Consider the following 280,537-nt stretch of genomic DNA (forward strand, 5'->3'; position numbering starts at 1 on the left):
CAGACCGTCTGACTCATTTCACTGCTCACGAACTCAAAGTAAAATAATTCTCTGGCAGATTTACGATTTACGTGTCAGTCGCTCGGAAGAAGAAACGTTCGCCCTCGGATGTCAAAGACGTCAAAATGTCCGCGTTTTGATGTGCGCGCTGAGTATTTACGACGTGCGTTTCCAGATTCGGCGAATTGCATAAAATATTAAAACCCCGCGGGCCGACCGCGCTGTCGGTGTTTATGGATTTTCACGGAAAATATCGTAAAAGAAAACAGTCTGACGTTTTTGCAGGCGGATCACTTTGTCTTGTTTGTCTAGTTTGACTATTATTCATGTACAAATAGTTTCTGTCCTTTTTTTTTTTTTTTAGCTGTATGGATTAAGTTAGTGTTTAACTCACACAGGAAATTGCATGTCTGTGAGGAGGATTGTGGGTCAGTGTTCATAAATCAGTGACCACGCTGTAACTTCATGCTGCATAAAATCACTCTGCCGCTCTGCTCGTGCAAACTTGTTTTTTTTTTTCCCGAATATTATACCACATTAGATTTAAAAACTCCAGGAAATAATTTTGCAGCAACAGTTATATTACATAAAGCTGACTTTGGCTTAGTGGCTTTGGAGAGATTGGGTTTTGTTCTTAATGCACGTATTGGCTCCGCGGCTCCATTGTTGCGAGAGGAATAAAGTGATAAATTGAACTGCAAACTACAATTCCTCCAGGAAATTTAAACAACCCGTGCTTTGCTTTCCCTAATCCACATTTCTGCCACGGTATATTAAGATAATAGCGCAGATTAAAGCCCTCTGTAAACATTCAGCTCCATGTCATCTCGAGGAGCAGCCAACAACGCCACCCTGTAAATCCCCCGGCAGAGCGCCGTTGTGAAAGTGTTTTTGGGGGGAGTTTTTTTTTTTGTATTTATTTTCTGTGTTTAATTGGACAAATGAACGGCATTCCAGCCCAGGAGCATAGTGGCATTATTGTTCCCTGAGAATAAACACAGAAGGGTCCGGCACGGACTATAAAACTCCAGAATAAACAGCTCTCTCAAAGCCCAGTATTGAATGTCTGTTTATGACTTGTAATATGAAGTGCAGAGCTCTAAAATCACTAATTACATCAGCTTGGAGGATTTCTGGGGAGAGAGCTCTTAAATGGAGCTCTGGTTATGTATATGTGCATGTGTGTGTGTGTGTGTGTAGGCTTGTATAAGCTAATGGGTCTAATGTGTTTCATGGCCCCGATGTCCGTCCCGTGCCTTAGTGAATATTTTTCTAGAAAACGTCGCCCCATTTGCTTAATTCTAACCCCTGCGCCTGTGTGCGCTGCTTCCTACGTGTGTTGTACATGTGTGTGTCTTCAGAGCGGCTCACGGGGCCGACCTCGGTTCAAGCAGGAGAAAAAAAAAATGGTTTCCTTTTCCCCTGATCTCTGCAGACCCTGGTTATTAAAACATGTTTCCCTCTTCCGCCGAGATGAGAGGAGGTGAGGTGTCGACCGACCCCCGTCCGACATGTGCGGCTCCTCTGCAGCGTTCGCGCAGAAATAAATAGAAACGTTTTTATGAGGAGTTATTGTCGCATCGAACGCGCCTCTTGGTTTTGATTAAGGGGGAATTTTTCACTGAAGCAACCCAGACTTTAACTTTGAAAAATCACATTCTTGGATTTGACTCGAGCGTCCGTCTGCGCAGATTTTTCTACAAACTAAACACGTTGAATAAACACTTTAACCTCCACCTGCGTCCTCATATGGGTTAGGTTTTCAGTTTGTGGTAGTTTATTCTGCTTCATTTGAACTTTTATCCTCTTGACCCTTTCATGCATGAATTATGAAAACCTTAGTCCAGATTTTGTTTTCCTGTGTATTTTTATTCCTCTTTAGCCATAAAAATGATGCAATTTAAAAAAAAAATTCAGGAACCCATTATAAAATTGCCCCAAAAAAGTAAATATTCAGAAACTTTAACAATTATATTAATTCCTAGATGTTACTTGATGCCATCATTTTTATTTATCTATTTATTTTTTACCTTCAGTGGGGTCCTGCTTTGAAGCATTTACACAAAAACTCCTGAGGTAATTGGCATTTCTGGCTCTGTCGGCCATCTTGATTTTGAGTAAAAAAAATATTTAAAAAACTGCACCTCCACCGACAGGCCAACTAGTTGTTGATACTAGTTGATGTAAAAACATGATAGTGAGCGTTTCAGTAGATTCATTCTGCAGCTAATTGTGTAACAAAATAGGACAAAGTACAAAACCTCATCAAATTTTACAGTTTAAACTTCTTTATTTGTGCTTATTAACTTATTTCTTATTAACTAGGATCAAAAACGTCTTCCTGTTCAAAGGTGACGCTTAGTTTTTATACTTCTTAGGTCCGACTATTAGCAAATAAAGAAAAATGGAGAAATTAAAAAATGCAGAGCAAACAAAAGCTCAGGCCTCAGGAGGTTAAGCAGCCATCAACCAGCCCCTGTGTTCACGTTCACGTTCACGTTTTTATTTATTTTTGCTGCACAAATGAAGCAATCAGCCGCGAAGAAGACGGCAAACACACAAACAAACAGCAAGGAATGAAGTGTGAAAAGTCCGAGGACAGCTGAGGGACGGAGGGACGGAGGGATGGAGGGGGACGACCCGGAGAAAGGAAACATTCATAAACTGTATGTGTGCAGCTATGCAGTTCAGCTCCGTTGGCCGTCTCTTGCATGCACCGTCACCTCATCACTCACCAGCCGGGCCTGGACGCCCCGGCGGCCACCACCCACCAACCCACTCCTCCTCCTCCTCCTCCTCCTCCTCCTCCTCCTCCTCCTCCTCCCCCCCGACCGGCTCAGGCAGCCACATTACGACTGCATCAGAATGACCCGTCACCTCATAGCTCAGCGCAGGTACGGCCTCATTCATGAGTGCTGGACACAGATTTAACACGGGGCCCGTCAGAGGGATGACTGGTGGGCTGCCGGGATGACGGACCGACGCTCCGAGCTGTTCTGATGTCTGCTGACTGGAGGCCATGTTTTTTTTTTTTTTTTGGGGGGGGCTGAGGTCATCATCGCAGACGGATGAAGCAGAACACGCTCTGTGGATATTAGAAGCTGAACATGAAAAAAAAAAAGATGAAATCACATTTGAAGCCACAAAATGTTTTCCATAAGTCACAAGGAAGAAGTTATTGAGAGTTTAACACCAGACAAAACCCTGGATTCACAAAGTAGAACACATGAAACAGACTTTTTGTTCTTTTTTTTTCTTATTGCTTGGTTTTGATGGGGTTTCATTTTAAAGTTCAATTAATTTAACTGATTCAATGTGGCTTTGGCTGCAACTCGTGATGTTTCATACCAGTGATTTCCTTTCTGATCCGATACCGAGTAAAAATTCAGGCGATGCTGAATTTTTAACTCTGATTTTAAACAGATTTTAAACTCTGAAGTATATTGAAGTAGTGGCCCCATTTACATTTACACAATCATACAAGATATGTGAAAATGCTGCTTTCAAACAATAAAAAAAGAAATAAGTTAAATAATGAGAAAATAAATGATTGTTTAACTATTAAGAACTATTATAAAATGAAACCTTTCATCTTAATTGTGACTCTGTTCTCTCCTCTTCTGTCCTCATCATCATAAATGTTTCATACTCTGTGTTGTGGCAACACAACAAACCTTGTGAAACACCTCAGGTTAAACCACAACTCAGTACTTTAGTTTCTTTCCACTATGTTCCTACATCACTGCTTTAGTATCATAAGTATCAAAAGTATCGTTATTTTGATTTGAGAATCGACTTTAGAGCATTAAGACCTGGTATCGTTAAGTATCCACATTCCAGTATCGATCCACTCGTCACCAGTTGCAGCTGTTTCTGTTTTTCATCATTTGACCAAAAAAACATGGAATCATTTGTAAAAATGTGTTTAAAAATGAACATTCAAATAATTTGCTTTGAATATCTGTTCAGATTTGGCTGAAGAACTCGCATCTGAAGATTATGCTCTTTTCTTTTATTTAGGGCTCTTTTATTTTTCTTACTGTCAAACAAACTCAAGGAAACAGGAAAACATTTAAACATTTTGTTCTCACTGCTTATTCACTCAATCATTAAATTGCTTCCTGTTAGTTATAGAATAATAATAATAATATATTGTATTTAGGAGACTTTGTTGTCGAATTCAAACCATTTGCCCACAAATAGTTTCTCCTTCCTGTCTGTGTTTTCTAAGTATTTATAACCAGATGTTGTACAAATGTAAAGCTTTAATTAAAATTATAGCAATAACCAAAAACAAATAGTGTTACTCCATGAAGTGTTGCTGCTTTTATTAGGAACTATTTTCAGCTGCGGATGAATACGTTGTTAGAGTTTTGTTATTAGTATTTTAAATGAGAATAACCTGTAGCATCTTAAATGAGCCTTTAATCTAAAGTTTTACACTGGCACCAGTTCACTTTGTGCAGTATTTTCAGTTTAACATAAAATAATCGGTGGAAATGGTGTTCACGCCCTTCACGTATCTGCTTCTGCCCTTTTTCTTTCTCTAAATTCTTATTATTCTTCTGGAAGTCTAATCTGTGTTGTACAATTTCCTATTTTTTATGCTTGTTTAAGTGCTTTGTCTTGAGCAAAGTGACCGGAGTCAAATTCCTCGCATGTGCACACATACTTGGCCAATAAAGCTGGTTCTGATCTAATTGTGCAGTTTATTTTATTTGCAAGAATTCACCAAAGAAAACTCCTCCATGTCCGAAGTGACAGATTTCTGCAAAGTGATGTCAGTTCATTGAACGTTGCTTAATGTGAAATAAGTGGTTGCATAAGTGGATCAGCCTGAATTAGAGTTTTACATCTGGAGGCAGCAACTTTTCTCGGTTCATCTGTGCAGATCCGCTCGAGCTCTGTCAAGTTCAGCCACAAGTTTTTCCTTCCTTTGGACCTGGGGGGTCTGACTCCATCTTTAAACCGTGCATGTGCAGCTTCTGCTGCGTCCACATAGGGAGAATACTTTTTATAGGCAGCATATTCCACCCTGGATGTTCGTTTCTGGCTACGAGCCACATTAAGGGCATAAATAGATCCCATTAAATGATGGACACACATGCACATTTCAAGGTTGTCACAGTCCCCCCCCTTCCCCTGTCATTTCCCTCCCCAGTGCAGAGGGCCTGTTTAAGAGTCTGTGTGTGAACCGTTCGGCTCGGTGCTGCTGGAGGACGAGGGAGGGGAGGGAGGGGAGGGAGGCCTGTCGCTGCCAGCTGCGTCCATCTCACATTTATAGCTCGTATCACATTCAGCAGCTATAGACACCGGCCGAATCAAGTGTGCGTGAGTCGATCGTATCTCGCCCGTACATGATGCCGGAGCAAACCATACGCTGACAGACTGCAGCAATGTTAGACCACATAAAGTAACACAATCTGCTGTCCGTCATAATGTAATATAAATACAGGCTGTAAAATAACATGCTGCGTGGCGGGGGCCGCCGCTCGCGATGCCTTCAAAGAAACAATAATCTGCTACACGGGAAGTGGCGGCTTTTCCAAGTACTGTTTGTTTTTAGATAGAAAACGTAGATGTGCAAGAAGGGCCTCGTGAGCCGGAGCGTTAAATGCGCCGATGACGCCTTGAGTGGACGTCACTGCAGAGATGATGACTGACTTACCCCCCCTCACCACCCCCCACCCTAACCCCCCTCCCCTGGTCTGAGTATCTCTGACTTGTGGCCGAGCGCTGAAGCAGCAGGTGGTAGGAGGTGTTTAAGCTTTGAGTACGAGGCCAGAGAGCAAAAAAGGGCAGAATGAAAATGAACAGGACGACGTTTAGGAAAAGGCAAGAGTGCCATCTAGTGGCTGGAAGACGCCGCACCGCCTCAACCCTCAGATGCACGACCCACCACTACCTACCACTCTTCTATGAGTAGGGTTAAAAATGACCCTAATTAAAATTCAATGCGCTTTATGCTGTGAACTTGAGAAATTTCTTTTATTTTGGTTAAAGATGATGTGATTACTTAAAAAGTCTAACAATTAGATGCAAATTCAAATGGCCTAATGTCAAAGACAACTTATCTGAGGAAAACATTAAAGATTAAATGATAAGAATTTAAAATGACAAAGATATTATCATATCATTTTTTTAACCACACTTATGAATCTGAGAGTTAACATCAATGATCAGTCGTTCAAAATTTTAATCTGGATCAAAATGATCCGGATATAGAAATCCCACTCTTTGCTATTCAGGATCAATTAATCTGTGTTGGTTTTATGCCAGTTTCCAACATTGGATTGGATCACCTTGATCCAGATACACAGTTTTCAGGATTACCAAATGGGTCTAAATGGGACCAGATATCACAATGTGGGCTACCAGCAAGAGGCAGAAGAGTCGCCATGGGCTCACTTTGTGTTGTTTATTTTAATTCCATTTATAATTTCCTTTATGACCTCTCATCTGAGCCACAACAAATAAACAAACATCTCATCTTCTGCTACCGCTCAATCCTCACTAGGGTTATGGAGGTCACCATCCTATCACAGGGCTAACACTGAGACAAACAACCACTCACACTCACACCCAGGGTCAATTTAGAGCCACCAATCAGCCTAACGAGCATGTATTTAGAGGTGGGAGGAAACCGGAGAACCTGGATAAAATCTACACAGACACAGGGAGAACATGCAAACTGAGCTGAAAACAGGCTGAATGTCCAATAGTTAGCAAAATAAAGAATGTTCTTCTTAATCTGTCTCTAAGGCTGAGCCTGGGCCTCCCAAAATGTACCCAGAGATCATGACCATGGGTGAGGGGTTAGTAGATCGACTGGTAAATCGAGAGCTTTCGGTTTAACTCTCTTCACCACGACAGACCTGTTCTGATGTATCTCCTGCTCCATCCAACCGTCACTCCTGAACAAGATCCTTAGACACTGAAACGGTTTCTCGTCATTGGACCGTCACCTTATCGTGGAGGAGGAGTCTGATTGCCCTAATAACCCCGGGGGCTTTGCTGTCTGGTCTCCCAAGGCAGATTGGTAATCGGTGAAAGGTCAGACGAGGAACGGTTCTAAAGACCCTGAATGATGATTAAGAGGAAGGGAACATGTACCCGGCCCTGTTCCTGGGGCCTCATGTTAGAGCTGTCATCCTCATGAAGGCAGCGTGGTGCATTTTAATCTTTACAATGTATTAGCCCCTGAATGTATCACTGGTGATACGTTAAAGCACTCGGCTTTTGAATTACCGTAACTCACAGTTGTTCGCTCTATTGACAAAATACAAAGTGTGACTGAACACTGAGAAGTTGTGCTTTTTTTCTGGAAAACCTCCGTGACATCTCAAGGGTAGAACTAACTTTGCTTTCACCAACAAATTCCTCCAAACAACTCTCTCTTCCTGGGGCTCCCTGGTCTGCAGCCGACAGCAGTGGAGCGTCATCATTACCGTAATGGCAGCAGAAAGCGCAACTTCCCAGTGTTCAGCCACACTTTGAATTTAGTCCATCTGTGAGTTACGGTAATTCAAATATCGTAAACTTTTATTTATGTGCAGCTGAATGTTCAGGTCTTAAAGAGTTAATAAAGGTTTTTCAGTTTCTGTAGCTCAGGAGTGACTTTGTTACCTTCTTCTTAGTTAGGGTTAGGTTTTTTTTTTACTTATGCACAAAAACTAGCACTCTCTTTTTATGTTTTTTTATGTTTTTTTGTGTATATGTGTCAGGGAACCACATGGAAGGAACAGGAATAATTTGATGGATATTTTCCCTTCACGGTAAATTGCTCATTGTCTCATTATCGTCTCATTATATAACATTTCTATCCTCCTCATCCACACACATTCACCTCTGCACTGTAAAAAGTTCAGTGCAACATATTTATCCTCATCCTATATTATGTTTGTTCGTCATCAGTATTCCTGCTGTGCTCTGAGCCATTGCACCGACATTTCATTTCGATGACAAATAAAGTCTAAATCTTTACAAAAGAAAAATAAATATCTTGCAGTGTGATTGGGCTGATTTCTCCACTTTAGTTTTTGTCTGATTCATCTTTGTAGTGAACGAGTTTCATCCTCTTAAAACTTTTCTCGATACCAAAGCCGACTAAGACATCAGAGTTCATGTTAATGTCGCTCAGTGATTCACGTTTTGGCTCAAATCATTGACGCCTGCTTGTAAACTTCAGGCCTTTCACTTACTTGATCAGTTTTCCTCGTGTTAAATGAGACGTGTTCTGTGATGATTCATCTAAACGGCTGCTGGGCGCTAACAGGCCGAGAGCTGCTTGGGATTGTTCCTGAAGAATTTTTTAATTTAAGTAAGGTGTGACATTTACAGCTTCAAGACTGAATCCAGACGCGTATTTTTTTTTTTTAAAACCACCTTGTAAATACACAGTTAATTTGTTTTTTTTCTTGGTCCGCCTTGAGATTAAAACACGAACGGTGAGCGGAGGTGTTTGTAAAAGGTTCATTTCATTATTCCAGTGCGTGGTGGAAATAAAGTCAACTTCTTGTGGAAAAATGAAGCGTCTGATGTGGGTGTGAAACTTTTCTGTAGAGGCCGTAGGATGAGAAGGTTCTGCCCCCTCTATTAAATACATTTACCACATCTACCAGGCCTCGGGGTAATAAATTGACCGGGGCTGTAAAGTCAAGCCACATCTCCCAGGTTTAGTGATGGGTGACGGGGGAGGGAGGGGGGAGGGAGGGGGCGCTGCCTCTGCCCGGTGACACCCAGGAGGTCTGGAGCTCAGGTGGTCTCTGACAGGTTTCTAAACTCGCGCTACGTCCAGATCTTCTCTTAGTCTGGTTTGGCTGCAGACGCCAACGGCTCCCTTCAGGCTCGTAGCAACAGAAAGCGTCTTAAATCAAACGTGTGTGTTAATCACAAAAACATTAATCTTCTGAGAAGCTGTACGAGTGCGTGTAGAAGAGCAGGGAGCTGGTGCGTATACATGTTCCTGTCTGACACGGAGGATTTATTTGTTTTTAAAGCCCCCCCCCCTCATAAAAGCTGAAGTACTGTGAGAAAACCTCAGACGTAGTTTATTTGAGAAATGAAGCGTGTCCCTGAATAACATTTTGTAACATCTGGACAGGATTTTACAACATAACATAACAAAAAAAAAAAAAAAAGCTCCTGAAATGAAGCTGAGAGCGTCTGTTTATACACAAACAGGTCGAGAGAAAGTTCGTTGTGGTTCAGGCGATGGTCAGGACGGCCCGCTCCCTCTTCCTCTTCTTCTTCTTCTTCTCGTCCAGTCGACCCGTCGCCTCGGCGAAGAACATCACCTCCTCTTTGCTCTCGATCTCCCTCTGGAGGAACTGCAGCGCCGCGCTGTTAAAGCCCATCACGTCCTGAGACGAGACGGAATAAAGACGCTGTGATGAACAAGCTTGGAGAACAAACTTTTCTTTTCTTTTCTTTTTTTAAATCCAGATGTTACTTACTCTGATTTCGCGCACTTTTGACAGCGTATTGTTCCGAAGGTCATCGATGACAGAGAGAAGCATCTGGTTACTGGAGATCTGACCAAAATGGATTCTAAGGAAAAGTAAAAAATAAATGTCAAAAGTTCAATAACTAACAGATTTGCTGCAACATCTCTAACATCTTGTTGGGGCTAAGGAAGTGAACATGGGGCATAACGATATTTTTTTCCAACCCCTTGGTTTAAATGTTATTTATTTCTCCTGTCAGTGGTCATAATGTTGTGGCTTCTTTTTCTTAAATAATTTAAAGGAAAATATATATATATTTTTTGCGTTTCTTAACAAACTAGTGTTTTGGATCATAAAGTATTTCCAGTATGTGAGATTAACCAGTGATTCATTAGCTTCATTAACCCGTTAACTGAATGAGAGTTTATCACATGTGTTCAGCTCATCTTCTTTTCTGCTGCAGATTTCTGACTCTTTAGTCCAAGTTTTTCATTTATTAATGAATGAATGAATGAATTAATTATTTCCAACATTTAATACAAACAAAATGTTGAATCTGGCTCATGTACGTGTGCCTGCTGTGTTGCTATGGGGTTTAATTTCTATACCGTCTGTATCTATGGAATTACTTTAAGATTGTTTTAAGGTTGAATTTAGGCAGAAATTGTGTTTTATAATTTATTGTACTTGTTGTGTCGATGTTTCTGGATCTCGTTTATAAGCTACGGATACTGGGATACTACCCTTTTTTTTTAAACAAAATATTATCCTGCTGTGAATTATGAAATGAAAATGTATTTTAAATGATTTGTAAAATAAAAATAAACAAAATATTTGCCTAACAAAAGGAGCAGGAAGTAGCCTCACGCTCATTTAATCCTACCTCTACTCTGTCCTACCGTAAACATGGATATATTTAACTCCATGTTTCTTTTGCAGCTGCTAAAACCTGTGTGATGTAACTGGTAATGAAAACAGAATAGTAGTTGTAGTAGTAACACAACTATAACAACTAATGTGGCAGCATTACAGGCTTTAGAGCACATCCTCCATCCTCCATAATCCATCTTCCTCTTCTCATTTCCTTTTTAACCTCAACACCAAACACCCTTTTCTGTAGTGCCACCTAATGTCGCAACAGTGTAATAACATCACAGGACACAACATCCTACTGTTTAAGTAAAATACTGGGTCTTACTTGAGGAGGAAGAACAGGCAGCGGCAGACGAGCTCCACCTCCAGGCCCTGCTGGATGTAGCTGTTGAAAAGCTTGAGCAGCTCTGGGACGTAAGGGAACGGTAGCACCAGCAGAGAGATCTCCAGCTCGCTGCCCGACGCAGAAAGAAAGAAAGAAAGGAAGGAAATCCCAGCGGGTGTATTTAAATTTAAATGAACAGGACAAGGCCAGCAGATGGTTATTAGCTTTATAAGATGGTTTTTTCTTCGTCTTACCTCGATCTGACCTTCTTTATGACGTCTAACACGTAGCGGGACGGCTAAAAGACCAACGCTTTAGTTACAAACTCACCAGCAACACGTTTAATCTGTGTATCAGTGTCTACAATTAATCCACTTACTGAAACGTTTCCAAAGGCCACGAGAATAGGGTTCGGTTTTGGTGGAGGAAGCTGGAAAAACAACAAGTTTGTAATATTCATTCTCTGCATCTTTACACTCAAAATGCAAAAAGAAAGAAAAATGCTATAAATAAACTAAAAGGCGACACAAATTAAGATCGAGGATCTTTATGCTGCCTCTGTTTCCTCTAAAAAGCGACTGAATCCTGTCTCTACCTCTTTGCCTGCGTTCTCACAGGCGTATTTGTGCACTTCCATCTTCCTGGCTTCCTCTTTAAAAACCTCCAGAGCCTCCATGATTCTCTCCGCCTGCAAAGATCAACAAAGAACGTGAAGTTCGTAGCTTTTAGCATCAATGATAATGAAGTCACTGTCACACTGAAGGTAGATGAGGGGGGTGTGAACTCACAGCTTTCACTGTCTCGATGGTTTTCTTGCCGGCTGGTGCTGCTTCACCCTGAGTCTCTCCAGGTACCTGACAATAAAACAACGTTAAGACATCGAAGAAGAGTCAAACGTGGCTGTGAAGGCTTCTGATACATTTAGATGACATGAAGAGGCTAGCGCAGGGTTTCCCTCCTTTCCCAACTTTCTTAATATATTTACTGTTTTTGTTTAGTCATTGAAAAGTCCAGCTTATTTCCAGGCAGGTAGTTTTATTGTCTCTGCTATTCTAGCTACAGTAGCTTTGAGAACTCATTCATCTTTGTGGTTTCCCTCCATAAAGCTGCATGTTCTGTGCTTTTATTTTGAAGGGGTTTAGTTTGGAGACTCTAAGTTTTCTTGGTGCCCTCAGCTTTTCCTCCAAACACCAAGAAGAACCAACAGAGTAAAAGTAAAACCAAAGGAAAGGGAACTTTTATTGTATTGTCTTGAGCTCATCTATTTCTATTTCTCACACTAAGACTTTCATTCATCTGGGTTAGAATTTTCTCCAGGACCCAGTTTAGATTGAGTTCTAGTATTTATTCATCTATCACTGCTGTTTTATTCTGTTGTTTGAATGGTAACAGGTAGAAATAACAGGTTAATTATCTACCTTCTGCCCTCTAGTGGAAGAAGTTTTAATTGTTCTGCCCATCACTATATGTCGCACACATAGATGAACAAAGACCAGTTATTTGCAGTAAATAAATAATAATTTTCCGACCAATTAAGTGAAATTGGATAAATTCACAGCACAGTGGTTGGAATTAGCTTAACAATATGGATTTGAGCCACATTTCGACTGATATAGAGAAGAAAAGAGCTCTGCATGCAACTGGATAGTCCTTTTTTAAATCTAACCCCTCATAAAAGTCTCCATCCTGACTCCGTTGAAGCTATGTATCATTTAAATGGAGGATAAAGAGTCTGGAGGTTATAACCCGAGCTCTCACCACGGGTGCGTCTCCTTTGGCCATGCTCTCCTCAAACTCCGCCTCCCGCTCCTGTGAAAATAAAACCTCTGTGAGTGTTAAGTTGGATTATTTCAATAACAGTGAATCTGCTTCGGTCGTGGTTTTCCGTCTCACCATCTCCCGCTCCTCCTCCAGGATGATGGGCTCTCTGGTCCTCTCCCACAGACGGAGGCTCTTGTCGTGAGACGAGGATACGAGGTGGTCACCGTTGGGGCTGATGGCCAGACACCAAACCTCCCGATGGTGGCCCTGCGAGGCACAGAGTTAGGTTTAGGTTATAGAGAGAGTCTATGCAGACGTGGTCTGACGGCAAAGATCAAGACTCATTAAGACTCATTAGACTCAGATACTGTGAACTTTGATATCGATCAAGTAAATATAAGATACTTTTTTACTTGTGTCATGATCATTGAATAACTTCCTAACTTTACCTTTAATTAGTCGATTATGAATATGACTAAACACAGGACAAATGTAAACAACACAACAACAGTGGAATATAAAGTCAGACTTGGAAGGAGAAAAGCATTTTGGACCAATCACAGTCGTTGTAATCTCTCGTTAATGAGATGAATATTGTTTTACACTGAAAAAGTAACAAGTATCAAGCGTCATCATCTGTAAACGCTCTGAATCTAGTTCAGGACCAGACGAAGCCAGCGACCAGACTTCAGAACGTTTCAAAAGACGAGCGTCACCTCGAGGGTCTGGATGTGCTCAAACTTGTCGGCGTCCCACTGTTTGATCTTCCTGTCTTTCCCCGCGGTGAAGAACAGATGAGTCTTGGGGACGAACTGGAGGAACATGACGCTGTAGAGAGGGAGGAGAAAAGTCAGTCAGACTAGAAAATGGAGAACGATTAGAAAGACAGAGCAGAAGCTATGTGACTCCACTCCCACGTATCTGATCGAAGCTTTCAGACCCTGTGGTTCGGTTTGGGTCCGCGTTGGTCGGTACCTGTCGTCGTGAGCGAACATGGAGCGGTGGCAGTCGCCAAAGTCCAGACCCCAGATCTTCACGTTTCTGTCGGCTGAACCGGTGGCAATAAGTGTGTTGTCCTGGTTAAGACAGAGACACGAGATATCACTCAGTACATTTACATGGAGGTGAAAAAAAAGAATTATTGCCTTAATCTGACTCTAACTGAACAACTTAAGTGCATGTAAACGCTTTACTCGACTAATATTGGAGTTTTTATCCAACTAACACCCAGATAATGAGATTAGAAATCGATATTCAACGGTATGTAAGTAAACTTTATCTATATAGGACCTTTGACAGGTAATAAACCACCAAGTGCTTCACAATAAAACTGTAAAACGACAAAATATTGCACAAAAGTAAAAGAAAGTAAATTAAATATAGTTAAGACAAAACATAAGATAAAATAAAACATAAAATCAAAATATTGATACTTTTAATAGTCACTGGTGGAAAGTAACTGAGAGCACAGTGTCATCATTTTATAGTAGTTCTACATAGTTTACTTATTCCTTTTTTTAGAGTTTGAAACACCACTGAAACACAAGCTATGATTTGAAATACTTTTGTTTTGGTTTACCAGACTCATTAGGGTGTATTTACAGCAAGTATCGGTATCGGATCGGTATCGCCGATACCAGCCTGAATTTTACAGTAGTACAGTATCACCAGGAAATCGCTGGTATTGAACATCACTACTGGAAACTCTACCACCTCCGGTCTTAAAATGTGTGGGTCAGATCACATGACCTCAGACTGTCTGTGTGAAGGTGAGACTGTATAAGAGCTGAGAGGTGAGAAGGTTCTTGTCTGTGCAAGGATCTAAAAGTCAGAACTAAAATTTTAAAATTCCAGTCTTATCAATATTACCTGTGTGCAATAAAGTCAACTTCACTGTGAACTGTTTAAAGAGTTTTTCTTTTTTGTTCTGTCTGTATTTTTATTGTCGTATTGACTTTCATTGAAAACATGTGAACCTGTTTGTGTTCCCTCTGCAGCTGCACGTATCTCCACTATTCACCAGCTTTTTATACAGTACATCTGACATTTAAACAAGACATTTTTATAGGTAAATGTGATCATCTTACAAAATAAATCCGAGCATCACTGTTATATTTCAGGCCTTAGAGCGAGTACTCACATGGGAGATGTCCAGACAAAGCACAGGCAGCTTGTGTCCATATAGAGACAAGAAGAACTGCAGCAGGAAGAGAGGGGAGAGTGTTTAGTTACCATGGGAACAGTTTCTACACACTGAGGGAGTTTGTTTCATCCTTATTGTTTGTACCTTCAGCGTGTCTGTGTAGAAGATCTTGACGGTGCAGTCGAGCAGAGAGACGGCCAGAAGCCGGTGGTCGGGAGAAAACTTCACGCACAGGACGTCTTCCTCCATCTGAAGAGTGCGCGTGTGTTTCACCGTCAGCCTCCTGCACCACAAACACACACAACGTCACCTGAGCATGTTTGGTTTATCAGGAAATAAGAGAGTAAACATATGCACACACAGTTAGACCTGTCACGGTAATAAATGAATCAACTCATGTTTGTTTTCCACCGGGTGTGTTGGTTCATAGAGGAATGAAAGGAGTGAACCCTCCTGTCAGTCATCCACTCTCTTTACTCAGAGTCCACTTTATTTTTATTGTTTTTTATTTATTTAGGATATTTAAAAGTTCTTGACACTACAGTTACACTGTTAAATGCTCTTTATTGCTTTTTGAAAGGTTGTACTTGCATTATTATGTCATGTAAGAGAGAAAAAGTCTCAAAATAATGTTAACAGTGAGAAAACGAAACAAATGTAGCAGAAATCCTCAATTATCAAAAGTCTGAACAGGAATCTTTTCTTTTAGTCGCTTTCATCAGAGGCAACAAAAGAAACATGAAACAAGAAACAAATGCCTCTGGGTTTATTCCTGTTAAAGTTGACCACAATATTTAAGGAGCACTGACCTAATTTAAGCCCCTGAACCTGGACAGAGTGATTTCTTACTTGTGACTGGTGCCTTGATCCTTTATCAGCTCAAAGTCCCAGAACTTCACCGTCTTATCTGCACTTCCTGTGATGATCCCCCTCTACAAGACACACAAACACAAAGAAACAAGCTGGCAATGACGGGACATGTTAAAATAAGTGTGACTGCAGCGTCAGGGAGTCGGGTTTACCTGGTCTGGGGCCAAACACAGGGACCACAGCGCTCCATCGTGGGCATCCACGGTTTCCAGAAGGCTTCCTGAGGCCAGCTCAAAGATCTGCAGCTTCCCACTCTGACAGGGAACACGGCATCAAGCCATCACACACAAGCAACTGGTATAAAAGTCTTCAGACTCCAAAGAAATCCACAAACTTTAAAACATTTACGTACATTTTAACTGAAATAACTTGTTGAAACATGGGAAATCAAACTAAGTTAAAAGGAAATTACAAGATCTGGATCAAATGGACAAAGTAAACCAATCATATCTGATTTCATTTAACTGTACTTTGCTTTATGTGAACATAGTCTCTTTGTTATGTGATATTTTAACTGTACGCTCCCCTGTTCAGTTCTGTTTTGTTTTTGTTTCTACTGGAAAAGTTAACTGAAAAAATTAGTGGTCCATAAAAGAAAGTGTGGTATGGACCACAGTATGGACATGGTCACTTAAACTTTCTACATTCATCCTTTTCTTAAGTTTAGGAATGACTGAGGAGGTAATTAATGTTTGTGATGGAAATTAGCCTTTCAAAATAAAAAGATAATTAAAAAAAAAAAAAAAGTCTACAGACTTGGAAGCAGCAGCACAATAATTATTAAATGAGCCTGAACAAAGCGTATTAAGATTTGAGTCAGAATGATGTAAAAATACCTTAGTTCCCAGAATGATCTGTCTGTCTCCAGGCACGAACAGGGAGCAGAGGGCGTAATCACAGGCCATGGTTCGAATAACCTGCAGAGTTGACCTGTGACGGGGAACGAAGAGAAAGGGGGGTGGACAGGATGGTTAGAGGACAGTTCCCTAGAAGCTGCAGGGACCTCCTGCATCTTAAGCAGAGGTTCTCCTGCATATTTTTGATGTAGATGTTTCACAATAAGAGCATTATTAATTAATGAATGGTGCTTGCACGTCGTGTTAAGCTTGTATTAACTGCATCATGCAGTAACTTAAAACTAAAAAAAATCCTGTTACCCTCTGTAGTTTAGGTAGATAAAGGTTTCAGCCACATTTGAGTGAAATAATCCTGTTTCTATAAACGTCATATGATCTTTTTTAAAGGATTTAATTTTCAATGCCCCCTTGCAATTACACCACCGACCACTAGGGGTCCCTGGTTGACAATCACTGGTCTAAAGCGGCCGGCGTCACCTGTTCCAAATCTTGACGGTGTCTCCGGAGGCCGAGAGGACGGCCAGGTTGTCCGAGCTGAAGGCCACCGTGCGGACGTCGGTGCGATGGCCACCGAGCGTGAGTCGAGCCGTCTTATTGGCCGCGGGCGTCTTGTCAGAAATCTTTACGCTGTAGGTTTCCACTGTGTTGTTCTGCAGCAGCAGCGCCACCTTCAGCTCACCGCCTGCACACGACAGACAGTCCACCCACCTGAGAGGAGACATGAGAGGGGTTAGAGTGATTTATTTATTTTTAATGATGTCCAGTTTTCTATATTTTCATGTCCGTGCTGACCTGATCTTAGACGAGGCCTTGATGTTTGTTAGTCTGATAATTTCGTCCTTCAACGTCTTCTCCACCACCGGCTCTGCTGCCTCCTCCCCGGTATCTTCCTGGACTCTACAGGAAGAAACAGACGCACAACAAGTCTCAGAGAGTTGATGAAATCACACATTAACTCTGCAACACAGCAGTATCAGGCCTTTAAAAAGGTAATTTAAGCGCTAACATAAAGGTATTTGAAAAGAAACGTACTTGGCTGCCTTCTTTTTGGCTTTCTTCAGCTTCTTAGTCATTTTTCTCTCCACCTCCACCGCTGACAGCACAGTGAAGAGCTCCAGGACGGAGTCATTACCCTGACAGAGACACGGATATAGAATCAATCACAGAGAAATAATTATGAGTTTAAGGACACATATTCTAATAAACACACAGGGACACAGATTATGACTAACTTCTCCTTTTTAACAACTGAACACACTGCAGAAAAGCTTCATGTTGACAAACCCTGCTCCTGCATGAGAGGTTGGTAAACAGGGTTCCCGTTTAAAAGACAAAAACACATGTTCCTAGTTTCTACTGAGGATGAGACCTGAAACACGTCGGTTTTCAGATCTGGGAACCGGTTCAGCACTCACATGGCAGGCGATGACTCTGGCCCCGGCGTCGGCTGTCAGCGACACGACTCGGTCCCGGGCTTCTCTCAGGATGGAGCCGGCCTTCGTACAGCTCAGGATGCGCTGCAGATGGCAGAAAAATATAAATCAAAACACAAGCGTGGAGACTAATGTTTAGAACAGTGTGAAAATGCTTCAGGAGGAGGAAATATATCAGCGACTGCTACTGTACCTCTTCAATACTTTCATCCGCCTCTTCCTTGTTGTCTTCATCTTCATCATCATCATCATCATCCAACAGAGTTTTCACCTTCTTCACCTTGGGCTCGCTCTTAGCTTTTTCCTGAGAATTATTCAAACAAATGTCTTTTGTTAATGTTTCATTACAGAGTCAGAGAAAAATCTGCATAATAAATGACTGATTCTGATTCTGATGACATTAAAGCCATTTTTGTGGCTAATAATCAATCAGAAGAAACTTTATTTATATACTTTTGACGCGCTAGCAACAGTAACTAAGGGGCGGGACTAGCAAACAAAAGGAGCGGGGATAGCAACAGTAACTAAGGGGGCGGGGCTTTGAGAAAGGTCAATTAAAGAGAACCTGCTGCCAGTAACAGTATGAGAGGATGCTGGAGTAACTACATAAGAGTCTAGATGTATGGAAATATATGGGATAAATATAAAAAACGTAAAATAGCAGAAAAAGCATCTTCATTCAAGCTACACAGATGGGATTTCCACACTCTTTTTAGCATTCATGCTAAAGTAGCAGGGAGGAGACTGACGCTGACGTGCACTGAGAACAGAGCTGTGGTTTTAGTTTCCCTCACCTCCTCCATGTAGCTGATGTCCCAGGCTCGGAGCTCGCTGTCTGCTGAGCCCGTTAACAGTCTGCTCTCCTGGTTCAGCAGCACCATGCCCCACACCTGAAATAAACACATACATTCACAGAGTCTTAACAACTAAGATAAACTATGATAAAAGGTTTAAGATGTGTTCCTAATGTTTTGGCTAAACTGAACTATAAGATGAGTCATGAAGGAGGATTCAGTGCTTTTATATTAGAATGCATTTGTTAACACAAGCAAACCCAATGTTTTGGCATGTGTACGGTATATATTAGGTATATTAAATATACTTAATGTAATATATTAAACATATTAAATTATAATTTCAGACAAACTCATCAGGCTGAAGGTATTTGATTAGAGTAGATTCATTTTATAGAGCTGGTTTCACCTCTCACACTGACTGATTTCTGCTGCTTATCACATTTCTTCATTACCTTTATAACCATGCAATCATTTTGGGGGATGATTTGATGCTCCACAGTGGGAAGAACCACTTTTTGTGGGGAGTGTAAACACAAATCTCTCATCAGTTCATTTCATCAACCTCTTATCATTCCGGCCTTTTTTTGCAAAAAAACACCTATTTAGGACAAACCCAAAGTAAACTGAATGCTGCTCATGAACATGTTGCAGCTCATACATGGTCTCGGTCTCTTTTAAAAACCAAGACTCTGACGTTTCTATCACAAAAGTCAGAATTACTCTGAGCGGTTTTGTTCTTGAGTAATTAAAGTTAAAACAAGAAGTTGTTGTGTTTGCCTGATTTTTTTTTTGTTTTGAAAAAATGTGTTGGTTGAATCATAAAATGACTTTTATCAATGAAATCAGAACTCAATAGGATTTTTTTGTAGTTGCATCACGTTGGTCTGTTTTTACATTAATGTCATTATTGGCTTGGAACTTTGTTGTTCAGGTTTATGTACTAGATTTATAAGAACCAGCATTGTTTTTTCATTGGCTGGATCCTTTTTTAAATGTATACATCTATTGTTGGGTTGTTTTGATTGTTATGAGCACCTTTTTATTACCGTCTGTACTGTAATCCAGATAAGATATGATCCTTTACTCAAACACAACTCGTGTCCAGAGCTCTGATTGATTTAAAAAGCTGCTGCTGTCCCACATCTTATATCAAAGGTGGAATGTTAAAGGGTTAAACAAGTGATTTTAGTTTTCATCCTTTCCGTTTGTTTGTGGATGAAGGTGAAGACCAGTGAATAGTCTCTTCTTTATTTTAAAGTGTGCGTCGCTAATTTCGTGCCAACGGTTGCATGTGACATTAAGGAGCGTCTCACCTCGCTGCGATGTCCCACCATGGTTTTAAAGCAGTGCTGTGTGTCCAAGTCCCACCACTTCACGAAACTGTCCTTGGAGCTGTACAGCAACAGAACACACACACACACACACACACACACACACACACACACACACACACACACACACACACAGACACTGTGTTAGTAGCAGTGAAGTTACTAACATTAGTTCAGAACACTATAAACCTGTGAGACTGATGTTATTAAATCAAATCAAACCCACGAGCCGGAGTTAGAGGCCGAGGTCTGACGGTGACATGAGGCCACGTTTACGAAGGTTTACTTCACACACAGCACATCATTCATCATCTCATCACAGGTTGTGTTACAACTCGCTGTGTTATGAGGGTTTAATAATCCTCATGTGCAAAATAAAAAGCGATGCTGGGTAGAAATATGCCAAGAAAAGAGAACAAGAAGAGGAAGGTACAGACATCTGAATACGAAACGCAGCAAAATACAGAGCAGAAAACAGAAAGACTTGTTGACTTATACAGTAAAATCTTGCTTAGAAAACTAAAACTAATTAGTAGAGGTTTTCATTACAAATAATGATGCTACTTTATTTCTGTTAATCATTTACTGTCATTCTCGTAACAATTTGCTCGTAGAACCATCAGGTAAAAAGACACGTTACCATGTGACCAGGAGGTTCTTGTCTTTGAGGAACAAGGCCTGTGTGATGAGGTCTTTATGGCCCTTCAGTCGGTACAGACCACACTCGTTGATGATGTCCCACACGATCACATCTGTGTCCTGAGAGAGGGTGAAAAAACACAATAACACTCAACTCACAATACAAAACAGGAACTCAGAAAATACAGCCGGGACAAGAAAATACAACAGAGCTGATGTTAAAACATTTGTTAAATTAAACTTCCAGCTTTTTTCCATTCACAGAAATACAAATTACGTCACGTGCATGGTCACATGTACACACATGAAACAAAAAAAAAACCCTGATCAGAGTGTAGAAGTAAATAATTAAGTTAAACTCAGAGTACATCCCGTCTGCTGCCTCTCTTACCTTGGAACCAGTGACGAGTCGAGCCCCGAGCGCGTCGTAGTGCATGACACTGACTGCAGACTTGTGGCCGTTGAAGGAGACGTTGCTCTCACCGTTCAGCAGGCTGAAGATTTTCACGGCTCCGTCCTCGTAGCCCACAGCAATATGGACGCCGTCAGGGGACGGGCACAGGAACGTCACCTCATGTTTCTGTCCCTGCAGGATCAGGACCTGGACAGAACACACAGAAATTCATTAAATCAGAAACTGACTTGTTCGTTACGGTTAAAGCCTCGTGATAGAAATCTCACCTTCTCTCCTTTCCGGACGTCCCAGATGAAGACGTGTTCGCACGCGGCCACGGCCACATAGCGTCCGCGCTCTCCCCCTCGAAGGGTCACGTAGCGGAGGTTCGCTTTCTGGCTGCCGATGACTCCAAACACGGCGCTGGCTACGTAGCGCAGATACTGCTTGGTCAGACCCATGACCGGCAGTCTGAGGTGATGTCGGCTCCTGTTCCACAGCAGAGAGACTTTAATCAATCACAGTATTGTTAGAGGAGAGCGTGGTGACATTTGACAACAACTACAGACAGAAACAGACTCATATTTGGGCCCATTGTTAAATCTTATACTAGTTTTTCTTATTGACCACATACTTTGTTTGTGTCTATGAATGTAGCTTTACGACTAACCGTGTCCCTGTGAACTTCAAATTGCAAATTGTGTAAAGTCAGCCTATTTATTCCCAAAGCATTTGTGAATAATCCATTTAAACCTTTATAGGCACTCGTTGATATACTTAGAAATTCTAAATGTAGAGAGCGACTGTCAGGCGTAAGAAGAGTGTTTTATTTTTGTGATTTAATTTTCATGGAGAATATAAAAAGATTAATAAATGTAACATATATGGTTCCTTGTCCTTAATAAATAAACGTAAACGTGTATTTAGAGCGTTGGAACATAAGAGCAGATTCAGGCACTTGTCAACATGATCAAATTAGACGACATTAGGACACTTCTTCTTCTTCTTGGTTCCTAATAAATCAATTCAGACTCAGAGGTCGTGCAGAGATAGACTTTGTAGACCACGTTAGACCCTGATCAGACCTGAGAGTGTTTCCTTCTTCTCTGATTGGCTGAATTAAAACCACATGCTTCAAACTTCACTGAGAGGAACAATTTAAGATGTGCTAAACGTACCAAATACGGTTCCTTGTCCCGTAAAAGGTTAAAATAGGGGAATAATTGTGTTGCAGGTCAATTTAAGGTTTATCCTTAAAATTTCAGTGTTTCAGAAAAGAAAAGCTAGTCAAGGGCCTGTATTCATCCTGAACATCTTAACTGCTATTATACAGGTGCTGCAAAGGTTTAATAAGAACAAATGTTTGCAAATTATTTGTAAGACAGTTATTCACGAACTAAAGTTGATGCCAGATGCACTGACCAGATTTATAGTCAGTAGATTTATTCCACAGCAAAATACAAATGAGGGTCTTTTCCAAACTTCTGGGTAAACTGTGACTAAAACACAAGTACTCTGTGTATGTTGGATTAATCTTTTCCTTCATTAGAATAAAGAGGTCCAGATACAAGCAGAATGGCTGACATTATCATTTTAATTAGTTAACTGTATCATAATATCTTAAAACTATAGAAACTATAGAAACTGACCTCACCGCGCTATGTGACATTAATAACGTGTTTTCACATCGTTTATAACATCCGCGGTGAGTTTATGTCATTCTTCTTTAAACTCTACATTAATAAAACAAGTGTCGATACTTTTCTGTATGTAATATCACAGTATCCCACATTTAATTAAGAGTTTAATGGCCTATAAACTACTTTTCTGTAAATATATCTAGGTTAAGTGTAGCACGTTGGTCTCCATAGTAGCAGTAGCGTTCGTTTTAGTAAACGGGACTAACCGTTCGCTCGGGGTTAAGCGCGTCTGACACAAGAATTAACGTGATAAGCGTCAAACCCCGCCCGTCTACACGCCGCCGGACAACAAATCAAGCACAACTGTCCACGGAAGCCCGGTTGTTCCTGAACACACGTGGTGTTATTCTCGGGTAAAATGCACCCAATTAAACAATTTATGATAAAAACGTATGTGCGTACGTGTTATATAAAGCTTCAACGTCTCTTTCGTCTGTGTAACGCGTCTGTTTTTGGTGAGTTTAGGTCCTCTTACCTTATAAACTGCTGCTGCTGCTAGCTAACTCCGCTGCTATTACAGACCCAACTAATCGATGACACTTAGTGGTGGGCGAATCGATCCGAGGTATAGTCTCGATACTACGTCGGTATTAGTATGAGATCGATACGCAAGTGATGAAATCGATGCTTAAGTTTCACTTTTTCTTATCAAGGTCCAGTTACTGTTATGTCACAGCTGTAGACGCAAACACTGCATGTTTATTATTGTATATTATATTTATTATTATTTATTATGTTTTTGATATTGTTGTCTTTTGATCTTGTTATTTCTGTCTTTATTTTAGACCTTGTTGTAACTAAAAAGTATTTTTATTTGTCTACAAATTTTGTCCTGTGTTTTGTGATCATAATCATTAAAACAAAATTATTAAAAACTAAATAATTGAAGCGTTGTGATTTAAAAAAAAATCATTCAAATCTTGATATTAATGATCTATTTGGTTAATAAATAATGACACGTTGCTCTACATGAAAGTAGCTGCTTTTGTAAGTCGAAAGTATCGGCATCGGCAATATTAGCCCTGTATTTTCTTGGCATCGGACCAATATCGAATTTTGCATTATCGCCCATCCCTATCACACATCTTAGGAAAACAGTCAAGTCGAATCAATTCATCATGCACCTTTACTTTGTGAAAGTAGACACGCATATAAAAATATCATGTAGTGCTTCTTTATAACAGAATCCGTTATAGGACACGTGAAAGAACTGACAGTTTTTGTGTTGTTTCTGGTTTCGCGATGGCTCTCGTTCTGCTGCTTTTGTCTGTTGACAACGGAAGTGCGTTTTTTTTTGTTTGTGTGGCTCTTAAAAAGTAAAAGCCGTGCTAATTTTTCTACAATCATTTTTGTTTGTTTTGTTTTGTTTATTTTGTTGTGTTAAAAAAATATTGAGTATGAATAATTTGTTTAAGCAGTAAGTATGTAATTTCCTTTCTTTTCTTCGAGCTGTTTCAGCATTGGAAGTGCCCATTTTTTGTTTTTGTTACATTTATATTCTTGATATTGTTATATTTATATTGTTGTATTCTCAATCTTGTTACATATATTTGTTTGTTCAATGTAAATAGACTATAAACAGGAGCTATAAAATAATTTACACTAGAGGAAATGGACAGATGATGAATTAGGTGATACAAATTACAGATTATACAATGCATAAATTATAAATCGTAGCTACCAAATCTTACTAAACTTATTACAATATTTGGCACATAGCACAGTGTGAACAAATTGTTTAATTGTTTTAGTCCAGTAGTGTAGTGGCAGTGATGTAATAGTTGCCTATTTAGTCAGTCTTTGTAATATTCCCCGCATATTTGTTATTTGTATTATTAATTTACTTATTTGTTGTATATATTCTTGTCAAATTCTGCGACAAGGAAATTCCTCATACGCGAGATGAATAAATAAATGACTAAAGTTTTATTTCTGGAGGATCTTATTCTGAAACTCCTGACCGGAAGGAGTTTTGGTTTCTGACTACTTCCCGTTGCGGTCAGACAACAATCAGCTCTTAGCATGTTTGTGTGTGTGTAAACCTGAGCAATTAACAGTTTTAAACTTATTTTTTGGCAGCTTTAGCTTCTAATACGAGAACTCAGAGGATCGAGGACGGATTTTGAGTGTATGTCTTCTCCTTTTTTTATATTTTTCACGTCTTCGTCGGGCTGGAGGAAACATATTGGCTAGGTAGGTGAGGTCTTCTGTGCTATTCAGAGACACTATCTGGTCAAAATACTCCTTAAATCGATTTGTAAGGACAGTCTTTGTCCTCGGGAACGATTTAAATGTGTTCAGGAGGATAAAGAAGTCGGGTTATCAGGGGGTTGAACTCTTTTATTGACAGTTTCTTAGCAGCAGCTGTGCCTCTAAACATTTGTTTTGGTTTTGTAATGATGCAGTTTAACAATAAATGTATCACTAACACGTGTTATAATGAATTTACTATGTTTAATTCAAGATTATTTAAGACAGAGGAAGATAGAAGTTTTAGTTGTCACGGTGTTGGTGATTGATTTGATGCATAATATCCACCAATCAATGAAAGGATTCCACCAAAAAAACTAAGTTGCTGCATTTAACAGAAAGAAATGGAGGCAATTCTCTCAATGTTTGGAGCTTAAAACATTATTTTTGTAACCGTAATTTAATCTATAATTAAATTATATATAATAAAATTAGCTGTTTGTGTGGACACTTGTCACATAACTGTCATCTGTCTCTTTTTACCCTTTATCTTTTATCTTTTATCTTCTTCTTTATCTTTATTTTTAAATTGTGCTAATTTTATTCTACTGCTTTTATATATTATTAAACATATGTATGATTATTTACTACCTCTGTACTGTAGTCAGCCCAGGTTGTTTGTAAAAGTGCTTTAGAGACAAACTTTTACTTGACTCGATGCAGCTTCCTAATCTCTGTTCTGCTCCTCAAACTATTTGAATCTCAATCCATCGCATTCCTGAGCCGCGTTTAATGATGCGTGGAGCTCATCTTCTCCCGTCTGCTGATAATGTTGTCACGTGCAGGCCTCTCGGTGAGATCGCTGCCAGAAATCAGCATCGTCTGGTTCTTGTGGTCAGAACCATGGTGACCTTAAAGTGTAGTTTGAAGATGTCTGATATGAACAGAAGTAATTTGAAAGCCAGTGCATTTTATTAAGGTATTAAGATATTTAAGGTGTAGTTATGTGAAGAAGTATTTGATAGTCCCAATTTAAAGCCTTAAGAAGCCTTAAATACAAGCATATTTTGTAGGATTGATTCAGATTATTCTGCTTCATTTAGACCAAATTTAGCAAATTTTATTAACAGTAAAAAGCTTCAACGTTACAAATTAGCAAGTACCTGTTTGAGGATGTTGGGACTTCATCCTGTTTTTGCACAGCAAGGCTCAGGGATTGAAATACATTTGATGCACATTGGTGACTTCATTGTATTACACAGTGAAATAATCCCTGTGTCCACATATGAGGACGACTTCTACCGTTCAAAGATGATAAGTTTTTAGGTGCTACTAATTCTAAATATCTTTTAGAAATTAAAAATGCGTTGCAAGGAGGTTAAGTTACATTTAGTCGAGTCTTTAATCCTTATGTCCATTAATTACCTCTTCATTTGCAGTGTGATCCCCTCTGGCTCTGGTCTATTATGTTTCTGCTCCTCATTAGTGGGGTCCACCTCAGGATAATAAACTTTGAAAAGTAATTCTAGATCTTGGATTTTCCTTATGTTTCGTACGTCATGTAGGTCTTATATTTAACCCATAATGGTCTTAAAGAGTCTTAAATTTTACATTTCACTCGTTCAAACCTGCAGAAACTCTGTATATCTACAGCTACAACATCTAAACCGCCTGAACATTGGTGCATCCTGGTATAAGATTAGTGTCACATTCACGTGACTTAAAAGAATTCGTTATGCATGAGGCCAAACCACCATTTCTCCCTGGTCCAGTTCTGAGGCTCACAAGTTTCACCGTTAGCTCGTCTTTTGGGTTGGACCACGAGGGCAAACCTCATCATGGCTGTCTGTGACCCTGCTTTATTCACTTTGTTGTGCCACCTTTCATCGGTACTAACCTCTGCAGACTGGAAGTACAACAAAAAAAAGCCGTCATCACAACTTATCTCTCTTCAAATCCTTCTTCCTGCTTCTAAAAGGACAAAATATTCACCTGCTGTCTAATTTAATTCAGTATGTCTGTCTAAAATTGTAAGAGCTTTTCTGAGGTCTTAATGGAATTTTGTCCAGAACATTGGTTGATAAGTCAAACAGCTCAATAGCTGGAAGGAAAATCCATCACAGCGGAGTTAATGAACGACATTAAATCCCCTCCAGGCACATTTCTAGTTTCAGACTTTGGTGCTCTGTAAATAAAAACGATTCTTCCCTCTCTGCTTTTCAGCCCCAGATCCTGTGTGAGCTCGTAGTGCCAGAGGGGATGGATCCTCTGGGCGCTCGCTCCCAGTTCGTGGACATCCAGACTCTCCCCACGTGGCAGCAGCAGCAGCCGGGCGAGGACGGGGAGGCGCCGCCGCCGCTGCTGGACCGCAGCGACAGCCTGTTCAACGACCAGGCCTTCCCCTCGCCCTTCCCCTTCAGGCCGGACATCAACTGCAAGATCATCCTCTTGTGAGTCACTCACGCATTTCGTCACATGTGCTGCGTTTCCATTCCCCCCTAAAAAATGCACAAAACCTAAATATCGCAATAAAAAGTGGAAATGGAAACCTCTAACTAAATCTAAAACACTTTTTAGGTGGTTTTCCAGTCGTATCTATGTAAGAGTTTATCATAAAAGTGCAATGAAAGCACTTTTTTTTGCATTTCCCCATCACCGGAGATGACGCAGTCCGTTCGAAGTCCCTCTTCTTCAAACTGAAGTCTCTCTGGCGTGATGAGAATTTAAGAGAATTATGGGATGTTGCCAGACGAGACGTTACGAGAGTTACAGCTCATTTACAAAAACACATTTCAATGGAAACACGTACAAAGAGTTTATCAAAATTTCAGAAATATCACTTTTATTTTGTGAAATTTCTCCAAACTATCAGCCCCAGTTTTAGTGGAATTTCTATTTTTGTCATGAAATTGGACAGAAGCTGTGATCTCTTTTGTTTCTGGTTTGGTTCTGATACATATTCTGGTGTAAAATGGGGCCAATGTGGTGGTAAATCAAAGTCCTTCTGGATATCTGGAAATAAAATGGGAAAGAATCCATATGCATTAAATTTTAATTGAAATAGTTTTTAAATATGTTGTCTTCTCAAATTATTCACGTTTGTATCTACAGTGGGGGAAATAAGTATTTGATCCCCTGCTGAATTTGTAAGTTTGCCCACTTCCATAGAAATGATCAGACTCTGGTTTTTATGGTTGTTTACTGGTTATGGGTATAGACAGAATATCAGTCGAAAATGCATAAAAAACACACAATCTAAAAGTTATAAATTGTTATGTATTTTATTAAGGGAAATAAGTATTTGATCCCCAAGCACAACACAAGTCAGTACTTTGTAGAGAAACCTTTGTTGGCAAGCACAGCGATGAGACGTTTCTTGTAGTTGGTCACCAGGTTTGCACACAGCGCAGGAGGGATTTTGGCCCATTCATCTTTACAGACAGTCTCTAAATCCTTCAAGTTTCTTGGCTGCCTCTTGGAAACTCGGAGCTTCAGCTCCCTCCACAGGTTTTCGATCGGGTTAAGGTCTGGAGACTGACTAGGCCACTCCATGACCTTAATATGCTTCTTCTTGAGCCACTCCTTTGTTGTCCTGGCAGTATGTTTTGGGTCATTGTCATGTTGGAAAACCCACCCACGAGGCATCTTCAGTGTTCTTGCTGAGGAAAGAAGGTTTTTGTCCAAGATGTTACAGTACATGGCTGCATTCATTGGCCCCATAATGCGGTGAAGTTGCCCTGTACCCTTTGCTGAAAAACAGCCCCAAAACATGATGTTTCCACCTCCATGCTTAACCGTGGGTATGGTGTTCTTTGGGTCATACTCACGTTTTTTCATCCTCCAAACACGGCGGGTCGAGTTAATGCCAAATAGCTCAACTTTGGTTTCGTCAGACCACAGCACTTTCTCCCAAGCCTTCTCTGAGTCATTTAGATGTTCACTGTCAAACTTAAGGCGGGCCTGTACATGTGCCTTCTTGAGCAGGGGGACCTTGTGGGCACTGCAAGAGTTCAATCCATAACGGCACAGTGTGTTGCCAACTGTTTTCTTGGTGACGGAGGTCCCAACTGCTTCCAGATCATTAACAAGCTCCTGCCGTGTTGTTTTAGGCTGCTCCCTCACCTTTCTCATCATCATCCTCACTCCATGAGGCGAGATTTTGCAGGGAGCTCCAGACCGAGGACAGTTGATGGTCCTTTTATGGGTCTTCCACTTGCGAATAATGGCACCAATAGTTGTCACCTTCTCACCAAGCCTTTTGCTGATGGTTTTGTAACCTATACCAGCCTTGTGCAGGTCTACAATCTTGTCCCTGACATCTTTTGACAGCTCTTTGGTCTTGCCCATGGTGCTGTAGAAGTTGGAATGTAAGAAAACTGATTCTTAGAGCAGGTGTGCTTTATATACATGACGAGTTAAGATCAGGAGTATTGGTAATTAGTTGACTGAGCACAGCTGTGTGCCACATGCGCACCAGCCAATCTGTAGGAGCCTGAATTCTAAGTGAATTGTTGGGGATCAAATACTTATTTCCCTTAATAAAATACATAACAGTTTATAACTTTTAGATTGTGTGTTTTTTATGCATTTTCGACTGATATTCTGTCTATACCCATAACCAGTAAACAACCATAAAAACCAGAGTCTGATCATTTCTATGGAAGTGGGCAAACTTACAAATTCAGCAGGGGATCAAATACTTATTTCCCCCACTGTACATCTATATCTTTGTTGTTGTTTTTTCACCTGATATGAGAATTTTCCTCCAAAGCGTTTCACGGTCTACAGGTGATCTTCTACCGGTTTTGTAATTTAATCTGCGACTAAGCGAATCACTGGAAAATCAGATTTTACGCATCTCACATTCTTCAGTTACACATTATTCGTTTTGCATGTGGTGACTGAAGCATATTAAGGAAAAAATGTGTTTTTCCCGTCGTATCTGTGCAGATTCTCAGTCAGCTACAGTAAAGGATTGTTGGCAAATAGCTGTCAGACATCTGGCAGCTAAACCTGCTCTGTAGGTCCTTGTACTGTCTGGTCCTCTGTAGACTAGACCTCTTTATATTTTTAAGATACGCTGGAGTCATGCTCTTTTTAAATATGTTTATCCCTTTAAGTTTAAAAATCTTTTAGCCAATTTAAATTCCAGACGTCTTGATTTATGCCGTTCAGTGACTGCTTTATATTTGTTCACCCTTTAAGGACGTGTTCGCTCAGTATTACAGTATATTTTCTGTGTGTTTTGTCCAAGAAGTGTCCACACAGCTGGTAAAACTTGCATTAAAGCTACAGTAAAGTTTCCTTTCCAGCTATATGACTGGAAATATTGGTAATATTATAATGAAGAGGTGGTTATAATTGGGACAGTTTGGTAGATAATAACGACAAATAGCCTTTCTCGTGTGTTTAGTTCATCTAGATTAAACTCATCTGTTTATTGGCACTAGCTCGGTGTGTGTAGTATTCTGCCAGTGTGTCTTCACGTGCTCACACATACCGGTTCAGAGTCCAGACCGCCGTATAAATCCTCTTTGTGTGGGAGCACATGACCACCCAGAGCCCGACTGCTTGGCTGCCGTCTCTCTGTGGGAGCCTTGTTGTGTCGTCGCGGCCTTCCTCTGCTCGCTCATCAGGAGGAAGCACATTCCTGCTACGATAACGTGACCGGAGCTCAACAACCTCTCGCCCTCCGGCCGGGGTCCCTTCGTAGAACGAGGCCTCTCAGGATCAAAAAAAAACACAAAAAAAACACAGCGACTTAGGCCCCATCGTAGAATAGGTACGACCATATGTGGTGAACAGTAAATTCATTCTTCTTTCTCACTCTAATAATAATAATGCTCATTTTTAGCATTTGACCTGTGGGGGCTTAGATTAGATTCAGCTTTATTTGTTATTCCACATGTTCAGGTACAGAGCAACGAAGTGCAGTTTAGCATCTAACCAGAGGTGTAATAAGCTGCATGTAGCATAAATAGAGAATTGACCCCTTCATGTCCGACGTCACTGTGACATCACATTAGCTGGAGGCAAAACAGAGGGAAGCTGGAGGCGCGAACACTGTCACTGTGTTTAACCTGGACTAACTCAGCGTTATTACGTGTTACGAGCAGAAGTTGCATTTACTATGTTACCCTCCACTTACTTCTTGTAACATCTTTGTTGGAGAGGCTTCACTTGATAAAGACAGACCAGACTTCGTCCTCTCTGTGTCCTTTGGTCAAACCGTCCATCCAGTGAGTCAGAGTGCAGGGGTCGGTAAATATAGTCCCATCAGTCAGTCAACTTTTTAAAATCAGAACACTCATGAACTCAGACAGTGGGTTTATTTGTATATTCTCTAAAATATGTGTTTTCCTCGGCCATTCGTACCGTTGAAATATGAAAAACCGACGTTTACAGGCTATAGTGTTTGAGATGTTTTGCCTCCAGTTAAGCCCCACCCCTCAAAATACGTCACACTGTTTACAAACTGTGAAGGGGTCAATAGAATAGAATAGAATAGAAAAATACTTTATTCATCCTCTGGGGGGAAATTCAAGACATACAGACAAACATACACAGACATCGACACAACACAACCAACAAAATCAACAGTGCAAAAGGAGAAGGAAGACTGGAAATATGTGTAACACTCTATCAACATGTGTGTCAGTGCAAAAAAATGGTGGTGGTTCAAAACTATGCACAGTTCATTTTCATTTTCATTTCAGGCATAACATATTTAACCATTTGCACATAGAAAAGAAAGAAATAATGATTATAAACCAATTTTTTTTTTAAAAAGACAAAAAAGTAACAGAAACACAGCACGTTGGTTTGAAAAAGGAAGAAGTAAGCAAATCCTAAAAAATATTTTTAACTATTCCTCGGTTTGTATCATAATTTATTCTATATAAATATCCATATAACACATATATACGTTATAGGTTGTTTTTTATATTTACAGGTGAGACCATATACAGCAACATATACACAACGACTGACTGAGGTGAAACATAAACTATGAAACATATTATACAGGTGGATTTGTGCGATAAATGGAAGTAGACTATAAACAGGAACTATAACTTACACTAGAGGAAGTGGGCAGGTGATAAATTTAGCGATACAACGTACAGATAAGGTGAGAATTTAACAGTGCATCAATAATAAGATCAAGATTCAAGATTTCTCTTTTGATTAAGGAAATTGTAAAGTGTCTAAGAATTATCTACCTAATGTTAATGAACTAATGTTACTTAACTAGGAGCTGTTAACTCATTAATCTTATCCTGAATATTTCTCCTGCTGTGAAACATGGAAAATGGAAAAAATCATGCAGAAAAAACACATAAAAAATCCAGGTCCAGGCTACAATTACTCTGTTTCACTGTCTCCACCCTGAAGAAGGCGCAAGCTGAAACTCTCAGGTATTTTTTTTATTTTTATTAATGACTCCAGGCTGTTGAATTAAAGGCCTTTTACTTTTTCAAACCCATTTCAGTGCCTGGACCTGGAGTTTTTATGTGTTTCTCTGCATGATTTTTCCATTTTCCTTCAGCCATTAGTTCCCTTTCCAGTTCACCGTTGGTTTGAGAGACGCCAGTAACGCTGCAGACATTTTTCTTTTCTTCATGTAAATTATAGTCGTCTGTCACATGTGAGCTGCCATGCGGACTGACGGATGCACTAATAGTGTAGTAATAATAATGGCCTAATGTAATAGGTCCACTGTAAGAGGAGCTGTTTGCTTTAATGTTTGCTAGATAACAATAAAGTTTCTGAAGATCACAGGAAAAATAAGGTTTTATTTACCTGAGATAACGAGATGAATAACGAGGAAATTAACTCGTTATCACAGGAAAATGTAGGAAATACTATGTATGAATGCATGACCTCCATTATAGAGCTCATCACTGGCAATTTTAACCAAAAAATATCATGTTTCTTGTTAGTCCACCCAACCACCCATTCATCTTTTAGTTTTTTAAAGCTCAGATTCACTCTTATTCTTCCCGATCACCACAGACAATGAATCAACAGAGCTTTAGTTACTGTCGTAACTCTGGTTTCTCCGCCGTGCCACTTATATGCTGCTTCCTTCTTTAGTCACTGCCGGCTGATGTGAAACGCTACTGGTGTACCAACACGGGAATTGAGCCACAGACAAAAACACAAAGGGATTTTCCTGGCACCAAGTAGCTTAATCAGTATTTTATGATTGTGAATGAAATCAAAGAAAATATCAGTGTAATTATTCCTGTAAAACCTGCTTCTGAAAGTGTGAACACACGAGGCTAAGCTTCCTATTTCTTATTTCTAGTACCATCATACTAAAGTGCGACTTTGTTGTAGCTCTGACCTTTCACAGTCAAACCACTCCCAAAGCGCAGCTGGCAGCAACTTTTCCTTTTAAGACACGACACAAGCATGGCAACGTGTCGCTATTTTTATCCCGTCAAAATGCCGCTGTTGTCGTGAACACGTTGATGTGTCCACGCCTTTTATTGTCCGTGATACATGAGCAGGTTCAAATAACTTCTGTTCTGTAAAACGAGACTAACTCAGAAGTTGCCATTCCGCTTCAGGAAGATGGTGTAAAGATTTGTGCAGAAGAAACACGCGACTCCATGAAACAGGAAGTGTGACTCCAAATGAGTTTTTTTTTCTTTTTTTTTTGGTTTTTGTTGAAGTGGGTTAAATGTGACACGTGTTTCATTAACCTTAGAGAGAGGATGTAAAGAATAATGATTAAAAAAGAGACTATTTTTGGGACTGATGTTGGTGGTTCAGCTCATCTTGTGACCGAATGCTTTCAACACATGCTTGAGTATTTCCTCAATGTTCTTTCCAAACTAACCCTAAAGGACTAGTTAGAAAATAAATGACTTTACTGAAGCAATAAAGGAAGCATTGTGCTTTAGCTAAATATCTTCAAGGTTCTGTGGATAAATCTGTGCAGACTCAAGGGTTTGGAAGCCAGAAAACTATTTGATTACTATTTGTGCTGAAATGTCAAGATTCATTTCAGGGGATATTGGAATAGAAATACAAAATAATGTGAATACGATATAAAGTTTGAACAAAAGCAATTTGAGAGGGCAAACTAGAGAACATATGATGCAGAGACCCTCTGCAACGAAATGTGTGTTTTGGGGTTTTGTGAGAGAAAATTCTATCCAGATTTCATGTGTTTGTGGTTATACATTCACACAAACACTGGGTACACCAGTGAAAAATGACTGCGTTTTAAATCTTAGCTTAATGACTTAGCTTAATGACCGCTAATGTTCGGTTTATGTTGAAACGGCTTCAGAAAGGCGGTAAATCAACTGGATTTTGGGGGGGATGTGGTTTGCGGTGCCGTTAATCTGGATTGAATTAAACACAAAATAGTTTCTGTTATTTAGCCTGGTCCACTCACTAAAATATCTAGATATTAGAAACATGTGTCGGTTCAACACAATACGATTCAATAGTGCTGCAAACAAACACTTAATACCATAACCTTCATGAAGCTAAAGTTTCGTTTAGAATGGACATGAATGATGGGTTACGACTCCTGTGAGAAGGAATGCAATGGTTCCCAGATCCTCCAAAACCTGTCCGATTTATGATTAAGGTCATGACTCAAATTCTTTGGATGAATAACGGCAGAAATCAGTGATATCCACATGTTGACTGTAGGGACCTGGGGAGAAAAGGTACTTTTTTTTTCTTTTTTTTTTTTGGCCAAAACCAAAAGAATTGTCAGAATTTAGTACAGTCACAAAATACTAAACAAATCCCAAAACAGCCATTAAAAACTTTCATAAAAATACATAATTGGTTCATTTTGGTTCCAGTGATCCACAAATGAAGGCCGTGCTTTTTCATTAAAAGACGTGTTTTTTCTGTTGCCGTGCTTCGTGTCTATATAAAGTCAGCTCATTTTGAAAGTTCTTCAGAGACAAAAATGTCTAAAACAAGCAACCTAATGCAGGAAACACACCTGAAGATACAGATTCTCAGCCACCAGATCACAGGAAGTGCAGATGCAGATCCACTCTGCAGAAATACAGACGAACCAACAGCTTGGAAGACGAACCAAGATCTGAGCGTCCAATGGTTTCTTCAGCAGGAAATGACCTCATCCTGATCCACATGTGCAGGGAAAACCACCCAATGACATCACAGGATCTCCAACAGCAGAGGTCAAACCAAACTGGTGAACAGTGGTGGACTTTTAGATCATGGCTTAAGGTCCTACAAGGCTGTGAAGAGGCCCCTGATCAATGAGAGGCAGAGTTTAGCCTCAAGCACACAAGAACCGGACAGTCAGGAACTGGAAGAAGAAGATTCTGTTTCCAGTTTCCAGCTTCATCTTCTTCCTGCTAATGTGAAGTTACACAGAAGGTCCAGGTCAAGCATCATCTCCAGCATGAACAGTACCTACTGTCAAACATGGTGGAGGCAGCACCATGGTTTGAGGATGCATGAGTGCTGCTAGTGTTGGTCTGTCTGCGATGGAACAGATTGAACTTTTTTTATTCATTTATTTTTCTGCAGCACCGGCGACGTGGCCCTGCTGAATTGCACCGCCATCGTGAACACCAGCAACGAGTCGCTCAACGACAAGAACCCGGTCTCCGACACCATCCATCAGCTGGCGGGTCCCGAGCTCCGAGACGAGCTGCTCAAACTCAAAGGTAAAAAAGGTGAAGGGGTGAAAAACGGTTGAAAGAGAGATGCTGTAGGCAGAAAGCATAAATGTCACAGGGAGAAAGGTGCTTTGTTCGCTTGGTATCAGTCACTTGATGCTCAGCTGAATATTGAGTATTCACGTCCACTACTTCTACTCTGATTCGGTATAAAGACCTTTAGCTGCTGACAGAGAGTCATTCTGGAGCTCCAGCCCGTCTCCTGAGGGGCATCGTGCCATTAACATATTATTATATCACTGCTTATAATAATTTCTGTGCATCCAACATAAAAACAGCGTCTGTTACAAATAAATAAATAAATAAATAGAGACAAATTGAGTTTAAAATGCAGCCTGTTCAAAGGACATGATCTAATACTGTTGTTTCCTCCTGATGTATTATCAACAATATGTCCAGGACTGTTGCATTAATATTGTATTGTCAGCAGTATTGAGTTAAACTTACATATAAATGAGAGACTATTAAATCTAAGTGTATCATTGGAGTATTGAGAATTTTTAAAATTATGCTATTATTCACATTTAACGTCTGTGTGTTGGTCTTATTGGGTCGAAGTTTAGGGCTATCGATGTTCCAGCATTTCACAATTGTTTTGTGACTTCATGATTGTGTGTGATTTTCTTTTACTGGTATTCGAGATTCGATGTGCTCCCATGGTAAATCAGTTCACATCGGCTGTAAATGCAAATAACTTTGGTTTTGTTGGGAGAACCGTCTGGTGTTCCCAGCGCCACTCATTTCAAGGAGAGTGAGCGTGTTGATCGAGCCTCAACTATGCTATTATTGGCTGAAAAAGTCGTATGTGAACACACCCGATTACAGACAACTTTTTATCTGCCTCACACCTTCTTCTGCACCCGAGGGGGAATAACTCTCCTTACCAGCAGGTGGCAGTAGTCTGTATTCATCATTCAAAGCTACAGGAGCTACCATTAGCTGGGAGACTACCAACCACTACAAACTAAGGGTGGGGCGATACTGGGAATTTTGGTATCGATCTGATACCAAGTAAATGCAGGGCTACTATCGCCGATACCTTTTGTTTGAAATGTCATAATCATTGAATACCTTCGTATTTTTTTGTGAGGAGTAATTTGCTGAACGTATAGAAGAGAAACTGGAACAAAAGTGTCAATCTCATCACTCTGGTATCGTTCCGATACCGATACCAGCCGTGGTATCGATACTATCAATATTTAGATCGATACTACAAACTGTCATACAGAGCTGGCCTCTCCTAGGTCATGATGATCCATTCTGCAGTTTATTGATTATTCTGGATGATCATCACTTCTCTTTCATCTTCTAATTGACTAGTTTTCTGTAATTATCATCCATCCATCACCAACACACTTCACTACTGATTCAACGCGCTGAATTGGATGAAAATGCAACAACAGGGGTCCGACAAGTGCTCTCAACTCAGGGCACATTGTAAATAAAACTAGGTCCAACGTCAGCTTAGAGCAGGAGGGTCAAACTCATTCAAGCACAATTTCATCTCAAGCCAAACCAATAAGACGATAACATAATAACCTAATGACAACTCCAGATTTTTTCCATTTGTTTTAGTGCAAAGAAGAACATGCAAATTTACATTTAATAAACTATCCTCAAATAAAAACAGTCCTTGGGCTCAGTGTTGAGTTCTGTCCACTAAAACAGTGGATTACAAATTAGGGTTAGAAAGTTTTATTGAAAGTTGCAGTATTTTATGCTTCTATGTAATTTTTGCACTTTTCAGATTCAGATTAGTCTCTGGATATATGTTTGACAGCTGTAACTAACAGCGTCACAGCCTTTGGTATCAAGAGGAACCTGGGCATCATTTAAAATTAGTTCTTTTTTTTACCAAAGCTATCTGCACTTTAATGTTTAAAGTATAGCATCCATATCCATATTATCCATAGCTTTAGAAGCTTTAACGAGCAAATATAAAAGTATATGTTAACGATGGGTCAATGTCGGTTTTTACAGCCATAACATCTTTAGTTTTATTCGTGTGTTTGTGTGCAGGATGTCGGACTGGAGAGGCGAAGTTGACCAAAGGTTTCAACCTGGCGGCGCGCTTCATCATCCACACGGTGGGACCAAAGTACAAAGCCAAGTACAGGACGGCGGCAGAGAGCTCGTTATACAGCTGCTACAGGAACATCATGCAGCAGGCAGCGTAAGAATCACTCACTCAGTCCTGTTCTCTTAGACCGTCTGTCCGTCTGCGTTAATGGAATTACAAAATGTGTTTTCATGCGGCAAAGAGACGTCTCCCGTCAGATACAACTTTGGTTTGTTGTCAAAAAACAAAAGTGGTTCAGAAGTGAAAAATAAAGTATTCGCATGTTCAAACATAAAAGCTTCTCTCACCACAGACCACAAAGTTAATTTTGCATCTTGATTTGCTTAATGTGGAATATGTACAATACGAATATTTACACCGATCAGCCACAACATTACGACCACTGACGGGAGAAGTGAATAACATTTAAACCATCTTGTGACATTTCAATGTTCTGCTGGGAAACTTCACATCCACCTCCCACTGGACCCCTCGCCTGTCCTCTAGGAGGCGTCCATGTTGTTACTGTCACGCGATGGTCAATCCTTAGTGTGTCCTTAGTGTCCTGTAAGTGTCTTTCTTTTTGCCGCAGAGAGCAGTCGATGACGTCCGTGGGCTTCTGTGTGGTGAGCACGGCCAAAAGAGGTTACCCACTGGAGGATGCCACACACATCGCTTTCAGTAAGACCCAGTCATTATCACATCATCCATCACCCGTCCTGCTTTGGTAACACACACACACAGAGTTACAGAGCCACAAGTAAAAATGTCAAGAAATTGCACAAGCAGATAGATGACCATTTCAATATCTGGCATTTGGGTCTTACATGACTCGGTAAACTTAAACACGCACAATGTCCTGATAAGATCACGTTTGATAACGCAGCCAAAAAAGATGAAATCAGACTCACTGCAGGAACATTTTATGCTGATGGAAATTGCATAGACACATATATATATATATATATAGATAAAAAAACAAGGTTTACAACAGTTTTAACGTTTTACAGTGAAACAAAAACTCTTAGTTCGTGTCTGTGAAGTTAACAGGTGTTTGTGTGTTCATGCTTTGACAGGAACAGTGCGCAGGTTCCTGGAGAAACATGGGAACAGCATTGAGACGGTGGTGTTCGCAGTGTCGGACACAGAAGAGGTTTGTGTGATGTTAGATTGTCATGGAATAAATGAACAAGTTTATCATTTGTTTTTAGAGAACATGAAAAGTAGATTTAAAGATGCTGCAAAGACAAACAAACAAAACAATTTTTTTCTGCAATAACTTGTTAATTTGACCACGGAGGCCTGTGGCAGAGCCGTATATTAGAGAGAGTCTGTCCAACTCAAATCATGGCGCCATGTTTGCTACATCAGAGGTTAGATTCTACAGTGTAACCCTATGGGGCGGATGTTGAAATAAATGTCTTATATCCACCATTAACTGGCCTATAAATGTTATTACCAACGTCTGTCACTATGTAAAAGTTCCTCACTTAAATATCCCAGCGTCTACTTCCTTTAAATATCTTAAATGAGCTGTAAAATGCTTTGTAGCTCCAATCACCTCATCAGTCATGGAGCTGTGTTTACCTTCTCCTCAGTCTCCGTGTTCATCCATCACCATTAAAAGGTTGAAATTAGTGGAAATAGTGAAAATTAAACTAGTGTTACTGTTATTCAGTATTATCATTAGTATTATCATTATAGCATTAGCACGCTAGCCATAATAACTTAGTAGTAACCGAGGTAAAGTTACGTGTTAATTAAATGTGTCTGTCTACATGGACATAAATTACATGAACACATGGTTTCACAGTATTTATGACGCTAGCTGCTATTTTTCGAAGCCTTTAGTCTAGATAACTAGCTAGCATAAGGTTAGCATAAGGCTAGGCTAACTTCAAACTTCATTCATGTGTAAAGTGGTGTTGGGTGTTTTTGAGATCAAGGTTCACATTAATGATGGTATGACTTTATTTTTCCTCTAAAAAATCTTAACAAACATCAAAGAGAGACATTGACATTTACCTCATCACATAATAGGGAGAAATCAGTTGACATCCAGTTGTTCCTTTTAATCTTCTGCTCCATAACTTTCTGTGTTTTTGTTCACTGGGGAAACGGTGGAGTTTCCTCCGTGTTTTTCTGATCCTGTGCTGGAGCCGTAGGCTGAGCACTGTGGCATATTTTAACTTTTAATCCAACTTTATTCTCTGTTATTGCCACTTCTCTATGGGTGAATATTGGTTAGATGTATCTAACATGGCGCCATGAAACACGTGACCAGCTCAGAACCAATCAGCATAGAGGGTTAGCTCAGACAGTCCATTCTCTAGTTGGACAGACTCTGGTCTATGGGGTTAGACTCCAGCCTCTAATGGTCATCTGAGGAACTGCAGGTTTTTTCATTTTTTGCCAATTTTTCTGATAACCACAAACATAAACACTGTTGTGCTTTTTCAGCCGGTGTATAAGAAGCTGCTGCCTCTGTACTACCCCCGCTCTGAGGAGGAGGAGAGGGCCTGCCTGCCTCTCATCCCAGCTGACATTGGCAACTCTGAGGGTGAACCCGTCGTCCCCGAGAGACAGATCCGCATCGCTGAGAAGCCAGGCACACTGGAAGGTTTGCAACTTCAACACCATTTATTTTTCCTTCACATATATATATATACAACGTGATAAATTGCTTCCCGACACTGGAGAAGGAAACGTGATCCGGTTCACTCTCATGTCAGTGGTTTATTTATAAGAGCGGGCGATATATTTCTTCAAGTGGTTGATATTTAATTTTGGAGTCAGACTCTCGTTTTGTGTCCAAGATCAATTCTGATCAATAGCTGGCTTTTTACAAGTCAGCAAAGTAAACACGCACAATTTAGTACTCACCACATACTGAAGAAAAGTCAACTATTTATGTTCTTGCTCCCACGAGTTTATGCTTGACAGATGGGGGATTTTATTACTGTTGGAGGCACTGCACAATAAAATTCTTAATGGTTTTATTAGGTGAAGATTTAGCTGATAGTGGCGTAACTGTTTTTTATTAAGAGAATGTCTCTGTGGGTGGAAAACCTCACCATCACTCAGTCAGTCAGTGTCTAAAACTACCTATTCATCCATTAGTTAGACATTAAATCAGTCCACAAACCACACAGTCTGTCAGACAAGTGGTCAGTCACTCATCTAGTGTCCCACTCCATTAGTGCGCCGCTCATCAAGTCAAAACGTAAGCCACAACAAATACTGCGCAGAGACGAAGGTCTGGACATGGATTCATTAGATGGTAAAAACACAGTGAAATGTGTCAGTAAATACAGAGAGACCGGGAATAATGTGGATTATCCGATCAAAGTAACGACAGTTGGATTCAACAATGATCCATACGAACTATCAAATAACAAATAGTCCATGAACATTAACATGTGGCCAGAAATCAGTTCTCTTGATATTTATATGGACCTGATTTCAACGCCAGGAAGATGCACAATATACTAAAGTTTAACTTTCCGTACTTTAGACAACACAGCTCCAACAGCTTTGTACTAGAGTATCCCCTTCTTTGGAAAAGTGGATTATCCTCAGTTTCAGTTGGTTTTAGGTCATTTCAGCTATGATAAATGTAGCCAAATAAACGATGCCAACGCTAAGAGCTAAGTTCAAAACAAACTTATCTGACAGCCCTCCAGAACGTAACTTAAGAAGTAACTTATGGTATGACTTCATCAAAAAATACAGCATAAATTCATATCACCTGACACTAAATGTGAACCACAACACCAGGTTTCTGAGCCTGGATTCCAGTTGTTTCTTCATAATGCAGCGATACATTTACTTTTCTTTTATTTGGCAGATATCTGTAAAAATATATCTCTGACTGCTTTTCAGATCTGTTGGTTCAATCAATCACATAACAGCTCTTAAGATGGGTTTTACCCACAGAGTTTTTTCTATTTGAACCTCAACTTCCCACTAGTCTCTCAGAACTGAAGAAGCTACTCGGATGAGAGGCAAAACATCTTCAAGAAATTCTCCAAATCCAGTTGCCTTTATTCAACGCCTCAGCTTTATTCATCAGCTCATCCCCATTTTTTTAAATTAATTTTTACAATTTAGACGCTATTAAAGACTCAAACTAATGCTTCTAATCTCCATGATCCCTTTTTGCCACTCAGTGGCTGTAACCATGGAAACTTCAGCTGGCTGTGACATCATGTCCATGCCCTCTATATTCAGTTTGCATGAGGACAATGTGTTAAGCTCAGGTAGACGATGAGGTGGTCGGTGGACGTGGAAAAACTGAATGTTTTGGGTCAGTGGAACATCTGGCAGCCTGAATATTCCAGCCCACACTAGTACCTGCACACACTGACTCAGCACCTTCCTCGTAGGTTTTCCACAGAGTAACATCTGCATATTACCAGAGTTTCAGCTTTCATGTGATCGGCCGGCCTGACTAAGGCAGCAGGTATTTTTAATTGTTTTGACCTCACAGGGTGTGTTGAAGACATCGTGTTCTTATTTTCCTCGAATAAAATTACAGTTATCCCTTTGTTAACAAGATATTTGTTTCATATAGTTTAGAAAAACAACAAAAGTAAGAATAAGTTTCAGTGGAGGGCAAAGATTTCTACTTGGCTTCAGTCTATCAATAAATACCAAAGTTCAGAGTCAGGAAAGACTTTATTTCCAAGTATATTTGTACATACAAGGAATGTGTTGCATAAGAAATATAAAATAAGATACAATAAAATAACTAATAAACACTCAAATATACAAAAAAATATATTCACTGTATACACACACAGCAGATGAACTTAGAGGCAGATTGTAAATGACCTACAATATAAGATTCCTAGAAGAGTGTTGTACTCAGTGGCTTAAACCATTTTTTTTTTAATCAAATATTTATTGGCATTCATAATGCAGTCCAGAAATATCATAATTAACACAGTAGCAATTGGGAGAGGGGACCACAAAATAGCAGCTGATGATGCCATCACTCAAAAAATGCCAATTTGGCGATGTATATATATCATCATATGAAAAGTGCCGCCAAACGGCAGTGTTCAAAATCTCACTATATCAAATACTCAAGATCGAAACAATAACGTGACAACAATAAAAACACAATGCATGGCTCATAATGTGAACAGTGCACAATCAAAACACAGCAATCAATATACAAAGTCACCACACACAGTATACCACAGCCAAACGGACATTTCAGCTCCACAGACGACTAAACTGCTCTGTGAGGTTTAGTTGTCACATGTATCGCCAGTTACACATTGCACTTATTCAGTTATAATTTAAAGAATATGTAAACTACATTATCAGTTCTTCAAATTCAAAATTCAATTCAAAAATAAATTAGACAACCTTTTTGATGATCTCCCGGCTAACTAAGTTTCCTATTAAACCACTCCTGGTTGAATGACCTAGTTTTATCTTTTCCTTCTCGAGGAATGATTAAATCCTCTGGTCGATGTGGTACCAAAACTTTTATCTCCAACTTCTGCTCAGGTGGTAAAGTCCTAAATTGCACACTAGCTAGGTGCAGTCCCCACCCCCTGCTTCAAATCATCCAATGAGAATCCTCTGGAAAATGCCCATCTTAAGATGAAGGTGTGCTGTTATTGTCCCCATTACATACACCTTCTTCACTCTCTCATGAGGTATAGTAGGAGGGGACGGTTTCAGTATTCCTGGTTATCAAAAGAAGGACATGCAATAGATGCAGCTTATTTCTTTCCACTCTTCCCCGAGTGCTCCAATAATATGAAATGTTGGGTTCAGAGGTAAATCAATGTTCCAAAATAATTCGTTCTGAATTCCCTCCCAGTAATTTTGGCCAGTCCCAAAAGATGTGTGTGGTCTCCTATCTGATGACATTCCCTCCAGCAAAAGTTTGTGTCTTAACCCCTTTCTTAATATCTGAAATGCTGACCAGGTCTCATGAGGACAGATCTGAGAACAATAAAGCTTGAACCTGGAGGCTCAACACATATTTTTCTTTGTCCTCCTTCTATATGCAGGCATGACATTTATAGTGTAGTAATAGTTGGCGCCGCTGCATAGAAAACAAGAAAAGGAGAACAAAAAGTGGAAAGAAAAAACACATTTACACTCTTGGCAGCTTCAGGTCCCTTTCAGGCCTTAAATCGTTCAGATAAACTGTATTTTCTGTCACCGCTTTCGTTTACCTAACCCCTGAAAAGTCTCGCCGTGGAGAACAGTGAGGGTAAGACCATGTGTTAGTGAGTCTTTGCGGTTTCCACGTCGAGTGCGTTGCCCCTTTTTGACCTTCAGTGTTTCTGTATGTTGGCGTGATGCTTCAAAGGCGGAGATGTGGCTTTGAGGTGTTGAGCCAAAGCAAGCAGCCTGCCTGAAAGTTAAACCCAACAACAACAGGCTGATGTATACACACCGGCGGATGCACATGTCCATCTGGATGTCGATAAAATGCAGGGACGCGGTGACGCATGTGGCCACGGAGAAAAAATCTGAGCCTGGATCCTGTCAGCAGAGTTCACGATCTCTGCAGTCACACGAATGATATCGTCCTTGGAGATAGAGTAGGATCTGTGTCATAAAATAAACGTGGACAAGCGTATGCACAAGTGTAGTAATCAGATTTGTAACGTGTTAAGTACCTCTGTACTGGGGTGAGCCAGGCTGTGCACAATAACACAAGAACTAAAGCATTTGAGCGAATAATTTGTAAAATCCTTGTGTGCATCTAAAAAAATAAAAATAAACATTTATTATGTTTGTTTTTTCCCAGATGATTGTGAGGAGGAGAACCTGGACTCTGATCTGGGTCAGGTGGGGAATCACGCCTTCGCGCGGATGGAGGGAGACGTGGACAAACAGCGGAAACTGATCTTACAAGGCCAGATGTCTGAGGCTGCTTTACAGAAACAACACCAGAGAAAGTAAGAGACCAAATTAACTCCAACTGGAGCGTACTGTAAAGACGCAGATTGTTATGTGGTGAAACATATTTGTGAGATGAGTTGCGTGACCGTTAGCATTAGCATTTCAGCTTCACTTAATAGTGGACAGTTGTGGATAGTGGATTATTATCAGGTACTTGGTCTTTGCTCAAATACTTCCATCTGATGCTATTTTACACTTGTGTTATTCTGCACGTCAGAAAGAAACATTCATTACCGCGCTGCATTTATTTCAAGGTATCGTTTACAGATTACAATTTTGCATGTGACTTGTGCACATAATATGATGAATGATTGTTGATTTAACTACTCAACAGTACATGGAAAAATTTAAATTTGCTCCAACAAATACAAGAACCATTGTCCATGTAAAATATAGTTATATATAGTAAAACTGACAGGGTGCATTTTCTTCGTTAAGTGTATTTTATTGTGCTGTAAAGTGGAGCGGTATAAACTCCTCAGACTAATTTAAATGTCTCTACCACTGCAGTTTAACAAGGTTAGCAGAGCACAGAGGCTTCAAAAATATCTGAGTTTGTAGTGCAGCGTGTCTTATAGCAACTTGTAACGGAGTAGAATTCAACAAGACGTTTTAGTACCTGAGGAATTGTGCATCCTCCCTGCTTTAAAGTTTGACCTGATGTATAGAGGCAGTAGTTATATGCTGCTCTTCATTTGAAACACGACTTTAATTGTAACTATTCAATCCTGCAGCTACGGTCGCTGGCTGTGTCGAGCGAGAGCAGAGGACCTGTCCGACATCGCCGCTCTGAAGGCTTTATATCAAACTGGTGAGTGATTCAAGATTCTACATCACTTCATTGATCCCCACAGGGAAAGTTTTTTGTCCAGGTAGTCGCGAGATAAGAAAACATATAGGAACAGGACATAGACATAAGTACGGAAGCCCTAAGTTTTCTGTTTTCTCAAGATCTCAAGTTATTTATCTCGTTATCTCAGGTGATCTCCAGAAATTTCATCGTTATCTAGCAAACATTACAGCACAAATCAAACGTCTCACCTTACAGTAGGCCTATTACATTAGGCTGTCATTCTACTACATTATAGTGTTAAGGGCATCCATCAGTCAGCATGACGGAACTCACTCAAATTAAATATATCAAGATCTTTAGAAAGCAAAACTGTTTTCCTGAGATAACTCGTTATCACAGGAAAACGGAAATAAAAAATGTAACACATAGACGTAGCCGCTTCCGTACCTAAGAATAAAGTAAAATAATATAATATTATTATATATAATAAGTAAAATTTACAAAAAATCTGCAGGTCCAATTTACATGTAATATACACTAAATTATTATGCAATTATATGCCATTACCAGTAGGAGGCAGTGTCGTTGTACAGTCTGGCATTGTTAACATGGTGCTCAGTAAGTTATCTTCAGGTGCAGCGTGTAAAACAAAACACAAGAGCAACAAGACAGACATATCTTAAGTGTGTAGGTGTGTGGAGACGAACTAAAGGACCAGTGGTACATTTAAAGAAATAATCAGGGAACAGGAGCTCAAACTACATCTGCAAAAAATCCAGTGAAGAAGAAGAGGCCACATTAAACTCCTCATGCATTGGAAATTCGTTTCACATCTGATTTGAATATCTTCAATGAATCTCTCTCCATCTCCAGTGATCAGCTGCCACACTCCATCTGCTTGTGCTTGCGTGAGTCTTGTTTTTAACCTTTACTGTGTGTGTCTCTAGGTGTGGACATGTGTGGGAGGACAGTCATGGTTGTGGTTGGACGAAACATTCCAGTGACGCTCATCGACATCGAAAAGGTCCTGAAACATATGGAGTTATTTCAAAATAAAATGCATTTATTTTCTCCTTGTTTGGATTCACGCTGGCATGTTTGTGTGTGTAACAGCTGTGTTTCCAAAAAGGCCAAATCTGATCAGTTCATATAACAAATAAAGCCAAATCTCAAAACTGTAAAAGAATAAACTAAAAATTAGCGTGCTTGTTTTTATCTTTTTGCTGATGCAGGCTCTGTTGTACTTCATCCATGTGATGGATCACATCACCGTGAAGGAATATGTGATGGTTTACTTCCACACACTGACCGGAGAGCACAACCATCTGGACTCCGAGTTCCTCAAGAACCTCTACGACATCGTTGACACCAAGTCAGTCTGATGTTTAACGCTACACTGGCTGAACTGAGCATGAACACAATCTAAACATTACACTAAATGCTTGCTTTTCATAAATCACATATACACTACCAGTGGAAAGTTTAAGAACGATCCAGTGTGAAATGTAGCAGCTTAATGTCTCATTTTAAAATTAAAGCACAGAGCAAATAAACAACTGAAGTTAAAAAAAATAAAAATAAACATGGAATCAATATAAAACCCAAAATCTGTTCTAAACTGTGGACTCATCAAATGTACCCATCTTTGTCTGATTTAATATGTGAACACACTTCGTTCTTTCTTTCTAAAATGGAAATCAAGTCTTTTTCTTCCCTTGTTGCAGAAGTTGTGTGTCACTTCACCCTGCAAGTGAAATGTGTGTCTCTTGTTGGGAGCTTTACTTTCACTCTTCTGTCCAGTTCATCACAAACCAGCTCCATGGAGTTAAAGTCTAGAGACTGGGCCATGGTCCATTCCATGTTTTCAAGCTTTCCATCTTTGTTTTTATCCTGAGGTAGTTCTGGTAGAGCTCGGACTAAAGTTCTGGGTCATTATCTGTAGAATGAAGCTCGGACCAACTATACCAGAGGAAACTGATGCTGTTCTAAAACTTTTGACCTGTAGTGTATATGTGGAATCAAAGAAATGTGTTAATTTTGAAATCATACATGAGCTGAGTAAGATTATGTTAGCTTAGCAGACACTTTTTGTCTTCTGCCGCTCACAATGATTGAACAAGAAAGCTTGTTATTTCTGTAACTTTCCACTCACCGAGAACTGCATGTTCTGGTTCGGTCATGGCATTAACATCATTTACCTAACTCCCAACTCCCCAGCTGCTTCTCCAGACTTTAATAATCAGAACTGAGAATCAAACAAACAGGGTTTGACTTAGAAGTCTTCCTTCGTGCATGAAGCTCTGAGACGCTTTGACGGGTCCTTGAACGTTTCTTACATAATTGTTGGCCAGTTGCTGTGTCCTAATAAGATGCAAATGTAATGTGAGTAATTTGAGAAAGCTTTCTGCCATGAAGACGTCCTTATGGTCATGCATCATCCTTGTTTGGTCTTCTTTTGGCTCTCGCTCCGTCCTCCTCTTGACCATGATGATATCTGCAGCTGCTGCTTTGTTCATACCAGTATGGCACCACCAAGGTTACAGTGTTTAGACTTTTGGAGAAGCAAAGCGAGCTGTGAAATGCTTTTGTTTCGTTGTGGATTGGAAATCTGGCGTCCATGTTTGGAAGAGGAAATCCAAACTTGGAGCAAAGTCTTGGGGTGATGTATTAACTGAGACGGAGCCTTGATCAAAGTGTTGACTGTTACCAATGTTGTTCTGAACCGCCTCGCTTGTAAAGGGCATTTAGGTTGAAGAGTTCAGCCCTTAAACAGAATCTGAATTTGATACAGAAAGATAATTATGTTTTTTGTAGCCTGAGCACCAGTGTCACATACAGTGGTGTGAAAAATATGATATATATTTGTTTGCATGTTTGTTGCACTGAAATGTTTCAGATCATCAAACAAATTTAACAAATTAGATTTTTAGATTTTTTAGATTTTTTAGATTAGATTTATATTCTCCCCTAAACCTAATAACTGGTTGGGCCACCCTTAGCAGCAACAACTGCAACCAAGTGTTTGTGATAACTTGCAATGAGTCTTTTCCAGCTGTGGAGGAATGTTGGCCCACTCATCTTTGAAGAATTGCTGTAATTCAGCCACATTGGAGGGTTTTCCAGCATGAACTGCCTTTTTAAGGTCGTGCCACAGCATCTCATTAGGATTCAGGTCAGGACTTTGACTAGGTTAGGCCAAAGTCTTCATTTAGTTTTTCTTCAGACATTCGGAGGTGGACCTGCTGGTGTGTTTTGGATTTGCTGCAGAACATGAGTTCTCTTCAGCTTGAGGTCACCAACAGATGGCCGGACAGGATTCATGGATCCATTTATCACAGCAAGTCCTCCAGGTCCTGAAGCAGCAAAACAGGCCGAGACCATCACACTACCACCACCAGATGTTACTGTTGCTGTGATGTTGTTTTTCTGAAATGTGGTGTTACTTTTACATTAGATGTAATGGGACGCACACCTTCCAAAACATTCAACTTTTGTCTCGTCAAGTCCACAGAGTATTTTCCCTGAAGTCTTTCTTATGGTGGAGTCATGAACACTGACCTTAAGGCCTGCAGGTCTTTGGATGTTGTTGTGGGGTCTTTTGTGACCTCTTGGATGAGTCGTATATGAGCTCTTGGTAATTTTGGTTGGTCGGCCACTCCTGGGAAGGTTCACCACTGTTTCATGTTTTCACTATTTGAGTCCCAAAGTTTTACAACATTTTCCAGACCAATAGAGCTCAGTGACTTTCTTTCTCATTTGTTCCTGGATTTCTTTGTATGTCAGCATGATGTCTAGCTTTTGAGGATCTTTTGGTCTACTTCACTTTGTCAAACAGGTCGTATTTAAACGTGCAACAAATAAGAAATCAGGAAGGGTTCCAACACTTTTTCACGCCACTGTAGTTATTATTTGTTCTTCTTTCTCTTGTGCTCAACATGTGGTTATCAGGTACTGAAATGTTTGCATCAAACACCAAACTGGTACGATCCAGAAGACCTGGAAGAAAGTCAACGATTCAGTTGAAAACTCAAAGGGTTGTGAGCGCTGTGGAAGATGTTGTTCATCAGATACACATGGAGGAATAAGCCATCTGACACGTGGTCAGAGGTTGTACCGTATCTGTTTAATGAGCTGTGATGCTCATCGCTGATTAATATTTTTCGTCTTAATAGAAGCCACATCCCTACGAATAGAAACCAGAATTGTTTAGAGTTACGCCTGGGCCTCAGACTAGAGCTCTGTATGATGATGCACTGGTGGTTCAGCCAAGCATTGTTTGATCCTCCTCAGTGTCTTTTAAGCTGTTTAAGTCGAGGAAGTTTTGGTGCCAAATACACTGGGCCTCGTTTCCCCGTATTTGACTTTACGTGCTGCAGATTTGAGCAGTTTTCCAGTCCAATTAGGAATTTGGGATCCATTCACTTTCTGTCTGTTACACCTACAAACGTCAAATTTAGTGGTCTGAAAGTTATCCAAAGCTAAAAATAAATCTGATGCCAGCGGTAATAAACTGCAGTGAGAATTTAGTGTTTCATTTCCTGTAAGTATTATATTCTGCAGGTTGATTATAGAACTTAAAAATTATGTTAACACAAATGCCACAAGACTCGCGGCAGATACAAAATGCTTTCTCAGCTTTGAGAGGGAAAAAAATGCATTCATTGGAAACTACGTAGGGAAAAATCTTAGAAACTCCAGGTCTCGGTGTGTTAATTAAACCTTTCTAGTTCAGTCTCTCTGATTTCTAGTAACCTCAACGAACTTCCTTCCTGCATGAGTGGGAAACTCCGCGCAGTCATTCTGAATGCTCTTACATCTTGGGTTTAATGTGCTTTCTGCGCCTGCTCATTCAGTCAGTCTCACAACGTCTTTGTCAAACGTTTCGTCAAGTAAACTGCCGTCCTGACGTTATGTCCTTCACTTTAGATGATGAATTTACCCCTAAACTGCCGAGAGAAACCGCTGGTTACTTCTGAATGACGTAGCGGAGAACGCCGTTGATTATGAATGAAAACACCTTCATTCAGCTTCCCCTTTCATCAGAAAAAGGGAAACCCCATTTAGTCATATATCATTCAGTTGAGTGTTACTGTGAACGTTTTAGTGCATGCTGCTGATTCATCATGGAGTGCTGCAGCCTAGGGCATAATTACCTTAAAATGTCAAGGTTATTTAAAGTTCCTCAAGCTCTCGGCATAGTTTCAGCTTGGGCTCATGGAACCACATAACGCCTTGACCTCCACCAGCCACCTAATTGCAATATTTTAAAAGAAACAGGAGGTTTTTATTGATTTTTAACAACTTTTTTAATTTGATATTGCACTTTGGCTGTAAAAAATAAAAAAAATCCCTGTTTGTTGTAAGACTTGTTATTTGGCAGGGACTTTCACCGGGCAGCTGTTTGTGTTTTATTGAGAGGTTTTTCAGTCTTATATGAAACACCTGGAAAACACAGTGAATTCATCCCTTTATCTTTATTTATTCAGTTCTTCAAGGCAACCTGCACAAAGAGCTTGTGTCTTTCACATCGTGTTTAGGGATTGTGTTACACATAAACACAAGTTTCGTCTGTAAAAGTTAATCAGGGCGTTAAGTTTCTGTCCAAGCCCCCGATCTTTTTTGTCAAGATGTGTGACTAATTTCGAAGCAGTGTTTTCTCGGTTCCACTTCTCAAGCAGTTACTTCTTCCTTGGCTTGGCGAGACGGTGTCGGTCTTCGCAGGCCCGTGGAACACTGGCCTGGCATGTCCCAAAGCGTTCAAACCATCGAACTAATGATTCGCTGCAGATGCTTTTTTGGCTCCGGTTGATTGAACCGGCAAACCAAAGCCAAACAAAATTTTCCAAAACGGTCTGGCTCACTGGGGATGTGTTGATTACTTTCTGTAGAAGACAGACCAGTTTGAGAGCCTAAGCGTTATTTGTGAATCCCTCGGGTCCAGTGCTGGACCAGTGCAGAAGCCCAGCATCAAGGTTTAGTACTTTGGCTTTTTCTCTGAATTAGTTTACATGAAGATGTTATTTGTCAGTTTATATGAATTCGTCAATTTTATCTGCACTATAATTGTGTTTTTTAAGTGTATTTTAACATGAACTCAGGAAGAATAGTCAGGAAGTATTTCTACAAAAATATCTCATTCCCTCTATTGGTTCAACTGTTTTGTACTGTATGGACAGATGCAGTCTGCAATGAAATGAACACATCTGAGCTCTTCTGTTAGAGAAATGTGACAAAAACCGCTGATTTAACTAGGGACCACTTTGCAATGTGACACTCGAGTGACATTACAACTTTAAAATAGAGAAGAAGAGGCTTGCTTCAGTAATTGGGGGAAATCACCGACTCATGCCTCTTAGGTGACATAAAGATCTCTGTGGTTTTGTAGCTTCATTGGAGCGTGGCCTCCAGCACACGCAAGGGTGGTTTGCAACCAAGGATGAAGTGGATGTGATGAGCATTGGCGCTTCCAGACGCGAGTTCACGGTATTTTGTCGGCTCCCCGCGGGTTGGAATTGAGTTGCTGCTCCAGATAAAGAGGAGGTGTGCTGGGGTCTGTTTCGTCAGTGCCGGTTAGGCGACATCTGTTGGGCCATCGGTGGTTTTGGCAGAAAGAAACCAGACATGTCGTGGTGAAACAAAGAGCGTTGGCTGTTGGAGAAACTTTTGCTTAACCAGTCCTTACCTCTGGTAATGATCCTCGGGTATGAGATCATGGAGACCAGTGACTAAAGTTGGTTTCTTTATGGAGACGGTTTGGATGCACCACTAGGAACAACTCTTAGGGCTCCAGTTGAGGTTGTTCTGAGAGCAGTTGGAGGGATTTCAGACAATCGTTTTAAATTAGACTTCCTAGGGAACCACTTTCAGGGTTTCCGCGGAATCTTAAAAAGTCTAAAATTTGATAATCCCAATTTAAAAGTCTTAAAATATGAGCATATTTCGCATCGTAGGTCTTAAATTACTTTTAATGAAGTCTTAAATCCATTTATTACCACTTCATTTGCAGTATGACCCCCTCTGGCCCCGGCCTATTATGTTTCTGCTCCTCATTAATGGAGCCCACCCCAGGGATGTCCTGGGTAGATAGCCGAGTGACAATAAATTTTGTTATTTTTAAAGTAATTCTGGGTTTCTGATTTTCCTTATTTTTCATACTTCATGTAGGTCTTAAACTTAAACCTATAATGGTTTAAAAAAAAATGTCTTAATGGTCTCAAGAAGGTCTTAAAAAGTTAAATTCCACTTTTTCAAACCTGCAGAAAGCCTCCCTTTGCAGATGCTTTTTGAGTCATAATCTTCTGGTGACTATGTTGTTTGCATGTGTAGATCACTTTTACGTCATGAAGGTGTGAACGGACTCATCTGGCCATTCAGGAAATAGCTCTAGATGCTCTATTATCTCTTTTAATAATAATGATAATTCATAGCAGTAAAAGACTGGCTGCATTTCATGAAAACTGCTGTTCTGTTATTCAAAACCAACTCCCTTAGACTCTTCAAACCAAAAACGAGGATCATGAAAGTATAGTTTGTATCTGTATCTTAGTGTGGGTTGTTTATAGTGGTTCTTGCTCTTGTGGTTATTTAGACAAGCGGAAAAGTGTGTGTGGGGTCGACCTAAATAAATAAACCACTTGTCCCACAACTTGCTGATGATTTAGGTTTCGGATACAAACACGTTTCCCGTTGAGGATCATTTAATTGGTGTTTGTTAACAAATATCATTTAACTGAATAAAAAGCTGAATAAATCCATAATAAAATATGTTCATGTGCTAAAAGTTGAACTTCACACGGTATCTATTTCTACCTGCAAACATCTCCAGGCTTTTAAATATGATCACATTTGCCTTAAGCAGTCTACACACACATACTGGACATTTAACGTATAAGGGTTACTTCTGTGATGTTTGTAGGTGGTAAATACGTCCATCTTGATTGACAGGTTGTGTTTTTTAAGACACAACAAACCTGCACCTTTGTAAACCTCCAGCGCCTTCTGTTTCAGATAATTAATCATCGTCACTTCACACACACCACAGTCCACATTTTCACACTTGTGTTTCATTCCATAAATAGTGAGTGAGAACTCTGCTAAAGTGTATTTTCCTTCTTAAGTTTTCTGTTTTCCTTTGTGTTGCAGGTTTAAGAAGAATTTGAAGGCCTTCTACTTTGTACATCCAACATTTCGTTCTAAGGTAACGTGGGAATAGTTTTTTCTTTTCCAGCAGTTAAATAAATAAACTGTCTGACAACTAACTTAGCCTGGATATATTGCTTTCTAATTATGTCTTACTTCACTTACAGTAAACCGCCATGGCTTAATTAAAATTCATACATTTATGTGGCTCAAGATTCAAGACTCTGACTCACTTGAAATTATGAATAATTGTATCCTGGTAGATTCCCAAGATTTTCTCCAAGAATCACAGTTTTCCATCAAACTGTGTTTTTTAGATGCTTATCATCATCCAGATTCAGAAACTTCTGGTTTATATCTTGCATCTTTATTGTTCATAGTATTTGATTTTTTTTCACCCTCTAATCATAAAAGTTTAATTAGAGTTCATCTTGTTCTGTTTTTTGTTTTTGTTTTTTTTACTTGAGAGAGGGTTTTTTCTTTGTTGGTTATGACTAACATTAATATCCTGGTACTATAAAATCGCAATCGTTTACAACTGATGTTCCTTTCTCGTTTCCTCTTCTTCCGTCTTATTTCTCGTCTCGGTCCAGTTCTCAACGTGGTTCTTCACCACGTTCAGCGTGTCTGGCTTGAAGGAGAAGGTCCGTTACCTGGACAGCCTGCAGCAGCTCTTCACCTGCATCAAACCCGAGCAGATCGACATCCCTCCCTTCGTCCTGGAGTACGATGCACGAGTAAGCGGCGACACTCACAGAGACAACTCGCTCATGCACCGGTCAGCCAAACCAATTGTGACCTGGGCCTTCTGAGGGGAGGGGCCTCTGTGGATCATCCCACAGATACTTGATCAGTTTGGGATCTAGTGAATTTGGAGGCCAGGTCAACACCTTGTGCTGTTCTTCATGTTTTTTGAGTTGTTCCTAAACCGTTTTTGTGTCAGGACATCGAGGAGTGTCATTGCTATAGGGTGGGGGTGTCTGGGCTGGTCCAGGTTTGTGGTGCATTGTGGTGCATGTCTGAGTAACATCCACATGAATGAATGCCAGGTGCAAAAGTTTCCCAGCAGAACACTGAACTGTCACAAGACATAAAGCATAAAGCTTGGGGGCCTAATCTGACCTGTGGGAAGAATTTGCAAAAAATTACACTGAAGTTATGAGCTGAAAACGTTCGATAAAGTAAGAAATTGCACTTGCACCTTGCACCTTGTACTTCTTAAGACCTTTACAGTTGTTCATTACATGTAGCGGAGCTTGTTTGCACTAAAGCAAAGGGAAATATTTGGAGTCGTCGTTACTTAGCAGGTTATTTACTGGTCCGGCCTCCTTGAGATCAAACTGGACTGTATTTGTCCCCTGAACTAAAATGAGTTTAACGCCCCTAGTTTAAACGTTATTCAGTTCTCCTGTCAGTGGTCATAATGTTGTGGCTGATCTGTGATGATTATCCTATTCTTGGACATTGACACTTTCTGTTATTTTACCTGGTTTTCAAACCATAATGAAGATATAGTTATAAGAAAAAGATGTAGGATTTTAAATCACATTTAAAGGAAATGTTGCAGGAATTACACCCATTTTCATACAAAGTCTCCTTAAAAGTGGTTGTGATTTAGTGATTTTAATTTGGCCAATCATCAATAAAACCTTAATATAAAGTACTTGGAGTTCCTGTGCAGCCAGTGACTGGAACACATCAACATCACAAAACTATTAAATTCCTTCGTCTTTGCCAGCTCTTCACTGCAGCAGTCGACTGTCAAACAAAAGTTACACCAACCCAACTACAAATCTTTTTTATTTTGATTTAATGAGAGTTAAAACTGTATCTGCGACTTGAAACGATTCAAATTCTAAAGCGAAATGATTTATTTTACAATTTTATCGCCTGGTAACAGTTCTCACATTCTCCTGCGACGTTCATTCACCCAGTTTGTTCAGGACCTTGTTTGTTTTTTAAGCAGAAGACTCAATATTTAACCCCTGACCTTCTGTCAATAAGTGATGTGAACATTCCCCTGAATGCACCAGATAACCATGGGCTGAGATTCCTCTCATAGGTTGACTTATGGATTTGTGTTGCCTGTATATTGAATTGATTTCTAGGGATGTGGCGATCGGTATCAGGGCCGAGCCAGACATTTTTAAAATGATTAGATCGGGATGATCTCCTAGCGTAGCGTCAAAACTTCTGTAAAAGAAGAGAAAAGTTTCTTTGAGACAGTGTCACGGCCAAAGTATTAGGGTTAGAGAGTTTATGGGGCTGGAGAACAAGCCCATTTATGTAGTTTGTTGAAGCAACACTTTCTCCGCTACATTAACTTTCAGCTGTATCCAGTCACATAGTGCGAACATGATCTGGGAAAATACAAGATAAGAAAAGCCTTTATAAATTTACAGGGGAGGAAGTTTATTTAAGATTGGATCAGAACTCTGATTAAGACTGATATCCGTTATTAAATAATCAGGATTGCATCTTCAGGTGGCAAATCACAGTTATTTTCCAGTTATTTACTATAAAGCCTTATTGTGCTTTAATAGAAACCCAAGTTCTCCCCAAGACTCCACACAAACTGAAACTCTGAAACGTGTGTCCTATTCCTGAGATACACCAGAGATGTTGGCTAATGATTATTTGTTCAAGTCTGTCGTTGCATGTGTGTAAACCTTCCAAAATTCACATCCTTTAATCAGTTATCTGTCAAACTGGATTTAAATGACGTTGTCCGGGTTGTTTCGCGTTGATCCCTGAACTCATTGAACTCGCGAGTATCGATAGCTTTGATTAAACCAGAGTTAACTGGACCTGCTCTGAGCTGAGAGGAAGTCCGTTTACGTCTGTGTTTATGTGCAAGAAGGAAACATGAAAATCTAATGAAACGTTTGGATTCTTCATGATCCGCGATTGTTTGACATGTGACTGCTGTGGATTTCTGGTGGTTTGCAGTTTGTGTTGGCCACGTAAATATTTCTTTTTCCGTCATTGAACGTTGGCCCGGAGCATCGAGGGCTGAGAGGACGCTGGTCCAGTTGAACTCTGAACATTTGACCTCCCGTTAAATGGATTCACAAACAGTTCCAAGAAACAATTTTAATGTTTTAATTTATGTAAGCAACAATTGAAACAAGATGCCAGAGCAGGATTTAACATCAGGAGAGAGCTGATTTGTAGTAACAGCTCTTGGATGGATCCAGTATGTGGATTTTGTAACATTTACCCATGTGACTAAAACAGGAAAATCCCTAAAGGTGTAATGACGAAGTTTGCAGAAAACTTGCTGCACAACTCGACGAGTTGTTGAAACATGCAGAAACATGATAAAATCCAACATATTTTTTTTATTTGACACATATTTAAGCAGGTTAGTCACATTAAGATCAGTGATCTCTTTGGGAACTGGCCAAGACCAGGACATAAAAACCAAAATATGAACATTTAAAAGTATAAGGCCGGTCAAAACCTGAAGGCATCGACGAGTGCCAACAGATTCACTCACCAATGTGCCAATAAGACCTTTAAATTCTGGTAGAGGAACCAGATGTTTGTAGGTTGGTCCAAGTGTGGGGAGCAGAGAGAACTGAAAATCTTTCTTTTCCAGTTCAGTCCGTGCACATAAAATGATACCTTAAAGTATAAAAGCAAACAGATCTCTGAGGATTCAGTTGGAGCTGTAATCTGGTAGTTCACCCAGAATGTCTTTATAGATGAGTAAGTACCAGTGACAGTGAGTCTCTCCATGGTCAAAGATGCCCCCCAGCCCTGGAGTAAAGAGTGAGAACTTTACAGATCGTAAGGAATCTCAAAGCTCTGGGATAAACAGTATCCAGCATGTGCAGATGCATTCATAAAGAGTAGATCTCTCTAATCAAGAAGTGGTAAAAAACGTAGCAGATATCGATCATTTTCTGGCCGAACCTCACTCTCATTTTAAAATAATTTTCATTTGTAAAGACATGTCATCCTCAAGCCATAACCCCAAGATATTTAAAACTGGAGACAAGTTCCAAGTTCTAATTTCTTTCCCTGATCAGCACTGATGTCAACAGAGGTCATGGGGCTTTTTACCAGCATTAGAATAATACATTACTTTTGTTTGTTTTACCCTGATGCCTCAGCACTCTGGAACATGCCTCCAGAGTCCAATCTTTAAGCTCCCTAGCAAACTGAAGCCATTTTTTTCAGGTTAGCCTCACTGATTAGTGGCTTTCTTAAGACTACACAGCCGTTCAGTCCCAATTCCTTTTAGTTCCTGTCGCAGTGTTTGTGTGTAAATATAGTCCTGGTTTTCTTCCTAGAAGACGATGGTTGCCCACCGTCCTTCCAGTTTTTCATAATGCTGGACAGTTCTTAACCCAGTTTTAGTAGTTTCTGCTTCAGACTCTTTAGAAGTTTCCTCTAAAAATCTTTTCCACCACCACGGGATGTGTCTTTCCACATGAGAAGCTACTCATTGCATCAGTTGCGGTTAAATAACTTGTTGCCAGATGAAAGATAATTAGTCGTGTAGTTATTATCCAGTAGGAGGCCTGTACCTGTTTACTTGGCGTTAGGCCCAGTCTAGGGACGTAACACAAAAAAGGCCCCATCTTCCCCCAAGTCCCAAGTAACAACAAGGACAAAGTGTGTCAAACGTGAACAAATAGTGTACAAGCTTCAATCAGAGATCATCATTACCCCAAGATATATAAAAGTGGAGACAAATCCTGATTTCTTTCCCTGATCAGGACTGAGGTCATGGGCTTTTTACTAGCGTTAAAAATCCATTACTTTTGTTTTGTCCACATTTAAAACCAGCTTCAGCTGTGAGAGCTGAGTCTGAACAATATTAAAAACATTTTGCAGTTTGGCAAGAGCCAACGCAGTGGTGGGACCCGAACAGTAGATCACTGCATTGTCAGCGTAAAAATGAAATAAGGCTCCATCTGTGTATACATAATAATAGTGGTCCCAAAACAGATATTTTGTATTTTTTTTTTTTTTTTATCACTTTTTTATCACTTATCAGACATTCTTAAAATGTAAAATGTTTATCTAGTTTGTTGCAAGCTATTAATTTCAGTCAGGAGAGACAATAAAGATTTTAATAGATTACATGGACACAAAAAAATGGCGAATAGACCCAATAGAGACGTAATAGATTTAAAGGAGGTAGAAGGTAAAGGATTAGGGTTAAGTTGTGAATGACTGAAGATAAAGATTCCTGATTAAATCACCACAGTTATTATCCGTTGCTTCCAGAATGGTCTCCTTCGCTTTGACTTTGGTGTGTTCAAAGAAGAGAGGAAATGGATCAGAGGAACTAAAATGTGCAGCAGAGTTCATTTCAAACATGTTCGTCATAAAAATATGTTGGCTGGACACGCAGCTTGAAAGTGACAGAACATGTAAATACATTGTCCTTCAAATCTATATCTTTTTTTTTTGTTTGGACATATACGAATCTGTGAAGTAAACATTTACATCTGGTGTCTTTCTTAGTCATCTGAAGGAAAAACTGAGCTACAGAATACAGATGTTTGACGTAATAGTTTGCTGGACAATTAGCTTTATTTCAATGTTTATTCGTTAAATTGAGTTTCAACGTGTTTCCAATGGTGTTGTCCAATGGTGATGTTGTTGGCAGCATTGACCGCCTGGTGAAAGAATGGCTCCTTTGTACGGCGTATGTATCAGTCAATGGTAAAACTAGTAGGAGACATAATAACCAGAGTGCAGTCAGAGCTCGTTGGAACGTTTTCTTGACTCGCTAATCTTGCCGTTGGACTTCAACCTAATACCGTCTGTATATTTGCGTTCTCTCAGGCTTGGCTCGCTCACGAGGAATGTATCTCGAGACCAGCTTGACTCTTTCTTTCGCTGGAAATGTATCTGTCAGTGTGTGAACACAATGGGCTGGCCTCCTCCTAGGTTGTGGTACAGTCCATTTCATCTCCGCAGCCAGACACAACAGCAAACTGGGCGTTTCGCATTTTAAATCGACACCTGTGAGTTGCTGCTATCCAGACACAGTTTAGACGACTGGACTGAATTACAGTGGAGTCCAGGGAATAATTATTCTTTCCTTTTTGATAAATCTTTCATTCGCTGCGTTTCCATTACCTCCTAGAAATGCACAAAATCTAAATATCTCAACAACAGCTGGTAATGGAAACCTTTCAGATATGTAAAACTGAAACACTTTTACGCTCTCATGAGATGGTTTTTCAGAAGTGTTGATGTAAAAGTTGATGTAAAAGTTTATCACAAAAGTGCATGGAACCACTTTTATTGGAGATGATGCATCAAAATATCAGAAATATCGCTTTTATTTTGCACACACAGCTACAGTCGCTAGCCAACCACCATTAAATCAAAAGAAGAAGAAGAAGAAGAAGTAGGGGTGGGGCTTTGGTTTGTGGAAGACCTAAAACAAATTGTCTCTTGAAAGGTTGAGCCTATAAATGTCTTGCTTTGGTTGGTAGAGACCAAAACCGGAGCTAAAAGTAGATTATGACAGAGATCCACACGGATTCAAGTAATTTGTTGTACTGATGGAATTAGAGCGACTAAGATGAACATCAAAGGCATGAGCCTCAGTAGAAGCTTAAAGGCCTCGGTCTCTGCACATTGGTTGAATAAAGACCAATTTGTGAGAGTATATGCGACCGAGTCAACTTCAAATGTCATGTCAACGTGTCCCTGGAGGAAGAAAACAATCCTCCCTTCTAACTAAACTAACTCCTTCTGGCAAACATGTAATTACAGATTTTAAAAGAAGGAAATTCCCAAAAGTGTTGTTGGTTGTGCTAGATGCCTTTAGAATAGAGTTTATTTACCATTTGCACCAACACATGACTAAAGAGGTGCAATTCTTGTTGAGTCAAGCCCATTGGGAGATGAGGAGGATGAAGAGTACGCTAATTGCCGCCATCTTGGAGGTTTAAATTGGCCTGTACTGGATTATTATTGTCAGAAAATTGAGTTACCTCAATTCACATGCAAAGATACGAAAAAGAAGATGGACACAAGTCGCAACATTAAATCCAGATGGTTACATATATAATGTAATGTAGGCAAAATGTTCCTAATATAGACACATGCATAAGTATTTACCGCAGTATTAAAAAATAAATAATTTCTCAGAAAAATTCCTGCGTTACATCTGATATGAACAGGATGTTTCCCTTTGGTCAGTTTTGATAACAGTTTTTGTCCGACTTGAAACAGTAGCTGTCATCATGGCAGCGACACACGCACAAAAAAAACGGTGTTACGAGGTAAACTTATTATTCCGCTAACAAAAGCACAAAGTGGGCATGAGCCAGTTTCACGTTTTTGTTTTTTAGGAAATAAAATCCTGCGCTGAGGCCTCTAGTGAGGCGCAGCAGCTCGCTGGTGTTATCTTCACAACGCGAGTTCCAGGAAAAGCCACGATTATCTGAGCTCAGAGGTAACTCAAGCTCACCTGTGCTTCTCTCACGCAGCTTATCAGCGTTACAGGTTGTGTAGTGAAACATAACAGCCCGCTGGAAGCTCTGGAACAGCACAAGAAGAAACTTTAAACCCGTAATAACTCATTTATTTGGCCACCTCGAAGCAGTAGAGAGAGAAAAAAAAAAAGGAGGTTACAACACGTCCACTTGTAAGTTGAGCCGGCTAGCTTGTTAGCGCACAGTTGCTTATTTTGCTTATTTATTTATTTAGCTTATTTAGTTTTGTTTCTGGCCACCTGGAGGTTATAAATGCAGAGTACAGGATTATTTTTAACTTTTTGTTCCCGACCAGCTCCTGGGGGAAATATCAGGTTCTTTAGCGCCGAGCCGGTAGCACGCAACTCCTTTGTTGAGAACAATACAGCTGCTGTGTTTGCATGGACACTAGTGGCCCACAAAGATTAAGAATAAAAACAACCTCATGTAACCGCTTCAATCAGAGCAGGCCGAGCCAATCAGAGGATCAGACGTAGAGACGTGGTGGGTGGTGGTGAACTTTGATAATCTGTCCTCAAAGAATCGGAGAGGGCATCTTGTACTTTGTTGTCGAGTGGATTATGTGGACTGAGTAAAATTCTTCCACACGTCCGACATGTTCAGTAATTGTGGTTCCTCTTCTTCTTCTTCTTTGTGATATTTTGGCAGCTTTGATGCTGGCCACTAAAACAGAAGAAGAAGAACAGAGGTTTGGTTTGTATCAGACTAAAGATGATTTAGGATCGGTCCCAATACCGGGCGCTGATTCCCCTAGAAATCGATTCAATATACGGGCAAGTCTGGTATAATCCAGGGCCTTAAATCAGCTGGATATATCCACCACCTCTGCTATAAACCTCAGTGACCTACAGGAGAATTTCAGGGGTTAAATGTTCAGTCCGACTGAAGTCAACTTACTACTATACATGTTTAAAAGGAGGCTCAAGACGTTTTAATCTGGTTTTTGAATTCTTCTCCTCTTATTTCTCCTATTTTACTATGTGTAAAAAATATTTATTTATTTATTTTATTTAAGTCTTTAAGTTTCATTTGTGCATCATATTAAACTAGAAAAGTTAATAAGCATAAAAAAAGAAGGTGGACAAGGTTTTGCACCTCGTCCACTTTTGTTATGTGATTGGCTGCAGAATGAATCCAGTTTAATGATCCACGAGGGAAATGACTTTGTCACCGTAGCTTCGTTGCACATAAGTAAACACTCATAAAAACCACAAGAAAGATAAAATAAAACGAGATTAAATCAAAGTAAAATAAAATAAGTATTATATACAGTGTAATCAAAAAAGGGTTTTATGTTTTTATGTTTCATTTTATGTTTTTATACCAACTAGTGTCTAGTTATGAGGATAAAAGTCTAAATGAAGCAGAAGAAGAAGCTGCAACAAACCTAAAAATGAGGACGCAGCGTCTCAGGACGTTAAACTTCTTTTAAAGATCCTCAAAGTATTAAAAGCTAAGGTTTTATTTATGATTCTGTTTAGGACCAGGGGATTATTATTTTAAAATGTGTCTTTGTTTTTCTTCTCCGCCCCAGGTGAATGGACCTTACCAGTCCTCAGACACGTCCAGGCTGTGACAGGAGACGAGGACATTCATGGACACATTCATGGACATGGTGTTGCCCGTGTGGTCTGAACTCCTAACCCTCCTCCTCCTCCTCCTCCTCCTCCTCCTCCTCTTTAAGGCGCCGGACCACAGTGGGCAAACTCTCCTTTTGTTCTGCTGCTGCTGCCAAAAAAAAAAAACGACGACAAAAAAAAAAAAAAAAAAAATTAACGGAGGGTAGCTGACATTTAGCGCTACGTGGCCAGACTCGCTCACCACAGACTATTCGCGGAGCTGCTATGGTTTCTGGATTACGCCTTACACCGAGAGCTCTGATTCAGCAGTTTTTCCCCCCCCGATACTAAATATGAAGTATCATGACACGAAGCTCAAAGCCTCTTCCATCGTGTGGTCACGTCCAGCGTCCTCGACTCACAAAATCTGAATATCTAAATCTGGAGCCAGACGGGGGGAACATCACATCTCTCTGGATTTCCACACCATTTCGTTGTGTCTAATTAAGTATAATTCAGAATTTGGAAATTCCCACCTGCTGGTACGTTGTAATAACAGACTCTGTTTCCCTCCAGACGGTAAATTTAGAAGCTTGAAAGTTTCTGGTCCTTTTATTAAAACAATCATTATATAAAAAAAATTTAAAAAATGAGAAGATTAATACCTCTCATCATGTATTTGGGTTTAAATATGAAGCTACAGCTACATTACATGGTTAGCTTAGCATAACAGTGGAAATAAGGACGAGTTTGTTTCTGTGTTTTTAGTTTAGTTTAGGGTTTTCTCACCTTTAATGAGCTGTACCTTCACATTACAACACACACATATGAGAGTGGGATCTGATCTATCTCCATCTTCTCGTCTACTTCTGGTTTGACTGTTTTGCACTCGTCTTTTCTCTTGTCTCCACCGACATCGTCATCTCTTCAACTATTAATCGATTCAATCAGCTCCTACACATTTAATCTGCAGTTATTTTGTTTTTGTTTACACCTGAAGCAAAAGGCAACCGGCTTCAAATGTGAAAATCATTATCTCTTTTCCTGCTTCATATTTTTATAAATTGAATAATTCAAAAAAAAAATAGCTGTTAGCTATTTTGGCTCTATAAATGAATAAATAAACCGATTAATTTAAAATAAATAAAAGAGACGGTGTACAGATAATGACATTCTCCTTCTCGGCTGTTTACGGTTCTTTCTTTTTTTTTTTTTTTTAAAGCCAAAACTGAACTATGAAGAGGAAAAGTAGCAGATTTTCTTTTTCTTTTCTTTTCTTTTCTTTTTTTTGCCAATTGAGCCGATATTTATGCCTGATCCAGAAGACTTGCCGACCAGACCGGAGTGGGTTTAACCCGACTGTTTAAAGCTTTAACCAGTCTTTATGTAGCAGGGTTCATCCGTCTAGCAACACTATCACAAAACCTGTAGATTTTAGACTCAGTCCTGTCTGCTGTCAATCCACACATTCTGATTTCTGTTGTGTTTTCATATCATGAACCTTCTTCATCATGTGGCTATGTTTGCATGGACTCTAATTATAATAATCATAATAATAATAATAATGATCCTCATAAAACTACTGACCTGATCAGAATTTTCAGTTTCAACCAATTGTTCACTAGGAAAATATCATCTCCTAACGATGTCGATATTTTCTCTCTGGTTGGAATAAATCCATGTTAATTCTTTCTGGGCGAGTTGGCTGCATGTAAACATAAAGTGACAAAATTCCTGAGGTAACAAAACAAACCAGAACAATCAGCATCGACGGTAGAAGGTAGCAGAAAAAAACAAAAATGATCTACTTATCACTCGACTTCTAGCTCTGCTTTTGGTCTCCACCAACAAAAAACTGTAAATTTACGGGATGAATTTCAATAAACAACTTTTTCTATTACATTTCCTGCAGATCCAACACTCCACAGCAGGAGAACCAAAAGTTGAGAGATTTTATTTGGTGAACACATTCCAGATCAGATCATTTAATTTAGTGTCCATGTAAAGAGTTAAACTGGATTTAAGTTTTAATTTGGAATCAGGTGGCTTGAAGTGAAGTGTCGTCCATGTAAACGTAGCCACAGACGCATAACTTGACACTATGATACAGATGGAAAATGAACTACGAGGCTTCAGAAATTGTAACTTACATGTTGGATTTTGTAGATTTGTGCGTCCGTGGCCGCTGTCGTTTGTTTTCAAATCACTGTGTAAAGAAAATAAAGTGAAATTGAAGTAAATAATGTGAATCAACTATGAGGTTACAACGTTTAGAGAAAGTGATTGATTTTGCAAGTTTTCTCATCTCCACTGACATTTTATTTTCATTCACAAAAACAAACAATGATTTGTCAAATGTGTCAAAACAGTGTTTTTCTTCCACTATGAACCAGAATCCTGACTTCATTAGCATGAAGGTTATTGTCCGAACTGTGACTGTTTCCGAATGTATAAAATGAGCCAAATCTTTCACTTCCTGGAAATGTACAGAACCTTCTTCTCTATGTATAATTTCCAACGTGATGAAGAAGTGTGTAGATGGTTATAGACATTAACAGGAAGTGGCTTCAATGGTGGTCACTATTTTTTTTTTACACCGATTAAAAGACGTTTGTTTTCTCTGTAAAAGTCTCAATCTTTCTACTGAATAACTTAAGAAAAACAGCTGGTGTTCATTGATTGTTTCATTGTTCAGATCAGTCTGTAGCCAGTCAGTCACGTCATCAAAGAGAGAATAAATGGAATTAGTAGGATGTAGGTAGGTAGGTGGGTAGATTGGTGCTGTTACCACCTACTAACCCACCCAACCACCAAATAATCCACGTATCTACCCACCTACTAACCTACCTAACCGGCCACATACAATTCAATTCAATACACTTAATTTGTTATTTGTGTTACTTTTAATTGGATTTGAGGTAGGTGGTTGGGTGGATTAGTAGATGGGTAGATTAGATTGTTGGTGGGTTGTATGTAGTTAGGTAGGTTAGTAGGTTTGTGTGTCGTTAGGTGGGTTGGTGGGTGGTTAGAATGGTAGGTAGGTCGGTAGTTGGGTTATGTGGGTAGGTGTATGGATTATTTGGTTAACTGGGTTAGTAGATGGACAAATTGGTTGTAGGTGAGTAGGTAGGTAGGTTAGTAGCTAGTAAAGTTGGTTGCATGTAGGTAGGTAGGTTTGTGGGTAGGTTTTAGGGGATGCGGTAATAGTAGCTGGTATGGTATGTGGATTATTTGGTGGTTCGTGGGCTGTATGTGGTTCGGTAGGTCGGTTTGGTTGGTGGGTGGGTAGGTTGTAGGAGATTAGGTAGATGTAGGTGGTGTTTTGTGTGATTAGAAAAGTAGGTAGGTAGGTTAGTTGGGTTATGTGAGATGGTATGTGAAATTATTGGTGGTTAACTGGGTTAGTAGATGGGCACATTGACTGTAGGCGAGTAGGTAGGTAGGTTCGTAGCTGGTAAAGTTGGTTGCATGTAGGTAGGTATGTTGGTTGGGGTTATGGTTGATTGGTAATTTGGTGGGTTCGCGGGTGGGTAGGTTGTAGGAGAGTAGGTAGATGTAGATGGTTAGGTGTTGTTGTATGTGATCAGAAAAGTAGGTAGATAATGGGTTGTTGTGGTTATATGAATAGGTATGTGGATTATCTTGTGTCAGATTGGCAAATTGGTTGTAGGCGAGTAGGTAGGTGGGTTGTATGAGATCTGGTAGGTGGTTAGTGATACTTAACAAACATGTTTATTTCTGCTCTGAAGTTTTAACATGGAGGTCTATGGGCATCGACTCACTCCTGCCGCCAGCCTCTAGTGGTCATTTGAGGAACTACGCGTTACGTCGCGTCGGCGTTAGAGAAACTTTCCAGACTTGGATGTTGCTGCTTGATCAGGACGTTAAATGTTTGTGTTAAATGTCTCATCCATGTAGATAATCAGTCATCTTTTATTCATGTAGGTCTGGTACAAAAAAAAAAAAAAAAAAGACGTGACTCACTTGCAAACATCAGCCGTCGAGCTCTCTGGTGCTTTTCTCTTTAAGAACACAGGAAAGATGGAGACACATAAGTGGCTGAATAAGGACGACAAACAGCAGGTGTTGCACTCAGAGTGTTTTTTTCCACCGGTCTCACCTCGCCCCCCTTAGCAGAAAACAGCATCATGTTCCAGGAAGTGAAGAGGTGGCTCTGCGCTGCCCTCCCCACTAAAAACCCCTACCTCCACCCCCCCCCCTCCACCCCCTCGCCTCCGTTCACCTGCCTGCATCCTGCTGACCGCTGTGACCCTCTTTCATCATGTCTCATCTTCAGTTTAGTTAATCTCCCCATTCGTCCTGGCCGGATTAAAGTGCCGAGCAGGGGGACGAGGGTGGAAGGATGCTGCCGCGTCCTTCTGTAAGTGAAGAGCTGTGGAGCGAATCCATCTTTTATGGACGTCTGTCCGTGACCGGCAGGGATTAGCTGTGCGTCGAAAACACACACAGGAAGGACGAGCGGGAAAACACAGGAACTCATCAGCTGCTTTTATCAGTGTCGAATTACACTGAAGGGATTAAATATACATATATATATATATATATATATATATATATATATATATAATATATTCTAGACAACACAGAGACACACAGATTTGTTTGTTTTTCTCTCACACAGACGGTGAAGTCAGATAAACCAAATACACCAGCTTGTATTCTTTACTAAAAACTGCAGTTGAGCTTTGAGTTTTGTCATGATTTTGAATGAAACGTAAAGAAAACGTTTAAAATTAAATTTAAGACAAATAAATAATGATATTCTGACACAGCCATAACATTATGACCACTGGCAGAAGAAGTGAATGACATTAAAACCTCTTATCTTATGACAATTCAGTGTTCTGCCGGGAAACATTTCATTAGTGGGACATAGACATGCAGCATCCACCTCCACTCCCCCCAATAAGCAATAACACACACAGCAGGATGCAGACACACACAAAAACGGTTTAGGAACTCAAAACAAACAAAAAAAAAACATCAAGAGCAGCACAAGGTGTTGACCTGACCTCCACATTCACCAGATCCCAAACTGATGAAGTGTCTGTGTGATGATCCACAAACAGAGGCCCCTCCCCTCAAACATTATTAAGCTTCTCCAAAACCAAAAAAGGGGAAACGCCGAAGTGGAAGCAGCTGATGGATGTGACCTGGTGGTCGAGTGTGTGTTCGGTCAAAGCCATAAAAACTGTGTGACAGCGCGCACACTGGGAATGTTGAGCAGTTTAATTTGCACATTTTATGTTTGTTTGTTATAAACAGAGTTGGTGGCGGTGAGGTTAAAGTCGAAGGTGTGAACGAGGGGAAGGAAGGTGGAGACGACAATCTCCATAAATCACAACGTACTCACTGTCGAGTTTAAAGGAAAACTGATGCTGCGGTTTGAGCTGCAACTGGAGGCAGCGTTCGTCACATGAAATGCACCCACACATAAATAAAACACACACACACACACGAGGAGCGCTGACATTTGTGTGTTTGATCTTATTTCACGGTGCAGACTTTATGAACCGGAGGAGCTCATGGTCGCCACTGGAGCAACGTATAGGCCTACTCTGGATTTCACCATCATGAATTTGTGCAAAATTACATAAAAAACTGATGCTGCGTTCAAGGTAACTTGGGGAAAACGAGCGCTTAGTTGTCAAAACTCAATAAATTACTGCTTCCAAAATAAAAAAGTAGAATACTGCACATATTTTAATGTTCAGCAAACGGTGACAATAAACCAAACCTGTAACGTGAATGCTGTCATTTCGGAGTTGTCATGAAGGCATCATCTTAACCAGTGTTTTTTCATCAAAGTCAAGAAAGGTTGGGAACCACTGTTTTAAATGACAGTTTATTGTAGTAGATCTTATAGGACAGGACGTTGTGTCTTTGAGATTCCTGAGCTGTCGATTCGAGCTGTGTGTTCATTTTGTTGTGTTGGTCCGTGACGCGTTTCTATTAATTTGACAGCCCTATAGAATAAGAGTTTATAGTAAAGAAAAATGGCTGCAGCGTATCTGAAGTCCCTGAAACCAACGGTGCACTAGAAAGGGAAGTAATGGTGAAGGAAAATGGAAAAATCATTCAGAGAAACACATAAAAACTCCAGGTTCAGGCGCCAAAATGGGTCTGAAAAAGTGAAAGGCCTTTAATTCAGCGGCCTTCGAGGTGGGAGGTGGGAGGCAGCATTAGCAGATGCCATTGAATTAAAGGCCTTTTACTTTTTCAAACCCATTTCGGCGCCTGGACCTGGAGTTTTTATGTGTTTTTCTGAATGATTTTTCCATTTTCCTTCGGCTAAGAGTTTATGGTGTTTAATTTAAACTACAAAATGATCAGACATTTGAATCACAACCTTTCTGACATACGTGAACTGATCCTTATGTATATATACTGTATATATATATATATATATGTATTAGGAAATGAGTAGGTTAGCCTGTATCTGGTGAAAATAAAATAAGTTTTATAGGTAGAGTTGGACGATGTGCTTCAAATTACTTTATCTTCTCATTTTGTGCATTAGTGTGTTAGTTGTATTTAGAGTCTAGATCTGTTTGTCTTTGACTGACACGCTCGTTGCAGGATCTCGTCTTTGTCCACAAGCTCCTTCCCGATATTAAGAACAAAGCGTCATGAAAAGCTTGAGGTCTGCGAGGAAGTCTGTGATCCAGGGAGACTCCTGGTCTGATGACGACAAAATCAAAACACGACGTCCGCAGAGATCTGCGGCTTCTCCAGATTAACGACGAGCAGTTTCAACGCTGCATTTAATATATTTTCCTACTTCCCGTTTCCCTTTAGGCTCCTCTCCTCTTCATGTCTGAGCTCCACGGTGCAGAATGAAACACGGTTTAAGGCCTTATCGTTCCTCTGTGTCACACACGGAACAGCAGCATCTTTTTAAACCAATCACAGCTCTGTACACAACGTTCTGTTACGCAATGTGTCATTTTTTCAACTAATTATTTTTTAACTGCGTGTCAACTTTGATTACTCAAGAACAAAACCACTAAGAGCGGTTCTGCCTTTAGTGATAGTAACTTCAGAGTCTTGGTTTTTAAAAAGAGACCAAAACTACGAATAAGCTCCAAACTGTTCATGAACAGGATTCAGTTACTTTGGGAATGCTGAAAATACGTTTTTTTGTGTTTTGTTTTGTTTTGTTTTTCTGCAAGAAAAGCTGAAATGATAAGAGGTCAAGGCAGAAAACTGTCAAACTAATCTTCTGACATTTTTTTTTTAAATCTTTCACAATCTAGAGTTTATTTCTTTGCACCATCTCAACTCGTTAAGGAGCAAATAAAGGTTAAACAGGCCACGTATCTGCACTGAGGTCGGCCTTTTTCTACGTGCATTTGCATGTTTGTAGATTTAGGCTTTGAGGTAGATAGATGTCTTCTTAAGAACTTACGAAATGTTTTTTATAACAAACAAATGAGATTTTGTTTTTGGGTAACTTCTAATGTGTCCAACCTGTTTCCACTCCAGACTTTGTAGCCAGAGCTGCCAAACCAAACGGCGACACAGAGAATAAAGCACAGCACGCAAACATTATGCTCCTGCACACTCGCTGGCTTCAGTCTCATGTGTCGTAGTTAGAACCAGGACCAGAGTTTGTTCGTTGTCCCCCCTCCACCCCCCCATCGCCAGCCTTTACAGGAGGAAACCAGCCGGCACCAGTCGACGGCAGCAGGTGTGTTTGATTCGTTTCACTTATCGTCCTCGACAGGTGGTGCAGTCACTCATAATCAGTAGGACTGATGGATGCATACTGAACAGGTCATATCTGATTTATCTCGACAATTATTTCTCATTATTTCTCTTTTGTCACGGCAGACTACAGTACCCATGAGCCTTGGCGACAGTTGCTATGGAGACAAAATGACAGAAGATATATAGTTCTGGAAGTTTTCTCTCTTTCAATCAGCGACATCTAAATTCAAATCCTAACGACTGGACGTCTCTTCGTGAAATGCACCCTGGGAACTGTAGTTTCCTCTGACGATTTATCATTTGGTTCTTTTTTTTTTTTTTGTTTATTGAAGAACCAGATGTTTCGAAAGTAAACTTAGATCCAAGTGCAAGTTTAGTTTAGTTTAGAGCCCAAGTGGCCAAAAGATAAGTACTTTTCTAAACGTGTCCACATGTGACAGTAAATAAATAAATACATTTTTATTAGTTAGTTTCTCTGAAGAGGCCGTAAAACCAGCAGGGATCGGTTCTACTCTTAAACCTCGTGAAGTTTGTAGGAGTGGAGCAGGGAGGCCTGCAGAGGCCTGAGCAGGTGAACGCTGCAGTAAATGTCGTAGTTAGTTATGATTTCTCGTTCTTAAGTCAGGAGCGTGTGCGTCATGTGCAGTTTTTATGCAGAGGCCGACAGCTCCGGGATTTAACTTCAGCTAAATGTAGCGGGGACACCAGTTTGGCCTCAGTAGTTGTCTGATGGAAACGAGCTGCACTGCTCTGCTAATATTTCATCTAGGGACTGAAGAGCCTCTCGACCGATTGTGGGGAATTTGACAGAGTCAGCGTGTAATACGCAGCCTCGTGATTGGCTCAGCGGCGATAGGGGCGGGGCCTGCTGTGTACAGGAGGCTTAGATTGACAGGTCCAGTGTGGCAGCTCTGCGTTGTTGAGGCAGCTCCTGTATCGTCTTCTGCCTCCATTTATCCCTTTACTGAAACATGTTGGATACATGTTAATGTGTATTTAAAAAAAAAATAAGTGTGTGTGGGGGGAAATAAAAAGGTTTAATCAACAAAAGATGTTGCGATGATGCCGTGGATGTTGAAGACCTATGATATTTCATTCTGTTCAGAGTCTTTGCTTCAGTTTTGGTTTTAGTTTTAAATTCAGCCATGAAAACCTCAGAGTTGGTGTTTTTCCTGTGAGAGCAGAGTGAAGGGGAAACATGTGAGAGTTTAAACCGTGAGAGAAGAGTCATCACCTGTTATCTGTCTCCAGTTAAACTGTAAACTGCTCCATTTAACTGACTAAGAGTTATTTTGCATACGCAGCTACTGTGACTCAAGTGAACGGTTGCAAAGCGTTATCATTTGTTTTGCTAATTATGAAATTAAAATCTAAAAGTTGAGCAATTCCAAAGCCTGCGGAGGTGAGACAAGAACAACACAGCTTCACTTCGGTGTCGGCCACAGTGAGAGCAGAGCAGAGATGGTGTGAGATTAGTGAGATTAACAGCCACAGCGTCTCAGTTCAGAAACGAGCAGCTGAGCGGTGACTGACAGAAACCATGAACGCCAGCTGTTGGACTCCTGCCACGTTTCCTGTGTGAGGCTGAGACTGAACCTGAACTCAGCAGATGTCCCGAAGACAAGAAAATACAAATCATTTGGGTGCTGAGGAAAATGTGAGTTTGGTGAAACAACTTTGAGGTGTTTGTGTATTAGTTTTGTCATTTTATGATCCATTATACACCCACTCAGAACGAATGATGTAACTTTTTACCCATTTATCTGAGAGTTATCTATAGTCACTAGCAACTTTTTCAGGATAAGAATTAATTTAACTTTATCAGGGTCATGGTTCAACCACTGCCCCAGATTGTCTGTGAAGCAAAGGCCTCGATCAGAGCTTGAATTAATTAACGTTAGGTCACGTCTGATCTCATCTCTGGCCACATGTGGAGGTGGTTTATGACAAATTTTACCTCCTTCCTTGGGAAGTATGAACACACAGTGAGTCCTGAGTCACTTTAAAGACCAACTACCCTACAGTGATTTTACAAGTTTGGCCTCATTCATTCAGCAACAACCATAAAAAGATCTCAGATGCTTTGTTTTAAAGCAAACTGAAGAGCTACCTTTTTAGTCTCGCTTTCAATTGAATTTTCTTTATCTTTTAATCTGTTTATTCATTGAATTTTATTTATTTTATCATTTAGTATTTTTTAGTCTGATTTTTAACTTAATTTTTAAAAAATTATTTTTATCTTTTTTTAATTGAATTTTATTTATTTTTATACTATTATTTTATAAATACTAACTGTATTATAATTTATACAGTTATTTTTATTTTTATTTATTTATTTATTTTTTATTTGTGTTGTGTTTCCTTAACTTTAAAGTGGTGATGGTGGGGTAGAGTTTCCTCTTAATTCCTCAGTGTTTTTTAATCTGTGTGTGTGTGTGTTTACATACGTGTGTTATTGCTGTTGTTGATGTTTTTAAGTATTTTGAGCTACATCTTTTGTATGAAAAGTGCTCTATAATAAAGTTTGATTGATTGGCCTGCACACGTGTAAAATAGGTCACTTGCGATAAGATTTTCCAGAACAGATATCAAGGCGAGCGCCGTACTTGAACCTTGTTTACTCAGTTAGCATCAGCCTCCTCATTTCTCTTCCTTTCCTCCTAATCTCTGGTCCCTTTCTTTAACTTCCTCCTCGTTTCAGTAGTCTTACGGGGACCACAGACTCCTCAGGACAAACAAGACTCTTCATCCTCACCATAAACTAACTAACTAGTCTGACTGGACAACCTTCACATTCATCCTCACCCTCAGTCCATCATCAGTGTGAAACTTCTTTCCATTAAACCTTTGAACTTTAAAAATACAACATGTGTCTGGTTTTAGCACGTTATCAGTTGTAAGTTGTCACAGCTTTAAACAATTTAAATAATCATCTTAAAATAAGGGACATGATTTGAGTTTTCTCTTTTAACTGCAGGTGGTGTCCACTTGAAACTCTCATGTCACATTCAGTACGTTTACATGCACAGTTTAATGTTTTATGCTCTAAATTTGACTTTCTGTATGTGGTTTGTCCCAATTTACATGCGACGCCAAAAATTGAACAACTGACAGGAACATGTCCTCCTCCTCCACACTAGGTGGCGATATGTGTCTTACCAGCAGGTTAAAACGGCCTCCTTTCTGGTTGACCCATTACGTCATATAATATATGATGATCCTTTATATAATATATAAATAACCAGATGGATAATAGTTCAGTTTTTAATCTCGTGTGCGCTACTTACGCTGCAGGTAAGATGGCGCTATCCCTCAGGTGGTTCTTCTACCGGCTCTGTTTACCTTCTTCTTCTGCGACCGGCTTTCCTGGGTGTTTTTGTTCTGGGGTCATACGGCGACACAGCGGTTGTAGAGCATGCGCACACACGCATTGTCTAGTTAAAGTCTGATTGAGGCGCATACATACTGGAGAAAATCTCATTATCTGGTGGTCTTAGTCATATAAGGAGAACTACGATATTAGTTGGAATGATGTGTTTACATGAACTTAAGTTGTCCAGTTAAAGTCGGATTAAGGCAAATTTTTTTTTTTTTTTTCACGTGCATGTAAACGTACTGATTGTAAGAAGCTGATAAGTTACGTCTACTGATGTTAAGGCGTCACTTATCAGCCACTGAAGAAGGCTTAACATCTCCTCAGGTAGCTTGAGTTAGCGTCTTTAGAGAACCATTAACTTGGCTGAGTATTAGCTTGTTAGCAGTTCTTAGTCACGTAAGTCTAAACATCAAATTATAATCAAAGAAAATATTGAGTACTACCGATCATTTTTTCTTATAGTATATGCATGTTTTTATCTAAGCATGATTTAGTGATACAGGACATTTCTACCATTCTCCTTTACTAAGTAAAACCTCGTATAAAAGCAGCAGATGTGCATAGTTGGAGCTCATTATGACTTAAATTCCACAAAACGAGACGTTTCTCTTCAAACGTCTCAGTTTTCTATAAATGTCAAACCGTATCTCAGTAAATGTTGAAATAAGTCAGATGTTAGGTCTGATAGGTGTGATAGACCATTTAAAGATTCACCATGATCAGCTACAACAGTAAAAATCTAGTCATTGATCGTTTTGCTAATAAGACCTTCGTGCTTTCACAATGTTTTATTTATACTTTTACTACTAACCACTCCTCTAAAAGCAGCAGACGTGCATAGTTGGAGCTCATTATGATTAAAATTCCACTAAAAGATGTTTTTCTTTTAAGCTTCTCAATAAATATCACAAAAAATAGAAATAATTTGTGTTTAAGAAGAATTTCTCTAACTTTCATCCACTGGACTAAACAACATCCTGCAGAAATGCGCAAGTTTTAATCATCTAATAATGTTAAATGCATTTATGTTGATTTTGTTTCTATAATATAGAGAATTTATTTATTTATACAAGAGTTTGAATACAGAGCTTAGCCTTTAGCCTCCTGAGACCTGGGCTTTAGTTTTCTATGCATTTTTAATTTCTCTGAGATATTTGGGATCAGTAGGACCTAATAAGTATAAAAACTGCATCATCTTTGAACAGGAAGTAGCAGTTTTTGAAATAATTATGTCCCAACTTCCTTCGTGCTAATTAGCAAAGTTGTAGCTCGTTGCTATTGTTAAAATTTGTTAAATTCGTGAGTCATATCAAAGTAGAAATGTTAATAAGAATAAATAAATAAGTTTTAACTGTAGAATTTAATCCAACTTTGTGATCTGTGATCGTCTGTAGAATGAATCCGTGGAAACGCTCACTGTCGTGTTTTTACCAACTAGCGCATTGACCTTTTGCGACCACTAGATGGCGGACAAAAGTGTCCACTAACGAGGACAACGGGTTTAAATGAAGCAGAGTAGTTCATTTAAATTCATCAAAAGGCGACAAAAGGTCTTTATTCCGGAACCCATTTTTCATGAAGTTACAAAATTGTCCACTCACATGATAAAATTTCTCCAAGTATAAAATAAATATCCAGAAACTTGAACAATTATATTAACTCTTACATGTTACTTGATGCCAGCATTTTATTTTTTTATTTTTTGACCTTCAGTGGTGCCCTGCTATGGAAAGTATTTACACAAAATTCCAGAGGTATTTGGCATTTCTGGTTAAAAACATGAAACTGTATCTCACAAAGAAGTTAGAAACGAGCTGTGCATAAGAACAGTGCAGCTACGACGTTAAAATGTAGATCATGCATGAACGCACAAGTTCTATTCACATTATTTTAAGTAAAATGATGTGAAAATGAGCTTTTATGTGAGCAGTGTGTTATAATGTTTTATTTGTACCTTCACTGATCCTTTCTTCCATCTCTGATCGTCACAAGCTCACATCATGTCACAAGATTCGACACGAAACGTTTGCACCTCTTGAACTCGAGAGAGGAAACACGATGTTGGACATTAGTTTTTCAAAAACACCCTCTTCATCCCGGTCGATGGTGGAGATAATTTACGCCCTTTCTCTCTGGAGCTCATGCTGTTTGACAGAATATAGCTGGAGGCAGATCAGACACCCTTAAACAAAAGAGGGGAATGTAATGAGAACAGTGCTTGAATGTCAGAGTAGATCAAATAGGAAACGTCTCGGCCAAGATGTGATCTGAAGGTTGCTTGACACACACCGGGAGTCTTTATATCTTTATGGCCCGAACGCGTGCGGGAAATATACAGATTGCAGAGAACACACGTGCTGAGTCAAAAGAGTGTGGAGGAACTGTAAGTAAATCCTCTAAAGGCTTGACATGCAGGCATGCCGGCCCCGTCAGGCCTGGAACAGGATCTGTGGGGCGGTGGGTGTATATTTTACATAGACTGATGAACAGGAGGCCGTTTACGTGCGTGTGCGTTGGTGCGCGCTGAGGCCTTTTCTGGGAAACAAGTCACCAGTGCGTGGAAAGGTACATGAGAACCCGTCGAATCGTCTCTCTGTCTTTTTTTTGTTTTGTTTTGTTTCTCTGTTTCAGCCACAGGTTTGCTCTCCGTCCACCTGTTTCTCAGGACCTTGACGTCCTCCTATATATGGCACCTCCTCCTCCTCCTCCTCCCCCTCCTCCTCCTCCTCTGGGTCTCGGCTCGATTGGGGGCAGTGGCTGTTTGCGCAGCTTGCTTGAATCCTGCAAAGGGCGGACGGTTTACACAAGCTGCTCGGCTTCTCACATTGCTTTCTTCTTCTTCTTCTACTTTCTTTTTTAATGTTCAAAAAATTGTATGATGATTTGTTTTCAGTCCGGGCTGTGATGGATAGCTTTTAGCTGCTCCTAATATATTTACAACAGATAACTGAATCCAATTATTTACAGGCGCCCTGATTAAACATTACATGATTACTGGTGCAAAGCTGCAACGTCTGCATTAGAGGTTAACGTTTTTGTGACCTTTATTTATTTAAGGGGTTAAACCTCAGTGGGTGGACATCCTGGAAGGTTGTGTCAGCTGTGAGTGAGCACTTCACGTTTTATTTGTCATGTCCTGTGGGCAGGAGTCTACTTGACATGTCTAAACATAACTCTGCATCTTGAAGGTGGAGCTAGTCCTTCTAATGCGCTCTTTGTCCAAATGCAGAGAATATCTCCAGGCGAATCTGCTACCTCTTAGTTTGTCCAGCAGCTCCTGCTTTATAGATGTGGGGAAACACAAGATTCCTGGAATCAGTGCTCATGCATATGCACAGGAAACAGTGGGAAGGGGATGAAAGATCGGGTTAATTAAGGCGGTCGAATTCCTCTGTGAAGTCAGCTGTAGCGGTTTTGAACTCAACCACAAGCTGCGTCCACAAGACCCTAGACAAATGTAACGCAACTAAACTAGCCTGGCAAAGAACACCGCAATTGTTGATGTTTTCCTGCTGAATCGAACCCATGCGATTAGCTGACATGTGTCATGGGAGCGTCAATAAGATGTCAAAGTCAGATTATCTTTGATATGCAGCGTAGGGCATCGGTTTAGCAGCAGCTTCCATTTAAAATTAAATGTAGCTTGTTGCTTTTTCGCTGCTAATGTTAACGCACAAATCAGTCAGATTTTATTTACCCCCCCCCATCCATCCCCACCCTGTCTGTGTTGGAGGAGGGGATGGAGGGTAAATAAACACAGGCACACTCCACACATGCACGGACAAACACAAGACTTAAAAATCTTTATGAAGAATAAATAAACTGTAAAAACGCTTTCCGAGGTGAGATAAAACCAACAACCTAAAAATCCTAAAAATAGTATAATAAAAAAAATCAAATGCTAACAACAAAGTGCATAAAATGAGCTAAATAATAAATAAATAAAACCAAACTTAAGGGTCATAAAAAGGCTAAGAACTAAAACGGTAAAATAGATTTAAAAAATAAATAAATAAATACATAGATAGTTAAGATTCAGTTGAAGACCCGGCATCCTCATATGTGGACGTTAAGTTTTAGGTTTTATAGCACCTTATTCTGCTTCATTTAAACCCTTTGTCCTCGTTAGTGAACGCTTTAGTCTGCCATCTAGTGGCAGCAAAGGGTCAAGACACTAGTCAGTGTAAAAACGTGATAGTGTATCAGTTTCATCAGATTCATTCAGCAGATGAGGTACAAAACCTCATCAAATTTTATGCTTTCTAGTTTGATATGATGCGCAAATATAACAAATTTTATCAATAGCAACGAGCTACAACGTCGCTAATTAGCAAGTACACGTTTGAGGACGCTGGGACTTCATCGTTCACAATTCTGTCCCTTTTCATCAAAGTAAACAAAAAGTTTTATATTTGTCACACATTGGTGACTTTATTATAATGTAAATAATGAAATAGTCCCAGTGTCCACATATGAGGACATGTTTTTTTTTTTTTTTCTAAAACTACAACTTCCTGTTGAAAGGTGATGCTTAGTTTTTTATACTTCTTAGGTAATACTAATCCCAAATACCTTGGAGAAATTAAAAATGCAAATAAAAGCTCGAGTTCTGTTGATTCATGGGGCTGTTTGGAGGTAGCCTCTAGTGGCCGGTAGAGGAACTGCAGTTTTTGGTACTTCAAGAGGGGAAACATCGCAGAATGATGATCAGGCAAAGGGTTACAAGAAGGCAGATGTGACAGATGTGTATGGCTGTCCAGAGAAAGTATGTGGATCTCTCTTCTCATTATCTTTAGATCCATTTCTTTCTGAGTCATTGTCTCTCTCATTGTGTTGTGAGTGAGCGTTTGTGTGCCCATAGATTCGGATTGGCCGAGCTTCTGGAGGAGCACCGGAGGGAGGGCAGTGTGTTTGTTTGGCTGTTGAGTTCAAATATTAACATTTCTTCCTCAGGAATGACTCACTCCAGCGTTACTCTGAGCACACAGTGAATCCAGTTCAACATCCTTCATTTCTACTGTTGTGGGAGTTTGACATCACAATTTAGCTGTCAAAAAAAAAAAAAAATAATAAAAAAATAAATGAATAAACATCCTAAAGGTCACATTATATCTTAAACCTGGGCTTGAGGTGAAGTTGTTTAACTACTAGACTCTCCACAAGACAAATAAAGCTCGGTAAACATTTGTAAACTTGTACACAGAGAGTAGAGTCGGAGTCTGCAGGTGGCTGCAGGCATAGTGGAAATGTTGATCAAAGCCGAGAGATCAGCAGCTGCAGCAGCGATGATGAAATATTCCCAGAACAGTGACCCAGTTATAGGGCTGATAACAGTGGAGCATGGCGTGTGTGAGCGTAGCAGACTGCCTGCTCCATTAGTGGACAATGCATCCATCTCCTTAAATTACATGTCTGGGGGGTATGGTGGGGTAAATGCAGTTTGTTCTTAATGGGCCAAAAAACTGAGGCATCCAAACCTCCTTCAGGGTGACCTGTTTTCAGTGACTTGCGCAAAAAAAAAGAGATTCAAAGGCCACATTTAATTCTCAGGTGAAATGAAACCAGCGGGTGCACTAGACTTTTTAGAGAATAAGTCCACTATATTAGCGCATTTTTCCCTTTCAGCTAGTAAAGCTTTATTTTTTTATCCCTCATTTTCCTGCTCCACCTTTTTCTCCATCCTTGATGCATTTCCTTTTATGTATTGTTGAAATGGTAATTATCCATCTTTCAGTTGTCATTTAACTCATCTACTCATCAGGTCAGCTGTCACAAGAAAAATGCACGAAGCCGGAGGCAAAACACAACTGTTTCTCAACCACACTGTTTGCAGAGCACACTTCATATCAGGTCAGATTAATATGTAATGCATCATCACTTTTAGCCTGGATAGCGCTATGGTTTAGACTTAATTGTGACTGAAATTCTTGATACATGCTAATGCTAACCGCTAGGCTAGCTAACGCAACATTAGTTGTACGTTCTGGGGTGTCAAAGCAGAAGTTGCATTTACTACTTCACCCTCCACAGTTGTTCCACTTAGTTATTGTAATATCTTTGTTGGAGAGTCTTCACTTGATAAAGACAGACCAGAATTCGTCCCCTCTGTGTCCTCTGGTCAAATTGTCCATCCAGTGAGTGAGAGTGTAGAGGTCTGTGAATATAGTCAACTTTTTTAAAATAACACATGGTCTCAGGAAGTGAGTGTATTAGTATATTCTCTAAAATACACGTTTTCCTCGTCCATTCTTGCCAAAACAGTCTGTTGAAATATGCTAACCCGCGTTCACAAGCTAGCACGTTTGAAATATTTTGCCTCCAGTTAAGCCCCGCCCCTCAAAATATGCCACACTGTTTACAAACTGTGAAAGGGTCTATATGGAAACCTGGAAACTGGCTTTTTTCTGTGACTTTATTGCAAACTTAAACTGGGACTGAAAACTGAAAATGATCACTTTTGGTATGAAACTAGATGCAAACCTCAGTCATACAGGTTTGTCTTCCACCTCATCCTCCTACATATGTCGACTTCTTAGAATCTTTACAGGACTTGGCCTCATTTCCTCAAGCTTTTCTGCAAGAAGAGAAGAAAACGTGACAATTCTTAGTATGAAAAGACAAATATCTGCCTTTTGGCTTTTTTTCTTCTTGGAGCAAATAGACAAAACATCCCTAGTGAAGACAACTTTAGGTCTTTTCTTATTTTGCAATGTATAAAATAGATGGACTCAAAGTTTGGCTCGGGGCGTACAGTAGAAATGGCCAGAAATAGTTTCATTCATCCACACAGCCAAAAGACGGCTGGAGTTACGGCAGCTTATCCTCCGCCAGCAGACATGAGCACTCAAGTTTAACGACATGAACCAGCAACACACTCACAAAACACAAATACACACAGCCGGCAATCAACAAAATCATCATCCCCCCCAAAAAAACAAAACAAAAACCAAAAAAAAAAAAAAAAACAGACGCTCTCAATGACACAGATCATTACTCCTGGATCGTCTGCATGGATGCTGATGAGGCTTCTCTGGGATCTTACAGTACATCAGCCCCAATTAAGCCAAGTACTAATTAATCTACACTCACCCAGAGAAGCTGCACCGAAAAACTTGAAGCACAAATGAGTTTCATTCAAATGCTGGCAGAGCCTCTAAACACACTATAAACACTGTCTGTATCTGCGCTGCTTTGGCTTCGTACTGCAGCACAGTTTCATGATTCCTGGAACTGATTCTAATCGTGACTAATCAAACTTGATTGTGTCCCACATAGTCAAACAGCACTGGGCGTTGTGCAACAGGAAAACAACCTCCTCTGTAAATATCGCTGCTGCGTGAGCAGTAGTGACGGCAGCTAAAGGTCAATGTGGATGTTTGATCTGCAAAACTATGTTTGTTTTCTCTGTTTTTGCAGTGTAGTGTTGTCAATAAAGAGCAGTTATACAACCTGTCAGTGAACTGTGAACACACTCATGTTGTAGTGGTGAAGCTTCAGGATAAAAAAAAAACTTTCTTCAACTCTGGCAAACTCCAGGGCTTAAAACAAAACAATCGAAAAGCTGCAGTTTCTCAAATGACCACTAGAGTCTGACTCCAAAAGCGAGTTAGTGTCAAAATGTCCAACGTTAGAGGAGCAACTTTACAATGACACCGCGATGCTCTATGCTTAGTTTTGGATCAGTCACGAGTTTGGTTTTGGCGGCTCATTTAAAAGTGAAACTAAAGGTAATCTTTAGTTTTTTACAATATGATACGTTGTTGTTGTTTTTTTTCAGAAATCTTTAACATTCTGCTGGGTCGTATATGGGTCAGCAGTAGTTTCTTGAACAAATCAGAGCTCTGTATGCAAGCTGTGTGTTGAGTAAATGCTGCATGATGCAATATGTCATTTTCTTGTGGTTTCATTGATATAAGTCATTATAGGATTCAACCAACACAACCAACACATTTTGTTCAAAACAATAAAAACGAGAAACGAGCATATACTCATTGGAAAAGCCTCATATCGATCCAGCAATTAATATTATTCAGACCAAAACGCTCCTTTCGTATTGTTCCAAACTGTCCATGTGAGTCAAATTTTCACTCCAAAAACTACTTGTAGTCCAATAAAAATCCAAGAAGAAAGAGATATGTCGCAATCTTCGCATTTTATCAAACAATACATGTAAATTTTGCCACTGTTTGCTGTCAAAATGGCTGCTGAACTCTGACCTTTTGATCGACACCTCATTGAACCAACCTAAAGTAAACTGAATCCTGTTCATGAACATTTTGGAGCTCACTCATGGTCTTGGTCTCTTTTGAAAGCTGAGACTCTGAAGTTTCTATCACAAAAATCAGAATCCCTCTACGTGGTATTGTTCTTGAGTAATCAAAGTGGGCACACGGTTAAAAAAAAAATAAGAAGTTGTTGAAAAAATGTGTTTTTGTTGAATCCTATAATGACTTTTATCAATGGAATCAGGAGAAAATGAACTACTGCCGGCAGCATTTACTCAAACACAACTCTGACTGGTTCAGAAAGCTACTGCTGCCCCATACGCGGCCAAGAGGAATGTTAAAGGGTTAACGTTAAATAACCTGCGAAGCGAGAGGTGAGTGAAAACTTTATATTTATAGCCAGGAAGTTACAGCAGAAACTTAAGAGCAAAAGGCTGAAAGGACTTTCGTGGCTTCCTGTCTGAGGAACTGATCGCTCTGCATCTCTTCTGCATCGGATGAACTTCTCAAAGCGACTCTCAAAATGTGTCCGATCGTCTTAGTATTCCAAAAAAAAAACAACACAATAAAGTATAAAAGTGGTCACATAAAGCTCCCGATTAAAGTATTAAAATGAAGAACATACGTTCATCTTTTTTTGGAAACCACACACACAAACTCTGTTTCTATTAATGATTGATCATCTCAACTCACCTAAACCACAACCAAAAAAACACACACCCTCTCCGCTCTGTGTGAAATGGCCATTGTTACCCCCCCGCCCTCAGTATTTTTCCAGAAGTGGTGCATTGTTTGATGAGGCCGACCCCCAGATGGAGGGGTTTTCTGTGTGTCTCCGTGTGTGGAGGTGTGTTTGCATGTGTAGGGGAAGGGTGACAGTGGGGTGTTGTGCGGTTTTGTTGTGGGCCTGAAACTCCCTCGGTTGCTGCCTCAGTCTCTGAAAGTCAGGAAACGAGAGACGCTGACTGAGAGGGAGGGAAAAGATGACAGCTCAGCCAAAAGACCATGAGGTGGGTTGTGAGTGAATACGTGGGTTTGGAGTCGTTCTTTCACAGATGATGAATTCAACAAGGGATAAGACACGGTTTCTACATCTATTGTTTCGGGAGATTATTAATTAAATGTAACATACATCAAAGTAGCCATCAAAGCCCACAAAGATCTATGATACAGTTCACACTTCTGGTAGCGTAACCCCGTTTTACCTGGAAGAAATTAACCTGCAGTCCAGACGCTTTTTCCTGAAAGTCGTCCAAGACACAGGCAGAAATATTCAACCCACTACTCGGGCCAAAAAATTCAACCTGACACATCAAACACGACCAATCCAGAAAAAAACAAAAACTGAGCCATTTAAAAAGGAGTTTGTTACAGATAAAAGTTTGACTGCATCTCATAAAAGTGTATTTTCACTGTTCCCTAACTTGTATTGTTCTTCTTTAGCATCTTTACTGACGCATTTCTCACTACTTAATTTAGCTTCACGATAGACCCCGTCACAGTGAGATGTATTTTGAGGGGCGGGGCTTAGCTGGAGGCAAAACACTGGTCTGTAAACGCCGGTTAGCATATTTCTTATTTTTATTTTACTTTAATCTAATCTATTTTATTTAATCTTTTTTACGTTTACTTTTATATGCAACAAAGCTACAGTGACAAAGTAATTTCCCTCGTGGATCATTAATGTCTGTCTAAGTCTAAGAGTAAACTAATATACTCTTTGAGACTGTGAGTGTGATTTTTGTAGGAGGATGAGGTCGAACAGCGGCTCAGAAAACCTGTATGACTGACGCTTGCATCTGGTTTTATGCCAATACTGATAAAGTCAACCTCTAACTTTTGTTATCCCATTATTTTGTGTCATTTTCAGTTTTCAGTTGCAGTTTAGATTAGAAATAAAGTCATCAGGTCACAGAAAAAAAAGCTGCTGTGTTAGAAATCAAGCCAGTTTCCAGGTTTCCATATAGACGCCTTCATAGTTTGTAAACAGCGTGACGTATTTTGAGGGGCGGGGCTTAGCTGGAGGCAAACTATGTCCCACATGCTAGATTGTAAATGCGGGTTAGCATTGCTGGAGTTGAAGCAGAGAAACCGTTTTTTAATGACTTGCTAATTTAAAGGCTGGTTTTTATTGGGATTGGGTAGATGGGGTTTTTCATTTAGCCTGACGACGTAGACAAAGAGACTCAGTGTATCTCAGAATCCACATCCCCAGAGTTCAAGGTTGTTCCTTTTGGCCTCGCAGTTGTGGGAATGTTACTGGGATTGTTTGTTCTGGTGTCGTCTTCAGGGGTTAACCACAACAGATTGTTTCGGTTAAATGATCCGGAGTCTTGATTATCTTGAGCTAGAAGTTATTTTTGCTTTTCTTCCATAAAAATGGATTTCTAACGAAAACTTTGTGTGAATTATCGAGGAAAAAACGGACAGAGCTGCAGTTAAGTTTCCATTTACTAGTAAAGTGAAAGAACTAAAGCAACACAGGATTATATAATGTCTCATTCTTTAAAAAGTCACGCACAAAGTTTATGGTTTTTAAGTTTCAGGATATGTTAAATTACAATAACAACTACTTTCACACTTAAAAATAACAGCACTGAAACCTGAAGATGCTGTTATGTCAGGAAATCCTCGCAACGAGTCTTTGCTTTTTTGGTGTTAAAATGCGAATAAAGAACACAGATTATCACAGGTTATGTCACGGCTCATAAAAAATAAACAAAAAAACGAAAAAAAAGTCGTAATCCTGCGGTTCTGAAAACCGGTTTCATGAAAAACAAACCTGAGATGGGAAAGCGTGGCTGGATGAAGCAGCTGAGAGGTGACAGGTGCTGCTTTGCAAGTGATGTTAATAACTCGCTGTTGCGGGAATAAGGCAACTTTCAGGTTTGTGGTCCAGCTGCAGCGTCGCTAAAGAAACTCTGACTTTTTTTTTTTTGTGTGTGCTGCAGTTCAAGGATCGAACACACATTTGTAAAAAAGACATAGAGGGAATTCCAGAGAATTAAAGATAAAGAGTTGTTGGACATTTTTGCAGCTTTGTTCACAAATGTTTGGGGGAAGAAGAAGAAGAGGAAAACAAGGAGGAGGAGGAGGAGGAGGAGGAGGAGGAAAGGAGTCAGGGCTATATAAAAAAAAATGAAAGGGTAATAGTACCTATAAAGCAGCATCAGCAGCAGGAGGACGGAGGGAGATGGAAAATGAGGTTGTTGAGGGCAGATCACTGCAGTGAGTCACCGCCTTCAGATAAGTCGCTGCGTTTTATGAATGGCACAGTCGTGACTCAGGGCTGCAGGAAGCTTCCGGGTGAAGTGGAAAAATATGGTGACATCAGAAAATATACGAGCAGACACACAGAACATTTTAAAAAAAAATCCTCCTCATGTCTAGTCATGAGCACTGACTTGATTTGAAAGCGCTGCTAAAGAGCAGCGCCTTCAGAAACACAAGGTCCAGGCTGTTATTACTCAATAAAAACCCTCTGGCAGGGGGGACGAGTGCTTTCCACTGGACTCACGTCAGGATTTAAAGCTCCCAGTGCTGAGCTGACGGATCTCCCCCCGCTAACCACATCCCCAGTGATGGAGACGGAAAACATCTCTGGTTAAAATCCACATCGAGGTGCCCACAAGACTAGAGTCAGGAATTCAGGGAGGTCAGAGATGGAAGGAAAACTCAACAGTGTCAGTGGTGAATCTAAAAGGTGAATATTATCAAACGCAGCCTGGAAAAGTTTTGGGTTATTTGTTTATTAATCCTGCAGAAAGTCTTAAAAGAACCATCATTAGCAAATGGACAATTGGACTCAACAATGATCCATATGAACATTAACATGGAATCAGTTCTCCTGGTTATAAATGGACCTGATATCAACGACGGGAAAATACACAATATATCAGCATTGGGGAAATTTTAAAAAATGTAAATGACATTTGTTTAACACTTCAGGTCATTATCAAGTATTCTGCTCCGATTAGTTTGATACAAAGAGATTTATTTGTGCCTCTCTTACCTTTTCCGTGCTCTTTTCCTTTCTTCTTCTTTTCCGTGCACATCCGTGTTATTCTCCAGCCGTGTGTCCAGTGTTTTGTCCTCTGCAAACAAATTACACGTTACATTCGGAAAAACAGTCCATTTTCCTAGTTATTAAACCGAGTTAATGTTGGGTGTTGGTTGCCAGGGGCAGCGGACGTCCATCGAGAAATTATCAACCATGGAATAACAATCAGAATCGAGGGTTCAGGGGAGTCGTGTTCTAGTTTTCTTTTTCTTTATCTTTGTCTCCACATCCTGCGTTTTCTGACACCTTAATGCCTCCACATCATCTCTCCACTGAACACAGAACACCTGACTACGCTGACATCAGTCAGGAATGGACCAATGAGCAAACATGGTGTGCACACAGTGCTCATGGGAGTTGTAGTGAAAACTACAATTAAAAAAAGCATATAAAATTCAGACAGTCAAAGTGGCTATTGGCATTTGACAGGTCGGTAGGTGTTAATGTCCTGGTTATGATAAATGTAGCTAAATAAGTCTAAATAAACTACGCTAACGCTGAGAGCTTTATGAGAAGCTTCTAACGACCATGTAAAGTCTAAATTTGATGGTTTCTCTTCATTCTTTCTTAGCATGTCTGTCCCATGTAGAGTAAACACCAGCCTGAGCTCCTCAGAGATGGATAAAAATAAACTTCTGGTGATAATGGGCTTAGAATGAATCACATCAACAGACTTAATCACATAATCTAATCTCTACGAAGATTGTGTGATTAGAAATAAGATTTTACGTAAAAAGAAAGTATCTGTTAAATAAATAGTGAGTTATACTTTAGAATGATCCCACAAAATGTGAAAACATAAAAATAAAGAAACACTGAATCTTGAAAAAGGTTTGGGGTCAAGTTTCTAAAGAAATGTGACAAAGTCTAGAACATATTCGTACATCATCATTGTGTACGTGTTGCATTGAACTACTACATTTTTGTTGAAGTTTAAAGTTAAAATAAACATTAGAAGAACCTTGAAGGAGGATTCAGTGCATTATTGAACCTAATGTTTTGGAAAAACGAGTGCAACTCTTTTGTTTTTACGTCTTTAACGTGAAGATTTAACCTGCTTTTAATATGAAGTTAAAAAAAATATATCATTTTAGTTGGTTTTAGGTTTTTAGTTGATAAAAAACTTCATTTCAAAACCAATTCCAATCAAACACCGGAGGCCAACGTTGCATTTCATACTCTTTATTCATTATTTCCTCTTCAAACACATTTTCCTGATGTACATTTCCATTCAAAAGGAAAAACTCAAGTGAGGTAAAAGTGCTGAAAAATGAAATAGTATAATGGTTGTAACCATCAAAGTCATTGTCACAATCACAAAGCTGACAAAAAAAGCTCTTTTTGCATTAACTATTTCAAAAATATATATATATATAGTGCGACAAATTTCATATATTTTCCCCCACACTCTTTTTTTTTTTGTTTGTTTTCAAACTTACCACAGGCATCCCTTCACACAAACACACACACACACACACACACGTAAACAAAAATCTGCTGCAAAAAAATAATATTCACAACTCTTCATATAATCACATTCCTCTGGTGTAAGACTTGTACTTTTTTTTTTTTTTTTTTTTAGACAAGCTGAACCACTAAATACCTAATCTGAAGATTCCTCTGCACCCCCCCTCTAGGAAAAGACACGTCTACAGGCGTCACTGAAGGAAAAAAACAAACGCTCAAACAGAGTGAGGCGACTAAAGGCGAGGTGAGAGTGTAACACTGACACGTTTACAGCAGAAAGAAAGAAAAGTAGGGGTCTGAAAATAATATTTAACACTTCATCCTCTTGATTTGTCCCCCCCCCCCACGACCCACATCACAAAGAGACCACAAATAAAGGGATCAAGCCTGAACTCTGACCTCTGATGGTAAAGGTAAATGTCATCAGTCGTCATTAAACCCCCCCACACACAATAACCGTGAACTCATGATCATGGGCGCAAAAAATAAATGAAAATAAAACTACAATTACCAACGAGAAAACGCAACAGTTTTGTTTCTGTGCATTTTCTTTGGCGTCGATCATAAACTGTTACGAGCGCCGCCAACAAGAAAACCCATGATCCAATTTATCGTTACCCAAAAAGGACACAAAGACAGATGTTTGTCCCCTGTGTTGTGGACTCTGGGGCTGGGAGGACTGGTGATAAACCTGGGAGGGGGCGTAGCCACCACACGAGTAATGATAAGGTTTCCCCCAGATAAAAAAAAAAAAAAAAACCTTCAGGGTGTAGTAGAGCTGAAATCTGCCTCCAACATCCACCTTCAAAACATCCAGTCTGGCTGAGAAGAGTCACGATTAATACAGAGTAGAAAAGGCACCAGATGAAGGTGAAGGAGGAGGAGGAGGCGGCGTCTCGATTAAACCAATTCATTGAACCAAAATAATATAAAAGGGAAAAAAAAAATAGCAAAAAACAGTCCTCAAAAACTCTTTATGTCCCTGAGAACCAGCTCAACTCCCGCCCACCGATTGACAGCGTAGCTTATTTACATTCCTCTCAGGTGGTTGGAGTAAAACAAGGCCTCTCTAAAGTGCTTCTGTTAGTATGGGGGGGTTTGGGGTGGTTGGGGTGGGGGGGGGTCTCTGCTGGGTGACACTCCAGCAGCTCTTCAGTGCACTTCAGGTATTGCTTTGGTTTGTATTTGGCCAGAAAAACTAATTCAAAAACTAATTCAAAAAAAAGGTAGACAAGAAAAGGTTGAGTTAGGTTTAAAAAAAAAAAAAAAAAAGCATTCGGGGAGGATGGAGAAAACATGTAGGAAAAGACAAAGGAGGAGACTGAAAGGAATGATGGGTTTTAAAGGAGTGGGAAACAAAATAAATAAAAAAAAACTAACTACTAAGGGGAAAAACAATAAAAAAATAAGAACTCAAATTTCAAAATCAAACCAAAATAATGTTTGTATTGTCCCATAAACTAGTTCCTAATGCAGTGATGGTGGTTTGGTATTAACACAGTTTAACCTTTGATCTGAACCGATCCCTCCTGATCACCATTAAAAAGCCTTTCTTAAAAAAAAAAAAAAAAAAAAAAGATTAATTCTCCAAAAAGACAACAGGCACTTGATTGCTTGAGTTGCTGGTAGTAAAGCACGCTTTGGTCCAGAGAAAGACGACGTGTAGCACCCTCGCTTGGTTGTTAAAAAAATACTATTGGCAGCTTGATTATAAAAAAAAGTGGAGCAGCCGAGGAAAAACAAACCCCCCCAGATGTGACGCGCAGAAGAAGAGGCTGAGCCGACCGTCCTCAGCTTCCTAATCGCCGCTGTGAAGCAGCCAGATAAGAGGCGTCTCCCGGTTATCTGCTACCAACACGAGACTCGAGCAGGAATCAGTCTTCAGAGAGCCGAGAGAGAGGCCAGCGTCCCCCGTCCCCCCCCCCAGAAAGGGAAGGGATGACAAGCAGAGCTTAGATCACCTCCCTGCAATGCCGCTCTGCAAGGGTTCAAATGAGCTGCTAATAATAGGTGTGGTTGGAAATAGAAACGTTCTGTAGGGGGGCTTCTCCGTCACCGATAAATCAAAGTCTGAAGAGGGGGAGTGGTGTCCCCCCCACGGAGGAGACATGATGTCTTTCTTCTCCATGACCACAAAAGGGGTTTTAAACGCTGTATGAATCCCAGCGTAACAGGAAGTGTAAGGTGGCGGGGGGGGCTCCTGAAGGTACCACCTCAACAGGATAATTATAGACAGTAAGATCCAGAGGAGGAGGAGGAGGAGGAGGAGGAGGAGGAGGAGGATCCCGTTCCAGAGCTGCCGTCGAGCCTGCAATGGTTGTAAAAGGGACAACCCTGCCGGCCGTCCCCATGTGCTGCTCCTTTTAAGGGAAGGGAAGTTGGCCTGTCAACTCCAGGACTCCTCGCCAGACACATTCCCCTCAGCAGGCCTGTGTCCTCCCCCCCCCTCCCCCCGCCAACAACAACGTGACATCTGGAGGTCACCAAGCGAGAGCCTGTTTGGAAGTGACTTAAAAAAGCAAAAGAGCCCAAATCCGTCTGACGACAGCGGGTTTTCCACTGAGGAGCACATGGCTGAGTAACCCGGGGTTTGGGAGTGGGAGGAGAGGGTCAGCTACACTTGAAATTCACAGTGGAAAAAAAAAAAAATAATAATAATAATAATAACACATGCTCTCTTCTTACATTGTTCGCAAATCACAGGCACTGCTGGCACATTGGGGACACGTGTACATGTGTCAAAATGAATTAAAACAAACTGACTCTTCCCAATAATTTCTCTCGTGACCAAAAGTTATTAGTGTAACTTTCTTCCCACCCAGTAAATGTTTTAACACCGGTGATCTGCTTTTTTTGGGGGCCTCCATCTTTCTATTTTAATACCCATTCCCTCTTAATACCAATTTTTCCATTATTTTCTGTTTTTTTGTTCTCACTTTTGACATTTTTTTAATTTTTTTTTTTTAAATTTAATTTTCCTAAATCAAGGAGAAAACCAAACTTAAGGCTATCGCTCTTCTTGCTTCCTCCCTTCAAAAAAAACAGCCTATACTCAAAGCACTGGAGGGGGTAAACCTGGAGGCTAAAGGCACAAAACACAACTCCATTAAGAATAAGGATGATAAACATGGAAACAACTAAACATGAGGAAAGAAATAATAAATCTAAATAACACTTAAAAATATCACTTTCTATTCAATGACCTCGACACGTCTGTAGATAAGGAATGAGAAAGGATTCCAAAAACAAAAAAAACAAAAGCAAAACACTTGTCCACTTAAATATAATTGTGCCTTGAGAGGAACATAGCATTTATTGCCTCCATATTCAATTTTTGGGGAGAAATTTCTTTTTATTTATTTCCTCTCTCTCTCTCGCTCGAAAAGCAGCGGCGGCGGCGGCGGCTGCAGCAGCGACGCCCTCCGTACGTCCTCCTGCGTGTATGTCCGTGTCAGTTACATGGCAGCCATGTTGGAATGTTCTGGTTGGCCACGTAGTAGTTGCTGAAGTTGTGGTCTCGGACATACGGCGCCGGCTGGTAGTAGCAGGTGACGCAGGACGCGTCCGGGATGGCGTTCTGCTCCGCCAGGACCCGGAAGGCCATGAGCGAGATGAGGTGGAGGGTCTGCCGGCGCTCGTGGCCCATGAGGCACACCGTGCTCTCGTTGACCACCCGCCGCAGGATCGTGAGGTACTCGTACTTGCTCTTCTCCTCGCCGATGAAGTGGCTCTGGAGGTAGGCCTCCACCTTGCGCTGCTGCTCGCCGATGTCGGGAAAGTCAATGAAAAAGCGCGAACACATGTACCGCTCCAGGCCCTTGAACTCCTCCTCGTTGGCCGGCCGAAAGTCCCGCACCAGCAGGTTGCAGTACTTCAGCAGGCCGCCGCCGCGGATCTCCTCGGGCCGCTTGGTGGCGATCAGCTTGTCCCTGAGGTGGCCGAGCGCCACGTTGAAGTCCCCGTACACGCTCTCGGCGCCGACGACGGGGTGAGAGGCCTGAGACAAGGACGCCTTCGGCCTGTCGTAGTGGGAGAGCATGGAGTCCAGGACGATCTGAAAGGAGTCCACGCTGAACTCAAACTGCCGACGTATCGAGTCCACAAACTTCAGCTCCACGTTGCGGCCGTTGTTGTTGGAGAGGGAGATGAGGCTCCAGCGGTCCTGCTCGGTGCTGACCTTCACCAGCTTTTGGACGTAAGCCTCCTTCAAAGTCATGGGTGTGATTTTCTCCTTGTTCACGCCCTCGGGGAGAAACTCCAGCAGGGTGCCCAGCACGACGTCCTTGATGAGCCTGAACTCCGCCTCGTGCGGCAGGTCCACCTTGAAGATGACGTCCAGGTCCTTGTAGCTCCAGCCGATGTCCTGCACCAGCACGTGGCTGGCGGTGGAGCCGTTCAGCCGCACGTCCTTCACCTTGATGCCGCTCAGCTCCAGGCGGGAGCGCACCCGCGCCACAATAGTCTTCAGCTGCACCTCTAACGTGGGGAAGTTGCCCCGCCCGTGGACGGGCACCACCTCGGTGAGGACCTCGTCCAGCCGGCTCACCTGCTCCCAGGTCAGGACACTCTGCGATTCCTCCTTGTTATCCATGACTCAAAAGTTCAGAACAACTAAGATGGCAGGACGGAAAAGAAAAAAAGGTTAGTTAACATACAATTTTAACAGATTTAATAATCTATTTAGTTATTAAGTATTGAGCTGTACAACAGCTCACCTTTCTGTAACAGATAAACTTCATGCCATCCATGTTAATGGACACTACTGCACCTGACCAACATCCCTATGTATATACTATATATTCTCCCGTCTCAATGTCTTGAACATTTGCTCATATGGCAAGTTTTTGCTTACAATATTTTCCATTTTATTTTACTTATTTATTACCTACACTACCAGTCAAAGGTGTGGACACACCTTGTCATTAAACTGAATGAGATTGTATCCAAACTTTTGACTGGTAGTGTATATTTTACTTACTAATCTTATTTTATCTTTCTTTTTTTAGACTTTGATACGCTTTAATGATCCACAAGGGGTGAAATTGCTTAGTCACAGTAGCTTAGTTGCACGTAAAAGTCCTCTTAAGAACCCTTTGCACTCTTAAGAACCACAATTAAAAAGTAAAATAAAAATGAAATAAGTCTAAAATTAAATTAAAATAAAAGTAATATCTATTAAAATAAAATACAGTGTAAGCAAAAATATAAATAAATCGATAAAAAACAGCGGTCAGCACGCGCACAGAAAGAATGTGGGAGCACACGAGACAACCTGCTCGCGCTCACACAGTACAATAAAAAAAAAGGGACAGAGCGCGTGAGGATTCTAGAACAGCTCACACCGCACGAGCCACGCTCTCGTTCCAGAACCGTTCAGAGGCAAACATCGAGATAGCTTTTAAAAAAAAGGGAAAAGTAAAGTGCGTCTAAAATAACTAAACCCGTTTAACGCATTAACGCCAATTATGTGATACAGCTGATAATTTGTTAATTTACACCACCCACCCACCCCCCATATAAATTAAAAAAAAAAAAAAAAAAAAACTACGACGACACTGCCCCCGCATTCCGTGCATTTAACTGTTAACAAACCGTTAAAACACGAACCGAACATTAAATAAATAATAAGAGTTGTAAGCGAGACACACGAAAAAAAAAATATAGAATAAAAATAATCTGCGTCTTACGTTTAAAATATATTAATATTATTAACTGCTGTCGAAGTTTTTTTTTAACGTTTAAAATATACCAACAATATACTAACTGGTGTCACGTTTTGTTTTTTTTGTTTTTTCGTATCGATAGCGTCCACGCTTTGGCAAACTTCAAACTTTAGCAACTGCGCAGCTTGAAAACAAAAAAAAAATTGCCTGATTAAAAACAAACAAACACACGCAAAAAAGAAACATGAACAAAAAGCTGTACATACATTACCAAACGAGTGCTGGTGGCAGCATTCAAAGAGTAAAAAGAAGAGATGTTAGGTTGTCCTCACACATAATCCACTGGCCGAGACAGAGAGACACTGGAGCACCATAAAAGTCAGCGTTTAAACCACACTCCTCCCTGAACGCACGCCAGTTTTAAAGCCGAAGTACGACCCACCGAGACGCGTACTCAGCCGTGGCACGACACAGTCCCCCGCTTCGTCTCTGCGTGGCGAGCGTTTTACAGTTTCACGGCGCGGTATAATCCAAATAGACCTGTATATTTAAAACAAAACATTTTTTTTTCTACGACTCTACGCAAACGAGCAACTTTCACTGTGGTTGTAAAAGAATATATATATATATAAATCGTCCAGTTTGAGTGTATGTGAATGCGCCGAGCGAAGCCTCTGATTGGCCGGCGAGGTTTTTGCGTTGCCAAGTAACCAGGAGCATCTCCAGGCAGCCGGCACTCTTTGAGGCCGACTGCGCATGCGCCATCGACATTCAAACGAAGCTGTTATGTTGATGTTACACCTGGTTTAAAAATCAATCAATCAGTCGGTAAATTAATCAATCGATCGTTTTATTTGTATAGTACGTTTCATATAAAAAAGTTTATATTTCATATTATTTTATTGAACTTTTTTTTCTCAGTTATACATCGCTGCCTATCTTATCTTTGCTTAAACCTCCCACTCCTCCCCTAACACCAACTCACAATTCAGTAATCAGTAATCTGTGAAGCATTGCAAATAAGAACAGTAGTCATCCCTCAGCAAACATAAAGTAAATCTGTCAGTAGATTAAAAAAAAAACTCCAAATGAACTCCAAACTCCACATGAGTAGAAATAACACATAAGAGCACAAAGTGAAAAAGAAAAAAAAACCTGACAAAAAATAATAAAAGTAATAAAAATGCAAAGGCAAACAAGAGAGAAAGTGATAAAATTACTTTAATAACAATAAAATGCCACTTTCCTTAACAGCAAAAAAACATTTTTTTAAAAAATAATATGAATATTGAAGTGTGTTTAACAGGGGGAATAAGATACAACCCATCTGTTCATGGTTGCGCATCTGCTAGACAGAAGACAATGCAACTGGGATGACTTAGATTTCTGTGGAAGAAAGTCACTTCACTGGAACACACACACAAAAATCCCACTGTAAACCCATCACTGCCGCACACACACACACACAAATGCACAGTTGGGCAAACTGCAGTAGGGCTAGAGTAACAGCATTTTTCATTGGAAAGATGATCCTATTCTGGAGAACAAATATCAGCACTCTGGAGAATATACAGAGGAAAATAGAACAATATGAATAATTTTGTGGAATGGGAATTAAAATTGCAAAAAAAAAAAAAAGTAAAATAATATAATATAATTGCTAAGATTATAAAATGAACGTGAACATTAGCAACAACATAAAAATTTGCAAAAACAAAAACAGGAATTAACAGCTATTTCTGATCTATATTTAAAACCAGATATGACCTTATGAGTTGAGAGGTGAGTAGAGTTGTAGTCACAAGGAGCAGATTTCTCTTGCGATTCACTTCCTTTACAAAAAAAAAAGAAAAAAAAAATGTCCTTCATCATTTTTCTCTTGGTGATGAGGAAACCAGGAGTTACAGTGAAACCTCCAGTGGAGAGCGTGAAGCCTGAGCTGTGTGGTGAGAAAACTCGTAGATGAGAAGGGGGATTCCTTGTTTCTGCATGTCATTTTGACCCCGTCATTAAATGGAAATCTGCAGAAAACATTTCTATCCTGTCATTGCAAATCAAACAGGAAACACCTACAAGTTCTGGGGTAAAGTTTAGAGCATCAGCTGGTGATGCAGAATGCTAAATGCAGATTAAATTAGTGGATTTTTCCACTCTGATCCAGGTCTAAATGTTGTATGTAAATTAATAAAACTCCATTGAAGGTTAGCTGAAACCATTTTCTGACTAGCACATATCAAAAATCCATATATCCTTAACATCCTTATATTATTTTTCTACACTTTCTCCACCTTTTCTGTGATTTCAGTGGGTTTCTGTTTCTTGTCCGCCTCAGACCAGATGTTTTGTTAAAAAAAAACGGCCTCCCGGTGTTTGGTGAGCTGTCTGGATCTATTCTGACCTTTGACCTCTGAACCAGAGACCTGAGTGGGATGGTCGCGTGGGCGCGTTAAGAGTTGGATCAGAGCCGTGTATTAGAGAGAGTCTGGCCAACTCAAACCATGGGCGCCATGTTTGCTACATCAGAGGGAAGATGTGACCCTATGGGGCGGACGTCATGTGTTGAAGTAAATGTCTTATTTTCGCCATTAACAGGCCGATAGACGTTGGTAATAACATTTAGGCTGTTAAGTTTTGGTTGTTCCACTGTTAAGTGATGGTTGTAGTTGTATCAACTGGATACACCACATGAAATATTCCCAAATGGTCCCACACTGACTAATATTCCCCAGTGGTCACTGCTGGTATTGCAGCACAAATGTTCCCCACATGTCACCCAGTATCAGGTGTGTGGTTGCCCCATCATACAGTAAACCACGAGTTTCTCCAACCAACACAACCACAAATATTGTCCAACGCACGTAAACGCTTTGAAGTTTAAGGAAATTAACTGGTGCACTGCACAGTCGAAACAGCAGTTAGTAATTAAGAGAAGTTTTTACCACAACAATGTATCTCTGAAATTTAGTTCTTACTCATTTGGATTACTGTTCAGTAGTATAGTCAAGTGTGTCAAATAAAGTCAGAGTCGCACGACTCGCCCTGAAGAGCTAACATCATCAGAATGCACCTAACCTCAGGTGGGTCATTGGTGAAAGGTAAAAGGATCAGAGCTTCAGGAGTGTGATTTAAAGTCACAAAGTTGTCATTTCAATGAGAAGATAAACTAAGAACAACACGTGCAAACTTTCAGACATTCGATCCCTGTCCTGTGTCTCCTTTCGGACTCACATTTTGCGGGATGCTGGGACAAAGTTTAGGGGATTTATTTTATAAGTAGACGGACGACATCTTCCAATCAGAGAGATCAGCCACAACATTATGACCAAATGACAAAAGAAGTAAATAACATTTAAACCATATTGTGACAATTCACCGTTCTGAAGGGTAGATTTTCATTCATGTGGATGTTACCTGGACTTGTAGCACCCACCTAGACTAGACTAGACCAGACCAGACCAGATCAGACCAGACCAGACCAGACTAGACTAGACTAGACTAGACCAGACCAGACCAGACCAGACCAGACACCCCATAGCAATGATAGCAGCAGCTATTCTCTAAGTACTTGGCTGATTTCAGACTCTCCACTACCTTCCTTCCTTCCTTCCTTCCTTCCTTCCTTCCCTCCTTCCTTCCTTCCTTCCTTCCTTCCTTCCTTCCTTCCTTCCTTCCTTCCTACCTACCTACTTACCTACCTACCTGGCTAGCTAGCTACCTTTCCTCCTTCCTTTCCACCTACCTACCTACCTATCTACCTGGCTAGCTAGCTACCTTTCCTCCTTCCTTTCCACCTACCTACCTACCTACCTACCTACCTAATGGCTAGATAGCTACCTTCCTTCCTTCCTGTCCACCTACCTACCTACCTGGCTAGCTAGCTACCTTCCTTCCTTTCCTTGCTTTCCACCTACCTACCTACCTACCTAGCTAGCTACCTTATGAAGGGAAGCATTTCATTCATGTGGATGTTACCTGGACTTGTAGCACCCACCTGGACCAGACCAGACCAGACCAGACCAGATCAGACCAGACCAGACCAGACTAGACTAGACCAGACCAGACCAGACCAGACCAGACCAGACCAGACTAGACTAGACCAGACCAGACCAGACCAGACCAGATCAGACCAGACCAGACTAAACTAGACTAGACCAGACCAGACCAGACCAGATCAGACCAGACCAGACTAGACTAGACTAGACCAGACCAGACCAGACCAGACCAGACCAGACCAGACACCCCAGAGCAATGATAGCAGCAGCTATTCTCTAAGTACTTGGCTGATTTCAGACTCTCAACTTCCTTCCTTCCTTCCTTCCTTCCTTCCTTCCTTCCTTCCTTCCTTCCTTCCTTCCTTCCTTCCTTCCTTCCTTCCTACTTACCTACCTACCTACCTACCTGGCTAGCTAGCTACCTTTCCTCCTTCCTTTCCACCTACCTACCCACCTACCTACCTACCTACCTACCTACCTACCTACCTACCTACCTAATGGCTACATAGCTACCTTCCTTCCTTCCTGTCCACCTACCTACCTGGCTAGCTAGCTACCTTCCTTCCTTTCCTTGCTTTCCACCTACCTACCTATCTAGCTAGCTACCTTATGAAGGGAAGCATTTCATTCATGTGGATGTTACCTGGACTTGTAGCACCCACCTGGACCAGACCAGACCAGACCAGATCAGACCAGACCAGACTAGACTAGACCAGACCAGACCAGACTAGACTAGACCAGACCAGACCAGACCAGACCAGACCAGACCAGACACCCCATAGCAATGATAGCAGCAGCTATTCCCAGCAGGATGCAGCCTGACACACACACAAAAACCCTTTAGGAACAACTCAAGAAGAAAAACATGAAGATGTTGACCTGGCCTCCAAATTAACTCGATCCCAAACTGATCAAGAGTCTGTGGGATGATCCACAGAGGGAGGCCCCTCCCCTCAAAGACCCCCACCAACACCAGACACCACAGAACAGCCCCAGACTGACCCTGATTAGTGTAAATTATGCAGCCATGACTAAAACATTCTTTTTTTTCTACTATCTATTCTTAATTCTCTAAGTACTTGGCTGATTTCAGACTCTCCACTACAGTTTGGAAAGTGGCTGCGGGTATTTCCCTCAACTGAGTCATAAGAACATTAACAGTGATGCTACATGAAAACTTCTGGATCACATTCAATTCAAGAAATACTGAATGGGGTTAAGGTCCAGTCAATATATTCCACTCACACACATGTTTTCCTCACGGAGTTGGCTTCGAGCACAGAGGAGCTGTCATATCAGAATAGGAAAAAGTATGATCCAAGCTGTTGAGCAAAGTTTGAAGCTGATAACTTAGTAAAACACTGTGTAATAGTGTGTGATTTGGAAAGATTTTCCTCACGGAGCTTTGAAACAGTCTGCACGCTCACACAACGCTGGATTATTTATGGCAGGGACACTCTAGTCTGAGCTCAGTGTGCTTGTTAGACATGGATCATGTAGCTTTATCGCATACGTTAAATCCATTTTGTTTAACTGCAGGAGGCCTGAACCAAACCATAAGCACGCTGAAAGTAAACAAAGGTATGTGGACGGCCCCGGCTGCAGCAGAGACATTTCCATTTTAGGTATTAAATCTTAATCCTTGCAAAGCAGAAAGTAAAAATAAAATAATAATGATAAAAAAAGATCGTTCGACCGGAAAGTCTGTAGAAAATATGACTGTAAATCTACTGTAACGGTTAAAGAGCATAAGGATGAGGTTATTATTTTAATGGCTTCAACAGTTTGTATAAGTTTCTCATGTCAGGAAGATTCATAGCAGCAAGAGTTCAGTGTAACATACAACAATTTAGGTTTTACACCTATCCGCCATAACATTATGACCTATCAGCCATAACATTATGGCCAATATTGAGTAGGTCTCCCTCGTGCCTGAGGGGAGGGGCCTCTGTGGATCATCCCACAGATACTTGATCAGTTTGGGATCGAGTGAATTTGGAGGCCAGGTCGACACTTTGTGCTGTTTTTCATGTTTTTGAGTTGTTCTTAAAGTGTTTTTGTGTCAATGAGTGTCATTGCTATGAGGTGGTGGGGGTGTCTGGTCTGGTCTGGTCTGGTCTGGTCTGGTCTAGGTGGGGGCTACATGTTTAAGTAACATCCACATGAATGAATGCCAGGTCCAAAAGTTTCCCAGATGAATTTTGAATTGTCAAAAGATGGTCAGTCACTTCTCCTGTCAGTGGTCATAATGTTGTGGCTGATGGGGGTATTCCTGATCACTATAAAGATCTCGGTTGTAATGAAGGTTAATCCTGAGGCAGAATCCTTTTTTCTTTGTAAAGATGTTGCTGCTGTTGCTACACGAGGCTGGTGACCTCAAGTGGTGGCCCAGGATTCACTTTTCATTTTGATGCTCAGTCGTTGCTCTGCATGAGGAGCATCCAACGGCTCAAAAAGCTCATTAAGAGTTAGTCGTGATATCATTTTATTTATTTTTATTCATTTTAGTAACTGTACTTGTCTTAAGATTTAGGCCTATAACTAGTTTTTAATGTTAACTTATTTATTTATTTTTCTCTCTGTTGTTGTGTTCGTGTCTCCAGGTTTTATCTGTATGAGCAGACCCATGATTTACTTTCCCTCCTTCCCATCTAATCCAACCACCTTCCTTCCTTCCTTCCTTCCTTCCTTCCTTCCTTCCTTCCTTCCTTCCTTCCTTCCTTCCTTTCCACCTACCTGCCTACCTACCTACCTACCTACCTACCTACCTACCTACCTACCTACCTACCTACCTGCCTACCTACCTACCTACCTACCTACCTACCTACCTACCTGGCTAGCTAGCTACTTTCCTTCCTTCCTTTCAACTTACCTACCTACCTACCTACCTGGCTAGCTAGCTACCTTCCTTCCTTCCTTTTCACCGACCCACCTACCTACCTACCTACCTACCTACCTGGCTAGCTAGTTTCCTTCCTTCCTTCCTTTCTTCCTTCCTTCCTTCCTTCCTTCCTTCCTTCCTTCCTTCCTTCCTTCCTTCCTTCCTACCTATCTACCTACCTGGCTAGCTAGTTACTTTCCTTCCTTCCTTTCCACCTACCTACCAGGCTAGCTAGCTACCTTCCTTCCTTTGCACCTAATATCTACTTACCTACCGGCCTACCTACCTACCTACCTACCTGGCTAGCTAGCTACCTTCTTTCCTTCCTTTCAACTTACCTACCTACCTGGCTAGCTAGCTACCTTCCTTCCTTCTTTTTCACCGACCTACCTACCTACCTACCTACATACATACCTACCTACCTACCTACCTGGCTAGCTAGCTACCTTCCTTCCTTCTTTTCCACCTACCTACCTTCCTACCTACCTACATACATACCTACCTACCTACCTACCTGGCTAGCTAACTACCTTCCTTCCTTCCTTTCCACCTACCTACCTACCTACCTACCTACCTACCTACCTACCATACTTTTATTACTTTATGTGGCTGTTGTTATTATAAAAGCTGGATACTCATATTAACCCCATGTTACTACGAGGCCCCTCCCTCCTCGTCCCTGCGTGTCCTGGCTGTTTGTTATTTTGTCTGTTTGTGTCGAGCCATCTGCCTCCTGACTATGAACATATCCAGCATCAATGGAGCTAATGGGGCCTCAGTGTTATCGCTGGTGGTTATTGAACAGGAGCAGGGTGGGGAGGTGTGTAGGTGTTACCTGCTTCTCTTTAACGCCTCCTGAGGAGTGAGTCAGTGTGTGCTCGGCATTAAACACACAACCTGGATTGATTTGCATGTATCTCGATGCACGTGTTTACCCGTGCAGGCAAACAGGTCGACAAACATCATAGCGCCATTAAAGCTTCCACTGCATCCACTGACGAGAACACACGATTAATATTTGCAGAATGACTCAGTGGGGCAGTTAAAAGGCCCCTGACATCACTCGGCCGTCCAGTCTTTAGGCTCATTGTTTGGTACACATTGATCGAACTTCAATCTTAAGGTCAGATTCTGCCCCGTGAATGTGTTTGTCCTGGTCACGATGTTCCAGTCTGCACATGAACGGAGAAAATTTCCACTTCAGCCTTCACTCCAGAAGATGATGATTTATTCCCCCCTACGGAGTCACTTCCCCAGATAAATAAAATATGTTGCGTGCAAAAGAATAAAAAGACATTTTAGGGCCTAAGAAAACTGTGGAGCGAGGGATTGAAACTGACTGTAATCTGGAATTTATTAGAATGGTCTGAAAAGAGGAGGAAATGTCTTGGCTGTCCAAAGATCTAGCTTCAGCGTCTGTCTATAAGAGATATAGAGTTTTCTACCGAAACTACAACAACCCAGAAAACGAGAGTATTTTTTCCCCACACGTGATAAAAACAATAGGGGAAAACATGGAGGCAGCAAAACATTGTTTTTGCATATTAATTTAAATTTTAAATTTAATATATATATATTTATTTCCACCCACTTCTTTTCAGGTATGTACATTAAATTGTAATTTTTTCAAATATTTATTTTGCATTTTGCTACATTATTTACTACAACTGTGCTTTAATTTAGATATATCGCCATGTCTATTATTTCTTGATTAATCCCATTCATTTAATATAATTTAATTATTTATTTTTAATAAATATTTTTAATAATGTAATTATTTATTATTTGATTATTTAACAATTTATTAATTTTGTTTACTTTTTTTTTATGTGCAACTGCGCTACTGTGACCTAACACTTTATCTTGGAGTATCAGTGAAGTCTATATAAGTCTAAACAAACCAGGACCAGGCGTCGACATTGAAAGCACGTTAGTCATTGTTAGTCATCCTCTTCTACTAAATGAATTCAGTGTTGTCAGCAAAACTGGAAAAACAACTGTTCTAATATAATGGTATAATTCAGAATTCATTGGTGTGATCGGCCCAGATTCATCATTCATCTAAACAAGGACAATAAAAAAACAAATGCACACGTATAATATTTCAGTTTACTGTTTATTTCATGTCTACTTTCAGGATCTGTGTGAAAATCTAGGGGTGTTTTTTAGTCGTTTTTATACAGAAATGTAGAGCATTTCCTTCCAAGTGAACCGTTAAACTGGGATCTCTAATGAGACTGAACGAAATCTCCAGAGAATAAATTCAGCTTGAAATGTGGATCTTGATTCGGTGTAACGTTACCAGTGTTTAAGAAGAGGAGTCTGTCTGTGTTTACTTCAGCTACTCCCAAACTATCAGTTTTTCCAATAACCAGAGTGAGTGTCTGGACAGCAGAGGCAGATGTTCGAGCTCTCCATTCATTCCTCTATTTTTAGAATCAGGAGCACAATGGAAACAGGTTGCTCATTAGGATTTTTACTACCAATCATCAAAGAATCTCAACAAGGGGAAACTCTGAATATCAGGTAAAAAGAAATTCTCAAGGTTTACGTTGAGATTCTGGTCATTGACACAGGCTTTACATCACTTTAAAGGCCCAAACACAACAAAATGACATTAAAGAACTAACAGCAATGAAAGGCCAACTGTGTCTGGGCCAAAAAAGTTGAAGTCACCAAAAAAGACCAGCTGGGAACGTGGGAAATAACTCTCCATACCAGCAGGTGGCAGTAGTCTGTATTCACCATTCAAAAGGAGAAACAGGAAGAGCTGTTATTAGCGAGGAAGCTAGGATGATGCGATGAATCTGATTCTACAGTTTTCCTCAAAGGCCTTCGGTGCCTTTGTGGAACGTCATAAAATGTTGAGATTTAAAAAGGAGGAAGACAAAATTCATAAGTTCAGGTGAGATGAAGATGGAAAATCAGAATGAGAAAACCCTCTAAGCTTCGTTTCTCTTGGAACGGGCTCGTTCTCGATGCTGATCAGCCAATCAGAGCCGAAGTCTGTGAGTCTGAAAGCTGAAAGGTTTCGCTGAACGCAGCCTCATTAGTGGCAACTACGTGGGACTTTAGCTGAACCAAAGATTTATTTAACTGTATACAGTCGTGGAATAAATATTTATTACGCTGGTGGTGACTTGTTGCAGAAGAATGTCCTCCTGTCAACGTTGACGCCAAACAACACAACCTGCAGAATCACCACAATGAAATAAAAACTCTATTTCTTCATATCTGTCTGATCCAGGATTAAAGAAAACCTTCTGTTTCCCCGATTCTTACGATATCTGAACATACTGAGGCTGTAAACTGCTGTAAGGGCAAATAAATCTAGGAGCCGGAGGCCAAAAATCTTGAGTTGAGTTGAAATGAAACACAAAGACGACTTTGAAGCAAAAAAAAAAAAAAGAGCATAGAAAGAAGAAAATGGAAAAAGAAGTTTGAAAGGCCTTTTTTTAATCAGATTAACAGAGAGTCTAGTTTCAGGTCAAACAAAGGATTATACAGAGATTATATAATTAGCATTGTTATACAACTCTGTCCAAAGTTGAAGGTGAGGAGAGCACAGAACAGAATTAATGATACAATCAGTAGTATTTTTCTATCAGGTTGTTAATGCCTGGAGGAGGATGGTTTGGATTTGCTGATGTCTACCAGATGTCAGTAGCTACAGAAACTTCCTGCAGAGGAAATGCTGAGGTTGTTGTGCAGCAGGTTTCAAATGATTGATGTGTTTGTGGTTGTGCTGTGACGAGTGCGTCACACAAGCTGCAGAGCATGTGTGGTGTTGTGACCGCGGGCTGGTTTCTCTTCACAGGGCAGGAAGCTGCGTTCACAAGATGTACAACAACGTAAAACCCTCAAACACATAGAGTCATCTGAAGACGATGTAAAGACCCAAGAGGAAATGGATCAAAGTTATTTCACGCAGCAGGAAGTGAGGCAGAAATGTTTCTACTGAGTTGTCATGTCGTCATCACCGCTCAGCAGCTTTCACAGGTAGCAAACATTTCTTCGTCAGAAACATCTCACCACCAGGAAGAAGAAGAAAAAGAAGAAGAAGAAGAAGAAGAACCAGGAGAGAATACGGAAGCCCTTAGCGGTCATGTGTTTGCATATTATTTCCTGTGTTTTCCCATGATAATTCATTTCCTCTGTTTCCTTGGGACTTTAATATATTTAATATTTAGTGCTGTCATACGTGACCTACCACACTGACTGATGATGCCCTTAACACTAATAATGTAGTGATAACAAAAATAATAACCTAATGTAGCAGGTCTACTGTAAGGTGAGATGTTTGTTTTGTGTTTTAATGTTTGCTAGAGCGAGATTAAAAAAAACTTGAAAATACAAAGGAAATTAATACATTTAAAAAAAATAATAAATTAGGAAAATGAAGGAAACACTGTGAATGCATGAATGCTTAGAACATGACAAAGAAGAAGATCTCAATCCAGTATTTCATCTTTGGGATGTGGTGGAACGGGAGATTCTCATCATAGATGAGGAATGTTTCCAACACCTTGTTGAAAGTATGACACCAAGAATTAAGTCAGCTCTGAAGGTAAAAGGGGGTCCAACCTTTTATTAGCAAAGTGTACCTGATAAAATGGCCGGTGAGTGTATGGTGAAACCCTACATAGGGAGCAAAGGATAGTGAGTGAGGGAATTCAGACACAGAACAGGAGAAGAAGAAGAATAAGAAGAAGAAGAAGAAGAAGAAGAAGAAGAAGAAGAAGAAGAAGAAGAAGAAGGCGACTGTCCTGTTTCCCTGTCGTTAATCCCTCATGGAGAAATTCTTTCTCTGCATTAAACTCATTCATTCATTCAACAAAAACCAGTTCACTGACTAAAATGATAAAACACAACATCCCTCCTGTCCAACTAAAGGAAACAACTCATTAACATGAGCTACATATAGACGACCACCGTCTTTAAACAGGTCCTTGAAGGAGAAGAAGAAGAAGAAGAAGAAGAAGAAGAAGAAGGAGGAGGAGGAGGAGGAGGGGAAGAAGAGAAGTCATGCTGCGGTAATGACTGACTGTAAAGTTATCAGGGAGGGCTGTATGTTCCAGTTCACAGTGATCTCTGCAGCTGGAAGCATCTGTTCACTTTCCCTCCGTGTCAGATAAAACACACACGGGACGGTGACCTCGACTTTAGCCCGTCCACACTTTCCGTCCAACAGGTGACACGTTTCTTTCTTCCTCTCAGACACGGAACATGATCTGTGGACAGTGACCTGAAGGACTCGCTCCGCCTGGAACTGGTTGTGACACGTTAAGAGTCGGGTTTCAACGAGACCGGAGCTGCAGCTCTTTAACACAAAAACACCGAAGATTAATCTGGTCCCTGTAGAGACACGGTTCCTTCTTCTAGCTTTTGATTTGTGCATTTGTCTGGAGGTCTATTTTTGTCTTAATTGTAATTGAGATTTAGATTTACACTGATCAGGCGTAACATTATGACCACTTTCCTAACATTGTGTAGGTCTCCCTTGGGCCTCCAGAACAGCTGTGGCTCATCAGAAATGTTTTTGTGTCTGTTGCCATCAAGGAGAGTCATTGCTATGGGGTGGGGGGGCCTGGTCTGGGGTAGGTGGGTGCTACATGTATAAGCAGCATGGTGAATACCAGGTCCAAAAGTTTCCCAGCAGAACACTGAATGGTTTAAATGTTATTTACTTCTCATGTCAGTGGTCATAATGTTTTGGCTGATTGGTGATCTTGGCCATTGACGCTTTCTGTTATTTTACCTGGTTTTCAAACCACATCCTAGTTGTGGTTATAAAACAAAAAGAAGAAATGGGATTTTAAATCCAGATTCACGTCCAAATTTAAGGGTAATGCTGCAGGAATTAAACCCATTTTTACACAAGGTCTTTTATTTTTGTTGGCTTAAAAGTGTTTGTGTATAATTATTTTAATTTGACCAATCGTCAATAAAACCTAAATTTTAAATACTTAGCGAGTTCCTTTGCAGCCAGTGACTGGAACACATCACCATCACCCAACTATTAGATTCCTTCTTTGTGAGTCTTTGCCAGCTGCAGCTGTCGACTGTCAAACAAAAGTTACACCAACCCAACTATAAATCTTTTTTATTTTAATTTAATGAGTTAAAACTGTATCTGCGACGTGAAACTGTTCAAATTCTAGAGTGAAATGGTTTGCGCTACAAAAACGGCATCACTAGAAATAAGCACAAATATTCTTAAATTCAATCAAATCATCTTGTGTTAAGAAAAAACAATCTGCCAATGAGTTAAGCTCGTTTTACTTGACAAAAACTCTTTAATTCTGCAAAATATAATACAAGGATTTTTTGAAGTTCCTTTTATTGCTTGTTTTATGGTTTCTAAACATCATCCACGCTGACGAAAGCCAGGTCCAAAAGTTTCCCAGCAGTATTGTGACGAGATGGTTTGAATGTCATTTACTTTTCCTGTCAGTGGTCATAATGTTATGCAAACGTGAGCTATAAATAAGTCTGAGGGCAAAGCAGGCGTCACATTAAACCTTCAGTTTTCAAATTTTAAGATAAATCCCTGATTCTTTCCTAACGTCTGCATCAGGGCTGTTTTCTGTCACATCTTTGCGACATGCGTCGGTGTAGAACTGATCTGATGTTTGTCTCTTTGGTTTCGTTTTCCACAGGCAAGATATCTCCAAGCAGAAACAATATGTCCTGGCAGAACAAACACTGGACTTCCGTAGAAGTCGGTTTGCAGCGAGAGACGTGAGAGGGCGACATGTCAGGGCAAATATTTGCCTTCGTTACTGAGGAAGTTCAACTCGACTGTGGGCACCAAGAGTCATTTATAGACCTCAAAACAAACTGCTGAGTGGCTCTGCAGGTTTATGGCAGCCCTCCGTGGGAAAGGACACAACACATGTAAACTGAGTGCTGTTTATGGCCGGGGCCGACCGCCGTCTTACACATTTCACCACATGCTCTGTTCGTAACTGTTGAGGTCGAAGCAAAAAAAAAAAGGGGAAGAGGAAACAGCGCTCCTTTCTATTTTCCAGTTCCACCGCTCGCTCTGATTCCCCAGCTGGGATTATTCAGTATCATCTGCTCCATTGTCTCATTTCACACTTTCAGTTTTGAAAACATCATCACCATGAGCTCATTACGATGAGTAGAGGGGAATTAAGTCTGAAATCGGGTAAATGAGACTGAACCGAGTGCTAAATGCTAACGCTAATAACTGTCCTCCTGCTTAGTTAGCATGTTAGCTCAATCATTTACTATATTCAGGGGAACACGAATGTCTGTGGCAACATTTCTGTCCATAAATTCAACAGCTGTTAAAGTATTTCAGTGGAACTGCTACGTGCCAGATGGGAGCAGTGTATTTGTTTTGTTTAATTTTCCAGTTGCCACCCAGGGTTTACCTTAAAGGGAAATGAAGCACTCAAATCAGGTAAAAAGCATTTTGTAGATGGAGTTCGGCTCTTATCAACAATATATAACACTGATGACACATGACGGTGAAACATAGATGGTTTTAGTCAGATATATTTGTTTTATATCTCATTTTAACACAAGTTTCCAGCTAGCTTAGCTTATCCGCTACATACAAACAGGGTTTCTGCTCAGACAAACATGGTGATACATGAGAGGCCACGTTTACACCAAAACTATTTTTGGGTGAAACCACATAAGTCTTGCACGTTTCTGCCAAACGTCATGACCGATCAGGATTTTTCGGTGACTGGAACCTTTTATAATCCAGGTCCAAGGGTGAAAAAGAAAAATACGGAGTTTCTTTTTCTTTCCATTCCTGTGAACGCCTGATACGAACATGATGATGTCATCGCCCCGACATGTCGTAACAACAACATCAATGATGGACCACAGGCTAGATATCGACTCTTGTTGGCTGGCTAGGTCCAATATATGCGGTTGTTTCACCACTACGATGAGCTAAAAAGGATTAAAGACTATAATCCTGGCTGTATGTTTGTATACGATGCTCCGCCTCTTCTTATTATCATTATTTTGACTGGAGTCTGGGATATGTACTAGAACCTTTCTACAGCTAGATGCGGGTTTGCAAAGGATCCATCTTTACGGAGAAATTCCTGAAATGACTCCAAGGAAAACCAGAGAGAGAGAGAGAAAAAAGTAGTTTTGGTACGTGTGGTTGTGGCCTAAATGGTCCAGGTCTGACCAGATGGAGTCTGAAACGATGCCATCGGTGAACAACAGCCTCACTGACTCCAGGTAGTTTTAGCCAAAACGCTCTTCTCACCACTTCTTCACCTCTTAGTGGCTCCACGGCTCGGTTTACGTGCCACATCGGTTCAGAAGCATAACCAGCAGGATTTATATTGTTCTTCTCTGTTGGTGGTCAGAGGGATCCAGCCAACCATCTGACATATTTGATTACTTCAAAATGGTGACTCTCCAGCAGGCGAGCCAGGTGGAAATGACCAAAAATAAACTTCTTAAATCTTTGACTTTTGCAACTGCTGTTTTGGTCCGGCTTCCCTTGGAAAGTTGTTCATTGTTTCTCAGCAACATCAACCTAGAGCTTATTTAACTGGGAAGGCCTCAATCAACAGGACACTCAAAAATGTGACCTGCTGATGGAGCCAGAAGAAAAGTTGGCGGATGTGTTAAATCGGTGGTCGACTGTGCATCCTCTGGGGACCATGCACGTCCAGAGTAAACGTTTGGACAATTCACAAGATAAATGAAAAATAAATCCGAACTTCTGGCTCAAAAATAAATGGGATTCATCATCGGGGAACCATGAATGTCCAAAGACTTGGTGAAAATTCAAAGGTGATATAATATATGAGAAAGAAAAATAAAATATAAAAAATAAAAAATAAAAAATAAAGTGATGGAGCTGATGGTGCAACAGTAAAAGTTAGAGGACTACTTAGAGGAAACTGTTATCATCATCACTGGGAAACCACAAATGTGCAGAAGTTTGAGTTTTCTTTCTTCAAGAAAAGTTTGGTGGAGCCCTGAAATAACTAGTATCATGTGGGGACCATGAATGTTCAGAATTTAGCTCCAGTCCAGTCAATGTTTGGATCATTTACAAGATAAGTTCAAATATTGTGACCAAACGGTGTTTAAGGCAAAGTCAATGGGTGAATGAAGTTATGAGTGTTCATCATCTGGGGACCATGAATGTCCAAAATCGTTCATCGATAGAAATAATTAAAAATGCAACTATTTATACAAAAAGTCAGACAACAACCAAAGTCATTAGTATTCATCCTGTGGGGATCATGAACAATAGACCTTTAATCGAAACATCTCAAACAAAACGACAGTCTCCTGGTTTCCGTTTCACTTTTCGTAACATCTTTATTGAATTTGTGTCTCAGTTTTAAACATATTTACAGATACTTTAATTTTAATTCTTTCTTTTATTTATTTATTTATTTATTTTTTTTTAGTTCAGTAAAAATACAAATACAGAACACTCAGTTTTTGAAAATCAGAGTCGCTCCCAGCGACTTGACGTCTGCCCTGGTTTCACCTCGGGCCTCCTCCTTCGTTAGATATGAGCGGCGGTGGAGTCAGAGGAGTGTACAGCAGCGATGAGGTGGAGAGGACGGATGGAGGAAGGACAGGGTTCAGATAATATGTTTGAACAGAACCAAAAAAAACAAAAAACAAAAAAAACAAAAGATCTGGAGAACTGCCATCTTTCCAAAGATGTTTAAGCTTATTCCACGTCCTCGTTCTTGAGTTTCGGGCTATTCTCAGAACTGATCAAACACAGGAGGTGTTCTGAGGCTGCTCAGGCTTGTGGATATTAATCATCTCCAGATAAAATATTTTCTCATTAATGTCATGAGAGCAGTGTGATTTGATGGTTGGACATAAGAGCAGCAGATAGCGGCTCTATGAGGACAACTTTGGTCAAAAATGGAAAAGTTTAGTTGTGTTTTTTTTGTTGTGTACTGAGGGCAACATGTTATAAAATCTGCAAAAAGCTTTTTCAAGAAGCTTGGATTCTCGTCACTTTATATTTTTAATTACAAAAAAAAAAACAATTCAAGTGGAATTTATAGCCAAATGACATGTTAGAAAACACAAAGTGGACCAAGGCGTCACGTGTGGATTCAAAAGACAAACTCGGGGGCTTTACAAATAATTTTCAGAAGGTTTTTAGTTTTGCAGAGTCCGTTAGAAAACACAACACGATCACTGCACAGCTTCATCAATAAGTCCTTTGTCTTCATGGTTAAAAAATAATGGAAGTCAACACAGATTGTAAATAAAAGTCTCTTTAAACGGGCTTAGGGTTAGAATAAGTCCAAATCCTTAGGGTTAGGATAACCCTATAGCTAAGGGCTAACCTAAACCTAACCCTAACCCTAGGGTTAATCCTTAGGATTAATCCTTAGGGTTAGGATAAGTCCTAAATCCTTAGGGTTAGGATAACCCAATAGCTAAGGGCTAACCTAAACCTAACCCTAACCCTAGGTTTAATCCTTAGGTCGAATCCTTAGGGTTAGGATAAATCCTTAAATCCTTAAGGTTAGGATAAACCTATAGCTAAGGGCTAGTCTAATCCTAGGGTTAACCTAATCCTAACCCTAGGGTTAATCCTTAGGATAAGTCCTTAAATCCTTAGGGTTAGGATAAATCCTTAAATCCTTAGGGTTAGGATAAGTCCTTAAATCCTCAGGGTAAGGTTAACCCTAAAGCTCAGGGTTAACCTAACCCTAACCCTAGGGTTAACCTAACCCTAACCCTAATCCCATTAAAAGAAACTTTTATCACGTTATTTGTCTTCAGTCAGCACCACATCCTCTTCTCTCTTGACAAACTGTCTCCAACTGAGAAAAAATACGATCAGCATCTAAAAATCTCTCAGAATCCAGCTCCATCCACCGGAGTTTATTCCCATTTTCATTTCACGCTCAACATGTGTGTTTGCCTGACTTCTCGTAACCCTTGAGCCACATTTACGACACGGCGGCTGGTTCAGAGTCAGTTTGTTTTGGTCGGTTGCCAACGGGAGATTTTATTTATTTATTTATTTTTTTGATATATCGGAGCGATCCGAGCAGCGAATCCGCCTTTTGCGCTGGTTTCCAGAGACGTTTAATCCCTTACGGGATGAGGAGAGACTTACGGAAACCAAACAATCTCATTTATTTATTCATTAATTTTAAATTTTCAGAATTTTCCCAGCCTCAGTTTGAAGAGTTTTATGTTGGAGAAATCTGCAAAGCAGCTGGTGAAAACTTAAGCAACCGACACCAGAGGGGCAGGTTTGAAGCTACACACAGGGAATTTAAGGGTAAGTGGTGAGTAATATTAGATTTACGAGCAAATTAGATTTGAACGGATTATATAATAGAGTCTGAACCGTGAGAGCGGAGCTGCGTTCACACTTGCGACAGGAAAGTGCTGCAGCTCGGTTTCAGTCGGAGCTAATAAGCAGCACGAAGCCACAGAGAGAAGTTCAGCGCGATTCGAGTTTGTTTTTAACGCTCCGACAATGCGTCGACCAATCAGAATGTTCCTGCTGCTCGTAGTGTGAACGCAGCGTAACAGACCTGCGGGATTTCATAGTTTTCCCGTGTGCACGTCAGAGGTAGAGGTTTAAAACGGAGACAGAATATTCTTAAAGGTGGAAAAAACTGAGAACAACATGATGAGATTAATGCGATTCAGTAACTCAGTGGATGTGCAGAGAAATTCCTCTTCTTCCTGAACAAAGTGCGAGAACGAATGACGTTTGGCTGCTGGGCCTCATCTCTCATCTCACAATGGACGAGCTGAACATTTCTGATAGACGAAGAGTTTATAAGTTTGGGTTTCATTTGCAAAACGTGGAAAAATAATAAAAAAAAAACAAAAAAGAAAGCAGCAGCCGATCAGTTAGCTAGCAGCAGAGTGGTTGGGGGGGGCTCAAAAGATGTGGAGATGTGGAGGCGATGAAGTCCTGCTGCTTTACTATTCCACTAATGATGGTCCAGTTTTCTGAGTGGAGGAGGAGGAGGAGGAGGAGGAAGGGACTGTTGGCACAACTCATGATGATGTGAAGATCTGCTAACAGGTCGAAATTCATCTGATGAAGATTAAAGAGGAAGTGGACTAGGGTGGGGTGGGGTGGGGTGGGCTCTGATTCAACCCTGTGCCCCCTCCCACAAAAAAACAAAAACAAAAACTAAACATCTCATCAACAGACCCTGTAAAGTCCTCAAGTCTGTCTACTTGGAAAGAAAATCCATCAGTTCAGAGTTAAACCGATTGACTGATCCTTCACAACCCCCCGCCCCCATCCCTCCACGTGCACTCTCAGTGCCTCAGATTGAGTCAGTAAGGTGGAGGGGTGTTTGGGGGGTGGGGAGGTGGAGGCGTTTGGTCAAATAAAGACGAGAAAAATAATAGAAAACAAGCTGGGCCGAGCCTCGCGTCCGGAAGCTCTCACAGAGGAAGAGTTTGTTCAAATCCGACGAGAGGCTGAGCGGCGCACCCACCGTCCCCGTCCCGTTTAAGCAGAGAAGACACAGATCGACGAAGAGAGTCAAAACGTAGAAGAAGGAGAAGAAGAAGACGACGGAGAAGGAGAGCGGGGCCGACGAGTCCTCTCCCCCCTGAGCCGGAAGGAGCCGTCTCTCCGTCCTCCGGGTCACGTCTGCAGCCCAGAGTCTGAATGTAAGTTTGTCCGGTGTGTTGGTTGGTGGGTTGGTGGGTGGGTTGGTGGGTGGGTGGGTGTTTGGGCAGGCGGGCGGGCGAGTGGGTCGGACAGGTGGGTGGAGGTGGTGGCGTCCCCAAACCCCCCCCTCTACCCCCACCTCTCCCCAGGTGCTATGGCGGCAGAAGAGGACGACGACGTCCTGGTCCGTCTACCGATGAGCCGGCTCGCTGCCGGGGAGGGTGATGTTGCCCAGGTGGAGGACGGGGAGAGGGTGAGCCTCCGTGTTGAAGACCCAGCTCTCAAACGGCATCAGGTCGTCGCTGGAGAACAGCAGGTAGAGATACCTGAGGGAGGGGGGGTGGACAGAAAACATGATTTAGATGCAGATAATCCCAGAAGAACCTCAGAGAAGAACGTTTACTGCTGTTGTTACTTTTACTTCCTGGTTCAGATCCGTTGTTTTAAAGCAGTTTCACATAAACTTTATTTTCCAACAAGACGGTTAAAAAAAAAATTGATACAAATGTGTGACGAGTTCAGTCAGCTGAGATGAAAAATGAATCTTGATGCCCTCTGTAACCAGCAGAGGGCGTAATGTAGTTTTGAGTTCGGTGACTCATAAGTCGCTGTCAGAGGGAGGAGGTGTGATGATCTTCAAACTGATTTTAAGATATAGAAACACTGACACAAACTGTGTAGATACCGTTGTGTTTTACAGGGAGGATCAGTTTGTCACCTGTTTTATTTATGTGCCCGTGTTTGTGGTTTTGGTTGAACCACAAATGATAAGAAATATCCAGAACGTCATCATTTTATTTGGAAGATTCTTCATACACAAATGCAGATGGACAGATAGAGAAAGATCTAAGATCAAAACTGATTTTTATTTTTTATTATTTACATTGTTTATAAGGACTGAAGCAGCCAAAACTACTGGAATCTGCAAGGACCTGAAGAAATAGCTTTTTGTTAATATTTGCCTTGACAGCCCCATGTTTTATTTTAATTTAATTTGTGTTTAATTTATGTAACGGAGTATGTTTACTTGAAGACATTTTATTTATTTGTATTAGTCATTTATTTATTGTGATGTGGGATTTGTTTTAAAGATCTAGTTTTTTTTTTTTTCATTATTTTGTTGTTAAGATAAAATATAACTTTTAAGAAGTTGTATTGCACAGTTTATGCTGCCGCAGAGAAATAAGAAGGAATTCTCTATAATTTGATGAAGATAAAATGTTATTTGTAGTTTTTATATGTCTAAATGTTTTTTTTTTTAATGTGCTTTCATTGCAGAGTTTCGGTTCTGAAGTTACATCCCACCTCAGAAATGTGTTAGTTTTGTCTGAGAAATAGTTTATTTTCAGCCATAATTTATCCACAAACTCATTCTGTTAAAATCCTGCTGCCATCGAGGAGTGTTGTTGCTATGAGGTGGGGTGGGGGGTGTCTGGTCTGGTCTGGTCTCGGTGGGTGCTACATGTCTAAGTAACATCCACATGAATGAATGTCAGCTCCAGACGTTGCCTGGTCTGCACAGTTTTTTGCATAAAAACTCAAAAAGAAGAGTCCAGATTTAGAAGTTTTAAAGGTTCGGATGTTGGATGTGTGGATCAGGGCGACTGGCAGCCAATCAGAGGCCTGTTTGAGTGTGTTGCTTTGATGTGATTGGCCGGCAGCCAGCAGGGACTGAGAGCAGATACCATTCAAATGTCATCATCTCTGAGAGTTACCAGCCAGCGTGGCTGACCTTTACCGACTCACACAGCACAAGACAAATTTTACTGGCATTTCAGGCTCTGAGGAAGATCTTCTCATATATATTAAAGTAAAAACTGGAGGGCCGAGAAGTAGCTGCATGCTAATACAGGATGCGTCTGATTATTATTCACGGAGCTGCCAGCAGAGGGAACCAGAGAGCCACATGTTTTCCATCTGGGCCACAGGCTGCATTCAGAGCCTCTTCATCCATCAGTGATGATGATGATGATGATGTTCCACTGCTTTCACTAATCAGACACACTCAAACATCATGTGGCTATAAACAGAGCTCCATGTCTGCCCACTGTGGGGCTCTAATAGAGAGAAGAAACAACAGATGGCTGCGCGTTAACCTGTTGTTGCCTCTGACAGACGGAGCAGAAGCAGGTTTTACTTCAGTTTAATTAAAGGTTTATACAGAAACACAAAGTATTTATAATACAGATGAATGGATCATTTTATCTAAACAGCCATGATGATATTTTTTCTACATATTATTGTGCCTATTTCTTTTTTTAAGAATAAACTTAAACAGCAGACATCTGTCAGTCAAAGCAGCCACGCCCTTAATTATTCATGAGCTTTCATATCATATTCACAGGTTAATTATTGACACATGAAGAAATTAGCTATAGAGCCCAGAAACATGTTTATTTCTGCTGTAATGTTGAAGGAATTTCTTTTCCTTTTTTTCTGTGACTTTGTTATAAATAAAAATAGAATAAAAATAACTAAACTAAAAGGCGACTTCTCAAAAAAACTGTCACTTGAACACATGTCAGTGTAATACTGACTACTTAAAATGACTGAAATCATTGTTTAAAAATGTATTTGAGTGTGTTGTAATGTTTTAATTTGTCCATTAACATGGAAGGGGGTGGAGCCTATGACCTATACTGTAGCCTGCCACCAGGGGGAGCTCCACTCGCTTTGGCTTCACTTTAGTGCAGTGGTCTTCAATGTTCTCTCTTTTTTTTTTTTTCAGGCCAGGGACCCTCAAACTATTTATAAGCAGGGACGCCCTACATACTATACGTGTTCTATATTAAAGTAGTTCTATTTATAAATATATTATTATTATCATTTCGCATTCAATACTAAGGTAATATTTTATTGCAACAGTGCGGTGGCTGAACGAGCGACTTAATTTATCCCTTTACTAAAAAATGTTAGATTCATGTTAACGTGCATTTAAAGAAGTTTAAAAAATATATGAAAAATGTTTAATCAACCAAAGACTTTGAGACGCCGCTGTAGTACCTCCGCTGATCCCTGTTTAAGACCTACGCTTTAGAGCACAGGCGTCAAACAGCAAAGCAGCCACAAGGTGCAAAAATTACGTTGAAGACACTAACTGCAATTCTTCCAATAAAAGTAACAGCTACTCCTGAGGTTCACACAGTTTTAGTGACAGTTGTGAATATAACACAACACCGAGACCTAGAATTATATAAAAAAAACACTTATTTTTCTTAAGAAATGCTATTATTTATAGGTTAATTAATGTTGTGTTACTGGTGCGGACTCCTTGAGACCAAACTGGCCCCTGAACGAGTTTGACCCCCTGGTTCAGAGCAGCTGTCATGAAGTCCACCGTTTCCAAAGTGCACGGCATTTTTTTTATATTTTTTTTAAAAGAAAGATGTAAAATATGAAAGAGAAATTACTGCAATCACTTTCACCGACAAGCCCTCTGAATCAGCCGTCCCACCGAATCACAAAAGTGATTAATTAATCAACAAATGGTTCACACGTCGTGGTAATTAATCAGCTTACTTGAGCGTCTCGGCCAAGAAGAAGCTCTGCTGCACGTCGTCGTAGGTCGGGTTGGACGAGTAGACGTCCTTCACCCCGGAGAAGCCTCCACTCACCCTGCAGTATTTATCGATGGCCTGGAGGGAGGGAAATAAAAAAGTATGGTCAGAAATAAAAAAAGAAAGGAAAAATAAAAGGATCATCATCAGGAAAATGAAGCAAAGAGAAGAGGTGGGGGAGGAGAGCACAGTTTTAATAAGCTTACAAAAGCTGTAATGAATTTCTTTGCCTGTGAGAGATTAGAGTGAGTCCTAGGGAGGAAGCAGCCGCCGCACAAAATATAAAAGATTACCACAAACGCTTCCTTCCCTGCATTTACATTTCTCAAATTTTGTCTTTTCTCACACAAAGCGGCTTCGTAATGACAAACTCGTTCGTCTCCTATTATGCTGCAGCCAAAGGAAGCAAAATAAAAGCTTTTTGAAGCCCGTGTTCATTCTTTAAAATCTCCTCACCGAGTTGTGTTGTCGCCTTCTCGTCTGCACGTTTCCAAATGATACCGTCTTCTGCTTTTATATGTTGTTTGTGTTTCCTGGCTCAAATTACAACATTAAATAAAAAGAAAAACACTGATACTTGTTTTTTGTTTGTTTTGCTGATTCTTAAGAAAGGAATAGACATTCAGTATGTTTACATGCAAACGAAACAAATTAGTGCCTTAATTGGACTTTAACTGGACAACTTAAGTGGATGTAAACACGTTACTCGGACTAATATCAGAGTTCTCCTTATCCGACTAAGACGCCCAGTTAATGAGACTGGAAATCTATTTTCTCTGACTTGTATACACCTTAATCTGACTTTAACCGGACAACGTGTGTGTGCACATGCTCCACAACTGCTGTGCTGGTGTATAACATCCAAGGAAGGCCGTCGCAGAGGAAGAAGAAGGTAAACTGAGCTGGTAGAAGAACCACCTGAGGGATATAGCGCCATCTATCCGCACACATTACGTATGAGATTAAAAAGCTGAACTATTATCCATCTAGTTGTTGTTTGAAATGCCGGTCTGACACATGAACGACTCTTGTTTATTATACAACGTAGGTCAACCAGACAGGGAGCTGTATTAACCCGCTGGCAAGACACATATCGCCACCTAGTGTGGGGGAGGAGCACTCAAACTACGTGATACCACTAATCAATCTAGTTTTAAGAGCTGCAATGACAGAGTTATAGTCATTGACACTGATATATATATACATATATGTACACATATATATTGTGTAGTTCTCCCTTGTTGCCTCCAAAACTGTTTTGACTGTTGACTGTTTTCAGAGAGTGGACATGGTCCTTCTGAGCGCGTCCTGTGGTGTCTGGTGACAGGATGTTGTTAGTCTTTAGGTCTTTAATTAAGGGAACTGCATTCAAGGTCAAATCCCAGCAACAATAGACTGAAAAACAGAAGAAGAACGTGGGATACCTCCACCATCACATCACCCTTTTTATTTTTGTTTTATTTAGTTGTTTTCTGTAACTGTAAAATAAAATAAACCAGAGGAAACATGACTTGGTCGGTTTATTTGAGGATGTTTTCTCCAAACGGCTTCTTCACTTCTGAATAATTAGTGCAGAGTTTAGGTTTTTTTTTCAGGTGTATGTGGCCGTTAGAGTTAATTAGCCAAAAGTGGCATTAGGTAAAGTTTATTTATTTATAAGCATCACGTAAAAATGTTAAGCTGCTTCTCCACATTCATATTTATTTCATGTGACTGAAAAGGGTTTTGTCCTCGAGTGACTGTTTTCTTTGGAGTTTGGACATATTTCCTGTCATTCATGGGCCGCTGGGCTGCGTCTGCCCTTCTCCATTCACACGAGCCGAGAGCATCCTCGACTACGTCTGGACGATTAAACGTTTAAACGTGAGTCATGAGGAGAGAAACCCTCAGTATCCAGTTTGGGCTACTGTACTCGTACATTTAGAGCATCACAACAACAACAACACACACGTCTCAGGACCATCTGGTCCAAATACACGATCTGATAAGCAGAGATGTGCGAATCCATCCAGAAATATCTGATCTAGACGTGTTTTTATTTTTTAGAATCTATCTTCACATCTATAATCAATTCTAAAAAAGTAAAAAGGTAGAAGGAGCAAAGGGAAACGCCTCCACACCTGAGACAGACCTCTATGATGGAGGCCCAGGGTTTCTGTACAGTCTTAAATATTATAATCCCAATTTAAGGCCTTAAAAATTAGGTCATACGATCATATTTTGCATTGGTCTTCAATTACATTTAGTCAAGTCTTAAATCTTTACGTCCATTTATTACCATGTCATTAAGAGTGTGAGCGGCTCTTGAGTTTATTTATTGTATTGGACCCATTTAAAAAAGCTGTTTTTCTTACTTATCCAACTGTGGGGAACACGGTGAGCGACAACATTTCTCATAGGAGGACAATGAGCTGCAAATAAGCTGCGATAAAACCTAAAACTTAACGTCCCCATATGAGGACGCAGGGTCTCAGGAGGTTAAAATGACACAAAAATAAGTTCCATAAATTGTGCAACGTTACCTCAGACTGAAACATCTGTATCGATAGAGTGAACAGAAATACAGCTGCAGGAGAGCAGCATTAAATCAGAGCAGATGTTTATTAGTGGGTCTGTGTGATGCTAAATAACTGAAGGGAGGAGATGAACCTTTCAGCAGCAGCTTTTCAGTGTCACTCACATCCAGTACGATCACACAAGCTCATAGACACTCTGGGAAAAAAAGCAAAAAAACAAAACAAAAGCGATTTTGTTTCCCTGCTTGAAAAAAAAAAAAAGAGGGTTCGGAGGTGACAGGAAGATTGGCAGCGGGGGGGAAAAACACAGAGTGAAGGAGACGAGCAGACCAGCGGAGACTGATGAAGAGGAGTCTGTTGTGTAGAAGGTGAACTCTCTAATCCTCCGTAGGTGGAGGAAATAAAACAGGGGAGTTAAAGGGATAGAGGCGGCTTTCATCTCTGCTCTATTTCTCTATTTCCATGAAGCTTTTTATATTAAAGCACAGAAAGAAGGAACTTATAACAGCTGAAAACATTTCACAGACACAACCCCAACAAGCACCATGTTGTGTGTTTGCTCTGCAGAACTGGAGGAGAACAGGAGGAACCTCATCACTGCTCAGGTTAGACGGTAGTTTACCAACCTCATTACTGGATGATTTTAATTTAATCATCAAGTTCTCTGACACTGTTTATGTACTGATCCTCTTTTCTTATTGTTGTACGTCTAAATAAATAAAAAATGATCATTCTGTCTGATCTTTCCGGTATTTTTCATATAGTTTTTAATGTGTTTGTGTTATGTATTAGCTGTCCCTTTATTGTTTATGCTTATTGTTTTTAATTTCTCCAAGGTATTTGGGATCAGTAGGACCAGGAAGTAATAGTTTTTGAAAAACAAAAACAATGTCCTCATATGTGGACACTGGATCCCAATGTGTGACAAAATATGAAACTGTTTATTTTAATACCTGAACATGACTGTGCAATGACAGAACAATGAAGTCCCAACGTCCTCAAACGAGTACTGCTAATGAGCGACATTGTAGCTTGTTGCTATTGATAAAATTAGTTAAATTTAATATCAAACGAAAGAATAAATAAATAAGTTTTAACCGTAAAATTTGATTAGGTTTTGTCCCTCGTCCACTTTTGTCCTGTGACTGTTTTTACTCACTTGTGTATTGACCCTTCGCTACCACTAGATGGCAGACTAAAATGTCCACTAATGAGGACAACGGGTTTAAATGATGTAAGATGCAATAAAACCTAGAATGACACGAAAATAAGTTCCATAAAATGTGCTAATCGTCTGTTTTTTCTTTTTTGTGCGACCTGAACTTGTTTCGTGTCCTTAATCCCAGCAGATCGGATCTGAACTGAACGGAGGATGATCTTTACCTGCGCCGCCTCCCAGCCCCACTGCCGGTACTTGGGGTCGTGGGTGAACCTCCACATGTACCAGTAGGTCTCGATGACCTCCGGACGCAGGATGTAGTACTTCTCGTTCTGCCGGACGGCCACCGCCTCCAGGCCGCTGTCGAACTTGAAGGCCTCCGGGCCGAGCTTCAGCACTAGAGAGGAGGAGGAGAAGAAGAAGAAGAGAAAAGAGGATTAGGAGAGGTGGTAGTGAAGGTGAAAAGAGGGCGGAGGAGAGGAATCAGAGGAAGGAAGGTGAGGGGATGAAGAGGATGGCGATGAAAAAAGGGAAGAGGAGAGTGGGAGTGGGAGGGGAATTAATAAAGACTCTGATAAGAGGGAGAAAGGAAGAAGGAAAGAGTAATTAAGGGTTGAAAAGAGGAGATAAACATTATCTCTGGCTCCTTGTTTGTGTTGCTGGTTCGGCTGCTGGTGATTACAAGTGTGTGCTGATATGAGTTGGTGAGTGTGTGTGTCGCACGTATAAGCAATAAAAACATCCCACACACTGATTTCTCCGGCTTTTAAACCAGTGTTTCCTGCAGATTAACGGTGACAGACACGTAGAGGCCTGATTTACTAAAGGTGTGAATTTAACTCGGTTAGTTTGGTTTAATCAATATGAAGATACGGATACGCAAAATATTGATAGATAGATAATTTATTCATCTATTTAGCAATTTATTAACCATTTCTATGGAGCCCCTAAGAGGACATGGGGCACGAGATGGGAAGAAAAAAAATACTTGAAAAAATATCAATAATAGCCCCAAAAACAAAACCAAAAACAAATTCATTAGAAAAAACTGATTTAAAAAAAAAATAAAAAATTGTCGTCTTAAGAGTGGTTCTTAGATCAACAATGTCGTTAAATTAAAAAGTATCTAAGTTAATGAAGATTGCGTTTGTTTAGTATTTTGAGTGGTTTGCAGTTCTTCTTCTGTGGTTTGTAGACGTCTTAAACATCTTGGGTGGAGAAGCTGTGAATAGATTATTTAGCGCTGTGTGATTTACCAGAGCTGAAGCTGGTTGGTTGTTTTTTGTGTCTATATTTAGTCTGAAAGCCAAGTCTTAACTGGCACCTGTTTTATTTGCTGAGCTTTTATTATGAGCCATTTGTTCTTCTTCTTATGTCTTTCCATCTTTTCTTAATTTCATTCTCCCCACAGCGTTGACCTTTTTTGAAATCTGTTCATAATTCTAACACCGTACATATTTTAGACAATACTTATTTATTTATTTTATTTTATCTCTCGTTTTACTTGTGGTTTTTAAGAGTGTTTCTAAGCTACTGTGACAAAGTAATTTCCCTCATGGAACATTAAAGTCACAGGTAACCTCCTGTATTATTAGGTTTCTCCTGGTTATGTTACATTTTCTTTGCTTTACCTCCTTAGATCGACTTCCTCCTTTACAGTGTATATTATATTATATTATATTACATTACTTTATATATATACAGATGTATGTCTTTTATTGATTATAGAATTATGAGTCTTTTAATCTGACTCTCTGAACAACTGCACAAGAGTTCCTATGTTTGTACGTATATATGGCAAATAAAATTTCTTTCAAAATATGTAAATATGTAACAGGGCGGGCCTCCACCACCAACGACACGCAAACCTACACGCAATATATAAGTGTGCGCGTGCAACTTAGCAGAGCAGAGCCCCACGTTTGGGATGTGAATGAATCAGGCCCTAAGAGTCTAATGAAAAGTCTGAAACACGTACGTCTTTATCAGCTCCCATAAACGCCTGCTCATTAACTGACAGGACCAACTTTAGACGGCCTGACCGCCGCTATCAAATCCCCCCCGGCCTCACCTCTTCCCTCCTCTTCCCTCCTCCTTCGCCGTCTTCATTTGTTGCCACGGCAACCTCCCCCTCTTTGTCTGAACCACCTCACGATTTCTGTCCACACACACAGACACACACCTACACTGATCTCACGCTGCCTGGTGTTTCTTCCCAGGATGAGAGGTGTATTTCTGCCCCCTGTCCTCAGGTGACTTGTCCCTAATAATTTATAATAATTACAGAGGACGTCCTTCGATCTTAATCCCACGTTAAATCAACCGGTCGGGTTTCTCCAAACACGGCCGGTTCTCTGACGTTACTAGTCGATGTAAATTTTAGTAGCGAAGCTAAACAATGAAAAAACAACCTGTTCCCAGATTGAGGTTCGGTCAAGAGCAATGAACCAGATAAGAGCTTCTATTATTTTTACTGCCGTTTTGCCTCGGGGATATTGTTTTTTACAAACTGGGCTGCAGCTTTCCTCTTCCTTCTGCTGTCATAGTGAGAACAACATGAGACTAATGTGATGTTGTATCTGTGCATCCAGTGTGTTTGTGATATCCGTGCACGCTGTATGTACCCGTCCTGTCGTAGGACTCGTGGCAGGTGTGCGCGATCTCGGCCCCGAGCTGCAGGTAGTGTCCGGCCTTGTCGTCGGGCGAACCGTCAGCACCCAGCGCGAACATGCCGCCGGCGAAGCAGGCCAGGTGGCCCATCTTCCTCTCCAGGTGGCCGTTCTTCCACTCGCCGATGAACGTCAGGCCGCCGTTGGACTTGCGGATCAGGTGGCGCTCGATGGCCTGGAGGGAAACAGGGAGTCGGGGGTTTACTTTGAAACTGCGCTTGAGGTGAAGTGTGGACATTTGTAGAGATAAAAAAAAAAAGTAGAATGAAGTAGGTTCGTGTTAAGGTGACAGCTGAATATCGTGATAAGAACTGGTAATGGAAAAACCTCTTAAATGTCACAAAAACACTTTTATGTTCTCACGAGGAGGTTTTTCAGACCTAAGTGTGTTGCAAAATCCGGTAATATCAATACCGGGGCTGATATCAGTATTGATACTAGAGTGATGAGCTCAAAACACTTTTATCCACCTGTAGTAAAAGGTGGATATGGACAAAGTTTGACACTTAAATCACAGAATCACAGCAGCATCACACAACTGGACCTGATGCTGTTACTGAAATGCGTCTGTACTCTTAAGAGAAGACAATTAGACGGGATGCAGAACCACTTCATTGGCGGAAAACGTTTCCCTCTCTGAGCAATTTTTATATTTATTATTACACTGGTGAAGGATGAAGGGAGGTGCCCACTTGAAAACCCCAGTGATGTAACACGCTGCCTCCTGCTGTTGGCTAGGCTAGTTAGCAGGCGTCTTCTTGTGTTTTACTTCTGATTTTGGCAGAGAGGAGAGGTGTTGGTTGAAGTGTAGTTGCATGTCCCATCACTTTTGTTTTGTTTTGTTTTATGTTGCTAGTTAGCTGGTGTCTTGTTGTTGGTTGCTAGCTGGTAGCTGACTGCTAACTGCTAGCCTACTGGTTGGTTTTCCAGTCGGACTGGGCTTCTTAATGCTTTGCATTTAGCACAAGGAAATGTAACATCTTATTCTGTGTATTAATGAACGTTGCTTTCATTTACTTCTTTTGCTAAACTGACTTTGTGACTGACTTTACATTCCATTGTTACATTGTTATATCTATATTTTTGTTACATTGTTTTCATATTTTACACTAATGAAGTTTTCTCCAAAACTACTGTGTGTAGTAAAAGGTGAATTAGTTAATTTTTATACTGTAATTATACTTTATATTGCACTTAGTTTAAAGGTTTATTTGCCTCAAGTATTCGTCCTGTGTTTTATCATCTTAATATAAAATATAATCATCTAAGCTAAAGGCAAAATCAAGCTATTCCATGATCATCGGTATCAGTGATACTAATCCTGTATTTACTTTGTACTGGATTGATACCAAATCAGGAAATCCTGAGCTGCTCACCTGGGAGAGGATCTGATTGACTCCGACCAGGTAGAGACAGAAAAAAGAAGGTGGGACAGTAGAGAAGGAAGGAAATGAGGAGAAAAGGGAAGATGAAGAAGCTGAAGCACATAATAGTAGGTGATAAAGGATCCTTGGGAGTGTTTTTAGAGGTTGTTTATTGGGCAATAATTTTCTGCTGGTAGTGAAATAAATGTATGATCTAAAGAGAGATAAAAGACAGAGAACATAGATTTAAAGGGATAAGGACAGAAATGTGGAGAGAGGAGGGTGGACATGGAGCGCAGAGACGTGAAGACAAACAACTTTAAAGTTCAGCCATAAGTTCTGCCCTTCATCAGCTACAGACCACGACCGTCCGCCGTTTACTGAACCCAGTCTGTTCATGTGTAAAAACAGGACGTGGCTTCGTACCTCGATGGCGTCGTCGTAGGTCTTGCGAGCCTCCGTGTCGGTCTTGTCCGACATGAGCCACGCCTTCAGCAGGTACTCGTAGAAACTGTCCCCCAGTCCTCCAACCGAGGTGTGATCTGCAGAGAGAAGCGTTAGAAACACAAAGAAATCAGTGGAGGGAGAAAGTGTGACAAAGCACCAGAAAGAAACAAACAAAACAAAAAAAAGAAGAACACAGGAATGAGAAAGTGAATTATTCATGGTTGCCTCAAAGTCCTTGGCAGAACCCAACATATGGCATCGAAAGCATCAATTCAAGCCGTGGGTGTTTATGTTGTGTCTCCTCTACGTACACGCTCTATTGGCAGCGCGTTTCCTTTTTCTCTTTCTGTGTGCTCACATTTCAATGTCCCCAATCGTCCCCATCAAAGTTTACTCAGCTTTCGTGGCCGTTTTTTTTTTAAACGGGACGTCACACAGCGGAGATGGGACGCTGCCAGAGTCCAGCAGCGTCGGATCACGATAAGAAAACAATTAATTTTCTTCAGACGAGTTTAACGGGACTTTGTTTGAGGGGAAGTTTCACAGACGTGTAAAATACTATTAGCAAAGAGACATTCAGATCTGCCACAGTAAAGTGGTGGTGAGCACTGATGCTTACTCATTGTGGAGTTTGCATGTTCTCCCTGTGTCTGCGTGGGTTTGTTTTCTAGTTACTTCGACTTCTTCCCACCGTGCTGCTAGGTTCATTGGTGAATGGTTGTGTGTCTGTGTTAAATGTATTTAAACCATCAAAGTGAGCACAACTGGATCAGTTTGTATCCATGTAAGGTTTGTCGGCCATGTTTGACACAGAGAGACGGCTGATAACCTCGACTCTGAGGCATCTCGATCGATACAGTCGATGAACATGTGACGCAAACATTTATCTCAAAAAAACACTGTCCATAAACTTTGGTTGGTTCCTACCACTAAATTCTCCGTGCTGAGAGTGGGTTTGGAGCATCGGGTGAAACCAGTTGCAGAGGCATGATTAACGGTAATTTATTTACTTACTTATTTAACTTATTTTCTTACTTAAACCGACTTATTTAACTTAATTAACTTTATTTACCTACTTATTTTACTTACTTTGTTACTTTGCTTACTTCCTTAGTTTACTTTATTTAACTTATTTCATTGACTTAACTTTGCTTACCTATGTACCTTATTTTATTTACTTTCTTACTTTACTTACTTAGCCTGCCATCCATCCATCCATCCATCCATCCATCCATCCATCCATCCATCCATCCATCCATCCATCCATCCATCCATCCATCGTTAAGGGTCCATTCTGGCCCATGGTAAAGCAATTAAAAAGTGAAACAAAGGGAAAAGTTTTGGATTTGTTGTTATTAATAGCTTATTGTGTTATTGTGTTATTATGCTCCTGATCCATATTGGGTTTGATTCCCTTGCTTTAGGTGACAGATACAGACACAGTCGATGGAGCAGCATCAGTGTTGGTGGTATTTTCCATCTTCCTACATACAGGAGCAGTATTTTTATGTTCTGCTCATTTGGCTCTGAAACATTTGGGCTGGTGAATATACAAGCGTGTTACCAAGGCAACCAGAACCAGGAACATGGGCGGACAGGGTTTTATGATCTGAAATGTCTGGATGAGGGATCGTCAATCTTTCACTGATGAAAGTTTTAAGGTGTCGGCTGCAGGAACTTCACTCAGCTCGGACGACGCTGTGTCCGAGATTTTCTTCAGCCCCGTGTGATCACACCCGACGTCTGAGCAGATGCTTCGCGTCTCATCGTCAGTCAGGTTCTCTTCCGTATGTGATTAACATGCCCCGTAGGTAAATAAGGGGGATGCAAAAAGACGGGAGAAGATGAAAAAGTAATCGAGGCGATGAATTATTCATCTTTTGTCACAGAGACGAGCGCGGAACCCTCGCAAACAACCTTGGAGACTTTGCTGAGGGCAGCGTGTGCGTTCGCATCCTCAATTTGCATACGGGTGCTTGAGTTTATATATTTACAGGGAAAATGACAGCCAGCAACGGAGCACCAAATGTGTATGATTTAAAAAGAGCACGACAACACGTCTCCTCCTCGCTGACTGATACAGAATTACTGACATTTGGAAGGCAAAAATAAATAAATAGCTGAGATATTTTGAAGCTGAGCTCAGACTGCGGAAGCTTTACAATCTACCTGATTCTGAAGTCTGCTTCCACTAAACACACACAAACTTCACACACGACTTCTCTATAATCTCAACACATTAGGGGATATTACTGAGATCACCATGTCAGAGCCGGGAGCACTGAATGCACCACCTCATGTTATCCCGCAAGGAAACGGATGTAAACAAAGTGTAAACTGAGAAGCAAAAACTTTCTGTGAATCTACTGCAAACACCGATCAATGGAAAAGCTGGAGAAGAATTTGCTTTAACCTTGTGATAGTTTGTAGTGGAGGAAAAAATAGTGCATTGAAGAAAATGGTGCAGTCATGTAGTAGTATGCTAGCTAAACGCTAACCTAGAGAGCTACGATATTTACTGTAACTCGATAGACTCGTTCCTTTAACTGATTATTGATAAAGTAATAAATAAATAATCATTCATATATTAAATCCAAGCGTTTGCCACAAGGAAACACCATCCATGACTTTGACTAGTTTCTGCTTGAAAAATATAACCAATAGGCAACCGAAACCTGGAACATCCACCAATAACTGACCAATTTTACATGTGGACAAGCAGAGAAAGTGCATAAAAGAAAATGGTAGTGAGACTCAGTTTACATGATGTGTCCATCCAGGAGATATTTAAACTCTGGAGGTGAGATTTTAAGATGTCTAGAGTAGTATGCTAGTTAAACGTTAGCCTAGAGGGCTACAATGTGTACTGTAGCCTGACGACATCATCAAGCTTGTTCCTTTCACTGATTATTGTTAAAGTATTTAAGTAATGGTGCATATTTTAAATCCGAGTTCAGGACTCGTGGGGCAACACCTCCTCAAAAATCAGGGCCTAAAACTACAACCAAACTTAGGTGACACACTCGACAGACTCAACAAACCGACATGAATGGCCGGTGATGTTGTAGTGGTGGAGCTGGTGGAGCTGGACTCACTGAACACAGTGTCAGGACGGAGGATGGCAGCAAAATTAAAGAGCGTCCTGGAAAACTCCTTCCACCAACTCAGAACCACAGAACACATTTATTCCTGCCTGTAGCCATCAAACTTTATATCTCCTCCCACTGTGAGTGAGTGTTGGTCACGCTTTACAGTCTTAGCACTTCAGACTCTTGATATCTCTTTTTTTATTCTATTCACATTTGACTCTGTTCCCTTGTAACTGCCACATGATGGGAGCAACAGCAACAAACAATGTCCTTGACTGAAGTATATTCTGATTCTGATTAGGTAAAAACCATTTTCAAGCCTGTGAGGATTCCATTTTGGACTATTTTAGGAAACTACGACACATAACACGTGTTTTATGACATCAATAACAGAATTAGCAGAAGGTCCTGCAGCGTTTTCTGAGGTTATGACTTTTATTCACCAGTTAAAGACGCTTGTGTGTGTGGATTGTATTGCTTTCTTAAATGCAGCATAAAGTCTCATCTGAACATTTTATTTCCTCTTCTCCAAATGCCGCATCCACATTATCCCAACCAGAGTCCCAGAAGATCGCTGGTATACTTTCTATTCATGAGCCCACGGCACATCACCAACCGTCGTCTGGGGGCTTTCTCGCCAAATTAACCTTCTCTGCTAGCGAAGTGCTGTAAGTCGTGTACGGATACATTTGAATGTGGAGGAACATTATTATTACACCTTGGTGACAGTTCATGTGCTTTAGGAGCTAAAACCAGATGTAAAGTAACCAAGCAGTGGTTAAAAGATTCACCTTTGAGTCCGTTCTATGTTCCTGCCCTCGTGAGAAATCTAAAGTGGTTTATTTTACAAGAGAAATACTCAACCTCAACACTGGCAAATAAAAGACATTTCATTTCCTTTATAGGAGTGCGTAGTTGGGAGTAAAGACTTCTGAGCTCTTTATTTATTCTAAGCTGCTGCTCTGCAAGGACTAAGCTAAAAAGCAGAATTTTACAATTACAGAGGTGGATGACTGAATTCCTCAGAAAGACTTAAATTATCATCTTATCTTGTGACACAAAGGTCCATTAATAGAAGACTTACGTTATGTTTGGATTCCATATCTATCTGACCCTTTAAGACTTGAACATCTGCCTGGAAGTTACCCTCCTTGTCATTGAGGTCTTCCAGACAAAAGCACAACTTCCCAGTGTTCAGCCACACTTTGAATTTTCTAAATCGTGCAAACCATTGAGAGTTATGGTAATTCAAAGACAGCGTGCTTTAACAGGTTCGGTTTTAAAGGGTTAAAATGCTGAATTGACCAATGACATGGTGAACCATTGGAAATTTTATTGCACAATTTGTTTGCAAAGTTGCAAAAAGATCCTCTCCCTGCAGATTTATTGCATTGCAATTCATTATTAGTGAACTTTCTTACAAAAAAAAAAATGCTTAAAATACAACCAGATGACTGTGCTATGTCCAAAATGAAAGTGGCAGCAGTAACTCAGGAGGTCGTCCAATAACCGAAAGGTTGGCGATTCCATCCCGCCCTGTCCCTAGTCTGTACATTGTGTCCTTGGACAGGACACTCCGCCCACCATGCTCCACCTCGACACTGAACTCCACTGGTGTATGACTGTGGGTGAGTGATGTCTGGTGGTGGTCGGAGAGGGCGTAGGTGCAGGTTGACAGCCAGGTTTCCATCAGTCTGAGGTAGTTCACCACCACCAGGGTGCGACTGTGTGAATGAATGAATAATGCATTCAGCTGTAAGCGCTTTGAGCATCTAATGGAGCATCTGTTATTATCCTTAGCAGCTGTCACTATTTCATACGAGGTAGATGGATGGGTGCATTTCCTTTTCCACAGGTGTGCTTCTGTGTGAATTAGTTTTCTAATGATAAATGCGTTGTCTTTTATGTGCATTCAAAGTATTCCAGATATGTAAGAAATAACATTTCTATCACACAGTCCGATATGGTTGGTTGAAGTGTAGTTGCAGGTCCCATTGTATTAACGAATGTGAGTGCAAAAGGTCCTCGAGACATGGCTGAAGGTCAATAGATTTTTAACATTTGGGGCATTTTTATTCTGACTATTAGTGGAATACGAGCGTCCATGTAGAAGCAGAAGCTCCTCTCGCATATAATCAAATCGGTGTTTAATCAGACAATCGTCTTGTGTTGTGTTGCTCTTTTTTTCTTCCTTTTTTAGGATTTTCTTTCACTGAATATTTATGATTTTAGCACTAAAATATGCAGGAAAAATATAAGAAAAAATACTTGGTGCGCAACACAACTGAAGGAAAACACATCAGACCAGAAGATGGAAAAAAAATACCACTTATTGCTCTGACTGCCATTTCACACAGGGACATTTTTGAATGCAAAGGGGACAATAACAAGGCAGCGCAGAGTGAAATACAAATTGCGAACGGGAAGAGACACTCGAGCTCCGTCTGATCTTTCTGTAGCTTTCCCTGATCCCTTTACCTAAACCTCTCTTCACACAGTCACCTCTCAGACTCTGTCGACTTCACCCACGTACGCACTCCCCCAGACTATTCTCCTCTCCATCATTTCTCTGCCAATCAAACGATCTGGGTCATGCAGGGAGAACTTGTCAATCAAAGGCAGGGTCTGCTGGAGAAGCCGACTTCAAACAAACGCTAAACTGCAGACACAGAGCTGCATGTACGCAAAGAAACACATTCTCATCTTGAGCAGAGGTCAAGGACACGTCTGCATGTTATGAAGTGTGACGAGTCATTTCTCTGCAGAAACCAGAAACATGTTTTGGTTTTGGAGTCCATGCAGCATGACGGTGATAAAAAACCAACAACATCCACAAAAAGTCTAAACTCAACAAACTGTACCATTGCTGTTTACCAGTTTGATCTCCTAGAATAAAACCAAACTTTCTTCTTTATGCTAAAATCTAAAATCTAATTACGTTATTGTGGATAATTTTTTATCTAATCTGCTTTCATGAAGACTTTCGACACATTAAGCTGCACTGAGGATCTTTGTGTTGCGCCAATCATCTTTAAAACTCAGGATTAACAACAACACCCAGTCATCGGTTCGCATCCTTCAAAAGACTCTCTGACCTTTTCAAAAGCTGAGGTTTTCTGGGCAAGAACCCCACCAACCCACCAAGACATGTGTGGTTGGGAATAAAGACGTCTGAGCTCTTTATTTATTTTAATGCACTTCCTATAAACTGCTGCAAGGATTCAGATAAAAAGGAGAACATGAATAAATAGATGGATGATTGAAATCCACTGAATGTTTTTAATCTCTTATCTGGTGACGTGTACAGTTAATGTCCAGTCCCTTGAGCCAAGAGCAGGTTCACTTCTGTGTATTTCATGTGTGTTGATGGTGGATTTAACTGGATTTAACTGTTGATTTGGCCAATCATACAATTAACCTTTGAAAATTGCTGGATACTGCAGTGAAAAAATGCACAAAAATTTTATTTAGCACACAGTTCTGAAGGTCTGTTCTCACAGACTAGTCTCATTAGCAGTGACGTGACACTGATTCACCCATAGTCAGTTGGAATAATTTCACAAATGAAGCCAAAATACAAATGAAAATGTTAAAAGGCTTCCAACTAAATAGGAATAAACTGTTGCGAATATTCTCTGATTGCCTCCAAAAATAATTTAGGTAATGAAGAGAGAAAAGAGAATCCTGAGGATTTCTGTAATAACTCGTAATATTGTTACAAAACCTCGATTCAATAGTTTTTCTTTTTACTCATTGAAAAACACAAAAGGGGTTTATGAAATGTACAAAAGTAAAGTTAATGGAAATCTACATTGTTCAGTTGTATTTGTGCAGAAAAAAACAGTTTCACAACTTAGAAATTAACTGGAAAGCAGCGCTGCTATGTTAGCGATTAGCATCGCTTAGCATAGCATTGCTGCAGAGAGTCTTTGTTGAGTTCTTGACTGAAACTAGAGATGACCCAATCTATAATACAGCAATTCTACAAGAGTAGGAGAAGAAGAAGAAGAAGAAGAAGAAGAAGAAGCCTAAACATGTCTGCTATGTGGAAGAACATTGTCAGTCAGAGAGAAATTAGTAAATTGTGCCGTGTGGATGTTTGGTGATGTGGCAGTAGGAGATCATCGCTCAATACTATCAACTTGATTCAACACCTGCAAGATAAATCGCAAACAAAATTCATGGAGTAGACTCAGGCAATCGCTGCACTGAAACAACAAACAGTGAACGCTGTGTTTAAAGGAAGCAGAAGGTTTCCTCTAGACGGCGTCAAGGAGAAAAAATTTATGGGGTTGGACGACCAGAACATTTCAGGAGTAGAGAACACAAGTTTTGTGGAGCCAATGTACCAGCTACACTCTCCACACTACATCAAGTTTTAAAGAAATATTTATTGGACTGAATCCAGTCGACTCCAGGAGAATAACAGTAAAAGAAGAAAAGTCTTTATGAATCCTTTATGAGTGGAGGAACTTTAGTTTATTTAAGATGGGATTGGCTGCACTGGCTGATGACCACTATTATAAGACTGGGATCTGATCATCGGGCGAAAAACAACCCTATCCACATCTCCCAGGTACTGAAAACCGACCAACAATCAGAGGAAACTCCCTGCAACAGACCGAACACTGACTCTGCTATCTTGTTGTTTTTAGGGTGAAAGCGACAGTGGATTTTCTCCATTGTGGTCCGAGCAAATAGAAACTGTTCTGCAGGGGCTGCTCGGCCTCTGTTTACGAAGTATTCACTCACCCTCGACCATTTGGTTTGGGCTTTCACGGAAGCTTTGGCAGTCACAACTAAGGACGGACTAGGGATGTGTATCGTTTTAAGGTTTTATCCGATACCGGTGAAAAAAAAATGGTACTCTGGAAACTTAAAGAATGAAAAACATACAAACTTTGTCCAAAAATGGTGCCTTTTTATTTTTGAGGCATGTTGTGACGTGCAAGTTGAAAGAATATTAATTTAGATAAACTTTTGACCGTTTGGCCTTAGGCAGTTTGAAGGTTCACTTCCATCCGTGCAGGTGAAAAACTGGAAGGTACTTTTCGCTCTGGTTATTACCATCTGTGTCGGCCATGAGACAAATCACCGTCATCTATGACCTCGACGAGTCATCGCAGCTTAATCCTTAACTGAGGATGTTTTTTGAGAGACTGTGCACATGCGACGACAACTGTGTGCGTTTCAAAAGAGGAGTGGGTTGTGTGTGTTACAGTAAGACGGGCGAGTGTGTGGTAATAAGGCTGTCAGTCACGGCGGGATCTCATTACGACAGCGGAGCTCAGACTCATTCCTCATTAGTTGGGCATAACTACTGCGTTCACACCTACGCTGAATCAGGTGTGTAGGCTTGGATTTACTTAACGCTCGACGCATGCTTCAAACACAAGCACGTTCACGCACACGTCCCTCAACAATTCAAAAGTTCAGCTCTTTCCCGTGCTCTTCATGATTTTTTATTTATTTTTTTGCCTTCAAACTTCAACAAACCGATTCCTGAAATGATGGTTGTTTACTTGTTACAGCAGAAAAAAAAAGCCTTCCAGCTGCAGACACATTTTTTTCTGGTGTTAACTTTGTGTGCACACATCTGAAATGAGGCAGCCTTGCCGCCGCCTCGCTCCAGTCCAAAATGACCGTTTAATGAGTTCAAATAGACGACGCTGCTCCGACTCTGCCTCGGGACCAGGTGTTTCAAAAAATGTGCTAATAATGACATTCTCACAACTAAATGTTCAACACAGAGCGTTTCCATCTTGAAACACACTCCACGTCTCTCTGAAAAATGTATTTTTTTTATTAATTATTGATTTAAAGGTCCCATATTATGCAAAATTTACTTTAGAGGGGATTTCTAACAGTGATATGTAGAAGTTAGCTACATGCTAGTAGCTGTAACACATATGAACAAGCTAAGTTTTTAACAAATCATTCAGAAACGTCTGAACTTCTCTCCTTCTGGAAGATTCATAAATCCACCTAAGCACTAGTGCATGGTAACGCCATGGTAACGAAGGCTGCATCCACTCCCTGAAAGGGGTGTGGCCACTCACAGCTTATTAGCATTTAAAGGTACAGACACAGAAGCAGCCTGTTCTCAGCCACTTTTTGACTGGCTGGTGATACTCTATGAAAACAACGACGTTTGATCTCTGACATCTATATGAAATTGCTGAAAATTGCTGCATAATATGGGACCTTTAAGTGATGTAAAGTTGGTGTTTCTCAGTTCTCAAAATGTTTACGGAACTCAGCCTTAACAACACACTGAGTCCTCCACAAATGAAGGCTTTTAAGAGTCATGCGCTGGTGACGGTACTTGACCAACGCTGATGTTAAAAGGTTGGAAAACAAAGTCCTTGTATTTAAATTAGAAGCTGTGCAGAGATGTTACATGCTTGAGCAGGAAGTGCAGCACAAAAAGCCGACGGAGCAAATACGTGAATATTTGAGCTAAACACGAGAGAAAGAAACCAGTTTCTTCTCAGATTGTACTGCACCCATGAATAATCTGTTGACAAGTAAGATTGGACATGATGACTTCATAGCGTAATGACTAAACTGGTAATATGGGGAACTTGTTGGGTGGGAACCACCTCATTTGTCATTTTGGAGGAAGGTATCATCATTCAAGGACTTTTTTTCTTCCTCCTCACATTAATTACCCCCATGCTCACCAAAGTCCTCGTAATCAATAAGGCTGGTTACGGCAACAAGGTGCAGTGGCAGCTAATTAATGAGTCCGGACCACAATAGAGTATGATGTAAAATAAATGAACACACACCGATCAGGCATAACATTATGACCACCTTCCTAATAATGTGTAGGTCTAGATTGTGGTGACTCATCAGAGAATGGACAAGGGTCTGGTAACACAATGTTGTCAGTGGGTGGGTGGGGGGTGGGTTCTATGGGTTGAGGGGAGGGGCTTCTGTGGATCACCCCACAGATACTTGATCATTTTAGGATCTAGTGATTTTAGAGGCCGGGTCAACACCTTCTGTTGTTCTTCATATTTTTTTGAGTTGTTCCTAAAACGTTTTTGTGCGTGCTGCCATCAAGGAGTCATTGCTAAGGGGTGAGGGTGGTCTGGTCTGGTCTGGTCTGGTCTGGTCTGGTCTGGTCTAGGTGGGGGCTACATGTCTAAGTAACATACACATGAATGAATACCAGGTGCAAAAGTTTCCCAGCAGAACTATGAATGGCCTCAATGAATGGTCCGTGTTATCTACGTCTCCTATCAGTGGTTTTAATGTTGTGGCTGATTTGTGTGTGTGTTTACATGTTTACACGCCCCGTGTTTTGCCTGCTGGGGGGTCAAATATGTCAGAAATAAAACTTTAGGAGAAGAAGATGGATGCACGTGGATTCCTGCTCTTTTTTTCCTACCTCAATGTTTCTGTTTCTTGTGGAAACTCGTCGATGTTTGATGATGTTTACATCACGCAGGACAAACACGGCTCAGTCTGTTCCGTACACGAGTCTTTTTTTTCTTTTCTTTTGCTACTACTCTGATCATTAATGAAATAAAACTATTCGCGTAACCATAGCAACTGGCAAGCAAACACTAATGCACACACTGAGCGTTCATGTGCATATGCTCGGACTCAAAGACTCGCTTCCTGACGCACGCAAAGAAACAAACATCCATCATCATCGGCCTCTCGGTGCAGCTTTACCCAACCAACTCTCCATCTGTTAATGCAGCCATTCATCCATCAATCAATCTGCCCTCCCTCCATCCTGCACCCATTTATTTTTCCCTGCTTTTGGCCCAAACTCCGTGCACTTACAAGTGCATCAGTCTGACTGCCAAGTCACCTATCCATCCATTAATGAGCCCCTCCATTTATCCATCTGCCCATGAGTGCTCTCCATTTGTTTTGTTGACAAGTGAAACAAATGGAACAAAGATTTCACGTGACTGGACCGCGGCCGCCGCCGGAAAGCTGCACTGGTCCGTTCGGTTTCCTGTTTATTTTCAGAGGAAAACATTTAATATACACTCTCCCACTATAGCAACACACTCCTCTAGGAACGCGCAACACAAAAAAACAACACAATATATATATATATTCAATTTTAAACAGATTGAATCTTTTCATTTCCTCAAACTCCCGGCGGATTGTCGTATCTGATCGACAGGATAAATCCACAGCGCTCAGTTCGTTTAAGGAAACTTCTGAGGCAAAAAAAAAAAGAAAAAAAAAAGGAATATTTTAATATCAACAAAGTTTTAATATTCCGTTGGAATTTGAAGATAACAAACCGCAGCCTTCTGCACGTCTGTCATCCAGCATCTACGCCCGCTCAGGTTCAAAAGTCTGGAACGCCGAGAAATAAACAAAAAGAAATATTTAGTAGTGAGTGTGAATGTTGAGAGTCTTCACTTGAAACACTCCCTGGTAAAGGAGGAACGTACAAACATTCGGGAGAGCGTGTGCGAAAGAAAATGTTGAGATATTTTAGGTAAATGTTTGGAGGACGACACAAAAGACACGATTCAAATCTGTCTGCATTTGAATTTCCTGCACGGTCTGGTTGGAAACGTCCCTGCAGCCTAGTGACCGCACTTTTACATGAGTCGTCTCTGAGGAGCCTGAACGCAAAGAGCTGCAGAAAAAGAAAACACATGTGCAAGAAAAACTAAAATATTGTAGAATAAATCTCTGAAACCATTTCATTCCAAAATTAAATATCTTTAAATGAATAATGTCTCTATGAAATGGAATCAGCGAGTCATGAGTCGATGTCCAGCTCTAATTTGGACACGTCAAGGCCTCGGTGACGAGTGTTTGTTCTTAGTAAAACTAGTAACTCAGCTGACATTTTATTGGGTTGTTTTTGCATGCAGCCATAATAAAGTGATCTTTAAAGACAGATCCCTGCAGGATGTGCTTCTCGTATCTGTATCATTATCACATTCTACATGTTTGCGTTAGTCAGATGTATGTTTCTATGACAGATGAGTTATTATCTGGTTTCTCCTGCTTTTCTCTTCTCTCTAAAGTGGTAGGATCCATTCGACTTCTCGTCTTTCCTCCATATGAGCTGGGTTCTCCTCAAAGTCTCCTCCTGATAAAGGGACTTGCTCTGGAGGTTTCAGACCAGACTTCGTAAAGTGTTTTGAGACAGTTTGTATTGTTAGTGACACTATATGAATAAGACTGAATTTAATTGAACTCTGTCACTGTGCAAAGCCGCTGGATTCTCGCGAGATTGCAAAAAAACATGACAGCACAGGAACAGATGTCGTCAGGCTTCGAGCTACGAGCTCCTGACAGAAGCACCGAATAGGCCAAATGAAAAAGCGTCTCAAGTCTTTAGTAAAACAACAGCGAGAAGCGACTGTTACGGTTCGTTATCTACGATGACTTTCTCCTACTTATTTGGCTCCAGTCGCGGGAGCAGCAGCCACTTCCACCAGTTCCTCCAGAGGAATCCCCAGGTTCCTCCAGGCCAGAGGAGAGATATAATCCCTCCATCATGTCCTGGGTCGACCCAGAGGAGAGATCTAATCCCGCCATCATGTCCTGGGTCGGCCCAGAGGCCTCCTTCTGGTGGAACAGGCCTGAAACACCTGATGGAGGCGTCCAGGACGCACTGACTCCTCTACAACGACTGACTGTTAGTTTACAAGGTTCAACATATTGTTCTCTTGTGACAGACGACAGCAGAGAGATTGTTTATATCTTATATATAACAGGACTTGTTGTGTTCACACTAACCCGACTGACTAAACAGCACCGTCCCCACTAGTCCTGAAACCTTCAGGAAGCACAGAAACCCAGGCAGGACCTTCCTCCTTAGCATCCTGATTAGGATGCTGGAAACTACGGTGCAGATACACAGAGGAGTTTATGCAAAGGAAATGCAACTTTCGTGTTGTATTCGTCATTACAAAAAACTAAGGAACTTCTACAAAATGTTTGGTTTTGTTCAAAGTACAGCTGAAAAACCAAAGACGTCCAAAAAGAAGATTCCTAATAACATTACGCTCCACCAGCTAATTGATTTATTAAGTAATATTTCTGATAAGACAATAGACAGTTAATAGAGCTCATTCTCCTTTGTCTCACAGAACACTATAGGAAACCTTTCCTGCCATTAACCTGTTCAATTCCTCCTTATATATATGCATGGTGTCCAGTGAACCTTTCGTTTGCACCTTCCTTCCTTCTTTGCATTTTTCAACTTCCGAAGAAAGTTTTTTTTTTTTTTTTTCTCACAGAACAGGAACATTTCCTTCCTCCACCAAATGATAGTGAATATATTCAAATCATGTTAGGAAGAAGCTTTTTCACCGACACAAAGGAAAAGAGAAAACGGTGCTTCCACCAAAACACTCACGAAATGCACATGAGAACAAAACGTAAGTGGAAAATCTGCAATTTAACAAAAACTCTCAGAACAATTCTTCCTGTAAAAGCTGGATTTTCTTTCGTCTGTGACTCCTTCGCTTCATGCATTTCGTCTTTGTTACTATAATTATATGTTTCTATATATGTTTCTGTAATTACACTGTTGCTTTTTCCTTGGCTGCGTCTCAAGCCGAATGCTTCGTTATTGTAGGTGTGACTAACGAATGCATTCGACGTCTCTCCACTTTAATTGTATATTTGTGACTTTAACCAGAAATGACACGTTTCACAGGAAGAATAGTGAGTCACCGCACGTCTGACTTCACTCTGAGAGCCGTTAATTTCCCCGGGCAGCTCGCCAAATGTGATCAATACGCCGGGAATACTGTGTTCCTCATCTCCCGTCTTCTCCTGCTCCGTTCAATTTGTCCTGATTAAAGTGGGGGGATCCATTCTACTTCTCGTCTTTCCTTCACTTAGCCTTAATCTCTCCTACTTCTTTTCTTCCTACAACTACAACTATACACTTCTCGTCTCAGGCAGCTGGTTTAAAAAACACAGCAGGAATTCAAATAAAATCCCAAATTAAAAAGCTGAAAACATTTTTCCCTGGAATTCAACTTTGAAATGTGTTCAGTAAATGTGCAGATCATTTGCATTTTAATTTATTTCACACCACAAAGGAGCTAAAACCATTAGCGCATGCTGAGTGAAATGTTTTGATCATGTAAACAGGGAGATGTACTCACGTTGGCCCCAGCGCCCAGTGCGGGGGTTCAGGTAGTTCGGGTACAGCCCGTTGGGTCGGTCCATCTTGGCCAGCAGCTTCCGGATGTGCATCACCTGAGATCAACACCAGTCACAGGACTTTTACTCCAAACAGAAGATAATCCCCGTTTAGGTCTTTGAGGTGCTCATAAGTAAATTATATCTGTCAGTAGACACCACAGAGAGTATAAAGATGGAGAACAGCTCTTCCAAAGTGAAGGCAAAGCCAGTAGAGCTCCCCCTGGTGACCGGCTGCAGTACAGCTCCAATGAAAACACTAAAACACATGTCAAATATTATTTTTGAAGGGTTGTTCCTGTCATTTTAGGTAGTTAATATAGTGTTTGTTTTAGTTATTTACGATAGGAATAGGATGTAGCATAATGGTGGCTACCCGTTGCTATGCCAACCGCTCTATAAAGTACAGTTTATAATCCAACATTTCCTTGTACCAGTGTTCAACAATGTTCAAAGATCTAGGATCCAGCGACCAACCTCGTACAGGATAAATATTTGAATTAATTTTTATTTATTTGTCCAGAGATCTTGGATTCACTGACCAATTTAATATTTACACAAGTTCTTATCTCTAGTTTAGAAACCAAATAAAATGTCTGTTGTTTACATGAAACGCCTACTTTTTCTAAACCAAACTTTCACAGGAGGAATGGATAAAGGAACTAACATCAATAAAATCTTATCACTGCCCGCCCCTAAGTGTGAGTCTGTCCATATTAATCCTCTCTGTGGTGAACACCTGTAAATGAAGCGTTAGCATTTTAAAGCGCTACCTTCTGGTAGTAGGCAGGGTTTCCTGTCAGGTAGGTGAGGTGGACAAACTCCATGTGGAGAGTCCCAAACTCGGCGAGGATGCTGCTGCCGGCTGAAGCCCAACCCCAGTTACGGCCGACGCCGCTGGAGATGAGGAAGAAGAGGAGGAGGAGGAAGAGGAGGGAGAGAAGAAACGATTGTTAAACTGACGTCTCAATCCTTATATACATACATATAAAAAACAAGCTGAAACAAAAGCGACTGGACGTTCAGTTCTAAAAGACGGGCAGATTAGATCTCAGCCGAGCTCCTTGTTCTGAGAGAGGTTTTCCAATTTGACACAGAAGTCTTTCTCCTCTTTCAAACCATCCATCTTCTCTGGCTAAACTCTGGACGTTGTTGTTCTCAGAGGAGTTTGGTTCGACGCGCTCAGGATGTATAAGTAGTAAAGATTTTTTCCTTCGCTCGTAGAAAAAAAGAAACGCGACCAGAATGCGTGTGTGTGTCTGCAGCGACGTGTTTTCCAATTAAGACTAATGACAGAGCACGTCCACACTGAGGGGACACGTCCCCCGGATCAGAGACGCATCAGCACCAGGTCGACCACGCGATGGAAGACAGAAAACATGTCTCTGTTTCTCCGCTGGAGAAGAGACGTCAGAGTCACGGCACATGAAGTCATTTATTTGTCAGTGTTGTTGCCTCTGTTAGTGCTACCTGGACCAATCGTTGACCAGCGTGTTAATTACAGAGGCAGCTTTGATTCTCTATTTGAGACGAGATGTCTAATCAAAAGTCTAAAATATCTCTGCCCCTGTTGAATGGTTAAAACAGACGAGTTATTAACGGCTACAACCGCCCTAATATTGTGTAGGTGTCCCAAAGGTTGTCTCCAAAACAGGTCCTGTGTTGTCTGGTAACAGTTTGTACTCAGAAGTTGGAATTTAAGAGTTATGGATGGGAATTTTCAACTGGAACGGCCCCAAACTCAGATTTTTTACTCAGAAAGTTGTAGAATCCCAGAGTTGAGTTTCCAAGATGGCCGCCCCCGTGTGTAAACAGTAACTAGAAGCTCCTGTGATGTTCCCTTTATTAGCACTTCTGATTAGTTTTTGTTGCATTAAATCTGTCTTGTGTTAATATCCTGCTGCTACCGTTATTCATGCTGCTTGTTGCCGCTTCATTTTTTATGTACATTTTTTCTACCTTTATTTAGCTTATCTTATTTTATTTATTTTATTTAGACATTGCTGCTAGTATCATATACTGTTTACTCGTGTCTATATTATAGTTACTCAGTATCTATATATTATAGTTACTATGGTGAACAACCAGGGAACCTTGAGTGCATAATTTCATTCCATCTATCGTTGCGAATGATCCTTGATCCTTGAATCCAGGTGTATTTTTTTTTTCTACAATTAAAACTTTTTAATATTTTTATGAATTTCTGCCTCGTGTTGTCTTGTAGTTTTCATCACTGCAAAAAAATTCAAAATCATGAGTTGGTTCAAGTCGTCTGATTTATAATTTGTGCAGCTTAAATAAACTCTAAATTTAGTTCAACATTATAGCAACAATATTAGTTAATATTGCTTTTATTTATTTATTTTAAAAACTTCCATTTCACTCAAAGAATGTAAATCTTGAACACACCAAGTTCTATTTGGACAAGGCGAGAGCCTTCATGGACAGTTTAGTAGTTTAGTTTTCTGACTTCTGTAACTGGAACGCTGATAACTCAGGTGTGAATAGGACAGAATAGAAGAACAGAAAAACACTTTATTCATTCCCTGGGGGAAATTCAAGTGTCCAGTAGCTTTGTCCACAAACACTCACAGACATCAACATTTAATTATTTGATAAATTAGAATTAGTGAGTTCCTCTCTCGTACTCCAGCTATTCTCAACAACCTGCCAACACCTTGAGCTGATCTCACACACAGAAAGAGTCTGATCTTAGCTTCCCCCGCAGATTAATAAAGCAAATTTATTCCAACTGTTTAAGGCAATAAATTAGTGCAAACCGACCAATTTTCTCCACAGGTACAACGGAAAGAAGAGAAAAGCAGCAGACGCAGACAAGACGAACAGAGAAGGATGTTGGTTACAACCGAGGCAAAGCAACGAGGAGGCTGGAGGCGTCTAAAAGGTGAATTTAACACGACTTTGGAAACTTTTTGCTGCCTGTTAAAAAACAAATTGACACGGCTTCAAAAACTCTCCTGCAGACTCAAACTTTCATTGTTCAAATCAGTTCTTTCAGGTCGACTGCAGCTACAAAGGGCGACCAAATTATATAATAAAAAAAAAACATATGTACAGGTGTGCATTTTGCTCTGATGCTTTAACGACCACTTACCTCATGTTTTGCAGTTGTTGTATTAGTTTAGCTGCATTTAGTTTTCATTTATTAATTGTGCTTAAAAGTGAAGTAGGGCTGCACCATTCTGGAAATTTTTTTTGCTTAGAATTGAGATTTTTTTTACAAATTGTTTATTGCACTGATGAACTTTAACAAACCAAAAAGATTGCGATTATTTATGGTTTATAGTTATTGTGCAGCCCTAAAACGAAGGCTCCACCTGCACATCAGGCGACTCCCTGACCATCTTGGGTTATAGCTGCAGTAGATCATTATTTAACGGCCTGATCTCCGATGAGAATAATTACAGCTGGTCTGAAAGACGCTCTCCGGTGTCACTGACCTCTTCAGGTTGACCATGGCCCAGGGGATCCCAGTGGGGGTGTTAAAGGCAGGAAGCAGCTTCTCAGCGAGCTGGACTGCCTTCAGTTTGAACATCTGGAAACAGAGAGAGAGTAGGACGGGAAGATTAGCTTTAAAACTGCCAGCGAACACAAAAAAATGCAAGATTGAACAGAGTGAGACGTCAGATTTATGGAAATATGCAAAAACCTCGGCTTCAACCTGTGCGCGGGAAAAGGAAACGCTGCAAAAACACCCACTGAGGCTGAGGCTCAGCTCGGAGGTCGGACGACGCCGAGCAGAGAGACACTAAAATACACAGTCGGAGTTGGTTTTCTATTATCGCGACCGCCGTCTAATTTATACGGACGGCTGCAGAGTAACGGACATGTGTTCGTTTGGAGAATACACAAGTTCTTGCACTGGTTTGACAGACGAAGGCTCTCAGAGATCTGCCGCAGCCCTTGTTCTTTTCTCAGCGCGTCACTCAGACAGATAAAAGGAAAGCGAGGTTATTCTGCAGCATGAGCCGACTGGAAGAGTGGGAACTGCAGATGAAGCAAATAAAACTGAGAAAAGCAGAGAGTGATTAAGCTTCTCATCAAGGTTTAACACAGAGACGTGTCCTTTCAATCATTATTTCCTCCACACCTTATTTCTTCACTTCCACTACTTTTCTTTCCACATTTTAATCGTTCTGTTTAAAAACTGTGAATTTTATGGAACTAAAAACGTGTTTAACTGTACTGAAAGTAGCTCCAGCAAAATCCATTTTCCAATTATTAATCCATAATCCAATTATTCTCACCAGGACCTGTAACTGTAACGAACATAACCTAGAGTTACGCAACAGGAACACGAGAGCTGACTTTAGACTAGACGAAAATACGGCAACGTACTGAAGAAAGTCCAACATGAATTGTGCACTAAATTGGTTGTAGATATAATATGTTTCCATGTAAATACACTGGAATCCTGTTGTAGAATAATTGAAGGTTATATGGAAACTAAAAACTCATGTTGCACTAAAAATAGCTAAAACCAAAACACTGTGAAACACCATCTGTGATTAATTTATTTCTACAATTAAAACTTTCTTAAAAGTTTCTGCCTGGTGTGATCTTCTAGATTTCATCACTGTAAATAATTCTAGTAAAAAAACTCCTGAGTTGATTCAAGTTATCTTTTCCATTTACAATATGTGGAACTTAAATAACCTAAATTTAGTTTTATAACATTATAGCAATAACATCATTCAATCCTCTGGAGTCCAGACCATAACTGGCCGTTTTTGACCAATATTAGTTTTACCTTCATATTTCATCTTAAAAACGGTTTAAAGCGCTTTGTTTTTTGTATCATTCTTTTCAGCACATCCTCACCTGTGTCATTTTACAATTATTTTTTCATTTTGACAAACTATATTAATATACTGGACCTAAAACCAGACTCAAACCATAAAATCCGAATAGGAAAAAGTTTTTCACAGTGAACACCACAAGCAAGTTTAATGAGCCATTTTTATAACTTAGAATGTAAATCTAAAGTCTAAATTCAAAAGCTTTTGTACAAGTTTAGCAAACAACAGGGTATTTAATAATATTATAAGTATTATAAGTTAACATTTCTACAGAAGTTGAATAGAGATTCAGTGACTTGTTGCTGTATCGTCTTAAATTAGTCATGTGACTCCAGAGGGTAAATATCTTTTTTATTTTATTTCATTTTTTTTTTAAAAAGTTTAGTTTCACTTTGCACCATGTTATATTCAGATGAATCGAGCACTTTTTATGGGGGCGGCCATCTTGCTTTCTGACTCCTGTAACTGGAACATCTCCGACCAAAAAACGAACGCTGCATAACGTCTCAGCAGGCTAACAACACGACTTTTAAAGATGAGGATGAAACAAAATAACTAAGAAAGCTCTATCGGACTAACATGACATGTCACAACCAGGTTTTCAGGTTGTGAAAACCACAGGAGACTTTTCTTTTCGAACACACCCTCAACAAAAGGAAACAAGAAGTGACTTCCTTTTGAAAACTTCCAGTTTCAGTTTTGTTTCAACTTATGGAGAACAGTTGTGTCACAAATGCACAAAGGAGTTATGTAAGTCGCAGACAGCAGTCAGGCAGAGCAGCGCCGCACAGCACAGGACAGACGGAGGCTGATTCATCAACACAATCTGTCGGGGCTGAGCGGTTTTATAGAGAGACCAGATCTACGGAAAAATTCCTGCTGTCTCGCAAAATAAGGAGGGAGCAATAACACATGGCGGTGTTTGCAGAATGCCTAAACAGCCACGACGACGTGGAGCAGGAGACACGGCGGAGGTCAAACTGTGGAGTTAAAACATGAAACAAATACAGACAAAGGGCTGGAGGAGAGTGAGTCAAACCGGCGCTGGGATCAGGACGCATATGATCAGAGGAGTAAAAATAAAAATATTCAAAAGGCTGCGAGAGAAAGAAAGGAAGAAGGAAAGAAAGAAAGAGAGAAGCCTCGAGTCTCCAGGAGACTAAACACTGAGGAATACGCCATCAGTCTTAAAACCAGATATAAAGACGTTTTAACTTTCCTGAAAATTTACTGCAGTATTAGAATGGAAATGTAGTAAAACAGTGTTTCATCTTATCTTATTCTAAATGTCTTTTTACTTTTGTTTGTATTTATTCTAAGTTCGACTCTTTTATTTGTTGCCCTGTGGTTGTTTTAAAGTGCTTTATGAATAAAGTTTGGATTTGTACATTTTCCTTGCGTTTTCTGTTTAGTGCAGCCTCGCGAGGTGAAATGCATTCTGGGAAACGTGGCCAGTTACCTCCCGATGCATCCGTGTGTCAGGAATACGCTCGGTCGGATGATCCGTTACAACAATAACCTGAGCAGTGACATTTCGGGTCAGACCGACAACAATGTTTTTTTCCTCGCCAGCATCTTTTGTGTCTTTTGTCTGAGTTCTCATTTGTTCTCCTCATTATCCATCAGACCTTTGTGTTTCTCCTTGTCGTGCATTTTCTAGTTATTTCCTCACGTTCCCTGGTTCTTTTGAGTTTTTTTTTTTTTGTTCGATCTTCCTTCCTCCCATGGAAGCATCTTTAGTTCTTTATGTTAGTAAGTTTAATAAACCGACTTTTGTTATCTCACCTTGCCCCAGTCATTGTGCATGCACTGCATTTTTATCCTGCCTTTGAAAACCAAACAAAAACAAACACAAAAGGCAAGTTGTGGAGTGTATAATGTCTACAGAAAATCTTATTTTATGAGACTGCAGCCGTTTCTTTTCATTATATAAGATGTTTAAACCAGTTATTAACACAGATGATTGAACTATTAGCACATCTGTAAATAATAAGGTGGATAAATGTACATTTACACATTTACTTACACTTTCTAAATGATCTTATGAACTGATGAACTCCTTCATAATTAGAAGATTTAATACCGAGAACCAGTAAATTAGGGGTTGGGAAAAAATATCGTTATGGTAAAATATCACGATACTTTTTCCTCCAATATAATATAGTTTTTGAATGTCTTGATATTGATTTTATAGAAAAAGAAAGAATCATGTTTTGGGCCGATTGTGAACAACTTCCACCTCCTCTACAAGTGCAATAAATTGGAAATGAAATGGATCATTGGATTAATATTGTTTTTTGACTCAATTTATCCAATGAATAATCAGTGATGTCATTGTTAGTACATATATACAATTTGTATTTTAAGCTGCATTCGAAATTTCTCAGTGAACTATGTAGAATATTGCAATATATTGCAATAATGTATCGTATCGTGCCCTCAAGTATCGTGATACGTATCGTATCGTCGCCAATACCCACTCATACAGTAAAGTATTAAACACCTTATAGAAATTCTGCAAATAATGAAGATTTAGAACTACATTTATAAACTGCTTGCAAAGTTGGAGTGAAAGTGTTTTGCTCATTCACATCTTCTGGAAACAACTCTAACGGAAACCCCTCTATAATACATACACCTCCTGTATATGACTTGTAATCTTATGTCAGGCTGTGTGTGTGTGCTTGTACTCATATCTACCCTCGTCATCATAAACCCTCCGTCTAGTCGTGACCCGTCTGCTGGCTGCACCGGGGGCCTCTAACACACTTTCATTGGCACTCCTGCCGGCGATGCCTTCGAGCAGTGAACAGGATCCAAACGAGCCATCAGAGTAGAGACGGTCGAGCCGCCTTCACAGATAAAACTGTATGGTTTATGATAATCATCTCCCTCCACTGCCTTCATCTACAGACAGGGATGAAAGGAGAAGCTGCTCTCGGGGAAACGCAGCCTGAAACATGAGGGGTATTGGTTGTTGGAGTAAACTCTACTCAGGATCAGAAGCAGATGTAAAGATTCGGCTTAATTAAGAGTCTTCTTTTCTTATCTTCTTTCCGTTAGTGTAGAGTATTAACGCGGCTAAACCAAGTGGAGCTCACTGTTTTCTTTAGTAGTGACGCCAGCACGACATGATCTAAATCAACATTTAGTCAATTTTATTGCTAAGGAAAATACACTTTTATGGCATTTGGAAAACAGAAGAATCTCTGGACTTGTGTTTTCTTAAAGATGTTTCATCCAAGTGGCTTCTTTGGTTCTAAATCAAATTATTAGGAACATCTGTGGGTTGTGGCCACACGTCTTAGGGTCTATTAATGGCCCAGTATTCACCTGGAACTAGAACATGGATCTACTTTGAAATGTTAATGGTGGTGTTATGAGCCATTAACGACGACCACAAACTAAAGGGAAAAGTAAAGGAAAAATGTCAAAGCCATTTCTCAACAGCGGAAACTTCCTGCAGGTTATGTCTTCAAGACATTCATACACTCTCAGACACATCCAGTTGCCTTTGTTTGAGCTTTAGTTTTGGATTTACCATCACCTGGATGACGGGGACTTAATTTGAGCAACTTATCAACCACTTATCACAGTTTTAAGAAGTTTCATCTAAGTTACACCTTGATCCTCACCTCAAGAGTTTCTGGTACGTAACTGGTTAGTGTAGAGAAGAATTGACCACCCACATTAAATTTGATTAGAATCTTCTAATTAAGGTGAGTGTGGATCGTTAACAGGCGTTCACGGTTTCGTCACCCACAGAGGAAATAAAATCCTTCAGTATGTTTACATGCAAATTCTTGTCTTAATCTGACTTTGATTGGATAAGTTAAATACATGTTAACACGACTAAAATCTCCTTATCCGATTCAGACACTCAGATAAGCAGTTTCCTCCGGCATGTATACGCCTTAATCGGAGTTTAACTAGACGTGTGCAGGCATGTACCACAACCGCTGGCGTATGAACCTGGAACAAAAACATCCAAAAAAAAAAAAAAAAAAAGCCGGTCGCAGAAGAAGAAGAAGGTAAACAGAGCTGGTAGAAGAACTACCTGAGGAATAGCGCCATCTATCTGCACCAGAAGTAGTGCACACATTATGTACGAAATTAAAAAGCTGAACTATTATCCATCTGGTTGTAGTTTAAATGCTGTTCTGCTGCATGAACAACTCTAGTTGTTTATTACATGATGTATTAGGTCAACCATGATAGGGGGATGTATTAACCAGATTAAAAGACATATATCGCCACCTAGTGTGGAGGAGGAGGACACGTTCCCATCAGTTATTTGATTTTCTCTGTTGCATGTAAACTGGGACAAGGACCACATTCAGAAAGTCAAATTAAGCTTGATTAAGTTGTTCATGAAAACACACTGAGTGACTCAACTCCCGTCACTTGGATAAGTGACGGAACATATTCAAGTAAATCCAGTAGCCTTTGTTTTAGCTGTGACTCCTTCTTTGGTTAAGAAAACCTGGACGGCTGAGAATCTTCAGACACGGTTCCTGGGCTTGTTTTTATCAAGGAGATAATATTTTTTGTAGAAAATAAAAGTATTTTTCAGGGGCAGCTGTGGCTCAGTAGGTAGAGCTGGTTGTCCATGACTGTGAAGGGTCAGTGGTTTGATCCTCGGTACATGGACCACATGTCAAAGTGTCTTTGATCTAGACACCGAACCCCGACTTGCTGGGGCAGATGGGTAAATGGGTAGATATGTAGGTTTGTCACGTGCGCTTTGAGGACCAAGGCAGAAATGTGCTATGTAAATACAAGTTCATTTACCAGAGTAACACATTAAACTACAGTTTTGTTATTAGACATAGACGTTATTGTATTGTTGGTAAAAAATACATCTACATATATCAATACTGACCTGAAATTTGTTTTAGAAAACTCATGATGCAAGAAATTAATTGTAGTAAGAGAAATATTTAAAAAAAAATCCCATTTGAGGAATTTCATGGTGCTTCAAAATCTCACGTTCTGGTTTTATCTACAAATTATTTCACAACAAATAATTAAACATCATAAAACATGAGTCACAGGCTAATATCAAAGCGGCTGGTGAGAGATTTAGCATTGAGTCGTCTCTGGAGCACGTTCTCACCTTCTTCACACTGAATGATGAAAGTTACTCAACCTTCGCGTCGACAGTGAAACGTACGACTGGTACAACGAAACAAAAGTGAAGCTTCATGTCCTGTCCCTGCCTCGACACATCTCAAAAACCCCTGCAGCAGCATAACCCGCAAGGCCTGTGTGTGCATTAGTTCTGTCGACAAAATATTTACTGTAGCAAGAAGACAGGATTAGGATATGGAGGGAAAATCCTTGGGGAGGACGAGCGCAGACAGACAGTTCATTGTCTGGTGTTTCCTAGCTTGTTTCTATCGTTCTCCCTCCAGGCCTGACAGCTTTAACGTTCATCCTTTTAAAATGCATTACAGCACACACTTCCAAATCGATCTCCGAAGGATGTGCGCTCCCACGGTGAACGCAGACACACATACACATGTTTAAAGATTCGAAAACTCACACGATTGGGAAAACAGGACGAGGTTAGACAGAGAACTTGATCCGGTACAAATACTGACATGGCTGCTGTAGCTTTAACCTATCAGGGAGACATTAGCAGGGTTTGAGTCCACTGTTTGCGTCGGTAAAAGCCACTGTGGTCGAGAAATGTCAATGATAAGTTTGAGCCATAACATTAAAACCACTGACAAGAGAAGTGAATAACATGGACCATTTTGGGAGAATTCACTGTTTCTGATGGGAAACTTTTGGACCTGGTTTTCATTCCTGAGGATGTTACTTAGACATGTAGCATCCACCTAGACCAGACCAGACACCCCCCACCCCATAGCAAAAACACTCCTTGATGGCAGCACACACAAAAACACTTTAGGAACAACAACAAAAACAAACAAACATGAAGAACAGGACAAGGTGTTGACTGGGCCTCCAAATTCACTAGATCCCAAACTGATCTGTGGGATGATCCACCATAGAGGCCCCTCCCCTCAAAGACCCATAGGACCCAAAGACCCCCCCACTAACACCCCAGGTCACCCTCAGGAGGAGAACAGTTTGGGAGGCAAGATATTAGGAAGGTGGTCATAATGTTATGCCTGATTGGTGCATTTTTCCATCAAAGAAGAAGAATAAATTCATCGTTCAAGGGATAAATCAATAATGTTTACTGATGCTTTTGGGGAATATTTATTAAAAATCTACTGAATATAATCTTATCTACACTAAAAGACTGAAAGATGGAAAATGCATCCTCATTTCTTTCTCTGTTTCGTCCTTTCCTCATCTTTGTCTTCTCTCTACTTGTCAGGATCAGTAGCATTCCTGAGGCTGCAGGGGTGTTTGTTTACAGGCAGCAGATTTAGAGCACAGCAGCATAAGGCTGCAGGTCCTAGATGGACACGGGCTGGATTTGTCGTCCTCGGGGTGGAAGAATGACATCAGCGCTGGCAGGGCGAGAGGTCTGGTTCTGCCCGGAGAACAGCTGCGCTAAATATTCGCGCAACGCGTCCCTGTAAGGCGCTTTCGATGAAAACCGTCTGCCAAATGGCGCGTCCGCGTTGCAGCCCAGGGACGAGGAGAGCTGTAATCCGCCACTCAAACACATCCTAAACTCTGCCAGCGATTCAGTTATTACACATGAGGATGCCGTCGGTGAGCAGAGAGCAGCTGAGAGGCTGAAATCTGAAGAGCAAACTCTGATGGACGTGAACGTGTCTGTTAGAAACACGACACGGGGCGTCGAAAAAATTCACATGTTGAAAATATAAAATCATTCACAGCTGTATTATTGCGTTAATTATACATTTACAGACAAAAATAAGAGTCATTAAAGGACCTGTGGGCTTGGACTTGACAAGTAAAGATGATGCAGGACAGTGTTGAATTTTTGCAACTATTTTTCTTTTTACTAGTAGTTAACTGAGATACTGCAACCAAGCAACTTGCATTGCAGATCAATAAAGTCTAAGTCCATGCGTTTTATGCTGCTACAGCAACAGCCCAGAAATATAACATATCACGGCAACACAGAGAGCTGTGATTGGTCCGTTTGGTTGTAGCGTGAAGCTTAATCGCTGCAATTTTTGAACTAATTGCTTTGGATCAATAAAGGTGGAGCACATGGAGGTTAAAGGTTAACTGAGGGGGTTTTGCAAGATTTCGCTGAAAGTGTCAGTAGCCATTGTTGAAAGTGGACTTAGATGGGAAAAAATTGACACAGCGCCCACTACTGTTTGTGAGGTGTTTCTACGGAGTGAGCCAGACTGACGAGCACACAATTATAAATGTCTCACACTATCGTAGGCTGTAATAAACCAACCTTCTTCCAGCACTCAAAGGGCATGAACGCAGATGCAAACACATTTTCCCGTGAATCTGGCTCCGTGATTCAACCCAGACGCTGAATGTCGAGGGTATTTTGTTTTCAAACAGAGAGGTGACGGTAAAAGGAACTGGCTCCGTCCATCAATATTTCATTGTTCCTACTCGTTTCCCTGAGAGACATTTGAGTTTGTTACCTAGGAAACCAGAGCCCGGAAACATCCACCGGAGACCAACTGTCATCTACAAAGAGATGGACAATAAGAGAAACCACCGCATACGTTACATGCGGACGGGGCCTTGTGCTAATATAATGCAGCTAAACATAACATTCATTTGTTGAGAAGAGACCACGTTCACTTTTGCAAACAGTAAACTCTCCTGGAATGCCCGTAACAAATGCACCATGGGAAAATGACTAAGTACTTTCCTAAATGACTTAATAAGATCAGCGATTTTCACACGGCAGTGGAGAGCGGACTGTACACAGGCAGACGCACACACAGCGCCTGGTGTAAGCGCTGGGCCACTGTTGACATGTAATGGAGCCTCCTAAAGGGATTAAGGGGTAGACTGTGAAATGTGCTGAATGCGCCTGCCTGGTAAGAAGGGCCCCAAGGGCCAGGAGGAGAGACAGGATTAAGTCACCCGCTGTGTATATGTGTGCATATGTCTGTGTGTGTGTGTTTGTGTGTGGTTACTGTGTGTTATTTCCATACTTCACCATCATCAGCTGATCCGTTTCCTCATTGTTTAGCATCCACTGGCTCGGCTTCAAAGGAACGAGGCACAAAGAGAAAACTCAAAGGCCACCACAGAATTAGCTCTATGATCGCTTCATTAGCTGCCACCACACTGTATCAAAGCAAAGTCAAATTTGGGCATTAACGTCTTGGGGAAAAGAATAATAATAATAATAAAAAAAACGTACGACTGATTAGTTGTCGAGGCGTCAGCGTGGCTCGTTCTGCCTCATGTGTTTACACCGGCTGTATTGTATTTAGTTACAGTTTCCCAGACAATCCTTTTCCGAATGTTTTTTTTATTTTTTTTATTCCTTATTGAGGACAGATGAAAATAGATCAAAGCTTTTTGTTTTCCTTGCAAGAAAACATTAGATTAAATTAAAAAGTGGGACAGACACAACTGTGAACAGAAGGAACTTTTCTCTTGGAGTTCTCTTCATATGAACTGTACACCTGCATCTTCTCACTATTATATTACATTTTAAAATGGATCAGGCATAACATTATGACCACCTTCCTAATATTGTGGAGGTCAGAGGGGAGGGGCCTCTGTTTGTGGATCATCCCACAGATACTTGACCAGTTTGGGATCTAGTGAATCTGAGACCAGGTCAACAACCTTGAGTTGTTCCTGGAGCGTTTTTGTGTGTGTTGCCATCAAGGAGTGTCATTGCTATGGGGTGGAGGGTGTCTGGTCTGGTCTAGGTGGGTGATACGTGTCTAAGTAACATCCACATGAATGAATATCAGGTCCAGAAGTTTCCCAGGAGAACACTAAATTGTCACAAGATGGCTGATGTAATTTACTTCTTCTCCTATCAATGGTTTTAATGTTGTGGCAGCTTGTGTATATTTTCCATCATATCTCACTCTACACCCTCCTCCTCTTTGCGTCTTTAACTTAATTCTCTTTGCCTCTATCCTCTTTCTTTCCCTGTATTCGCCGCATGCTCCATTTCCCCAACAAAGCCACTCATTTTCTGTCCTCTTTGCACTCTCCGTCTTCTCTATACTTGATCTCATTCAGACTAACCCGTTTGTCCTTCCTCTGCGAGTTTGCACTTTTTGCAATCATTTTTCTTTTTTTTTTCCCCAGGCTTTGTACGGGCACGGTAAGTGATTTGTTTGCAAAGAACGGGATGCATGAGGCCGTGATTAAATTAGAATTTCTCTCCTGTTTGTTACACCATCTTGGTTTTCCTCATTCTCTTTGGAGTGTGTGCGCCTGCCCGCTGGCACGGTGGCGGCAGCCAGTTACCGAGCATGTCATCACAGCAATATCTGCCAAAGGGTGGGAGGGGGGAGAGAAGGGGGAGGGGGGTAAGGATTCCCAGAGGAAGCAAGACAACTGCTGCTAGAAACAGCTGGGGCGGCTTCAATACATGCTGCTCTCTTATTGGCAGGGATGTGGGTACGCTAAGGTTTGCCTACTTAATTCAACAAAGACTTTGTCTCAAACTGAAAGACAGAAACTTCCCGGAGCCATGTTCCTTTGGAAAGTCTTGCATGAAAAGAAAGCGCTGTCGCAGAGGCAATCAACGAATGAGACATCCAATAATAACACGGTGAAGGTTAAATTCGTTTGGCTGGCCACAAAACTCTATATATTTAGAGGCAATGAGCTAAACAGGCTGCTCGTTCTGGCTAAAACAGCTCATTCAGTGTTTCTGTAATTTAACCGAGAAAAAGCAACGATGCATCAAAATAATCAATGATGCCGTTTGTTGCGTGGTAACTCATCGACGAGAGAACAAACTATGTTTGGAAAATGAAATGACCGACCGCAGCTGCATAAAAAACAACCTCAAAACAACCAGCAGCATTGTCAGTGTTTGGACCGTTACTGGGAGTTTAGTCTGATGGTTGGTTGGTCGACAGTCATCTGTTCAAGAACTAGAACAAGGACTCTCTAGGGAGGACGTTTATGGTTTGCAAATTGCAGGTTGTTTGTGCACAGATAGAGCTACGAAACACACGAAACATCACAGGTTTCCATCAACATTAGCCTCTAAGGGGGTGTAGCAAATCAAACAGCAGCATATACTTTCATTGCTAACTATAGGACATAACTGTAAACTCGTAGTTAAAGATCTGATGTTGAAACATGAGGTATGTGCACGGGAGGAACTTAACCTTTAATTGTGGCTCTCAGGGCCGGAGGATGACGACCAACCATCTCATTTATACTTAAGACTCTCCTAAGAAGCTGAAACAGATGCACAGATATGCAGATGACCTCTTTATCTATCTATTTCTATATATATATATATATATAGCTCTGTGTTCAGATCTAATGAATGAGTGATTCACGAGGTCTGATTTGGTTGTATTGTCAGATCCAGAAAGTGATGCCTTCAGCTCGTGTTTTGATGTCGTTCGGACGCATTTGTCGACTTTTCGTCTCAGCGTGTCCTCCTGCTTACAACCGTGTCTCATCTCGGCGATCAAAGCAGCGACGCCGATGCCGACAAATCTCCACTTTTTCCCTTCATCCCCCTCCCCCCCAACCCCCCACACCCACATGTGCTGGACTAGCGCTGCAGCTAGGCAGCCAGTCAGAGGGAGAAAGATGCCTCCCCCGAATTTTATTTGATGGGCTCAGTTGCTGACAACAGATGAGAAGGGAGTCAAAGGCTCCCCTGCGAGATCAAACGGGATCTGCTGTGGTCTGCAGTCTCTGGACCAGAGTTCAACTAAGCTCAGCATCACAGAGCAGACGGAGAGTGAGAGGATGTAAAGTCTGTGGCTCTGACGGAGATAAAGATGAAGGAGGACGAGTAGGAGGGATCACTGGGGAACAAATACAAGTTGTCCAAAGAGGTTATAACTGATGGCTCTTGGTTGTAGAAGCTGATTACTTTGATGTTTGCCTCGTGTTCGTGGTTATCTTTCCTCACAGCGATCAGGCAAAACATTATGACCTAATATTGCGTAGGTCTTCTTAGTGCCTCCAAAACAGCTGTGACTCATCAGAGAATGGACATGGGACTTCTGAGGGTGGGGGGTCTGGTCTAGGTGGGTGTTACATGTCTTAGTAACATCCACAAGAATGAATACCAGGTTCAAAAGTTCCCAGCAGAACACTGAATTATCACAAGACGGTTTAAATGTTATTTACTTCTCCTGTCGGTGGTCATAATGTTGTGGCTGACTGGTGTAGTTCTTGTTTGGTGGTGCCCTTTTTGCCTGTTTCGTTTGTCCTCCACACTCCCTTTCTTTTCTCCTGCATTTTACCTTGTTTCTGCCTCCATCTCGACATTTCTTCTGCTCCCCATCTTCTCTTTTCCCTTTGTGCTACATTTATTTATTTTTTTTGCAGCCCACTAACTCTTAATCTTCTTCTCCTCCACTTTCCCTCTTTGGCCCCTGAAGTTCTTCCTCTAGCATCACGTTCCAGTCGTCTAATTTCCTCTCTTGCTCTTTGTGTTTTTTTTTCTTTCTTTTCTGCTCCTCGCCATCATTATCTCTGCCCTCGTGTCCCTCCACCACCCTCAGCTTCATGTGATGTTCCTCCACCACCGTCATTCCCCACCCGTTCATCCATGGGGAGGCTGTGCTGTAGTGTTTATGCTTGCAGAGTCTGCAGCTTCTCTGTTCAGACAGCCTCATCTCATTATCCTACTTTACAGGGTTTTCGCCTCGTCCTCTCTTCTATGGGCAATCTCTTCCTCGCTCAGCTCATCCATGTCATTGGACTCTATTCACTCCATTATGACATGAAAAAATATTATTTTTTTTGGGTCCAATCCCAGGTGGACAATACTCCTACTAAGCTGTTTTATCTCACTAATAAAAACGGTTACTACAGTTTTTAAAGACATGTTTTCCCACTTTCATTCGTCCATGCAAACATTTGTTGATATCCAAGTCTTCCACAGTCTTGAAAGTTTTTCTATTTCCTTCCAGAAATGTGGGTTTTCGTTTTAGGAATGAGTTTCGAAGAATGTTCCTTAAATCGAGTTGTTGCATGGCACAGTTTAATTTCTGAATATTGTAATTTGTGCTATTAGCATTTGAATGTACTGTAGATCTTGAAGGTCTTTATTTTTTTATTTCAGAACATCTGTGTCCGCCTAAAACTCACAAGACTACAGTCTGTTAATGACTCTCTACCAGAAGTAGACTTATTTGTTCGGATTAAGTTGGCTAGCACCTTCGTTGCACTGTTAATGGTTCTCTAACAACCTGCATAATGATCTCACACTCTCCAGACTCGCAGGTGTGAGATGCTAAGACAAATGGGTTGTAAGTTGCTGATAAATGGTGTCTCAATCCTCCTCCCTGATTCAGAGGGAGGTTTTCCAATTTTACACAGATGGCTTTCTTTCCTCCGCTTTCAAACCATCTATCTTCTGTGGCTAAAATGTGAACGTTGTTGTTGTCCTAAAAACAGAGTCAAATTGCTTCACATTAGTCTTGTTTTTGGCCGCGTTCGTCCACCTTGGACAATCTGACTGCAAGTGTCTGCAGCTGTAAGTATCTAAGTTCTAGGACTGGGTGGTGTACAGGTATTTTTTCGTGTTATGATGTGAATTTTTAATATACAGGCTTTTCAATGTACTGCTTCTAAACACACATGGTGCGACGGCGTCACTGTGAGGCTGGTGGAGATGGAAAGGTCCATCAGAAAAATGAAGGAAGGGGCAGAACGAAAGATAAAAGAAGGTACCGAGACACAGCCCCCAGCAGCATCTATAACTAAATTATTATACATAAACTTAACTTATATATATTCGTACTAATGATTCTGAAATAAAACAAAAGCCAAACAGTCACGCAATATTTTAATTTTAATAATTTCAATAAATCCTCTCGACCCCTTCTTCTTAAAAACGGTTTGTTGTTCCTCATGTGAATTAAGTGCCCGCAAACAAACCAACTCCAGCAGGAGAGAGTTTATTACACCGGGATGTTTTTTAATGTTTTTATTTAAATCCCCATTTCTTCATTTCATCTTGACAATATTTTTTTTGTTTTTTTGTTTTGTTATCTCTGAGCTGTAAATGTCTCCAGATTTCCACATCATCAGTCAGTTCTAACACAGGGTCATGAAATATATATAACTACACTACTTACTCATCATCACAGTAAAATAGTCTATCCTTAGCCAATCTACTGAATTAATTCCTCTCTTAAAAAAGTAGAAAATTGTGATTGTGATTGCATGTAAAAAAAACAAAAACCTAGTGCTTGACCATAGCGCCCGGCCCTACTAGGTTCTCACCATGCTTTTCCAAATCCATCACCAGCTCTTCAGATCCCACATTAGTTTCGCACTTTTACATGTTATTAAACTCTGACATCATTTGGATGTGTAATCTCTACTGATGCTTCAGAACCAAGAACAATGCTGTTTTTTTGTGCACATGTTAAGTTATAATGTGTTGACATTTAGAGCCGAGCACAAAACTGGGATTATAACTGAACCTGAACCTGGAGAAAAGTGTATATTGACTAAACACAGGTCCTCATACATCAAGACCATCACATCAATAAATAACCACTATTATTAAACATGTCCATCTGTTAATTCTGTAGCTATTTAATTGTCTGTTTTTCTTTCTGAATATATGAGGTGAAACTCTACTGGTACGAGAGCAGACTGCTGAGTAGGAGGTTTTTAGTCATGTGACTCAGGAGGTCAAATACGACTCCACCATCTCCACATGTCGTCACAGATCAGATCGATCAAACACGTCCTCCCTTTGTGGATGTTAATACAAGGTCTGAACCTTCTACTGCACCATGACCTTAGATCCCCGCCTCCATCCATTCCTGGAACAGATTGCCAAGACTCTCCGTTTGTCTTTCAACCTTGAGCTAGCAACTAAACGTCTTTCTCTCTAAAGCACAAATGACTTCATAATCTGAGCCTTTGCATATCAAATGTATGTATCTCAGGACGCCTGCGTACAGTTCCCATTAATAACGCTGTGTTTTAAATGATGAGTGTTCTGGTAAGAAGCTACTGTAATTTCTCACTGTTATCGGACATTAATGAAGCCTGTAGGAGGCGACGGGAGATAACTGCTGGATAAATATACTACACAATTCATAGGGCGACACCTAAAGGACACTTTGCTACGTGTTTGTTCGAGCTTTACCGGCACATTTCTTCTAAAAAAAACTAAATAAAAAAACAGACATTGTCTCAGTAGCCTGACATGAAGATGCTGCGACGCTTCTGTTCTTAGAAGAAAAGAAAGTAAAAAAAAAAAGTGTGCTAATGAGGAGCAGGTAACGGAACAAAAACCACCACCACGCTTTACTCCAGCACAGCTGAAAAAGTGAGTACAAAGCATCACGTTTGATTAAAAGATTGTGTTTTCCTTTTCTCTCGTTGTTATTTAGTTTCTTCCTCGCCAGTGGAAGTATGAATAATGAGTTTGCAGATTCATCAGTCACAGAGCAGGAGTAAGATATCATCGAGACGTCCTCCACTTCCCGCTGCTTTGAAAGTTAATCGAGGGATAAGTATACCGGCAAAGACACACACAAAAAAATTAGCAATTACTTCAGAAATAGTCCTGGAAAACACAGAAAAAGACACTTTCTCCTCTTTGTCTTGACCTTAAATATTACATTTAAATCCATAAAGACTTGGAATTCTGGGCAACACTTGAAAAGTTAATGGAAATAAAAAATAATTTCCCACATTTAACTGTTTTCTACGAGTCATTTAATCCGTCACGTCTTTACGTTCTCTCTTTCATCGCCAACCAAACTTCCCACAGAAGCTCCTATTTATTAAAGAAACCACACACTAAAACGTCCCGTTTGCTTGAAACTGTAGATTAAAACATGAAGAACCAGGAAGGGGAGAAAGAGGAGGAACCAGAGGAGATGAGGATGAAGAGCAAACTGTGAGTCCTTCAGGAAACGTGGAAAAGGGCGAAAGAAAGAAGAAGGAAGTGAAAGGAAACAGGAGGAAAAAACAGGTAAAAGCACTTAATGTTTGAGGAGATGAGGAAAGTAGGCTGTTATAAAGGAAAGGGATGTTGGGGGAAAAAAGGGGGGAAGTTGGATAATAAAGATGACAGAGAACTAGGACGAAGACAAATGTTAAAATAACAAGAGAATAAACTGAACCCATGTTCAGTTTATTCTCTGAATATACAAACTTTATGAAGGAGGCTGCAAATCACGAGGTCTTAACATGAATGAGAAAAAGTCAATCAAATCAGAAAAGAAGCAGAAACACAGAGACTAGGAGGAAAAATGAAGACTTGGCTGTAGACAGACGGAGACGAGAGACGAACAGAAGACACAGAGAGAGGAGGAGAAGGAGGTGAGGACATTAGAGGAAGTGGCAGAAACAGAATAAAGGGTGTGAAACAGAGGAGGAGTAAACACGATCCATCACTGCTGCTCTGCTTCCTCCTGAATGCTGATCTCCTGCTCATCTTCGCCAGAACATATTTCTCCCTCCTCATTTCTGCTTCCAGTTTGACTGGACCCGTCGCGTTTTACGCTCAGGGACTCGACGCGCGCAGTAAATCACCAGAACGTCTGACGAGCCCGTCCTTGGACATAAAGTCAACTTTGTCTGAAGACAGAACAGAACCGTTACCGCCATAAATAACTCGTTCTGGCTCGTGAGCCCGACCAGAGGATTCCGACTCGACAATCACCTCGGTGCATTTGCTGACACAAAATGAAAATTTCAGGAGGTGCCAGATGAAAAAGAAATGGATGAAACTTTAAATGCGATAGGAAACTTCTGCAACACAACAAATTTAGTTTGGAAATGTCTGCAACCGGTAAAAACTGAACATTTAAAAAAGATTTAAGATACAATATATATGTGTGTATATTGATAGTTTTATTGTGTATCTTAATTTCTTTTCTATAGACTGTCATGCTTCTTAATGTATGTTTTCTGTTTGGATGTCGTAAAAAAAATTAAAATTTAATAAAGTTTGTGTCATAAAAGCGGAGGACTTTGCTAGATGCACAGTTTAATATACGTAGTTACAGCTATTAGAGGCTCCGTGAGCTGTGCTAAGTTATCCTGGGAGTTCTCCAGCAGCTCCACTGACGTTTAATTATCCAGCAGTTTGGACTCTGGCTTGTACAAGAAGTAACACTAATTTACTGCATTAGACGTTTTATTCACTCTCTCGTGTATTTTCTCTTTTGTTTTGCCTCTAACATAAAGGCGTCAAACACGCGGCTTCAGGATCCAGCCTGGATCACAAAGGGCAAAACATTACATTTATTTTCCAATAAAAGTCGCTGCTATTCAAAGGTTTCGTAAGAGTTTTTGAATATAAAACAACACTGAGATGTAAAACTGTACAGGAATGACAGAGGTGGTTCGTTACATCATTTGTAACAGTGCAGCTCTTTGAATGTAAACACTTTCATAATGTTCTTCTTTCCACTAAAAGTTGTTTATAGGTTCATCTTCTTGAGATCAAACTGTGTCGTGAGCCCCCGAGTTTAACAGCTTCGCTCTAAAGCAGCTGCTTTAAAATATTATAAACATTGTAAATTCATGTACGTACGAGCCGCCACACTTTAACGTTGACTTCTCAGATTTATAGTTTCTGTTTTCATTTATACCTATATTCTAGTACTTTTTTCTCCACCCCCAGAGACGTCCGCTCCACTACAGACCGACACCAGTAAACTTTGTGAACATCTCGTCTCTAACCTCTACGTTCTTCACCCACGCTGCTTCATATTCATGCCCCCCCCCACCCAAAGGGACTCCCAGCGCACTGACAGCCATCTCTTCTTCTTCTTCTTCTTCTGCTGCCGCTCACTGAGACAGACACTAGGGAGGGTTAAGTGCCTTGCTCAAGGACACGTCCAGTGAAGAATGAGTCTCACAGTTTGGGTCATTCATCACCTTCATTCTCCACTCCCATCTCTTTATCTGAGGCGATCACCTCCAAACACCCTCCACCCATCCACAGACGTCTCCACCCTCTCCTCTCCTCTCCTCTCCTCTCCTCTCCTCTCCTCTCCTCTCCTCTCCTCTCCTCTCCTCTCCTCTCCTCCCTCCATCACTGTCTCCTCTCAGATGCCCTCCCGTGCTCCAGCTTCTCTTTTCCCCACCGCTTCCATTATCAGTGGGCTCAAATGAATGACGGGGATTGATTTGGGTGGAGGAGGAGGAGGAGGAGGAGGTGGAGGAGGAGGAGGAGGAGGTGGAGGAGTGGTGTTAAGTTTTAGTTGGGTCGATATATGATTGAGGGACTTTAAAGTCCGTGGGATATATCTTGTATACATTTGTATTAAAAGTAAAACTAAAGCTTTTCATGTTCATTACGATCACGTCTAATTATTTATTATGGAAACAAACACTTATTAACAAAAAGTAACCACATACTATAAAAGTTTTAGGGTTAGGGCCTATATGTAGGGTTACCACATGTGCTTTTAACCAGTTTTTACCATTTTTAAATAAAGGCTTTTTTTTTTAATACTTTTTCCACCACGGTGCCTTTACAATCTTTTCTTTTTATTTTTTGATCTCTCACTTCACCCAAAAAAAGCACCGGAGGAAAGAGCTACTTCACTCTGCTTCTCCTAGCTCCATACAACCAATTCACCACGGCTACATCTGTGAGTAAACAACAAGGTCGTGCGTCAGCCGTGTTCAATTAATCTGAAGGAATTTGTTAAGTGGCAACAGAGAGATCTGCTGTCCACAAAAACAAAAATAAATAAAGAAATAAAAGAGAGTAGAGGCTGAGCTGAACGTTTTTTAAAGCAGTGGAGAGAAAAAGGACAGAAAAGGAGAGATGGATGGTCGGATTTAACTTTGGGCAGCTCTATAACCGAGAAACCAAACCTGCCCTCTGGCTTTAATGTGACCAGAGGACGGACGGACGGATGGGAGGAGGAAGTGAACGGGAAAGGAAAAGTATTATCTGCATCATTCTTCCATCTCCATCCCTTCATTCGTGCACAGACACAGACGAGTACTCACTTCCTGTCCGGAGAGGTAGTATGCAGCCAGCAGTCCTCCGATGAACCGAATGTTGACCTCAAACACAGACACCTCGGCATTCTGGGAAGAAAAGCACAAAACAGCTGATCAGATAAACTTATTTATTTAAGCTTTGGTGCAGTTTATATTTCTTCATCTTTTATGGATCGTCTTGGTTCGTTTCACCATAAAAAGAAAAAATACCTGTAAAGAAGGCGACGTCATGTTACTAAAAAGTAAAGGCATCAAGTTAACTAATAACATCCAGCGAAATCAACATACTGCACCTTTTTTCGTTTGGTAGACATTTTATCAAAGTACAGGTTGGAGCTTTGTCTAACATCAAGAAAACCATCAAGCAACCTCACGACAATAAATCAAAATACTTTCAAGTTAAAGAAGATCCATTTATCTTAAGAAACTTCATAGTAAAAGTCTTTGGCGACGGCCCAAAGCTGGTATAAAACAAAACCTTCAGACGCGGCTTTTTAATCACCGTATTAACGCTGACGCACACTTTCATCAGGAGACGCTGTAAAAAGCTTTGAAACCGGACGGTTATTTACTGTCCTTAACAAACCCCGGAGCCGGCCGGTGGAATGAGAACAGACAACCTCTCCCAGAGAATTAATATTTGAGGTAGACTTCCTTCAAAGCTCCCGGTAATTAATGAACACACCGCAAAGACAACACAAGCCGACTACGTGTGGATCAGCGGAGTTTAAATGTGTTTTCTCTCACTAATTAAGACCAGAGTCGTCAGCCCGGCTTTTGTTTTCTAGCTGCTGTTCACCTCCATTGTCCCGGTCTGCGAAGCACAGCTTAATTGAGGATAAATGTCGACAACGTTTCTATTATTTATTTATTTTTTCTTTCCTTCTATTTCATGTACCACAGTAAAATAATCACCATGTTACCAGTGCGGTGGCTTCCCCTCAGAGAGAGACCACAGCGGCTTGGCTTCACAAAATAAAGCTGTGAAATGAGCTGATTTCTTTGTGGTTGACAAATATCCTTGATGACAACCGGGATACAGAGAGATTAGACTCAAACGCTGGGAGATACCGAGCGGCAAACTCCTTCCAGTTGAGACCGGACGCAGCAGAGACCGTCATGTTAACGTGTCCGGGTTTACAGCAGAGATCACTGCAGCCTATTAGGAGCCTTTCACTCAAATGTTGTTCTGTTTGAGCTCCCCCTACTCGACTAAACTTGACCTGTTTGACCATTTCTGTTGAAGCCTGGATTAACATGTCAATGAAAACACACTAAGATTTAAAACTGCCCTTCAGGAAAACTCAGGGAAACATAACAACCACTTGAAGAAAAGCTTGGTTCAGCACATTAAAGCAGGTGGTTGAGGTCAGGACTCAGAAGTCCGCCTACACCTGAAGGACAACGGATGTTTTTTTTGTGGAAGAGTGAAGGAAATGAAGAAGAAGTGGAGGTGGATGGAGACATCTCTCATCATCAACAACCTACAACTGAGTCTTATGGGAACCTAAACAACTGTTGGGCGCTGCTTCTGATTATCCTGAGTCAGTTTCAATTTACAAGATTTTTGAAGATTCACTGTCAATTAATGAAGCTTCAATCAGATTCAGTAGAGTTTTACATACATGCAGTGAAATGCAGATGAAGCAAACCTATTAGATGCTTAGGATCCAAGAAACAAGCTACAAAAAAAAAACAAAAAACAGAAATACTTTGGTAAACTTTACAAATGTGCAGCTGAAACCTGAGAGAACATAATAATAAGCAGGGACTGAATGAGCGTAATGAATATTCCACTTAAGTGAACAGATCAGATAATTTGAACCCACCAGCATCACAGGCTCTGAGCGGATTAATCAGGAATGTAGTCATCCATGGTTTGTAGTTTGAGTGCATATTGTTTTTTTTTTTTTTTTTTTATCTGTGGAGACATTATCCATCCAGAAGCTGATGTAGCCGACTACAGAGGTGGTGGAGCTCCACAACATTTCACCTCTATTGGCACATCGTACACAGGACTTTGTTTTCTCAGTACTTTTTAGGTCCAATCAGCGTTCAGACCTGATGGTGCTTCTGTCAAATTCTGGATCTTCCTTGGACTGATCTTGTTGCATGGTCTCGCTAAGTTTGTTCTGCAAAACCAGTCTCGTGTAAAAGTAGTTAGATTTCTAACGAGAGGGCGAAGGAAATGGCATCTACTTAAAAAATGTATTTCATATCTTTGGTAGAGCCTTGTTACAAAGTTACTGACAGTTTATAGTAAAAGCTCTGTGTTGGTAAAAATGTGAAAATGGAGGCCGACTCTAAAATTCTCCAATATTTCAACTCAAAGCTTAAATGAACATTGACCAGACAGACAAAACTCAGGTTCGTTCATTTTCTGTAACAGCTTGTGCTCTTGGGGGTCGGGGTCTCTGGTCGATTTCAGGGCTAACGAACTCAAACCCACGACCAGTTTAGAATCACCAGTCAACCTAACGATCACATCTCTGGACGGTGGGAACATGCAAATGCCACAGTGGATTAGAACCTAGAACCTTCTAGCTGTGAGGAATCAGAGTCTAGAACAGGAACGATTTGAATCGTTTGTTTTTAAAGCCTCTACTCATCCAGAGAGCTCAATCTAAATGAACTCACCTCACATTAAAAGCATTCCCGAGGTCAGAGATAAAACACTGTGTGGTTTTAACATGTCTGAACTAAAGCTGACCAGTTCTTTATTCTGTCACTTGATGAGGAAGCTTTTAGTCAGAGTTAGACTCTATCTAGCAAATCTCTACCCGTCCCCACGGGGCCTTGAGCTCCAGCTTCCTCCATCTCATTACTTGTTGCCTTTTTTCGTCGATGCAAAGTCATGAATCGTCAGATATATTGTGGTTTCTGCTGCTCCTGTAAAGCCTCGAGGAGCAGATATATGCAGGGAACGGGTAAGTTGTTGTGTCTAGTCATAGACGAGAGGTTACGATCTTATGATCTGCAAAGTGTGTTGAGCTGGCCGGGGTTAAAAGAGACCATCTACATTTGCCTGTGAACAAACCCACTCTGTTCCCTCTGGTCCTGCACACGAGAATCACCAAAAAAAAAAACAATAAAAATAAAAATAAGTGTAGCAGGATCTACAGCCGACCTCGAGTCCAAATGGTTTTTCACAGTCAGAAGACGTGATAATGCACAAGCGTCTCTCTACAGCTGGGTCCTGCCTCCGCTCCCATGTGTGTCGTTGTGCTGTAAGTGTTGAATGGCGACTGGAAGAGGAAGGAGGCGTAGAACAGTTCTCACGTCCCCTCCGCCTCCTACATTACTTTCTCCTTGAGCAGATCCCACTTTCTCCCAAGAGTGTTGAGTTTTTTTTTTTTTTTTTATCTTCATTTAGATTTAACTGCCTCTTGCAAAAGAGATCTTGGATCTCAAAGACAAACCTGGTTATAATAATAATAATAATAATAATAATAATAATAATTATAATAATCTCTAGTTTGTGTGCGTTATGCATAGATTGTGCAGAATAATAAGCACAGATACAGCACATAGATAAAAAAGTAAATTTTCTCAATAAGAAAACTTTCATATTAATGGTTTATTACAATATTGACAAAATCTTTTAAGTTTTAAATATACACTCGACCACCAGTGGGCGGTCTCTTGTCTCTTGTGGATTTGGAGGCCAGGTCACAACATCATGTTTTTTTGAGTTGTTCCAAAGCGTTTTTCTCTCGATCAGGACACATGCAGATGAACAGGGCTTCATGCCGGTCGTGACGTGGAAGCAGCACTAACAGGATCTGCTGCTGGTCAGTGACGAAGGGTGGGAGACACTCGTAAAACCTGAAGGCCAGCTCCGTTCGTCCTCCTCCACCCATCCGTCCGTCGGTCAGCTTCACTTTTACGCCGTTTACGGCCGCAGTTTAGCAGCGCAGACCTCGATGAGCAGCAGAGCCATAAAACAACCCTGATTTAAAAAATGGCTGCAGTAAACTCGGCCGAGGCGGAGAGGAGTCACACGGGCTGACGCGTGACAGCCGCACAAGAATACGAGGTTTGATTTAAACCAATTATTTTGCTCCGAAGTGGACAGTGGATTCCTCCAGCATTCTCTGCGGTAGCTCTTAAACACTTGCTTCCCTTTCAAACCTTCCTCTATTCATAATTCCCACCAAGGACTGATATAAACAGGAATCTGTCAGCTCATCTTTACAAACCGTTTCTTCTTTGTGTAGCTGCTGTCACAGATATTCACAGAGCATTTTAATTGGACCCCATCTTTCTCGTCCTTCCTGTGGTCTTGAGAATATTATGATTAACTTTGACCCTGAATCTTTTCTGAGAGTGTGAGTCGAACGTGGAGGTGGTTTCTGTTCGGTGAGGCAGAAATTTAATGATTATCTTCACCTGTACATTTTATGGAGGATGAGAGGTAGTGTGGGTATTCGATAATGTGAGAACCAGCCTTGTCTTTTGCTTGGCGTATCCTCCTGAGTCCCAGCGTCCTCGTATGGGGACATTATGTTTTAGGTTCATTGCAGCTTCTTATCCTGCTTCATTTAGACACTTTTGTCTTCCATGCAATGGTAGCGAACTTGTTTATTTATGCTTATTAACCTTTCTAGTTTGATATGACATGAAAACTAAACAAATTCACATGTACTTGTTTGAGGACGTTGGGATTTCATCGCTTCCAATTCTGCTTTTGCACTAAAATAAACAGTTTTATATTTTAATTCGTCCACCTAATGTCCACCTATTGATGATGCTTATTTTTTATACTTCTGAGGTACTAATACCAAATACCTAAAGAAGTAAAGATGCATTCCAAAGAAATTCTTGGGTCTATATTATGTTCTAAGATATTGTCAGCATTTATATTTGTGCATTGGTGCGTTGGTTCTTTTGGCTGTGATCGTCTTTTACTGAAACCACAACAACTCAGAAAAGGGGAGAAGAGAGAATTTTCTTCACCTATGTGGACGAGGAAATGCATTTCAAACTAGTCACAGTTGATGTGCAGGTCAGCGTTTCGCGTTACTATGCTACAGATCTGACGCCAGGACCTTAAATCTGGCAGCTATACATATAAATACTGACCAAGCAGTAACATCTCAACCCTCTAATAAAGGATGGAGCGGTTGATAAGAAGGTCTGAAAGAATATGCAGGGTAAGAGATATTCTGATCTTTTTCTTGGGTAATTACAGATAATTTATACGTCAGATTTGGATCATGTCCTTGTCATTATCCTGTGAATTTAGCAGCTGATAAAAAGTTGATGAAAACTGAAGAAAATCCACAAATGGCCAAACTTGGAGTCTAAATCTGGTTATCGCTTATATCCAGTTTTGTACATTTCATATATATGAGTTCATATTGTTTATACTTGTATATTTTATACATTCTGCCTCACTTTTATTGACCCTGCTGTCCACCATTTATCTCCGTGGAATGACGCTACTGGAGACCAACTTTCCCACAGAATAAATATCTATCTGCCTCTCTATGTATCTATAGGAAGTGAGTAGATTTAAGTAGAGATAAATCCTTGATTCTATAACCTTCATTTTGCACCCGCTCACATATAACAGTGGACGGCATAGTATGTAATAAATCCCTTTCCTTTATATACTAAACACTCTCTGCGCTCGTTCTTCATGTAGCCGTGGTAATTCCTTCTCATTCACACAGTCTATGCTGCAGATGGATTAAGTAAATGTCTCCGCATAGATAAAATATCACTTCTTTTGTTTCGCTCACATACATTTGTCTAGTTTTGAGACGCGGTTCGTCTAAAAACTTGCACTAAAGCGTGAATAAATGTCACGATGGGAACCCTGTTAATGAACATGTCATCCAGGCGACTCTGCTGAAATATGAAATTCTGTCCCACCCTTCCAGGTGACGAGGACAAATTGAGTCTTTCACCTTCAGTGAGAGGAAATAGAAGAGGCGTCTCATCAAGCCAAACATGACGCTTTCACGGCGTAAGACCAGCGACAAGAGCTCAGCAACGACATGAAAATGAAATAGCTGGATCCAACTAATTCCCCCTCCCACCCCCCAAAAAACTAAAAATAAAATAAAAATCAAAGAGTCACGTGCTGCAGCTGGATATTTACATTGAGTAAATCCAGCTGTGCTGAAAGGCCCTTGACAGGTAACACTAATTTATCTCCCCATCTCTGCAGCATGTTCGCTGATCCAATCTCCACTTCAACCAGAGTTACATTAGAGTGCTAGTTACCGGAGTCTATTAATTTGGCGGATCTCACGATGGATGCAGACCTTGTGTCGACACATCCATCATCTCGGGGCGAGCTGCAGTGCGGGGGCCCAACCGGGGGACACCGGAGAGTCCAACAATGACTCAGTGCTTGGCTCAACCTGACATGGCAGCTATTTAATCATTCATTAGTGGCAGAGCTGGAGCTGGAGGAGGATGCGGCGCTGGCAGGTGGGTGGCTGAACCCAGAGGTGGTGGAGCGAAGGGTTTAATGTATGCAAGACAAAAAAAAGAAAAATATAATAATCTGCATGAATTTGTTAAAGGTGAATGAGAACCGTAAAGTAGTTTCTGGGGCTATGGGTAATTGAAAAACATAAAAAGACAGACGGGGATTAACTGTATTCATGTCAGATGGAGATCTTTGAAATTATGTCAAAACCATGCGTGGAATCTGGGCATGGAAAGAAATGTCTCCTACGGCTGGATGCTCCATACACAAGCAAAAGAATAAATACGATAAATATGAATGCATAGCTTTGTTGGTGTGCATGTCCCTTGTTGGTCCATTGGTCTTCATTATAGCAGTGTCACTAAAGTAATCATTGAGGCTAGTATAACATCATGGTACGGTGACTTCTGTTGAATTTAGACTTTATCCAAAGGGTGAACGAAGCACCTCACTCAAACCAACGAGGCAGCTACGTCAATATGTTGGATGATGAGTTTTGTCTGATTGTTTGTTGGTGGTCGATGTCTGGGAGCCGTCCTCGTGTCCTCTTATCAGGAGACGAATTATTAGGTCCACAGTGACGCACAATAACAACCAATGACCACAGCAGCAACATAACTGCTGCACACAAGCATCCAACATCAATGTCTTGGACACTGAGATTTGTCTGATGGTTGGTGGTCAGTAGGGATGGATACTGATACCCGGCGCTGACTAACGGTAGTAACCAGACTGAAAAGCAACACAGATTTGGGTGATTCCTTTCGGAGCCACTGATTTTTTAATTAGCTTAGCCCCCTTAGCTCTTGGTCATGTCGTTTTTTTTCAACTGCATGGATGGAAGTGAACCTTCGAAATGCCTAAGGCCAAACGTTTGTTAAAAGTTTGGCTGCACTTCACCTCAAAAGATGCAGACTTGCTGCAACCTGCAACAAGTGCCCGAAGGTGATATTGTGCGAGGGCGATAACACCTGGAATTTGATTAAACATCTGACAGTTTATATGCTTTCATTCTTTAAGCACTGGCACCGTTTCAAAGGCACCGGTTTGGCCTCGGTATCAGATAAAACCTAAACAATTTCTAACCGTAAACTGAGGACAAACAACCAAGACAAAACATCGACTGATAAATGGATGTGTTTGCTAATGGCTAGCATGGCAGCGCTGCTTTCCTGGAAGCAGTTTGTCTCTGTACATACAAACCTACAAAACTAAAAGGCAGAAGTGGGTCCAACAAACCTTTAGCACATAAATAATACAGCTGCAAATCAGTCACTGAAATGAAATCATTCTCAACTCTGTCTTTGCTAATTAACGGCAGAATACAGAAAGCAGCAGGGTTCTTAACTGCAATGAATAAATCATAACTTGAGATGAATAGTACATCCAAAAAGCGTTAAAAAAAAAAAAAAAAGCAACTTCACTTGTAGAGTTTCTTGAAGACGTTTTGCCGCTCATCTGAGCTTCTTCTTCAGAGTTACCCAACGTAAATGAAGAGTCTTCTCAAGATTCTACAAGTCCAGTTTTAACACATTTTATATCACCATGACCTGGATGACGGACGATGAAGAGCATCATCAGGTAAAGGTTAAATTTGGTGTCCACATCCATAGATTTCATGTTAAAATATCTTACTATATATAGAAAATGACTGTGAATCAAACATTGCAGATGTGAGCGGCACAATGTTTCGACTTTGGAGCCAGAGTCTGATCAGTGCAGCCACATGGAGCCGAGATATTGATGAGCTGAACACAATTCATCCAGACTCAATTTAATGTAATTAATACTCAATCTTCTCTACCTCTCACCAGATACAAGGAAATGCTGGATTATACACTGTACTTATTTTTAATTTATTGATATTTTTACAATTCTTCTGTTACGTCTGTTACGGAGTGGTTGGCATGGCAACTGGTGGTCGCCATTAGGTCACATCCTGTTTCTTTTGTATAGTGTCAAATAACTAAACGAAACTTATCCAAAAAATGACGCTGTACTTATCTAAAATGACAGAAACCATCCTTGAAAAAAAAAAAAAATTTGACGTGTACTTTAGTGATTTAGTTCGGCCTAAGTCCCGCCCACTAACATGGAGGAGGTGGAGCTTATATGACCTGTACTCCAGCCTCAAGCCACCAGGGGGAGCTCTACTTGCTCTGGCTCCACTATTGAGGACCATTTTTGTCCAACATCCACATTTACACCACCGATGATCCTAATCATCGACTACAAACTAATGGAAGTGAAAAAGGGCAAAAACGTCTTCGCTACAAAGACCGAACATGTTTTAACAGCGATGGCAAAAACTGCAGCAGCTGAGCTCGATGCAACGATGCAACTCATGTTTACACTGACAAGTGATTAAACAAGAGTGATGCCTTTAATCTCCTAAGTAGAAATCCAGACTGTGGCCTTATTCCAGCCTCAGAGAGGCTCGATACAGGGTTCAACACGTCTTTGATATTCACGAGGGCCACCTTTAATAACACACTGCGAAGCCCGACAACTGCAGGGTTGAAACGTATCGCTGCCTACGAGCTGTTGAATTACCTGTTTTTGTTTAAAAGAGTAAAGAGCCACATTTCTATACCAGATTCAACCTGAGCTCTGTTAACCTTTCACCAGCGTTACAGTGGCTACGAGCTAACGTCTGCAGGTATAAGAGCATCAAACCATTAATGAAAGCACAGCGACACGCCTCCTCCTCCTCTCGCTTCTTAGCAGGCGCTTCATCCTCTCTTCTCCACCCTCTCTGCTCTCTAATCTCTCTGCTGTGAAACCAGAAGCCTCTCTTCTCCCACCTCTGACTCTTATTACCCAGCCCGAGCACATCGTCTCATTTTCTCTGTTATTTCATTTGTTTTGCATTTTTTCTGTTTTCACCAGGCGCAGATCTCATCATTTTTACTGGTAAGAGGCGTCTCATTACATCGGTGATTGTGGATATCACTGCTCGTACTTTATTTAATGAATCCAAATGATTCCACTGTAAGATGACAGATTTTTTTTTTTTTTTTCGTTTCGATAACAGCGAAATTACCAATCACATCAAATCTACCTTTTCCTTCCCTCCTGTTCTCTCTCTGGTTCAACTTTACGTCCATCTAAATTCACCTTCCCCAGTTCTCGTTTTTTTTATGATTTATTCTCTCTAACGCGCTTTGCCTCTTTTCATTTTCCACTCAACCATCTTTCATTCTAGGAAAAACCATTTAGCAAATCCAAACCGAATAGCTCAACCAAAGTCCTTATTCCATGACGTGATTCTAATCTCTCAGACGTATTATTTGCCCGTTGTTCGTCTCAGTGGCTGCAGGGACTTTGCATTAATTACCCAGATGGGTTGGAGGCGAAATGAGCCACAGAATAAATAATAATTAGAATAATAATAATTGATGTTTCTGAAAAAAAAAAATCACCTCCACAGAGATGGGCCAGGAGCAGGAGTCTAATAATCATCTAGTTTAGAGGTTTTTTTGAGGGTTTAATCCGCCTTTCACTTGCCAAATCAATAGCTAGTGAAAAAGGATGTTTTTTTCCTGGACTAAATCTTAGTTTCATGAAGGTTATAATGTTCAGCCAGATCAGCCACAACATTATGACCATTGAACAGCTTGTTACAATTCAGTGTTCAGCTGGGAAACTTTTGGACCTGGTATTCATTGGCATGGATGTAACTTATACATGTAGCCCCCACCTACACCAGACCAGGCACCCCCCCACCCCAATGACACTCAGTGTTGGCAACGCACCACAAAAAAACTCAAAAAACAAAAAAAAAAAACAAACAAAAAGCATGACAAACAGCACAAGGTTGTTTTGGAGACACAAGGGAGACCTAGCTAAGATTACGAAGGTGGTCATAATGTTATGTCTGATCAGTGCATGTTGAAATGGCCCCGCCCACTGACTAAAATAAAGTTCTGTGAGTGCAACACAATTCAACAGTTAATTGGAATAAAATTATTAAAAGAAAAAAAAACGGTTGAGCATTAGTTCCCTGGGAACGAGTTTGATAAAACTGAATTCAAATCATTTAATAAATGGGCTCAAGGTAAAGCCAACAGTTCATTCACTGCCTCCATGGAAACAATATACTTTCAGCAAACATTTCTTTCAGATGTCTCATTATGATCCAGTACAAAAGTCTCCTCTGTCCATTCACATACAGAAATGTTTCCTGAGACGTATTAATGGAAAACACAAATATCTCCTAGAATTGAAACACAGACTTCAATCAGCATCCGTCCTTCCTCCTTCCTCCTCATCACTCTGCTGAATTCCTTCTCTTCCCCTTTTCTCCTCTTTCTACCTCCATCCCCAGTTCCTCCTTCGTTTCCTTTTACCACTTCTCAACCACGGTGATCCCGAGGTTAATTAGCCCTGGAGGAGTCAGACTCTTCAGATCCCCGTCGCCTACCTGCTGGCTGCCCTGTGATTGCCTCAGTCGGGAGACTAACAAGCTTCGGGTGTCAGCCGTCGGTGCGAAGAGAAAGAAAGGGAGCGGGAAAAGGGAGGGAATGACAGGACGTGGGCGATGATTACTCTGAGGAGAAATATAAATAAGACGGAGCTGAGCTCAGATTAAATAAAGGAGGGTTAAGGACGGAGATGTAGGTAAGGAAGGAGAAAGGAGAGGAGGTGGCGGACGGATTAATGACAGGAGGCTTAGTTAAGTGTGAATGAACGTGAGCGAACTGACTGAAGAATAAGACAAAAAAGAGTCTAAAAAGGACAGAATGAAGAAAATAAACGCAAAGTATGGAGAAAAGATGAAATGTTAAAATGGAGGTGAAATGGGACAGAAGACAATAAAAAAAACAGCAACTACAAAGACTTTATAAATGAAAACCAAGAAAAAAACTGATGACAAAGACAAACTAAAAAAAGTGATGGGTTTGGGTCGTAGGAGATAAATAAAAATAAAAATAAAAAAACAGAGAGGAAAAAGAGGGCAAAAAAAAGAGAAGCTGGCGAAAGGAGAGGAGGATTGAAAATAAATGAGGAGGGCGGCAGAGCTGATGGACAAGTGAGACGGAAACGAGAAACCGTTAACGGAGAGGAAGGAGGAAGCAATGAAAATAGACTGGAAAGGACAAAACGAGAGAAATGAGGGGATGACGGTCGTAAACGAAAACAGACGTTCAGAAAGGAAACGGTGCTGGAATATGAACCGTGGTCTTTGAGATCATGACACCGTTAACTTGTAAATGTGAGCAGAAGTATATCATTCGATACTAGCGAGCAAGTTAGCGTTAGCACACACAGACGACTACTATATCATTACTACTAATATATTATGTGAAGATGTGTCAAGTTTCCTCCATGTTGGATGAGGTGCTTTATCAGGTTGCTCATATTCCCAGTGTTCTCCGAAATAATGTTGCCATATTTTATGCATTTTATGCATTAGTGTTTTGGTGGAACAGCCAAATCCACCATAAAACGCAGCAGCTTCGATGCTACTCGGTACTGGGCTACTTCGATCCTCACATTTCAGGTATCGAGTACCTAGTTGAAAGCTACCTAGCTAGCACTAGCGATAGCACTAGCAAAATTCTGGATATTAACTAATATTGTTACTATAATGTTACTATAACTTGAACCAGCTCATGAGTTTCACAGTTTGCCACGATGGCTGTTTTGGTTTTACCAGGTTATTGTTTTTAGCCGTTGTTAGCGCGACATGTGCTTTTAGTTCCCATAAAACACATAAAACCAAACTAAACCAACACTACTGCCACCTGCTGGTATGAAGAGTTACTTCTTTTCACTGTTGTGCCAGCTGGCTGTTTGCTGGAGTCTTTGCGGTGAGTTCAAGTGCAACTTTTTGGCAACATGAGGCACCATCACCTGCTGGTAGATCCTTGACGTTGGTTTGTTGTTGACCTTCATTTGAAAGATCCAACTCCTAAAATCCTCTGATCCTCTTTTTAAAAATATATATGCCGTGCATGCGCTTGTTGGATTTCTCTAGACCATGCAACAAGATTAGTAAAATATTCCAGGGGAATCCAAGACATGACAGAAGCTACAACCCTGAGAGCAGCGTCAGGCCTTAAAGCTGATTGGATTTAAAAAAGTATTAGAACAGAAAAGAGCTGCACAAAAGCAAAGTCGTGCCAAGATGTGAAAGCCAGAGGTAAAATATTGTGGAAATACCACGAACCTCTGGAAGCAAAGAGAACATTAGTTTTAGTCTCAAGAGAAATGAATTTTGAAACCGAAGTCTCTTTTCGTGAACTGATATCGAACCAGGAAACGATACCCAGAACTAATCCCTAGCTTTACACTGACAGGACGGCTGGTTTGAATCTCTCTTTGGAATGAGCATATTTAATCAAACTTGCACATTATACATGATCTGCTGCAGCTGAAACCACACTGGAAACAACGTCACAAAAGCAGCATGAATTCAGGAATTAGCCAAGGCAGCATCAAAGTGGGTCAATTATCAAAGCGAAAATAATAAATTAAATCAATAAAACCAAAGAATCAGGGACAAGTAATCAAACTACAAAGTGTTCAACTTTTAAATGAGGCTCATTTCGCATCAACAAAGCTGTTCCAGTGTCTTTCCTCTTGGTAGGAAACAGATAATAATAGTAAGGAACAGATATTAAGAGGTGTAGGAATCTCTAAGCGTGTTGCTATAGTTCATAAACTGTTCCACACTTGTCATGTGTAGGAAAGAAAGGCAGGTACACACCACACCGAAGTCCAGGTTCTGTTCGATCCACTCCTGACCGTCCTTGAACTCCTCGTGCAGACCCATGATGTATAGAGTGTCCAAGGCGTCCACTATGGTCGCTCCTAGCTGAGAGTTACCTGTAAAAGACACATAGAAAAACAGTTGGTTAAGACAAATTGGTTTGTCCAGTCACATCAGAAGTCTGGAAAAACTTTGTTTAATAAGACAAACTCCTGGATGTTGTAGTTCAGGCAAAGAAACATGAAAACAGTGAATCCAGATCAATTATGTAAAAGTAAAATTGAACTTGGTCTGAATCAGAAGGTACAGGGTTTCCCATATAATATTAATACCATGGCTATTTATTATGTTCACTAATAAAAACTTTTTAAAACCGGATGTTTGTGCTCTTGTTTTTTTTGTCCATGGAGATTTACAATTATTTAAAGAAAGTTGGTCCAAACCCGGAGGAAAATACACAAGACATGAAGTGAACTAGCTGAACTTTATGAGAGCTGTTTAGATTATAACTGTTTAGATTAATTCACTGATACTTTCAAAGGAGAAGAGCGAACATGTAGAGTGTTATGGTGTTATATTACTAACACAGAATACATATGTATATGTCCATAAAATGCCTCGTCTCTACAGCTTATATTTGTGAACTACACAAACTGCTGCTATTTTTTTTCCAAATCCAATATCCATGTTATCACGGTACATTATAGAAGAACTGATATAAAACGCATGCTCTCCTTCTACGCGCAGACATTTCATATACTGCATAAATAGATTTTAATAGTCGTGACGTGATGAGTGTCAGAGGAATTCATTTGTGCAGTGCAGCCACTAATGAATGTATATTTCAGCGGTAAAAGTCAATGACACTGCTTTTTATATCCTCATTTCAGATCAGCGTGCGCTGCTGGAATTCCTGAGCCCTCCCTCTTATCTATGAGTCCAAGCTAAAGGAGAGCATCTGGCTTCACGCAGGAGCTGCAGCGTTATTATCGTCATAGACAGGAACCTCTGAATCCCTCTAAAAATACACCGCAGTCAGCCAGGCTGTGCTGATAGCAGGACGCCCTGGACGTCTGCCGGACCTTGACAGATTGGTCCGACTGTTGGTGGAGTGGAGCGGAGCGCCCCCAACGCCTGTCGCTTCCATCACCTGGAGGCACGCTTCAGGCGCCGGCAGTCATGTGACGGCATCGAGGCAAAGACAGAGGGCTGTTAGATTACAGAGTCAAAGATTATTACGCTGATGTCCAGGGTTTGTGCAGAAACTCTAATGCAGATCTCGGTGTTATTAGCTGAGGATGAGTGGCTGGAGAAGCAGACTTGAGGCTGTAGGGGTATGTCTGCACACTTCTCCAATCAGACGAGTTGAAACTATTAACACATGATGGATTATCTTAAAAAATAAATATACTGCTTCCCACACTGTGTTAATACTATGGCAGACATAGCCTCAGAACAAATCTGACTTTTTAATATCAATAGGACTTTGACGAGGCCACTCCAAAGTCTTCATTTAGTTTTTCTTCAGTCATTCAGAGGTGGACCTGCTGGTGTGGTTTGGATCATTGTCCTGCTGCAGAACCCAGGTTCTCTTCAGCTTTAGGTCACCAACAGATGATCAGACATTCTACCTTCAGGATATTTTGGTAGACAGCAGATTAAATTGTTTAAAACCTGATGTTTTATGCCTTTGGTTTAGTTTTCAGATTACAGAGATTTAAAATTATTTTAACAGAGTTGGTCAAAACCTGGAGGAAACTAAACTTTATAAGAGCTTGTACAGTTAAATTCGCTAATATTTTACTTAATCTTTCATGCATTTGTCTGCTGCTAAATCGTTCAATTACCGTAAAATTAACACGTATAACACACCTCGCCTCCAAAATCATCGGTCCTCCCACATCCAGCCTCAACCCGAAAGAACTGAACAACACATCCATAAGACGATTTGCAGGTCGGACTTTTAAATTCCAACAAGCTCACATGGGAAAGAGCTTAATGCCATAGCAACCATAAATAACAGACCCAATGACTTCCTTCTTCCTTGTGTCTGCCACCTACCTATATATCCATCTATATATTAATGTATAATGTCATAAGTTGTTGTTGATTTAAGCACTTCCTTGTCTTGTCCAGTCTTCTGTTGTGATGAGCATGTGTACAGACAAGTGGAAACCATTGACTATATATAGTCAGGGTATATATGCAGGAATCCTGAGGTTAATTCCAAGACCTTTGGACTTTTTTTTTTGAGACCTCCCAAAAAAGACGTTTTTCCAACATTTGATTTATCAACGTTTAATATTTTTTAAGACCCCGCGGACATCTTGATACTATGAACTCATCATGACGTCACCCATTGGATCCTAAACCTTGAAAATGAAGCCAGAAGTGGGCGGGGCCCGCTGTTGCCATGTTGGATGAGCTTTACTCCACCCACACTTTGATGCTCCAATTATGGACATGCGAGGGTCGTGTTGGACATTGAGACCCGCCCACCCAACTCTCCGCTACCAGTTAGCTCAGGCTACCACCTGTCACTCAAAGCAGGAACACCTTTAATAATGCAGAATTTAAAATTTTTTAATAAAAAAATAAACAAATGAGTTAGAAAACGATTCACCCCCCTGTACAGTTGTCATGAATAGTGAAATAAACTATTGAGACCAAAATCGTTTTTGGTATCAGGCTGTGAACTAAATCAACATCTGTGAAACTAATCCTCACAGATGTTGGGATTTGATTTGCAATTTCAAGCTCCAGTTTATTGCTTATTGAGAAATCAAGATCATAAAAAAATATATATTCAGACCTGCTGCAAACATATAATTTATATCGCAGCTTATGCTTTTTCCATTCTCCAAAACAGTGGCCAAACTTACGTCAACTCAAAGTTGAATTCAGCTCCATCTCTCTGAATTTCCCGTCGCTGCTTTTCCCTCCAACTCTCATGGGGTGTGTTTTCCAACCTTGAGAAATTCTGCTCACTTTCACACCTTAAAACTCTCCCTTCTCCATCTCCTTTCTGCTTCATCACATCCTCCATCTTTTCATCTTCCCCTCCTTTTTCCTACCAAGCCATCTGCTCGTTCTCATTCATCACTGTCTTGGTGTGTTTTTCCTGGTCTCTCCCCGATCGCTCCATTCACACCCTGATTCATGGATTCATTTTCATGCCCTCGCTGACACTTCTTCTTCTCTTTTTTTTAAATTAAATTATTATTCCTCTTGGTAATTGGCCTGGACCCTGCCTTTAGCTGCTGTCAGTCTTCATACATCCGCATGCACCGTTTCCCTGTCGTTGTCCACAGCCTTTCAAACAACACCCGACAGCATCACATGAAGCTGAGTTGGCACTTCCAAGAGGCGCGTTTGTGGTTGCCAGGCGCTGCTTATGTGAGACAAATTAGCCAGGATGAGGTTTATTTATCTGGGGAATCACGGCCACAGCCTCACGGACACACGGGCCGAAAACTAACACACACTCCCTGCGCAAACATGTACGCTCTTCTCCTTTGAATTCACACCACACACGTTCTCGCTACTTCAGCTAAACTCTCCATCTATCACAATTTCACACACCTCTTTCCCTACTCGCCCCCCCCCTCCTCCATTATATCTCTCTCTAACACGCTATCTTCCTCGGGCCCCTGTGCCAGTTTCATTAGGCGACAGGTTTTTAGAGCTCTCTCCGGTATCAATTCACACGAGGCAGGAAAACGTGACGCCATTATTCAGACTCCATTCTCCCTGTCTTGTAAACCGTCGGCTCTCTGGGAGTGGGAGATGATGGAGAGCTCAGGTGTGTGTTCGTTGGGAAAGGATTGTGCATGCGCGTTTAGTCTGGATGTGTAGCATAAATTCATTTAGAACAAAGAAGCTGCATTTACACATGTGTGCCGTGGCTTGGATGACCTCTACACAACCCTCTGTGCTTCCATCAAGCGTCCACACATTGCTCTTCTGCCTCCTGACTATGTTTCTATGGAACACAGGGGCACTGCAGCTCTAAATCCCACTAGGGACCGCTTGGGGATGAGAAGTACTTTCTCTACAGTGTCTGCTTGAGAATACTTAATTCTCCATAGTTTTTTTCCTACTTCAAGATAAGAGTTTAAAAGCAAAAAAATGGGTTCACAGAGAGGTCTGCAGAATTTTTGCAAATGATGCAGCTGTCGATTTGTAATTATGATTCGCTGTGACGAAAGGAAATTGCACATGCTGAACAGTTTGTGGCAAAGATCTTGGATATATCTGTTTCATAAAATTAAATTCATGGCTGGAAAACATTCGAAGAAGAGAATGAATACAGTTTTAGGGATTTGGGTGAAACAACCTTTGAAACACACTAATGCCAATATCTAAAACCGCGTTCACATTGAAAATACCGGGTTGACGTGGGACTTTCAGACCCGGATCGACCCTTTCACATCGCCAGCAGTCCCGGGTCTGCATCAACAGTGTCATCATTACACATTTAAGTACACTGGAATACTGAGAGGAGAACAATGGATAGCATGGTACATTCCATGCCTGCTCCTTGTTGATGACCTGAAGAATATATTCAAATAAAGCACAAAGCCCGATTTCTGCCGCTGAATCTCCTCTTCTTCATGGTTGCATAGGTGAATATGGCACATATTCACCTATGTGAGTCCATTAACAATTGTGTAACAACACTTTTGATTTGTTTGATTGAAAAAAATTAACAAAAATCTGGTGTAAATTAGCGAGTCAAAGCGGGATGCCTGTCCACACTGAATCTCAGCCAAGTCGATAAAATCAGGTAAATCAACCCGAGTCGAAATGCAGGATGGACCCTTCACACTGCACGAAAAACCTGCGTCGACCCAGGTTTTTCATGCAGTAAGAAGGGGCTTAAGAAGAAATCAGGTCATGAAACAGTTACTAGAAAACACTGGATGTTGGAGTCAGTACCAGCTCTGCTTATACAGATCATTGGAAATGGTGAAGTGTGGAGAGGAAACTAAGCAATACCAGAGTGTCATGACTCATCTCAGTCTCCAGGTCATGGAATATCAAAGACAAACACAACCAGACCTTTTGCCTCTCATCCAAGTTGCTTCTTTACCAATAAATGACTGGTCAAGGAGTCTTTTCACCAGTGATTTAAAAATAAAGACCCTACAAATGTCACAGATGGTGGTTACACCGCTCCCGTCCTGTAGCCAACCGTGTGCTTAATAAAATCAGAACTTGGAAACATTTGTGTTCTTGTGCACTGATGTAAGGAGTTGACGTTCACAAACATTTGAACTGTTTGTCGGCAGGAGGAGATAACAAGGTCTCAGGGGATTTCTTTACAGCTTAATTTGTTCCTGATTGATTAGTAAATCTTGCATATGCATGGGAGGAGTGTAAGCAGAAGGGCTTATTGAAAAAATTATCTTGGAGAAGTCTCCATACCCAAAAAAAAAAAAAGGTTGAAATCAGCTTTGACTGGTGACTGTTTGCATGGTGAGGTACTAGTGACCACTGAAATAGTCATCATCGCTGCATCTTCGCTTATTTAGATAGTGGCCTTTTCTGTTAAACCAAATTAACCAATGTCATTTGTATTAGTTTTATATAGTCTTGTTCTTATGTCACGAAGAATATCAAGATAAAACCCATAAATGATTCCAGAGTTTGAGGATTCGACTTCAAGAACCAGCCACACTTGTATAGACTTATTAGATCTTTGTAGTTTGAGCTTGGTTGTCTCAGTCTTAAGATAAAATAAGATAACCGTGTGGTCCTTTTATCTTCAGACCAATCTTTTAGTCTTCATTCTCACATGTTGGTCTTTGCCGGATTTAAGAGTACGAAGGATCACCGTCACAGCTTGCTCTGGTCCATAGTAGCTTTTCACTGTGTTTTGTAATAAATCCTGCAGGAATCCTCAAAGCCAAGGCAACTCCCCGGGCCAGTTCAGATCAGTGTGGCTGGCAACGCGAAACTGGATACCAACTTATTTGGCAGCAGACTTAAACATCTGTTCTGTTCTGTTCTCTGCCTGAGAGGGTTAGTGGTCGGACTGTGACTTGCACTTGTGATGAGCTCCCTGGCTAAACCCCAGGCCGATCGTCTGCTTCCAGGCCCGGCACCAAGCAGCCTCCGTCAGCACTGGTTTTACTGTAAAGTCATTTGAAGGAGTTCCCTTGTTTGTACAGTGAAAAGAAATAAACTCGCAGCAAACTAGGACATGTGCAGCTTGTCTAGCTACAATGGAGAACTGAAGTATGAAAGCACCAACAGAGTTCTCAAGTTCAGAGCTACATCTGGTCCATATGTCCAGCTACACACAGCTCCACGGGCAAAGCCGGGATTATAATGAATCACATGGCACAAATCCACAGGCTGTATAGCACAGTGAGGGTAAACCTCCATAATACTTAAACACGATTCCTCTACGGGGTTGTATCTATGGTTATCTTGTTATTGTAAAGTCTACCTGGCATTATTATCCTCTATGGTTAATGGTTTCTGTCTATGGTTTGAACAGATTCTCAAAAACATGCTTCTTTACATCATTATCCACGTTTTTTGGGAGGGACCATGAAAACCTTTGAAAAACAAGGAATATGCAACAAAACCGACTCACAATACATTCATGTGTCAAATAATAGGCTGACAGATTGGTACTGAGGCAAAACTACCAGCTGAGCAAAGTTTAAATTACTGAGTGAGTTTCTATAGTTTTAGCGCTATAAATTATATGGGATCATAACAAACTAGAAGTCCTACTGCTTACCGTTTTATACCTACATGTCGTAACCTTCCCGATGAAAAAGTAAACAAAAAAAAAAAAAAAAAAAAAAAAACACATAATAAATGGGTCACCAGCTGGTTAACTACAGAAATTAAGGCCAACCATTTGTCCTTTTACTACAATCCGTATCTCGAATTGTCCAATTTGTGTTCCCTCTTGTAAAAGAGTGAAATATCTCAGAGATATGTCAGAGAAGTACAGGTCTATGTTGCTGACAGAAATAGAAAGAGTAATTTGAGTCTTTTGAGAAAACAGGGGATGATGGTAAAGATGTGAAAGTGTGAACGATGGAGCGGACGGTCAAGTTTAACCTGATAAAGATCAGTAACTCCTTCAAAATCTGACAAGAGAAAATGAACTGGTCGGAGCCACACGTACAATCAGAATGAGGTTTAAAAACAATGAAAGAAGAGAAAGGTAGGGCAACAGCTTTCAACTGCCTCCAAAGCTCCCTGCACTATGCAGAATCAAATCTCCAGAGTCTCCAGCAGGCTGGTTATATTAATATTTATCAAAACTGTCTGTAACAGCTTCAGAGTTATGTAGAGCTGCACACTGGAGTCTTAAACAATTATTCAGCACCTCTACTTTGCTTGATCATCATCTCGTCATAAAATATAGACATTAAATAAATAAAATTAAAAATAAAATAAAGCCTTTGGGTACAGACTAACAAGGTAATGGTTTTCATAAAACACCCCCATTTTTCTACTCTGGTTGAGGGGCTTATGCACATTCCTGCTGGACTCAGCAGCAGGCAAATCCTCCTGTTTCCTGCTGTCCAATTTGGCACCGGCAGCCCTACTGAAATATTTATCTGAAAGGAAAGGGGAGAGTACGGGAGGGCCACGTCAAAGAGTTCTGAAGGGAAACTTCAACTCAGGTTGGGAGCAGAACTCAGTTCACTCCTTAAGTTTTTCTTTTGTTACGCTGCAAATGTGCCAAAGTCTGCAAAGTTTCCAAAGAAATTATGGAAAGGGCTCGCTCATTTAAACGGAGATATAAGAAACCTGTGAGTCGATCAGGCTTGAAGTCGGTTTAGAGGGCTCTAAAACATGTATAAAACAAGAATATTAAGAGATTTAATCTATTAGTTTAAGATTCAGGTGTTAGGCATGATCCTACATATTTAAAAAGATTAGAAATGTAAAGATTCTCAATATGTTAATGTGACCGATGAAGCTACGGCTGCCATGACTCTGGAAATGTACAACCACAGTGTTCACCTTAGGACTGGGTATCCCTACTGATCGATTCACAAGGTCCTGATTGGATTCAGTTCAATTCAATTCAATATTAATTAGTTAACTGACATTCCTGTTTTAAATATATTTACTTAAAACTAAAACCAATGTCGTCATTGGTAGTATTTTATTATCTTGTGTATTCGCTGTGTAATTGCTTGTTGCAGTCCTAGATGAATCCTGATTGGCGGGTTTTGATCGATGTGTACGGGACAGTGGTAAGTAAAAGCTCACTATGCCACATTACAACACCAGAAGTAACCAGCTCCGTCCTGTTAATACGGGAACCATGATGCTGCTTTAGGTCAGTGTCTTCTACTAGGACCATCAACCTTTATAAGCGTTTTATGTTGCATGGCAATCATTACATAGTGCTGCTGAGCTATCATAATACTGTTTATGTTGCCATTAATTGAGACTCGTTAGCAGGTTTAAGGACTCTCTAATGGGCTTCCCAACAAATACAGTATATATTATGGACTGGATGAAGAAAAAACAGACTCATTAGCAGGGCATCTTCAGGATGTATGAGGGATCCCTCTTTGAGTATAAGTAAACATTAAGCACACTAAGCGTCATTACTACATTGACGGATGCTTGTTTTGTCTACATTTGCCTGAAATCATAGCAGTAGCAAAAGTCAGCATCAGATATTTCAGCTAGCAAACTTGCCTCACGTGGATATCTCACCATCTTCCCCCTTTCAAACCCTGATCTCTGTTTTCCACTCATTCTCCCTCCATCATGTGGGGAGCAGCCTTGAGGCCTGCAGGCAATCAACATGAAGTCATCATCAGTCAAACCCTCTCATCCCACTCCACCCTTCCATGCTGCCGCAGTCTTCACAACATCCAAGTGTACACATTGCGTTGGTCCTTTCAAGGGCATCATTGTCTTCGGTTAGGCAGCGTGTGCCTTTGACTCCCATCCGATAAGAAAAAAAAAATCCTTTCAATTATTGAGCAGGTGTTAACCAAGAGAACACAATTTTACCATCAGCTGCGAAATCGTACGCTTGTGTCAAGGGAGATTTTAATCAAGGCTGATGGAGGAGCTGCGGCTTTGTGCTTGTAAATGTGAAAGAAAGCGGGGAAAAGGTTCCTGGGGGACTGATACTTCATCAACCCTTACATCCCCAAAGGTTGTGGGAAAAGGAATGACTTGGAGTACATTTAAAGTCTCTAACACCAATAAAACTATACACAGATGAGCCGTAAAATTCAGGACACCTGTCTAGTCTTATGCTGCATTATCTAGCACCAAGACGTTGGACCTCTGCGGAATTTGTTGGTCCACCATATAACACTGACGCCCAAATGGATTAAGGTCAGGGGGAATGCAAGTCCATTGGACTATTATAGCATATTCCTGCTGAAAGACTGACCACTGTGTCATTAAAGGGTGAACCTGGTCTTCAACAACATTTACAATAAATAGGAGGACCCAAGGTCTCACAGCAGAACATTGTCCAAAGGCTTGTCCATAGTAAATCTTGGTGCCATTTGTTCCCCCAAGTAAGTGATGCACATGCACTTGACCATCCAGGCCACCTTCTACCAAACAGTCTTCATAATGTCATAGACAATTAGCTGGATTTATATAAAATAAACCAAAAAAAAAGAATGTACCACTGTTTTTCGGCTGTTTTCCACTTGCAGGCTCTGCATTAAACTAGGCCAAATTTGTGAAACTGTTCTTATTTGAATATGCTTTGAACATTGTTCCAAGGTTTCCCATACAATGTTAATACTATGGCGGCCTGCCAGCATCTAGTTTACGCCGCCACGGTCTTATAACAAAAACATTTTTATTTTTCATATTTCTCCCAAAAGCCCCCCTCCCTGTTCTGTTAGCAGTTTACTATAATTTAGATTTATTGGCTGATACTTTGTTTAATCTTACATTTATTTGTCCATAGAATGCCACATCTCAAAGCATTTTGCAGACAGACTGCAGCTAATCTCTAAATCCAATATCTACGTTATTACGGTAATTTGAAGATGGACTGATACAAAACTCATAATCTTATTAATAAAATGTATGAGGAAAAGTTCTGTTTTATTATTTTAGTAGTTAACCAAAAGATTAATTAAGCACCCTGAAGAAAACTAATCGTTTGTTGCATCGAATCCCAGCAGAGTCCATTTAACATGACATTGTCTGCTACTACGTCGTCATACACGTGTAATCATGATGCATCAGTGTCAGGTATAAAAACTGACACTGTCGAAGCTTCACTTAGCGGCTTCCAGATGAACAACTATTAGTCCTTACTGGAATCTTCCATGATAAATGTACTTATTAATGGAATCGCTTTAGATAAAAGCTTCCCACTGGCAGAAGATGCATCCATAAAATTAAAGATAATCATTCAGGAAGTACTATAAGTACTGTCTGCGGGTTATTCAATAGTTTGCAATCAATCCTTTCCAACAATGCACACAGTGGGTGCTTTATTCTAATATAGACTAACAGACTTGAGCCTAAGACAACTGGCACGTCTTAGCTGCTGACTTGCAAACAAGATAAACCCACATTAGCAGATTTGAACTAATAAAAAACTAAATTCATCAAATGAGAGAAATACACTAACTAGACCAAGAAGACCGAACATAGATGTGACGGCAGCTAAGATGTACTGATCTAATCATCTTTGTAGTGGAATAACTTATCACTTCATGTATTAACTAGAGCAGTTCCACTGTTTTTGTATCGAGCTCTTAACTCACTGAAGATTTGTAGAAGTGCATCAATGTCCTTTCATATGACGCATTAGATATTCTGGCCTGTACAGTCGAGAATTAAGTTGATGGCACAAGATGTGGGCCTTGCATTGTGGATTGCCAGACTTTTCCAGCTACACATAAATAAGTCATTTCTGTTGTTGTGCCCTGCTATTCCTAAGGTCCTGGTAGCCACCCATGAGTACACTGCCCCGGTGTCATTGGGGAAAGTTTGCTCCAGGACGCAATGCGCCATTTCGCCTTGGGATCCAATCATGTTAAGACATGACCTACATGCTCAAAGGACGCACATACAGCTACATGACTGCGAGTGTGAGCTCCGTGGCTAATACAGCGTCGACAAAAACCCTGCAGATGCACTTTGAGAATGAATGTTTATCCATAAAGCCCTGATTATAAAACCTGTTTTACGTGGCACTGTGGTTTCATTGGATTCTGGGTGAGGTTTTATACAAACAAGATCTATACTGAGTCACTTAGGATGATGTTGTTGCTTGGGGAAAAAAAAAAAAATGGCCGTATGTATTTTTATTCAAAACTGAACGTAAGGTGAGCTTCAGATCGTGTCTATGTGGGCAAACAGCCAAGATAATCTTATAATGGAAGAAGCGGGTGTCATGAATAATGACTAAGCTGCCTCACTGTGCTGGGCCAGGTGTCCAAACTTCATCCCAATTTTTGCATCATCTCCTCACAGCAGGCCTGTAGCAACCGCATGCCAGAGGCGGCGGTGGGTGATATCGTTTACCGTGAGCGTGTCGAACTGCCTTTGGGAGAAAGCCATCCGCCGGAGACATGAGAGATTCTCCACCAGCAAGTTTAGATTAAAATCATCAGAGCTTTCAGGGAAACCAATAAAGCAATAACAGCCACTTGAGAGAGTGTGTGTGGGGCAGGCTTTCCGACTCACTGGCGGATTCCCTCATGTGTTGGCAGATTAAATCCCCTGAAATTACTACAATAAGGTCCCCCAAAGCCACAGGATTTTAAGGAAATGTCAAAGATCTATTACAGTACAGTGGAAGATATTTGCAACAAGTTTAGTCTGGTGAAAGTTAGGACTCTTAAAGTAGTAATGCAATAAAGTACAACAAAAGCCCCCAAAATCCCGACATTCGAGCAGCCTGGATAACTTGATAAATTACCCATATGGTTTGTTAATTATTAAGCTAGCTTCCATTTAATTTTCTGTTGAGTAACTGGGTTATGTTGCACAGGACTAGAGGAGCTTTATATTGATGATTTCAGCTCACTTGGATTGTTTCCACTCCCTTCACATAGTATTAAAAAAAGAGACAAAAAGGCAGCGGTGTGGATTTCCACTCACGGCTGACCTGAATAACCAGAGAGCAATTTCCAGAAAACCTAAAGGAGTGTTTCTAACGGTCACAGACTTTACTGTCCATCCAAGATAAACAAGAGCACTTCCTCCTCTGCCGGTAAAGCCCGACCTTTGCGTAGAATGACTGGCACATCTCTGCAAGGCTGAAATGCTTTCAGTGTGAATCAATGGTAGCCGATGTTCCGATTCATCCTATTTCATTTCTCATATAGGAGCTAGGAGCATATCAAATAGGATTTTTTTTTTTTTTAGACCACACAACTGCTTCACCAAACCCTGCATGAATTGTATTTATTTTTTCTTTTACAAGGCAGTGAGTTATCCACGCTTGAACCACGTGGCCTCAAGGCCAAAAGGCTTTGTTTGTATCTGTAGTCAAGATCAACTCAAGCCATTCTCTGCAGAAGAGAAGGGAAAAAAAAAAAGCAGAAGTGAACTCAAGGTTATCTGAGCCCCAACGAGAGGCCCTGTCCTCTGGTTAGCATTCTGCCCTCTCCTCCTCTATCTAGACATCTGTAGCTTTACACATTCCTCCTTTTAAATGCGTGAGTAATAGAGGTAAACTTACTGCCAAGGCTGATTACGTGCACATTTCCCTCAATATTGTTATTTATCTGAGCTAAAATTAAAATTAGTTTCCACTGAAAAATGTTCTCACAACAACATATTTTAACATGAAATCTTTTATCTATCAACGCTATTCATCATAAATGTTATTACCCTATTGGAAGTAATCAGCAGAGGAAAAGTACTGTTTGAATTTCATTTCATTTGAAGTTCAGTGTGATTTAACGTCAGTGACTTGTGCTGATTGTAACTGAGCTGTTAATAAGTCATATTATAATGAAATCAACATGCTTTTAGAGTTCTAGGTTTATAAGCACAGAACCGAACTGCTTACAAGTTGCAAAATGCACCGCACCAAGCTAGCCATTAGCATCGCCATTAGCTTTTGCTCTAGAGACTCTTTGTTGAGTTCTTGCCTGAAACACATCTCTCAGAAAAACAATCCAAATCCATTGATTTTGTGTGGTTTTTAAGTCAGGACGTTTCCAGTGTTTCTATCGCTTCTAATGTTTGGATGCTCAGACTTAACACTTTAATGATCCACAAGAAAAACTGCTCGGTCACAGAAGCTAAGTTACATAAAAAAGCACTCTTGAAAAGGGATAGTAAAAATAGAAATAGGGGTGAGAGATGGCTGCGAATGCAAATCAACGTATTAGATTTGGTCTGAGCACGGGGCAGCTTTTTATTATTGTGACCTGAAGTTACTTTTAACAAAATATCAACATGATACAAATACAAATTTCATCCTTTTTTCATTCAGTCATTGAGTCTTTGGACACGTGCGTCTCTCTGGTAAAAATGATCAATACTACGAGCAACTCTGCTGCGTCTCCAATACCTTGCATTCTCTTTTCTATGTCTATTTCAAAACACAGGCGCACACACACACAAAGACAATCAATAAGTCCTGTAGGTCTTCTGTAGGAAGACAGGACATGTCTCAGTGTCTCATCGTTAATGGAAATGTTTTTATTCGTTTTTTTATGTGAAGAGTGTGATCCTCGATTCTTTGCCTTTTATCTGGTTTGTATTTTCCCTGGCCACCCTGTGACTAATGACCTGCAGATACCCGAGACTCAGCCACTGCCAGGACACACACACACACACACACAAACAAACACACACACACAAACACACAAACAGCATCCATCTACCATTTAGCAGCGGCTCATAAAACAGCACAGGCGCCTTTGGCCAATTTACCAGATGGAACATTCCAATTTGACACAGGAGCCTCATGAGCATGTATCTTCACACACATCCGGAAACCTCGGGCACACACACACACACACACACACACACACACACACACACACACACACACACACACAAAAACAAACAAACAAAAAAATACAACACACACACACAAGTCAAACTGGCCACTCATAAACCAGCAGCTCTGACAAACACGTATAAAACAACATATTCACGTTTACATTCACACCAAGACCAATAACAGATTTTGGACGACATTGGCAGCAAAGATTATTTGAATTTATAGAAATATGTTAATCTCGAGAATATACATTAAACCTTTGGTGAATGGCATTTACCGCCAAAAACAATCCCCTCCATGAGAACTTGACATCTAACGGCTGAACGAGGCTCCTAATCAAAAATATGGAACTGGTTCGGTTATCAGAAGGTGGATGTGGAACATATTTAAGGTTTGCAACAAAAAGATAATGGCTAAGGACAGCAACGCAACGAGTTTATGCCATCACCTGAACAACCACAAGCCGAGTACGATGTGAGCCAGGAAATGAGTCTGTAGAAATCAGCCACATCCTCCGGTAAATCACAATCACAATCCCCATTCTGGACGACCTGTCCCCCGGCTAAAGTTTACCCTGAAAATGTCCCTGATTTGGGGCATTTTATGAACGGGAAAAGAAAAAATGTTGCACGCAGACTAAAACTATTACGGTAGCCGGTGGTGCTGTTATTGACGTTAGAGACTTAGCATTTTAAATATGTTTAAATACGAATAAATAGTTTGACTGTAACTGGTCAGTACCATCTTAGAGCTCCCCAGACAGAATGCAGTGACAGACTGAGACAAAAACATGGATTGGAATTATTTTTATCAAGATTTTCATCGCCAAAATGGCAAAATTTATTGTCTTTTTTTTTTTTAAGCCCATCCCTTGCACAAACACATGTAAGCAGTCAACAGTGAGTCAAAGACCCAGAGCCTGCAGCACGCTCAGAGCACGATGTGTGTTCGTTAATATCGTCTTCATAAAGCTGTGGCAGTAGGATCTCTGCAGATCACTACATATTTCTACACCAAGCCTATTCACCATGACAGCAGTAATATCACAGAAGAAGACATGCTATCTACCACCTGACAGCAGCAGCACAAGAAGAAGAAGGAGAATAAGACGAAGAAGAAGAAGAAGACGAAGAAGAAGAAGAAGAAGAAGAAGAAGAAGAGAGTGGCTGCAGAGAGGATACTGTTTGAGCAAGTGTGAAATATTACAGCTTTTCTGGAGGGGGTGGCCAAGCCGACACTTGAAAATGGTGAAAACAACTAAGTGCACTCTAGTGCAGTGTGATGTGTCCATCAATGCATATGTCATCACTGCCAGTTAATGGGTTTAGGAAATAAACAGTGTTAAATGTACATTACACGTATACTTTACACCAAATGCTCCACTCAAATCAGAATTAAGAGTACAATAACTATTTCATTTATTACATATTTAGTAGTTATTTAATTTATATTGGTCATAAACTAAAACCACGTCTTCATAGTATCAAAACTTTGTCTTCTTCCACTTCCTCTTATGTAAAGGCATCAAAGATGCTAAAAATCCCAGAAGAAGAAGAAGAAAGGACAGAAAGAGAAGACGAACAAGGAAAATAATAAGAAGAGATAGAAGAAAGTAAATAAGGACATGGAGGAGAAGAAGAAGAAGGGAAATGATGAGGTGGAGCAGAAGAACAAGAAGAAATGGAACAAGGAAAAGGAGAAGGGGAAGAAGAAGAAAATAAAGAGGAAGTAGAAGAAGTAGAAGGAGAAGAAGAAGCTAAGTGGATGTTTAATGAGGCCTTAGTAAGAGAACTTCATTCAACACTAACAACCTGATTCACCACCTACAAGAAAAGTCACAAACAGATTTGGTGGAGGCCACTCAAGTGAAGGCTGCACCGAAACAACAACAAACCCTGAACGCTGTGTTTTAAAGAAAAGTTTTCTCTAGGCAGCGTCAAGGAGAAAATCTCACACAGAGGATAATGGAGTTTATGGCGTTGGACTCCATTTTTTCACCATCTGTTTGCAGCTTCTGGAGCTGAATAATAAATGATCACGAGTGGATTAGGGGACAAAAGAATCCCAACCACTTATTATATAGTCATCCCAGGTTATTCAGTGACAAATGATGCAGCTACAATACAAAGCTGTCACTCGATCGACAAAAATCAGGACTAATGACTCAAACAGTTGGTGATTGTTGGACATTCCGCATTTAGAGGATGTTTAATCTATTTTAGGGCCAAGACGCACCAGGCCAGCAGACGGTGAGCGTCTGTTAACCTAGATTTGGTGGTTTTTCCGGCACCGTTCGTACTTGCTGGACCACCGTTTGGAACTTTTCAGCGGTTCAACATGTTTGGCCAGTTCTCTACAACCACTTCTAGCTTCCTAGCCCACCCAGCTAACAGCAAATCCTCTGGTTTCCCATTTTAAATGATGAATACAGCCTACTGCCACCTGCTGACATGGTGTTTACAGCCTCTGTGGTGTGTACAAGTGAAACTTTTTGGTCCAGACGAAGGTGATGTGAGGTAGCAGTTCTTTGATGTTGGTTTGTGGTGTCCACATCTTTGTACATTGTTGTGCCTTTCCTCCTTTTTTTAATGAAACCCACTAAAACTGGTGTTTTTCCTTCAGCAAAGTATTAAATTACAATATAAAAACACAGACGACATGTGGTGAGGACAGCACAGACCGTAACAGGCAAATCTACAGCTCCCCACGGCTTCGGGGAGCTTGTTAGTGAGTCTCAGTTCACAGTTAAGTTGTCCAGCCAGCAGCTTTACTGTTTTGGTTCACTGTCACAGCTCTTAGTAAGTAGTTGTTTTCAGTCGCCCTAAAAAGCATCAGCGCTCTGCATACTCAATATATAACGGCAGGCAGACAAATCTAAGCCAGTGACAGGGTTCCTCTGCAACTGCTGCATGTGCAATAAGGAACTGTTTTCTCGTAAATGTGTTGAATCACATTCAACAATGACACACAGTACGTTTTGTTTACATCATTTTAAACTCTTCTATGGTTGAACTGTGCGGAAAATACTTGGAGCCAAAGTCTAAAGTCTTCTAGTGTTAACATGGAACACTTCAATTCGCCTTGGATGAGTTGGAGCAAATGTGGCAAAATAATTCTGGGAAAAACAAACTAATGTGGTGAGAATGCAGATCTGATTTTAAACATTACATAACTTGGGTATGGATTGAGTCTATAAACATAGTCGGTGGTCACTTGCAGCTCTTCATCTAACAGCTCACTGCTGCTGCCTCCGCTTGTCCATTACTCGTAGCAGTATTTCGGTACTTTTGAAACAGCTCTCAAAGAATGGAAAACATACAAACATTCAAACTGTCCAAAAAACGTTGCCTTTTTATTTTTAAGGCAATTTGTGACAAGTTGAAGAGAATGATCATTTAAATTTACATGAATGCAACTAAGACTAAGAAATATATGAACCACTATACAATAATTCACAACATTCAGCCTATCAAAGACACTACATTTCTGGTCTTTTAATAAAATGCTACGCGTGGTCAGATGTTGAATCTATTTCCCTCCCTTGCTGCAGGTTGCCCAGTCTGCATCTTTTGAGGTGAAGTCCAGTCAAACTTTTGACAACATTTGACCTTAGGCAGCACTTTTAAGGTTCACTTCCTTCCATGCAGGCAAGCAATACACCTAAGGAGGCTACGCTAATTAAAAAAAAAAAAATCAATGGCACCCAAATGAAGCACCCAAATCTGCGTTGCTTTTTGGTCTGGTTACTACTGTTAGAATTAGTACCGGTGCCATTATGATACCGGTACCCATCCCCCTTTGCAGCTGGCAGCCGTCTCTGAAGTCATCGGTTATCCAGGTACTTTCTCATAGACATCACATTTGCGTTACCTTAGGTCATAATAATGTAAATATCACCAATATGATACCAAATTGTATCATTAATCAACTTCAAAGAGTTCTTTGCAAATCAGACACGTTGTTTTAGAAGTGTTTTTGGACAACTTTAGCCAGTCATACCGCAAGTATGCAAATCCTAATCTGAGTCTGGTAAGACGCCATCCGGATTTAATGATGGAGCATGTTTTAACCTGCACAGAGAAAAAAAAACACCCATTTGCATTTTGATAGTCCTACAACCAATCAGAGCCATTTTGTTGTAAACTAATTCAACTTCATAGCGCTCAGACAAGACCACGCTGCTGTGAGTCTTTTGTCCTTCAGTCCATAAAACAAACCCAAATGATGTGATTGGCGCAGCAGATTTTTTGTCGGGGTTCCCAACGGAGCAACTCCAGAGCAGTTTTCCACCACAGAAGTGTCTTCCAGGCTATGGCAGCTTACAAAGGTGTAAAAACCGTCCTGAGTAGTTAACGTTGTGTGATCCGTGTCATCACAGGTGCATGTGAAGACGCAGAAAACCTCCAAAATACATCCACGGCTGATTAGAGTCTGCACCGGATTGACCTCTGACAACAACAACGTGTATCAACCTCTCCAGAAACAGGAATTCTCCCTCATGACTAAACCTTAAAAAGCTTTTAAGACCCCACCGTCCACGCACACTAACACTGCAGCATTTAACTGTGACAGGTTTATTAAGGTTTAAGCATCAGATTGTTAACCCAAGAAAGAGATTATTTTAATTATAGCCATTAGTGATGTTGGCATCGCATTAGGGACATTTTCATTAGCATTTCTGGACACTTAACAACACAAGAGTTCAACTAAATAATTACTTCGCAGATTTACACACTGGATGAGGACAAGTGCAAAATTAATAGCACTTCAAATACATTTTCAGGTTCATCTGTTATTTCAGTGATGTTTCCTTGCTTATGTTCGCAAACACTCTCACCGAAAGCGTTGTGTTTCTTGCCCGAGGCGTCATCACAGGAGATCAGACAGGGTGTGTGTGCCTATTAAGTGTCAGCAGAAGTGTGTGTGTGTGTGTGTGTGTGTGTGTGCACAGTCACGCATGCACCCATGTGTGATTTACAACGCCGTGAGAGAAAACTGCCAATGGGCACAGACAGCAGCAGTGTGAGAGTGGGGTTTTGTGTGTCTGTGTGACTCACCGAAGATGTTAGTAGAATGTCCCTTCTTGGCGAGGGGCTTCAGCTCGTTGTGGCCCCAGCCGTACTGTCGGTAGCTGTCCCACGCGTGCTTCATCATCTACAGGAGGACGACAAACCGACACGTTAGAGGGGGAGGACATGGTAGTAGTTTACTGTGTGTGTGTGTGTCTGTGTCAGGCTGCATCCTGCTGCCATCAAGGAGTCATTACTGCAGGGTGTCTGGTCTGGTCTAGGTGGGTCCTGAGACCCTGCGTCCTCATATGTGGACGTTAAGTTTGAGGTTTGTGGCGGCTATATCGTGCTTCATTTAAACTTTTATCCTCATAACTAGATGCTATTCGGTGTAAAAACAAACACAAGTGGAGAAAATCTCATCAGATTTTACAGTCGAACTTGTTTATTTGTGCTCATTGACTTTTCTAGTTTAATGTGACACAAACATAACGAGCTATAACTTCGCTAATTAGCAAGTAAGTCACTGGGAATTCATTATTTGCAATTCTTCTTTTTCACAGCCGTGCTTAGACATGAAAATGAACAGCTTTATATTCTGTTACATATTGGTGACTTTATTATAATATACAGTGAAATAATCCCCGTGTCCACACGTGAGGACATAATGTTTCCAAAAAACTACTTCCCGTTCAAAGACGATGCTTAGTGTTTATACTTCTTGGGTCTTAGTAATCCAGAAATAAAGAGAAATGGAGTAATTAAAAATGCAAACCAAGGAAAGCTCAGGTCTGAGGAGGTTAAGTAGCATCTACATGAAAGAATGAATAAATTAATGAATGAATAAATACCAAAAGATTCCCAGTACAACGCTGAATTGTCACAAGATGGTTGAATGGTATTTACTTCTCCTGTCAGTGGTCATAATTATGTGGCTGATCCGTTGCTCCACAGCAGAAAGAACCACTACCACTTAAAAAAAAAAATGCGTCTTGTGACTGACACATAATGTGTCATCATTTTATTTACCGTCCATGTCACCACTTATCTCTGATCAGAGATATTATTCACACATCCTGCAGCTCATATGGTTCATGTCCACTTGGTAAAGACGACTGGATAATGAGTTTGAACCACATTACCATAACTTTACTTTGTATTAATAGGATTTACAACTTTACAGCTGTGGATTCTTCTTATTTAAGCTGAAAAATGAATGAGCGTGTTTGCAGGATCAGGATGACACTGTTAATTAAACTCATGTACTTTATGTCAGTGTAAAATGTGATGCTCTTTTCCAGAAGAGAAAAAAAAAACAAACATTGCCAGTTTGTATCCTGAGGACACACACACACATTCAGCACAAACGGAGGTTGTATTATAAAACGCTGTCTTTGTATCTTCTCTGTCCCTGTATCTGTAGACATCTGTCCACCGGATAGAGAGAGAGGGGGGAGAAAAAAATTCCTCATGTGACCTTTGAAAGGAGGCCGCGACGAAACGGCTCGGGGAGGGGAAGGAGGATAAAAAGAGCAAGAGATTGTGAGATGAGCCCTGACACGGAGGCCGACGCTGAGAAGAGGCGCTCCAGGGCGAACGGTGGAGACGAGGCGGCCGAGGAAGGAGGCGGCTTTTACCGCCGCTCTCTTTCTCTGCAGCTCGTCCTGGACGAGCAGCGACGGCCTCAGATAGAAAAAACAAAAAGCACATTTCCGTCGGCCCTATGGAGATGTGGGCATCGCCGTCTCTGTATCGCTGCCCGTCTCCCTGGCTCCGCTCCTATCTGTCCATCTGCCAGCTGCTCCGTCCCGACATGGCTGCTCGCTTATCGTATCGTTTCAACGTGATCTCGATGTTAACAAATCCACAAAGTTGGCACGGACGCCTCACGCGCTGCTTCAGACTCACACACACAGTCACTTTATTCATCTGGTTTTCATTCAAGTTAAATGGCCAAACTAAAAAACCCTTTCAAAATAAAAGACCTTGAACAAGTCCTTTTAAAGAAGCTCTTTAAATAACATGAGGTTTTATGCAGACTGGTTAAAATGGTTAAATTATTTACAATTTCACATCAATTATACATTTAAAGTCCGTAAAACGCTGCTCCATGCTAATGGTTGGCCATTAGCTGGTGTCAGTGAGGATCTGTGGCCATAGTTTTGGTTGTATATCCTGAGTGTTGGCACCAGTTGAACCACTGTGGGCAGCTTTTTAAGGCGTTGAATTAGTGTGTTAGTTACAGAGAGCACTCAGCAGAATTACTATGGCGGAAGGTGGTGAAGAAGACGCTAAGATCTCTGAGCAGCTCGTTGCTAAATGAGGCTCCTCATCAATAATGTGGAGCTGGTTCAGATATCAGAGGGTGGATGTGGAACAAACTCGTCACCTATGCAAGGTGTGCAACACAAAGATAGTGTCTAAGGACAACAACAAAACCACTTTATTCCACCACCTGAAGAACAACCACAAGTCAGAGCACGACGAGAGCCATGAAATGAGTCAGGAGACATAAGCCATATTATCCAAAAAATAATTCAAACTAATTTTCATTTGTAAGATCTGGGCTGGGTGGTAGGTATACTGGTTCATACTGAATATCTGTATTTTTTTCGTTATAATATGAATTTTTACTTTTTAGGCGCAGTTTCAGACCTATTTACCATGTAGCTACTAAACACACACATGGTGCGACTGGGTCATTGTAAAGCGCGGTGAAGATGGAATAGTCTGAATAGGGAAGCTGCAAACTGCCAGAGGAGCTGTGCCCAATAAAAGGTGGTGGTTGTTTGAGTTTTTTTTTTTATGGTGACCAGACGTCCCTGATTTCTGGGGACAGTCCCCGTTTTGGATGACCTGTCCTCCGGCTAAAGATGTTTAATGAGAGTGGAAAAAAAAGGTTGCACACAGACTACAGTTATTATGGTAGCCGGTCGAGCTGCTATTGACATATGTGAATAAATATGTCAAAATAAATTAAACCATAATTGTCATTTCATCTTGAATTTAATTATCTTTTTTTTTTTTTTTATCTCTGAGCTGTAAATGTCTCAAGATTTCCACATCATCAGTCAGTTCTAACACGGGGCCATGCAAGCCTGTTGGTGTGGGATTCTTCTACAATATTTACTCATCAACATCAAGTAGAAAATGTTGTGAAATAATACCTTGATACCGTCAGAATGTTGAAAAATGCCATGATATACATTGCTCTCGTTAGAAATCTTGTCCTGCAACGAGATCAGCCCGAAATATAACAGAAGCTCCAACTTTCAACTGGAGCTAAGATACTGTGGAAGTACCGCAAATCTCAAAACCCAATTGTGAAAACTTGTTTCATAAGAAAAAAAGAGTTAAAGGTCAGTCTCACAAGATTTTCCAACAACAGAATGTGGGAAACGGCACATATTTAATATATTTAATATATTTAGTATATTTAATATATTAGTCTCAGAAGATTTCATGACCTTTCAAATCAAGATTTGAATCTGAAAAGTCTAAAGTCTTTGTGCATTTGGAGGATCAGCAGCAACACGCTTGTATTTTTTGTTTTTTTTTTGCAAAATCCTCAACAGCTCAATGTGGCACGAGAAAAGACGTGTGTTTGCTGCAAAAGGCAACACAGCAGAAGCTAAACCAGCCACAAAGAGAGTGGATCAGGGTATATGTATATTTCTCCACCTGAGCTGTGCCAGTTTCCAGTTCCTAACTGCCTCTTTACTTTATGCCACCACGTGGGGACCAGCATCCAGATCCTTTTCCTACTTTCCGTCTCCTTGGAGCCGGCGTGTGGCCAAACTAATAAAGACGAGGGCCAGGAGTTTCGCCCTGTTCTCTGGCCTCGTGGCTTTCCATGACGCAGCCCATGCACATACCGAGGATTATAAATCAAATGAACACACACCGTGACACGGACACTCGAGGATTGGCCGACTCCCTGTGATGTGTGTTGATTGGATGCTTCATCAAGTTTTGATTGGCCCATATGCCGAGGACATGCGCAGCGGCGCAGGGTGCCTGACAGTGTTGACAAACTGCTTATTTAAAAAGGACCTTGGAATACTAATTGGACATTAAGCTACAAAATTCTGTGATTGATTCTGACAGCTACTGTTTGCCATCAAAGCGTCTCGGGAGCCACGAGGAAAGGATGGGAGGAATTGGTTTGCATTGGCCCATGCGGCTGCTTCATTCCACAATTAGATGTGAAGCCCATTAGCAATTACTGCATAATTGGCTGCAGGGGCGGTGCAGAAAAACACAGGAGCCAAACCCAACGCATTCCGGCATCTACGACGAGGAAAGCTGAACCTGCATCGGTCAATATTCCCACTTAATTGCGCTCGGGATCTCGGTTGGCGGCAAACGGTGCCAAATACACCGTCGGCCGATGGCGTCTATTGGTTTGGATTTAAATTGTGGTACGTGGCTAAATATGAGCAGTTATTAAAATGCACTAAATGATCCGTTCTGTTGCTCAGCACTTAATCTACTGCAATAGATTGGATTCATAAGTGGTTACGTAAAGAAATGAGTGCAGCCTTAGTGGTCGTAAATAGAAAACACAGTAAATACCTGTTTAACTCTATATCCTTACAGCTACCTTTAACTCAGCTACCTCTCTTTAACTTGGTGAAGTCCTGCTACAGGTCTAGAAAATCTTGCTTCCTTAGTACCTGTTTAATTTATTAAACATGCAACTGTTTCCAAGTTTGTGCAACACGTGAGGCAAAAACTACGTCAACGGCAGAAAGAAAGAACATTTGTTTTGGTAAAAAAAATTGCTGTCAAATGTTGTTGGAGGAGGTGGTGGATGTGGTTTCTGGCATTTATTTATTTATTTAATTTCTGTAGCAAGTAGAAAATAGAAACCTGCAAGATGATGCAAGGAGCGGCACACACCAGAGTTTCAGAGCGGTCAGTCCTTCACACCAGGTTCAGGCTGATGACCTAAATTCATTACGACTGGATATTTTGAATATCGGTTGTTAAAAACATACATTTCCTTCCTCATAACTTCAGCAACCTGGAGTTTTTTTTTATTTTTATTTTTTGTGTGAGAAATAAGAATCTGTATTATTACATTAGGGGTCTTCAATGTTTTTCTGGCCAAGGAACTCAAACTGATGAGTGATTAAGGAGTGAGCTCCTACCAACTACATGTGTTTTATATTAAACTGGACCCATAAACACACTGGTACCAACAGCTGACAGATAAAGACAGCAACAGACAGATTCAGGTTTTAATTTTGCCTTGGGACTGAATAGACTCTCTTGTCCAATTGTGGGGAATCTGACAAAGTCAGCGTGTAATATGCAGCCTTGTGATTGGCTGAGCAGGGATAGGGGGCGGGGCCTACTGTGTCCAGGAGGCTTAGATTGACAGGTCTGGCTACTGTTGAGATGGGTCATGTATTGGATGCGAATGAGTCAAGTGCTGACTGAGATAAGATCTTCTGCCTCCATCTATCCCTTTACTGAAATATATCTGATTCATGTTAAGGTTTATTTGAAGAAACTTAAATTTGTGGGGAAAAATTAAAACAAACAAAAACAAAGATTTAGCGACCCCCCCTGCAGTAACCCCTGTTGAAGACTTATGTCTTACATATATGGGACATCCATTTTTTTTTGTTTTTTTTTGTTCTAAGGTATTAAATTGTAAAAATAAAGTAAAATAAAATAAAAATGTGCTGGACTTTAAACTCATCTGGATATTCTCTTTTATCTTTAAAGGTTCCTGCAGGTTTGAACAAATTACATTATGGGTTAAATTTAACACAAAGTACGAAAAATAAGGAAAATCATTGACCCAGAATTACTTGAAGAATAACTAAACGTATTGTCATTCAGCTATCGGCTCAGGACTTCCCTGTGGTGGGCTCCACTAATGAGGAGCAGAAACATAATAACAGAAACATAATAGGCCGGGGCCAGAGGGGGTCATACTGCAAATGAAGTGGTAATAAACGGACACAATGATTTAAGACTTGACTGAACCTAATTTAAGACCAACCTAAAATGAAAAAGAAAAAAAAATGCTTGTATTATAAAACTGGGAAATTTTATCCTTTTAAGACTCTGTAGAAACTCTTTTCTCAGACCAGGCAATCGTTGCATCATTATCATTGTCTCTGTCAAACACACACTTGGTATCTGTATCTGAGGAGCCATTTAATAAATGATGCCATGTATTATTCTGTACCTGAGAAGATTGGAGGAGGCTGTAAATAGGTATCGCTGCTTATTTCCATGCGGGCCCCGTGTCTCCGTATCGCTCCTCCAAATTTATTAATCTCGCAACATTATGCGCTCGAGCTCACTCTAAAAACGAAGCGGCGGCCCAGCGGTGCCCCGGTGTTATTAAGGTCAGAGTTGGAGGGAGATTAAAAACATCTCTTCACCATCGACCCATCAAACGACGAGCCGGAGAGTGACCGTCTGAAATATGGGAGCACAAGGTTTGATGCATTGAAGGCAGCAGGAGTGGATGTTGCTGGATGAGTTTAGTGAATGTGAGGTCGTATATTATCGCTCTGCACCAAATAATGAACAGTTTTTAAGAAATGGTCGGGTTGGACGATAATTTAATTAACTGGAATTTCTCTGTAAAGATAGAGACTCATGTTTTCATTCAGCCTTTTTTTCTAAATCAAGTTACTCTGCCATTAGCTTGCTAAACTGTTAGCATCAGTTGCCTAGCAACGGTGTTCTCACAGCTCCATAACACTGAGTTCCATTTATTGTCTTTTTATATAAGTTATTGGAATACTAGAATACTTGCACTACAATTTGCATTTCCTGACATGCAGGTCTCCCGAGGTTTGTTTATTGGCTGATCTGGCAGATTTTTACTTTAACACAGTACATTCCTAGAATTAAAATTATTCCAAAGTAGAGGCCGTTCACGCAAAGAATTCAAATCTTTAAATCGGGGCTGCCAAAGGATTAAAATATTTTCATTTGAATTATATAGTGAATAACCCTAAACGCCGGCCGCTCAGATTTCCCTGCTCGGCTCGTAAAGCAGCTCACATCAACAGTAAATGCAAATAACGTAGTTCTCTCTGAGAGGCGAACTTTGAAGCTTCAAATCAACCACGTCTTTAGCAATTTCTGCTCGTAAATATCCGTTTCCTTTAAGCTTTTGGGACAGTTTTTTGGTTGCAGGGCGCATTACTGCTACCGCTGCACTTTAGGTTCTGCTTGCTTTTAGCTACCGCTGCTCTGATCCCTTATTTCCTACCGGGCAACTGAGGTCAAAATGACAGAATGTGCATTTTAAACGTTTCATTAACGTGTTAATATTCACAAATAAGCTTTAAATAAAAGAGCTGAGGAGGCCGGTTCTTCTCCATCTTGATGTCCAACAACGCAGTGTCCTGCTCTACAAAAGAGACACAATCAGCCCCTGGACATCTCTTTCCTCAAGCACAAACAGACATGATTCACACAGTCAAGTGCAACACATCTACACAACTACAACGCAGGGACGTGGATCACCACAGGGCAGTGAAACATTAATAAACCCTTCTGAAATTATTCCAAAAATATATATATCTTCACAGCCGAAGAAGAAGGACACAATGACAAGCTTCCTGGAGGTTTGGGGAGTTGGAAGAGCTGAGCCGGAGCTCCATGGGGCTCTGACTGCCCTCATCTTTCTCCTCCATCTCCTTCCAGCTCAGCCCATGGAGGCCTCGTATCTGGCTCAGAGGAAGACCTTCCCCGAAGACGCACGAGGGTGGCGAGAGTGTGACATCTGAATCGCTTCTCGCAGTAAATACGTTCATGGCACTTAAGCAGAGGGTGGCAATAAATTCCCCGTGAAATTGAGGCAGTAAAAGAGTCTAGATAGGCTGTTTTTAAACAGCTTCCCGAGCTAAGAGTTCAAAAGACGGCTACTCCGGGTCTGATGTATGGAACCGACACTCTTCACCCGCCATGACTTCTGAAACAAAACGGAAAGCGCTGCTGGTGCTGGTGGTGGAGGTGGTGGAGGTGGTGGGTGTGCGGGGAATGAAGATTCATGTTTTAAAATCCAACACATTACGGTAAATTACTAAAAGACCAGTGGCAACTTGAGGGGCAATGAAAATGACTTTACATGGCTTCAATGTGTGAATGAGGGCTGGAATATATTTGCCTCTGATTCACAGGGTTTTCCATTCGACTCAATATCACTTATCAATTTCAAGCCAATTTTACTAAAAGAAAATATAAAACTAATGTTGATGGTGGTTCAGATATTTTAACTCACATCCTATGTCCTTGGTTTTTGCGCCGTTCTTCTCTGGCGTCATTCTTTTTAAATTCAAACAGCCTGCTTTAGATTTCCTTCTCACATACACAACAAGACTTTCAAACAAGAGGATGTGGGAAATGTCACATACTTAATGAAACGATAAGAGGATTTTATGAATCATTACTAATCACTATCGATTTATAAGTTGTTGAAAAGTTACTAAAAGACCAGTTGCTACTGTTTTTATTGCTAATGTACTCAGTCCAGAGTTAAGTATACTTTGCATTTTTGGGGTTTAATTACAGAGGATGAGCAGCAATGCTTTATTCAAATACAAGAGTCACACTGGTTCCACATCAAAAAAATAAATAAACCACAATCATTTTTGCATTAGCGTTAACATTAACCTGAAATCTCACATTAGTTGTTATGCTACCGTGTGTGAAATCGATTAATCAGGCCTGAACACCTTCACTGCAGCGTCGCTACAAACAGCTGAGAACGATCGGTAAAAGCAAAAGAATCTGGAAAAAAAAAAGAAGAAAAAGAATCTGACTGTTTCCTAGAGCCTGAAAGAAAACTGCGAGTCTGTGACTGACAGGTAAGATATGTGAATTTTGGTTTCATCAAATATGTATACGACGTCCGTCAGTCACCGTCTCCCGCTCTCTGCTTTCAGGCTCTTGGTCCAAATCATTTTCTCTCCGCTCGCACTTTCTTGCATTTCATGTTTCACTTCACACAAAAGAGAAAAGCTTTAATGATCTTTCGCCAATTTGGATTAACGCTATCTGAGGGCAGCGTTCCAGTGGCTAAGTGTAAGTGTTTTCTTCTAAAACACACATGGGGAAAGTCGGCTAACGTACAGAAACATGTTTGACATCAGCCCTTCTTTGCTCCTTATTTTGTCATCGTCAGCTTCGAATGATATTATTCATTTCTCATGCATTTATTCATGATATCGCCCCTACACTGACATTACTGACATACAGAGCCATGCATATTATATAGATTTAGCCTTCTGCTGTCAAATGTCACCTCCCTGCATGCAGCAAAGGGCTGTTTACACAGCAAAACATGATGGTACCTCAAAAAATACCAACGAAAGGAGGTAAAATGTTTGCCCCTCTGTGTTTTCTATTTTTTATTTTAGCCTTTATTCGGTTAAACTTAGCTAAAACGCTGCGTAGTCTGCAGATGAGGCGTGCTGAATGCTAAGCACAAATCAATATGGAAATCCTTGTGAAATCAGACACCATCGTGAGCGCGGTAGTGGCTGGAAGAGGGAGATTCCTTCGAGTAGCGACACTGAACAGAGGAGCCGAGCGTTTGACGGGAGGCAGGATTTAGACGATAAGAAAGAGACAGTGAGGGGAAAACGACCGGGGATAATTGAAAACAATGATAAGATCCAGCGTGAGAGAGACAACGGTTTTAAGCACAAAGAGGGAAAAACCACGAGAAGAATTGGAAAAGAGGGAACCAGAAGGATGAAAAGCTCGGCCGTGTCCTACCCGGGAGGCGAGTGGGTTACAAACACACACTTAACAGTAAAGACCTGCAGCCGACGTGCGAGGGCCTTCTGCCAAACACCGTCACGGCTTTGAAGGCAAAACCGAGCGAGGACGATTGAGCAATGAGTACAAGACGTGGAGGAGGAGGAGGAGGAGGAGGAGGGGGGCGCCTTCTCATTGCCTTCTCTGTTCATATTCCACGTCTCCATTGGGAATCTCTGCCGTCTCTTTATGGACCGATACGTCTGGACAGCAGCACATTTTTGGGCTGCACTTAAGGAAGAACTACTCTGGCCATCGATTTATCGGAGCTGCACGACCACAGTCCATAGCTCAGCGGGGAAAACACACACACATACATACACACACACACACACACACTCCCTAATAACAGCCACAAATCTGTAATCATTTGCTTTTCACTCTGCAGTCACAGCTGAGGAAGTGACGAGCCAAGTGGGCAGTCGGATCTATGGATCTCGAACACTGAGCTGCCTCCTGACGAGATGAAGACAAGCGTGACGCTGGAATCCTCTTTCTTTTCTTCCTGAATGTATCAGTAATCACTTGTTCGAGAGCTTTGGTGATTGTCAACTTTTGTCCAAACACACACGAGGCTTAACTACCTTAATTTGGCCTGAAAGTTTATTGAGCCTGTGACATGCGACCACGTACTCACTGGTGACGCCCTAGGGCTGCAACAACCTGACGATTGTGTAAATACGTAATCGATTTGTGTGTTGTCCATACTGAACTTTTATGACTCCAGACCAACCGTCAGAAATGGGAATGGAATTAACCAACCAAGTAAGTTGTTTGCATAGTTAAACCCAAAAGACGTTTAAAAAAAAGCCCACTGTACTTCTTGAAGAGTAGAAGACATTTTGCCACTCATCCCAGTAGCTGTTGGACCAAACATCACTCTCTCGCAATCATACACCAGTGGACTTCACACTAAGAGACACAACGGACAGACGACGGCGTAATGGAACCGCCAACCTTTCGGTTATTGGACAACGACTCCACCTCCATTTGTTTTGGATACGCGATGACCTGGATGACCGAGATCCCTCGCAGACATATCGCACAGTTAAAATGAAATGTTCTACCACTGCAGCTCAGGCTTTCAACCTAAAAACAACCAGACAACATTGCGTAACATCTGAAACTACATGGAGTTTAGTCTGATTGTTGGTTGGTGGTCAGAGTCCACGTTGTGTTCTCATGTTTGTGATTCAGACCAGAATTCAACAAAGACTCGCTCGCTCAGCAGATGTTAATTGCTAACATGGCAGCACTGGTTGTAAATAGTTGCACATGTAGACTTGGATAAATATCTCTAAAGAGCGTGGAAGTATCCTCCGGCACATAAATAACACGGCTGCATTTCGGTTTTACTATCGACACAATTCATTCAATCTCAACACAGTCTTTGCTAATTAAAGGTAGATTATAGCACCAAATATCCTTTTTCAACCTTACTAATGATAATCAGCAAATCTTGAACCACAGCCCATTAACCGCAACAGGCAGGTTATTTCAACAGCTCTGGGCCAACGATGCCTCATGACGTGACAGCGGAACAGCCAACAGACAAACTCCCTCCATTCATTTTCTTTATTGCCTTAAAGCTTTAGCTATCTCCAGACACGGGTTTAATGGCCACTAATGTCGAGGTTGTGTAATTAGCAGAGTGGCAAAGGGGCTCCTGAGAGTGGTGAAAAAGTGGGGGTGTTTTTGTTCTGTACACTCCATGAAATATGTATCCGGAAAGCGTACAAGGAAGTTTAATTCTGTTTCTAGAGAAAGAAAGGCTTGGCTAGAATGACTCGTCTGACCAACTGTTCCCTCAACTGGACTAAACAATCTCAGTTTAGCGAAAAAGAATACAAAACTCAACGTTTGGCCCAACGTGAACAACAGAAGAAGGACTCCAACTGAGCTCAATTGGTTAAGAAGACAGAAGAAACATGATCGAGGGGAATTAACAAAACATACAGCTATTTCTGAGCATTTAGTAAACCACCAAACATCAACCCCAACACAAATCAAAATACCCACTAACGGGGCGACTAAAGAATCCGACTACAAACGAACAAAAGAAACACCACGTCCTGGCAACAAACTCTTAATGACAGTAACGAACTAGGCTTGAAGGCAACACAGAAAACAAAAAAACGTGAAATACTCTAATGCTAATGCCGCCACACCTCGAGTGGTAGAAACACCTGCAAAGGCCACAATCGGCTTTGTTGCGTCATGACACTAAGAAGCTTTACTGACATAGACCAAAGAAAAATTACCTCTGGATTTACTTTAATAACCTCAGGCCAACGTTTCTCTTATCTCTTCAGTTATCAAGCTGATGAATGCCAAGTTTAATGAGTAGGTTTAGCTTTGTCGCTTCATTATTATTATCTCTCCATCCTATTTATTCATTATGGATTCTTTTCCTTGTTCAAATACGTGTATTTGCATATGCACAAGATATCGCTGCTGGGAAACCATTAGTTCAGCTGGTTACTGACAACTGAGAGGTGTTAGAGTTGTATGTCTAACAAATGATTGTTTTAATGATTGTTTTTATTGTGCTCGGAGCTGTAAACTGAATTGGCCGCATGGGATAGATGAAGTTTTCTGAAGTGAACTGAACCTCTAGGCCATAGGTTTGGTTGATTAGACATTTTTTTATATATACTTTTAAACACACATTAAAATGAGTCCAATATATTTTAGTGAAGGAATAAGTGACGGCTTATTGAATGCAAAATGATAATAATAATCTCTAGACCTATGTTCAAATCAATTTTTTAACAATATAGAGAACGAGACCGTGGCCGATTTTCAATTTGCACAAAACGTTCACATAAAGGAAAATAATCAAAAGTGGTCATTCAACCAGGAGCAAAGACCGAATTCATTGCTGGAGGGCATCACGGACCGAGCACAGACTTGTCACACTGTCAGACTGCGTCAAGCTTCGGGTCAGACAGACAATACAACTCCATGTAAAGCAATGAGGCAACGGAATCACCGCTTACTCTCTACACGAAGCGCGCGATCAAAAGGAGACGGAGGCTGAAACGCCTCCCTGGATGAGATCTTATATCATTAACATGGAGGCCAAATGGCTGCCTGCAGGCTGGATTCAAAAGGAATAAAAAGAAAAGAGCTCCAGTCACAATTGTTTTCTCCTTGGAATCACAAGGCAATCAGAAAAAGGGGGGGGAGTGTTGCTGCGCTGTGCAGCGCTGTGCTGTGCTGTGTAGCCCATACAGCTGCTAGTTTCTTGCTCATTTGGGAGTGCACAGCATTCTCTCTGAATGGTAATTATGAAGGGAACAAAAGGTGCGTTTAGAGACAAAGGCGGGTCTGGAGTGAATGGGCCGGCTCCCATACGCAGCAAGTGTTCTGACTCCAAGTGCTGTTTCGAGAGACACGATATGAGGTAATTATGCAGGAGAACTTGCAGCGAGGGGGGAGGAGGGGGGGAGGAGGATGGGAGGAGGAGGGGGGGGTCGAGGCAGGAGAGAGGAGCGCAGGCGGGGGAGGAGATATGCTGGGGTTGGCTCGGTGTCAATGGAGAGCGGGACCAGATAGCACCATCTGCATTCTGCACATGTACGGCCCGTCTGGCTCGCTGCTGCCTTCAATAAAAGCTGGCAGCGAGAGAGACGGGCAGGCAACAAAAAAAAAAAAAAAAAAAAAGTATTCAAGCACACGGTACAGTACAAGAGCACAACTTTTAACTCTCGACCTGCAGGGATCTGGATGCGGACGGGGAGCGGACGGCAGTGATTAAGGAGCTAAACTGTCACTGGACCGACGCCTGTAACGAGGTGTGGGGATACAGACGGATCACACAAAACAAAACGTAGCGAACACGGGAAGTTTTAGGAGGTTAAACTGAGAATGTGAACGGTGTGAGAGGTTTGGTTCGTGTCCTGCACCGTTGGCACTGGAGCCTCTGATGGAGGTTGGATCTGCTCAGAGAGGTCACATCTAAATGCTTCACGGCTCAGGAGGAAAACAGACTCTTCTCGTGTCATCACATCCAAACATCTCAACATTCAAATACAGGAATAATAATAAATAACATGTTCGTCTGGGATGAATAAACTAGACTAGACTTGTTGATGTGATTTGATTATAACGGGATGTGTAGTGTTATTTGTTTACTCAACTTGTTTGTTTTTGTGGTATTTTTGGGTTTGTGTGTATGTTATTTATAACAATGCAATGATTATGATGATGACTGATGACATTACTAATACTATTTTATTATTGTTATTAAAGAACTCAAATATTATTGATCTAGATAAGGGTTCATATGAAATAAGTCTGTATTTCCTCCCACTCCTTTTCAGTTTATTTTTATTTTTCATTTTGTGTTATTCGTGTTCATTACGTCCATTTTTACATGTTCAAAATAAACTAAACTAAACTAAACTACGGGAGCCCTAAGTGGCCACGCGTTCACATTTTTTTTTCTTCTGTTTCCCGTTTATTATCTTGTTATTTCTTGAGATACATTTAATTCCAGACAGTTCTGTCACGCTGATGGACGCCCTTTACGCTATAACAATAAAATAGTAAAAATAAATAGTAAAATAATAGTCTAATGTAATAGATCCACAGTAAGATGAGCTGCTATTTGTTTTGTGTTTAATGTTTGGTAGATAACGATTATTTATCTCGTTATCTTGAGAAAACTGAGCTTGTTTTCCAGAAATAACAATAACTCGATAAATAATCTTGAGAAAACAGAGCAAATTAATTCAATTAAATCTTATTTATATAGATTTCCTTTCTTTGTGGTGTGTTCAAGTGCAACTTTACAGTCATTTTTTTTTCTTAGTTCTTTGTTGCTGGTTTGACGCATTCAGGCCTTTAGATTTGTTGGCAAAAATAAAATATAGAATTGTTAAAAACTAGATTTTGCATTTGAAGGCAGAACTAAAAACCAACGCTAATCATACGTCACAGCTGATTGTCTTCATTAGCTACGTCTGGAGGTTTGTAAGCTAATTCACAACAAACACTAAGTTCTCTTCTCTTCCATCAGTATCGGTCCAACGTTCACATCAGCAGCCAAAGAGGAGATGACGCCACAGAAAATATTACATTCACTTCCTTTTTAAATAGAATTCATGAATTGCTGAACAGAATTATGCACCACTAAGAAAAAGAATCATTCCCGAGATAAAAGTCGCCCCTCAGCGTTGAGCTGCAACACGCACCGACCCTCAAACCCAGCCTCATCTCACCTCTCTGATCTTGTCGCGTTTCTCCTTGACGTCGGGCTCCGATGGTTCGCCGTCGCTCACGCCCACCACCTTGGGCATGGGCACGGGAGGCAAAGGTTTAGGGCCCGGGTCCTTCTTCTTCAGGTCCTCCACCACTTTGTTCTTCTCCGTCTGGATCTCGGCCTGCAGCTCCTCGCGCGACTTCCTCAGCTTCTCTTTGGCCTCCTGCAGAGCTCGCTCGTGGTCCGCACGGATCTTATCTCGCAGGCTTTCCTCCTCCTCCCTGCAGGGACAAACAAACAAACAAACAAATAAAGGAGGGAAGTTTTTAATTCTTCACACTTTGCTTCAGTCCCCATTTGCCTCCTCATTGCTAACCAGGAGCGCACATTTCACATTTCCAGTCATTTTAACCGATGCTCAGAGAACAAAAGCAAAAAGAAGAAAATGAGACAGAAGAAAGGTGTGCACAGGGATTTGAACTTAATTAAAGATGAAACCCGGAGCCTTTAGGGCAATTTATAATTCCACCGTGTGTGCGGCGTGAAATAAAATCAGTGTCACTTTTATTAACAAAACAATAATTAATTCTAATGACAGCAGCAGAGGCCAAGTCCACAGGCTGAGCAGCAATAAACAGCAGAATAAATCTGCAATAATGAAAAAGCCATCAGGCTCTTGGGGTGAAACCTCAGCCCGGACCAGCTCGTCCAGTTACATGGACTCCGGGGAGCGGGACAGATGTGGAGGGACACGACGAGGAGGCCGGCGGCGTCAGAACAACACAATAACATCATCTGTGGGTCACACATGGCGGTTCAAGCCCCCGGGGGGGAGTGGCCGCGACCCCACCCCAGGAGGACGAGGGTCAGTGATGAAAAATAAACGCATCGGAGTAGAAAAGGTGACGGGAGGAAGACGACCGTTCCTCGACGGCCACAAAAGCAGATTCGTCTCTTTATCTTTCGCTCCACGCGTTCACGTTAATACAATTACATCCAAATAATCCACAGCGTCAGCTGTGATGAATACTGATGAATGGGACGTGGCTCCGGGAGCCCGGAGGCAGCTTTCCGGGACACATCATCCCATGTGTGTTAAATGGAGACGCAAACAGATGACAAATCCTTTGTGTTTCTGCTGGGAATCCAGCGGATTCAACTAAAAAGCGCAACGTCCCACAAACACATTTGATTCATTCTCCTTTTGACTTGGTTCCTGATATTTTCACGCTCGACGGTTGCGCTACGTAGACGGGAGGCGAACAACGCACGAGGAGCAGACACATGTTTTTAATGACCTTCCTTGCGATGAAAGCAGGAGTTGTGGGAGGAACAGAGGACCTGCTGAGATCCATGTGTGCTCAGCTGCCAGCTTTGTTCAACATCTCGGACGAAATAAGAAAACAACGCCGGTGACGTTCGTACAGACACTTGAACCATCGATCCATCGTGGAAGAAAACCTTTAGCAAATGGTCCCAGCTGCTTTAGCAACATACAACTAAAACTGTTGCTTTTAAAGGCTGCACCCTTGAGAGTTTATTGTCAATGAGTGGACGTCCGACAGTAACCTAAGGTGGGTTCAGACCATATGAGCTTTTAGGTCAGTTCAATTCCCATCCACTGTATTTGATATTTAAGGTTAAAAGTCTGAATGAATACTTCTACAATAAGGAAACAGTCTATAAGGACACGGAGCAGCAGCTAAACATTGAAGCCCTACATGCTAATGTTAGCTAGCATAGCCAAGTCCACCAACACTTAAACTGACCGTTAATATCTCTGGAAGTTGGTGCTTGGAGGTGAATCACGCCACCTACAGGATCAGCAGATTTATAGCAAGATGCTGCAAAACAATCTCTGTTTTGTTTTAAGCATTAATCAGACTGTGATTAATGCTCAATGTGCATGTTAGTGTTGACTGGACCGTTACTTTAAAAACTTCTTACCAGGGATCAAGACCAATGGTTTAATACGACTGAGTGCATGAAGACCTCATACAAATAACTACAAAACTACATCCAACCCCATCATTTTGGGACAGCCCTCCTTTAAACACATTAAGGAGAAGAATATCTGGTCCAAACAGATTAGTTTCTCCTGAAGTAAGAGAAGAAACTTGGTATTGAAATCAGTTTAACTCTTCTAGTCTTAGCCCTACTATTAACTGTTCTTCCAGTTACCAGTTACCTGTTTGTAGGGATGTGCACCTCCAGTACAAGACCATCCGATACAGATATGATTCAGGAACAGCACATTTTAAATGGAAGGATTTGGGTTGAGTTTTGATGCGATTGAATGCGCCACGGTTCAGTTAGAGGCAACATGATGCAATCTGACGCCTTCAGTACTTTAAATGTGGCATTTCCTTCAAAAAGATTCATCAAGTCGCAACTTGTGTTTATTAGCGTAAGAACTCTAAAAAGACCTTCTGGCTGAAAAAAAAAACAACGTTCAAGTTTCGTTGGCACAAATGAATAAAATCAAAGAGAGGACTAAGAGAGAGAGAGATCTGTGGAGCCTCACATCAAGACACAATGAGCCAGTGAGGAGGAACCGAAAATTTAAAGACATCCTTTGTTCTTCACAGAACATAAAGTGGTTAATGGTCATCAGACTGACTGTCATTTACATGCATCTGCACCAAGTGAGTGTGGAGATTTGTACTCGAGCACCTATTTGAACTCTTTGCACATGGCAGCACTTTTATCCACTGCTCCATTCTTCATGTAAAAATCCAAATTTCTTCCATACTTTGGACTTTAAACTTGTGTTGTAGAGTCAAAGAGTCGGCCATTTTCAACCTGAAACGACTACGGCAAATCGCGCGAGACTCTTATGGAAGGGGGCGGGGGGGTCATACAGAGAGATCAGCAACATTAAATGGATTCATACGTTTGTAATCGGACCTTTAAAAACGAATCAGGAGTCTGTGTACCAATGCACCCACATCATTTAAATCCAAACCGATTTTCAGAGTCAAATCGGTTATTCGTTACACCTCTACCCGTTTGGTTTCTTACTATTTTCTTCACTTCTTTAAGTCTCGAGATGCCGTGAGGGTTGTTAGGGAAAAAAAGGGTCATTTATACTTCGGCTTTGCCTCGTTTCTTGGTTAATGTCTCCTAAACTGGCACGTAGATCAGTGAAACTAATGCCTGGTAAACGTGTAAACGCTGAGCTGCTGCAAGAAGAGAAAAGAAAAAACACTTGTTCGCGTTGCCAAGCGTGGTGTTCACGGACCTGCTTGTGCTCATTAGGTGTCGTTTATTAACTCCTACACGTGATGTTTCTGCATCCTGCTCACAGCCTGAGCGGATCCCGGTTTCTTTTTTTTTTTTTCCCAGGCTTAACTTCGCGTACAGAAGCCTTTTAACATCAAGATTTATGTATTTTTTCCCCCTTTTCCCCTCCTCTCAGGTGTTTTACATGCACACACATGCATACATTTACAGCCCAGGACTAAATTTACTGCTGATTGGAGTAAAGAAAGGAGGGAGGAGGAGGAGGTGTGAGTCAGACTGCATTAGAGCAGATGTCTTTATTGTATAAGTGGTTGATAAGAGGAAACGCTGCACCCCTTGCCAACTTTACAGAAGAGGGGAAGCACTTCCATACCCACAAGGTAAGTCATAAAAAGAACAACCGCGCTGCCTTCAGACCATTTAAGCTGCTGTGGAAGAGAGATGATACTAAGAATCAGGTCTGTCTTAACAGGGTGAGTTGGAGAATTCACTTGGTTTTTCTGGCAAACTGTCCACATTTAGAGAGAAACCTATGAGATCAAGAACGTAAAGGACCAGAAGGCCTTTCAGGACCAAGGGTGACCCAACTTCTACGTGACAATAAGTAAATGGAGGCACAGACATGTAGCCCACTAACAACATCCTGTCATAGGACACCATCAGAAGATTAGGAAGATGGTCATAATGTTACGCCTGATCGATGTATGTGTTCACGAGCCACAAAAACATCAGTCACCGTTGGACTCCATTGACAAGTGGTTCTGGCCCCTGTGGAGTGAAACCTGCTGGGAATATAACAAAGGAAGAAGAAGGACTGAATTCATTGACCCGGACGGAGACACATTTTTAACAGCTGCCTCTGTCCATCCTGGAAACTTGATATTTTCGCCACATGGGGGCAAACACGCCCAGAGAGAAATGAATGAAACGTTGTCCTTTTGAAGAGAATCTCAAAAGGTTTACACGGAAAAATCTCCCGATCAGTCCGTTCTGCTCGAGACGGCTGCATTTTGTTCTAATTATTTGTGAAATTCCAGAGTTCTCATTAGTTCTGGGTTTCAGAACGATCTGGATTTTAAAGGCCTGATAGCGATTCATAAAGTCCTCAGATCGATATGTTGTATACAGGCCACTTCCTGCATCCTAACTTAAACACCTCGATGAAGGCCACTGGCCCCAAGGCGCTGATAAAATAAAGTCCTTCCAACTCCTACTGGAGCCAATTACCTTTCTGCTATTTATTTACCTCCTCCATGCAACTTGGCAGCAGGCGATGTCGAGCCTGGAAATGCTACTTTTTTTTGTTTTTTTGTACCGTTTTCTCTCTTAGATAGGACAAAGACGGGACAATGGGATTAGTGTGAGGGAGATAAAAACACGACAGAGGCCACCGTCAGGCCTGAAAGCTGATTGGATCCTATTATCTTTGAGGTCAATTTGAGCCCACTCAATGTTTAAGGTCTCTAAATATATGATTAACATCATTTTTCTTTTGCTTCATATTTAATTAATTTTCCAAATTTAATGGGGAAACTGACACAGACACTGGCCCCGACATAATATACGTTATTATTCTTGATAATAGTTTTATACTGAATCTTACAGATAAAAAGAATACGCACTTAGAAATGATATAAAAACACTTAACCTCCCAAGACCCAGCTTTAGTTTGGTGTGTATTTTTAATTTCTCCAAGGTATTTGGGATAAGTCTGACCTAAGAATGTCCTCATATGTGGACAAGGGGACTATTTCTCTGTATATTACAAACAAGTCACCAATATGTAACAATACAAAACTTATTAACATTATTATTATTATTATTATTATTATTATTATACCTGAACATAAAAAAGAACTGCAAACAATAAAATTTCAACGTCCTTAAACGAGTATTTGCTAATTAGCGACGTTGTAGCTCGTTGCTATTGGCAGAAATTTGTTAAATTTGCACGTCACATCAAACTAGAAAAGTTAAAAAGCATAAACAAATAAGTTCTGCTGAGGTTTTGTACTTTGTCCACTTTTGTTCTGTGACCAAACCAAGCCGCTATCGTGTTCTGACACCGACTTGCGTATGAACCCTTTGCTACAACTAGACAAATGACTAAAGCGTCCACTTATGAGGACGTCATTTGTCCAAAAAAAAAAAAAACTTAATGTCCACATATGAGGATGCAGGGTCTCAGGAGGTGGGATGGGATGGGGTGGGGTGGAGGGATTTGTGTTATTTAAAGAGCTATTTAGGAGGTCAACAAACAAACATACAAGTGTCTGACACACAAAGTTCAGATTTTTTTTATATTTTTTATTTATTGTAATAATTTTTTTAGAGGTTTCATTTTTCATCCTTGGGTTCAAATTGCCCCCAAGCATAAAAAGTGTAAAGTAAGGCTTCACCATTGATCAAATTTTACTCGTGATCATGATTTTAGCTGCCATGATTGAATGAACTTGATTGTCTGCGATATTTACATTTAAATGTTTAAATGCTGCACATCTAATCAAGCAGTTTCTCAACCAGTAGTCAGCCAACCACCAGGGGGCGAACGCACGGTTAAGGCTTCATTAAACTGTCTAAATAATAAGTGAGAGTTCCTTGCAGATAGTTCCTTGAAAAGGACCCAGCTCCATTGTCAGGACTTGTTCTGAATTTAGGGCGAGTGACATTAAATGAGAATAAGTTATATGCAAAGTTATATAAAAAAAAAATCTAAGTTTCAAGTTTCATTTTACACTGAAAACTGTTTGAATACTGTTTGTTTAACAGTAGTGTAATAAAAATACAGACTGATTAATAATCGTGTTTATCATTTTGGTCATAATTGTGCAGCCTTAGTGCAAAGTGTAAATCTGAAGGTAACAGGAAGCTTTAGAAAATACGATAACAGAGGAGACATAAACTAAGTCTCTGGAACAGAAAACAACATTCGTTTTATAAAAGAAAAAACAAAAAACTCTTGATTCAAATCACATGAATCAGGTAAAATAAGTAGCGTTAACCAGTCTCAGCTCATATAAACACGACGGAAGGTTATAAGAGACGAGTGGAGGGAATTAAAGCACAAAAGATTAAACTATTTATCCTGCTCAAATTCAACTGTGAATTGAGGCAGACGCAGGTAAACTCAGGTCAGTTCACGGCTGAATAACAGAGTGAGAGGAACAGATTAAAAAAAGAAAGAAAGGAAGGAAGAAAGAAAGTGTTAAATATGCAGGAGCCAGAATGTGAAAGAGCACGGAGAGAGTGACAGTAGCGAGACAGACGTTTTCCACTAATTACCCGTCACACGACACAATGAGCACCCATTTGATAATTCTTTCATGATGCTGGATGTGAGGCCAACGGAGACCGAAATAAACAGCTTCCAAGTTACGCAACATCGCCCTGGAAACAACTCATAAATATTCACGTCTCAACTCGGCGTGTGTGACATTAATTGATGGGAGACATATTCTGCTGCAACATGTTGGCGGCTACAGTGGAGACGCTCACGCAACTGAATGAATGCGGTTATTTCGTGGGGATTTTTTAAGCGCGCATCACGGATCGGGACGCGGCTCGTGTGTCACTGTGTGTATTTGCAGCGTCTTCTATTTCAAGATCTTTGACGTGGTTTTCGTGCGTCGTGGTGCAATTTGTGTTCATGTGAGTGTGTGTGTGTGTGTGTGTGTGTGTGTGTGTGAGCCCCGCCCCTCCTCTGTATGCAGCCCCCTGTTCCCCCGTGACAGTGTGTTCATTTTAACGCATGCAGCTGAACGTGTGTGTGGCTACAAATCAGGCGGAGATATTTTAGAAGTTAGGATTCAAATTTGTGCAAAACACACCGATCAGGCAGAACATTACGACCACCTTCCTAACATTGTGTAGGTCTCCCTTGTGAAAACTGGTGTCTGGTAACAGGTTGTTTTTAGTGGGGGGGGGGGCTTTGGGTCCTATGGGTTGAGGGGAGGGGCCTCCCTCTGTGGATCATCCCACAGATACTTAATCGTTTTGGGATCTAGTGAATTTGGAGGCCAGGTCAACACCTTGTGATGTTCTTCATGTTTTTGAGTTGTGGGGGGGGGGGGGGTCTGGTCTGGTCTAGGTGGGTGCTACATGTCAAAGTAACATCCACATGAATGAATGAATGAATGAATGAATGTCAGGTCCAAAAGTTTCCCAGCATGAAACTGAATTGCCACAAGATGGTGAACGTTATTCATTTCACCTGTCATAACGGTCATAATGTTGTGGCTGATCTTGTAGCTAAAGTTGTTAGTTGCAGTCTGACTAAATGTGATGATTAAAAGTTGATAAAAATGCGTTTCCGCTCCTCGTACTTGAACATGATGCATAAAGTCACCGGGTTGCCACGGAAACACAAACACCTTCACACAGACTCCTCTCTCCTCTCGTCTTCCGCCTCCCGGACCATTATCAGACTCACTCTGGCTACGCTGGCGATTCCCCCTTCGAGCCTCGTGTAATGTCAAACACGCAATTAAGAGCACGTCAACAACTGCCTGACTCAATTACCCTGACAGAGACAAGTAAAAGCTGCTGCTGTGCCCAGGTGACCAGGGCGTGTACACACTCTCTCTGTGTACATCTAACTGATGGGTGTCAAACATGCGGCCCAGGGGCCAACACCGACCCGCCCAAGGGTCCAATCTGGGCCGTGGGACGTCTCTGCAAAGTGAGACACTTGCATTTTAAGACATGAACTGCAACTGACCTTTCAGGAAAAAAAAAACCCAATCTCAACGGTCACTGTCCGATCCTAGCAACCGTTACTATGTAAACAAGGTCCGTCAAGCTAAATGTACCCCAAGAGTTTAGCTGGGGAAGTCGTGTTCTTCCCAACAGGAGCCTTAAGCGGATCAAATGCTATGGAAGGGCCCACTCCAGCTAAATCTCAAGAAAATAAACATAAAGCTAGAATGAGCTAAAGCCATATAGCTAGCTAACATCAGGCTAACAAGACGCTCAAATATAGAAAACTATATATCAAAGTTATGGTTACTATTGGTGAATATTAGTAAAATTAGTGCCTAACACAAGTTAATTTAATGTTAGCTAACTAGCGAGAGCACGTTAGCTAGCTACCAAGCTAGCGAGTGCACATTAGCTAGCTAACTTTAGCTGTTGCGCTGCGTGTTAGGAGCTCTCTCTAGGCCATTTAAACATATTTTATTTTCATCTTTCGTGTAGCGTTTTATGAATGAACAGCCTACTCCTGAGAATGTGCTTGTATTGCTAGTTTAAAAACTGAAAATAAACCTTGTTAAAGGTTATTTTTTTTATTAGATATTTTGTGATAGTATAGCTCATTAAATGTAAACATTATCATAATGTACTTCCTCTGCACTAAAATAAAGGAACATCTTCTAGGTTATTATGATATTACTATGATTGTGATATTATTATAATATTACTTTGGGTTGTATGATCTGAAATGAGTTTGACATCCCAGATCTAACCACCTTCGAATCACTTTCCTCGTTTTATCAACTGTCCTTGTTGCCGGTCGATGAAACGAAACCTGCTGCTCGGCAAAGATCATCCCTTTCCATGGCAACCGGAGAGAGAAGCAGCAGTGGTCCGAGCGAGCGGCTGGTGGGGCAGCGAAAGATGAGGAAACAAACACCGGGGAGGGTCTGGGGGAGGGCTCGACGCCATGTTACTATGGCAACAAGCAGACATATGCATACATAGACGTCACAGGGAGCGAGTCGAGTCTAAATGTCTTAATCGATGCTTTTGTCTATGGTAGTAAGAGCTCTGGGAGGTTACAGCTACCGATGGAAATATAAGCATGAAGAGTTTAAAGCACTGGTTTTACAACTTTATTGAATGAAAAGAATGCGCAGTTTGAACCTGAGATAGTAGAAAAGAATATCACAGTATGAAAACACACACACACACAAAATGTAATGAATGAACCACAACGAAACAACGCTGCTGAGGGAACTACTCCCAATTAGCTGCATATTAATTCACACCAGAACTCTTCTCTTCAGTAACTTTCATGCACAAATATGCAACAAAAAAGTCCAACTACTGAGAAATAGTTTCAAAAAGACTCAAACTAGGACCCACTCACTGAATATAAAACAATGTCCTATTAAATCTATTTATGAAATTAAAAAAAAAGGTGCAATTACTGAGAAATATAAAAAATAAATAAATAAAACTCAAATTATGTAGCTTTAGCTGAGAATCCTCAACTACTGAATCTATTGGTGTGTTTTCATTCACCCTAGAAATGCACAAAACCTAAATATCAGAATAAAAAAATGGTAATGAAAACAGCTACATGTGGAAAAACTTCTCAAATATCTAAAGTTAAAACATTTTCACGCTCTCATCTTATCGAAATTTCAGAAGAATCACTTTTATTTTTTGCAAAAAAATGTAATGGAAACGCAGCTAATGTCAACCAGCACTTAACTATAGGAACAACTCAGTGTCTTCAGTTTTTATGCACAAACACAAAATAAATTAAACAAAATGTGCAATTCAAGAGGATTCAAGTATATAAATGAAATTTTCTTCTGATTCGCTTATTCTGCTTCTTATCTGCATTTTGCTGCAAAATTATCATATGTAAAGACACTTTGCTGATCTTCTTCTGTGCTGTGAATTTATTAAAACAATATTACCATAAATTTCACAGTGAACGTGTTGTATTTTGAATTTTTATCATTTTAAGGTCCTGTATTGTTTCTGGCTGCATTGTTCTGCTCGTTCACTGATCTGAAGACACAAAACAACGTTTTTTTTTTGTTTCCAGCTGCATCACAATCTGCTGCCAGGTTTCTTTGTACAAACGGGGTAATGCTATCTCTGTAAATACGTGGGGCGCCACTGGTCATATTTCTGATCGATTGTTTTGGCTTTCAAACCTTTATTTGATTCCATTTCAGGGAATAATTGATAAAATATTGTTGCATTGGACCCTTTAAAGGGCACTCGTTGAAATACTTCTAAATTTCAACCCCAGAGTGTTATTGGAGGACATCAGGGGGACTTTGGTGAAATTTCTCAGTGCTTTTTAAAGTTTCATGGAGAAAATCCAGAAGAATTAATTTACCATATATGGTTCTGTGCCCTTAAGTTGTAAACAAATGTAAACATGTATTTTTGTAAACACATTATCACATTAGGACTTCATGGCTCCTAATAAACCAGTTTTCATGCAGAGGTGGACCTTGTAGAGCACATTATACTTTAATTAAACCTGAGAATGTTTCCTTAATCTTCTCTGATTGGCTGAATGAAAACCACATGTTTCTAAACCTCGGTGAGAGGAACAAGCTCTTAATTTTTTTTAAAAAATGCACTAAACTTACCAAATATGGTTCCTTGCTCCATAACGGGTTAACGGGTTTGGCTTAGTTTGTGTCGTGGTACGGCCTCAGCATTAAACATGAAAAATTTGCTTTCGGGAAACTCCAGAAACAGGTTTTACTGGTTTTACCGCTGTTCTGTGGATCATGTACCGGTGAACTGTTTGGATGCTCCTCTCGATCTAGGGCTGCATCCAGACTGGAAAACATTATGTATACACTAGCAGAAACCTCACTGCTGCTGCCAGAAAACTCTGTGTGCACTCTTCCAAAGACGCATGAGGGGAAACTGCTCACTTATATAATTACAACCAAGATGGCAGCGTGTCTGGCAGAGGTCTGTAGCTAGCGAGCGCTGCTGCACAGCTGATAGCATCTCTTACAAAGATGCATCAGGTAAACTCTGTGGTTATATAATTACTGTCAGATGGGTTTGTGGGTGACGCGTTCACACTGCAAACTAATCGGCTGAGAGAAACTTCTCTACCAGGTCTCAGCTTGGTTGATCTGATGCGGAAACTTCACACCAGCCACAACCCAAAGAGGAAACGCTCCTTAAACACCTTTACTGAACCAGACTTCTTGTCTGTGTGCGTTTTAATACTTTTAATAAACCTTTTGCAACCTTCTTTACAACATCTGTTCCACGTTGGACGCAGCAAAACCAAAACAGAGATTAACTTTCTTATTGCCAAAGCAGCTTGTTGAGAACCAGCAGGAAACATCACTACACAGAAATTATCTCCATCTTTAGGCTTTTTTCATATGGTTCAAAAAGAAAAACTTACATTAATCTAATCAGTTTGATAAATCGCCCAGTCCAAATTGGTAAGCGAGTTATTAAAATGGTGTTTTCATGTGTATTTGAGTCACTAGAACAAAAAAAGCTTCAATAAGATATGTAAAAAAAAAAAAAATAACTAAGGCACCATCATTTCCTCATCAATAGTCGAAATCTAAATTAATAGCAGCTCTTTTTACGTAGCCTGTTTAGCATTTAGCTCCTCAAACATGGACCACGAAAAACGTTTTTTCATTCTTGCGCTTCTGCAGCATCTTGTACCTCGACGCATTCCAAGTATTTTTCTCTCTTCTGAGGAAAAACACAAGCTGCTTTGAGGAGACAACACACTTGTACGTGACGGATTCTGCTTCCTGATATTTTGTTTTGTTTGTTCCCGCACAATGCTCCAATGTATACAATACCATCAAACCGCTCGGTGCGAAGCCTTTAAGAGCTTCAGAGATGGAGCTAGTTCACCGCGTGTATTCTCGCACAGTCCACAAATCCATGCTTTCCTGTCAAAACATGAGTCAAAACAGGGACGAGCATTTCCCCGGAGGATCACAAAGACTTGCACGCTGAAACCGAGGCCTCCGATGAATAATTCAAGTCAACAAACCGCCTCCCTGTCACACAGGTGTTCATCTCCCTGACGAACCTTTGAAAAAAATAAATAAATCAAACGCTGATTGCTGAGAGCTCATCAGAGGCCTCACAATCGTAGCTGCACCGTTCAACTCTACTGCTGTTGGTCTATTGTGTGCAAAGGTAGAGAGCGGTCCTAGTGCCATCTGCACACATTAACTGCCCTATTTACTCTCCAAAGGTGAATACATGAATAAAAACCTAGTGATGGGGTTGGAACGTTTTAAAAAAGCTGAGAGGTGCTCTGTTTGCTAATTGGTTTCCACTTCCCAGCAGATGAGGTCAAATGCTGCCAACATGAAAGCTGACATCCCGCGGGACGAATTTGCAAAGTAGAGAAATGACACAGAAGACAACATTTGCAATTGTAACTGCTACTCCTGATTTGCCCACTAGAGGTTGCACCATTTTAATGAGAGTTGCAGACATAGCACCACAGTGAGACCCAGAACTAAACGGTGGATGGGAGCAATGTGGCGCCGTCATTACCTAAAGTGTTTTAGTGCAAAAATAAAATAAAAAAATCAGTAGACCAACATAAATGTTTAAACTCCTGAGACCCGACCTTTTATTTGATCTGCATTTTAAATTTTTCCAAGGTATTTGGGATCAGTAGGACCTAAGATGTACAAAAATTAAACATCATCTTTGAACAGGAAGTAGTAGTTTTTGAGAAAAACAAAACAAACAAACAAAACGATGTCCTCATACTGGGATTATTTCATTATTTATATCATAATAAAGTAGAAAACTTTTTATGTTAATACCTGAACATGGCTGAGAAAAGACAGAATTGTGAGCAATGAAGTCCCAATGTCCTCAAATGAGTACTTGCTAATTAGCGACGTTGTAGTTTGTTGCTATAAATAAAATTTGTTAATTTTGCAGGTCATATCAAATTACAAATGTTAATAAGAATAAATAAATAAGTTTTAACCTTTGCTACCACTACATGGCAGACTAAAGCGTCCACTAATGAGGACAATGGGTTTAAAAGAAGCAGAATAAGCTGTGATAAAACCTAAAACTTAACGTCCCTGTATGAGGACGCAGGGTCTCAGGAGGTTAAACACAAGAAAATAACAATCCAGTTTGCATTTTCATAAAAACTGTAATATTAGGTTAAAACACATTAAAGCTGTTTGTACAAATAAGACGTTTCCTCAGAGCAACACATACTACATCCTGGTTACTCATTCATTTTCTTCCAGTTTGACAATGAATCCATGATATTCCTTTGAGTAATTTATACACTAACACTCATTACTGTAAGTTCTTACAAACAGCACCACAGACTACATCCTCCAAAATGACCGTGCAGTCCAGTTACCACCTTTCTGATGCCGTTCTAACATAAATTAAAAGTTAAAAAAACAGTTGTGAAGATTCAGTGCAGGACTGATTTATATATATTAGCCTTCATCTGTTTTTACTAGTGTGCCTAATGTTTGGGAAGTAAGTGCACATAAAGAGATTAGAGTTCCATTATCTGATCCTCTGATGAAAACATTTCTTAATTTATTTTGGCCCGAAACAAAACAGAAGCAAACGTCCGTCTATCTTATTACTGAGGAGTCTGCGGCGCTAATGCAGAACAGATAAAGCGGTCGGAAGGGGAAGCGTAGGACATCTGTGCAGGATAAACTGGCCTGACAGAAACACCGCCACTGTGCAAATCCCACTCAGGGCGAGCTCATAGCAAAGGCCGTGGATAAAGGTTACTGCTCATGTGTGGGCAGGTCAAGAATCTCCTACATTTCCACAGTTCATCTCACACACAAGCAGAGTGTTCGCTTCTTGTCAAGTGTCTCTTCATCAGAGCATTTTCCCCCTGAGTTCTCAGTAATCTCTACAAGCTTGCATCTCGTTAGCCCATAAGCAGAATGAGTTGAGGTTGATGAGGTGTCTGACTTTTTGTTTTTAGTGAACTGTAGCTCTCAGGTTTCCTTCAATGGGAACTATCAACCAGCTTCCATGTCCTGGTTTGACTGAGCCAAGACAACCTGAGAAAAGCTCTGGTGTTGGGGAAAATGTGGATAAACGTTACCATCTTCAATGTGTCTGTGAAGGTTCTCAGTCATTCAGGTCATGGTGTATCCAAAAGGTGTTAAAAAAAATCATCTGAGTACTCTCTTCAGTTCTAAGAGACTGGGGGGAAGTTGAGGTTAAAATAGGAAAAATGGGAAGAAGTAGGAAACTCTCACTGACAACGGCTTTGTTATTGCACCATTCATAGGGAAAGTAGTTCCTTATTGGTTTTACCCACAGAGTTCCTTATTTAAACCTCAACTTCCCGCTCGTCTCTTAGAGCTGAAGAAGTTACTCGGATGAGCAGCCAAACGTTTTCTCAAACCTCTACGAGTCCAGTTGCCTTTTTAAAAAAAAAAAAAAAAAAAAAAACGTCTTTTAGAGGTTCAGCTATGGAGCAGCTCCAGCCTCTTCCTCCACTACCCCGAGGTTTATATCATGCGCCTCCACTGTGTTATGCAAATCCATTTTAGGAAAGACAAACAGATGCGTGTACGCTCTATAATCACAACGCAACACTCGCCAGACGGTTTAGGAATCGTCAAAACAAAACTACTGTAGCAGCTATTGTCCACAAAATGTAGGTAGGAACTGGCAGGAAAAAAAGAATGTCATAAAATCAAGAAAGATCTTCTTCTTCTTCTACCAGCTTGCATCTTGCTAGCCCGGCTCAGTGAACTGTAGCTGCAGGACGCCTTCAACATGAACTCTCAACCAGCTTCCATGTTCTGGTTCTTCCTCTGACCCACTTGGCTCGAATGGAAGCTGTAAAGCTGCATGTACAGGCAGGTGTGCAATAGCATCCTTTCTCCCTTTCTTTTATGCTTTCAACTCTCTTTCCGCCCTAACAACCTTACACCACTGGCTACAATCTCCCTCTCACACACACACACCTCCATCTCCTTTATATTCTCCTGTTCTGCTGTGTCTCCCGGCCTCGCTCTTGGCTCTTCTCTTCATATCCTAGTCCCTCCTCCACCCTCCTCTGTTCCATTTTCATCATCTTCTCGTATTATTTATCCAGAAATCCTTCCTCCCACTCTCCAAATGTTGTGAAAAAAGACAAAATAAACTACTGTTCAGGTACGTTCCTGAAGATGGCAGCTTATGAGGTGAATATTAAAATATATATATACATATCACACGAGAGATTGTTGTTCCTCTCCTTCTGATTTATGATTATTTTTTCCCCACATACAAGCATAAACATAATCCATCCCAGGTTGAACACCTGAGCTCTCGTTCAGCTCTTCTGACCTACTTAATGGCTGGTTGACTAATGCCTCCACGCCGAACACTGGGGTCCATCTCCCACAGGACGGACATCAAACGAATAGATGCTACACCTGACTGGTTTCCGCTGTGCTGGAGGAAGGTTTTCCTAAGTGTGACAATTGAGAAGTTCAATACAGCCATAAATATGACTCAATTTCTCATTTTGCCTTTTAAGAGCAAAGCCCAAGAGCCACTTTTAGCAAGAATATCAGAAGAAAATCTTTTCATTATGACCATTAGGATAAGGGATGTCACAATCTGGAAGGTAGCCTTTAGACAAGCTAGACTTGTTTTAGGTCTGCCATAAAACCCAAACTATGACCCCGAAGCATCAAAATTTCTTCTGTTTTAAGAAGCAGTTGGTTAATATCAAAGCTACTAAAAACCAAAGAAGAAGGAGCAGCAAAATGAGGGTTCCTGTGAGTGGTGTCCCGATCCGATACGGACACATCAACAAAAAATAAATAAATATCTGATTATATCGGCCTAGATCTGAAATCTCCAATACAAGTAAATCTCCAAGGCTCTGGTTCAGCGCTCCCATCCAGCAATGCCCAGATCCAGCATGCAGAACCCACCTGATCACAACAACAGCGTGTGCTAAGGTGCTAACAAGGCAGGAAGGAGGAGGATTGTTCACTAAAGCCTCAAAAAGACGCTGCAGCTTGGTGCATTTTTTTGTTTTTACTGGATTTATTGAGGTTATTTCTCAGGGTCTTCAAATTTATTTTTTTATTTATTGTATTCAACTGTAGAATATTCTTATGATTATTGTTCTCTGTTCGAGTAATACCACTTGATCAAGCTTTTTCTAACGTTAGACACAACAAAATAACTAATAAAAGTCTGTATGATTCGTGCCGATATCATATCGGATCGATATTGGTATCGGACAATTTTCAAGGCTTTATTAGCTCCTGTGTGGAAGAACTTTACTCAGGAAAATTAAGTCAGTGAGGCAATTTGTAAAATGTGCAACATGGATGTTTGGTGAGGTGGTAGCAGGAGATCTTTAGTCAATATTACCAACTTGATTCAACACAAAAGGATTAATTATCACATACATGGAGTCCACTAAGATAAAAGGCTGCACCTAAGATTTTTATGGAGTTTATGGTGGGGGAGGACCAGCCCATTTCTGGCCCACAGGAAAGATGGTTTTTTTGGAGCCAAGGTACAAGATATAACCTCTCCACAATCCATTAGCTCTGACAGAAATATTAAGTGGATTAAACCCTGTCACGAGGTCCACACACTTTATCCATCTTCAGGTGAAGGAATTCTGTTAATTTAAGTTGGATCAGGACTTTGAACATTAAATGACTGGGATCAGATCTGGAGACAAAAGAAAATGAATCAAGACATCCCTAATTAGGCTACAAGCTAAGGGTGCTAACAAGAATGAGGCAGGAAAACCTGAAAAAACAGCTCTGGTGAAAATGGGGAACAAATGTTTCACTCCACCACCCCAAGGTTTAAATCATGTGTTGTCTCCGTGTTATGAAAATCCATTTTAGCAAAGACAAACAGATGCATGTTCTCCCCATAATCACAACGTAACACTTGCCAGATGGTTCAGGAATCTTCAAAACAAAATTACTGTAGCAGCTATTGTTCACAAAATGTAGATAAGAACCTGCAAAAAGAATGAAAAAACTAGGTCTTCACAAAAAAAAAAAAAAAAATGGCAAAAGATCAAGAATCTACGAGTCTGAATTCTCAATTATGTCATTTTGGACATTTACCATCTAGGCTGTCGGCAAAAAATACCTTACCTCAAATGTCATGACAGCCAAACATAAAAAACGAACAAAAGTTTCCAGCCGCAGGTCAACCATAAATCCAGCTCTGGTACATGGAGGCACATTTATTACCGGGGAGATACGGCTCTGAGGCGGCTTGTGTGGTCCTGCTGCTGGTTATGGAAAACGAGGGGCTGAATTTCAAGGCTCGGAAATCTGAGGGACAATCCTTCAATTGTTAATTCGGCATTGAGCGATCTCCCTTTGATCCCGTTACTTTAACTGACAGTGAGTCATTGTGGGGAAGGGCAGCAGCTCCAGTGTTTGGCAGCGAACTGATCTGGTCCGAATCTTTGTAGTTAGCCACGCTTACTTCAACCTCCTCCAACACTGAGAGCCTCTCTCTCTTTTTTTTGATTAAACTTTCTTTCTTTGGCCCATGTCTCTTCTCGTCACCAAAGCCTCTGCACTCATGCAAACCAATTCAAAGAAGTGTCTCTCTTTTTCTTTTCTCTGGCTTTCAAGAGGTCTTGTCACCACTGCTGCACTTTGAAGAGATGATAAATGGGAGGCAGAGTAAGGCACACTCCCACAGCGCCCTTCACTTTCTCTCTTACACGCAAAAGCAGTAACAGGAATAAGATTTGTTTATTCATTAAATACATTCAAATCGTTAATAAAAAACTTAAAAGCCCATGCAAATCGCCGGTGTCGGCGCTAAACCGGAACACATCACAGCCCTGCCTAGTTAAATATTCAACCTGAAGAGCTGGGTCATTTCCAATCAGGGCTTGTTCTCCATGAAAGTGTTCCAGTCGCCACTTTTAACAAATATCAAGCGGTTTCCTTCCCCTGCTTTAGTGACGCCTCCTCTTGAAAAGTCATTTTGCGCGGAGCTTGGGATTCATTGCATCTCAACACGTCCTGTTGCACACTTCAAAACGAGCGATTACTTCCCGAAATCTTCATGGATTCACAGAGAAAATTTCAACATCTCTGTTAAATTCCCAAACCAGGAGCTGACACTGCATTTGTTCAGCCAGACATACAAAAAAATAAAAACTAATTTTCTGTCATATAAATTACAGAGCCATCACGACCCTCCAGCTTTCACCAAACAGCCCAAGATCGCCACCAGTGTGAAGATGAAACTACAACATGTTGAAGTGAAATCCACCGCAGCCGCATGCCGGTGAACAAACTGGTTATTTAATACACATTAAAATGGCAGCAGAGACCTCGTGAAGAAAATTGGACCAGATCTCCAATTATACCAAACACTGCATCGAGTCTAGACATGTCGATGGTCAAGAAAGTAGAAGTTCGCTTTCAATCAGCATGTTATTAACTGAGGAAAATGAAGAGAGGCTTCTAAAACCAATAACCAGGCCGTTCTCTGAGCTAATAAACCCAGTCTGGTTTGCAGCATCTTTTATCTCGATGGAACGACCAAAAAGTCTGGTCTCCAAAATCACCATTTTATGTTTTTGGTTAAGTTTTTATCGCTGACATTTTGAACTCAAGTCCTCAATAAATAAAACGATTTCATGAGAAAAAAAAAATAAAATGAATTATAAAATGCTGCACTTCTCATCTCATCTGCTTGCAGGTGAGCATGAAAGTCTTTTTGATCTGCTGCTGCACGGATACGACGACTGAGAACTGTGAGTGTTCAAGGGTGACTTAAAAGATTAGGAGGGAGAGAACTCCACGAACTGTCAATTAACATCGTTATAAAACCAGTGAACTTACAGTTATGAAATCAATCAAACTTAGCGTTAATTATTTCCATGTTGGAGATAGTTTCCACTGCTCCACTACAGTTCCCCGCCTGCCCACCTAGAAGATATAACATCCCACTGCTTTCAAATGTACACATCTTCTGTGTGATTAATATTAGAGTTTCAAATATTTCGACCTTACCTACCAATGCAAACACAATGGAAGCACCTTAAAATTTCCCTCCATCAAAAAATAACTGCACACAAGTTGGTGAAAATTAACATGTGGCTGCACATTTTGGATACTACTGGTATCCTCACTTTTAGAGACTAGAAGAAGAGAAGACGTTAACTGTCCCAATGAACCTTGTCTTGTTTTTTTATGTAAGTATTAGACTTTCACAACAATCGAATAAGGAATTAGCTTCAAACATTTACATTTTCACATCAGAATATAGAGTCAGTGACATACCACATTACCACAAACACCAGTCTACACAACTTTTATTGACTGCTGTTGGCTAAAAGACGCCAAAGCCATTGGCTAAATCAAGCACAAGACTTTTTTTTGTTCATGCATCATAAACATTATGAACCTTTCTAACCTTTCATTCTATAAATTCAGCGAAATCCTTCCAATAAATTTCACATTAGAAAAAAAAAGCTAAATGCACGTGCTGCTTCAGTTATTCTCTGTTTTAACAAGTTTCTTCAGGCAAACTTACTGTCACAGATTCTTTGCCTGCTGTGGAGATCAAACTTATAATTTCAAGAAGAGAATTTTTCTTCCAACTTTCCTCCACTCGAAGTCTCGGGGGTTTTGTGTCGTCTGTTTTCTGCTGCCGCTGTCACGCAGGTGATATTCTCTGAGGCGCTGTTGTCGCCTGGAGGCTGAGTTTCATTAGCACCAAATGGAGATATTGTAGCGGTGGATTTGGACCTACCTACACTAACAGGTAGATGTAACGGATTTAACGTTGTGTGTTCTTAAATGCACCGTATCCACAACATGGTGGCGATTAAAGCAGAAAAGAACGATTATTCTCATTAGTAAATACTCACTGAATCATTAGGTCTGTAAAACGTCACAAAACGAAATGCAGCTTTGATAAAACCTGGGTTAATGCTGTGAATTACGCACTAAATTTGGCTTAGTAGAAAAGTATCACTTCCTCAACACTCTGCAATCAGTCTTGATTTGATTGGACACAAATGGTGAATAAAAAAAAAATTCAAGCATCTTATATTTTTCTTGAACAGATTTTCAAAGATGCTGGAAAGTTTAAAGAAATTAACACTCTGTCACTCACCAAATACTTCCCATTGCTCAATGCAGCTCTAATTTATAGATGACAAACACGTATGTCCAACCAACAATCACGACTCTCAGTTAGTTTCCAGTAATCTCATACAATCAGTCCCATTTAAATCTTCAGGAAAAACGCTGAACAGCAACTAAAAAAAAATCGCAAAAACCAACCTTCAAATAACTGTGATTATGATGGTTTTGTCTACAATCAACTCCTGGAGAGCCAACATGAAATTGAGGAGAAAGAAGCCAGTTACACACTGACTGTGCACATGTGTTTTGGGAAAAAAAAAAAATGGTAAAAGTGCCACAAGCAAAATGAGCGAAATGCAGCTGCATGAACCTCTCACAGAGATAACAAGAATCATTTGGAGATGGTGCTGCCAGAAAGAAGACTAGCCGGTACGGTGTTTCACTTTTTACAAGAAAAAGAACATATATATATATAATATAAACACAACATGTCCACCGCACTAAAACACACAGAAATGCACATAATCACCAAAGAAGTGAACCAACACAAAAATGCCTGAAAAACACATTTAACAAGTTCAAGGGTCTAATTACAATTCTTTGCAAACTCCAAATGCTTCACAAAAATGGCAGGTGAGCTACTCGGCAAAACTATTTTAGCCTGAATATATTCCATTTGTTCTACACGTGAGCCCAAGTTTTTTTATTTCCAAGGCAAGAATCAGCAAAATACTCTGTCGGTCAATGAGCTTAGGAGTCGTCGTTCGATGTCGGGCCTGTGTAAGGTCTATAATGTGTGTCAGGTGCTTTATATTTTCAGATTTTCATGTTAAATTATCACCACACCGGACACATCATTGAAATCTGATTAAAATCCTACTTCAGTCGACTCAGGAAGAGCTCAGTACTGACGAAACTTCCAGCAATACTTGATGTATTAGGTGCAAATATCTACAAGTGTCACGTTCCCAGGACAAGCTGTGATTTGAACTGTGATACTTTATGAAATCATAACAAACTGACTCTTCAATGCTGTTCCATGGATCAGTTTTACATTAATATTCTGATATTTCAGGCCGAGAGCACAAACAGAATAAAAACGCCTCATCAAACAATCACCTCAACCAGAAAAGATCGACCTGATCAAAGGGAGGTTTAATCAGATTAAGAGGGGTTTGATAATCTGTTCAAGAGGACGATATTCGCTCCTAATAAACATGTGAACGCTTGATTTGATGGTTTCTCTCTTGGTCAAAATAAACCCAGTTGTTGTGCACGTGTTGCTGTGAAAAGTCCAAGCAGCACAGTTAAAACTACAGATCTGAGAGAGCAGAACCACTTTGTCAGTCGAGTTTTATTGTGCTTTCTGTTTGGGGACATATAAACACATCACTCTTATCAGATCATGCTAATTTCAGAGCATCGTGCATCAGCTTTTAACACTTTGCAGGTTTTGTTTTTGACACTCGGTGCGAGGTGCCATCCCCAGCAGAGGCGTTAAATCATCGTGTGGTGGAGAGATAACTGCATGCAGGATATATTTAACCTCAACAGGTGAGTTATCATCAACTGGACTCTCTGGTATGAAGACACAAAATGGAAAGTGCTCAATCTGAGATGCTGCAGCTGTGTTATACCGAGAGAACAACATTACAATCACACGAAAAAGAGGGAAGTGAAACCAGAGGCAGGAAATAAGATGCGAAACAGAGCAGATTTGATTTAAAAAAAAAAAAAAATGTTTTTAAAATCTGCCACTTCAGTTTCGAACCTTTCCATCTTCACCACACCACTGTATGAACCTGAATACCACCCAGCCCGATTTATGGCAGACCTAAAAGTAATTACTACAAATCATTTTCAAAATGCCTCCATCTGCTACACTTCTACACTTCATACTGCACCACCAGGTCAAAAGTTTTAGAACAGTTTCCTCTGGTATAGTTGGTCAGATCTTCATCATACAGCAACATAATGACCCAGAACTTTAGTCCGAGCTCTACCAGAACTACCTCAGGATAAAAACAAGATGGAAAGCTTGGAAACATGGAGTGGACCATGGCCCAGTCTCTAGACTTTAACCCCACGGAGCTGGTTTGTGATGAACTGGACAGAAGAGTGAAAGTAAAGCTCCCTACAAGAGACTCTCATTTCTGGGAAGAACTCTCTGAAAAATACGTGATTTCCATTTTAGAAAGAAAGAAAAGTTGGTTACTTTTATGAGTCCAAAGTTTAGAATAGATGTTGGGTTATATAATGATTCCATGACTTTTTTTTTTAACTTCAGTTGTTAATTTGCTTTAATTTCAGAGTAAAATGAGACATTAAACTCCTACATTTCATTAAAAAAAAAGAAGAAAAGAAATACTGAAGTGTTCTAAAACTTTTGACCAGTAATGTATATTCATATGTTATGTTACAAATCATGACTATGGATTATGGGTATGGACACTTGCCTCTTCGGCCTATTTCCATTTTCAATGAGAGAGGTTCAAAGGTAAAGAAGCAGCTCACTGGTTCAAATCCGCCCACTGAGCTGCTCTGCATAGATGCATCGATGCATCTTCTCTGTGTACATACAGTAAATATACATATATATTTAGTAAAGCGAATCTGAATGTGAAGATGGGTTTTACAGTTGTGACAATGTGGCATAGCAGCATTTCCTCAACACATCAGATCAACAGCACACGTATAAAGTCCAAAATCTTTCAGTATCTTTGGAGGACACAGTTCTGTTTAAGGTTCACTAAAGTCAAACCCCCAGTTTGATGCCGTTAACTCCATACTCAGACTTTAGATGTCAACTTTAAAACCGTTCAAAGGTGGTGACAGACAACGACGACAACGGCGGCCGGTGTTAAACAGCCAACGGTGTGGGCGGTTTTCATGAGCCCTCTGCTCCGACTGCAGCACCTTTTATTTCCTCTCCAGGTCGAGACATCGTGACAGTGAATGAGCAAATACACGAACCAGACACAAACCCACCTAGACTCACTCTGCAGCTGACGGGCAAACGAAGCGTGAAGACACAGGAAAGATATGTAAGATCTCACTAAATATGATAAATAAGTGCACTTTGATGTTGGCGAAGTTTTACGTACCATCTGTGGAGCTGTGATGGTGATTTATGACCGTATCACAGCTCCACAGCAAAGGCCCCGCAAACACTAACAACAACTGGCAAGAAAATAAGAGGTAACACCGGGTTACTTGCGGTCACAGCACTAAATGCCTTTATGAGAGGGATGCGGTGTGAAAAAGTCTGCGCTTCAACATTTCCTTCTACCTCTGGGTTTGTTTTGATATTGCCCGACTTACTTGGCAAAGTCTTCCTTGACGTATGAACAGGAAAAGGGGACGCACACGGGACATTTAACCCCTGATCTCAGTAGCAATAGGTGGATGTTAGAGAAGCAGATGATGCAGCTGCACCATTCAAAAAATAAAAAGAAATAGAGAAGGGATCCAGGGACATTTACAGCATGGACGAAATGAAGAAACGGGGACAATTACGGTTTTGTTTCAGGGACACTTTCAGGGAGAGTTTTAGCCGATGTCCCCAGAAATATGGGGACGTCTGGTCACCCAACACCAGTGATTCCCAACCACTGTGCCACCGATAATTAGTCTTTGTAAGGCTATGCCAATGACGTATAGCGACAGGCAGAACAATTAAATCCTCTTCCACCCGTCTATCTACCAAACAGCAGAATAAGACAGCAGCAGATAGGGACGGATAAACACTGGAGACGAAAAAGATCTCAATCTGAACAAATTTGGAACAAAATATCCAAGATTCAACAACTTTATTTATCCACGAAGGGTAATTAGTCAGTTAGGGCAGTCAGGGACAAAGTATAAAGACACATTAAAGTGCAGTGCATTGAATCAAGCTTCCTGAGAGAGGACGGTTTGAGGCTGGGTAGAGGAATGTCCTAGAATCAGTATTGGTCAGAGCTGAAGACGATACAATGAAGGTTCAACTTTTACCGAGGAACCAACAGTTCCAGAGTCGATATCTGTTCTGCTTGGAGCGTAGGGGAAAAGTCGCCCCCTTAAATTCAGTTTCTATGACTAGTGTGAGTGCAACTTTAACAAGCTTGATTATACAACAAGTGGTTCCGACCAAGCAACTGTGGCAACATTGTATCCATCTCCATGGCAACACTGTAACTGGAGCTGGAGACGGAAACGACTGAAAAATACGCTACAAAATGGAATCGGTTTGTTGTTCATTTCGATTTATTTGGTGGTCTATGCTTTATTTTGTTGGTAATTGTTGTATAATCGCAATATTACCCTTCGAGGGTGAGATTAAACCTCATCTGAGCCGTCGTGCTCAAATGACGTTAAAGCTCACCCTCTAATAATGTGGGTAATATCGTTTAAGTACGGTGCACTTCCCTGGTCCAGTATTGGTTGGAGGAGGCGTGGACTTCGGTACGGTACACCTGGTCTGTTAAGTACACGTAATGCAAAACTTAACCATGACGTAAGCAGATTTCACACTGTGTAAGTAAATTGTGACCTACTGTAAAATATGCACCACGGCTCCAGAAAGGTTGGGAAACGCTGGTCTACACTAATGTCTACACCAAAATCACTTGAACCTACCGTCAGCTACAGCACAGGTTTTGCACTTGGCAGTAGTTTATATTCAACTCAAGGGGAACCGGAAAGAGTTACTATTAGTAAGGAAGTTAAGAAGCTAAGACACAACAATACAAAGTCATCTTCTTCATTAACTTCCTTCTGTAGCTCAGGAGTTTTCAAACTATATTTTATGGCAGAGAAAAGGGAAGCAAAGACGCGACTGTGACACCTTTCAGCAGCGAATCATTCCCAACGCTGCAGAAAAGCCGACTGATGAATGACCTGATATTTACTGGACCATGGAGGCCAGAAACACAGGATATTACACTATTGACTTCAGCAATTGAAAAAAGTCCATAGTCGCTTGTGAAGATTAATTTGATCCGGACAGAACAGAAATCTCCACCATCTATTTAATGTGCTCACCTGTTTGCAAAATTCACACATTGATGCGTTTCGCTAATAGTTACAAAGCACTGACTGACCATTGTGCGTTCACTACGAAGGACACAACCAAATCATTTTGTTAATTTTGGTGGCAGATGGCACGCCTGTCAGGCCGACCGGGAGCTGTGGCGAGTGGCCAGCATGAATGTTCATGTTGTAATTTCTGAACACGGACAGAACGACACAGCTCATGTTTTCACCCGGTCGATGTAAATCTGTTCTCGTAGGACTGACGTCGATTAAACTGATCATCTGACAAACGTAGGGCTGCAACTAACTGTTTTATTATCATCATACATTGTTTTGTCCATCACATTTTACTGCAATTTCTCTAAGCCCCAGGCACAAATAGTTGTTTAAGTTAAAATTTAACACATCAAGTATTTAAAAGTAATATGTAAAAAATAGACATTAATTATCTTTAAAAACACAATGACCAGCTGTTAATTATAATTATGGTTCTGTCTTCTAATAAATCCATCTAATCAAAGGTTTTAGGGAAACACAGAATCTCAAATCATGTTAACTTTCTATATACGCCAATCAGCCACAACATTATGACCACTGACATGAGAACTAAATAACATCGACCAACATCTTGTGACAAAGCTCTGCTGGGAAACTTCTGGACCTGGTGTTCATTCATGTGGATGTTTCTTAGAAACGTAGCACCCACCTAGACCAGACCAGACCAGACACCCCCACCCCATAGCAATGACGGATCGACGCAGGCAGACACACAAAAGTGGTTCAGGAACAACTCAAAAAGAACGGCACAATGTGTTGACCTGGCCTCCAAATTCACTAGATCCCAAACTGATCAAGTATCTGTGGGATAATCCACTATAGAGACCCCCCCCCCGCCCCCCCCAACCCACAGGAACCTAAGACCTCCACCAAACCAGACACCACAGGACCCCCTCAGAACGAACCACGTCCATTCTCTGACCTACATGATATGAGGAAGGTGGTCATAATGTTATGCCTGATCAGTGTATGCAGTCAAACACAACTATGATGAAAATCTAAACTCTGCAGAGTCTGGACCATTGGAAGCATTTACAATGGTTCGATTTCTGATTACGGTGCAAAGATTTTACTTCCTCTGTGTGGATGAAAGAAATGCTGTTTTAAAATGAACATGATGGAGTTAAAATACAACAGTTCCTTTCAATTAATTCACTACAATTAAAAAAAAAAATGACGGCTAAACTAAAAGACGTGGATGAGTCTCTGACCAGTCACAGCTGTCGCATTGTAAAAGCATAAAACTGGCCTTAAGTATCTTAACATTCAGTTATTTCAGCCGCTCATTACCTGGTTGACTGGAGCCTATAATAATTTCAAACTACTTCTCTTGACTTCTGTTCACTTTATTCCTGGGGGCTCTGATGTAGAAATGATTATGGGCCTGACTTCCTGTGAGACACTGGAGGCAGCAGGTTGGTTTCTAGCAGGTTTCGTTTCCCATAGCGATTTATTTGAATCGTTTGAGTTTTGTATTTTTTAAAGATGACCAGTTCCCGTAGTTAAAAATGACCTTGCACAGCTAAGGAACTTGTTGCATGGTTGCACCAAGAACCAAACTTAAATCTGTGACTAACAGAGCACATTTTTGAACATGCAGACTAGGAGAGAGTGTTGATTTGCAAGAATCGGTTCCACCACCTAGAACCCAGGGAGGAGGAACCACACAGAAGGACGTGGCTTTAAAAGACCTTAACATTATCTTTTTATGAACAGTTAAAAAGCACCATGCATCTGGATTATTGGTCAGTAATTTCAGCACAGACTTAACAAAGTGGTCAATGACGCAGTATTTTAATCTTAATCTAAATAATAAACCGACCTTATTGTTTCATGTAGGTACTGACACACGTCAGAGCTTTAAAGTTTGTTCACTGCCTTCAGGAAAGAAGCTAAACATGCTACTGTATCTTATCTATGGCAGCGTCATGTTTGAGCTGCGACAGCTGGTGGTTCGCTCACAGAAAGTGGATTTATTGAGAACTAGTGGGTGTGTAAACAAGCGCCGGTTTCGGTTCATACCGGAAGTCACGCTCATAATTCACACCAACAGGTCACGGGGGAGAGGAATAAGGTGGATAAGTCCCTGCTCATAACTGCCCTGACACTAAAATGTCACCACCTTTGTCAACACGCTTATTTTTTTGAGTCAGACCAAATCAAAAACCTAGGTAGGATCATTAATGGTGTGGAATAAAGAGCCATTCATTTGTTTTATTCTATCCAGGGGCGTTACATTGCAGACTATAAATACCTCAACTATGGGATCTATTAATAATAAAAAAGAAGAAGAAGAAGAAGAAGTAATAGTAGTAGTAGTAGTTATGGAGTAAGCCCATCTTTGCACAGTTTCCTTGAATGCTGCACCAACACAATAACACAAATGGCCACAAAAACCTCCAGTATCGGTTCTGCAATCGGCCCCCAGTTGCATGCACACAAAGCAACCATAACATTATGACCACAGGCTAACAGATTATCTCAGTGTCGTGGCGCGTGTTGCAGGGTGGAGTGAAACAGGAAGCAACAGCTTGTCCTAGTTTTTGATGTCAGAAGCAGGAACAGTGAACTGCGGTGGTCAGTGGTCAGTCGGAGGAAGGAAGAGGAGCAATGAACCGCAGACAGGGTCACGGGCGGTCAGGGCCCTTTGTTGGGAGTGAGGGCTGGGCCCTGTTGTCAAAACCAACAGACAAGCTACTGTGGCTTCACGTTTGCTGAAAACGTTAAAGCTGTTTCTTTCAGAACGGACGGTTTGTTTCCCGTCCACTGCTGAAAGCCCCAACGATGGGGATGCGAGCATCAGGATGAGCAGTTGTCCCGGTCTGAGGGATCACGTTGTCTTGGCCCGGTGAAAACGTGAAGCCAGGATGATATGTGGATATTTAGTTTCGGTTTCAGGACCCTGACACGAAATCGTAATGAGATTGTGCACGACAGTTGCTGGTCTTAATGTTGTGGCTCATCGGTGTACGTTGGAATTTCTGCCACCCCGACCGGCTGCCATGGAAACCGTAACCTTGCCTTGACTCCTGGATTGTTCCTAATGAACCAGTTAAAGAGTTTAACATGTTTCCTAATCAGACTCAAACCGTATTTAACCTGTTAATGGTGACAGAGTGAAGCTCATATGGTCGAGTTAGGTTAGTTTTTATTTCCCACTCATTTCCAGCATTAAATTACAAGAGTTGAGAGAGTTGATTTTTAAGAAACAACATAAATAAACTCCATTAACCACACTTCACTCCCTGATTTTTCCTTTTACCATCCACTCAGTCATTCATTTATTCATTCATTCCTATTTTACCACTGATCTAAAAGAAGGTGAAGACTGAAGCCAAAGTTTATTTCGTCTACTCTTTCAAAATAAATATAATTACCTGCACCTTGTTGTTTTGTTCCTCATCCTGTTTCAAGACATGAATGAAAAAAAAAAAATAAACTTCCCATTGGTTCTTATAACAGAACAGAACATTAAGTTCTCCAGAGACCTCATCAAAACAGTTCTTCACTTTCTTCGTATCTTTCTAATGTTTTGATTTTAAATTATTTCATGAATATACCCGTATTTCGTTTACTTTCAAAAATAAATATGTGCTCGTCCTCACTGTGAACAGCTACTTAACCAAACCCATGAAGAGCCCACAAACAACAGATTAGCAGGGTCTGCATCATCCATTCAGCCTGGTTCATCAGTCTTATGGCTCATTTTTGTGACACAAAAAACGAAATTTGTGTTGTTTTTTTTCCCATTATTTCCCCATATATCTACACAGTATGTAACATAAGGAAGACTGAGTGAGGAAAACAACACTAACAATGGTTTATGGTCCAAAAGTTCCTCAGTTTTGTAAAGTATCACAATAGATTCGGATATTTCTGATCGGTTCGTCCAGTTTAACTTATGATCTATTGTTACACACAAGAATGAGTTTTCATACACTCTCATCTCAGTTTTTAAATTTTATCTCAGTGTAAATTTCTCTGTTTCCAAACACAATGAATTTGGTTTCGCCTGCTCAAATTTTTGATTTTCGGTGAATAAATATTTTTATTTCATTCTGCAGAACCGCGGAGCAACACTGGAGTTCTGAAAGTTTTATACGATTTAAAATGTCACTGAGCCCATTTGAGCCATTTATCTAAACTGTATCTCATGAATGTCAAAGAGAAGTTCCAGGAAAACCTGTTTAAACAGCCGACGCTTTTTTACCACCAATTAATGTAAATACCAAAGAAGACGGTATGTAAATCTAGTGAACTTTTACCACAAATATAAAGTGATTAAACACCGTGCATAAAAGTGCAGCGAGACAAACAGCTCGACGCACCTTTACCCCCAGTTCCAGGCGCTTGGAATTACTGTGGATATCTCCAGAATTCACTACAACACCTGGATTACCCCACAGCAAGCGGATTAATAACCTTTGCTCTCTCCAAAGCTTTTATAAGACTATTAACAGGTTGAACTCGTGAGCGGAGAACGGGTTCTGTGTGGGGGGGGTTTCGTCGCAGCCAAATAAAGTAAAGGTGAAATTATTATGAGCCTTGTCAGAGTTCCTGAGGGTCTCAATAAATGTTAGCACGCCTGGTTTTCCAGGGGCAGTTTGAACCCCTGGTCCTCCGGATGCACAATGACGACCGTGAGAACAGCTGAGGCAGCCGCAGCAAAAAGAAAAAGCAAGCTGAACACATTTCCATGAGATTAAATAAAAAGAAAAACATCAGGTTAAACACACGGGGTGCCTTTGTCAGACTTTGAATTTGCATAAAACTAATTTGAAGAGGTTAGGATTATTCCTCCTCCTCAGAACCTTTTGTTGTCCTCACACTGGCGGCTCGTATTAATCACATTTTAACAGTTCACTCTGGCCCCTATTTCTTCATTTCTCACAAAAATGGACAAAGATATTTTCTTTCTTCAGAACTCTACAAAGGTGCTTTTGAATGAACGTCACTACGATATTCTTAATAGAGCCACTCTAACCCCTAACCCCTAAATCTAACCCTAACCCAACTCTAACCCTAAATCCAAGGAGGGAAGTGAGCAACATGCAACTTAAGGCTTGGTTTAAAATACATCTATTGCCGAAATTAACTTCTTCTGAATGTTTTTTTTTGTTTTGTTTTAAATTGCATGCCATCCCCTGCATCCTCTCGTTAGAAATCCCACAATAATTTTGTAGGACAAGTTTGTGCGACAATTGTGAGTCAAAACCTGACGGAAGCCACTAAATCTGAGAGCACCAGGAGGCCTGAAATATGATTGGATTTAAAAAAAAAAAGCATGACAACAGAGAGGAGCTGTGCAAAAGCAAAAAAAAAAAACAAACAAACATGAAACTAAAATGAGAAACTAGAGGGAAAATATTGTGGAAATTTAATAAAGAATTTAATAAATTCAGGAAATCAGCAGCAATATCCATCCCTAATGAAATTAAAACTAAGTGAAACAGATGACAGCGTTGTTGTATTTTTAAATCAGTTTGCTGCGTCCTACAAGAAGATGTAAATCCAAAGCATTAACATGGTGTTGTTACTCAGAAAACACCTGCCTGTAACACAAAAGAGTTCCCAGAAATACAACCTGGTGTTATTTCACTGTAAGTTCACTCCTCTTTCCAGTGACTGGAAAAAAAAACAAAAAAAAAACAAAACAGCGCATCTTCAAGCCTCCTACGTTTAACATCCCAGAAAAGCCCTCATTTGTTTCCTACAGCCACGCTCAACCCCAACACCGTCTTTCCCGTCACTGGACGACAGTGATTTTGTTATTTCAAGCAGGCGGCGCTCCAGCGTCTAAAAGGCTTTAACAATGGAAATATGAAAATGCACCACAGGGGACGAGGACGGTTCCCACTGAGAAACTGAGGGGGGAAAAAAGAATCTAATGGCTCCGTTACCACCATGAAGACGACCTTTACCGATAACGTGACTCCTTCCACCTGCTCTCTGGCGTTCAGGCTCGTCATTAGTCTTTCGTGACGACAACATATTGACAGATGAGCGCAAGAAAATATGTGGTACAATGCAAACACCGTCAAAAAATAAAAGCCACCACAGTGTCTCCTCCAGCTCCTGTACTTTGTTGACCCGAAAAATAACACTTGGTCGCTGTGTGTGAGCAACCAGAGGCCAAATATTAATAAGATTTAGAGCCTAGGAAACCAGGGAGGCTGGACAACCCAAACGAGAAATGTAAATTTGATTTGGCTGCAGCCAAAAAAAAAAAATAAAAAAATAAAAAACTATCAGTATTTAGCTCATGCCAGGCAGTAATTTCCAAGCCCATTTAAGCAGTTACTAAAGCTTTTCAAACAGCCTGCGTGTTATAGACCATCAAGTTCTGCACAGTCCGCCTGCAGGAAGGTACCACAAAACCGGGGCCAAGGTAATAAAAATTTCTATCGCTAAGAACTTAAACAATTACACTCGAGGGAGACGCGGCAGCGCCGGACCACCAGCGCTGACGTGTGTTTAAGCTTTTAAAAAGTGAGTGCATCGCTCTGCAAACTGTGCCACGCCCCCGGGTGTGACAGCAGACGGCTGGAAAAAGGATTCACGTGTCATCACACCAGGAAACACCTCACGCACGCACACGTCAAAAACGAAGCGCCAGCGTCTCCTTACCTGTGTCTGTGCTCGTCGTGTGCTCCCTGCCCGTGTATGACCACCTGTCCGGACGCGTGCTTCCCCTCCTTGGGAGTGTCGATGTGAGGGATGAGCACGTCCTCCAAGCCCAGGTCGAAGCGCTTGTGCTTGGAGTTGTCCGGGAGGAAAAAGAAGGCCCCGAAGCATAAGGTGATGAAGGCACTGAGAATAAGGAGGAGGATGAACTTCTCGGACAGCCTCAGCGTGGCCCTGTGGTGCGGGAAGGACGAGGCGCCCGGCGACAGGGTGGGTATCCTGCGTCCCGACAGCGGCAGCAGAGCCGGCGTCGTCATGTTTCCGACCGTTTGAACGAACTAAACCTGGGGCAGGGCGGGGTGGGTTTTTTTTTTTTTGTTTGTTTTACGGGTGCCACGGGTGTTGTTGTAGTAGCAGCATGCACCGGCTGGTTGGCTTTATTATCTCATCCCTGCGTCGGTACGTCCGGAAACCAAAAAGGGCCAAGTTCCCTCGGAGGAGGAGGAGGAGGAGCGACTAGACATCAGGAAAACGGTCATGGCGATTCTGGAAAAATAAAGTAGAGATTTAGCTCGGAGTCAAAGCCACCACTTGAACCACTTTATGCAGAACTCTCATGACAGAAGAGCTGAAAAAAACCCTTTATTGTCACTGCTTCAGTTGTCATGTCTCAACCTTGGCAGCGTGTCCCTTGTAACCACAACCATCATCTCACCAAACACTTCCCTGACTGAGCCTCGGAATCACAATCAAACGCACTGTGGGCAACGAGAAAATAGCACGTCACACATCCGCAACTATTCAGAGTGACAAACTATTGTCTGCAGCTGAATTTAACACCGTGTCATCAAACGATCTCACACATATAGTAGTTAATCCTTTGGCCGTGGGGGGGAAACACATATTTTCCAGAGGCTTTAGGTATTAGGAGGCTGTCATTTTACTGACACTGCAGAATGAGTCCAGGCTTTCTGTTTTGATTTTTATATATATTTATTTATATATATATTGCTCTGCAGTGCTCTATATGTCTTGCTATCAGGCATGTGTCGTAACAAATAACGCCTGAGATGAAGAGCAAGATCACAGGCAACATGCAATTCATCAAATGGAATAAAATACTGCGAAACGTGGTAAAAGATGCAGGCTCAATGCGCTGCATGCATGCTCCCCTCTGCTGTATTACATGTGAATTCTAATTCAATGCCCATGTGGTTTGTACTTGTTCCTGCATATGCCTGAGGTTAAAAAAAAAAAAAAAAAAAAAAAATATGCTCCAAGTGCAAAAAGGGGTGGATGGAAATAATTTGCATTTAAACCCCTCAAAACAAGCGGCCATATTATTATATTAAAGCCCAGCAACGCGAATTAACCAGAAATGTTCACCTGAGACTATTTTATGCTTTTAATCGTGCAGCTTTCCACCAGACTTACGTGGATCTACCATGTCTATACGGCGTGTCTGCACAGAATACCAAGTTCATCCTCTCACAGTGCCAGTCTGTCTGTCTGTGTGAGCTCATTAGCCGACGATAGCTAACTCCACATGCTAATACAGGCGTGCTTAGGGTGACCAGACGCCCCCGATTTCTGGGGACAGCCCCCGTTTTGAATGATTTGTCCCCCGGCTAAAGCTGTCCCCGAAAATGTCCCCGATTTTAGCGTTTAATAAATGAAGAAAAAATGTTGCGCGCAGACTATGACTATTACGGTAGCCGGATAGGAAGCACTAGTTATGAGTATGCGCGCAGGCTACAACGATTACGGTAGCCGGTCGCGCTGCTATTGACATCACAGACATAGCAGTTTAAACATGTTTAAATACGAATAAATGTCTAAAAAACGAAAACGCAACTGTCCCCATTTCTTCATTTCATCTTGATAACATTTAATTTAATTTTTTTTTTTATCTCCGAGCTGTAAACGTCCCCGGATTTCATTTAAGAAATCTAGTCACCTTAGGCTAGCTTGACGGAGAAAAATAAAAAAAAAATATGTATGTGCAAAGGAATAGCCATGGATAGGAAATGATAAAATATCCACAGCATACCCACTCGGGCTCCCTGACCTGACATATGTGCTAATGGCTGGCTATTCTGGCTAACGCTGCTGCTGCTGCTGCTGCTGCTGCATCACCACCTTTTCTCATTTGCTCGGTGAAAATCCTTTTTTTTTGTCCTCATGTCCACGAATGGTTGTTCAAGCCGTCGTGATCCGGTCCTCCGTCGGTTCAGAGCCACATATCCGGGCGAAGCTCCGCGGAGACGGGGTCGATAAAGAGAAAAACCCAGCCGCTGTGAGAGACTGCAGCGACGGACTGACCGATCCAGCATCAACTAGCCAGCCTGGGAGCAGGGGGCGGATCGATACTGAAATACCGAGAAGGTGTCGATACCAAGACCGAAAACGATATCGATCGATACCTATGTAATGTCCGATAGCGAGTGTTGGAGGTGATTTAAAAAATGTTGTCCAGCGTTTAAGTGCAAAATTATATATAGAGGGTGTGTCTTGACGTCACTTCCGCTTGGGGTCACGCCCCCTGAGTGGCAAAAACATGACGAAATGACTGGGAAAAAATGTTGATTATCAGATCAAATTAAGGACAATTAGACTCAACAATGATCCATACGAACTGCTAAATAACAAATAGTCCACAAACATTGACATATATATATATATATATACATATATACTGTTGTTCTGAAAGTCTTATTTATGTTGTAAAGTTTTCTCTATTTTTTATTACATTTTTATTTTTATGCTTATTCAAGTATTGTTCTTATTTTCTTATACCACTGAGCAAAGTGACCTGTAGATATACCTGGACAGTAAAGCTGATTCTGATTCTGATATGGCCAGAAATCAGTTCTTCTGATATTTATACTAAAGTATGACCTTTTGGTACTTTATACATCGCGGCTCCAACGGCTTTGTACTAAAATACCCCCTTATTTGGAAAAGCGGATTAGCCTCAGTTTCAGTTATGATAAATGCAGCTAAATAAAAGATGCTAATGCTAAGAGCTTTACTGAGAAGTAACATTAACCATAAAATACTGTAACGTATTAGAAGGATGATGAGCAGTGATCGCAAATATTCCATTTATTGTTGGAACTGAAATAGTTACCGTCGGCTGTAAGTACACCAAAACAACAACGTAACTACGTAACCACAGAGGCATCTGCTGTGATGTCACGCACATACCCTCTGTTACAGTTATGTACTTTAGTTGGGTTGGAATCCATTTTTATGGGTGTGTAAGATTATGAGTGTGAGATTGGATTGGAAATCTAACAAATGACCTTTACGCCCTTTGTGAGATGGATTCAGGAGGTTCTGTCTCAACTTCAGCTAGAAAAAAATGAGAACTGAACGACTCATGCAACACATACGTTAGAGTGTGGTATATCCATTTATTGAGTATGTAAAGAAGTTAAATCTCATTGTCGTTACTTATAGATCATTATTGGGCTGAATGTGGCTTCTGGACTAAAATGAGTTTAACCCCCAGACTCTAAATCCTGCTGCTGTCACAGAGCAGAGCTGATGTGTTTCCAGACCGAAAATGAAACAACAACGAGTTGTACTGTGTTGTACATACATGCTACTTGAAAAAAGAAATAGTTATTTTTATGATATTTGTTGTGAACTAATCTTTTTGTACATGTTGTTCATTTAAGACAAAAATGAAAGAGATTTAATTTCATAGCTGTATTGTGGTTTTGTGTTATTTCTGAATTAAATCTTTTATTGTGACATTTATTCAGATTTAGATTGATTCAGATTATTAAAGCATCCACCTTAATTACTGAAAAGTATCGATTTCGGTATCGGAATTGGTTACTGCCCTGTACTTACTTGGTATCGGATCGATACCAAATCTAGCGGTATCGCACACCACTATTTGAGAGACTGATGTAAGGGACCGTCCCTCAGTTTCATTACTTTCCTAAGTTTTTTTGTTTTGTTTTGTTTTGTTTGCTTTTTTATTCGACAAACAAAGATTATACATACAACAACTCCCTCACTAACATGTTACAATAGAAATACAATGAATCCAAACATAACACTACTTCTTTCAGGCAACTGAAGTTGAAGAAAGAAAATAAATAAATATTAAAGAGAAAAAATATGAAAGAAAAAATCTGCATTTATGAACGTAATGCTTTGTTATTATAATCAGGTTATTTATAAAGAATTTATATTTTTTGTTCTTAAGAAACTTGTCAAATTGAATATTTTGAAATGGCCAGAAATGTATGTCTATGTATTCGGAGGAAAATAAATCACAGAGTAAAGTTTCAGTTTTCTACAATCATAAAATAAGTGCTGTGTTGTTTCAGTTTAAATCTCTCCCTAATAAATTCTTGTAAGGGATAAATATCATTTAGAGTTTTGAAGGGGACCTCTGTATATTTTGAGTGAGTAGGGAACTTCAGAAAGTTTGTTCTAAAGGTTGAAATTTGTTTTTTTTTTATTGATTGAATGAGGAAATTTTTTTCCTAACTTATTATAAATCTCCTGAGCTCCATTCTGTTCTACTAATTTACTATTCTCATAAAAATGTGCAATACTTCTGTGCAACAATTCTATATCATGTGCAATCATTTCTCACAATAATGTGCGACCCTACCTTTTTTCAGTTCTTTTTCTTTTCTTTCTTTCTTTTGGTTTGATTGGTGGCTGGCTGCCAACTTAAAAGCGCATTACCGCCACCTGCCGGACTGGAGTGTGGATCAAAACCAAAGGAAATGAATAAATGAATGAATGACAAAAAGCTATACAAAATGTTTACAATAAAAATCAATTAGTATGAACACTGAAAATTCAATTTACTAAACTATTAAAAAAGATTCCATGAACAAACCTACGAGCGCTGCTAAAGCTGCAATAGAGTAAAAGAAAATAGTTGCAAGTTCACAAAACTTTATTGAGTTATTCAGTAGTTCCACCTTGACCAGCGACGTTCTCAGTCATAAACTACAAAGATCAGCAATAATAATGATTTTCCTTAAAAAGCTCGTTCAGTGTATCAGTGTAATACTGGCACAGTAAATTCTGATGGACTTTTTATGTTGTTGTTAAAGGTGGAGTCTCGTCTTTGAGCGTCTATGGAGACGCGATCTGTCATGCAACACTTATCTTTCTGCTCCACACAGTAGAAAAAACTTAACTGACAGATTATAAGACACATTTGGTGTGTTCACATAGACTGTAAATAGCGTCATTCACTAATAATCAGAATAAAAAACTTCTAGTGGAACAGAGTGAGGGAGCTGATTAAGAGAGACGGTGTAGACCTTTGAAAACCTGTTAGCTCCCAACAACCATGTTAACTCTTGATCTGATCGTTTGTCTCTGGGTGGAGGTTCTGTTCTGACTGATATTAGACAGAAATAGACATACAGTGGGGGAAATAAGTATTTGATCCCCTGCTGAATTTGTAAGTTTGCCCACTTCCATAGAAATGATCAGACTCTGGTTTTTATGGTTGTTTACTGGTTATGGGTATAGACAGAATATCAGTCGAAAATGCATAAAAAACACACAATCTAAAAGTTATAAATTGTTATGTATTTTATTAAGGGAAATAAGTATTTGATCCCCAACAATTCACTTAGAATTCAGGCTCCTACAGATTGGCTGGTGCGCATGTGGCACACAGCTGTGCTCAGTCAACTAATTACCAATACTCCTGATCTTAACTCGTCATGTATATAAAGTACACCTGCTCTAAGAATCAGTTTCTTACATTCCAACTTCTACAGCACCATGGGCAAGACCAAAGAGCTGTCAAAAGATGTCAGGGACAAGATTGTAGACCTGCACAAGGCTGGTATAGGTTACAAAACCATCAGCAAAAGGCTTGGTGAGAAGGTGACAACTATTGGTGCCATTATTCGCAAGTGGAAGACCCATAAAAGGACCATCAACTGTCCTCGGTCTGGAGCTCCCGCAAAATCTCGCCTCATGGAGTGAGGATGATGATGAGAAAGGTGAGGGAGCAGCCTAAAACAACACGGCAGGAGCTTGTTAATGATCTGGAAGCAGTTGGGACCTCCGTCACCAAGAAAACAGTTGGCAACACACTGCGCCGTTATGGATTGAACTCTTGCAGTGCCCGCAAGGTCCCCCTGCTCAAGAAGGCACATGTACAGGCCCGCCTTAAGTTTGCCAGTGAACATCTAAATGACTCAGAGAAGGCTTGGGAGAAAGTGCTGTGGTCTGACGAAACCAAAGTTGAGCTATTTGGCATTAACTCGACCCGCCGTGTTTGGAGGATGAAAAAACGTGAGTATGACCCAAAGAACACCATACCCACGGTTAAGCATGGAGGTGGAAACATCATGTTTTGGGGCTGTTTTTCAGCAAAGGGTACAGGACAACTTCACCGCATTATGGGGCCAATGAATGCAGCCATGTACTGTAACATCTTGGACAAAAACCTTCTTTCCTCAGCAAGAACACTGAAGATGCCTCGTGGGTGGGTTTTCCAACATGACAATGACCCAAAACATACTGCCAGGACAACAAAGGAGTGGCTCAAGAAGAAGCATATTAAGGTCATGGAGTGGCCTAGTCAGTCTCCAGACCTTAACCCGATCGAAAACCTGTGGAGGGAGCTGAAGCTCCGAGTTTCCAAGAGGCAGCCAAGAAACTTGAAGGATTTAGAGACTGTCTGTAAAGATGAATGGGCCAAAATCCCTCCTGCGCTGTGTGCAAACCTGGTGACCAACTACAAGAAACGTCTCATCGCTGTGCTTGCCAACAAAGGTTTCTCTACAAAGTACTGACTTGTGTTGTGCTTGGGGATCAAATACTTATTTCCCTTAATAAAATACATAACAATTTATAACTTTTAGATTGTGTGTTTTTTATGCATTTTCGACTGATATTCTGTCTATACCCATAACCAGTAAACAACCATAAAAACCAGAGTCTGATCATTTCTATGGAAGTGGGCAAACTTACAAATTCAGCAGGGGATCAAATACTTATTTCCCCCACTGTAAGCATGAATAGACTTTATTGTTACCACAAATTTGCACACCAAATCTGGTGTGCAAATTCCAATGCACTGGTTCAGCCCAGTATTAGTGGTAATGCAAATAAAGTATTCTATAGTATTAGCAGTAGTGCAAATAGTCTGTAAATTGTGAAGTGACAGAAAAGTTGTTTAACCAGTGTGCAGGATACAGGATGATGAACAGTAAAAAGAACTCATGGAGTAGTGCAAAAGTTTAGTGGAAGCATAATAAACTAGTGAAAAGAAATACGTTCTAACATACAGCCCTGCACAAACTCTTATCTCCATGAATGTTGTGGTGTTTAAAATAACAGAGAGCTGTGTTTTCATTCTGAAGACTGTGGTTTGTATGTTTTTCTTACTGTGACCACCTCGTTGTAGTCGGTGTGCTAGGCTAAATAACACAAACACCTTTCCTGTTTAATTCAATACAATTTTACAGCAACACAAACTACTGCCTCCAAAACCAGAACCTTTCTGACGCTTTTTTAACCTGAACTGAAAAATTATAACAGCCATGAAGTCAGGATTTAGGTCAACAATGTTATATTAGAATGCATTCGTTTTCTATTGTGTACATAATGATCTGGCAAGTGAGCGCATATGTCATATATATATCCACCATTTCGGTCTCTAACAAATGTAGTTCACCTCCACACCTGCAATAACCAATAATTGACATAGGGGGAGCTAAAGAGAATAAAGCAGAGCCCTTTAAAAGCAAAAGCCTCCATTGTTACAGATGCTTTTAGTTTTGTCTGAATGTTCTACCTGCTCAAGACGGAGTAAGTGTAATATTCTAGTACGGCTGCACATTTTTCTTGAGTATTTGCTGGTTTGAACAAGTGTTTCTGTTCATTAGTAACTTTTTGTTGACACCTAAAACTCAGAGAACTTTGTATTAAAATCCTGTTTTGTTGAGCTGTGAATCACTTGAACAAAACAGGACAGAATAACGTAGAGCAATCTTTGCAGCTGTCACTGAACTATTAAGAGATTTTATGGAAAAGCAGAGCACGGCGTGTCCTCCGGTTATCGCTGCCATCTCCTGACCTCTGAGGAATAACGAGGAACGATATCTGCAGGATAACGAGAGTTCACTGTGAACATTTATTTAACTCAAGCCAAAATTTCAGAAACAACACCGCACTTTAATGTGACGCTTGGAAGATTAATGATCGACTAAACCTCAGGGAAACCGGTGGAAGGAGCGAAAGGGGACGACCCCTGGCTCCTGTAATGAAAGAGGATGCTTTTTTAGGTAAGTGCAGCCTGGTTTTCCTGGCGTTCCTGAAGCATATATCTCATAATAACTACACTCTGCTGAGCCCAGGATTACAAGACCGAGGTACTCGCTGCTGGTTCACACATGAATTTCTATTTCAGTTCAGCCGTATCGCATCATCTTCGGCGTCTCTGGACGAATTCCTCCGAGCCAGCTTCAAAATTAGAAAACAAAGTCTGTTTTGTGAGAGGAAGGGATCAAGCTGCATTAAAGGAAACACGTGAATCTGAGCTTTTTGCGCCTCATCTAGTGGAGGATTCAATTGTTGCTTCAAGTTTTGCAAGAAAAGAAGTTTTTGCAAGAAAAAAAAGCAATTAAATAAGTAAAAAAGAAAAAAATGCATTTCTTTTTTACTGTGTTTTTGTGTTCCCTCAATAAATAATTAGTGGAATTTCCTTCTATTGCTTAAAAAAAAGTGCACTCCCACATCTGCATGAAAGAGGCAGAGTGTGAAACGTGCATAATCTGCATATAGTGTCGGTAAAGACGTAGCTGTTGACCTTGCAAACAGCGTCTTGAGATTTCCACAAGTATGCAAATAACTAAATAGTCTAAATAAGAAATAACTGCACAGACAAAAAAAAACAAATGAGGCTTCAGAGAGGTACGTTCAGCTGATGTCCCCTGGCAGCCGTATGCGTCAGCTCTATTCACCACACGTCCTGGATCTATACATTATAAATGGTCACCGCACAAAAGTGAATAATCTCATCAAAGGCGCTCTCCTTCATCAAACGGGCCCCATGATGCCAGGAAGGACACGGTTTATCATATTAGTCCCCTGGTGTATGCTGAGAACTTTCTATCCTCCTTTTCTTTTCTTTTCTTTCTCTTTTCTTTTTTTTTCTGTGACCCTGACAACGAGTTCTCTGTCTTCTTGTTCCAGCGGGGAGACACCGTCGAACACGAGACAGGTGTCGCTTTGCTTTCAGGAGCGTCTCAGAGCAGTTTTCCCCCTCGGCCCGGCCAAGAGCGCGCTCCCAGCCAAGAGCTCGCTCGGCTTTTCTCCGCGGGTGAAGGCTGTAATTTGTTGGAAAAAACCTCAGCGATGACACTTCTCCTGCTGCTGCTGCTGAATAGCTGCCTCTCCTGCGGTGAGACCACAAACCTGGCCGGACCGCGGGCTCTCAAAGACGACACGCCGCCGACAAAGGTGACCACGGTTTGTTTGACTGTGTCGAGTCACTCTGGTAGAACAAGGGTAAGACAGTAACCACATAAACATGCAAGCCACCACTTCGTCATAAGTACATGTTGCCTAAAGCCAGAGCAGGTTTTTTAGACCATCTGCAGTAATAATGTTAGTGAGAACTGGGGACTGGGGATAATCTAGAGATAATCTAGATCTAGATCTCCAGAGAGCAGAGACTAAACTCTAGACTTAATCCTGAATACGTAACCTTCATGAATACATTCATTCTTTGCACAAACATTCATAGATGCTGCAACACGGCACATATCCACACTGAGGGATAAATTATTCTGACTTATCCTACTCTATGTATGTATTGACTCTCATTAGCAGTATGTTTATTTGGGCATTGAAGACACATTAAAATGGTATAAGAAATACATAAAAGGTATAAAAATGGCAAATTGAAGCTGTTTTGGAGTGATGCCAGTTTAAGATAAAGGTATTTGTCCTCACTGGTTGCCAGTCGTCTGTCTCAGCATCACTATCCTATACCTCTTCAGCTATTTATGATTTAACTGTGAATTAAATCAGATACAAAATCTTAATACATTGACGTTGATCTGTATTTTACATGCTTTATGTGACACACTGAGCTTCTACAGGGCTCATCCATCCATGTTTACATGCAGCCACGGCTGGTTAGGTGGTTTCATCATGCAGGTTTGTGAAGTTATCCCACAGATATGTTTAGAAAGCGGGGTTTTATTTATCGTGTCTGTCACCGAGGCTGCTCCCCCAGTAAACTCAAGCTTAGCCAGCAGTTTGTCTGCGGCGTGACACCAACACCAAAGTGAGATCTTCTCTGACAGGTAATATATCCCCGTACGAAGTCCAGCCATTAACAGCGTGACTCTGTTTTTTTTTTTTTGCTGAGTCTGGAGACAGCGAGACGCCAAGTCCATCAGCCGATCCTTGAGCTGCCACCGGCTGCAGGACCCGCCGCTCCCCACGGCAACAGCGTGGCCACCGGAGCGCCTGATTTACAGGACGCCGCTCAGAGAGGCAGTCAGTGACTGTGGAGCTCTCAGCCCTCTCCGCCAGGGCTGGTGTGGGCGCACGAAGACACACAGAATACCCAAAAGAGCTGAGCAGGCACAAAAAGGCTGACAGTTTCCAAATCACAGCCAGAAGGGGAAAGCGGAGAAGGAGGGTGAGAGGTAGGCAGGGAGAGAAGGGAGGATGTCCTTTGCCTCAATGCATCTTTGATTATCTTTGTCAGAGGGATGGATTACCGGACTGCGAAGGATTTATCACACATTTCACAGCCACAAAGAACAAAGCTGCAAAGACAAAGCACTCATTCTCTCCCGTTTGTGGTGAAAACAAGACAAAAGGCGCATGCAGGTTTACAGGAGACTGCGACTGAGGCACGAGAAGCTGCTTTAAAACCAAAACTCATCTGCCCTCCAGCTCAATTATTCTCTGTGAACAACGTGCCGCACCAGAGCTCCTGAAGGAACCAGTCTGCCAGCGCTCGGCCAAGGTCAACCACAACCCGCGGCTCTGCTCTGGTGGCACGTGTGTGTGTGTGTGTGTGTGTGTGTGTGTGTGTGTGTGTGTGTGTGTGTGTCCGCGGAGGAAGTGTTAATCCCACGCTCGAGTGGCGACAACTGCTGCACACAGTGCTGACGAGGGACTCTGCGACACACATGGTGGCGATAGAGGCTCCCGTTAATGGTGCTAACGCAGCTCTGACCTCAACTATTTAACAAACAATACGGAGGAGAGGCACTAAGTACAAAAAGTTTAATTGACATTATGACCACCTTCCTAACACTGTGTAGGTCTCCCTTGTGCCTCCAAAACAGTCGGGACTCAAAACTTTATCGCAAAAGTGCAACGGAAACACTTTTATTGGCATTTCCCTGACACCAGCGTCAACGGAGATGATGCAGGGGGTCATGTGACCAGTTATTCACTTCTCCTGTTAGTGGTCATAATGTTGTGGCTGATTGTTGTGTAGTTGTGTCTCACCCTTGTGTGGATCTCCCAGTCTTCCCCAGATCCATGTTTATTAGCCCTTTGGTTTTTTTGGATTCTCCTTCCTGTCTCCTTCTATATTTATTTCATTTATTTCATATCTTTTCATCAGAATTCGTATTCACGGCTTTCATTAAATCGTTAAACTTGTATTACTGCAGCCTATCTATCCTTAGCCGGTTACAAAAAGAAGCGACAGAGCCCTGTATCTCATGTTCAATAAGCTGTTTGCTGAATTTTTGGCTGCGTAATAAAGTATTTAACTTATTATCTGTGGTAAAATTCGTCCTAAAGATAGAAATGACCTGCTCTTCCTGTCTTTGTCCCTTCTTGGAGTCAGTACCACAAACATCCTCCTGCACGTTTCTGATCCATTTGTGTTCATCCACATTTAATCTGTAGCATCCTGATTATTCTTATTACACCATCACGACACACTTTGATTTCTTCCTCCAATCCCATTAGACTTATTCATAAATTAATTCTCCCCCGGCTCTGCCGCTTGTTCCTCTGCTCCGAGCCGCTGTGATCAATCATTTCTGTTCGCTTCTATTGGAAAACGATGCGTATCCATTTGCAAAAACACGTCCTCTGTCATTATATCAACATTCAATAAACGCAGGGTCTGGGATGAGCCTTCGCGGTGACTGTGGTGTTTGCAGGCTGGTAAACACAGGTGGAATGACAAATTACACTTAATCTCATTAGACCGAGTCGACTTTCTGTTTACGTGCATTTTTCTTTGTCGGTGAGTTGACTCTGCGCTCTGTTCAATACTGGCAGAAGTAAATTAACATGCATGAAGAAAGATTGTGCTACAGGAAGGAAGCTGCTGCAGGATCTGATCTCTCAGGACGTCCTTTGTTTACCACGTCTCTCTCAGACGTATATACTGTTAGTCTGACACTCAAGTGTCGATTTCCAAAAAAGCGTTTGATTCATAATTCTGTTGTTTTTTTGTTTTTTTTTGGATTCCTTTGGTTAATTTTTAAACCCTTCTATTTCATCTCCACCTCTCATGTCTCATCTTTTCAGCTCGCGTTCTCTTCCACCTCCGCTCACGTCTGACTTACTAAAATAAAAGCTGCAGAGCCGAGGCTCAGGAGGAGGATGCGTAGTTACTGCTTCAGATCCAACAACCTGGAACAAAAAAAAGTTCATCTTTTTTTAAAACCTACCTCTGCACAATGCCATTTTTGTACCAGACCCAGGTTCATCCATCTACTGTCTGGAGAAGTCTGGACACGAGTGGTCTTCATGGAAGAGTTGCAGCCAAAAATCCATCCCTCTGACATGGAAACAAGGCCAAGAGACTCAAATATGCATCAAAACATAGGAACTGGGCTCAGAAACATGGCAGCAGGTGATCTGGACTGATGAGTCAAAAATATTCGTCTGTAGCAGAAGGCAGTTTGTTCATTGAAGAGCTGGAGAGAGATACAATAATGAGTGTCTGCAGGCAACAGTGAAACATGGAGGATATGGAGGAGGATTGGCCTCAAATTTATTCTATAAAACAGGACAAAGAGCCCAAACATCCAGCCAAGGTCATTAAGAACTATCTTCAGAGGAAAGAAGAACAAGAAGTCCTGGGATTGATGGCATGAACCCCACAGAGCCCTGATCTCAGCATCATGGAGTGTGTCTGGGATTAAATGAAGAGACAGAAGGATTTGAGGAAGATCTGTGGTTAGTTCTCTGAGATGTTTGGAAGAATAAAACCAGCCGAGTTCCTTCAAGAACATGTGTCCAAGTAGAAGAACTGATGCTGTCTGGAAAGATACTGGTTTGATTTAGATTTCTCCTCTATTCATTCACTGTATTTTGTTCCTTGATGAAAATAAGTTATGAACACTTTTTTTGCATAATTAGCTGTATATCTACCATGTTAAAAAAGGGACACATACATATATTAAATATATAAACTTTACCACAGATGCAAAAGAGTCGGCCGAAGATTCTGGGAAAACAAGTGTTAAATCCTCAGAAGTTTCCCGGGGAACAGTTCCTGAGGCGTCAGCTCGGAGAAGTTCCTTCCTTCCTCTACGAATGTTTGCTGTTCCCTAATTGGTTTCACCTGTTTCTCTCCCTTTATCAGTTCTCTGTGTGTTCATTTCCCTCACTCTTCCTAATGGTTCCTGGAACTTTTCAAATTAAAACAGGACGTAAGTTGGATATTTGCAACACAATTAAAAGGACATTTAATGCAATAGTTCAATTAACTGTTTCAATTAAATTTAAACATAATGTGTCATTAAGTGAAGCACCGGTCCTCAGTGTTATTTGTTAGATGTTAGTTGGGAATGAGTCAGGATGAAGATTGTGTTCCAGATTGAATTTATATAGATGTGTTTGTTATCAAAGTAGTTTCTTTAGTGAAGCCTCGACAACGAACAACGTGCAACATATCATTACTCCTCAAGGTTTTAAATATTCTCATCATTTCACTACTCACTGTGTACTGTCCCGTGCTGTTATATATATGTTATATCCATTTGCAATTTAACACGTTTTGTCGTCATTCAATACTTTAGGTTTGTCGTGCAATACTTTTTGTTTCAATACTATTACTTGTTGTTGGAGTTCATTACTTACGTACTGTGCAATATTCTGCAGAAACTACATGTTGTGCAATTCAACATTTTCGGTTTGTCATGCAACACCTTGTGTCACAATCCAATTACCTTCTGTTGCAATTCACTACGTTTGTATATGTGCCAATAACTGTATATTTTTAATTCTATTCTGCTTTTTAACTCTTATTATTTATCTTTTACACAGTTCACTCTTTATTCTTGTTACTTTTCTGCACAGTGTATGCTGTTTCTATTCTATTCTATTCTATTCTATTCTATTCTATTCTATTCTATTCTACTCTCACTCCTACAGTTCTAAATGGTTGATGTCCAGTCTTAAAATCGAGATCCTCTTTTGCTGCATCAACTGTGCGTCCGTGAACTTCAGCGACTCCGTTTAAAAAAAAGAAAAGAGAAAAGTCTTCTTCCCAGTGGCAGCTGGTTAGACTCCATTTAGAGGCCTGTAAGTACATTACTGTGGTGACTGTGTGGCCTAACATCCTTGTCTGTAATCAGGTTACGCGGTGTTAAACCTGAATGACCTGCAGTCTCTGAGGACCGCACACTGACCCACACACTCACGCAAGGTTACACTGAAGGAGTTTTTAGGTGAAGGGAAGGCGTCGCTCAGGTTGGAGGATCTTAAAGGGGGAAATGAAACATGCATGTAGTGGTCCTTGTGTGATGGAGTCCGTTTTTTTATGGTTTGATGCATGGGTTTTATTTTTACCTTTGTTTTGTGTGTGCATGCATTTTTAGTGGGTTTATTGCATGTGTGCTTTACCAAACTGCCCTGAACTACAGATGAACTATGGCAGCTACCAGCAGACTGAGCAGGTGAGCACAGAGAAGGCTCAGACTTTTTAAAGCAGCAAAGACGGAGATAATAATAATGATAAGGAGTGGAGGAACAGACTGGACATGCAGCGGGAAGAGCCTTATCTGCTACGGGATGTTATTTAGTAGAGTTTTTATATTTTTAACCCCGGCTGCAATCGCACTCTAGTGACTACACAATCTGTTAATTCCTTTAGGATTCCTGTCTATCACAGCACAACAGGAAACACAGCAAATGTCTACCACTATGGGAATCACCAACTCCATGACGTCACAGGCCACAGTGCAGGAAGATGGTATATGATAACATTTGTAAGTAGTGTCGTATGTTATTGATGAGAGCGGAACTTTGTCTATAACATGTGGTTTTACCTGACTGAGGATTTCATTTCCCCTTTAAGGTCTTAAGCAGCAGAAGTTGAAGTGGTGGCGGAGGCTGTCACCGGTGGAGACGGTAGAAAAAGACGAGTACGTGAAGTTCTCCTCCAACACTGAGGGGATTCTGAGGAGGTGCCACCAGAGGATGCACCTACTCTGGAAACCGAACTCCTCTTCTGTCAGCGGGAACATCTGCTCTGTTCCCGGCGTTTGAGCGGCTGCCAGACAGAAGGAGAGGGACCTTTGTTCCCAGCGCTGCTATTCTTCTCATCCTGAACTCTAAGGGGTTAAAACAACTTTACGCTTTGTGCAATACCACAAGATTTTTAATGCGCTGCTTTTTTGCTTTTTAAATGAATTGCTTTGAATTTAATTCAAGCTACACATCATTTCTTGCCGTACTCAATCTGATATTTTACAGTTTTTATGTTTATCATCCACTCATACTGTGCGTTCTGACATCACACATGATCTACGCTACTTTTGCCCACTCACCTTAGTAAATGTCTTCTCTTGCTCTTTTAATGGGCCCCTCTTTGCCCTCCTAATAGCCCCTTGGGACTAAATAAAGTTTTTCCTGTTTCTGATGAGGGAGACGGATTCGCTTCTTTTTTTTCCCGTTCTGGAGAGACATGAGATTCAGTGTCACCTATAAATTATTGACACTGCACTACTTTTAACAAATCAAGATGAATTATTCACAACTCGCCACATGGGAATACTCCTACGAGTGTGTTCATATTCTGAGAGCAGGCTGGATTTCCAGTGACCTTCGGGGTCCGTGTTTGTGTGCGTGAACGCCTCCGCGCTGCCATGACAATGATGGAAGCAGCCGCCGCCGCCGCCGCGCACTTGAAGCCTGGAGATAAAGCGGCTCCCCGGGCGGGATGTCAGGTGCTGTCACAACACTGGATCTGAGCTGACATGATGCTCATACCTGCATCTCTGTACTCAACTAGACTTCCTTCCTTTTTTTTTTTTTTTTTTTTTTTTGCGCCATCGTCCCAGTTACACGCTCGTTATTGAGTTTTAACACTACTATGGGTCTTCTTCATGCGCAAACATACGACAGCTGGTGGCAAATTATGGAGGACCAACTCTGCCATAATTAAAAATAAATGAATAAACCTACAGATATATGCCATAAATAAATAAGTAAATATCAATGCCAAAAGCAAGGCATGTGCAGAACTGCACCAAAAATAAACAAAAAAATAAATAAAATAAAATAAATTACACCAAAAAAAAGACTTTCATGACTGTTGTTATATTTTCTTATATAGCCCTATTTTAGTTTGTATTTTTTTATTTTATTTATTTATTTATTTATTTATTTATTCTTGTATCTGGGGTAAATAAACCTCACTTTTTCTAATCAAAATCTGCGTCCTGTTGCTGAACTGCTTGGTCCCTAACGATGACTTTTTTTTTCTAACTTCAAACCAGGACCCTCAAAATGATGGAGACATTAAGTAGGAACCCTCTACCTACATGTGCTCTATATTAAACTCGGCCTAGTGCTGTTTAGAAATAAGCATCATTATTATCATTTTGCATTCAATATTAAGCTATTTAAATAACACACAGATACACATTTCACACATGTGCAACAGTGTGGTGGCCATGTGGTAAAAAAAAATAAATAAAAAGTAGAAAAATGTCTAATCAGCTGAAGGTTTTGACATATGCCTCAAGCTATAGGCTTACACTTAGACAGACTTTAATGATCCACAAGGGAAATGAATTGATCATAGCAGCTTAATTGTCACAAAAAGAACTGACCATGACTTTGCACTTGAACACACCACACTGACCGTGACCAACAACAACCTGGTGCAAACGTTCTGCATCTGCATGAAAGGAAGTAACAGTAGTTGGGCCTGTGGTGTCTGGTGAGAGGGTGTTGAGGTCCGTGGATCATCTCATGGATCCATAGATTGATCGGTTTGGAGGCCAGGTCAACACCTTGTGATGTTATTCATGTTTCTTTCAGTTTTTATGGGGTGGGGGTGTCTGGTCTGGTCGAGGTGGGTGTTAACATGTCTGAGGCTGTGTCTGAAATCACCCCTTAACCCTCTGAAACCTGTTGGAATTGAGCTCATTATGCTCTATAGTGACACTCTACATAGGAGAAACGATTTCAGACACAGGGTAAGTAACATCCACCAGAATAAATGCCAGGTCCAAAAGTTTCCCAGAAGAACAATAAATTGTCACAAGATGATCAGAGTTATTCTGTTCTGCTGTCAGTGGTTTTAATGTTGTGGCTGATGATAAATCTCATAAAGGCTCCATTTTTAAATGTGGTGCTTTGTGAAAAGTCCAATTATGTGAATCTATGACAAACCAAATGTGCTCCCACGCATTTAATCAGCGCCATAACTCTGCTCGCTACAACCCGACTCAAGACGTTTTAATCCGTCACCGTAAAAGTCAAACTCTCTCTGTCTCCCTCTGTCTTTGTGGACGAGCCTAACGGGTAAAAACCCATGAAAAGACAGGAAGGCAGAAGCTTAAACATCAGATAGACGTCTCAGGGCCTGCGAGACAATATTGTATCATGATCACTGAGTCTCTCAATTACAAGGCGCATCGCTGGAGCGCTCAATGGCGGGTGAAGGAGGTTTATGAGCTCTGGCACGAGTCGTCCCCTCTGCGCTCCGGAGTCGTGATGAGAATCCTGTCGTCTGTAGTGCACTGTCATTGTGTGTGTGTGGTTATTGTCGGGCTCAAGTTCTTCCAGGCTGAGCACAGTGAAAGGAAAGGAAAGGGATGGAGGGAGGTGAAGAGGAGGAGGAGAGGAATCAATAATAAAGGCAGGTTTCTGAACCACTCCATCATCTTTAACCCACACCTGTCCTCACACAAGTGTTTCTGTGTGTGTGTGTGTGTGACCTCTAGTTTCCTGGTTGTAACCTGCTGTTACTGACCAGCTACTGTCCTTAATTGTATCGTGTTTCCTGTGATGTACCTTCCTCTGAGGTGCCTCTTATTGGAGCGACTCCGCTTTCATCAAACATTCATCCACAGCAGGAGAGTCAAACAGCGTAAAACGATTTTTTTTTTTTTTTTTTTTTTTTTTTTGCTTTCCTCCAGTGATGCAGTATTCATCAGCTCGGATCGGATGGTTTTAACGCTGATTCTGAATAATTTGTGCAACTTAATGTCACACGTTAAGGAGGAGCGTTTAAGTGTTAGTTCTGGAAGAGGAGGCAGAGAAAAGAAGCAGCTCTCTACTGCGACCTGGTGGTTTGCAGAGGTACTTTCACCAGATATTTAACTCCACTGACAGGAGAAGTAAATAAGACGGGCTGCAGTAACACAAGCTAACAACTTAATGAAACAGCTAAATACAGAAGATATGAGTGGCAGCGAGGAGAATCCAAAAAAAACTCAAAAGCGTTAATAAACATGGAGCTTCGGAAGACTATGAGATCCACACAAGGGAAACACGTCAGGGAACATTTAGGGAAATATAACGAGCAAAAAGCAAGAAGGAAGATGACTACACACGGATCAGGCGTAAGATTATGACCACTAACAGGAGACGTGAATAACTTTGACATCATCTTGTGACAATTCAGTTACTTGTAGCCCCCCCCCCCCACCTAGACCAGACCACACCAGACCCCCTCACCCTACAGTAATGACACTCCTTCATGGTGTGTTTCCTCTTGTTGTTACATTTGGTTCTAAGTCTGTGAATTCTTTCTTGTTCTTCTGATGTACGAGGTCACAGTCACCTAAACCTCCTCACACACGGTGTGTGTTGTACCAGGTGGTCACTCTGACCCGTTTATCTCTGACCACATTTCCTTACAACTCATTTATTATATAACTGTATCTCCATGTAAGCATACACAGGCATGTGAATTTCTAGATCCCAAACTGATCAAGTATCTGTGGGATGATCCACAGTGGACTCACACTAACAAGTATGACACCAAAGAAACAATAATAGGAAGGTGGTCATAATGTTTTGCCTGATCTGCGTGTATTCAAATACATATCTAAGGCAAGGGAATGGTGAACTGACAGAATAAGAGAAAGAGCATGAACTAAATGAACTAAACGCACAAAGAAATAATTAGATGATGATAAACACAGACACGTGACTGGGGATCATTTTTAAAAAAGACAAATAAATAAATAAACAGAACAGAATAGAACAGAACATCAAACTATTGGAAAGTCCTGAATCCAACACAAGCATCACAATCTTCTATGTGAGATAATGTGATTTAATTTCCCTTTGTTTATGAGAAACTAACTACGTTCATTTTAAAAGTCAGCTGTTCATTAAATTAAATAAATGAATGAAGAAGAATCTGAGAACAGACAAATAAATGTTTATTTCTTGGTAAAGGAGACGGTATCTGATAATACGTTAACATACAGATGGATACAGTAGTAGACAGAGAGTAGATCTTGGACCAATAAAAAAGTGTTTGTGTAGTTCTAGTCTATTCATCTCCACATGTAGGCGTATGTACATACAGGCACTTACACTAAACATCACATCTAGAATAAAGAAAACACACAAAGGCGTTAAGTGGCTGGATGGAGGTCGGTGCTGTGACACAAACACCAGAGAGAAACAAGTTGAAGAGGAGGCTGACTGCACTCAGATAAAAGCCACGGAGGAAAATGTTCTTCATTGTTTTAAAACTGGCCAAGTTTACATGGATGTTCTGATTAAAATGAGCCTGATCCAGACTCCACAGGACACAGTCAGTCATAATGTTATGGCTGATAGGTGCACACACAGGCAGCGTAAGGTACGTAACAAAAGAGGTTTTTAAGGTTACAGACATCCCAGCTCCGTTTCCTTGGACCCGTCTTCACTCAGTGATTCATTCATGAATGAAAAAACATAAAAACAAAAATATATACAAGCAGAGATTCAGACGATCATGAACGTTATCAGCTCAGAAGTAAAATATCATCAGAACCAACAGAATCAGAACCACAAAGAAGCATTTTAACAAAGTGTGTGGGAGGTGACTAAGAACCTGTTTGGTTATTATTCCACACAAAGAACCAACTCTGTTGTTAATACTTAAAAAAAGTTCAGTGCACATACTACACAGTACATTATTAGTGTTACAGCTAATACTACAGGTCACTGTGATTTGCTTTTATGTAATACTCTGGACGTTATGCTGCATCCTGCAGGCTGCTAAAAAAAACTACAGCTGTATATTAGTTCTGTGCTTGACCTCTTTGGCTACAAACAAATCCACTTTGTGTTAACTTTAATTAATATTTTTTATATTTTCATTTATCCAGTTTCTGCAACAACAAATTAACTTGAAATGTATTTTTGATCACAGCCCTTTTTCATTGCATTCATCGCATAATATTTTACAGCATCTTTGATTATTTCCTCTGAATGAAAGATAAAAATAAATACTAATTATTTCATCAGTTATTTTTTATCCTTGTTCTTATGTCTCTAATAAATCAGAAAGTTAGCACCTGGTAAATAACAGTAGGTTAAAGAAAGATGGTGAAAGAAATGTGAGACTAAACTGTGTCTCCTCTGTGCGGAGAGGCTTTTTATTCTTTTGATTTAGGAGGAGACACGAGCAGCTTTTCTTCCTCCCCCGTCTTATCTTATGTAGACAGAGCTGGAGAAAAAGGAAAAAGGCACTTTACCACATAGATTAGAGGCTTTAAGCTGACACTTTGGTGTTTGTCTTCCTTGTTAGTTTCTAATAGGAAGCTGGAAGCTACTGTATCACAATTAGGCTGAGAGTTACCAAACCGTGTCTTCAGTTTGTCTTTCACAACAACCTGAACCTTTCTCTCCGGCTGCTCCGAACTTTGAAGCTGCAGCCGTGTTTTATGAACAGATCCTGACAGATCCTGACAGATCTCGCTCAGAGCTCAACAGTCCGCAGGTGGCCGCGAGGGGAAAGTGCCGCCGTCACGCTCCGAGGCAAACACTCGGACTGCTCCACGGTGCTGCCACAGCAGGACCAGTGGGGCTTCCCTGGGTGTCCTTTATGTCCGTGGCCGCAGCCTTTAAATCCGCCTGCAGGCCAGAAAGACACGTGGGAAATCAGAAACACACACAAAGACGCAGGAGATTAGAAGGCAATTTTTAGGAAGTCACTTTCCTTCTAGGAAATGATGACGGGGACAGTCCGCAAATAAAATAAAGGAAGTGGACTTTTAGCTATGATATTGTTGGTATTTTTCCTACTTTCACTTACTTTTTCTGTTTGTCTATTTATGTATTTATTTATTTATTTATTTATTTATTTATGTTTTTATTGATTTTTTTTCTCTGGGTGATGGGTGGTGCACATAGGGTTGACTCATCTGGAGGCATCTGTACACTGAGAATCTGGCTGAGACTCTTCAGGTGTGTTTCCTGCGTTTTTTCCTTGTTTTAACCACTTTTGTCTCTGAAGAACTTTCAAATATACTATTTTATACAAACACGAAGCACGGCAACAAAAAAAATGTGTCTTTTAATAAAAAGCACAGCCTTTATTAGTGGATCACTGGTACCAAATGACCCAATACTCAAAATTTCTCACGTATTTTAATGGAACCAATACATTGTAGGTTTTTAATGCCTGTTTTAGGATTAGTTTAGTATTTTGTCTGTGACTGTACTAAAAGAAAATGCACTTTTCTTAATGCAATACTCTTTTTTCCCCATTTGTTTTTTTTCTCCACCACTATAACCATCATAACCTACATTGTATTAATTGTATTTTACTGATAAAAAAATGTAAATAATAAAATAAAATAAAAAAGTGTACTCTTCAGTAGGAGTTAATTTATTCAGGAGTCCATTTAAAATGATAGGACCTGCATGTGTCAGACCAATGCAAGCGCTGAAAAATAAAGCCAACTGGGAAGCACTAAAAATTGCAGTTCCTCCAACAACCACTAGATGCTTCTTCTTTAATCCCCATTGACTTCCATGTTTTAACTCCAAATTCACAGCAGAGCAAAACATTTCTACAGCCAGGTAGGATAAATTTTCCATTCCAACAGTCGAGATTTGCTATATATATATATATATGTAAAACAACATATTTAAACATATGTTTAAATGTTATATTATGCATAAATTATGACTTGCATGCGTTGAGTTGCAGGTGGTGCTTTCACTGGTCACTAGTTGTCTGCCTAGTCTGCACCTGCCTGCCTCAACTTCACAGTTTTTGAATTAGCTGAGAGTTAAGTAAAGTCAAACGCAACTGAGATGGCAGCTGCCAAAACTGAAATATATGGGAAACCTTAGAGGAAATCTGTGGGTGATGTCACCCAGAGGTTTTCCATGTCTTTTTGTAGCATCGAGACAAAAATAATAAACTCAACAAAAAGTTATCCAAGAAATCCTCAACATTCAGCGTGTAAGGATGGCTAAATAAAACCTGCCCCTTGAGTGAAGACATTTTGGAGATGACCTCTGTACCTGGCATCGTTCCTGGGCAACCACAGCGAGCCTCTTTGGCTCCTCCACTGGAGCAGAAGGAGCAGCAGTGAAACGTCCCGCTGTGACGTCTCAGCTTCCTCTTCACGCTCAGAATGAACGGAGAACCCTGCAGGAAGAGAAATCCCACGAAAAAACAAACAATATAAACCAGGATGTGAAACAATCTTGTACATATGAAACATTATAGATGAGTTAAGGGGGCCAGCAGCTGGTAAATAAACCAGAGCTGTAATTCTGGTTTGTGTGGAGACACTGGTCCACTGTTAGTAGCAGTAGTGGACATTGGATGAATAGAGACGGGGATTGACTGCTCCTCCCTCATCACCCAGAAATCAAGTCTGGCTTTTTCAGGTTGAAGTCACTGAGGCTTACATTTGGAGGTTGATTTTCTTTTATGTTGAATTTTATGAGGTTGAACTTTTTGTGATATTGATTTTTTTATGTAAACTACATTTATGTAGCAATTCACATTCACAGAAAAACTTCCAGAGAGCTTTCTCAACTGTGCATGTTTGAACTTACTGTTTTAAATAGACCTCATATCGGTAGCCTTAAAGCATAATACCCATAATTTTTTGACTTACTGTTACAATATCAATAAAAATACCAATGTGCTACTAAAAATGACTTTCAAATATGACTGGGGCAATTATGCTATTACGCTAACAATATGTTTAACTATTTTTGTATTTGATTATGTTTAGTTTTCATTGTCTTGCGTACACTGTCCCTAATACTATATGTTGCTGCAAATTTCCTTAAATGGATTAAGATGGGAGCGGCCGTATGGTGCAGCCTTCGGCAGTGAAACCGGGGTTACAAATATAACCAAGGTTCAGTTTATTTTATTTTTATTTTATTTTATTTTTAATACAGTCTAAGAAGCATCCAAGTTTCTGATAGTCCAGATGGAAAAGGAAACTGCTTTGGACGGAAGTGGAGGCAATGTTGGTGTAATTGCTCTCACTGCCAACAGGGGGAGACAAAACTCACACGCAATACAATTTTTGAAAAAAAAGACAATAATAACCCGTATTTAAAGACAGATAATAGCACAGATAACTGTCAAATACAGTTGTTAAAGTAGTTTTGTACCTTGATGTGTTGGGCCTTGACACAGACCCACACAGAATAGGATCCTGGCTCTTCAGGTGTGTACGAAACATCGTAAGATCCATCGTTGTTGTCAGCCACTCTCGCCTCGACTGTGCTGAAGGAAAAGAAATTAAATTATGTTGTTACGATCACCAGTTTGTGTTGATTGTATCGACATCGTCAAACGTCTTAAGACAACACATGTTGTGAAGGTAGCTGCAGTTTAGTCTAATGACTCACATCGCTCAAATTACAAACTGCCTTCAGCTTAGGCTGGAAGAGCTAATTAACTAAAAAGGCCTCGGTACATTGGACATTAGTCTTCCTGACACATGCTGAGTTTAAATGGGCACTTGTGATAACCAGAGGAAAAAGCCCAATCAGACTAAAAATGCTTCATGTGACCACCTCAATCAGAAAAGAATAACCAGTCGTTTCTCTGTGGTTTCCAAGAGGGACAGAAACATGGAGGGAGTTAAACATCCAGATGTTTATAAATGAACGAAGCTGGAATCAGTGAAGTCAACAACAATTAAAACCTGACTCCATCCCGGCCAACTTCTTCTACTTAATCTAATCAGTTGGCAATAAAACTAGAAGGAAAAGTTATTTTTGTTACATTTCTGGCAGATTTAACACCACTTTGTCATCTGGTGTGACCACCCTTCACCTTCCAGACAGCATCAGTTCTTCTACTTGGACACAGTTCTTGAAGGAACTCGGCTGGTAGGTTCTTCCAAACATCTCAGAGAACTAACCACAGATCTTCCTCAAATCCTTCTGTCTCTTCATATAATCCCAGACTCACTCCATGATGCTGAGATCAGGGCTCTGTGGGGTTCATGCCATCACTTCCAGGACTTCTTGTTCTTAGACAAATATTTCAAATATTCCACATGTTGCCTCATCAGTCCAGATGTTTCTGAGTCCAGTTCCTATGTTCTGGTTCATAGTTGAGTCTCTTGGTCTTGTTTCCATGTCAGAGTTATGGATTTTTGGCTGCAACTCTTCCATGATGACCACCTGTGTCCAGACTTCTCCAGACAGTAGATGGGTGAACCTGGGTCCCACTGGTTTCTGACAGTTCTGAGTTGATGTCTCTGCTGGACGTCTTCTGATTTAAAAGGGAAATAATCTTGATGTGTTTTTCAATCTGCTGCACTTAGTTTCCTTGGTCGACCACTGCATCTATGATCCTATTTGTGAAAGTGTACCTATAAGGATCTATATTTTTGAAAGCATTCCTAGTTTACAGCGTTTTGTCACACAGTACTGTAAATGGGAATAAACGTAAGAGGCTCCATTTTGGGTAAAAGTTGTGGACTTCATGAGTGAATGGTCTGGCTCAACGTCCCCAGCAGCAGCTCGAATCTTTTATTTTGTGGTAGTGGCATGTCAGAGGATGTCTACACCAAAAATAACAGCTGTATCTTGTTTCTTGAACGTGTACTTGTTTATACGTTTCTTAAAAATTCAATAAAAATTTAAATGACAAAGTTCCTTTGTGGTTGGTGTTTTAGGTCATGTAAACACAGATAAATTAATTTACCGTCCATATAAACAGCTAAATTAGAATCCCTGATGAGTATGATCTCAATCAGACAGAACAAATATTGTCCATGTAAACGTAGCTTGTGTTTCCATATTCATAATCTCTTGTCCTGCTTGAAAAATCAAACAGTAAAATAATGAAAACAAATATTCAAGTAACTTGAAGGAGGTCAATAAGGCTGCGGCCCCTCCTCCAAACGTCAGGACAAAAATAGCTCCGTACACAGGCCTGAGGTGACTCTATTGACCTCTGAACAGGTGGAGAAAAACTACAGCGTACTTCAGGATTCATGCTCCACTCACACACCCCTCACTGAGAGGATGAACCAGCACAAATGTTTCCTGAATAGAATGAGAACATTTTAACCACTGTCCATGTTTCCATCTCTCAATCTCACCAGTTCTTCTTCTCCTTGTGGACGATGCTGACGAGGACGTGCTCTCCGCCTCGGGACATCTGCTCTCCGGCTGAGTCTCGGCACATCAGGGTGAAGCGACCCCGCTGGCCCTCCCTGGCCCGCTGCAGACCTGCCACCACGGAGGGTTAAAGGTCAGAGGGTTGACCCACACGACAACAAAACAGACCCCAGGGCCCAAAAAGTGCGACGCTTAAACAATGAACATCTAATTCTAAACCAATAGCTACTGTACATGTAAACAATTGATATCACTAGATCCCAAACTGATCAAGTATCTGTGCGATGATCCATAGACATTAGGTACACAAGTAAAAAAACAAATGCATTCTAATATAAAAGTTCAACTGTGTGATCATGTTGCAGGATGGGGTTTGTGGTGCTGTGGTTTTGTTATTTAGCCTGGTCCACTGACGACAATGGCCAAAATATACACAATAAAACTCAATAGTGCTACAAACCATAGTCTCCAAAATGAAAATCCAGTTTAGTCAACCGCTCTCTTATTATTTCAAATGAATCTCAAATACCAGATAAGATTTGGTGCAAGTCTGTAAATTTAATTTTAGTGTACCCAGTGAACTGGTGTATAGGTGTATAGACTAACACATACACATTCAAGAACACACAGACCTCTGGCTGTCACAAGAAAGTAATGTCAACACGTGTCGAGGTAAAAATATCTGCAACACAGACGAAAGGAGACAAAAGATGTTTGTGATGACAGCAGGACACATCACAGACACAACACTGAATGAAGACACTTTCAGTCAGACTCTCCCACACCCACAAATCAACCTGCCCCCCACTGAGCGCTTACGTAGCCACTTTCTTTGCCGACCACAGTTTTCCAAACCCTTACGTTGTCACTGAGTTTCATTGACTTGCTCTGCTCTGCTGTTCTCCAGACATTCATCAGCTGTTGTTGTGGTTCTAAAGCCAACACCATTTGTGTTCCCATCCATGATTAATGCCGCGTTGGATTTTTCTGTCAGAGTTGGTTAGCTGCTCAGTGAGCAGTAGCTCCAGGGAGATGAGTGGAGGCTTTTTAGACTTAACTGTTTTTGCTATAATATTACATACATGCTTTGCTTTTAATATTCAGTTATGTAGCCATCTCTCATTTTCAGGTCTGGTTCCTGGTCAGATGCTTTGGATTAAACACGAGTTCAGACCAGAATGCAGGTCGACATCTGAAAATAACCAGAAATGTGCTTCTCGTCGTCCGTTTCCAGCGTCTCCCACAATGTACAGCTCCAGTGACACACGCTGAAGTGGGAGGGGTCTGTGAGGATTTCCGAGAGTTTGGCGCCGAGTTTCTCGTTAAGTATAAATGATGTGGCCCAAGCAAACTGTGTTCTAGCTCACCTCGAGAACAACAAGAAATTAGTTGCCTCTCACAGATGTGACAAGTCTGAGAGTTCTGCAAATGTCTTGTTTGCAGTTTCAAATTAATGCAAATTATCTTATTCGGGCACAATATCCTCTTTTTTTATTAATTTCAATTCAGGTTTGTCTGGTAAAACAATCAATTTCAGGCTGTAATGTACATTTTTCAACATCTGACCAGCTTAGTAAACAGAAGAAAACGGCCATTAGTTGTTGCTCTAATTAAGATATTAAAATAATAAAGGTTTTACTTCTGGATTTCACAACTTTTCCAGCTCTTTTTATTCAAACACAGGACTCGGTGCAGGGCCTACTACGTCTGACATCAGCTGAACTCCACTCCAACGTCAATTACTGCTATCACCGCTGCCTCTAATGGCCGTGCGTTATCTCTGGGTTTACGTGGCTCTAAGCCGAGAAGGCGGCAGCTGTCGCTGTCACAGACGCAGCTGCTCTGGCCGCCAGTTCACCTGCTCTGCACAGACTCGCCGTCCACTCCAAGTCCTCTTATCACACACAGGGGGGATAATCATCACTAAGCCTCTGTGAGTTCCACTCTCTTTCTGACAGCCAACTCTGAAATCTGGCCTTTATCCGACCCTTTAAATGAGAGTTAAGCTGATGGAAGTTAACTGGGAAGAGACAAACAGCTTAGATGAAAGCGGTCAGCACAAAAAAAAAAGAAGCAGTTTGGAGGAAGTGAAACATTATGTCGGTCTCTCTGAGTTATGACTCACCGACCTCTACACTCTCACTCACTGGATGGACGATTTGACCAGAAACACAGAGGGGACGAAGTCTGGTCTGTCTTTATCAAGCGAAGCGTCTCCAAAATGGATATTACAAGAAGTAAGTGGAACCACTGTGGAGGGTAACGCAGTAAATGCAACTTCTGCTTGGACACCACTGAAATATACAATTAATGTTGAGTTAATTAGCAGTTAGCATTAGCATAATGTAACAAGAATCCTTCAAATAAAGACGAACTTCTTTGTCAAATCGTCACTCACTGGATGGACGATTTGACAGAGAAGTTCAGGACTGGACTCCTCACCTGTCTTCCAGGTGGCGTCCATATTGTTACTGTCACCTGATGAGCGACTAGTCCTGCTTAAAGCATCATGACACAGCAGTAAAGTCTGTACAAGCCCTTCTACACACACACACACACACACACACACACACACACACACACACACACACACACACACACACACACACACACTAATACAAATCAAAACAAATGGCACCAGCCAACACATGGCAGGCCGACCTTTCAGCAAACATTAACACAGAGCAGCGCCCTGACTCTTTGACACCGACAAGACACGCCACAGAAGTCTATGTTTGCTTTGGTTTTCAGTTTCCCAGACATGTAAACACGACTTTAATCTCTCCTCACACACGGAAACAAAGAGAAGCTGCAACAAATTTACAGCGGATACAAGATGTGTTTGTACTGGAGGGGCACACATAGACACCATCCACAGACAAAGACGGAAATAACATTTAAACCGTCTTGTGACAATTCAGTGGGAAACTTTTAGACCTGGGATTAATTCATGAGGATGTTACTTAAACATGTAGGCACCCACCAAGACCAGACCAGACCAGACACCCCCACCCCATAGCAAGGACACTAGCAGGATGCAGCCTGACACAGACACAAACACTTTAAAAAAAAAAAAACATGAAGAAGCGCACAACTAGATCCATTCTCTGATGAGTCACAGCTGTTTTGGAGGCACAAGGGAAACCAACACTATATAAGGAAGATGGTCATAATGTTATGCCTGATCGATGTATATCCTCAGAACTGGAGAGCTTTTAAATATTTTATGGTTAGAACTTTATAACAGATATCTACTATTGTACTATTGTTGTTTTGTAAATGAATTGCAGATGAAACTGTCGTTCTAGAGGTATTTCAGTTTATTTGCTATTTTATTTTACTTGTCTCCGCTCTGTTGTGTGTAAACACCACCTCGGTTCACCGCCTGCAGGCTTGTTGAATCACCTCTACATTCCTGCAGCCCCGAAGGAATTTCTTTGTTTGAATCAAAGGTCCCGGAGAAGTAATAACAGTCTTTATCTGGAGCACAGGGAGGACTCAGACTACACCGCCCCCCTTCGCTTTAGACCCTCCAAATTAAAAGGTATGCCCATTAAAAAGAAAAAGCAGAGCAGAGATTTAAATGATACAGGTGAAGACGTTCTCTGACACTTTTCAAACACCAGTGATTTGTAAGTTAGTCTCTCTGTACTCAGACTCAAAGGACGACACTAGAGAATGGACATGGACCTTCAGAGGCCAGCTGTTTGCTAGCTTTAAGACAAACTGGAGGTATTTAAGCACAGAGTATTGAGTCATAACATTCTGATTTCATATACACATTTAGTGAGGAACTAAATGTAAAATAACCTACGAGCAGAACATTGTCTCGTTGAGGGTTTTACCTTCTCCTTCGACGGTGCATCTGCTGACGTCCACTGTTTTAGAGTTGATCACCCCAATCACCGGGTAACCCTCCACCTCCCCCGCCGGCGCCCTGGGCATGAAGCAAATACTGCTGCCATCGTCAGGGGCAACCGCCGCCGGGTGGGGGTCGTAACCGCTCTCTGCCAGGCTGGTCAGCCGCCTCAGGGTCACTCCTTTGACGCTGAGGATCTCCGTATGGGACCCGCAGCTCAGCAGGCGCTCGGCGAACTCCACGGAGCCTCGGACGTCCAGCAGGGCCTGCTGCAGCTGCGCCCTCTGCAGGTGGAGGTGGTTCCTGGATGGAGAAGAGAAAAAGAGATCCTTAAATTTATGACAGGATTCAACTATAGTCATCCAGTGCCTTGCTAGGCATCACCTGTCTGAGCTCAGGCAGAACCAAGATGGCGACGGCTAAGGACACCACACTGAGCTTCAAAACGTCTCTTTGCTTGACGACACGTACGGTTAATCCTTCTTTAAATAAAGTGAGTGGAAATGCTCGTGTGTAGAGAGAATGAGTTCACACTGTCATGTTCAGTGAGTCTAAAACAAGTGGCTGCACATCAACGGTTTGATAAAGTTATTAAACCTTTAGCTTCAGTAAATGGAGAAGAACTAAGAGAAATACCCGCTACACTATCCCGTCTAACAACTCACCGTGGAGCACTGTTAAACGTTACTGATGGTGCTGGAGTTGCAGCCAGTTTTCATACAGGCTATAAATATCTGCAGCTCACAGTATGTAGCACATGAGCCGTCTGTTCTCAGCGTACGTATTCAGGTCAAGAATATAGATTTCAGTGTTGCAAAGCATTACTTTCTGCTGTGTTTTTATTGGTGACGTAATCAGCGAGTAGTTGGAGTTGGAAAAAAAATCTGAGCTTGTGTAACTCCTTCAAGAATAACTTCATGATTCTGAACATGAAGAACCAGTGTTAATTGTTTCATACTTGGTTGGATAAAGTCCTTCTTCAACAGATATTTTTACTGAGACTGTGCAATATCTCATGCTCCCTTTCTTGTCATATACTTCTACATATTTCTTTATATATTAATTTGACTCTGGACTCACCATCTGCAATAATTTCCAGCTGTGCAATACATATTATTCAATGTTATTATAGAGCGACAGCTCGGAACACATGTTGACTTATACTTAATTAATATTATTCTTATCAATTAATATATGTATTCTTATTCAAATTTCCTACTTATTCTTACATATTCTTAACGCCTACATTGCTCTTTCTTCTGAACACTGGTGCACTTTGAGTAGGAGCTGCTGTAATGAAAAGTAATTTCCCCCCCGGGATAAATAAAGTAATTCTGATTCTTATACCTCCGTTGGACACGGAGCTCCTCCAGGTGTCGCAGCAGAGACACGCAGTGAGCTTCGACGGCGCTGGCGTAGCCTCGTGCAAACGCCCTCACCTCGTTGGCTGTGGCCTCCACTCGGGCCTGCAGACTCTCCTGAGACGCATCCACCTGGAGCAGAGTTTGGGAGTTAGCAGCAGAAAGGAAACAGCAGCAGAGAGGTGAGAGACACACGTTTAAGTGTTCAAACCTTCTGCAGCGACTCCTCCAGACGCTCCAGTCGAGGTCGCAGGTGCGCGGCGACCAGCTCTCGGATGCGGTCTCCGTGACGATCGATGACATCGTGGGCGGGGCAGCAGCGGTGGTCGCGGTGCAGCGTGGCGGCGCACTCCAGGCAGACGGGCAGGTCGCACAGCTGACAGAAGAGCCGGAGCTCCTGGCCGGGGTGGAGGCAGCAGAGGACGGGGCGGCAGAGGCGACCACGAGCCTTCAGCTCCTCCAGGGACTGAATGGAGTGGGACGCTGTTCTCTTCTGACGCCTGAGGGAAGCAGAAAAGAAACAAATCGATTCACATGCCAGAACAGAATACAGCTTCACACTAGTCGACTGGTCGATGCTTTAAGAGGAAGTTGACTAGTCGCCGATCAAGTGACATAAAATTGTTGCAGCTTTTCTTTGTATCCGTAGGAAAGTGGAGATTAAGGTCGTGTTTGCTTGTCTGGGAAACTAAAAACCAAAGCAAACATAGACTTCTGAGCCAAGTCTTGTCGGTGTCAAAGAGTCAGAGTGCTGCTCTGTGCTGATCTTTGCTGAAAGTGTTGTTACTGATCATTTGCTGCGCTTCCATCACCCCTAGAATAGCGCAAAACTTAAATATCGCAATAAAGAACTGGTCATGGAAACACCTACATTTCAAACAACCAATCAAATACCTAAAGCTAAAACACTTTTATGCTCTCATGAGGTGTTTTTTCAGACGTATCGATATAAAAGTTTATCGTAAAAGTGCAATGGAAACGCTTTTATTTTTGCCTTTTCACTGGAAATGACCTGAGAGGTCATGTTACCAGTTCATTTGAAGTCAATCTTCATCAAAACGAAGTCGTGGCAGCAACCTCCGAGTCTGAGCGATGAAGCCCATGTGGAAGTGCAAAAAACTGCAGTTCATCCAGTGGCCACTTGAGGCGCCAAAAGGGAGCAAATCCCCATAGACCCCCATGTTAAAAATCCCAGCTTTACAGCTTTATTAAACATGTTTAATAATGAGCTAACACGTAGCAGAGAGTTGGGTCAGCGGGTCTCAATGTCCGACACGACCCCCCACCTCCATAGTTGGAATATCAGCGTGTGGGCGGAGTAAAGCTCATCCAACATGGCGACCGCGGGCTCCGCCCACTTTGGGCTTCATTTTCGAGGTTCAAAAACCAATGGGTGACGTCACGATGGGTTTTATATATATTTACGGGGTTATATACAGTCAGCGGTGTAGTCTGACATGACGAGAATTTTAAGAGAATTATGGGATATGCGAGACCAGACTTTACAAGAGTAACAGCTCATTCGCTAAACACATTTTAATGGAAACACGTACAATAATTGAAATTTCAGAAATATCGCTTATATTTTGTGGAAAACTGTAATGGACTTGTCCAAGAATCTAATAATCCCCCAAAGAAAAATCCACTTTGCATGAATATTATTGAAAATATTTAAAATTATTTGTGTGTGTCTAGTAATGCCAACACAAACACCGGTATATTAAGGGTTAAAAGTCGGTAATCAAACTTAAAAACTAAAACTAAAAAAAAAGTATAAACAACACATTAACATGCTATTTTTAGGGCGTTTTTGACACTTTTGTCCCTTAATGTTAACACTTTTAAAGTGAGTTTAGAGGGTTAAATAATACAACATGGTAAAATCTAAACATACCTGTGCGCCTGGCAGCAGAACTCGCACAGGTTGACGCAGCACACCTCACAGCGGCTCCCAGCGCCGCCCTCCCCGCACAGGTCGCATCCCAGCGGGCCGTCCGTCACCAGGGTCTCCAGGAAAACTTCGTCCAGCGCCAGGTGGTCGGTGCTCAGCCCGGCTGGCCCCGAAGGAGGCACGTCCACCTCGGAGTCACACTCGGGGCAGAGCACCGTTACCGTGACGGCGTGTCCGTCCGCCTCCGCCGCCGCCTCGCCGCCCCCTTCCTCCTCCGGGCCGTCCCGGTGGCGGCTGCGCGGAGACGCGGAAAACGGCTCCAGCTGGCTGATGCAGTCGGAGCAGAAAGTGTGCAGGCAGGGCAGGATCTTCGGGTCACGGTACAAACGTTTACACGCCTTGCAAACCGCTCTCGGGTTCACAGAGAACTCATTCGGTTCAGATTTCACTACTGGCTGCTCTGCGTTTTCCTTCACTTCAGACATTATCTGTTTGTTTGTTTGTTTTTTTCTGTTTTAGTTCCCAAACTCAAACCAGTCGCCAACTACTCAGAAACCCACACACATCCACGGAACTAAAGTAAACACCTCCCCCGAGTCTGTCCTCTCCATAATAACAAAAGTAATGAAAGTTTCTACCCACCTTTCTACATCACAGACATTTTAATTCATTTCACTGATTCAAATCATTGGGAAATTCCCACTTTTCTTGGAGAAAAGTTGGCTACTGTGCTGCGTTCAGATCGCTGCTGCTGCGTGGGACACATAACACCTCACCTACTATCAAACCAATAGGAAGCCTCCATCGGACTATCCGGGGTGGTCCAAAGACTTTCCAGGACTCCTAACTACCAGCCGGGGACTCTGACTGCCCCCATCTACTGGCAGGACAGGACAGCGTGTTTATGCTTCATGCACGAACCAACTGGTTTTCCTGCTGCACGTGGACGCAGATAAATTCAGAGCTGGATTTAGATTGGTTGAGATTTTACATTCAATACATTATGCATGCTTTAAAACCTCAATTAACACTTTATTTTATTTAATCTGAGTAGATTTCAACCATTTGCAGGTTTTTATTAATCCTGTAATATGTGGCATAAATACTTTCATTTAATGAGTTTTAAATATTGTTATAACTAATGCTGCGTTTAGTTGTTTTAAAATGTATGTCAACAACTAATATTTTTCATGTTTTATGTTTTAATATTTATTAATATAATATTTTCTTATATTTTCACCTGCATCATTACAAGAAGCAAATCTGTCTAAAAAAAAGTGACTGAGATCTCAGAACAGCCTTTTGGGACCTTGCAAAAATGTGAAAATGATAAGAATTGTTTCTTTTACATCTTTTATTTCTAGATCTAACACTGAAAATAATAAATTAATATTGTTCTGTATTTTAAATACATATTGCTTTCACCCAACCCTCTCAGAGAAATCTTTTTATTTATGTTGAAGAGTCCATTTTAAGTAGAATAATTACTAAAGATTTGTCCAATTTGTAAATAATTGCTTTTAAATTTGGTATTCCTTGTAAAAGATGATTTTGAGAACAATATATTAATTCTGTTTTGGTTTATTACTTATTTTAAATGTATATTGCTTTCATTCAACCTTTATATATAATATAATATATTATTTAAAATGTTGAGAGTATGTTTAAAACAGGATAAATATGTAAACGAAGTCCTCCAAATATTAAACAAAAACATTCATTATTTTTTCCACCTCAGGAAGTTCCAACACATACCTGAAGATCTCACAAACCTTTTCAAGGTCTTGCAAACAGAAAAAAAAAACCCAGACACATTGAGAAGAAAAACATCTGTATATGTACTGTTTTATTTAAATCTTTAAAAACAGTGATCAGTGATGTCACAACTTCACTTGAAAAAGAATAAATCGATACAAAAATACTCTTTTAATCTTAAACATGACAGTTTGTCATCATAAACTGACAAAAATCTATTTCAGAAATAAGGCAGAACTATATTCTTATTCTTAATATAGGCAAATAATAGGCAGTAAAAATAAAAATAAGACTTGTCCATTTACTTTTGTTACAGTGCTTCACAGTAACAAATTAGAGTTTGTTTTAGAGTCGTTTTTAGAAACCTGTTCCCTGACTGCACAAACCCCAAGGGGAAATGTTTAAAAGTTTTTTTGAGTTTATAAGTGTAGTCAATGTGTGTGTACTTTAGTGTGTAATCAGGTCATGTAATAGATGCAGACCACACAAGTCACAACATTCAGGTAAACTAACGCAAGTAGAGAAGAAGCAACACTGAAGGTGAAGAATGTTTTCGTCAAAACGCCAGCTCCTGAAAAATACAAAAGATTGGATTCAGTTTTACTTCTACGTCTTAATGTTGCACATCTATAAACATGCCAGTAAAAGACAGTTAAAATATATATAGTCATGCAGCGCAGCAAAGAGTACGCCTACAGTTTTGACTAGGCAAACAAAGCTTAAAAAATTGTGGACCCAACACCTAAAAGTTTAATGAGAACTGAGGAAGTTTCTCAATATCTCCCAAAAGCCTTTTGTGGATCTCAAAAAAAAAAAAAAAAAAAAAAAAAAGTTTATTGGGATCTCACAAAACTTTCTTGAGTTTGAGAAAGTTTCTCCAGAACTTGCAGAACATTTTAAAACGTTTCCGGGGACCTTGCAAATGTTTCTTGACTTTGCAAAAATAATGCTTGAGAACTTGCAGATCTCATAAACATTTCACTGGATTTTGCAAATATTCTTCAAGATCTCATAAACGTTTCTTGATAAACTCTTACTTGTCACCCTAAAGTTTTTCAGAACCTGTCTCCAAAATATTCAGAACTTTAGTCCCCAAGTATGAGTTCCACATTTACCCCATTTTAGCCCAACATTTTTTTTAAATTTGTTTTGTTTTGTTTTGAGCTAACAACATGAAGGGAAAATAGACTAATAGTAAATCTCACAAACATTTGCAATGGAGTAGTCATAGTAAAACTATACCTGTCACAGTTGCATCAGCCGTGACCAAATTATTCTCAATCCTGCAGTTGTAGGTGTCTCCGACGTTGACGTCTTGCAGTGTGCTAACCACGCTGAATATCCCATCACTGCCTTCTGTGAAACGTGTGCTTCCTTCCAGTTCGTCCCCAGTTTGGTTCGTCCAAATGACATTTGGTTTTGGAAACCACCTGCTTGCTTCAGCAACCAGGGTGCTGTTTGAGGATGTAAATGTGGGAGCTGAAAAGGCTGAGACAAAAAAAGTGGAAAGTAAAGAACAAGAATTCATGCTGTAATTTGACACTTTGTCTCCCGAGGATGTTTCTGCCTATTTTAATCCATAAATATCATCTTAAAGGTACATAATAAGGCAGATACAAGAGTTTAGCTATATATGTTTTAACCACAGTAACTCCTGCTTTGGGCTATAGTTCTACATAAGTATGGTTAAAGTTGAAGTTGAAGTTGAAGTTAAAGTGAACACGGTGAAACTGGAAGGACGAGTAATCCTACCTGCTGTTCTGAGGTGAATGGTGACCTTCCCTCCGCCGCTGGAGGAGCTGATGGCGCAGGTGTACTCCCCCTCATCACTTCTCCTCACATTCCTCAGCAGCAAAGAGCCATTCCCTGTGGTGACAGCTTCTGAGAAGAGCTGAGTTCTTCCTTTGAACTCTGCAGCCTGGTCTTTAAGATTCGGGGCTCCGGACTCGTACAGGTAAACCAGCCCGTTCAGGTCCTTCTTCTCCCAGGTGACTGTCACCTGATTTACTCGCTGCTGTGGATTTTCTGTGTTCAGATAGCAGCTGAGAAGCTCGTCTTCACCAAGGTTGCCGATGGGCTTCGTGCTGATGCTCAGAATGTCGGGCGAGGAGCCTATGGGAAGAAGACACAGTCCAGATCATTTAGCGGCATTTGATTGTTTGCTCAGGACTTAATGAATGTTTGGCGGAGATTGAGCCATCAGTAATGAACCCTCACCCTTGAAGGCTGCGCTAATAAAGACGAGGATGATGAATGAAAATAGGATGATGAGGAAGATCATGCTGCAAACAAGGTGAAACACAGTTTAGTGTAAATAAACAGACAAATTAACAGTTTTTACACTTTAATTTTTGTTTTCTGTAGAAATGTGACACTCAGTGGTGGAGAAATATTTTAGGAAGTTCATTGTGCAGAATGATTGTTCATAAAACATACACATTATTAAATTCATTACTTTTGATGTTAGATTGGAAAAACAGGATGAGAAAGATAATAATGACAAAGAATAGATGAGATAAAGTTATTTACAGCAGAATGAGAAAAATCAATTGAGATAAGATGAGATGAATCAGAAAAATGAAATGAAATGTAGATTAAATAGAACAACAAGAACAAGAACCTAGATTAACCGAAATAAACCAAGCTAAACTACACTCACTTGCCACTTTATTAGGTACACCTGTTTGATTGCTTGTCAACACAAATATCTAGTCAGCCAATCACTTGGTGCAATTCAATGCATTTATTCATGTAGAGGTGATCAAGACAACTTGCTGAAGTTCAAACCGAGCATCAGAATGAAGAAGAAAGAGGATTTAAGAGACTTTGGTTGTTGGTGCCAGACAGACGGGTCTGAATATTTCAGAAACTGCTGATCTGCTGGGATTTAACCATCTCTAGGGTTTACAGAGAATGGTCCAAAAAAGAAGCATATGTTTAGTTAAAAAATAAATAAATAAATAAATAATCATGTTGGTTTTCAATAATCTGAAAATCGTTTGATGAAAAACAAGGACATTTTTTTTTCATAACATATTAAAGTAATGAGAGTATGTTATTTCAAATTTTTATTTATAGTTTAAGTACAGTCCGTGAAATCTTACAAATCTTCTTATTTACTTTCCGCTAATGTCTCTCAAAATATAACCGCTACCAGAACAGAACATACCTGTAATAGATGATTTTCCCAAGGTCCATCATGGCTTCTGACAAAACATCCAAAACCTGTTCCTGTTCCTTCAACCTCCAACTGCTGCTATGGTCTCGCCTACTCAGTCGCCTCACAGCACATTTAGACGCAAGACCATAAGTAAACATTACTTTTAAGGCATGTGCTGCTAATTTATTGACCTGTAGAATATTCACCGCAGAATACGGAAACACTGCTTTACACTAAATCAGCAGCTTTACACTGCAGAATGAAACATGTATTGATGTTTGATACATTATCACTACACACTATAGTAAATAATGCTGCAAAAAAATCCTAAAACATGCATTAATATCTGTTAAGTTGAGAGTTGCTGATTAGAGCTTATTATCTCAAAACAGAACTAAAACCAAAAGGAAATTGGGCTTGTTTGAGTTTTCTTGAAAACGTTCTCCACTCATCGAAGTCAGGTTCTTCTGTTCTAAATGACTAGTGGGGATATATATATATATGTACTGCTATACTGGGCGGGTCCCAAGGCCTTTCATTTCTAACCCAACCCCAACTAAAGATGGTACAATATTGAGTAACTTATTTCATCTGGGGAGGATACAACATATTTCTTTTACCTCTGCAGCCTTTCACAAAATGTAACAACCCTTCTTGTTGTATTGGTCAACTTTGACCTGAGTAACTGTACATGTAACATTTTTTTTTAAGAGCAAATTTACATGTTTGTTACTTTCATTCCTACGTCATTTTCTTTCTTCTTTTTTTTCTTTTCTGAGTGTGAGGGGCTGTGGGTTATTTTTGTAGCTGTATTTGTGTTTGTTAAACAGAAAAGAGTTTGTCCACTCACCGTCCATAGAGCACTACTAATATTCAGCAAACTAAGTTTGGGTCTCTCACAGTTCTGTTATGCAGTAACAAACCCTGGGTGAAGTCAACCATTAATCCTCAGGTTTCTGAACTCATTTGTTCTAGCAGTAGTCCGAACCGCTGCATACCAACCATTGTCCACAGTAATGTTGTTTCCTGTGACTTCTGTACAGCTGGAACTCTTTTGTGCATGCTGTAGCTAATGCTCTCTGGCGTTGAGCGGGTAGAAGGAATGCCATCACAGGGCCAAAACAGCAGCGCTCACCTCTTTCCGTCACCAGTCGTTCACTAGTTTTGGCCTTTATGGGAGCTTAAAGTGCAGGGAGAGCCCAGCTTGGTTTTGCCAGCTTGGTTGTCATGACTACAGGTTCAGGTCTGCTGCAACCTTTTATAGTCGTCTCTGCGGTCATCAGTGTCACCTGGATTCAGGGAGTGCAGTTTCTTTTCTGTGGACTTGTGCAGAGCAACGTTCGGCCGTTTGTATATATCGGACAGCAGAGAGGACGGATTTTACCATTTTCGTCCTCAAACCTACTAGTGTGATGAAGTGTAAGTGTAAGCTCTCATTTCTGCAGTAGTCCTCATTTGTATTTCTAGCAACAGGTGTGATAGTATCAGAAACCACTTTTCTGCAGCTGCATCTTCCCTTGGATTTTCTCAGGATCAAGGATTTTAAACTGAGCCAAACATTTTCAAACTGTATTTTTTTTTTTTTTTTTTTTTTTTTTTTTTTTTTTTATGTTTGAAATGTTACTGTTGACCCAAAGGCAGCGTAACTGATACACACCACCCTAGGCTGATCTACTGCCTGTGCAAATGTTAACTCTGTGTGTTTTTGTGCTTTAAAAGTCCAGGAGAAACTGTGCACATCTGCATATACTAAAGCAGAAAATAATTACTGGTGATCCCTCAAGGTTCTAAAGTTTTATTTCTCAGCCAGCAGCCTCAGCCCAATTCTGACCATTCCTTAAGTTTAAGGCTTGACTCAGTGAAAAATAATTATGGTTGTAACTGAAAAAGAGTGCGTTGCAATCTGTGCTGTTCCAATATCATAATTCAAGTCATTTCTATGAAAATGCTTGTAGAGTTTCTTGAAGGAAACGTTTTCAGGAAACTCTACAAGTCCAGTTCCCTTTTTTCTTGTTTACGTGTCTTTTGGATAGTTGACCACTGCTGGCTGACGTAAAACAGCACCATCTAGTGGTACTACTTTGTAAACTGGAATCAAAATGAAACTTGCTGTGGACAAATTATATACTCATTGTAGTCCATTCAGACTGATTAGGAACCCCCTACATTTCACAATAAACTTATGATATTCAGCAAATCGTCCTGACTTTTCATATATCATCAGCATACATCAGCATGTGGAATATACTGTGTGAGGAAATCAGGGTCAGCGAAAATGTTACAAAATTTGGGAAGAAGTATAATGCGATGATTTTCATAAGGTATATGAATGAAGAAGAGGTATGTAAAGCACTTTCAATATTATTATTATCATTTAGCAGAGTGTTACGCCGTCTGCATTTTCACTGGCTATACAGGTGTGTTCGGCCTGTGCCTAATCACCTGAATCAGCCACACCTGAGGAGACTGACTAAAGGGCCTTGTTGTAGAGTCCTGAGGGATGACTTTTCCACTGCAGAAGCTCACCATGCCTCACCTGTTTTTCTGTCCCTTCTTGTAAAATAAATACTGCGCCT

General features: G+C 40.8%; 6 protein-coding genes and 1 long non-coding RNA gene across 8 annotated transcripts; 2 read left to right on the plus strand and 5 right to left on the minus strand.

Annotated features, from left to right (window-relative positions):
* Positions 1–9,027: 9,027 nt before the first annotated feature.
* wdr3 (WD repeat domain 3) lies at positions 9,028–23,104 on the minus strand. Its single transcript, XM_047601994.1, has 27 exons — positions 23,045–23,104; positions 21,157–21,358; positions 20,867–21,076; positions 20,477–20,595; positions 19,819–19,897; positions 18,503–18,598; positions 17,902–18,012; positions 17,691–17,792; positions 17,308–17,408; positions 17,068–17,172; positions 16,753–16,983; positions 16,255–16,348; positions 15,571–15,672; positions 15,398–15,480; positions 14,693–14,831; positions 14,546–14,602; positions 13,381–13,481; positions 13,122–13,233; positions 12,538–12,672; positions 12,403–12,453; positions 11,433–11,498; positions 11,240–11,332; positions 11,024–11,074; positions 10,899–10,942; positions 10,645–10,773; positions 9,456–9,549; positions 9,028–9,362 (listed from the first exon to the last, which is right to left on the minus strand). The coding sequence occupies exons 2-27, from the start codon at positions 21,328–21,330 to the stop codon at positions 9,207–9,209; spliced, it is 2,835 nt and encodes a 944-aa protein (XP_047457950.1). The 5' UTR covers positions 21,331–21,358; positions 23,045–23,104; the 3' UTR covers positions 9,028–9,206.
* A 1,457-nt stretch (positions 23,105–24,561) lies between these two features.
* Positions 24,562–65,025, plus strand: gdap2 (ganglioside induced differentiation associated protein 2). The gene is made up of 14 exons (XM_047601566.1): positions 24,562–24,762; positions 26,983–27,209; positions 35,293–35,432; positions 37,464–37,617; positions 38,096–38,184; positions 38,580–38,656; positions 39,964–40,123; positions 44,285–44,435; positions 45,174–45,250; positions 46,180–46,256; positions 46,465–46,604; positions 53,375–53,429; positions 53,965–54,108; positions 62,378–65,025. The coding sequence occupies exons 2-14, from the start codon at positions 27,019–27,021 to the stop codon at positions 62,417–62,419; spliced, it is 1,497 nt and encodes a 498-aa protein (XP_047457522.1). The 5' UTR covers positions 24,562–24,762; positions 26,983–27,018; the 3' UTR covers positions 62,420–65,025.
* Positions 65,026–86,960: 21,935 nt separating this feature from the next.
* Positions 86,961–93,552, minus strand: tent5c (terminal nucleotidyltransferase 5C). Of its 2 annotated transcripts, none has more exons than XM_047601745.1 (2): positions 93,196–93,552; positions 86,961–91,872 (listed from the first exon to the last, which is right to left on the minus strand). In XM_047601745.1, the coding sequence occupies exon 2, from the start codon at positions 91,850–91,852 to the stop codon at positions 90,713–90,715; it is 1,140 nt and encodes a 379-aa protein (XP_047457701.1). In that variant the 5' UTR covers positions 91,853–91,872; positions 93,196–93,552; the 3' UTR covers positions 86,961–90,712. The 2 variants fall into 2 exon arrangements, with proteins under 2 accessions (XP_047457701.1, XP_047457700.1); XM_047601744.1 differs by having other exon boundaries at positions 93,191–93,552.
* Positions 93,553–110,168: 16,616 nt separating this feature from the next.
* On the plus strand, positions 110,169–111,649 carry LOC125017490. Its single transcript, XR_007113848.1, has 2 exons — positions 110,169–110,271; positions 110,410–111,649. It is a non-coding gene; the product is annotated as an uncharacterized LOC125017490 (long non-coding RNA).
* Positions 111,650–111,767: 118 nt separating this feature from the next.
* Positions 111,768–242,587, minus strand: man1a2 (mannosidase, alpha, class 1A, member 2). The gene is made up of 14 exons (XM_047600742.1): positions 242,272–242,587; positions 240,136–240,678; positions 208,407–208,668; positions 193,429–193,525; positions 174,421–174,539; positions 161,273–161,353; positions 141,863–141,957; positions 139,175–139,298; positions 138,365–138,458; positions 124,138–124,253; positions 122,303–122,522; positions 119,903–120,075; positions 115,966–116,081; positions 111,768–112,772 (listed from the first exon to the last, which is right to left on the minus strand). The coding sequence occupies exons 2-14, from the start codon at positions 240,447–240,449 to the stop codon at positions 112,637–112,639; spliced, it is 1,947 nt and encodes a 648-aa protein (XP_047456698.1). The 5' UTR covers positions 240,450–240,678; positions 242,272–242,587; the 3' UTR covers positions 111,768–112,636.
* A 17,155-nt stretch (positions 242,588–259,742) lies between these two features.
* Positions 259,743–273,913, minus strand: trim45 (tripartite motif containing 45). Its single transcript, XM_047600108.1, has 8 exons — positions 273,050–273,913; positions 271,367–271,655; positions 271,142–271,287; positions 269,781–270,097; positions 265,917–266,046; positions 263,968–264,082; positions 262,852–262,978; positions 259,743–261,450 (listed from the first exon to the last, which is right to left on the minus strand). The coding sequence occupies exons 1-8, from the start codon at positions 273,529–273,531 to the stop codon at positions 261,296–261,298; spliced, it is 1,761 nt and encodes a 586-aa protein (XP_047456064.1). The 5' UTR covers positions 273,532–273,913; the 3' UTR covers positions 259,743–261,295.
* Positions 273,914–274,875: 962 nt separating this feature from the next.
* On the minus strand, positions 274,876–278,430 carry LOC125017271 (V-set domain-containing T-cell activation inhibitor 1-like). The gene is made up of 5 exons (XM_047600182.1): positions 277,971–278,430; positions 277,019–277,083; positions 276,554–276,913; positions 276,044–276,289; positions 274,876–275,372 (listed from the first exon to the last, which is right to left on the minus strand). Exons 1-5 carry the CDS (start codon positions 278,117–278,119, stop codon positions 275,260–275,262), a joined length of 933 nt encoding a protein of 310 aa, XP_047456138.1. The 5' UTR covers positions 278,120–278,430; the 3' UTR covers positions 274,876–275,259.
* Between the last annotated feature and the right edge of the window lie 2,107 nt (positions 278,431–280,537).

Source organism: Mugil cephalus, chromosome 12, assembly GCF_022458985.1.
Source record: "Mugil cephalus isolate CIBA_MC_2020 chromosome 12, CIBA_Mcephalus_1.1, whole genome shotgun sequence".
Classification (NCBI taxonomy): Eukaryota; Metazoa; Chordata; class Actinopteri; order Mugiliformes; family Mugilidae; genus Mugil; species Mugil cephalus.

What these genes read in the sequence shown, in the direction of transcription:
- wdr3 (XM_047601994.1), bottom strand. Translation starts at nt 21,330, where the DNA reads ATGGGTCTGACCAAGCAGTATCTGCGCTACGTAGCCAGCGCCGTGTTT. An exon ending in CCAAAGGAGACGCACCCGTG is followed by an intron (nt 11,499 to 12,402) that starts GTGAGAGCTCGG and finishes TTTTATTGTCAG; the next exon opens with GTACCTGGAGAGACTCAGGG. An exon ending in TGGCCTTTGGAAACGTTTCA is followed by an intron (nt 10,943 to 11,023) that starts GTAAGTGGATTA and finishes TTGGTCTTTTAG; the next exon opens with CCGTCCCGCTACGTGTTAGA.
- gdap2 (XM_047601566.1), top strand. Translation starts at nt 27,019, where the DNA reads ATGGATCCTCTGGGCGCTCGCTCCCAGTTCGTGGACATCCAGACTCTC. An exon ending in CAGAAACAACACCAGAGAAA is followed by an intron (nt 44,436 to 45,173) that starts GTAAGAGACCAA and finishes TCAATCCTGCAG; the next exon opens with CTACGGTCGCTGGCTGTGTC. An exon ending in ATCCAACATTTCGTTCTAAG is followed by an intron (nt 53,430 to 53,964) that starts GTAACGTGGGAA and finishes GTCTCGGTCCAG; the next exon opens with TTCTCAACGTGGTTCTTCAC.
- tent5c (XM_047601745.1), bottom strand. Translation starts at nt 91,852, where the DNA reads ATGGATAACAAGGAGGAATCGCAGAGTGTCCTGACCTGGGAGCAGGTG.
- man1a2 (XM_047600742.1), bottom strand. Translation starts at nt 240,449, where the DNA reads ATGACGACGCCGGCTCTGCTGCCGCTGTCGGGACGCAGGATACCCACC. An exon ending in CACGACGAGCACAGACACAG is followed by an intron (nt 208,669 to 240,135) that starts GTAAGGAGACGC and finishes TTGTCCCTGCAG; the next exon opens with GGAGGAGGAGGAAAGCCTGC. An exon ending in ACTACCTCTCCGGACAGGAA is followed by an intron (nt 141,958 to 161,272) that starts GTGAGTACTCGT and finishes CTCTGTTTCCAG; the next exon opens with ATGTTCAAACTGAAGGCAGT.
- trim45 (XM_047600108.1), bottom strand. Translation starts at nt 273,531, where the DNA reads ATGTCTGAAGTGAAGGAAAACGCAGAGCAGCCAGTAGTGAAATCTGAA. An exon ending in TGGAGGAGTCGCTGCAGAAG is followed by an intron (nt 271,288 to 271,366) that starts GTTTGAACACTT and finishes ACTCTGCTCCAG; the next exon opens with GTGGATGCGTCTCAGGAGAG. An exon ending in TCAAGGCCCAACACATCAAG is followed by an intron (nt 262,979 to 263,967) that starts GTACAAAACTAC and finishes CTCTTCCTGCAG; the next exon opens with GGTTCTCCGTTCATTCTGAG.
- LOC125017271 (XM_047600182.1), bottom strand. Translation starts at nt 278,119, where the DNA reads ATGTTTACTTATGGTCTTGCGTCTAAATGTGCTGTGAGGCGACTGAGT. An exon ending in TATTAGCGCAGCCTTCAAGG is followed by an intron (nt 276,914 to 277,018) that starts GTGAGGGTTCAT and finishes TTCTTCCCATAG; the next exon opens with GCTCCTCGCCCGACATTCTG. An exon ending in CATTCACCTCAGAACAGCAG is followed by an intron (nt 276,290 to 276,553) that starts GTAGGATTACTC and finishes TTTTTGTCTCAG; the next exon opens with CCTTTTCAGCTCCCACATTT.